This window comes from Triturus cristatus, chromosome 6, assembly GCF_964204655.1.
Source record: "Triturus cristatus chromosome 6, aTriCri1.1, whole genome shotgun sequence".
NCBI classification, from domain to species: domain Eukaryota; kingdom Metazoa; phylum Chordata; class Amphibia; order Caudata; family Salamandridae; genus Triturus; species Triturus cristatus.
In genome coordinates, this window is record NC_140589.1 from 1,409,822,587 (window position 1) to 1,410,110,944 (window position 288,358).

Below are 288,358 nucleotides of genomic sequence, written 5' to 3' on the forward strand. Positions count from 1 at the left end.
TGCCACACAGTCAGACAAGGAGAGCTACTTGGCTGTGCTGGGCCTCAGCCCCACTGGGTCACCAGCCCGCAAACGGCAAGGCACTCCCCGGGTAGGGGAGTTGATTCCCCCCCTGTCCACCTCCTCCCCCAGCAGCGCTGCACCCCATCCCTCTGACCCCCCCCCCTCCTTTGTGCCTGTGGTTTCTTCCGGTGCAGGGGATACTCTGGACGCCGTGGCAGAAGTGTGCCTAAACAAATCATAAAGGAAAATAATGCCTCGGGATTGATACAAAATACTATTAAATGAAGAGGTAGATTAGTTATCTCGTTTTGTACAGATTATTTTTATAGATGAATCTAAATATTTAAATCCTAAGTCAAAGGAAGACCAGCACAAAAATATATAAACACTTGACTAATAAATGTCAAAAACAATCATTGCTATTTTATTTTTCGTAATATATATAAACAAATTTTACATATATATACACATATTTATATTTCACATTTACATTTTACACCATTTCTCATTGCCCTACTAATTAATCAGGATGCTTTCAATACTTTATCACACCAGCATTCTTAAAAGGTTTTCATTACACTTAGTGAAGTGTGAGGGTAATTGGAGAGAGAAGACATATATATAGTCTGAATGTATATAAATAATTGAAAACAAGGTATATATTTCCCGTCAAAGGTTGGCTCGGCACTCGATATTACTGTTGTATGGAGTAGTACATTGATGGGAACTTTTTGTGGTGAGTTACACGGAAGAAGAAATAAGTGCCTTATGCAAAATTCCCTTTTTATTAAGTGGGGACCAAGCAGTAGCACAAAGCATTAATGTGGACAAAATAGAAAGACTAAAACAACTAAAAAAGAAGAATATTAGAACCCAATTGCATGCCCAAGTATTGTTAGAACATCTAAAAAACAATACTATTCCAGTGGGACTTCAAGGAAGAAATATCCCAGTTATTTTCATCACAGACAAAGCTTACTTAGGTAGATTCGGAGGGGTTGGAACAAAATGCTCTAGAGATTGGATGGCATTGTCAATCGAAACAGCCTTAAGATTGAATGACAAAGAACTTAGAGAAATAGAGGCATTAGAACAAGAAATCCGAGGAGATACCACTATTAAGGACTCTAAGACGTTACTAGAATCAGTAGAAAAAACTATTGCTGATTTTAAAGTCCACACTACAAATCAAAAAACTACTAAGGTAGCAAGGGACATAAACATTTTTTAATTAGAAGAGATTTACCCATATTTGAAAGAGGACTTCTATCAGAACAATAATCCGAGCTCACTAAATCTTCAATATAGAGGTAGATCAAGAACTAAATTTATCACCTTTTCAGATACCTCGTCTGATTCAGACCAAGGGTCGTATAGTGGCTACTGTTCGTACCCCCAATACCCAAGATCCCAACCTTTTTTTGGCAGAGGCAGGTATCGAAACAGAGGAGGGGGAACAGGATGGCGTGGTTACAATCTTCAAGTGGGCCAATATCAACAACAGGGCCAGTACCAGACCCCGGATCAATATCAGAACCAAGACTCAGAACCATTCAGAACTCGGAAGAGAACCTACAGACGATGAATAAAAACAATACAAATGGGTCAGAAAGACTAGAAACTATACCGATCTATAATTTATCTAATTATACTCCAACTGACACAGAATTATCAGTGTTATACAAAGGGTTGTCCTTTGTACCCACGGTTCTACAAGACCCACTTGATACAAAAACAGAGGTTTTACACTTCCTGAGAAAGGTTAGACTAAAAGCCTTCTTTTTAGAAAGAGAAATGAGAGAACAGATTAACACCAGTGGTTTGAGAAATAAATCAAACTATATTCCAGAAAGTGTACTCCTTCCAGCAGAAATTCTGGTATTTGAAGAACAAATTTTGAGAGAACTAGATGTTCTTCAGAATAAAAAGATCTTTTATAATGCTAACTATAGTAAACAAGAAATGAAAGCTCTGAAAGATTTATCAGAAAATCCGGCAATAATAATCAAGCCGGCTGATAAAGGGGAAGGAATTGTACTCTGGGACACTAAAAAATATGATGAGGAAGTTGTGCGGCAGCTATCTAACCCTTTACATTACAGACTACTAGAAACTAATCCGACATCGGAATTAAAATTAGAGATTCTGGAAATTACCAAAAATGGGCTTGATGAAGGTTGGTTATGTCAAAATGAATTCGATTTTTTAAACAGTGATAAAACCATATATGTCTTGCCAAAAGTACATAAATCTACGACAAATCCACCAGGAAGGCACATTGTTTCGGCATGTGAGTCAATTCTGGAGCCCCTGGCCAAATATTTCGACACCTTTTTGATTCCCTTAGTAAAGGATACACAATCGTATGTTAGAGATACCATGGATTTGATATCAAAAGTAGAAGGACTTCCCTATGATATGGAAAAACAATTTTTGGTATCGTTTGACATCAAATCATCATACACAAACATACCCCAAGATTAGGCATTGGCAGTGATGAAATATGGATTAGACCAAAGAGACCAGCCCCATCAAGTCCCCACTGACTTTATAATATCATTAGCGTACCTGTGCTTAAAAAATAACTTCTTTAATTTCAAGGAAAGCTTGTATCTACAAGTCTCAGGAGTAGCAATGGGCTGCAGCTTCTCGCCAGAAATTGCAAATCTAGTCATGGCAGAGTTTGAAAAGAAATGGATATATAGCGACACCAACCCTTTTAAATCCCTCATACGGTTTTGGTGTCGCTATATAGACGACATATTTATGATATGGGATGGAGATGAAACACAATTGCTAGACTTCCATAATTGGTTAAATTCAAGAACAGTGGAGTTCAACTTTACCATGTCTAAGGACCGTGCTAAGATAAATTTCTTAGATGTATTTGTGCAACAAGAAAAGGATCAACTAGGGGTGAGTCTGTATATGAAAACTACAGACCGTAATACCTTGTTACACTTTGGCAGCAGCCACCCTCGCACGTTGAAAGAAAACTTGCCATATGGGCAATTTCTCCGTGTAAGGAGGAATTGCACCAACAAAGAGGATTATTTCTCCAATGCTGAGAAACTTAAGAATAAACTGATAATCCGGGGATCCCCTAAAAAGTTGGTGAAAGGTGCCCTTAAACGAGCATGGTACACACCACGGGAAACGTTATTAATTCCGAAACAACAGGACAAAAACATCCCCTTGACATGTGTACTCACGTACGAACCTAAAGCGAACAGAGTTAAAAAAATTATTCAAAAAAATTGGAAAATAGTAGAACATCTAGGAATTTCCAAACCACTATTTGCTTTCAAAAAGGGAAAGAATATTAGACAACAACTTGTGAGAGCAGCAAGACAGACAGAGAACACGAAAAAAGACCTAAGAACCCTATTGAGTTTACCACCAGTGGTGGGACATTTCCGATGCCAGAACTGTTTGGCGTGTAATTTAACTGAAGATTCCAAACAGTTGAATATCAATGGTCAAATACACTATCAAAGAGTATTCTCGAATTGCAATTCAAAGAATGCAATTTACTGCATAAAATGTCCATGCAGTAAATATTATATAGGCCAAACAACGCAAGCCTTAAAAAAACGTATACTACAACACAAATCTAGGATTAAATGCAAAGTACAGGGAGCACCATTGGTACAGCATTATCAAAATTTAAATCATTCTGAAAATCACATAAAGTGGTCCGTCCTATGTGTGATCGGAAATGTGAAAAGTGAGAACCTCCAAATTAAACTAAACAGATTGGAAGCTAGACTAATTGAGAAATACCATACTGTTGTAAGGGGCCTTAATGACAAGGATGAGATTTGGGCATTATTACAATAAATTGGTTTCCATCAAATGGAGGGGATGAGAATATGGATCAGAAGATTGTAAGGAGTGGCGTTCCAATAATGGGCTTTAAGGTACTATTATCTACACAATAATTCATTCCTGTATCTTTATTTATTTCTTCCTTCTTTTCTTTTTCTTTTCCATCACCTTTTTTATTTTGGTTTAAAGGACGGGTGAGGATTGAGTTATTTAGAGAAATAATGATATGAGAAGATACCCCCACCGTGGAAGCAACGATATGAGAGATGCTCCTACCGATGGGCTGTATGGATCAAAGATATTTTACTGTCGTTGGCGATATATAAATAAGATTTTTTGCAAGCTACTAAAAACAGATAGGAACCCTATAATACAAAGTGATTGAATCACTGAGATCATTGTTCCAGTCCTTGAAAGATTTTGCCATAAAATATAGTGTGTTCATGGTGCCTTCTCACTTTTAATTGTGTGATTAGTCGCTACAGTCTTTAGAAATAGCAGTCCGCTTTCGATATCCATTGGAACACATTGGTCCGTTTTTAGTGTCTAGTACCATCGTGTTTATATGGAGACTGACTTCTGCGTTGTACGCGGTGGCTTGAGTGAAGTACGCGGTAGAAAGAGAGAGGACTAAGAGCTCTATTTTTCAGCGATATAAGGTACTTATATATGATTATGCTGTAGAAAGACATAACGAGAACCTTGGAGATATCGAGCGGAAATCGATTGACTTAATTGGTTTCCCTTTTGTCTGTGTATAGTGATGTTGCCAGTAAGAACTCGTCATTGAGTGGAGTATGCGGTAGAAGGAGAGAGGATTAAGAGCGGTATTTCGCAGCGATATAAGGTACTTATATATGATCATGCTGTAGAAAGACATAACGATACTGACTTATTGGTTTCCCTTTTGTTGGTGTATAGTGATGTTACCAGTAAGAATTCCTCAGTAACAGAGAAAGAAAACACTCGCATCAGAAGGTGCAAGGTATGAGGAATAGTTTCCCGAGGTTGGAATCACTGGGCCCGATTCACAGAACTAACTTAAGACAAAATCCTAAACTTACTACCATTTTGGTATTCACAGAAGGCACTTACTCATTTTGGTATTCACAGAAGGCACTTACTCATTTCGGTATTCACAGAAGTTAGGAGTCCTAACTTTAGGACTCCTAAATGCCTTCTGTGAATACCGAAAGTCTTAAAATTAGGATTTTTCTCAGTTTAGTAGTAGTATAGTTAGGACTCCTAACTTTAGGACTCCTAAATGCCTTCTGTGAATACCGAAAGTCTTACAATTAGGATTTTTCTCAATTTAGTAGTCCTAAGTCTAAACTTAGGACTACTAAATTGAGAAAAATCCTAATTTTAAGACTTTCGGTATTCACAGAAGGCATTTAGGAGTCCTAAATTAGGACTCCTAACTTCTGTGAATACCGAAATGAGTAAGTGCCTTCTGTGAATACCAAAATGAGTAAGTGCCTTCTGTGAATACCAAAATGGTAGTAAGTTTGGGATTTTGTCTTAAGTTAGTTCTGTGAATCGGGCCCTTAATGTATATACATTACATAACATAAATAAGTGATAGAGGTTTGCACATGTTTTTTGCATTAGGAATAAAAAAGAAAAGAAAATATTATTGAGGAGAAGCCCCTTAGAATTTCGGTTACAATACGAATATCCCGGCCTTCATTCAGTAAGTAAAGAAATTAACTGATAAATAGTAATGATTAGTAGGCAAGAAGTATATCTAGCTTTATTAAGTTGCCTTAGATATATTGGAATTACTACGGCGAAATATTGGGATATCTTTCTAGTGTGTGAAACAGTGAGGCAATTATATATAGCCACGATTGGTATTCTTTTCGAATTGGTGACGGTTTAGGCCTGTTTAAATACACCACACTTTTACTTTTTCTGAGCACGTTTTGATTTCGAGCAATTGGAAAACATATTCTTTTTTAAAAAACGCACAATATAGTGTGTGTTAATTTAGTGTTTGGACGCCCCTTCAGATAAATACTTGAACATAAATACTCGAACATTATATCTTGTTAGACTCATCGAGTCTGTGGTTCCCATGGATGTATATTTGTAAATAATGGTAAACATGTTGTACATATTGAGTAAAAAAGGTGTATTTAATTTTTAGGTTGAATTACGAATTTGCACATTCAACTGCCCTAGTCCTGAAGAGGCCTGAAATAATTAAGGCTGAAACGCGTCGACAGATAATTTGAAGACACCCATATGAATTTAAATATGATCAAATAGATATAAAGAATACTCTATGAATATATGGTTGAATAGATAAACCCTTGAGTTTCTTTAAGAGAGTGATCTTCATTTCAAAGGAATGCTGGTGTGATAAAGTATTGAAAGCATCCTGATTAATTAGTAGGGCAATGAGAAATGGTGTCAAATGTAAATGTGAAATATAAATATGTGTATATATATGTAAAATTTGTTTATATATATTAAGAAAAATAAAATAGCAATGATTGTTTTTGACATTTATTAGTCAAGTGTATATATATTTTTGTGCTGGTCTTCCTTTGACTTAGGATTTAAATATTTAGATTCATCTATAAAAATAATCTGTACAAGAAGAGATAACTAATCTACCTCTTCATTTAATAGTATTTTGTATCAATCCCGAGGCATTATTTTCCTGTATGACTTGTTTAATCACCCAGATGCCAAAGGGTTAATTGGGTAAACCCCCTTATTTCTTAAAAGGTGTCAGAAGTGTGCAGCGCCGAGCTCACCTCCACCTTTAGCGCTGCCCCACCCCCTGTGGTGGAGGCGTCCAGCCCTGCACCCACCACACCTACCATTACACCTCCTGTCCCTGCGGTGCCTGGTCCTTCCCCACATGATGCTCCCCCCCAGTCGACGAACCTGAGGGTTCTAATGTGCAGGCAAGCTAGGGGAGACACATGCCCATGAATCCCCAAAAGGACTTCTATTCTGGACTGGCCATTGACCTTTGTATATAGTGTTGTTGAAAAACATATTATCTTATGCTGATTAAAGCTTTTACTTTGAACACTATTGCATTTCAGGTATTGATGTTGGTGCTGATGCTCCAGGAGTTGGGGTTGTGGTAATGTGTTATGTTTCGGGCAAAGGTTTGAGTCTGATGGTCATGAGGTGGCCCATGGGATCTGCGTGCCATCACAAGGTCTCTGCAAAGGATCTTTGGTCGTGTGTGTTATTTGTTTTTTGAGATATTGTACCAAGGAGTGTCCCTTCCTCCATGGCACCTGACATCTTCCCTGCAGAGAGTTGCACAATTGTTGTGCTGACCTGTGTATACATTCCCTTTGTTGGTGACGGATCCCTTCCACTATGGCCATGCCTGCTCAGCAATGTCTCCGGCTGCATCGTCTGTGCCATCCTTACTAGTCACTGTACTTGTGTATTGAGTATGTTGCCATGCCTTCATGGAGAAATTCTCCCTTTTCCGCACTATGCATGTGTGTAATCCCAGCCTAGCACACATATGGTACTTGTTCTGCAGGGTAATTGGGCACCTGACTGATAATTGTGGGCATTGTATCTGTGGGAACTCCACCCTATTCCTTCCATGAGAGACAACATCTTGGTGGCTGTCCCAGCACCTGTACATTCCTATCAGTCCTGGGATGTGCGTGACAGTGTGTGTTCCCTTTGGCTCTCTCAGTTTAGTAGGCATTGACATGACTATACAGTCTTGTGGCATGATCTCTGTGTGTGTATTGTGCTGCATCCGCCAGGGGTGGGTATGCATGTGTTATATGTCCTCACACCCACATGTGGTGTGTCATGCAGTGTGTGGAAGACATCCATCCTCTTGGGAGTGGGACACTGCTGGGAGTCCTCTGCACCCACCCTGCATATGTCTGTCCACTGCTGGGAGTGATAGGCACCCACCCCTCACATGTCTCTGTCCTCTGGTGGGAGTGATAGGCACCCACCCCCATGTCTCTGTCCACTGCTGGGAGTGATAGGCACCCACCCCTCACATGTCTCTGTCCACTATTGGCAGTGATAGGCACCCACCCCTCACATGTCTCTGTCCACTGCTGGGAGTCCTCTGCACCCACCCCCATGTCTCTGTCCACAGCTGGGAGTGATAGGCACCCACCCCTCACATGTCTCTGTCCACTGCTGGGAGTGATAGGCACCCACCCCTCACATGTCTCTATCCACTGCTGGGAGTGATAGGCACCCACCCCTCACATGTCTCTGTCCACTGCTGGGAGTGATAGGCACCCACCCCTCACATGTATCTGTCCACTGCTGGTATTCCTCTGCACCCACCCCTCACATGTCTCTGTCCACTGCTGGGAGTGATAGGCACCCACCCCTCACATGTCTCTGTCCACTTCTGGTATTCCTCTGCACCCACCCCTCACATGTCTCTGTCCACTGCTGGTATTCCTCTGCACCCACACCTCACATGTCTTTGTCCACTGCTGGGAATCCTAGGCAGCCATCCACCCACCCACCAGCACCCTTGGTGCAGTACACTGCTGTCCTGGGCATACACCCCCCCAATATACTGTTTATATGCTGCACCAGGCCCTAAGCCAACATTCGTGGCGTGTGTACGCCTTGTATCACAAATGTACTGGTGCCCTAGGGGTACGGATGATGCGGTTCGTACCCCCGCATTCATAGGTTGGGTACGTTCCGTACCACGTGTACCCCTACATCACCACTACAATGGTGGTACGGACCGTACCCACGCCATCAGAGCGTGGGTACACTCCATACCACGCATACCCCTACATCACCACTATAATGGTGGGACGGACCGTACCCACGCACTGAGGGCGTGGGTACGGTCCGTCCCACCATTGTAGTGGTGATGTAGGGGTACGCGTGGTACGGACCGTACCCACGACCTCAGCTTGTGGGTACGATACGTCCACCCATTGTAGTGGTGATGTAGGGGTACGTGTGGAACGGACCGTACCCACGCCCTCAGAGCGTGGGTACGGTCTGTACCACCATTGTAGTGGTGATGTAGGGGTACGCGTGGTACGGACCGTACCCACGCCCTCAGCGCGTGGGTTTCGGTCCGTACCACGTGTACCCCTACATCACCACTACAATGGTGGGACGGACCGTACCCACGCCCTCAGAGCGTGGGTACGGTCCATCCCACCATTGTAGTGCTGATGCAGGGGTACGCGTGGTACGGACCTAGCATGTACCTAGCATGTGAGCAGGTGCTATATAGCCTAAGCTTAAGAGCCAGGAATCCCACTAGGCTTTAGTCAAACCCCCATACCTGAGCTAGTGAGAGTGTGGGACTTCATCCTGGACTTGAGCTGGACACCCCGCAAGGGATCGCCAGACCACTGTCAGCTGGAGCGATAATATGCCGGAGCTGCAGCGTCTCTGGTCAGTGTGTCGGCCGTGAAGTCTAGGGTCCCTCCTGCTTTCTGAGAAAGAGGTGCTGTATTTATACAGGCTATGCACGTGTGTTACCCATTGTTCAGTATGAGGATGACGTTGGGGATTAAACCTTGTGCGTCGATGGGAGAGGTAAAGTGGACCTCCTGGAGAGTGTACTCATCAATTATTCATATGTGCTAAGGATGACGTCTTAGCGATATCGATTGGGAAAAACCCACCCTCGGCATGGAAATAGGTGAAAGGTTTAGTCCATAAAAGGCTTCAGTCCTTATAAAATGTGATGTCCGTGTAAGGCATTCTGTCCTTATTTGGAATTATGTCCTTATAAGTCTCGTTCATATGAAATAACGAGAGCTCATGTAGGGAAAGTGTACAATGTTCCCTGGACCGACATTAGGGTACCGATATGAAATATAACAGTAACAATTACTATTTCCACTCCACAAAGTACAACAGTAGGGAAAGTGTTGGATAGCAGAGGGGAATAATTTACAATTCCCTCTCCAGTGAGTGCAGCAGTAGGGAAAGTGTTGGATAGCATAGGGGTAAAAATTACTGTTCCCATTCCAGCGAGTGCAACTGTAGAGAAAGTGTTGGATAGCGGAGGGGTAACACTTACTATTCCCACTCCAGTAAGTGCAACAGTAGGGAAAGTTTTGGACAGCAGAGGGGAATAATTTACTATTCCCTCTACAGGGAGTGCAACAGTAGAGAAAGTGTTGGATAGCGAGTGGTAACAATTACTATTCCCACTCCACAAATTACAACAGTAGGGAACGTGTTGGATAGCGGAGGGGAATAATTTACTATTCCCACTCCAGTGAGTGTAACAGTAGGGAAAGTGTTGGATAGCGTAGGGAAATAATTTACTAGTCCCACTCCAGTGAGTGCAACAGTAGGGAAAGTGTTGGATAGCGTAGGGTTCAAAATTACTATTCCCACTCCAGTGAGTGCAACAGTAGAGAAAGTGTCAGATAGCGGAGATGTAACAATTACTATTCCCACTCCAGCGAGTGCAACAGTAGGGAATGTTTTGGATAGCGAAGGGGAATAATTTACTATTCCCTCTCCAAGAAGTGCAACAGTAGAGAAAGTGTTGGACTGCGGACGGGTAACAATTAATATTTCCACTCCACCGAGTGCAACAGTATGGAAAGTGTTGGTTAGCGGAGGGGAATAATTCACTATTCCCACTCCGGTGGGTGCAACAGTAGGGAAAGTGTTGGATAGTGGAGGGGTTACAATTACTATTCCCACTCCAGCAAGTGCAACAATAGGGAAAGTGTTGGTTAGCAGAGAGAAATAATTTACTATTCCTACTCCAGGTAGTGCAACAGTAGAGAACGTGTTGAATTGCAGAGGGGTACCAATTACTGTTCCCACTCCAGCAAGTGCAACCGTAGGGAAAGTGTTGGATAGCAAAGGGAGAACAATTACTATTCTCACTCCAGCAAGTGCAACAGTAGGGAACATGTTGGATAGGGGAGGGGAATAATTTAACATTCCCACTCCATTGAGTGTAACAGTAGGGAAGGTGTTGGATAGCGAATATGTAAAAATTACTATTCCCATTCCAGTGAGTGCAGGGGGCTAAGCTCACTTCCTGGAAGTCCTGTGGTGCCGCCGAGAGACGCCAATTTGTTAGTTGACGTTCTAGCTCTCTGGCACTCGGGCTTATTTTAATGCGCGCTAAACGGACGTGCAGCGCCTGAGGGGCTCTCATGGAGCATGTCTGCTGCCTAATTGCGTGTTTTGCACATTTGTTTTATTTTGTCTACTTACCCGCATTTTCAAATATTGGGATTTCATTCTGCTTTTAACCCTTTTCACCTCTGTTGCTGGACTGTTCATTTGCACACTCGGCTCCTGCCTTTTACCCGCATACCCGCACCTCAAAAATTGTGAATTCTTTTTAAAAGCACTCTTGCACTTTCCTGTACTGACGCTGCTTGCTGGGGCGAGGGGGCTAAGCTCACTTCCTGGAAATCCCGTGGTGCCGCCGAGAGACGCCATTTTGTTAGTTGGCGTTCTAGCTCTCTGGCACGCGGGCTTATTTGAATGCGCGCTGAACGGATGCGCTCAGCGGGCGCGCCGCTGGCTCTACAAAGGCATGCCTAAGGCAAGCCTGTCTGTGCTGATCGGCATCCCGGAAGTGGCCAGTGCCAGTCAAGCTACCCGAATGTCTCTGGGAGCTGACCCAAGAAGAAGTTACTCTGGAGCCATGCTTAGAGCGTTGGATGATGTGGCTTGTTGCCACTCTCACACTTGGGATGTGGCGATGATGTCTTTAGCCGCCTGCCCAGCCTGTGGCTCTAATTTGGGGTGGGGGCCTGCTCCCCTGGTTAATGAGGGCTGCCTACCGAACTCCGGGCTAAGGACGCCCATATTTTGGCAGCTGTGATAAACACCCGCTCTCTTAAGAAACACCATTTGGACGTATTTGGTCTCTTGGAGGACAACTCATTAGATTTGTTGTTCCTAACGGAGACTTGGCTTGATTCCTCCTCTGACCCCATCGTCTCCCTTGCCACCCCAGCGGGCTATAAGATCTTCAGAGCCGACCGCCAGGGGGGAGGGGCGGCGGTGTAGCCATTATATATAAAAATATATGGGATCTTCGCTCGGGAGATACCACTGCATGGGCAGGCTGTGAGGTGCTTGACTTTAGCGTCCGTCTTAAAGCCCACTTTACCTTTGGAGCCTCTTTGATCTATAGGCCCCCTGGACCTGCTGGCCCTTTCCTCCAGTTGTGTGGGGATGCTATCATCTCTAGGGCGGTTAGGTTCTCCCACTACATGGTTTTAAGTGATTTTAATATCCATTTGGATCGACCCGATACCAAGGAGGTGATTGACCTGCTGGATATCCTACAACTTGCTCAATTTAACCAGCATGTCCGCCTTCCTACTCATCAGGCCGGCCATATTTTGGACCCGATTTGTTCTAATTTCCCCATTTCCTTAAGGGATCCTTGCCCGGTGTCCTGGTCTGATCATTTTATATCCTATTTCTCTTGGATGGTATCTAATGCAGAGACACAGGTGCGTTTTCACCAGAAGCCAGCTTTTGGGAAAATTGATCCTCTGGAATTTAGACAGGCTCGGGAAGCCTCTAGGCCCGTCCTGTCAGGTGAACTGGAGGAGTGTATGTCAGGGTTTACTGGTTGGGTGTCTAGGGCAGCTGATTCTGTGGCTTCTCTTCGGCCCACCAGACCCGCCAGAGATGCGCCCTCTAAACCGCTAGTGCCACGGCCAAAGGGCAATTTTTTGCAGCTCGCATTGATTCTGCCAGGAACAACGCCAAAGAAATCTTTGCCATTGTGCAGAGTTTTACATCGCCGCTGGCTCAAGCAAGTGTGATTCCTTCCTCTCTTGCCTGGTGTAACACTCTGTCAGGCTGCTTCAGAGATAAAATTCAGGCCATTCAGGCTGCATTTCCCTCTGGTAATGGTTGCCGTAAGGGGCCTTTGGCGGCACAATCTGCGGCTCCTACCTGCTCGCTGTCAGCTTTTAGAGCAGTCGACCCCCTGGAATCTTTTAAAATCCTTAAGGGAATCAAGTCCGGTTCTCCTGCAGACGCTTGCCCGACCAGGCTTCTGGCTGCGGTGGCAGAGAGTGTACATATAGAGGTGAACTTTATCATCAATGTGTCTCTTCCCTCAGGGGTGGAAGCAGGCGAAGATTCTGCCGCTTCTTAAATACCCTCTCTGGATCCCCTTAACCCAGGTAAATATTGGCCCATCTCCCTCCTACCGGCTATTGCCAAGGTCTGTGAGAAGGTGGTCAATAAGCAACTTACAGAATTTGTGGAGACTGAGGCACTTCTGCATCCTGGCAATCAGGGTTTTAAGCCTCTCACAGCATTAATTTTGCTGGACCTCTCGGTGGCATTCGATACGGTCCCACATGCTCTTCTTTTCGCCCGACTTGCAGAGATTGGTGTGTCGGGAGCTTTCTGGGGTTGGCTTAGGTCTTTCATGGAGGAGCGGGCTGAGCAGATTTGGCTTCCCCCTTTCTCCTCCTCTCCTCAACTGGTTACCACTGGAGTCCCACAGGGATCCTCCCTTAGCCCTCTCCTCTTTAACATTTATGTTACGCCATTGATACATCTGACAGAGGAGCTTGGGGCTAAGGTGATGGCCTAGGCGGATGATACCCAGTTGTTGTTTACCTGGGATAAAACATCTGATTCTGTCTCAGCGGTGCAACAATGCCTAGTCTCCATTTTTAAGAGGTTGGCGGATGCACAGCTTAAGAGCAATGAACAAAAATCTGAGATTCTGCTCTTTGGCAAGGTTCCCGCTGATTTCTGAGAGCAGTTGTGGCCGCGGGACTCTCCACTGCCCCTTTCCTCGGGACAGCCCGCTAAAAACCTGGGAGGATGGTTCGATGAGAGTCTTTCCTTTTCAACACATATTAAGAAAACAGCTGGCTGCTGTTTTGGCCTTCTTAAGACTCTCAGGAACTTTTTTCCACTCCTTCCACTGACAGCAAGAGAAACTGTTACAAGTGCTTTGATTTTGTCACGATTGGACTATGCCAATGCCCTTTATGCTGGTGCCCCTGGCTACCTGCTCAAAAAGTTACAGGTGGTTCAGAATATGGCGGCCAGACTGCTTCTGGGCATTTCGGCAAGGAATAGTGTGGCTCTTCAATTGCGCTCTCTCCATTGGCTGCCTGTGGCGTATAGGGTCAAGTTTAAACTCTGGTTTTGGCCCATCTTGCTCTCCATGGCTATGGTCCGCTTTATCTTCAGAGGCGCTTCTCTTTTTACGTTCCTTCACGGGCCCTTCGATCCTTGTCCCTTCGCTTTGCCTGGGTTCCGTGTTTTAAGTTCCAGAGGTTGGGGGGGCAGTTGCCTTGTGGTGAAGACAAGTGTGGCATGGAATGCCCTCCCCTTCGCCCTGCGGTCCATTCAGGACCCAGTGGTGTTTAAAAAAGTAACTTAAAACTCATCTCTTTGTCTGATAGTCTCTCCTTGCACCCCTCTGGTATCGCGCCAGGACACTCACGAGTATCCCAGCACGTTATAAATGGATATAACATAACATAACATTTATTTTATTTTGAAGGTTTTATATAGCACGAACAAGACCCTTGCAGGTATCAGAGCACTTTACAATGTAAAATATAGAAAACACATATGCATGTAGTAAAGAACATACAGCTCCATACAAAACAAGAATGGTATAGTCACAGTAACCTTGGCTCAAGTGAATTTGGCCATGAGAAGAGATTTCACTTCTTTTTTGAAGGAAGCAGTAGAGGGATTCAGTCTAGTTTCTGGGGGCAGAGCATTCCAGATCCTGGGTGCCATCCCCAAGAAGGCTCGATAGTACGTTTTCTTCTTGTAGAATCTTTGTGACTTAAGTAAAAGCTTACTGGCACTTCTGGACGCTCTGTTGCTACATGAAGGCACCAATTTTGGTGCCAGATAGCCAGGGGTGTTGTGATGGATGGCTGTATGCGTCAGGCATGCAATTTTTAGTTGAATCTGGCTTCGAAAGGTAGCCAGTTAAGGGATCTGAGGTCTTGGGATATGTGAGAGTTTCTTTTGGAGCCAGTAATAAGTCTAGCTGCTGCGTTGATTGAAGCTCTTAGAGGGGCCGTTGAGGATCTAGGAAGACCGCAGAGAGAGACACTCCCATATTCCACTCTAGGGATAACTAGTGCTTGTACTGCCAGTTTGAAGTCTTTTTCGGGTAGGAAAGGTTTTAGTTTTCTCAATGTGTTCATCTGAAAGTTTGCTCCTTTTGTCGCGGTGCTGATGTGTTTCTGCATATTTAGATTTCTGTCCAGCGTTAATCCCAGTGATTCCGCTGAGTCAACAATGAGAGGTTGGCAATTTAGCACTGTTAGGTGTTTGATCCAATCTTGAATTATGGTTACTTGGGAGGGTGGAGCGATGAGTAGGAATTCGGCTTTAAGGGTATTCAATTTAAGATGGTTTTCGGCCTGCCAGGCCTGAGTTTTTTCTAGCGTTGTGTTGAGAGATTTGACGTCCTCTAGTGGATGGATGCTTAAGTATAGCTGAGTATCATCTGCATACATATGATACTGTATGTTAGAGGAGTTGAGAATTTCGGTGAGTGGTTCCATGAATACATTGAAGAGTGTCGGAGAGAGGGATGATCCTTGTGGGACTCCTAGGGTGACAGGGACGGAATTGGACAGGGTATGATTCACCTTGAATCGTTGCGATCTGTTTTGGAGGAATGAGGTGAACCAGTTTAGAATGGATCCTGATAATCCCATTCTGTGTTTCAGGAGGTTTAACAGGTTGTCGTGTTTGACGGTGTCAAAGGCCGAGGAAAGGCCAAGCAAGATAAGCAAGCAGGCTTCGTTTTGGTCTAGGATTTGTAAGGCATCGTCTACTATGTGGGTCATAGCTGATTCAGTACTGTGTCCTGCACGGAAGCCAGATTGATATTGGTTGAGGAGGTTGAAGTGGTCTATGTGTTTTGCAAGCTGAAGGTGCATACATTTTTCTAAGATTTTTTCCAGGGTCTGGATGTTGGATATTTGGCAGTAATTATTTAAGTCTGCTGGGTCAACTGGTGGCTTCGTTAGAATGGGGGTGACCTGCCCGGATTTATGGATTTCAGGGATGATTCCTTTAAGGAGGGAAGTATTTTTGATCTTGGTCCAGAGAGGCAGTAGCAGTGGGATGGGAAGTCTTTTATGCAGTTTGCGGGAAGAGGGTCTGTGAAGTGATTGGCGGGATTCAAAGTTATGAGCATTTTGAGTACTTCTTCTTGCCTGTAAGTATTGAAGGAGGACCAAGATGCATTGTTTTTGAGGTAGGTAGATCTTTGGTGAACTCCGGTGTGGGACTCCTGGCAGGGCTGATGAGGAGTCAATGTGTGTGTCAGTGTGAGTGATTAAATCATTGAGTAGGTCCTTCTTTATGTTTTTGGTCTTCAGAGTGAAGAGAGAGGCAAATGCTTTACAGTTGGGTAGTAGACCTGTGTTCGCTGGGGGGGACTGAGGTGAATCCTTAGATTGTGTTTTGATGAACATTTAGGGCTGTTAATGCAAAATTAAGCCAACTAAAGAACCACTCCTTCTGCTCTGTCACAGAACAACAGAATTATTTTCAAGTTATTAATGTAGATGCTTAATTTCACAATCAGTCTCAGTGTGATAGGCCTTGTACAAGAAGAGCAATGCTCCTAGATGAGCACAAAAAAAAGTTCCATAATCAAGACACAAGCTGTGCCCATGATACCATATTGTGTGGGGCAGTTGGCCATACAAATAAACTATGTGAGGAACAAATAACTTAGCCACCTTAGAGGCTCTGTGTAGTAATCAGAATGGGATACAATGACAGATTTAGTTTTATTCCCTACAATCAATATTGTAGCAAAACATGTATCTTTGGGTGCATTTACCACCTGATCCATGGAAGTGGCATGCCAAGAATCACAGTATTGGGAGTGGGTGAAGAAAATCTTCTAGCCTTCGGACATCGCTCTTAATTCATGTGCAGATGGTACTGGTAGAAACATGCCAAGCCAGGTCTTCCCTGGACAGGAAACAAGCATCCTGGGAACAGTTTCAGGGTAACACCCCTCATCAGCCAGGCTAGCTTGACCTGGCTTGGCAGTTCAGGCCGGACTGTTCCCATGGTGTTACCCTGAAACTGGTCCCAGGATGCTTTTTTCTGGTCCAGGGAAGACTTGGCTTAGCAGTTCAGGCTGGACTGTTTCCATGAGGCACAGGGTCAAGACTGATTTGCATATGGCTGGGTCTGAACTTGGGTGGCGAAGAGAGCTACAGAACGATGATGGATTAAACCCAAATCTGTGACTGGGGATGAGTGTATGAAAAGTTTCAGTGCTCCATTTATCATCTCCTTGTGTTTGCTTTGTTCTCCTTTAGTTGGCAGGGTATGCCCAGATGTGAGTTCCTTGCCACTGGATTTAAGCTAGCCTGGCTGATGAGGGGTGTTACTGAAAAACTGGTCCCAGGATGCTTGTTTCTGGTCCAGGGAAGACCTGGCTTGGCAGTTTGGGCTGGACTGTTCCCATAAGGAACAGGGTCATGACTGATTTGCATATGGCTGGGTCTGAACTGCGGTGGCGAAGTGAGCTAAAGAACGATGATGGATTCCACCCAGATCTGTGACTGGGAGTGAGTGTTTGAAAAGTTTCAGTGCTCTGCCCATCATCTCCTTGTGTTTGCTTTATTCGCCCTAAGTTGGCAGGCCATGTCCAGACATGGGTCCCTTGCTCACATTTCCACTGGATTCAAGCTATACTGGCTGATGAGGGGTGTTACCCTGAAACCTGTCCCAGGATGCTTGTTTCCGGTCCATGGAAGATTTGACTTGGCAGTTCGGACTGGACTGTTCCCATGAGAAACAGGGTCAAGACTGATTTGCATATGGCTGGGTCTGAACTGAGGTAACAAAGTGAGCTAAAGAATGATGATGGATCAAACCCATATCTGTGACTGGGGGTGAGTGTCTGAAAAGTTTCAGTGCTCCGTCCATCATCTCCTTGTGTCTGCTTTCTCTGAACTTTGCCTTTGAATATGAAGAGGGCTCATTCTCTTCTCATGTAGTAAGACAGCAAAGCCCAGGGGTATAATAATAATTTTCTTGGAGTTTACTGAATGTCTTACTGCTTCAAAAGAATAAAAGCAGTTGTTATGGTCTGGTCTCAAGTTACATTTTGCTCAAGATGTAGCTAGAGTAACGCAGAAACTAATTTCTGGATTTAATATCTGCACTTAAGCATCTCAACACAATGTATAATCTATTCACCCATGCTTATTTAAGGGCATATATAAAGAAAAAGGTATTACATGTATTTACCCAGATAAATTAAGGGTATTTATCCAGAACTGGATGGAGAGGAAATGAGTACTTCACAGCCTAGTTCCTCTTGAACTTTCTGGGGTCTTCAATTGCATTGTTGGTTGCAGCTACCTCTGTTTGTAATTGTCAGACTTTACTCATGTTTCCGCAGGAAAGTCATGCAAGGGAGAACCCTACTCCCCCCTGGTCACCGACACACCTACCAAGTCAAAGTAAATGGCAGTAAACCTGGGGAAGAAGGGAAGAGACAGTAATGGACGAATAATGTGTCCCACATTATCCTCCACTACATGGGATGGACCAGGCAACCAGGAGATATCTCTACCTAAAAGAGATAAGGACGTCAGAAAAAAATATATACTAAATATGAAAGGTTTATTATGAAAAACATATAAAAGTCTAAAATTACCTAGTTATTCCCTTTCCCTTAAAGAAAACAGAAAAGGTTCAAGTGGGTTTATAGTCTTATCTGCAAAAACAAATATTAAATACATATCAATAAAGTGCATAGGGATGTGGAAAACTAGAGTCAAGGAAGGAAAACACTCTCCACCCACCTAATGACCCTCTGAGAACGATCTTAGTATAAGATATTCTCTCCTTAGAATGAGGATACCAATCATGCATTTACATTAACTTAACGTTTCCTTATAGTCAGGGAGTGTGTAAAATTAGGTTCCTTATCTCTTCAGGAAAATTCTGAATTAACCAAACAAGGCAAACGAAAACGTCTCCAAGGGCGTGATCACCGACAGGTAAGTATCAGGAGTAAACAATATTATATTCATAAGTGCAGTGCAACAGCGCTGTTACCGTATTACGAATCTATAATTTCTCGTTGTTTTGCAGGAATTTGGAAGCTGAGACTGCGGCACCGAAGGAGCTGCCAGGAAGAACCATCAGCACCGCCGAAGGACTCCATGACTGTCGACGACCAAGCAGTGGAGATGTGAGGCAACACCGAGCATTGCAGCAGCCGCCGAGCAGAAACGCCCAGACCCCACGCTGACTGTTGCAGGAGCTGCTGAGCAGGAACTCCCAGACCCCACGCAGACCCGGAAGAACAACAGGTACGTAAGCAGAAACCAAGGCTCGATCCCAGACATTAGAATGTGAAGCGTTTCTGTGTCGGATCGAGGGAGTCTTATACTCCTCTGCCAGTCCCCACATATGCCATGTAGGGGGACCAGCACTCCTGACAGTAACATTTGCACATTTGTTGTTAGTATTTGCCTCTTATAGTGTCACTATATTTTTCAATATTATGTTTAGTTGTAGTTTTCATTTTATTTTACTAGTGCTTATACATTTTTAATGTATAATTATCATGCTATGTTCGACACTTATAATCTTTTTCTAAATCCGATTGTGTCTGTTAGAGTCTCTATGTTGTGTTCAGTCTCTATATTTATTATGCTTTTGCCATTGTGAATGAGTTGAATTGATGAGTGCTTTTTCTTCTTTGTGCTGCTCATCAGCCTTTTTTCTTTTTTTACATTGATTGTTTGGTTTCATAATGCAGTATTGCCTTCATGGTCATTTACTGCCATCCAGATGGAATAAAGTTATATTCGTTTTATTGCTACTTCCTATTGCTTTCCCAAAGGAGTGTTTTTTTAAATTTCTTATGCTTTCTTCTTCAATGGACTTCCTTTTTTGCATTTCACTCAAGTTAATATATTCTTGCTTTGCAAATGATCAATGTTCTGAATGCACACATATATTATTGTTTGGAATTGTTAATTGGAATGTCAATGGATTAGGTAATCCAGTCAAGAGGCAGACGTGTTTGGCACATCATTGTATATTGAAAAATAATATAGATCTTTTACAGGATAATAATAATGACTTGTATTTCATGTAATGCTTCATACCACACTTCTGTTATTTCTAAGTGTGTGAATGGCAGATGATGCTATTTCCACTAATGGTACTTCATTTACTGAGCTTCAGGAGAATGGAATGCTAAGTCATCCTTTGCCACTATTTGAACTCATGAGCTGCTGATCAATGTTATGATGCAGCAGGAAGTGTTCAACTCATTGACCTATCCCTGTGGCTTCGAAGAATTGTACCATTCCTTTATCTAGAAAAACCTTCAATAATGAGTCATTGCAGAGCGGGTAGATACTGAGTATAGATGGATATGTATAGATTGCAAAATTCACAAAATCGTATCGTGTGTATTCAATATATGTGGCTCTATGCTTCATAAAATTGATTTTTAGAAGGTGTTTGTTATTAAATCCATGAACATTGACAAGGATAACATGTTTTCTGTGTGATTCCAACCAAAAAGGAATGTTTTTCAAAGAACATTGATGAATGCTTGGAGGCTCTGAAAGTATGATGTCTATTATCATGCATTCTTTCTTGCCATAGTTATTTCAGATTTTGAATTGATGTTTTATAGGAAGAGCTGACATAGACAGAGGTTCAACAATACACTCCTAAAAGATATTAATTTTATTTCAGAGTATCGAGAATTTACTATTGAGTTCTTTATTAGATGCTTTGAAGCCTTTTTCTAAGGATTTTACGATTAATTTTGCCTCCAGAAAAAAATAATGCTAAAAAGGAATCTTAATAGAACTTGAAAATTGGACAAGCTGAAAAATACTTTTAAAGCAAAAATGGAATTTAAAAAAATCTACACAAATTGCATGTTGTTATTTACTTACATCAATATTAGGTATTCCGAGCACAGGCATACAAGTCAGAGCAATAGTTAAAGTCCAAATATCAAGTTTAATTATCTTCTTTTTCAATTTATTTCAGTCTTCTTTGTCCAGTGTTGTTTTTCATTTCAGACAGATCTTCAAATCACTCAGATTGCCTTTACATTTCAGACAGATCTTCAAATCACTCAGATTGCCAACACGTGTTTCGTCCAAACAGACAGTAAGTCTTGGACTTCCTCAGGGCTTAAGGCAAGATGAAATTACACCATTACTTTACACAAAACTAGGCTCAAATCTTTGCCAGTAAGATAAATAATACATGACAGCAATATAAGCTAGAATGGGACAGGAGCATCCAAAGAGAAGAAAAGAAGTATAGGTAGGTTATTTACTTAACATCAAAGCTTGATATGGTGGTGGACAACATAACAGTTCAATTTTAGAAGAATCTTTTTTCCCTTGATGCTAATTGATCAAGAAAGGAATTCAATGTTTTTGTTTATATAATAGATAGCAGAGCCTATCTGTTTTTGCTGATGGAGAACTGCTAATCAGTGGTAAAGTGCCTGTGCTCCTCATTTTAACATGAAGAAATTGGCATACACCTAATCAGAATATTTAATTGATGTATAAATCCCTAGTTTATCATAGAAAATGATCCCATGTCCTGTAGGTTAAACGTCACTAGTGAACTAGAACACCCATTGTGTCATCAGCTAGAGTGGCATTGCAAATATGACTGCAGACCTACCATTTGTAGACTGGCTTTGGCAATTTAAATTTGCTAATTCAACCTCTCAAAATAACCTTAAGACTGGTAAACAATCTTCCATTTGAATATTAATAAGTCACCACTAAGTAGATATTACTACCCATAAAGAAGGGCACATGGTATTCAAAAGTAGGATATATAGGAATTTAATATTATAGTGAAAATGACCCAAAGCTATTTTCACTTTAGCATTGCTGGTTGTTCCATATGAAAGCATTTGGATATTATATTACATTTAATAATGTTATCTCTGGCTAGGCAACAAATATAAATTCATTATTGGACTCTTAGAAATATGTAATACAAACCCAATTCACTGTTGAGGTCTGAGGTTTATTAAATATTAAGGGAAAGGTATTTTTAGAAAGCTATATTTCCCTGCCTAAAGCCTCTGGAGGCTAATTTGCATCAGGCTCCACCTGCAGCCCTATGATTTCTTAGTCCTGAATAAGGTGTGAAAACTGTTCCCAGAGCAAGAGACCAAGGCTTAGGTGTGAGGAGGTGTTTCTGTTCCTCTGGCAGCATGGCTATTTGGGTTGTGACCAGTAAATTGATTAACTTCAAAGAAGACCTACTCCTTCACAGGGGAATGTTAGTGGACACCAGGGTCTTTCTTTGTTCTCCCAGCTTACCAGACTCCAATCACAGTGGGAGAGAAAAGGCCCCCAGAACTGGTTTAGAGTGTCACATAGGCTCTGCACAAGGTAATAAATGGTTTGCCATCTTAGATTTAGACAGAAAGGTGCACCATGTGATTTTCTGCAGTTGGGGACACATGAACTGCCGCAAACATGGGTAGTATTACCATTGGAAACTTTTCCATTATTCATTAGGGAATGGCCAGGAGTCACCCAAAAGGCTAGTGCTAAATATAAATGTGGCATCCACAGTACTCTCCTCAGAACACTACTAAACTGGGGGACATCAGAAGAGTACTAAACCTGTTGTCTGAGATCTGAGAGGAGCCTAGATGACCGGACCTGCTCTCCCTCTACTACCCAAGACAAGGAAGTAGTCTTCAAGGGTCATAAGGGAGGACCTCCTGTTCAAACTACAGGGACAAAACAAGCTGCAAGAGGACTTTCCTGTAACTACCCACCTAACTGGTTTAAATTGGACCTGCCCTTGACACTGCGGGCGGCTTCTGCTGGAGTTAGTCCTGATACCCAAGTACGGTTTTCGTGGTCCTTGAACCCTGGTATATGTCAAAGTGTACTCCTAACATCTTCTGCAACCTGGGACTTAGGCTCCAAAGCTGGGGCAAAGCTGGCAACTTAATCCGATGATGGTGCATTGATCTTGGACTAAAGATTCAGTTTCCTCTGAGCTGCAAAGGAGCAGGAAATCTGATTTAGTGGGATCTGTCTTGGAAGGTATCTAGCCTGCAGCCTTACCTCAATGGAAGAATTTGAGCTGCAACTAAAAATTACTAAGTCTAAACAGAAATCTTCACATAGTGAAGACGCTAAAGGTATCCAGCTGACGGGGGACCTCCCTTGTTCTTGAAATTCAAATTTATTTCACTCTGTGCTTTCCTGCCAAAAGTCAATGGTTTAGCCGATACATCAACCAGTGGATATACAACAGCGTAGAGCCCTCGTCAACCACACCCTGGCGCCTTGCTTGGCTGAAGATGTTTGACTTCCATTCCAGAGAATAAGTCTGAAGGTAAAACATTTGACCAGATCATACCCGGTTTCTTTTGTCTACCCAAGCTCCAAAACAGTCAGCATTACATTACCCTTAGATCCAGGTCTCCTGTGACTAGTCAACTGCAATTAACATTTAACCCTTTGTAGTGCTATTTTAAACCTTGAACTTTAACAATCATATCTCTGGTTTTCCATATGGAATTTTATTGGTTTTTGTTTCATTTTATTTATTACATTTTAAAATATTCCTCTAAATTTGTTTGGTATTTTTCTTGCGTGGTATTCCAACTTTATTACTCTTTTGGTTAGGCATGAATACTTTACACATTGCCTCTAAGATAAGCTTGTCTTTGTGCAAAAGCTGCCAGGGGGTTAAGCTCAAGTTAATTGAGTGACTTTAGAGTTTTCTTCTAACAAAAAATTTGGTTATTACTTGAGGTGGGCACCTACCCCCCTCAACAAGCACCCCAGGGTCTTACAAACACATTGGGGCCTATTAGGATGGCGGCCGGAAAACCACCTCGACCCCCATGGAATCGGAAAACAACCGCCCGCCGGCACCGTGGGAAAACCGGCGGCCAAATTAGGATCATCCACCAAAAAACACCAACCGCAGCGGAACGGGGCCAAGAAAAACTGCCCGTTGTGGGCGGAGATGGTCAAAATCCGTCTGCAGCGGTCAGAGTCGCGGCTGAAAAACACCAACACGCCGCAAGTATAGCGGAGATACCGCACGGGAAATTAGGATATCCCCGACGGTCCCGCGGTACATACCGCTGTCTCTGACCGCTGCGGTCGCACAATGGGATGAATGGGAGAGCCAGCGGAAGAGCTGAAGCACAGCCACCACTGTGGACGATCCCTAAAAAATATGGCTGACGAAGAAAAAACACAGAAGAAGGCCAAAAAGTGCACACAGAAAACTAGCCATGCCCCCCAAATACACAAAAAAGACCTCAATGACACAACCACATGGCAATAAGAAACATACAAATCCCAGGACAACACACCTGACAGCAATACCCCAATTGAACACACCCACATAGCTGAGTATAAAACCAGCCCCTTCCCTGTCCACAATCCTTTGCAATACTCCATGAGATAAGGGACACACTCCCCAGCTGACAGGAGACACAAAGGACACAACATCACTAGCCACACCACACACAGCACCACCACCAGTTCCACACCTGCACAACTAACCCTCTGTACAACACACACCATACACATCACAACCACACCCACCACTCACACTCCGGCACCCTCAACCACTTTGCACACCACAAACCATGGCCACACAGAAAATGCCCAAATTCACAGAGAGTGAGTTGACAGTCATGGTAGATGAGATAGTGAGAGTGGAACCACAGCTTTTTGGTAGCCTGGTCCAAGAGACACCATTAGCCACAAGGACAAAAATGTTGGCAAGGATAGTCCAAAGGGTCAATGCAGTAGGGACCACCCCAAGATCAAAAAAGGAGATCATGAAGTGGTGGCATGATCTGAAGAGGGTGGTCAAGGAGAAGAGGAGCAAGAACTGCGAGATGGCTCAGAGGACTGGCGGTGGCCCTCCCATTCCACAAAAACCATTCACACCATGGGAGGAGAAGGTGCATGCCATACTGCATCCAGAGAGTCTCACAGGAGTAGCCGGGGGAGTGGAGGCTGGTAAGTACAAACAAATGACTACCACCACTCTGCTATGTACAGTCCCGCACAACTACAAAGCTACACCACCTAGGACAAATTCCTTCCATCTGCACCATACACTCACAAAAACATGTCTCACAGATCCAACATTCACCCACTCCCATTCACCCCAAATGTAGCTACCAACATTACCATGGGGACATGTGTACAGGCAGACAGCGCTGCAACTCCCACCAGGCCCCCTTGTCTCACAGCATCAGCAAGATGGAGCCCTCCACCCACCCCACCCAGAAGCATGTGTCAGCCGCCATTACATTACCCTCATCAAACTTACAGGTAGGTAGCCATCTTCCATGGGTGGGTGTTTGGGGGTGGGAAGCCTGCACTATTACTCCCACCATTCCCTCTGTCCCACACCTAAGCAGGATTGAACACCCCCCCACCCAGAAGCAGTTGGAAGCCATTGCAGTACACCAAACAAACTTACAGGTAGGTAGCCATCTTCACAATGAGGGTGTCTGGGTTTGGGAGGCCTGTACCACAACTCCCACCATGCACCCTGGCCCCTACCTCAGCAGGATGGAGACCTCCCCGCACCCCACCCAGAAGCAGTTGGAAGCCATTGCAGTACACCAAACAAACTTACAGGTAGGTAGACATATGATTCTGGCCTGTGAGGCTGTGACCCCACTGAGCAGTATGTAAGCCAACACCACACACTCACACGTGTGACATAACAAATCTAAATGTGGGCACATTACAGGTAAGTAGCCGGTACGTGCACCCACCCATTCGTCACAAATTAAATGGTGCCATGTGACAACACCAGCCCTTTCATTGCACAGAGGCACACCTACCCCATTTCCAAGCACAGTGTGCACACAGGTAAGCTAAGGAAACTGTCACAGCTACCACAGTGTGACACACCAATGCACAAGTAGAAGAACTTCAGGGCACAATCATGCACGGCACCTATTGACATGTGCATCGCCATGGGGCAAGTGCAAACAAGGACCATTCAAAAAATACGAAAGCATGTGTGGTGGTACAAATCAAGATATGCACATGACAGGACAAAGGTATGTAGGAGATGACAATGGCCAGTCCATAACCAGATGTGACGCCTGCCAGGTCAGACAAATCAACAAAGAGTCCTCAATGAAAAACATGTTGTGCCAGGCCCTAGATGGCACCAAGTCCCTGTAATCATTAATTGTGCACGGGTCGCATGGTATGCCTTGACTCCTCACACCATGGACAAGTAATGCATGTACCACTGCATCATGTCAAGAAGCACAGTAGTACACATAGTAAACAATGTGATCAGTCAATTGTGCAGTTTACGAAAAGGGAATGACAGACAGCTAACACAAAGTTTGCCGGGTGCACTACAATGACCATTTCCCATCTGACCCACAGGTGACCAAGAGCTCACTGCAGAGGACAACACCAGCAACCTGCAGAGCCAGTCTCCCCCCCGTACATGGACTCTCGGATGTTGACTCCCAGGATTCCATGGATGATGAGCTCGAAGCCAGCCCATCTGGTGTGCCAGGGAGCAATAGGTCCCAGGACCCCATTGTCCCCCCACCACATCTGCGGCAACAACAACTCCACAGCAGACCCCTGCTATCATGGACTGTACGGCCACCACCAATACCACCACCACCACCACAATCACCACCACCAGTGCTGCCTGCAACACCCTCCCTGTCCCAGAGGATGACCAGCACACACCACTGACGGAGGAGGGCAGGGAGAGGATGCGAGTGCTCACAGTGGTGAGGCAACAGGTCCGTGGCAGCCAGGGCAGGTGGGAGGGGCAGAGTCACCCATGGACACCAGGAGGCTGGGACTCAATCCCTGGAACACATCACCAGAGTCCTGGGCGCATACAAACAGGCCCAGGGACGAACAGGCTGGTCGGACTAACTGTTGCACAAGCTCATCCTGTTGATGAGGTCCATCGACACCTGCATGGGACAAATTGTGGACCTCTTGGGCCAGCAAGTGGTGGTACTGAGGGACAGGCATGCGCCACAGACAACACCTCCACCTTCCTCTGGTTGGCAGCAGGATGGCAGTTCACCATCCTCCCCTGTGCCCACAGGGAGGGTGAATCCTCAGACCCCACTGGCCCGACAGCAGGGTCACTCCTGCCAAACGACAAAGGGGCCGTCCTAAGAAGACCCTGGGAGTATCTGGAGGCAAAACACCTGCCAGACGCCAGTCATGGAGCCAGCCATGATGGCAACCCTCTCCACCACTGCATTGACTTTTTGGACTGTCCTTCCCCACACTGCCTTGTGAATGGCATCTGTCTGTTGGACTGGGTCGCCACATCAATGTGGTGACTACTCGATTATCTCATATACCACAACTGTCAACTTACTGCTCCACCCCCCCCCATGGAAATGTACACCCCCCTCACATCTCACCATTGCAAATAAAATATCCTTACACACATATTGTTGTGTCTGCTCCGTCTTTATTGCAGGATGTACAGCCTTCAACATGATCACAATGTACCAGGAGCATGGGCTGCATGTAGGCAAAGAGAAGTTGGCGGCATCTAGGGAAACACAACAGAACTACTGTCACTGGTCTGGGTGTGGCATCACAGACATCACACAACCCTTACCACCAGGATAACCCAACATGCACACGTCACAATGGGCAACAAGTGTCAACATACACGTACTGTAGATGTTCCCAAATGACCTGTCCCAGAAACATTGTCAAACACCGCTGGGTCTACAACTGGCTGCTGTTACAATTCTCACATGCCCCTTCACGACAACAGCAATATCAGCAGACAATGGGTATGTTGCACATTGTCACCCACCTTCAAGTGAAGTAGCGTGTAATGAGCTGTTAACATAGGTCAACACCTTCCTCCTCTCCACTGTCCTCATCACTGGACATGGGTTGGTTTGCAGGCTGGGGCCTTGGGTCCTTACCATCAACCAGCAGCAGGGGAATCTCCTTGCGAATGGCTAGGTTGTGGAGCATGCAGCATGCCACTACAATCTGACACACCTTCCCGGGGCGAGTATGCCAGTGCACCTCCGGTCTTGTCCAGGCAGTGGAAACGTGACTTGAGCAGACCAAAAGTACGCTCCACCACACAACATGTCCTCCCATGTGCCTCATTGTAGCTGACATCAGCTGGGGTACGGGGATTCCTCAGTGGGCTCAGCAACCCTGGACGGTTGGGATATGCAGAGTCACCTAGGTATGACAAACACAAATAGACATTGCAATGTCGCTGAGGCTGAGGGCAGCAGCTCACACACACAGCATGCAATACGACTGGGCATACTCACCCGTAATCCATGCATGCTCGGGAAGCAGGTTAGCCATCAGCTGGGGTACAATGCTGTTCCACAGGATTTAGGAGTCATGGGCTGAGCCTGGGAATTTAGCATACACGTGGGAGATGATCATATCTGCCAGGCACACCACCTGCACATTTATGGAGTGGTAATGCTTGCAATTCCTGAAATGCACTCACTTGCCTGTGGTGGCACAAGCCCGACATGGGTGCAATCAATGGCACCAACAACATTGGGGATGTGTCCAAGGGGATAGAAGTCTCCCTTCACAGCTGCCAATTCAGCACCCCTGGGGAAATGGATGTATCTTTCCTTGTATATCATCATGGCGGAAAGTACATCACGCAGCACCATGCTGAACATCGGTTGTGACATCCCACCTGCGCTGGCCACTGTCTCTTGGAATGATCCAGTGGCAAAAAAATGCAGGGCCGCCATCACTTTATAAGTAGGGGTGAAAGCTGTTGGATATGTCCTGCGAGGCTGCAGGTGGGGCTCCAACAGATCACAAAGGGTTTTCAGGGTGGCTCTATCCAGACTGCATTTCCGTTTGATCACAACATCCTCCATATCCTCCAGCACCGTCAAGTGATGAATCAAATTTGGCCTCCTCCTATTTGAAATGATGGTGGACAAATGTCAATGCAATACATCATGAGATGTGCACAGCATATCACATTCTGGATGACACAACGACAACAATGACTGACACCAATATTGACTAACAGACCAGCTTGCATGTAGGGACACCTTCAGCTACACAAAGGGCATACCTGTGAACTTACACAAGACAAGTACCTCCAACACCACCTTGGTCCATGTGAATGTACATAGGGAGATGGCCACATTTCACATGGGCACCCCTGGGAGTATAGCATCCAGCAAATGTGCAACAAATCAAACCCACTGTCTCATACCTAACTTCTGTACCTGTCACACTTTAATGCGTCATTATAACGTGGCACACATCCACCACACGAAAACCACCGCTGGCGCAGGAATGACAAATGCGTGCATGAGCAGACATGAGAGGCAATGCAAAATGGATCATCATTCATTAAGACAAGCATTGCTGTGATTGTCACTGCACCTCAACACATTGACATATGTACACATTGTAGAGTCCAGACCAACACTGTCCTGCCTACCCAACTATCAAATCCATAAGTGACATGTGAGTGACTACAGGCCAATCTATGAAATCACACACACAAACATGGCATGTGTACCCATCAGTGGAGTAAATGGAACATTGGCATCGTGTGCACAATGATATGCCATTAACCATGTGGGCACTGTGCACTGTTGATGTTTGCCAGAGGGCCATTGCAATTGTATGGCACCCATATCGTGGTAGCTAATGCCTGGCCCCGGCAGTGTGTCACCAGCACCCCCATTCACACAAGTGCGGTCCAGGCTTTGTCCAGGCTTTGTCATCGACAGTGACGTCTGCCCTTCAACAGGCACATACTCACAGTCCAGCTCCGGTCCCTTTGTCCACCCCCCTGGCAGTGGCCACTTCTGACGATAGTGACCATGGTCCACATACAATAAAGTCACGATACAGCACATGGAGCACAGTGCAGCAGCAACCCAAGGGGTCCCGGACGCAGACACCATCCCCACAGAAGACCAAAGCTACCCCAGAGCGCAGGGAGAAAAGCCAGTCGGGTGAAACCAGTGGACAAAAAGCAAAGCAGCAGGCCTCAGGCACACATGCCTCAGAGGCATCCCCATCCAAGGACTCTCCTGCCCCTAAAGCATCACGCAAAGAGAAGCATACAGTGTCTCTGCCCACCAAGGAGGTGGTGAATGCCAAGGGTAAACCTAGGAAGGGCTCCAAGGCAGATTCACCCACCACCTCGACTCCCATTCCAAGCCCAGTGAAGCAGGGGCCGGAGTGAACTGTAGGGGTAACACCTAGTAAACAGGGGAAGGGGGCAGAGGCGAAACCAGGCAAAGCATTCTGCTGGGTCCAGCACATCACCAGAGTGGGTCCCATCGCCTGCACCTTATGCAGCTTTGGTGGTGAGTGTGCCTGTTGTGCCCACACCACTTCCCATTGATCCGAAGTCAGGCAAGCCATTTAGAATCCCCAAGAAGTGGAAAGGCACCCCTCCACAATCTCCAAGCCACACTGTGTCTCCCGTCTGCATGACTCCACCCCCACATGCCACTATACCACCTGGTCCAAGGAGCCCTTCAGCTTGCCAAGCCACTAATAGCTCTACCTCAGCTGTTCCGCTCTCTCCCCGTTCAGGTGCCCCGACAGTCCCCAAGACACAGCCAGCTCCCAGTCCACCTGACAGCCAAGTCTGAGTGTTAGTTACCGACACACACCTTTCTCTCACACACATGGGCCTGTACTGCACATTGCTACCCCATGACTGTGTTGCTGACCATGGAAAGGTACAGTCGCACACATTCCCTGTTCAGCTTCTCATGGACTCAGTCTGCACTTTGTCCTGCCCACTGGCCTTGTCGTTCACTGCTGTGTGCCCCCTGCCTGTGCAGCTTCTCATGGACTCAGTCTGCACCTTGGACTGGCCACTGGCCCTGTCGTTCACTGCTGTGTGCCCCCCTGCCTGTGCAGCTTCTCATGGACTCAGTCTGCACCTTGGACAGGCGACTGGCCTGGTCGTTCACTGCTGTGTGCCCCCTGCCTGTGCAGCTTCTCATGGACATGCTCTGCATTTTGTGCCTTGCTCTTCTCTTGTCATGGTGCCTATCTGTGCAATATGTGAATAAAGACAGTTGCTCCTGTTGTCTATTTTGTCAGTGTTCTTACTGAATAAAGTTCTTTTGCTGTGTGTATATGGTTTACTGTGCCACAAGCTCTGCGTGCCACTTCAACATGGTCAATGTTTAGGCTCACTCACGAATCAGTTTCCTGGAGTGACAGGGTCTTCAGCTCTTCCTGAACCAGATACTTGTGGGGGCAATGGTGTAATTTAATTTTACAATCTGCAGCAGTTGTCATTTACTTGATTGGTTCATGTTGGCTATATGGTACACATGTCAGGCATTGCCGGCACAGAGTGGATTTCGGCACACAGTTTTGCAGGCAGGCTGTCCAGGGTCATCATGTATGTGTGTTCTTCCTTTATGTGTGCCCAGTGGTGTATGTGTGTGGTCATCTTGTGATGGACAGTCATCCTAGTCCCATGGCTTACTTTCCATGTGTGCTCTTGGATGGTCAGGTGGTGTGCGGTGTGAAGGGGGTGAGTTTGTGGGGAGTGTTGATTTGTGCATGCCCCTGCAATGTGAACTACACACATGTGTCACCCAGGAGTTGTATGCCTGTTGTTTTGATTGTTCAGCCCTGTGGATGTGGTGGTATGCACATGTGTGAGTTGTATGTAGTGCACTCTACAGTGTGTTGGTGTGTCCTTGCAGTTCTGTCTCCTACTTGTTTTTTTCACTTGTGAGTATGCAGAGTGTGTGACTGGCGAGTCAATGTTTTGTTTTGTTACACATCCATGTGTCTGGTGGCTGTTTGTGGGCATTGTGCGGACCTGCTGTTCCACACTGCCATTGTGGTTGTGTTTTGTCATGTCTTGCTGTCAGATGGCCACTTGTAACAACAGGGGAACCTAACTCACAACGGAACCAGGGTAATGATTAGATATGGAAGAACAATGGTTCCAGTGGATAATAAAAAATGATTTAGGCAATATATACGCACAATGGCAATAAATTTGTAAAGGACTCTGTACTGTCAGAGGACAAAATGAAATCTCTACACAGTTGAATCAATACTGTATTTTATACACAGCAATGAATGGTATCTACATTTCTTTTAAGTCATAAACATACAAAATGTTTTAACCGTAAAAAGGTTTTTTGGTGCATAGTGTCCCCAAGTGAAAATTGGAACCCAAAAGTGACTGTACAAGACAATAATGCTATTTAGAAATATTTATTGCTCCATGTGTCCTCATGTCTAACTGCTGTGACTTGTGACTCTCCTTTCCCTGTTCTATACCATTAAGTTTGTTACTACCCTTTGGTCTAGACCTACTTTTAGAGGTTCTTTGGCTCACGCTGAGTCCACCAAGTACTGTTGTGGTCTGCAGTCCTACTGAATGGGGTGAGTCCAACGATATTTTCTGCCGCTTTTATTTTTTTATTATATTTTCCACTTGTTCCACATAGGTGAATAGTCACTCTAGTTCACTTTGATGGTACACCACCTCATATGAGCGTTTTTCTGACGCTCATGCATCAGTAGTTACCACTGATCCTTTTAAATTTCGACGGAGATGAATCACCTTGAAAGCCTTATTGTTTGTTATGCTTTTACCTGTGGTCATATATGTCTTAACAATGATCTGTTTAACCTACCGTCCTCAATCTCTTACAGGTAGTACAAGACCATGACAGGTATTCTAGCTTAATGATTTTTTCACATTACTCATTGTGACTAGGAGACCAAGATTTTGTATAGTCCCCCCTTTTTTGTAGATAGTTTTATAGGTCCTGACGAATCGCGAGCGCACGAGCTCTGAGCGAGAAACATGTTGACCACCAATCTCATGCACTCTAATTAGAGACATTACACTCTACCGAGTGCCACACACACCTTTTAATCAGGGTAGGAGACCTTTAGAATAAAATTTAATTCCTATATCGGTACTCTCGACCCTGTTTTAAATCACTTCTTCGTATCTACAATAATCAGGCCCCCACACCCGCACTTCACCAAACGGCTGTTGGATTAAAAGAACTCCGATAAAGTGCCCCTTTTAGGGAGCCCGTCGGGCATTGCACCGCCGGCCCGACGAGGAGCAGCCCAGATGATGAAGCATGACACCTGAAAGGGTGTGTGAGGGCATTCAAATCCAACAAAAGGATTACCCACTTTACATATAACGTACATGTAGTCCTATGAGGCTCTCTTATCGATTCACCTCCATTCTTCTCTTTCTATTGAGGAACAACTGGTAGCATTCTTGTTGTAAGTCTCACTGTTGGGGCACTTTACCAGTTTGGACCTCCTACTCCCTTGTGTGAGTGGAAAATGCCCCCTTTATCCCTCTTATTTGAAACCTATGTTCTGCACGGCTTAAACCCCCGTGGGATTTTCTGATTGGTGGGTGAGATTTGTTCTATCCCCCGGCTTATCGTACTTTCCCTTTTCCCTCTCCCTTCTGTGAGAGCCCTACGGTTACCCATTGCGTAACTGTTTTTACATCCCTTTCTCCACCCTACCCGTCCAATCATGGAGGGACAGGGCTTGAGCTATGGGGATGACCAAGCAGCAGAAATTCTCCGGACCCCTTCCATTCTGGGTCTCGACCACGAACTGGCCACTGGTAGTCAATCAGCCGAGTGGCAATCACTCTCAGATATGAAAAGAGAATGGGTACGCATCACCCTTCACGGTGCCCTTATGACTGAGTACTTCAGGGCCAATATTTCTCCCAATGGCCTCATAGTGAAAAATTTCCCCAGAATTTTCTGGGAGGATGGGCAATTTAAAATTGAATGGTCTCAGATATCGTGGAAGTGCACCAGGGACTTGTTGATCCTGATTGTGAATACTGCCAAGAGATTGGCAGATGAGTTACTGACACGCATCCAGACTATTGAAAATAGTCTCAAACAAAGCAATCCTGGCTCCCAGTATAAATCAAAACTAACTGAACTTAACAACGAGATAGCCGAACACAGAGAATATTTAATGAGACAGAAAATTGCGAAGCTTCAAAAAGACATCAAACGCTTTGATAAGGAGAAAGTCTACCCCTATCTTAAAGCAGACTATGTCCCGCCTAACACTAACTACCTATCGGAGAATGATTCGGATTCCTCGAGGAGAGGATCCTCCACCAACAGTGACTCTAGTACTGAGAATATGAGACCTAATCAGTCTAGAGGGAAGAAAGGTAGACGTGGATATAACTTCTTTCCACCAACACCTTATCAGGCACCAGCCTTTTGGCAATACCCAATGTACCCACAGGGCCCCCCTCAATTTGGCCCTCACGGCTTACCTCAATTTGCACCCCAGGGCATGAACCAGCCCTCACCTTTTTTAGGCAGAGGTTGGGGCAGAGGGCGAGGGCGAAGAAGAGGGGCCCCACAAGAGAAACGAGTACAATGGGAAGAACCACCCCAACGCGGAGTTGAGACCAGGAGCCACACCAAAAAACAAACTTAGTTGTTAACTTGTCACCCAGACAATTGACAGACATAGAGGATGATGTGCTTCAGAAAGGACTAGGATTCGTTCCCACCCCTAGGGTAGATCTCTTCACCCAAACTTGCGAATTACACCAATTCTTCCGCAAGATCCGGTTGAAATTTTTCTTTGAGGGCAAAGACTACATACCTGACAATGATTCAGGTCTACACAACCCCTCAACCTTCACTCCCCACGCAGGGATGATACCCAATGAAGTACTGACATATGAGCAGGCAGTACTAAAGGATATCAAAACCATTTCTGTACATAAACAGTTCAACAACCTCAGCAGAGCAGAGAGGCTCGCCATTACAACATTGGCCGACGATTCTACCATCACTATTAAACAGGCCGATAAAGGTGGGGCCACTGTCATAATGACGACTATTGATTATGACAACGAGTGTTTGCGACAATTGGGCAACAGGAAGTACTACACCCCTATTCCGAACAACCCCACCGAACGTCTTAAAACGACTATTACTGGTCTAGTTGACTCAGCAGAGAGCAACGGTTGGCTAAGTGAGAAGGAGGCTTCCTTCTTAATCAAAAAAGAACCGAGGACCCCCTATTTCTATATTCTACCGAAGATTCACAAGGGGGTCACACCGGTGCCCGGACGCCCTATAGTATCTGGCATTAACTCAGTTCTTGAACCCCTATCGCAATTCTGCGATCATTTCTTGCAACCCCTAGTCAAACGTACACCGTCATACCTACAAGACACGACGGACGTTTTACGCTTACTGGACCAGACCCAGGATACCCACAACATCAACTTCCTCATCACTCTAGATGTTGAAGCCCTGTACACAAACATCCCACAAAGGGCAACTCTTGAAGTGATTGAGGAAGTACTTGGACATGAACCTTGGGAATCGCCAACTCCAGTGTCCTTCATCATGGAGTGTGCCACCTTAGCCCTGACAGAGAACTTTTTTGAGTTCAAAGGCCAACTATATCACCAGACCCAAGGTACTTCCATGGGAAGTACCTTTGCTCCGAGTCTGGCCTGTTTATACATGGCCTGGTTTGAGGGGATACATATTTTCAGTGATACAAATCCATATCGTCATAACATTCTACTATGGAGACGATTTATAGATGACATTTTGATTTTTTGGACAGGAGATTCTACGAGCTATGAAGCATTCTTTACATGGCTCAATCATCTGAATCCCCACCTTAACTTCACAATCAAAGCATCCCCCTCCCATATTGCATTTCTTGATTTAACCATCAGGTTGACCGAGGGCATTCTCTCCACGACCCTCCATAAGAAAAGCACTGATCGCAACAGCCTACTGCATTTCACCAGCCATCATCCAAGAGCTCTCAAAGAGAATTTACCCTTTGGGCAGTTTCTTAGATTGAGGAGGAATTGCATCACAATTGATGCTTTCAAAAGTGAAGCAGAAATTCTTTCACGTAACCTAAGGGAAAGACAATACCCACTGAAGAGTATCACTCAGTCCAAAAAACGGGCCAGGAATAATAACAGAGAAGCCCTCTTGGAACCCAGAGAAAACACCACAACTATCTCTGACATCCTTATCTGTGTCACAACTTTCTCACCCAACACCAATCAAGTGACGAAGGTTTTAAAGAAACATTGGAACATCCTTAATACTGGAGCGATGAATCTTGAACCACCCAGGTTTGCATACAGACGCTCGAAAAATATTAAGGATTTGGTGATTCAAACCAGACCCAGATCCAAAACCAAACCTACACAAAGCACACTGTGGCAACTCCCTGCAGTAAAAGGACACTTTCCGTGTGGTATGTGTACAGCCTGTAAGTTTACATCGATACATAAAACCGTCACCCTCAATGCTACTTTCACCTGGGAATTGAGGTCACATACAAACTGCAATACCAACAATTGCATATACCTCATTACATGCCCCTGCAACTTGTATTACATAGGGATGACGACCAGACCAATAAAATTGCGAATCTCAGAACATCGCAGCAATTTTCGGTGCCATAAACAGAACACCAAGATCAGTGCCCACTTCTTTGAGAAGCAACACTCACCAGATTCTGTTAAATGGCTTATTCTAGAAGCCAACCCCCATTTATCTCAACACAATCTTTTTAAGAAGGAACAGAGATGGATACACCGTCTGTCTTCCCATGTCATTGGGCTCAATGACGATATTCCATGGGGGTCACTCAAGCTCTAGAGTGACATGATTTCAGCAGCCTTCATTTATTGTCCCTCATGAAATCCTGCCACCCACCTCTGTCCTTTGTCCTATGAATATTTGCTGATATTACTTTGCCTTTCCCAATGATTTTAGAGGCACCGTGGCAACAATCCTATCCCCTGCCACATCCTATTTTAGGATATTCTTACATCCATCGTCATTTCCTTTTAGTTTCTGCCACTTGTGACAGTGATGATTATCTTTATTGACAAACACATCACCCAACCCAAGATGGCCGACACTTTTGTCTTTCCCTCTTCACTGGAGGGTAACTAATTTAGTCCGTGAGACCCCGAGGATGATTCTTAACACTGCGCATCTCCTCTTTGAACTGACATTAAAACGCTTGCTTTAACACGCTTAACTAGTTTGTTGTCCGTGAGTTAGTCGCGATCACGTGACTTAATCACGTGACATCACCGGATGCACTTAATCTCCGTGCAGCATCCCGGACGCTACCTCCCAGACTCGGTGGCTCGGGTAGGTCTAGAAACGCAGCGTGAGCGGGGCAGATGTGAGTACACTTTACGTTTTCTTTCTTTCCTGAAACCACCGCATACACTTCTAAGACCATTTAATAATTGAACAACACCACCGCTAGCGCCATGCTAAAGGTCCCCCTCTGACGCCAGGCTCTCCATTATTTGTGGAGCACCGGCGGTTTGGCTAATTTCCAATTCTGACCCTTAGCTCTCTATTTATTTACATTGTCTATCAGCAAAGTACACCACGCATATTTGCGAGCTTGTGGGATAAGCGCTCACACACATTAGATCGTAGAATCTGTCCCTGATACAGGCTCCTATAGGCGAGCTGGATGATAGCCTTTGTTTAAATGGGTCTCGACCTTGTATCCATTTTACATCCATTTTACACCCCTTTTGGATCACAGCTTGTCTACGTGGTTAAGTAATCATTTACTATCTATGTTATTTGTGCTCCATGTGTCCTCATGTCTAACTGCTGTGACTTGTGACTCTCCTTTCCCTGTTCTATACCATTAAGTTCGTTACTACCCTTTGGTCTAGACCTACTTTTAGAGTTTCTTTGGCTCACGCTGAGTCCACCAAGTACTGTTGTGGTCTGCAGTCCTACTGAATGGGGTGAGTCCAACGATATTTTCTGCCGCTTTTATTTTTTTATTATATTTTCCACTTGTTCCACATAGGTGAATAGTCACTCTAGTTCACTTTGATGGTACACCACCTCATATGAGCGTTTTTCTGACACTCATGCATCAGTAGTCACCACTGATCCTTTTAAATTTCGACGGAGATGAATCACCTTGAAAGCCTTATTGTTTGTTATGCTTTTACCTGTGGTCATATATGTCTTAACAATGATCTGTTTAACCTACCGTCCTCAATCTCTTACAGGTAGTACAAGACCATGACAGGTATTCTAGCTTAATGATTTTTTCACATTACTCATTGTGACTAGGAGACCAAGATTTTGTATAGTCCCCCCTTTTTTGTAGATAGTTTTATAGGTCCTGACGAATCGCGAGCGCACGAGCTCTGAGCGAGAAACATGTTGACCACCAATCTCATGCACTCTAATTATAGACATTACACTCTACCGAGTGCCACACACACCTTTTAATCAGGGTAGGAGACCTTTAGAATAAAATTTAATTCCTATATCGGTACTCTCGACCCTGTTTTAAATCACTTCTTCGTATCTACAATAATCAGGCCCCCACACCCGCACTTCACCAAACGGCTGTTGGATTAAAATAACTCCGATAAAGTGCCCCTTTTAGGGAGCCCGTCGGGCATTGCACCGCCGGCCCGACGAGGAGCAGCCCAGATGATGAAGCATGACACCTGAAAGGGTGTGTGAGGGCATTCAAATCCAACAAAAGGATTACCCACTTTACATATAACGTACATGTAGTCCTATGAGGCTCTCTTATCGATTCACCTCCATTCTTCTCTTTCTATTGAGGAACAACTGGTAGCATTCTTGTTGTAAGTCTCACTGTTGGGGCACTTTACCAGTTTGGACCTCCTACTCCCTTGTGTGAGTGGAAAATGCCCCCTTTATCCCTCTTATTTGAAACCTATGTTCTGCACGGCTTAAACCCCGTGGGATTTTCTGATTGGTGGGTGAGATTTGTTCTATCCCCCGGCTTATCGTACTTTCCCTTTTCCCTCTCCATTCTGTGAGAGCCCTACGGTTACCCATTGCGTAACTGTTTTTACATCCCTTTCTCCACCCTACCCGTCCAATCATGGAGGGACAGGGCTTGAGCTATAGGGATGACCAAGCAGCAGAAATTCTCCGGACCCCTTCCATTCTGGGTCTCGACCACGAACTGGCCACTGGTAGTCAATCAGCCGAGTGGCAATCACTCTCAGATATGAAAAGAGAATGGGTACGCATCACCCTTCACGGTGCCCTTATGACTGAGTACTTCAGGGCCAATATTTCTCCCAATGGCCTCATAGTGAAAAATTTCCCCAGAATTTTCTGGGAGGATGGGCAATTTAAAATTGAATGGTCTCAGATATCGTGGAAGTGCACCAGGGACTTGTTGATCCTGATTGTGAATACTGCCAAGAGATTGGCAGATGAGTTACTGACTAGGCCTGGGCAAAAATTTCGTTCCGTTCGCGGAAATTGCGATAATTTGACATTTTTGCGTTCCGCGGAGAGCGCGAAAATGTCAAAAATTCCGGTTTCCGCAGCTTGGCGATAATTTGTTTCTTGCTCGCGCTGTAAAATGATACATTCTCGCGCGCGCGCGATCGCCTTACCTGAATCCCTGCGTTCGCCGACAAGTTTTCTTGATCCGGTCGCGTTCTCCATGAGATGTTGTATTGTTTTTAGCCATTTGCGCTGTCTCGCGACAGTTCGCGCCCGCAGTGACGTCATGCGTCGCGCGATCACGTCTTTCTTCTCGCGATCATGCACCGCGAGAACAACTCAAAACAAGATGGCCGCGCCCGCAAGCAACCACATGGGTAAGTTGGCGACCCGCAACCATGCAGAAAATCTCGCGAACATGCCGGAAAAAAACTTCCGCATCTTTGCGATATTTCTGCTTGTTTGCGATAATTTTAAACATTCTCGCGATAATTTGCGAAGGTTAATTCCGCAAATTCCGCCCACCCCTATTACTGACACGCATCCAGACTATTGAAAATAGTCTCAAACAAAGCAATCCTGGCTCCCAGTATAAATCAAAACTAACTGAACTTAACAACGAGATAGCCGAACACAGAGAATATTTAATGAGACAGAAAATTGCGAAGCTTCAAAAAGACATCAAACGCTTTGATAAGGAGAAAGTCTACCCCTATCTTAAAGCAGACTATGTCCCGCCTAACACTAACTACCTATCGGAGAATGATTCGGATTCCTCGAGGAGAGGATCCTCCACCAACAGTGACTCTAGTACTGAGAATATGAGACCTAATCAGTCTAGAGGGAAGAAAGGTAGACGTGGATATAACTTCTTTCCACCAACACCTTATCAGGGACCAGCCTTTTAGCAATACCCAATGTACCCACAGGGCCCCCCTCAATTTGGCCCTCACGGCTTACCTCAATTTGCACCCCAGGGCATGAACCAGCCCTCACCTTTTTTAGGCAGAGGTTGGGGCAGAGGGCGAGGGCGAAGAAGAGGGGCCCCACAAGAGAAACGAGTACAATGGGAAGAACCACCCCAACGGGGAGTTGAGACCAGGAGCCACACCAAAAAACAAACTTAGTTGTTAACTTGTCACCCAGACAATTGACAGACATAGAGGATGATGTGCTTCAGAAAGGACTAGGATTCGTTCCCACCCCTAGGGTAGATCTCTTCACCAAAACTTGCGAATTACACCAATTCTTCCGCAAGATCCGGTTGAGATTTTTCTTTGAGGGCAAAGACTACATACCTGACAATGATTCAGGTCTACACAACCCCTCAACCTTCACTCCCCACGCAGGGATGATACCCAATGAAGTACTGACATATGAGCAGGCAGTACTAAAGGATATCAAAACCATTTCTGTACATAAACAGTTCAACAACCTCAGCAGAGCAGAGAGGCTCGCCATTACAACATTGGCCGACGATTCTACCATCACTATTAAACAGGCCGATAAAGGTGGGGCCACTGTCATAATGACGACTATTGATTATGACAACGAGTGTTTGCGACAATTGGGCAACAGGAAGTACTACACCCCTATTCCGAACAACCCCACCGAACGTCTTAAAACGACTATTACTGGTCTAGTTGACTCAGCAGAGAGCAACGGTTGGCTAAGTGAGAAGGAGGCTTCCTTCTTAATCAAAAAAGAACCGAGGACCCCCTATTTCTATATTCTACCGAAGATTCACAAGGGGGTCACACCGGTGCCCGGACGCCCTATAGTATCTGGCATTAACTCAATGATTTTTTCACATTACTCATTGTGACTAGGAGACCAAGATTTTGTATAGTCCCCCCCTTTTTTGTAGATAGTTTTATAGGTCCTGACGAATCGCGAGCGCACGAGCTCTGAGCGAGAAACATGTTGACCACCAATCTCATGCACTCTAATTAGAGACATTACACTCTACCGAGTGCCACACACACCTTTTAATCAGGGTAGGAGACCTTTAGAATAAAATTTAATTCCTATATCGGTACTCTCGACCCTGTTTTAAATCACTACTTCGTATCTACAATAATCAGGCCCCCACACCCGCACTTCACCAAACGGCTGTTGGATTAAAAGAACTCCGATAAAGTGCCCCTTTTAGGGAGCCCGTCGGGCATTGCACCGCCGGCCCGACGAGGAGCAGCCCAGATGATGAAGCATGACACCTGAAAGGGTGTGTGAGGGCATTCAAATCCAACAAAAGGATTACCCACTTTACATATAACGTACATGTAGTCCTATGAGGCTCTCTTATCGATTCACCTCCATTCTTCTCTTTCTATTGAGGAACAACTGGTAGCATTCTTGTTGTAAGTCTCACTGTTGGGGCACTTTACCAGTTTGGACCTCCTACTCCCTTGTGTGAGTGGAAAACGCCCCCTTTATCCCTCTTATTTGAAACCTATGTTGTGTGTGTTGTCATGCCATCCCCTATCTGTGCTTCAGATGCCTACCCATTGTGGGTCTGCACTCCCTCTCTTTGTGTATGGTACACTCCTGCCATGTCCCCTACTGGCATGCAGTATACTTCACTTCGGTGTCAGCTGTCCCCTTGGTTTCCATGCATGTGTGCCTCCCCATCACTTCATTGGTGAAACTGTGCTTTGTGGTGCAGTTCTTTGCCCAGGGTCAATGTGTCACTCAGGGCATTTCCCCAATGGGTTGTATGTGATGTGCTGGTGCTGTTTGGCAGTCATGGTTGCTCCTATGCAGTCCAACTGTGTGTGTTGTCCTCTGGTCAAATTGTTTCCACCTTTGTGTCCCGGAATTGTGCATCTGTTGGTGTTGTGTTGGATATATGTGTGTTGTCTGTGTTATTGCTTCACTTCCTGTTGTCTTTGTGCTGTGCTGTATGGTGTTGTGTGGGTTGCTGTTCTGTCACTGATGTCTGTCTGTGCTGGTATGCCTGGTGTGCACACACTGCTTATTTTGCATATAGTGCTGTGTGTGTCTGTTGCCTTGTCATTGCTTGGTGTGCATCCCCTGATGTCCTGCTGTGTTTCCTTTGTGATGTTTGTGCCTGTGCATCTGTTGTTTGTTTGATGTGCCTGTGTTTTTCTGTGATGGTGCACTTCTTGTGTGTGTTGTGGTATGTTGTCTGTGCATTGTTCCTGAGATATGATGTTGTGCCCTTCTGTTGTATCTGTGTTCCCATTGCCCTTCCCAGTTTAGCTGCACAGGGCATGTCTGTTCTTGTTGTTGTTCTGTGTGTGTTTCTGTTGGGTCATGTATTTGTGTGTTGTTTTTTGTGCAGACATTTGTTGTGGCATCCCTGTGTGTGTGTGTGATGTTTGGGGCTACCCCCAAGGTGTGTGATTGTTTGTGTGTGTGTTGACTGGCAAGTGTTGCCAGCCTTCAGAGTGTTTTGCACTGGTGTTGTGTGATGCTGGTGTGAGGGGGGTATGTGTGTGGATTCCTACTGGTGTTTAACAGTCATGGTGTGTTTCAATGGTCCCTGTGTGTAGTGCTGCTGGTGTACTCCAGTGAAGTAGTTGTATAGATGTGTGGCTGTTCACAGTTTGACTTCAGGGCCTTCATGTCATCCTTGTGCCACTACATGGTTTGCCTTGCTGTCTCCCTGTGTTGTTGCACTGTGATGTATGTGATTTGTCCTCAGAGACTGTACCAGCCATGTGTGCTTTGATGGTGTGAAGGTGTTGTTCTCTGTTCCTTGTCTTGCATGTGATGTACACATGCTTATTGTGTGTCTCCTTGGCCTTCCATTTGTGTGCATCCCACTTTGGTTTTCCTATTTGTTGTGCTCCATTGCTGTTGGCATGTGGGGTGTGTATGTGTCTGTGTGTTAGTCTGTGGTATGTATCTGTGACTATGCAGGCTGTGTGTCCATTTGGATGTTTGTTCCTTGTATGTGTTCATTTGGTGCTTGTCCTCATTTTTGTTTCCCAGAGTGTGGTGTTGTGGTGGTATGCGTGTTTCCCTGGCCCTCTGCTACTGTGCTGTGTGTTCCTGTGCAGCTACTCCTGGAGTGTCTGTCTACATGATTGTTTGTTGTGTGGTGCAGGGTGTGTATTGACCTGGCTTGTTGTGCATGGGGTGCACAGGAGGGGCACATGGCAAGTGCCTTCATGGGATGTGCTAGTGTGTGGTGGGAGGGGGTGTGGCCCTGTGGTCTTTGTGCCCATCCCATGCCTTCTGCATTGTGCGCATGTATTTCCTTGTGTTCACTGCTGCGGTGACGTGATCGGGACATTGCTGCATGGTCGCGGGAGATGTGTATCCAGGATGCGGAGGGGTGACTTGGTGGCAGGTGGGTGATGTGTGAGTGCCCTTGTGGATGTGTCCCTGTCCCCACCAGGGTGTCTGATATGGATTTGGACCCTGTGTCAGCCCAAGTGTTGTGTGTTGTGTTATTGCGTACCTGCGGCGGCGTCCGTGGCGGTCCATGAGTTCCTGGTGATGTAGCAGGTACAACACCGGAAAGACGTGTAGGGCTGGGTCCATGGCGGTCGTGACCGTGTAATGTGGCCCGGTACTCTGGTTTCGCGCTCTGCTGTCGTGCTTCTGCCGTCTCTGGTTGGGCGGTTTCTGCGCTGTGGTGCATCTGCTTGTTTGGGTCATCCTAATTTGTGGAGCTGGGTGGACGTCCTTCCGTACGGCGGAGAGTCTCCATTGGCTCCCACCGCCACGGTGGCGGGCGCACTTTGATGGCGGTGCTCATCGCGGCGGTCGGGAAATGTGCTATGTTTGGCCGTACTAATATGGCGGAGGTGAGGACCGCTGCTCGCGGGCGGAAAAAAGCATTTTTCCGCACCACCATCACCACGGTGGTGCCACCGCCCGACATCCTAATGGACCCCATTATTTTTAAATCCCTTTGCCTAATTCATATGGCTCTGTTCAGTGGGTGGCCATCTCTTCTGACTCGGAAATTTCTGCTATATTAGCCAAATTGGATAATATGGTCCATGCATACATTTCGCATTGATGTTCCCAAATTTTAAATTTGCGGCTATTGGTGGAAGAGCCTTTTTTCTGTAGCTGCTGAAAAGGGAATACTTCAGGAGAAGCATTACTGTAACTTTTAGTTTCAGGAAGGTTTTGAAAATCTAACTACTTCCTAAATAAAATTAAAGGCGATTCTTTGCATAACTTGTTTTCTTTTTCCTCCTTGTTACCATTTTCAACTAAAGGTTTAGCTCAAAGATATCTGTTGTTGATAATTGCATCTTAGAGATTCATATAAAGAAATACATCAATAAATAAAATATATATTGTACAAACATTGCTTTTCAAATATAAAATGCTGTTTCTTTTCCCTAATGTTTTTTTCAGCATCAAATTATTAGATGACTCTAACATCAGATGCTTCTGATAAGTCATATGCTTATTTATTGGCCTTTTGTTTATACGTTTTGGGATGCTGTTTGGCATAAGATAACTTTTTAACATTAAGATGCCAGTAAATGGCGGATGCAAGTCTGTGAGCTCCCAGGCGTGTAGCTTCCAAGATCCTTGTTTGCCTGTGCTAGCGTGCCGTACCCAGGGAGGGGGCTGGCATCACCCCCCCTCCCAGACTGACAGCGATTGTTATTTATTTTATTTTATTTAGTTATAAAGTGCTCAAAGCACCACGCTGTAGGAGGTACATCTGTCAGAACAGACCAAGTAAGGACAATTTAGATGAGCTTAGTCTTAGGAAGATATTCTGAGCATTTACCTAGATGAATCAGGAGATGATTCCAATAGTAGGGGGCTAAGTAAAAGAAAGCTTTCCCACCCATGCGAGATTTCTTGAAATGGGGAATGAGTAACAGAGATTCTTCTCCTGATCGAAGGGATCTATTTGGCTGATATTGGATGAGTCTTTCAGCTAGATACCCAGGTCCTTACCGCTTTGTGCACAATGCAACATCTCTTAAAACTAACCCGCTTACGTATCTGTGGGCAATGCAGATATTGTAAGAAGGGGGGAGGCTGTTCTGGCTGAGTAGGTTCTTAACGAGACGAGCCGCTGTGTTTTGTACTACCTGAAGTCTGTTTAGTGAAGAATCACATGCTGCAATCAGGAGGGCATTACAGTAATCTAGCCTGCTCATCACTACTGTCTGGAAGGAAAGGAAAGGAAGAAAAGGATATACTTTGCGCAGGAGAAACACAACTTGGACAGGGGACCTATTGCGGAAGATCTGGCACCAATCATAAACAATTATGCCACTAGAGTCAAAGAATTGTGGATCAACCTGTGTGCAAGCTCCTGAAAGTACCCCCTGTCCAAGAACACCCCCCTATTCCTAACCTAGGGAAATCATACAGAAAAAACTAAATCAGGGCTGCACCACTCAAAGAGAACAGATTATTGCATATAGTTAGAATCAAATGAGCATCAAGTCGAAAACTTTCTTCTTTATCGTTTTTGTTCTTTAAAAGCCACAGCCAACGCGTTTCGTCCTGTCACGCAGGACTTCTTCTGGGCTGTAAGTAAGAAAAAATAAATAGAAATAACATATACAGTACACTGAATTTTACATAACATACATAACATAAATATCTATGCACATAAATATAAACATGAGTCAAATAATACCACAAACCCTAGACACCACAATACAAGCAATACATAAAGACACTGTGATATATAAATGAAACATTAACATAAAGACCACACCTCAAAAGACTAACACACATGTGATATTTATGTTATGCCCATTTGATTATAACTATATGCAACAATTTATTCTCTTTGAGTGGTACAGCCCTGATTTAGTTTTTTTCAGTTGCTTTGCGCAGGAGGCTTAACATATGAAAGTAGGAATCTACAGTAGCTGTCACCTGATCTTTCATCATAAGTTTCCAGTACAGACAGATTCCCAGGTTCTTGACACTGTCTTAGGGACAGGGGCAGCACCCAGTTCGGGCAGCCACCACTCCTAAGACCAAAGCAAAGGAGCGTCACTTATGAGCATGATCTCAGTTTTTCAAGTATTTACCTATCCGGTGCAATGAAACTGCCACTGAAACACCAGGCCTGAGGTCCACCCCCTCCAACATGGACGCACCAATATATTGCCCTCTTTCGGAGCATTGAGGTTCTGTAGCGATCCGAACCCGTGAATTCGGTATCGTAGTACTGACACGATTTCGGTACCAATGAACCGCAAATGATCCATTGTATAAATGACAGTGTTTTCGCTGCGCAACTAGCATGAATTCACTGGAAAATAGGGCATTCTGTCGTAAAAGTCATGGCATCCATTTTAGTTACGGCATCCATCTTGTTTCTTGCCCTCACATAGTCAATGAACGGACGATGACCCCGGCAGAGTCACCTTGTTAAGGACACGTAAGCTCGAGCCCGAGAAAGGCTGACGCTGCATGACTAGGCAGAATCAAGCTGCCTCCCTTGCCTGAGGCCAGTCCTGCTATACTGGTTCTCGTGTCCGTTGTCCTGACTGAAAGGCCGAAGACGGTAGCCATGCCCGTTTATGATCCATAAACACCTCTTATCCTACATTTCAATCCTTTGCACCTGGCTCTGTTTCTTTCCTTCTGGGCTTTTACAATGGGGAGGTTACGATTTTTATGATGGGGAGGATCGGGCGAAGAATGGAAAACTGTCGAGAGGACCTGATCGAATACCGAAAACCTACAACTAATTATTGTTTGATGTCAAATTTACTGTTTGTTTGGGATGCCGGGTTGGGCATGAGAAATATTTGTGTAATGTTGCCTAAAGACATTTTGCGTGTATTTAAAGAGTAACCCACTTAATGCAATTCGAACAGTCTCGTAGATTCTGCCTCTTTGTGGTTCCTATGATTTCTGTGTCCCTGCAGTAAATAAACCTTGGTCTTTGACGCCACCATCGAGAAGCCCGTGTCTCTGTTTATTTGTGCACCGAGACAGGAGGAACTCAGGGGTCTTCGGGTGTTGTTTCCCTGACACCTCTGGACTCTTAAAAGTCCAGAACCTCAAATTGGCGCCCAACGTGGAGCGACGTCATCCGGTACCGGTCCAAAGCCTGAAAAGTTCGAGAAGTTTCGTGTGAAGATTCCGGAGGGAGGTACCCCGCTTCATCGATCCCTGCATGTCGTAAAAGTGGCCCGACGATCTCCTCCACGAGGGTTCCCGTTCCCAGATGGCTACAGAGGACCGCTGCCCTGACTGTCGCCCTGTCTTGGACCCGAGGTGCAGACCTTAGTACGGCGAGACGTAGACGGGTTCTCCTTGGTGACGTCTTCCATATTTCAGTTAAGTATTTAGTTACGGTCGATTTGGTTGTTCCTTGTTGCTCTGGTTTGATTCGTAGATTATCATTGGTTGCTCTTGTTTAGATAATCTTTGTTTTGGTATTGGTTCATTTTGGTAGGCCTAAGTTCTCTGCGCATTTTTGTTGGAATTTGTTTTTGTGGTCATGACTACCAGTAGTAATTGTTTCTTGTCCTGGTTACGTTGCAACGGGGATTCCCGGTTGGAGGATTCGTGTTCGGTTCCTCCGATTGGAACTCCTACATATGAGCTCTATTGTAAACATGGTGTGGGTCCTATTACGTATAATGAAGTATGGGTCCGTTATACCAAAAAAGATGGTGTCCTTAGTTGGCCACCGCATGGTAGCTTCGAAACGGAAATACTAGATAATCTAGAAATGAAGTTGTTCAAGAAAAAAGCCCGGCCGGCAATGTTTGATTCTTTTCGCGTATGGCGCAAAGAAGCCAAACAGAGAGAAATTAGGAAAACGAAGAAAGAACAGAAAGAGAAAGGGTTGACTTTAATGGAGTCTGCTAGGCAGTTGCATGTCAACGAGACTGAGAAAGCAATGGAGATGGCGAATAGAAAATATAATTTGGCAATTGATAAATGTTACCCTGTATTGCCATCATGTCCTGCTAAGCCGATGGAGGATCATGAAAAGGATCCTCTGTTGTCTTACCTGTTGAATTCACCTCCACCGTATGCACAGGGTATTACAGTACCTGTTGTACAGCCAGCTGCTGGTCAGCCTGGAATAGTTGCTCCACTTCCTTTGATTACAGCTCCTATCCTTCCCGTGGTTAATGTTCCTTCGGCACCCCCTCTTCCTGGGTTGCCCGTTCCGCCTTTGCCTGTCGTTTCGCAAACTGCTTTACCTGCTACTCCCACCCTTACTATTTCATCTGCTCCAGCTGCCCTGCTCCCGAACCCTGTGAATATTCTGACTCCGCTTTCCGTTCGTCGGAAAATAACCGACTCTGTAACTAATATCTTAACTCCTCTCTACGGGTCTTTAATTGGGACCCCCATTTCTGACTCTATACAGAGACGTAGCCAGCTTCCTGGTTCCCAAGAATGAGACAATTTAGATTCGACAGCTCTTAGGTGGATGTTGAAAGCTGTGAAGTATGATGCACGAAGAGTGTTAGATACATTTATGCAATGGAATGAACCAACTCAACGTTATGTTTTTGACGTGATGTGTTCTCTTGTGCGTGAAGAATGGGAAGATGATGATTTAGACTCCGTCCCCTCTGACCTGATAAATATTCAACAGAAATTTGCCGCAGGAATGGTGATAGGTCCAGAAGTAAGGGGAGCGATAGAACTGATTTTAGCTTATAGGGATGAGTCCCCTCTTCGAGCGACAAGAGACCCTGATGGTTCACCGATTACTACTAGGAAACGACGAGGACAATATCCGATGAGGGAAGTTCCACCGATATGGCGTGATGCAGTTCAAGCTGATGCGGCTCATAATATTTTAGCTGCCCCGGCACATTTCCAGAGAGTGTGGATACACATCCCTTGGAAACGGGCTGAAGTATTAGCAGTAAAACAAGCATTATCAGACCCACGTAAAAATCCTGCTGGTTATTACAAAGAGTTAACGCAGACAGTTCAAGCGTGTGTCATGAATTTGGCAGACATTGAAATGTTGTTTGGTAATGTGGTGCCACAGCCTATATGGGCCAAAATTCGGCAAGAGAACCACCCAGTCGCCTTAGGAGGTGATTGGGCAGCTATTATAGCGGCAGATGCGCAACAAGTTGGCGGTGCTAAACCAGAACCTCTGATTGCTGCCTTACCTGGCAGAATAATTACTCTGATGAAAACGCTGATGCCAGCGTTACGAGTCAATTGGGATAAATTATCGGCATGCAAGCAAAAGAAGGACGAAAGCGTCTCTGACTTCTTCACTAGATTTGAAGAGACCTTCGTAGATCACAGTGGGCAAGATATGAGTACTGAGGGAGGCCAGAGATTGTTTGTCGACAAGTTTGTGTTTAATTTACTACCTGAGCTTAGTAACAAGTTAAAGGATTCTGAAAGTGCATGGGCAGTATCGACGACAGCACAGATACTTGCAACTGCTCAGTATTATGAGAATAGAGAGAAAGAAGAGAAGGAAAAATCAGAAAAGAAAACGAAAGATTTAAAGACCAAAGTTCTTTTGCAACAGGCGTATCTGCCTCGTTCGAATCAGTCAGATTCACAGCAGCGACCCCAGTTTCAGCAGCAGCCACAATTCCAGCAAGGGACGGCCCAAAGATTTAATTATAGTTTTCCCCGACAACAATTAGCATGGAATCAGTGTGCTTATTGTAAAAAGGAGGGTCATTATAAGAATGAGTGTCCAGTACTGCACCCACAAACTAGTGGTGTCCCAGCTCAGAGAGGTAATGTTGGGTTTATGCAAGCTCCTAGAGGTAGAGGGCGTGGTACGATGACACCACAGACTGATCGCCAATCGAATTATTTCGATCAGCGAAATATACAACCTACGCAACCAGGTAGATCTCCACAGTATCATGTTGAAGATTACTATGATCATAATGAAGAGATTCAAAGAAGCGAGCAATAGGACAGCCGCAGGCAGAGAGAGGGAGTAGTATCAGTTCCAGTTGATCAGAGTGGACCTTATGTCGCAGTAGTTACCTCAGGCGTGGTCGAACCGTTTCTGTTGGATACTGGTGCGGCAAAAAGTTCAATTATGCATACGAAACTCCCTGGCGCACCTTTGTCTGGCTTAACGAACACTTCGGTAGGATTTTCAGGCGCCCCTGTTCACAATCCTGTTTCTAGTCCTTTGTCAATATCCGTTGGGCCATGCGAACTAGAAGCACCCCTTATCCTAACAACCGGTTGTAATGAGAATCTGCTTGGTTTAGATCTGTTGAAACGCCTGCATGCGACACTGTACTGTTCTCCTTCGGGAGTACAGCTCACATTAGGCAAACGAGTCATCTCTCCAATGTATATGTCGATGGACAAGCTCCCACCGGAGCTGCGTTCTCTCCCTGATACTCTTTGGGCGACTGATCCTAACGATGTAGGCCTCTTGGAAATTCCCCCTTATGTGGTAAGTCTGAAAGCTAATGTTAAATTTCCACGAATCCCACAGTATCGGATTTCGAATGAAGGTGAACGAGCACTCTTGCTGATTGTGAAAGACTTAATACAGAAAGATGTGATTGAGGAAACTAGAGGAAACGTCTGCAATAGTCCTGTTCTGCCGATTTTGAAACGTACTGACCCTTCCAAACCTCCAATTTACAGATTTGTGATTGACCTCAGAGAGGTTAACAAAATAGTGATTCCACAGTTTCCTGTGGTACCAGATATCACTGCATTACTGACATTGATTCCTGCCTCAGCTTCATGGTTTACAGTGATCGACTTGAAAAATGCCTTTTTCAGCATTCCCATAGCCGAAGAAAGTAGAGACATTTTCGGTTTCTCCTTAGGAGGTCGCAGTTTCAGATTTAAACGCGCTCCACAAGGTTATTGTGAAAGCCCTTCAATTTACAGCCAAGCATTAAAAAGTCAATTAGATGCCTTTGTACTTCCTCATGGTGTTGCTCTGATCCAATACGTAGACGATCTTTTACTGGCAGCTGATGACAAAGAAACTTGCAAAGCAGCTACAATTTCTTTGTTGCGTCATTTGTCAGACTTACATCACAAGGTGTCACCTTCTAAACTGCAATATTGTTGCCAAGAAGTGACCTACTTAGGTCATCTTTTGTCAAAGGAGGGAAGAAGGTTGACCCCGGAGAGAATCAAAGCAATTTCGCAGATGACTGTACCAAGCACACAGAGAGCAGTACGTGCGTTTTTGGGTATTACGTCATACTGTAGGCAATGGATCCCAAATTTTTCTCTCATGGCGAAACCATTGGTAGCCCTGACTGGAAAAGGTGTTCCGAGCCCTTTGCCATGGTCTGATGAATGTCAACAGAGCTTCTCCGACTTACGTGATGCGCTGTGTTCAGCTCCTGTGTTGGGTACTCCTGACTACAGTAAGCCATTTACTCTATATGTCCATGAAAGAGAAGGTTGTGCATTGAGTGTATTAACGCCACAATTTGGTGACAAACAGCGGCCTTGTGCATATTTCTCATCCACATTAGATCCGGTAGCCAGAGCATTGCCAAGTTGTTTGAGAGCTACAGCAGCAGCTGCAGTGTCTATTCGACAGTCTGCCGGACTAGTCATGAACAACATGTTAGTAGTCATGGTTCCACATGCTGTGGATACACTCATGAATCGAACGAAAACTCAGCACCTCACCAGTGCTAGACTATCAGGCTATGAGCTGACGCTTTTGGCAAGTCACATTCAGATCAAGCGATGCAACATATTGAATCCAGCAACACTGTTGCCGACTACTCAGGAGTCGAGTGATTCAGAGCCCCATGATTGTTGTTTCAGAACTGAGGAAGAGACAAAAGGTAGGATTGATTTAAAAGATACTCCGTTATCAGACCCAGACGGCACGTTATATGTCGATGGGTCTTGTTTTAAACTACAGAATGGTGATGTGACGGCCGCGTATGCAGTTACGACTTTGAGTACGATTGTTGAGACTGCAAGAGTGAGTCAGAATTCTGCCCAAGCTGCAGAATTAATTGCATTAACAAGAGCATGTGTTTTAGCTGAGGGAAAGAGAGTGAATGTGTTTACTGATAGCCAGTACGCCTTCGGCGTTGCACACAATTTTGGGCGTCTCTGGAGAGAAAGAGGTTTTCTCACGTCCCATGGGACTAAGATCCAACATGGACAGTTAGTCAGCGATCTATTGGAATCCCTGACCCTACCGAATGAAGTTGCAATTGTGAAGTGCAGTGCACATCGAAAGATTACGGATGATGTTGGCCGTGGGAATGCGTTTGCTGATGAGGTCGCTAAAGAAACGGCCAAGAACATGACGAGCCGAATGTACGTTGCAACGTCTGCAAGATGGATTGCGGAATCAGGAATGTGTGAGAATACGATTGAAAGTGTGAAAGCAATCCAGAATGAAGCAACTGAACATGAGAAGAATGAATGGAAGGAGAAAACGGGTAAAATGGATTCAAGTGGATGTTGGGTCGATTTGTCTGAGCAGCAACGTTGGATGTTACCTGATGCGTATGTACTTGCAGTAGTCACGATGGCGCATGGAGCGGCGCACATCAGTTCGAAAGGGATCTGTAAAATGTTAGCTCCAGTATGGAAGAACGATGGAATTACTAAATGTGCAGAAAGAGTGGTGAAAAATTGCATGATATGCCTGATGCATAATCCTGGCAAGGGAACCCCAACCCCAACTGGCCATTTTGCTCCCCCTTCTTGTCCCTTTGAAGTGATTCAGTTGGATTTTATCCACATGGACAGGTGTAACAATCTCAAATACGTCCTAGTGGTAGTCTGTGCCTTCTCAAGATGGATTGAGGCATATCCGTTAAAGGATAACACTGGTATGTCCACTGCCAAAATCCTCCTCAAAGAATACTTCCCTAGGTATGGTATGCCACGGATTGTTTGGTCGGACAATGGAAGTGAGTTTGTAGGGAAAGTTATGAAGAGTGTGTGTGCGGGTCTGGGTATTTCCCAGAAATTTCACAGTGCGAATCACCCACAGTCAGCGGGTTTGGTTGAAGGGTACAATGGCACCCTGAAGCTGAAACTTGCGAAAATTCAAGCTTCCACTGGTCTCTCTTGGCCAGACGCACTGCCTTTAGCTTTACTGTCCACCAGAGCGACTGTACACTCTCGAGTAGGGCTTAGCCCATATGAGATTGTGTTCGGCCGCCCTGCTAATCTTTGGGGAGTCCCTAGGCCAAAGGAATTCAAACAGATTGAATACCCAATGTTGATTGATTACCTTCATGATCTGACTGCTAAATTGAGCCTTATTCATCAACAGGTATTCGAATCCTTGCCTAAACTGCCGGAGAGTCCAGGCCACACGTTGAAACCAGGCGACCAGGTCGTAGTTCGGAACTTTGAACGTACTCGGAACCTTCAGCCAAGATTCGTGGGCCCGTTTCAGGTCCTCCTCACAACCAGAACTGCAGTACGCCTAGCTGGAAGGAAAAATTGGGTGCACGCCAGCCATACGAAGCGTGTCCCTCTTCCACTCCCCTATGACAACTGGGTTAGACAGGGAATTGGTGTATCCGAGACAGAACCTGTTCCTAGGCACATCCCTTTCAGTGATGCAGAGTACCTTACGGACCACCCACGAACGGAAACACAGAACTTTGACACCTCAGCAGGAACCGCTCCTTTGAATCCTGAACCGAGTATTGTACAAAGTGAACACTTGTCACCTGTGGAGTCGAACATTTCCGCACCTGTAGACCAGCTATTCCAAGACCAGACAAGACCCGGAAAGTACAGATATAACCTACGTTCTCATGTGATGAACTAATGACATTGCATTATTACCTTTCTGTTTGAAAACTGTAAAACTGTTTTGATCGTATTGCATTCCATTCAGTCAGGAAGTTTGCTAGAATTTTTATCTTTTTATTTTTTTTCTGTTTCTCTCACCTTACCATCTGGGTTACCGTAGGGTCGTAACGTGTGCCTTGTTTTAATTTGCAGGGAATCAGACACTAGGTCGGGTTCTTCTGTTTGTCTTGGGAACTCCCAGGATAAACAGAGGCAAGTTTTTAACAGGTACAAACCATCCGTTGCGAACGGTTGTAGACGATGGAGCTTCCTGAATTACGACGGGTTAATGTCATAAATGTGCACAAGACAAAATTATACGACATATTGTACAGTAAATGTTTCCTAATGCAATGTACTCTGACACTTCTGATTGTCTTAATAACTTTGGTAGGCGGAATTATTGTTGGTATTCAATTGATCTTTACACCTGTTGCATCTACAGTATCTCCCCATGCTCCTGTTTCTCCGACTGTTGTTTCTCTTCATTCTTTCCATCCTTTTCCTGCCCACGAGCAAGCTCGACGCTCTGAGTTTATAAATAACACTTTCATTCAGCTCTTGCACCAACATCAACTAGTGGTTAACACAACAAACTGCTGGGTGTGTGGCTTGATACCACATACCATGGACAAGGGCATCCCTTATTTAGTTCTGCCTTTTAGTTATAATGGATCATTCTGGGCATTTCAGACCATGTTCGCTTATGCCCTAGAGACCTATCCTCCATGACCTCCGCGTTCCACCCGGTATAACTCTGCTAATAGAGCCTTGGTAAAAGGAATCACTGACATGGTGAGAGATGTCAGTAATACTCCGTACATTCCCAAGGATGAATTGCGAGTTTACATGGGTTGGAATGTTGCGGAATACGGCATTACTCTGGATGAGAACAAACGTAAGAGCTCCACTCCGATCTGGGTCGTACCCCACCAAGGTCAAGTCTGTTTGCAAGGAAATGGGAGGAATCCGAAAGCTCGACTAGGGAAAAGTGACTGTATCGAAACATATGTTTTCCCGTCACAGTCTTCCCCTGCATTCTTAGCTGCTAAGGGTTCCTATTTTGTTTGCCAAGACAGAGCATACACATGGCTGCCTGCTGACTTCTCAGGCTCATGTTACATTGCTCAACTGTTACCTCCGACATACACTGCTGCACCGGACTATCACAAAACTAGAGTTGTGAGAGGTGTTTTCAGTAAAGAAGATACTGCTGGCCAAGAGGCAGGAGACTTTTTCAAGGGTTTCCTCCCATTCTGGTGGCCTATGGCCAACAGTAGAAACTTACGTCAACTAACACGGGTAGTTGAATCCACCATCACTGAAACTGCGGGTGCCCTTAGTAACCTGACAGCTGAGCTTCAAGCGGATCGCCTCATGACGTTACAGAACCATATGGTTCTTGATGTGTTACTTGCAGATCGAGGTGGAGTATGTAAGATGATCCAATCAAGTTGCTGCGTTTTTATTCCAGATAATGCGCCAACAGTATACAAGGCCATCTCTAAGTTACATAAGATTTCTGACTCTATTCATGTAGAGGAAGGTGACTGGTCATTAATGGGATGGTTCTGGAGCCTGTTGTCCGCGTGGGGATGGAAGGTTCTGATAGTCACTGGTGTTGCATTAGTATTTTTATTTTCGTGCTGTCTCATTGTTCAGTGTGGTCCTGCCTTATGTAATCTCTGCATTTCTACATGCGTAAGAAGACCACCTGTTTTTAGAGATACGCCTCGAGATAGAGTAATGCTGCAACAACACATCAGTGGCCTGATGAACATAGAAATGGACTCTGACATAGAGTGAGTTATTGCCTATGTAAGGGCAAAAGGACGGTCTGAGGTTCTGTAGCGATCCGAACCCGTGAATTCGGTATCGTAGTACTGACACGATTTCGGTACCAATGAACCGCAAATGATCCATTGTATAAATGACAGTGTTTTCGCTGCGCAACTAGCATGAATTCACTGGAAAATAGGGCATTCTGTCGTAAAAGTCATGGCATCCATTTTAGTTACGGCATCCATCTTGTTTCTTGCCCTCACATAGTCAATGAACGGACGATGACCCCGGCAGAGTCACCTTGTTAAGGACACGTAAGCTCGAGCCTGAGAAAGGCTGACGCTGCATGACTAGGCAGAATCAAGCTGCCTCCCTTGCCTGAGGCCAGTCCTGCTATACTGGTTCTTGTGTCCGTTGTCCTGACTGAAAGGCCGAAGACGGTAGCCATGCCCGTTTATGATCCATAAACACCTCTTATCCTACATTTCAATCCTTTGCACCTGGCTCTGTTTCTTTCCTTCTGGGCTTTTACAATGGGGAGGTTACGATTTTTATGATGGGGAGGATCGGGCGAAGAATGGAAAACTGTCGAGAGGACCTGATCGAATACCGAAAACCTACAACTAATTATTGTTTGATGTCAAATTTACTGTTTGTTTGGGATGCCGGGTTGGGCATGAGAAATATTCGTGTAATGTTGCCTAAAGACATTTTGCGTGTATTTAAAGAGTAACCCACTTAATGCAATTCGAACAGTCTCGTAGATTCTGCCTCTTTGTGGTTCCTATGATTTCTGTGTCCCTGCAGTAAATAAACCTTGGTCTTTGACGCCACCATCGAGAAGCCCGTGTCTCTGTTTATTTGTGCACCGAGACAGGAGGAACTCAGGGGTCTTCGGGTGTTGTTTCCCTGACACCTCTGGACTCTTAAAAGTCCAGAACCTCCAATTGGCGCCCAACGTGGAGCGACGTCATCCGGTACCGGTCCAAAGCCTGAAAAGTTCGAGAAGTTTCGTGTGAAGATTCCGGAGGGAGGTACCCCACTTCATCGATCCCTGCATGTCGTAAAAGTGGCCCGACGATCTCCTCCACGAGGGTTCCCGTTCCCAGATGGCTACAGAGGACCGCTGCCCTGACTGTCGCCCTGTCTTGGACCCGAGGTGCAGACCTTAGTACGGCGAGACGTAGACGGGTTCTCCTTGGTGACGTCTTCCATATTTCAGTTAAGTATTTAGTTACGCTCGATTTGGTTGTTCCTTGTTGTTCTGGTTTGATTCGTAGATTATCATTGGTTGCTCTTGTTTAGATAATCTTTGTTTTGGTATTGGTTCATTTTGGTAGGCCTAAGTTCTCTGCGCATTTTTGTTGGAATTTGTTTTTGTGGTCATGACTACCAGTAGTAATTGTTTCTTGTCCTGGTTACGTTGCAACGGGGATTCCCGGTTGGAGGATTCGTGTTCGGTTCCTCCGATTGGAACTCCTACATATGAGCTCTATTGTAAACATGGTGTGGGTCCTATTACGTATAATGAAGTATGGGTCCGTTATACCAAAAAAGATGGTGTCCTTAGTTGGCCACCGCATGGTAGCTTCGAAACGGAAATACTAGATAATCTAGAAATGAAGTTGTTCAAGAAAAAAGCCCGGCCGGCAATGTTTGATTCTTTTCGCGTATGGCGCAAAGAAGCCAAACAGAGAGAAATTAGGAAAACGAAGAAAGAACAGAAAGGGTTGACTTTAATGGAGTCTGCTAGGCAGTTGCATGTCAACGAGACTGAGAAAGCAATGGAGATGGCGAATAGAAAATATAATTTGGCAATTGATAAATGTTACCCTGTATTGCCATCATGTCCTGCTAAGCCGATGGAGGATCATGAAAAGGATCCTCTGTTGTCTTACCTGTTGAATTCACCTCCACCGTATGCACAGGGTATTACAGTACCTGTTGTACAGCCAGCTGCTGGTCAGCCTGGAATAGTTGCTCCACTTCCTTTGATTACAGCTCCTATCCTTCCCGTGGTTAATGTTCCTTCGGCACCCCCTCTTCCTGGGTTGCCCGTTCCGCCTTTGCCTGTCGTTTCGCAAACTGCTTTACCTGCTACTCCCACCCTTACTATTTCATCTGCTCCAGCTGCCCTGCTCCCGAACCCTGTGAATATTCTGACTCCGCTTTCCGTTCGTCGGAAAATAACCGACTCTGTAACTAATATCTTAACTCCTCTCTACGGGTCTTTAATTGGGACCCCCATATCTGACTCTATACAGAGACGTAGCCAGCTTCCTGGTTCCCAAGAATGAGACAATTTAGATTCGACAGCTCTTAGGTGGATGTCGAAAGCTGTGAAGTATGATGCACGAAGAGTGTTAGATACATTTATGCAATGGAATGAACCAACTCAACGGTATGTTTTTGACGTGATGTGTTCTCTTGTGCGTGAAGAATGGGAAGCTGATGATTTAGACTCCGTCCCCTCTGACCTGATAAATATTCAACAGAAATTTGCCGCAGGAATGGTGATAGGTCCAGAAGTAAGGGGAGCGATAGAACTGATTTTAGCTTATAGGGATGAGTCCCCTCTTCGAGCGACAAGAGACCCTGATGGTTCACCGATTACTACTAGGAAACGACGAGGACAATATCCGATGAGGGAAGTTCCACCGATATGGCGTGATGCAGTTCAAGCTGATGCGGCTCATAATATTTTAGCTGCCCCGGCACATTTCCAGAGAGTGTGGATACACATCCCTTGGAAACGGGCTGAAGTATTAGCAGTAAAACAAGCATTATCAGACCCACGTAAAAATCCTGCTGGTTATTACAAAGAGTTAACGCAGACAGTTCAAGCGTGTGTCATGAATTTGGCAGACATTGAAATGTTGTTTGGTAATGTGGTGCCACAGCCTATATGGGCCAAAATGCGGCAAGAGAACCACCCAGTCGCCTTAGGAGGTGATTGGGCAGCTATTATAGCGGCAGATGCGCAACAAGTTGGCGGTGCTAAACCAGAACCTCTGATTGCTGCCTTACCTGGCAGAATAATTACTCTGATGAAAACGCTGATGCCAGCGTTACGAGTCAATTGGGATAAATTATCGGCATGCAAGCAAAAGAAGGACGAAAGCGTCTCTGACTTCTTCACTAGATTTGAAGAGACCTTCGTAGATCACAGTGGGCAAGATATGAGTACTGAGGGAGGCCAGAGATTGTTTGTCGACAAGTTTGTGTTTAATTTACTACCTGAGCTTAGTAACAAGTTAAAGGATTCTGAAAGTGCATGGGCAGTATCGACGACAGCACAGATACTTGCAACTGCTCAGTATTACGAGAATAGAGAGAAAGAAGAGAAGGAAAAATCAGAAAAGAAAACGAAAGATTTAAAGACCAAAGTTCTTTTGCAACAGGCGTATCCGCCTCGTTCGAATCAGTCAGATTCACAGCAGCGACCCCAGTTTCAGCAGCAGCCACAATTCCAGCAAGGCACGGCCCAAAGATTTAATTATAGTTTTCCCCGACAACAATTAGCATGGAATCAGTGTGCTTATTGTAAAAAGGAGGGTCATTATAAGAATGAGTGTCCAGTACTGCACCCACAAACTAGTGGTGTCCCAGCTCAGAGAGGTAATGTTGGGTTTATGCAAGCTCCTAGAGGTAGAGGGCGTGGTACGATGACACCACAGACTGATCGCCAATCGAATTATTTCGATCAGCGAAATATACAACCTACGCAACCAGGTAGATCTCCACAGTATCATGTTGAAGATTACTATGATCATAATGAAGAGATTCAAAGAAGCGAGCAATAGGACAGCCGCAGGCAGAGAGAGGGAGTAGTATCAGTTCCAGTTGATCAGAGTGGACCTTATGTCGCAGTAGTTACCTCAGGCGTGGTCGAACCGTTTCTGTTGGATACTGGTGCGGCAAAAAGTTCAATTATGCATACGAAACTCCCTGGCGCACCTTTGTCTGGTTTAACGAACACTTCGGTAGGATTTTCAGGCGCCCCTGTTCACAATCCTGTTTCTAGTCCTTTGTCAATATCTGTTGGGCCATGCGAACTAGAAGCACCCCTTATCCTAACAACCGGTTGTAATGAGAATCTGCTTGGTTTAGATCTGTTGAAACGCCTGCATGCGACACTGTACTGTTCTCCTTCGGGAGTACAGCTCACATTAGGCAAACGAGTCATCTCTCCAATGTATATGTCGATGGACAAGCTCCCACCGGAGCTGCGTTCTCTCCCTGATACTCTTTGGGCGACTGATCCTAACGATGTAGGCCTCTTGGAAATTCCCCCTTATGTGGTAAGTCTGAAAGCTAATGTTAAATTTCCACGAATCCCACAGTATCGGATTTCGAATGAAGGTGAACGAGCACTCTTGCTGATTGTGAAAGACTTAATACAGAAAGATGTGATTGAGGAAACTAGAGGAAACGTCTGCAATAGTCCTGTTCTGCCGATTTTGAAACGTACTGACCCTTCCAAACCTCCAATTTACAGATTTGTGATTGACCTCAGAGAGGTTAACAAAATAGTGATTCCACAGTTTCCTGTGGTACCAGATATCACTGCATTACTGACGTTGATTCCTGCCTCAGCTTCATGGTTTACAGTGATCGACTTGAAAAATGCCTTTTTCAGCATTCCCATAGCCGAAGAAAGTAGAGACATTTTCGGTTTCTCCTTAGGAGGTCGCAGTTTCAGATTTAAACGCGCTCCACAAGGTTATTGTGAAAGCCCTTCAATTTACAGCCAAGCATTAAAAAGTCAATTAGATGCCTTTGTACTTCCTCATGGTGTTGCTCTGATCCAATACGTAGACGATCTTTTACTGGCAGCTGATGACAAAGAAACTTGCAAAGCAGCTACAATTTCTTTGTTGCGTCATTTGTCAGACTTACATCACAAGGTGTCACCTTCTAAACTGCAATATTGTTGCCAAGAAGTGACCTACTTAGGTCATCTTTTGTCAAAGGAGGGAAGAAGGTTGACCCCAGAGAGAATCAAAGCAATTTCGCAGATGACTGTACCAAGCACACAGAGAGCAGTACGTGCGTTTTTGGGTATTACGTCATACTGTAGGCAATGGATCCCAAATTTTTCTCTCATGGCGAAACCATTGGTAGCCCTGACTGGAAAAGGTGTTCCGAGCCCTTTGCCATGGTCTGATGAATGTCAACAGAGCTTCTCCGACTTACGTGATGCGCTCTGTTCAGCTCCTGTGCTGGGTACTCCTGACTACAGTAAGCCATTTACTCTATATGTCCATGAAAGAGAAGGTTGTGCATTGAGTGTATTAACGCCACAATTTGGTGACAAACAGCGGCCTTGTGCATATTTCTCATCCACATTAGATCCGGTAGCCAGAGCATTGCCAAGTTGTTTGAGAGCTACAGCAGCAGCTGCAGTGTCTATTCGACAGTCTGCCGGACTAGTCATGAACAACATGTTAGTAGTCATGGTTCCACATGCTGTGGATACACTCATGAATCAAACGAAAACTCAGCACCTCACCAGTGCTAGACTATCAGGCTATGAGCTGACGCTTTTGGCAAGTCACATTCAGATCAAGCGATGCAACATATTGAATCCAGCAACACTGTTGCCGACTACTCAGGAGTCGAGTGATTCAGAGCCCCATGATTGTTGTTTCAGAACTGAGGAAGAGACAAAAGGTAGGATTGATTTAAAAGATACTCCATTATCAGACCCAGACGGCACGTTATATGTCGATGGGTCTTGTTTTAAACTACAGAATGGTGATGTGACGGCCGCGTATGCAGTTACGACTTTGAGTACGATTGTTGAGACTGCAAGAGTGAGTCAGAATTCTGCCCAAGCTGCAGAATTAATTGCATTAACAAGAGCATGTGTTTTAGCTGAGGGAAAGAGAGTGAATGTGTTTACTGAGGGGAACAACCTTTACAACGCAACTTTTACAACGCACTACCTTTACAACGCATTTTTTACAACGCATAATCCATTACAACGCATGACATTACAACGCATACCATTACAACGCATTTTTAAAAACTACCTTTACAACGCATTCCATTACAACGCATACTACCATTACAACGCATACCATTACAACGCATAATATTACACTACACTATCCAACACTTACCCTACTGTTGCACCCCCTGGAGTTAGAATAGTAATTTTTACCCCTATACTATCCAACACTTACCCTACTGATGCACCCCCTGGAGTTAGAATAGTAATTTTTACCCCTATACTATCCAACACATACCCTACTGATGCACCCCCTGGAGTTAGAATAGTAATTTTTACCCCTATACTATCCAACACTTACCCTACTGATGCACCCCCTGGAGTTAGAATAGTAATTTTTACCCCTATACTATCCAACACTTACCCTACTGATGCACCCCCTGGAGTTAGAATAGTAATTTTTACCCCTATACTATCCAACACTTACCCTACTGATGCACCCCCTGGAGTTAGAATAGTAATTTTTACCCCTATACTATCCAACACTTACCCTACTGATGCACCCCCTGGAGTTAGAATAGTAATTTTTACCCCTATACTATCCAACACTTACCCTACTGTTGCACCCCCTGGAGTTAGAATAGTAATTTTTACCCCTAAACTATCCAACACTTACCCTACTGATGCACCCCCTGGAGTTAGAATAGTAATTTTTACCCCTATACTATCCAACACTTACCCTACTGTTGCACCCCCTGGAGTTAGAATAGTAATTTTTACCCCTATACTATCCAACACTTAATCTACTGTTGCACCCCCTGGAGTTAGAATAGTAATTTTTACCCCTACACTATCCAACACTTACCCTACTGTTGCACCCCCTGGAGTTAGAATAGTAATTTTTACCCCTATACTATCCAACACTTAACCTACTGTTGCACCCCCTGGAGTTAGATTATTAATTTTTACCCCTATACTATCTAATACTTACCTTAAATGTAATTTAATATTATGCATTGTAATGGTATGCGTTGTAAAGGTAGTATGCGTTGTAATGGTAATGCGTTGTAAAGGTATTTTTTTAAAATGCGTTGTAGTGTCCTGCGTTGTAATGTCATGCGTTGTAATGGATTATACGTTGTAAAAAATGCGTTGTAAGTGCATGCGTTGTAAAAGTGTGCGTTGTAACGTCATACATCCGTTTACTGATAGCCAGTACGCCTTCGGCGTTGCACACAATTTTGGGCGTCTCTGGAGAGAAAGAGGTTTTCTCACGTCCCATGGGACTAAGATCCAACATGGACAGTTAGTCAGCGATCTATTGGAATCCCTGACCCTACCCAATGAAGTTGCAATTGTGAAGTGCAGTGCACATCGAAAGATTACGGATGATGTTGGCCGTGGGAATGCGTTTGCTGATGAGGTCGCTAAAGAAACGGCCAAGAACATGACGAGCCGAATGTACGTTGCAACGTCTGCAAGATGGATTGCGGAATCAGGAATGTGTGAGAATACGATTGAAAGTGTGAAAGCAATCCAGAATGAAGCAACTGAAAATGGGAAGAATGAATGGAAGGAGAAAACGGGTAAAATGGATTCAAGTGGATGTTGGGTCGATTTGTCTGAGCAGCAACGTTGGATGTTACCTGATGCGTATGTACTTGCAGTAGTCACGATGGCGCATGGAGCGGCGCACATCAGTTTGAAAGGGATCTGTAAAATGGTAGCTCCGGTATGGAAGAACGATGGAATTACTAAATGTGCAGAAAGAGTGGTGAAAAATTGCATGATATGCCTGATGCATAATCCTGGCAAGGGAACCCCAACCCCAACTGGCCATTTTGCTCCCCCTTCTTGTCCCTTTGAAGTGATTCAGTTGGATTTTATCCACATGGACAGGTGTAACAATCTCAAATACGTCCTAGTGGTAGTCTGTGCCTTCTCAAGATGGATTGAGGCATATCCGTTAAAGGATAACACTGCTATGTCCACTGCCAAAATCCTCCTCAAAGAATACTTCCCTAGGTATGTTATGCCACGGATTGTTTGGTCGGACAATGGAAGTGAGTTTGTAGGGAAAGTTATGAAGAGTGTGTGTGCGGGTCTGGGTATTTCCCAGAAATTTCACAGTGCGAATCACCCACAGTCAGCGGGTTTGGTTGAAGGGTACAATGGCACCCTGAAGCTGAAACTTGCGAAAATTCAAGCTTCCACTGGTCTCTCTTGGCCAGACGCACTGCCTTTAGCTTTACTGTCCACCAGAGCGACTGTACACTCTCGAGTAGGGCTTAGCCCATATGAGATTGTGTTCGGCCGCCCTGCTAATCTTTGGGGAGTCCCTAGGCCAAAGGAATTCAAACAGATTGAATACCCAATGTTGATTGATTACCTTCATGATCTGACTGCTAAATTGAGCCTTATTCATCAACAGGTATTCGAATCCTTGCCTAAACTGCCGGAGAGTCCAGGCCACACGTTGAAACCAGGCGACCAGGTCGTAGTTCGGAACTTTGAACGTACTCGGAACCTTCAGCCAAGATTCGTGGGCCCGTTTCAGGTCCTCCTCACAACCAGAACTGCAGTACGCCTAGCTGGAAGGAAAAATTGGGTGCACGCCAGCCATACGAAGCGTGTCCCTCTTCCACTCCCCTATGACAACTGGGTTAGACAGGGAATTGGTGTATCTGAGACAGAACCTGTTCCTAGGCACATCCCTTTCAGTGATGCAGAGTACCTTACGGACCACCCACGAACGGAAACACAGAACTTTGACACCTCAGCAGGAACCGCTCCTTTGAATCCTGAACCGAGTATTGTACAAAGTGAACACTTGTCACCTGTGGAGTCGAACATTTCCGCACCTGTAGACCAGCTATTCCAAGACCAGACAAGACCCGGAAAGTACAGATATAACCTACGTTCTCATGTGATGAACTAATGACATTGCATTATTACCTTTCTGTTTGAAAACTGTAAAACTGTTTTGATCGTATTGCATTCCATTCAGTCAGGAAGTTTGCTAGAATTTTTATCTTTTTATTTTTTTTCTGTTTCTCTCACCTTACCATCTGGGTTACCGTAGGGTCGTAACGTGTGCCTTGTTTTAATTTGCAGGGAATCAGACACTAGGTCGGGTTCTTCTGTTTGTCTTGGGAACTCCCAGGATAAACAGAGGCAAGTTTTTAACAGGTACAAACCATCCGTTGCGAACGGTTGTAGAAGATGGAGCTTCCTGAATTACGACGGGTTAATGTCATAAATGTGCACAAGACAAAATTATACGACATATTGTACAGTAAATGTTTCCTAATGCAATGTACTCTGACACTTCTGATTGTCTTAATAACTTTGGTAGGCGGAATTATTGTTGGTATTCAATTGATCTTTACACCTGTTGCATCTACAGTATCTCCCCATGCTCCTGTTTCTCCGACTGTTGTTTCTCTTCATTCTTTCCATCCTTTTCCTGCCCACGAGCAAGCTCGACGCTCTGAGTTTATAAATAACACTTTCATTCAGCTCTTGCACCAACATCAACTAGTGGTTAACACAACAAACTGCTGGGTGTGTGGCTTGATACCACATACCATGGACAAGGGCATCCCTTATTTAGTTCTGCCTTTTAGTTATTATGGATCATTCTGGGCATTTCAGACCATGTTCGCTTATGCCCTAGAGACCTATCCTCCACGACCTCCGCGTTCCACCTGGTATAACTCTGCTAATAGAGCCTTGGTAAAAGGAATCACTGACATGGTGAGAGATGTCAGTAATACTCCGTACATTCCCAAGGATGAATTGCGAGTTTACATGGGTTGGAATCTTACGGAATACGGCATTACTCTGGATGAGAACAAACGTAAGAGCTCAACTCCGATCTGGGTCGTACCCAACCAAGGTCAAGTCTGTTTGCAAGGAAATGGGAGGAATCCGAAAGCTCGACTAGGGAAAAGTGACTGTATCGAAACATATGTTTTCCCGTCACAGTCTTCCCCTGCATTCTTAGCTGCTAAGGGTACCTATTTTGTTTGCCAAGACAGAGCATACACATGGCTGCCTGCTAACTTCTCAGGCTCATGTTACATCGCTCAACTGTTACCTCCGACATACACTGCTGCACCGGACTATCACAAAACTAGAGTTGTGAGAGGTGTTTTCAGTAAAGAAGATACTGCTGGCCAAGAGGCAGGAGACTTTTTCAAGGGTTTCCTCCCATTCTGGGGGCCTATGGCCAACAGTAGAAACTTACGTCAACTAACACGGGTAGTTGAATCCACCATCACTGAAACTGCGGGTGCCCTTAGTAACCTGACAGCTGAGCTTCAAGCGGATCGCCTCATGATGTTACAGAACCGTATGGTTCTTGATATGTTACTTGCAGATCGAGGTGGAGTATGTAAGATGATCCAATCAAGTTGCTGCGTTTTTATTCCAGATAATGCGCCAACAGTATACAAGGCCATCTCTAAGTTACATAAGATTTCTGACTCTATTCATGTAGAGGAAGGTGACAGGTCATTAATGGGATGGTTCTGGAGCCTGTTGTCCGCGTGGGGATGGAAGGTTCTGATAGTCACTGGTGTTGCATTAGTATTTTTATTTTCGTGCTGTCTCATTGTTCAGTGTGGTCCTGCCTTATGTAATCTCTGCATTTCTACATGCGTAAGAAGACCACCTGTTTTTAGAGATACGCCTCGAGATAGAGTAATGCTGCAACAACACATCAGTGGCCTGATGAACATAGAAATGGACTCTGACATAGAGTGAGTTATTGCCTATGTAAGGGCAAAAGGACGGTCTGAGGTTCTGTAGCGATCCGAACCCGTGAATTCGGTATCGTAGTACTGACACGATTTCGGTACCAATGAACCGCAAATGATCCATTGTATAAATGACAGTGTTTTCGCTGCGCAACTAGCATGAATTCACTGGAAAATAGGGCATTCTGTCGTAAAAGTCATGGCATCCATTTTAGTTACGGCATCCATCTTGTTTCTTGCCCTCACATAGTCAATGAACGGACGATGACCCCGGCAGAGTCACCTTGTTAAGGACACGTAAGCTCGAGCCCGAGAAAGGCTGACGCTGCATGACTAGGCAGAATCAAGCTGCCTCCCTTGCCTGAGGCCAGTCCTGCTATACTGGTTCTCGTGTCCGTTGTCCTGACTGAAAGGCCGAAGACGGTAGCCATGCCCGTTTATGATCCATAAACACCTCTTATCCTACATTTCAATCCTTTGCACCTGGCTCTGTTTCTTTCCTTCTGGGCTTTTACAATGGGGAGGTTACGATTTTTATGATGGGGAGGATCGGGCGAAGAATGGAAAACTGTCGAGAGGACCTGATCGAATACCGAAAACCTACAACTAATTATTGTTTGATGTCAAATTTACTGTTTGTTTGGGATGCCGGGTTGGGCATGAGAAATATTCGTGTAATGTTGCCTAAAGACATTTTGCGTGTATTTAAAGAGTAACCCACTTAATGCAATTCGAACAGTCTCGTAGATTCTGCCTCTGTGTGGTTCCTATGATTTCTGTGTCCCTGCAGTAAATAAACCTTGGTCTTTGACGCCACCATCGAGAAGCCCGTGTCTCTGTTTATTTGTGCACCGAGACAGGAGGAACTCAGGGGTCTTCGGGTGTTGTTTCCCTGACACCTCTGGACTCTTAAAAGTCCAGAACCTCAAATTGGCGCCCAACGTGGAGCGACGTCATCCGGTACCGGTCCAAAGCCTGAAAAGTTCGAGAAGTTTCGTGTGAAGATTCCGGAGGGAGGTACCCCGCTTCATCGATCCCTGCATGTCGTAAAAGTGGCCCGACGATCTCCTCCACGAGGGTTCCCGTTCCCAGATGGCTACAGAGGACCGCTGCCCTGACTGTCGCCCTGTCTTGGACCCGAGGTGCAGACCTTAGTACGGCGAGACGTAGACGGGTTCTCCTTGGTGACGTCTTCCATATTTCAGTTAAGTATTTAGTTACGCTCGATTTGGTTGTTCCTTGTTGCTCTGGTTTGATTCGTAGATTATCATTGGTTGCTCTTGTTTAGATAATCTTTGTTTTGGTATTGGTTCATGTTGGTAGGCCTAAGTTCTCTGCGCATTTTTGTTGGAATTTGTTTTTGTGGTCATGACTACCAGTAGTAATTGTTTCTTGTCCTGGTTACGTTGCAACGGGGATTCCCGGTTGGAGGATTCGTGTTCGGTTCCTCCGATTGGAACTCCTACATATGAGCTCTATTGTAAACATGGTGTGGGTCCTATTACGTATAATGAAGTATGGGTCCGTTATACCAAAAAAGATGGTGTCCTTAGTTGGCCACCGCATGGTAGCTTCGAAACGGAAATACTAGATAATCTAGAAATGAAGTTGTTCAAGAAAAAAGCCCGGCCGGCAATGTTTGATTCTTTTCGCGTATGGCGCAAAGAAGCCAAACAGAGAGAAATTAGGAAAACGAAGAAAGAACAGAAAGAGAAAGGGTTGACTTTAATGGAGTCTGCTAGGCAGTTGCATGTCAACGAGACTGAGAAAGCAATGGAGATGGCGAATAGAAAATATAATTTGGCAATTGATAAATGTTACCCTGTATTGCCATCATGTCCTGCTAAGCCGATGGAGGATCATGAAAAGGATCCTCTGTTGTCTTACCTGTTGAATTCACCTCCACCGTATGCACAGGGTATTACAGTACCTGTTGTACAGCCAGCTGCTGGTCAGCCTGGAATAGTTGCTCCACTTCCTTTGATTACAGGTCCTATCCTTCCCTTGGTTAATGTTCCTTCGGCACCCCCTCTTCCTGGGTTGCCCGTTCCGCCTTTGCCTGTCGTTTCGCAAACTGCTTTACCTGCTACTCCCACCCTTACTATTTCATCTGCTCCAGCTGCCCTGCTCCCGAACCCTGTGAATATTCTGACTCCGCTTTCCGTTCGTCGGAAAATAACCGACTCTGTAACTAATATCTTAACTCCTCTCTACGGGTCTTTAATTGGGACCCCCATTTCTGACTCTATACAGAGACGTAGCCAGCTTCCTGGTTCCCAAGAATGAGACAATTTAGATTCGACAGCTCTTAGGTGGATGTCGAAAGCTGTGAAGTATGATGCACGAAGAGTGTTAGATACATTTATGCAATGGAATGAACCAACTCAACGTTATGTTTTTGACGTGATGTGTTCTCTTGTGCGTGAAGAATGGGAAGATGATGATTTAGACTCCGTCCCCTCTGACCTGATAAATATTCAACAGAAATTTGCCGCAGGAATGGTGATAGGTCCAGAAGTAAGGGGAGCGATAGAACTGATTTTAGCTTATAGGGATGAGTCCCCTCTTCGAGCGACAAGAGACCCTGATGGTTCACCGATTACTACTAGGAAACGACGAGGACAATATCCGATGAGGGAAGTTCCACCGATATGGCGTGATGCAGTTCAAGCTGATGCGGCTCATAATATTTTAGCTGCCCCGGCACATTTCCAGAGAGTGTGGATACACATCCCTTGGAAACGGGCTGAAGTATTAGCAGTAAAACAAGCATTATCAGACCCACGTAAAAATCCTGCTGGTTATTACAAAGAGTTAACGCAGACAGTTCAAGCGTGTGTCATGAATTTGGCAGACATTGAAATGTTGTTTGGTAATGTGGTGCCACAGCCTATATGGGCCAAAATTCGGCAAGAGAACCACCCAGTCGCCTTAGGAGGTGATTGGGCAGCTATTATAGCGGCAGATGCGCAACAAGTTGGCGGTGCTAAACCAGAACATCTGATTGCTGCCTTACCTGGCAGAATAATTACTCTGATGAAAACGCTGATGCCAGCGTTACGAGTCAATTGGGATAAATTATCGGCATGCAAGCAAAAGAAGGACGAAAGCGTCTCTGACTTCTTCACTAGATTTGAAGAGACCTTCGTAGATCACAGTGGGCAAGATATGAGTACTGAGGGAGGCCAGAGATTGTTTGTCGACAAGTTTGTGTTTAATTTACTACCTGAGCTTAGTAACAAGTTAAAGGATTCTGAAAGTGCATGGGCAGTATCGACGACAGCACAGATACTTGCAACTGCTCAGTATTACGAGAATAGAGAGAAAGAAGAGAAGGAAAAATCAGAAAAGAAAACGAAAGATTTAAAGACCAAAGTTCTTTTGCAACAGGCGTATCCGCCTCGTTCGAATCAGTCAGGTTCACAGCAGCGACCCCAGTTTCAGCAGCAGCCACAATTCCAGCAAGGGACGGCCCAAAGATTTAATTATAGTTTTCCCCGACAACAATTAGCATGGAATCAGTGTGCTTATTGTAAAAAGGAGGGTCATTATAAGAATGAGTGTCCAGTACTGCACCCACAAACTAGTGGTGTCCCAGCTCAGAGAGGTAATGTTGGGTTTATGCAAGCTCCTAGAGGTAGAGGGCGTGGTACGATGACACCACAGACTGATCGCCAATCGAATTATTTCGATCAGCGAAATATACAACCTACGCAACCAGGTAGATCTCCACAGTATCATGTTGAAGATTACTATGATCATAATGAAGAGATTCAAAGAAGCGAGCAATAGGACAGCCGCAGGCAGAGAGAGGGAGTAGTATCAGTTCCAGTTGATCAGAGTGGACCTTATGTCGCAGTAGTTACCTCAGGCGTGGTCGAACCGTTTCTGTTGGATACTGGTGCGGCAAAAAGTTCAATTATGCATACGAAACTCCCTGGCGCACCTTTGTCTGGCTTAACGAACACTTCGGTAGGATTTTCAGGCGCCCCTGTTCACAATCCTGTTTCTAGTCCTTTGTCAATATCTGTTGGGCCATGCGAACTAGAAGCACCCCTTATCCTAACAACCGGTTGTAATGAGAATCTGCTTGGTTTAGATCTGTTGAAACGCCTGCATGCGACACTGTACTGTTCTCCTTCGGGAGTACAGCTCACATTAGGCAAACGAGTCATCTCTCCAATGTATATGTCGATGGACAAGCTCCCACCGGAGCTGCGTTCTCTCCCTGATACTCTTTGGGCGACTGATCCTAACGATGTAGGCCTCTTGGAAATTCCCCCTTATGTGGTAAGTCTGAAAGCTAATGTTAAATTTCCACGAATCCCACAGTATCGGATTTCGAATGAAGGTGAACAAGCACTCTTGCTGATTGTGAAAGACTTAATACAGAAAGATGTGATTGAGGAAACTAGAGGAAACGTCTGCAATAGTCCTGTTCTGCCGATTTTGAAACGTACTGACCCTTCCAAACCTCCAATTTACAGATTTGTGATTGACCTCAGAGAGGTTAACAAAATAGTGATTCCACAGTTTCCTGTGGTACCAGATATCACTGCATTACTGACGTTGATTCCTGCCTCAGCTTCATGGTTTACAGTGATCGACTTGAAAAATGCCTTTTTCAGCATTCCCATAGCCGAAGAAAGTAGAGACATTTTCGGTTTCTCCTTAGGAGGTCGCAGTTTCAGATTTAAACGCGCTCCACAAGGTTATTGTGAAAGCCCTTCAATTTACAGCCAAGCATTAAAAAGTCAATTAGATGCCTTTGTACTTCCTCATGGTGTTGCTCTGATCCAATACGTAGACGATCTTTTACTGGCAGCTGATGACAAAGAAACTTGCAAAGCAGCTACAATTTCTTTGTTGCGTCATTTGTCAGACTTACATCACAAGGTGTCACCTTCTAAACTGCAATATTGTTGCCAAGAAGTGACCTACTTAGGTCATCTTTTGTCAAAGGAGGGAAGAAGGTTGACCCCAGAGAGAATCAAAGCAATTTCGCAGATGACTGTACCAAGCACACAGAGAGCAGTACGTGCGTTTTTGGGTATTACGTCATACTGTAGGCAATGGATCCCAAATTTTTCTCTCATGGCGAAACCATTGGTAGCCCTGACTGGAAAAGGTGTTCCGAGCCCTTTGCCATGGTCTGATGAATGTCAACAGAGCTTCTCCGACTTACGTGATGCGCTCTGTTCAGCTCCTGTGCTGGGTACTCCTGACTACAGTAAGCCATTTACTCTATATGTCCATGAAAGAGAAGGTTGTGCATTGAGTGTATTAACGCCACAATTTGGTGACAAACAGCGGCCTTGTGCATATTTCTCATCCACATTAGATCCGGTAGCCAGAGCATTGCCAAGTTGTTTGAGAGCTACAGCAGCAGCTGCAGTGTCTATTCGACAGTCTGCCGGACTAGTCATGAACAACATGTTAGTAGTCATGGTTCCACATGCTGTGGATACACTCATGAATCAAACGAAAACTCAGCACCTCACCAGTGCTAGACTATCAGGCTATGAGCTGACGCTTTTGGCAAGTCACATTCAGATCAAGCGATGCAACATATTGAATCCAGCAACACTGTTGCCGACTACTCAGGAGTCGAGTGATTCAGAGCCCCATGATTGTTGTTTCAGAACTGAGGAAGAGACAAAAGGTAGGATTGATTTAAAAGATACTCCATTATCAGACCCAGACGGCACGTTATATGTCGATGGGTCTTGTTTTAAACTACAGAATGGTGATGTGACGGCCGCGTATGCAGTTACGACTTTGAGTACGATTGTTGAGACTGCAAGAGTGAGTCAGAATTCTGCCCAAGCTGCAGAATTAATTGCATTAACAAGAGCATGTGTTTTAGCTGAGGGAAAGAGAGTGAATGTGTTTACTGATAGCCAGTACGCCTTCGGCGTTGCACACAATTTTGGGCGTCTCTGGAGAGAAAGAGGTTTTCTCACGTCCCATGGGACTAAGATCCAACATGGACAGTTAGTCAGCGATCTATTGGAATCCCTGACCCTACCGAATGAAGTTGCAATTGTGAAGTGCAATGCACATCGAAAGATTACGGATGATGTTGGCCGTGGGAATGCGTTTGCTGATGAGGTCGCTAAAGAAACGGCCAAGAACATGACGAGCCGAATGTACGTTGCAACGTCTGCAAGATGGATTGCGGAATCAGGAATGTGTGAGAATACGATTGAAAGTGTGAAAGCAATCCAGAATGAAGCAACTGAAAATGAGAAGAATGAATGGAAGGAGAAAACGGGTAAAATGGATTCAAGTTGATGTTGGGTCGATTTGTCTGAGCAGCAACGTTGGATGTTACCTGATGCGTATGTACTTGCAGTAGTCACGATGGCGCATGGAGCGGCGCACATCAGTTCGAAAGGGATCTGTAAAATGTTAGCTCCAGTATGGAAGAACGATGGAATTACTAAATGTGCAGAAAGAGTGGTGAAAAATTGCATGATATGCCTGATGCATAATCCTGGCAAGGGAACCCCAACCCCAACTGGCCATTTTGCTCCCCCTTCTTGTCCCTTTGAAGTGATTCAGTTGGATTTTATCCACATGGACAGGTGTAACAATCTCAAATACGTCCTAGTGGTAGTCTGTGCCTTCTCAAGATGGATTGAGGCATATCCGTTAAAGGATAACACTGCTATGTCCACTGCCAAAATCCTCCTCAAAGAATACTTCCCTAGGTATGGTATGCCACGGATTGTTTGGTCGGAAAATGGAAATGAGTTTGTAGGGAAAGTTATGAAGAGTGTGTGTGCGGGTCTGGGTATTTCCCAGAAATTTCACAGTGCGAATCACCCACAGTCAGCGGGTTTGGTTGAAGGGTACAATGGCACCCTGAAGCTGAAACTTGCGAAAATTCAAGCTTCCACTGGTCTCTCTTGGCCAGACGCACTGCCTTTAGCTTTACTGTCCACCAGAGCGACTGTACACTCTCGAGTAGGGCTTAGCCCATATGAGATTGTGTTCGGCCGCCCTGCTAATCTTTGGGGAGTCCCTAGGCCAAAGGAATTCAAACAGATTGAATACCCAATGTTGATTGATTACCTTCATGATCTGACTGCTAAATTGAGCCTTATTCATCAACAGGTATTCGAATCCTTGCCTAAACTGCCGGAGAGTCCAGGCCACACGTTGAAACCAGGCGACCAGGTCGTAGTTCGGAACTTTGAACGTACTCGGAACCTTCAGCCAAGATTCGTGGGCCCGTTTCAGGTCCTCCTCACAACCAGAACTGCAGTACGCCTAGCTGGAAGGAAAAATTGGGTGCACGCCAGCCATACGAAGCGTGTCCCTCTTCCACTCCCCTATGACAACTGGGTTAGACAGGGAATTGGTGTATCCGAGACAGAACCTGTTCCTAGGCACATCCCTTTCAGTGATGCAGAGTACCTTACGGACCACCCACGAACGGAAACACAGAACTTTGACACCTCAGCAGGAACCGCTCCTTTGAATCCTGAACCGAGTATTGTACAAAGTGAACACTTGTCACCTGTGGAGTCGAACATTTCCGCACCTGTAGACCAGCTATTCCAAGACCAGACAAGACCCGGAAAGTACAGATATAACCTACGTTCTCATGTGATGAACTAATGACATTGCATTATTACCTTTCTGTTTGAAAACTGTAAAACTGTTTTGATCGTATTGCATTCCATTCAGTCAGGAAGTTTGCTAGAATTTTTATCTTTTTATTTTTTTTCTGTTTCTCTCACCTTACCATCTGGGTTACCGTAGGGTCGTAACGTGTGCCTTGTTTTAATTTGCAGGGAATCAGACACTAGGTCGGGTTCTTCTGTTTGTCTTGGGAACTCCCAGGATAAACAGAGGCAAGTTTTTAACAGGTACAAACCATCCGTTGCGAACGGTTGTAGAAGATGGAGCTTCCTGAATTACGACGGGTTAATGTCATAAATGTGCACAAGACAAAATTATACGACATATTGTACAGTAAATGTTTCCTAATGCAATGTACTCTGACACTTCTGATTGTCTTAATAACTTTGGTAGGCGGAATTATTGTTGGTATTCAATTGATCTTTACACCTGTTGCATCTACAGTATCTCCCCATGCTCCTGTTTCTCCGACTGTTGTTTCTCTTCATTCTTTCCATCCTTTTCCTGCCCACGAGCAAGCTCGACGCTCTGAGTTTATAAATAACACTTTCATTCAGCTCTTGCACCAACATCAACTAGTGGTTAACACAACAAACTGCTGGGTGTGTGGCTTGATACCACATACCATGGACAAGGGCATCCCTTATTTAGTTCTGCCTTTTAGTTATAATGGATCATTCTGGGCATTTCAGACCATGTTCGCTTATGCCCTAGAGACCTATCCTCCACGACCTCCGCGTTCCACCCGGTATAACTCTGCTAATAGAGCCTTGGTAAAAGGAATCACTGAGATGGTGAGAGATGTCAGTAATACTCCGTACATTCCCAAGGATGATTTGCGAGTTTACATGGGTTGGAATGTTACGGAATACGGCATTACTCTGGATGAGAACAAACGTAAGAGCTCAACTCCGATCTGGGTCGTACCCCACCAAGGTCAAGTCTGTTTGCAAGGAAATGGGAGGAATCCGAAAGCTCGACTAGGGAAAAGTGACTGTATCGAAACATATGTTTTCCCGTCACAGTCTTCCCCTGCATTCTTAGCTGCTAAGGGTACCTATTTTGTTGGCCAAGACAGAGCATACACATGGCTGCCTGCTGACTTCTCAGGCTCATGTTACATCGCTCAACTGTTACCTCCGACATACACTGCTGCACCGGACTATCACAAAACTAGAGTTGTGAGAGGTGTTTTCAGTAAAGAAGATACTGCTGGCCAAGAGGCAGGAGACTTTTTCAAGGGTTTCCTCCCATTCTGGGGGCCTATGGCCAACAGTAGAAACTTACGTCAACTAACACGGGTAGTTGAATCCACCATCACTGAAACTGCGGGTGCCCTTAGTAACCTGACAGCTGAGCTTCAAGCGGATCGCCTCATGACGTTACAGAACCGTATGGTTCTTGATGTGTTACTTGCAGATCGAGGTGGAGTATGTAAGATGATCCAATCAAGTTGCTGCGTTTTTATTCCAGATAATGCGCCAACAGTATACAAGGCCATCTCTAAGTTACATAAGATTTCTGACTGTATTCATGTAGAGGAAGGTGACTGGTCATTAATGGGATGGTTCTGGAGCCTGTTGTCCGCGTGGGGATGGAAGGTTCTGATAGTCACTGGTGTTGCATTAGTATTTTTATTTTCGTGCTGTCTCATTGTTCAGTGTGGTCCTGCCTTATGTAATCTCTGCATTTCTACATGCGTAAGAAGACCACCTGTTTTTAGAGATACGCCTCGAGATAGAGTAATGCTGCACCAACACATCAGTGGCCTGATGAACATAGAAATGGACTCTGACATAGAGTGAGTTATTGCCTATGTAAGGGCAAAAGGACGGTCTGAGGTTCTGTAGCGATCCGAACCCGTGAATTCGGTATCGTAGTACTGACACGATTTCGGTACCAATGAACCGCAAATGATCCATTGTATAAATGACAGTGTTTTCGCTGCGCAACTAGCATGAATTCACTGGAAAATAGGGCATTCTGTCGTAAAAGTCATGGCATCCATTTTAGTTACGGCATCCATCTTGTTTCTTGCCCTCACATAGTCAATGAACGGACGATGACCCCGGCAGAGTCACCTTGTTAAGGACACGTAAGCTCGAGCCCGAGAAAGGCTGACGCTGCATGACTAGGCAGAATCAAGCTGCCTCCCTTGCCTGAGGCCAGTCCTGCTATACTGGTTCTCGTGTCCGTTGTCCTGACTGAAAGGCCGAAGACGGTAGCCATGCCCGTTTATGATCCATAAACACCTCTTATCCTACATTTCAATCCTTTGCACCTGGCTCTGTTTCTTTCCTTCTGGGCTTTTACAATGGGGAGGTTACGATTTTTATGATGGGGAGGATCGGGCGAAGAATGGAAAACTGTCGAGAGGACCTGATCGAATACCGAAAACCTACAACTAATTATTGTTTGATGTCAAATTTACTGTTTGTTTGGGATGCCGGGTTGGGCATGAGAAATATTCGTGTAATGTTGCCTAAAGACATTTTGCGTGTATTTAAAGAGTAACCCACTTAATGCAATTCGAACAGTCTCGTAGATTCTGCCTCTGTGTGGTTCCTATGATTTCTGTGTCCCTGCAGTAAATAAACCTTGGTCTTTGACGCCACCATCGAGAAGCCCGTGTCTCTGTTTATTTGTGCACCGAGACAGGAGGAACTCAGGGGTCTTCGGGTGTTGTTTCCCTGACACCTCTGGAATCTTAAAAGTCCAGAACCTCAGCATGGTTAATTATGCGACCCCGTTTGTGAGGTGGTGGCCTTTGATCCTGCAGGGCTTCTCCTCAGTGTACTGCCCTGGTAATGGCCCCTACTGTGGTGGCTTGCCAGCTTCCTTGGGGCTCGTGGTGACCATGTCTGGGTAGGTGCAGCTGAGCCCTGCTTTCCAGGTGGGGCTGCTAGCTTTCACAGTGACCCACTAGAACAAGCGTTGGGTGTGGAGCTCTTTTCCTTTGGTTCTGAAACCTTCCCACTGACTTGAGGGACTGCGGATTTCTGCAGTGAGGGGGCCCCTACCATTGTTAATTCAACACAACTGTGGGCTTTCATTTGGGTCCCAAGGATCTACCGGCCCTCCGTGGGGTCAGTGGGGGGTGAATATATACTTTTACTTTGCATGCTTTACATCGAATGCCTTTGCAACGCAGTCGTTACAATGATCGTATTGTTACAACACAAACTATTACAACACAAGTCATTTCAACGATTTGCTGTAGGGTGCATGCTGGACTTAGGAATAGTATAATGTAATATTCCTACTCCATATTGTGCAACAGCAGGGAAGGTGTTGGATTCTGAATCCAACACCTGTGCGCCCCCTGCAGCAGTCGTTAAAACGACTTGCGATGAAATGGCTCAGGTTGTAACTATGCGGTCATTGTAACAACCGCGTTGTAAAGGCATGCGATGTAAGGCATGCATTGTTAGGGCTGTTTCCCGTGGGGGGCCCATAGAATAAAGTGTGGGGGTCTTCACCTTTCATAACTTGGTTTCCCTGATGTGATGCCTGGACTTGTGGAATTGTGGCATCGGCTGCGCCCACTCCTGCTCATCCTACTAAGGACCTTCGTATTGGCAGCTCTGCTTCACAAGGTGACCTATGTGTTTTTGACTGTTGCTGGGTCTGAGGGGACACTCTCCATGTGAGCTGGTGTGGTTCTGCCCTGGTTGGGCCCACGTCCTACCTAGGGCTCTGCCTGTGACATTTTTCCGGCCGGGGGAGGTAACATGTGTTGCTGCTCGGGCTGGTACCCAGTGCTCTGAGGGCTCTCTTTCATGGACTATGCGGTGGGGCATTTACAACGCCATAGAACCTATGACTGTTAGTGGACGCTGACTGCTCGTGCTGCCAAGGCCTCACACCTTCTGCATGCGGGTCGGTTGTGTCTGACTGTGTTGCCCGTCCAACCGTTCTACAGCCGCACTGCTTCCTCTGGGGTGAACTGAGCTAGCGTTGTCCTGCCCACCGCCCCAAACATTAGACATGAGTCACAGGGCTCCATCAATTTGGGATGGGTTAGGACAAGGGACTACAGGGCCAGGCCAAAATGGATAAGTACATGGCCACCCTTGAGAAAAATGGGGGTGCTTTGGGGACTGAATTGGAGTCACCTGCACTCAAAAACAACACATTCTTCATCCTACAAGCCAGTAACATCTCTAAAACACTCCTGGAAACCAAAATTGGGGAAATGCGGACCAATGTTTCCCTGCCTCAACAGGATCTTCGTCAAACCGAGGCATAAATGACGATCTTCACCCCGGAGGACACTGTCAAACAATTCTCCTCAGAAGTAACAAGACTTTCTCGTGACACAAAACTCCTCCTAAACCGCATGTTAGACACCAAAAATCGAGCACGGCGCAACAATCTATGCTTTATCATATTTCCCAAGGGGTCCAAGGGCCAGTCTCTCTAAAGATTCCTCCAACAATGGATCTGCACCTGGTTACAATCTGAGGAATTGACCTCCTGTTTTGTTCTTGAGCAGGCTCATCGCTCCATGGCCAATTAGGTCCTTCCTGTGGGGTTCCCTCCTCAGCCTCTAATTGCCCAGTTTTTAAACTACAGAGATTGCAATGAAGTCTTACGAGTGGCTTCACAGACTACAGACAGCAAATTTTAGGCAGGATGAATATTCATCTATCCAGACTACACTCGCATGGTTCAGGTTCAATTCAAATCCTTTGACCAAGTCAAGACCAAGTTAAGGACTATGCATATCTCTTATGTGCTCCTCTACCCTGCCAAACTCAGAATCATTCATCACTCTTCATGGAACAATGCCCACTCCCTATCAATCCTTCCCTTCCCCGGGGAGCCTCCGTCCCAGTCTGATGACCAGCACCAAGGGGAAACCATGGCATAACAATAGTCCACACAGTGCAGGGGGGCGCCATGCATCGGGAGGCCCCCTCCGGGACTGTGAATGGGCGGTGGGGCCCTGGTCTAAGAGCTTCTGACTGGGTCTTGAGTGTGATGGGCCATCTCCATGGTATTGCATGGGGGGGCCCTCAAGTGTTGTTATACCACTGAGGGGTATGATCAAAGAATGAACGCCAGTTGAAATGGTTATGGCCTCACCCAACAGGTTTTTTGGACATGGATGCTAACTATGGTCAAGAAGGTACCGGACGGGAACTATTTGGTCCTTTTAGTATCATCATGTGCTCTTTGCCACATTCTTCCCCTCCACTGGCTTTGCTGCTTTCTTGAAAAAACAATAGGAGAGAAAGGGATCAATTGCTTGGGGTGCTCCTAGTCCCCTGGAGCAAAATTAGACAAACAATAGAAGGAGTACACCCTTAAAGGTAAATTAATGCCTAGGGGATGGAGAGGTGCACTGGAAAGAAAGGCTTGTCCTTTCTAATAGAAGACCCCTCACTCACCAACCTAGTTGGTGACATGCTTCATCATCGGGGTCCCACCCGGATAACCGAGTGTCATCCGGGTGTGCTGCGACACCTGACTACAGAGGAGCTGGTGTTTTTGTGTGGTGCAAGTGCATGAAGTGATTTAAAAGATTGGTCAGATTTAACTCACTATCAAAAATTGTTTAATCATGGAGCAACTGAGCAATGTTAAAAAAGAATGGCAAGATACCGTGTAAGGTTAAATTGACCTAAGGTATAAAAATAAAGGTGAGTGAAGTGAAAAAGTGGTGAAATAGGTCTACATGTTTCAACCTTGAGGGTAGTTATCCAGGTTTTCGTCAGGACCGATGCTAACCAGGGCGGTCTACACGCGCTAAGGTGTACCCTACCCTTGGCTAGGATTAATAAGACCTCCTGTAAATTACAGTGGGGTAATCCTTGCTCGTAATACTCAAGGGGAAATACCTATTGGAAAAAAGAGAAGGAAACAATATATACATAACAAATTATGTTCTATACTCAGCTTCGTTCCAAGCTCCTCTCAATCGTCATCCAATAATATTTGTGACGTTGTTGTATGTGACTCAACTCACCAGTCGTACTGATAAGTCACATGCAGTGAGTATGTATCACCGTGCTTCGTTGTGTCTCACGAAACGTAAACAATGAATCGGGTTTACATTCACCCGTGATCACTCCATGTATCCGAATAAAACAAACAAGTGATATTTTGCACTCACAAGGAAAATACCGGGGTGCACCAGTTGAAACTGGGAATAGAGTACTTCAAATCCATAATGTTTTTCGGGAGGCATCAAGGCTTCAGGCCAACTGGGGCAATCCCTATTAGTTCAGATGAAAGGGGACCACTGGAATGATGCCTCCTTCCCTTATCTTGTGATGTGTGTTGCATGGGAACTGGATTTGGTGTGTAGACTGAATCTCACCCCTGTGATGTGCAGAGCTAAGGAGGACCTCTCATGCTGTTTTCATCTCCCTTTCAACACCGTAGGTAGAATATCCTTGTACAAAAGCATACTCTTGCCCAAATTCCTATACACATTACAAAATTATCCCTTTCATATTCCACAAACATGGCATGATGCGGTCCTGGACATGGCTCACAGATTTATTTGGGCTGGAGGAACATCCAAGTTGGCCTCGGAGAAGTGCACTCGGGCATTGTACAATGTCTGCCTGGACATGGTGGACATATGACTATATTATTGGGCGGCTCATCTACTCCTCATTAATGACTGGTTGCACCGGGATGGCTCCATGTGTTATATGGTGGCTCAATTACCTCTAATATCCCAGAGGTCACCTAGGTAGCATTGAAAGTGTGGAGGGCAACCCTCCAGTGGTTGGGGTGGGATTGCGAACTCAGTAAGAAACCCCACTCTGGGTGTATAGATGGTTGGTTCAGGTGCCCTCTCTGGAGCGATTTAAAGGGTGGGATTCTATTGGGTTTTCATGTCTTGGTGATGTTTGGGGTGGCCAACATATGAAATCCTTCCATGAGCTCCAAACAGAACTCCCCAAATACAGCCCCCTGGAAAACAAAATTCTCATAGGCCACTAGAGCAAGGGTGGGATATCCCAGATTTACAGATCCCTTGTGATACACTCACCCACCTTGTTGTTTTCGCTGAGTGAACGGTGGGAGGACTGGGTTGGGCCTTTAAATTAAGCGGACTGGCGAGATGCTTGCATGGCTCATGGCACTCTATTCTTTCAGAAACCATTATCAATCCTACATAACGCCTCTTTGCCTGTGGAGGGCTGGGATGATAGACTCCCTGACATGTTGTAGGTGTGAGAACCCAATGGGGGATTTTTTCATGTTATGTGGCAATGCCCTGTGATACAAATATTCTGGTCTGTTGTGTTAACTGTGTTATCTGCTGTGATGGCTATGTCTCTTGATGTTGATCAAATAATTGCTTTGCTTCGGATCCTGGACAAATTGGTTGGGGCCAAGGGGGACAGGACTTTGGTGAACCTGGGCACACTACTAACTAAACGTGATATAGCTCACAATTGGTCCTCGTCTGTATTCTCTTCACTAGAGGTGTGGACTAAGTGGATGTATTGATATGACAAATTGGAAGAAATGATCTATGAAGCCAGGGGGTGCCGCCACAAATAAGATAAAGTCTAACTGCCATTTAAAGCACCTTTTCTTTAAGTGGGGAGGTTACTTTTTGGGACTTGTTCCATCTACCTGTAATAACAATGCTGCTATTTGTATCTGTTTTATTACTGTACAAGGCAAGAGGTTTGAGGTTTGATGTTGACTTGCAAAATGTCAATGAAATGTTTCTATAACAAATATATGAATAAAAAAAGATGCCACTAGCTTTTTGAACTTATCTCTAGAAGGTGTCTCACAATATGTAAGTTTATTCACATATTTTTAAGTTATTTAATATGTTAATAGCAATTTCTTCATAATGTGTTACGTGTAGTTGGAAAGATGCTACTGTATTATTCTGTGTTGCTTGGTGGAATACAAGTTACCATAACTGTATCCTAGATAGAGTACAGATCATTTTACTCTCCTTTTTGAAAGATTTTTATTATGGTCTAATTTGAGTGAAAAATGTATCTAATAGAATCACTGCTAATGGTTCTTCTGTTTCACAGAAGGTCATTAACATTAAACCACCATGCGCTGCTATTTTTATCGTATTCTATTGTTTCTGTACAGGATTTATTACTTGTATGTAATATGTTGTCATTTGTTTTTCCTTTACTGTTCTATAGACAATTCTCACATTTTTCCGTCTATATTGTATTTTAGTATTTGTTGATTTAAACTTGGAGGGACTCACCCCTTCTCTTTACATCTTTATCCATTTATTTTTGTGAGAATAGTACTCATTCATTCTTGAATTAATATTTAGACACTGAGATGTGTTTATTTGGGTTTATTGTTTTAGATTTAGTATAGTATTTGTTTTATTTACTTTTTGCTATTATTACTATGTCACTGATTTATCAATATTTTGTGATAACAATGAATATTTGCACTTGTATTCTGCTCCATGAAAGCCCATACATGCAACAAAATGTTGGGACAGTTTATAAGCTAATCTCTGAATGGAGTGATGAATCTACAAAGCTTTAACTCTCATATGCATTACCTTATACGCTGGAGATTACTAAACTGAGCAGGTGTTCCATCCTTTGATAGTTTCATGCTTTTTATCACTAAAGCAGGAATATGTCATATCCCATTGTTCCTTTGGCCCCTACATAAAACACCATCTGAGACGGCCAGTGGTCTCTTGCCCAGGATACTGGTAGGCAATTGAGATGAAGGTCACACCAAGCTGAAAATGTTTATGAGGTTAACAAATGTCAATGAGTGTAAAGTTGTCTCACCTTTTCAACCTCAGCGAACTGCGTAAAGGTGTTATTAGTTAAAATCATCTAAATAACCTTTACAAGAAATAATGAATAAAAATAAAATAGAAAAATAGAACTATGAAAAGTGAAGCACATATAGAGAAAACCAATTGTAGGTGATCAATCGTCACACTGATATTGCACCCTAAATCATCTCCGTTAAAAATGCCAGAATGAAAGGGTAAAATCAGTTGTTTGAGTACAGCAGGCCGATTTAAACAGAGGATTTATTTTTATTGCAAAATGAAGGCGTGTTTTCTGGATTCATTTGAATGACTTTAGTTCCCTTTAAAATGATTGTAGAGGGTTCCTCGAAACTGGTTCTAATATCTATAAGCTCCTAACAGTTCAGCTGTTTACTGAGATTCCATAGACATATCAGCAGACAACCCTCATTCTGGACCCTCTCAGGCTTATAGCTTCTATGCTTTCAGCAATAGTAAGTTTAAATGATGATTTAAGTCTGTTCATAAAATAATCTTGCACAAATTCTTGGATCCTGTCCAGGTTGCAGAGATTTGAATCAAACGGAGGAACATATCTTCCAATGTTACTCTAACAAGTAGTAAGCAAATTTACTCTGTAAAAAAAAGGAGTCATGCTTCTTCAGTCAGTTCTAAGTCGATTTGAAGCAGCTAGTGGATTGGCCACAGATGTTTAGAAAGTTATTTGGACCTTTCAAAAGGAATATAACAGATGCAGTCTCTTCCAACTTTGGAATTTTCACTCTAACTGATGCCCTGTGGTGATCACCAGGAATCCGAACTTTCATCTATGATTCTCAATATCTATATTACCCCAGTGCCTTCAAGATGGTACTGTGAATTACAATCTCACCACTGAAATTTGTTTGACATCTGCAAGTCAGGTGTTCGACTCATGGCAAGGCCAACTCACCAGTCCATCTTTCCAAGTCTAGTATCTAAGATTTTTGCAGTTAAAGTTTGAGCTTTGGTTGGATAGTAACTATAGTGTCTTGTAAATAAACAAACGCTGGAACTCTTTTGTTTCCCATTGTACACCATAGACCTGTGACGTAAGCAGTGGAGAGATGAGTGGAAGACAGCCTTAGTTCTGACTTACACACAGTGGAATAAAGATGTGGAAAACTACTCGCTGTGTGTGGCATGGTTATTGGCGAGTTCCTGGGCTGGAAGTGTTCTACAACTGGTGACGAGACAGGGGAGACAAGGCCCGTACATTGAAAGTGCTCTTCCAGAGAGTTTGTTGTGGTCCAGGAAACTGCTCATGCATGCCACATGTGCCGTAGTTGAAGTGCAGAATCGATGCTGGCACCGGTGTACTCTCAGCTCAATGCCAGCCTTTATAATATGTTTGAAGATAAAGAAAGCAATATTGAAAGTCTACATGGTATTGGCAAGAAACAGAATGAAACAGCTGCAAATAAACTGTACTACGCCATTATGCAAGTTAATGCCATATGCTATACGGAGTGAGAATGCTAAAGGCAGATCCAAACAAGTTACAAAAGCAGCACACAGCCATAGTTCAGTACATGTCAAACTAAAATTCATATGCTATAAAACAGAGATTAGCCAGGTGTTTGTAAAGAAACATTTAAGCACAAAGCTGATCAATGTTATCTGCTTTCATGGACTTGTAGTGTACAAAGATCTATCTACTGACCAAAACCACTAACGACTCATCGCGCAATGACGGGCTGTGGAGTGGCCCCAGAAAGAGGGTCGGGTTGTGCTAGCAGAGTTGTCCCCAGGAGAATTGGCTCACCATCCAAAGCTGCAGGGCAGCGGCTCAGAATAACTCCCTAGTTCGCCATCAAGTTTAGAGCTCTGTTGGAGAGCTAGGGTGAGGTCCAAGCTCCAAAAGTTATTAAGGCTGATTTGAAGCCAGCACGTCACAAGGTGTTAGAGAAGCTCTGCCTGATGAAGTTCCACACGGAGCGCCTGAGAGACCACTACTGTCCACAAATGCATGCATGCACAGCTGCTGCATTTTTAAAACCGCCATCCGCATTTGATACTGCCAAAAAACACAATATTGTCAATAGATGGACTGCATGGATAGAGACTTTTGAAGATTTTATGGATGCAATAGATGAAAAAGATGATAAATAGATTATAAAGTATCCGAGGAACATGGCTGGCACCACCAGAAGGTAATGTGACGTACAATCAAATTAAAAAAGGCTTGAATGTCAAGTTTAATCCAGTGCCAAATGCAGATTATCTAAGATATATATTGAGTCAAGAATGTCAGAGACCAGGTGAAACTATTGATGAGTTTGTTGAGAGACTGTCTGTTCAGGTAAAGTACTGTAAATTGAATACATTTAATGATGAGTAAGCAACCTGTCACAGAGTAATCGATTAATGTCTGTCAGATTCCTTTCGACAAAAAATGCTGAAGGAAACTCTGTGCTTAGAACAAGGGCTCAAGGCTGCTCGCACAGAAGAGCGTGATGATCATCAAGTGACTGACATGGAGGCCAGAGGCATTCACAGTGTGTCAGTCATGAGCATGAAAAGTAAGCCTAAGTACAAGGCTGAGGGAAGCATGGTGATGTCTCCACAGAAAAAGAAAACATGTTACAGATGGGAAATGTAATTTCCACTTAAGGTAAATGTCCTGCCTTTATACAGATATGCACCGGCTGTGCTAAAGCAAAACATTTTGTGATGAATTACAAGTCGAAGAGAAAAGTAGGAGTGTTACAGCATGAAGACAAAATGGCCAACCAAATCTTACCTCAGCAGCGTTCAACGTGCTCCAATGAGGCCAAACGGTCACATCAACTGAGGCAAATCAACAGCAAATGAAGTTGATTGGCATCTAAATCATCAACAAAGAGTTCCTCAGTATAAGATTCCAGTGAAAGTGACAATGACAATTGTGCAATAACAATGTTTACTTCAGAAAGGAATGCACATGTCGGACTTGTCATATGTGAGGAAAAACTCAAAGTGAAAACAAATCTACATGAAAAAGCACCAAAAACACTCAAACATTGTCCAAAGATCACTCTAAAGATATATAAGTGATCAATACCATTTATAATTGGCAGCAGTGTGCCAATAAATATAATGCCTGAGGAGAAGAATTAAGAATTATCTCTGTTAGCACAACTTATGAAGTCAAAGACTAAAATATTCACATGGACTGCCTCACCACCCTTAAAAGGTGAAGGTTCGTTTGTAGCCATGATGAAATATAGGGAGACTGTGGTACAAGCGCCCCTTCATGTACTTCAAGGAACAGCTTTAAGTGCCTCTATGCTGAGTTTCAACACTGCTGCCGATATGAGACTGATATCAGTGAACTACAATATGAATGCTCATCATGATGTTGCAATTCAATTTCCTTCATTATTTCATGGGTTAGGAAAACTTAAAACAATTAAAGTAAAGTTACAGATAAATGAGGATGTTGATCCTGCTGCTCAAAAACACAGACAAATTGTGTTTCACTTACAAGAAGCTGTTGAAAAGGAAGTTAGTAAACATGACATAATTAAACTCTCTACTGGTACAACACCATGGGTTTCTCCCATTGTAGTAGTGCCTAAAAGAGACAGGGAAAGAACTATGCACATAGACGTTGACATGCATCAGGTCAACAAGGCAATTTAGTGGGAGAGACATTCAGGTCCGCGCATTGCTGATATGATAACCCAATTGATTGGTGTGAAATTCTTTTCTCGACTCAACTTAGATAAAAGATATCACCAATTGGAACTTGAAGAAAAATAAGGGTATATTATAACCATTTCTTCGCATGTTGATCTGTTTTGCTGTAAACGATTGAATTTTGGTGCATCCTCTGCTGCAGAAATTTTCCAAGATGTCATTCGGCTTTTCATACAGCCTATGGGGAATGCATTTAACTATAGTGATAACTAGGCCTGGGCGAAGCACTACGCTACGCTCGCGTAGTTTGCGAAGTTCGCGCTACTTCGCACTATGCGAACTGCACGTAGCACAGTGCGAACACGCGTAGCGTAGTGTTGCGTAGTGCTGCGGTCATTTTTTGCTTGCTCGCGGTCCTCAACGTCAAGTTGGCGACCGCGAGCAAGTAAAATGACATCCCGGCGAGACTTTTTCCTTGTTCGCGATCGCGAGCATGGAAAATAAACCTTCCGGCGAGATTCCCAACGCGAGGAGGTCAGGTTTCTCATTGCGAGGGGTCGCGTATGCTCGCGACCGCTCGCGATGAGAAACTACCAGTTCGCGTTGAGAAAGCTGCCGCTCGAGTAAAAATGTACTCGAGCAGCAGAAAACTACAGCTCGCACTGTGCAAGATGCCATTTTCAATGATTGCACAGTGCCGGTTGCTTGTACGCACTGTGCAATCATTGAAAACAACATCTTGCACAGTGCGAACATGTTACTACGCAGTTCGCGAAGTGCTACGCGTAGCTCGCGTAGTGCGAACTTCACTTTGCGTAGCTTCGCGAAGTGCTACTTCGCGAACTACGCCCACCCTTAGTGATAACAAATTGGTTTTTGGAGCCGCACAGAAAGAGCATGATAAAGCTCTCATGCATGTATGCCATTTGCTGAACAAAGCAAGCTTAACCCCGAATGTTGACAAATGTGAAAAACTTGAAATCTTTGGTCAGGTCTTTTCTGATGATGGTGAAACCTGATCCAGCTAAAGTGCAAGCGCTGTCTACTGCAAATCACCCACAAGACATTTCTATGTCACAATCATTTGTTGCAATGGCAAGTTACGGTTCTAGATACATACAAGACTTTGCTACGGTCAGTGCACAGTTATGAGAACTGACGTAAAAGATTGTGTCTTTTCATTGGTCACATGAATGGCCTACTTTCATCCCAAATGTCACACAGAGGTTGTAGTTGACACTAGCCCTCTCGATGTACGCACAATCCTTGCACATCACAATGGACAGCCAAATGCCCAGAGATGTATTGTGGTATACACCAGTAAAAGTCTGCCACAAAAGGAACGTGCTTACTCGCAACCTGAGAAAGAAAGTTTGTCAGCGGTCTGGGCTTGCTATCATTTGCATGTGTTCTTGTACTGAAAGCCTTTCACAGTAGTGACCGATCATCCAGCACTGTTGATGATATTTGGCCATCCCTCAGCCAAAATCCGTCCTCAAATTGAACTTTGGGGTTTGAGGTTACAAGAATATAACTATACAATTCTTCATCATCCAGGGAAAGTTCAGAACCCTGCTGTTTTTCAAGAGTGCCATTGCAATGTCCTGGTACCCCATCCAATTCAGTGAAGGCTTGCTTCAAATTTTTGGCAAAATTGAGCACACCAGCTGCCAAGTCTTTAGGACAAATTGTCACTGCCACGAGCCAAGACAGTGACATTATCACTTCTAGGCCTCTTCCCCCGCTTGCGCTAAGCCTTGTTTTGGATTTTGGGGTAGGTCACGCTTAGGCCCCCGTATGTTTTTGTCCACAAAAGGTATTCACGCCTAAATTGCGTACTTTTCTTCTAACATCATGGGGATTTTAAAGGTACCCAGGGTTTGTTGATTCCCCTGGAGGTGAGCCAGGGACAGGCAGACTTTTGTTAGAAAACCAACATTTTCTACACAGTTTTGCATTTAACTGGTACATAGCCTATTGTTGCTACTTTTTGTGCTTTCAACCTCCTTCCAGTTAGTGGTAGAAATGGGTGTGAAACCAATAATGCATCCTGAAAAGCTATGCATTTCTGAAAAATAGAAAAACTTCTGAATTCAGCAATGGGTCATTTGTGTAGATCCTTCAAGGTTTTTGTTATAGAAACTAACAGTTGAAAATAAGAAATATTGCAAATGAGTTGAAAAAAACAGGCATTTGTGCCAAAGTTTTCACCTGTAACTTCTTGTAGATATGACAGAATTTTAAATGCATTATACCGTTACATCCGCTGGACCCTTCCTGTTGTGGGGATATATATGACGTGCAGGTTCACTAAGAACCTGAGGAACCCAGAGCCAATGGATTTTCATTGTGTACAGGGTATATGGCAATTCATTTGGTAAAATAAAATTGTAAATAGTGAAAAATAGGTTACAAGGACACCTATGTATTTCCAAAATGGGAACAAAATATAGAGTTTAGAAGCAGTAGTTATTTGCACATCTCCAAAATTGTGGGTACCCATATTAGACTGTGAATTATAGGACATTTTTCAAAGTGACTTCTTTTTTACACATTGTCTTACATTTGGAAGGCAGAAATGTATAGAAAGTCAATGGGTAATAACAGTTGTTCTACAATGCTGTGTTCCCCTAAGTCTCCTGATAAAAATGGTACGTGACTTGTGTGGGTAGGCCTAGTGCCTGCGACAGTAAACAGCCTGAAACGCAACATGTGCATATCAAATTTTTCTAGGGAAAACTGACAGTTTTTCGCAATGTGCCAAGCTGTGGAATTTGGACCCTAGCTCAGCCGGCACTTGGGGAAACCTAGCAAACCTGCCCATTTTTTAAAACTAGACACCCAGGGGAGTCCAGGATGCGGTGACTTGTGTGGTTCTCACCAGGTTCTGTTACCCAGAATCCCTTGCAAACCGCAAACTGTGTAAAAAAACAAAAAACTTTCCTTACATTTCTGTGATGGTAAGTTCTGGAATCTTCGTGGATCCACACAATTCTACCCACCCCGCATTCCCCAAAGTCTCCCGATAAAAATGGCAACTCACTATTTGAATGCAAATAATATAATATTTGCATTCAAAATTGTTTTTGAAATTCAAAATCGGTAAGTGCTGTTACCATTCCAGAAAACCAGAATATGAATTGATGCATTTTTATTTTAGTGATACATGGGTCCTATCATGCTAATGGGGTTAGCAGAGCTTTCCAAGAACTGTGACATTAATTCATAAGTGTAGGGAAACTCTTGCTTCACCACAGATTTCATAACAAAGATGGGACAGGTCTATTCTTACCTTCAATAAGCTGGTAATTATTATTGTCAAGTGTCAGCTTAAGGCCCTCACAGGCAGTCAAGCCAGTCCAAAAGTTAAGAGAGTTGTACTAGGAGACCAGAGTCACATAATTTTAACTGAGCATCTGTTTCCTATTCAGCAGTGGTGAACAATCCAGATGTGTAAAGTAAAAGGTCAACATCAATGACATACTTGTAGTCCCCACTAGGTAAAAGGTCATGACTCGCCAGTAGGTCTACGAATAGCTGGTTTGATTCCTTTCTGTCTATCTTTCATAGTTTTTCCAGTTGAGTATTGCTGATGGAACACACATGGATAATGGGAGGGGTGGCATACAAGCCTTTCACCCCCAAGCTCTGAGTGGTAATCCATGGCAACGTCTCCTGCAGGTACACTGACATTTGTCATGTCCTAATCACTCTAAATATATCAAATTTCTTGTGTATATTCCCACCACAACATCTTGCTTTAAAATCTTGTTTTCTGCATTTACCCATTCAAAAATAGTAGATAGCCACGGCTACTGGTGATGTGTGACCAATTGTTCCAGAATACAAATGCATATCTAATTCCTTTCTCCGATAATGCATTTGCTCCGGCAAGTCTGACTGTAAATGTATATGTATTTAAAACACCACAGTTTCTCTGAAGACTCCCATTGTTACTTGCTGAAAGGGGCATAAAGACACTGTAATAAAATGCACCTTTCACATTTATAGTATTCCCCATCCATGTGGAATGTCTTGCGAGCATATGAACTATGAAAGAATTTGGTTGCCGTATATATTTTTTTTAAATATCTGCCATTCACAAAACAATATGAAATTCCATAAAATCACCTAGGTCTGTATAAATTCATAATTGTACTGTTCAGTTAAGCGAAATTCACCAACTTGTAAGAAATCATGCAGCCTATAGCATGTCCATTAATTTAGTGGCTCTGGAAGCCAAAGCAGTCACTGCAGACAACAGAATGAAGAAACATGGATTGGTGGTTATCATTTCATGTTTCTGAGCTTTGATATCAAGAGTACATGCACCAACTTGTGCAGTTGCCAAAAAAGCACATGTGCTGTCAATAGTGTGAGTTCTTCAGCAAAGGATGCACAGTTCCCTTATATCTCTGTTCCCAGGTGTGAAAAGTATCAAGATAGGACAATTGATAGCCTGTCATATTATAGTTGCAACAGACCCTAAGCATTTGAACAGCTGAAAGAATGGAATATTGAAATGTTACATCTGTGTTACATTAAAAGTTCATCAAATTATTTGAAAACATCTTTACAGCAGGTCTGCAGGTTACAATCCATTCCAGTGGGTTCACATCAACCCCAAATCGTTTTACAATAAGAAACAACATTTCTCTCTACAGTGGTATTGAGTTTCTGGGGAGTCCTTGTGAAGAACTGTCATTGTCTATGGTTTGATTCATTCATTGTGTGGGCATTAGGCCCTGCTACACAATTGGGGAAGTATTTCTATTGAGATAAGAATGGGAATGCTGTCTGGTAGGATTTTTGTGGTTGTCTTCAGATTGTGAAAATGTTATCAAAGAAATTTGAGGAAAATGTCTGTCCTAGGCACAGTTTGAGGTTTGCTGGGCATTGTGGGTTTGAAATCTCAGAGGGATTCACACTAGGCCTGGGCGGTAAATTTCGTTCCGTTCGCGGAATTTGCGAAATTTGGGTAATTTCGCGTTCCGCGGAGAACGCGAAATTGCAAAAAAATCTGCGTTCCGCAACTTCGCGAAATTTTTGCTTGTTCGCGTTCTCAATATGCGTGTTCGCGAGATATTTCACCCCGAGCACGCAAACAGCGATCGCGAACAGGAAAAAAGTATCGCGAACAAGCAATTCCGCGTGTTCGCGGAACTTTCTGCATGTTCGCGGAGATTTTTTACCGTTTCGCGGATATTTGCATAACGCGATTACGCAAATTCCGCCCACCCCTAATTCACACTACCATGGGCTGAGTTATGTGTCTAGCTTTACAAAATGTCTGAGCTTCGTACAGTTCTGTGGGTGGCCGCCAAGCCCATGCCAAAATGCCACAGCTACTCCCATCACTAATGCTTCCATGTTGCATTTTAGGACCTTTTATGTTGTGTGCTAGGCCACATCTCACATGTCGGGTGGCCTTCTTCCCAGGAGAACTGTGGAAACACTAATTAGAGGGAATTTTGTGGATACCCACAGATTCTGGAAGTTTTTGCAACAGGAATGTGAGAAAAATGTGTGGTTTTAGGCAAAGTTAAAAGTTTGCAGACCTTGTATAAGTGGGATCCACACAAGTTACACCACTCTGAACTTCTGTTGGTGTTTTGTTTTGAAATGTTCCTTTGAGACCATTCACTTCTGAAGTAAGACTGATACTGGTTGTTTTGGCACTACCAGTACTCATAGGCTCAACAAATAAATTTGAATAACAGAATAAGAATATTGAACCTGTCACCATAAAGCTGAGTCAAAGCACCAAACAAATTATGGTCCATTCACATGACTTTCATACTTGCGAAAATAAAACATTCACACTGCAAGCTGCAGACCCAATACACGCAACACTCACAACAACAAACCACCAAAGTTCAACTGAAACACCAATCACAGCGCCACTCAACCAGTCATGAGCCAACTTACAGAAACTAACGCAAATTTGCTGCAAATGAAAAGCTATACATACCTCTACCAAACTGCCACATCATCTGTCAGCCAACCCACACATTCCATCTGCCCAGAGCCAAACATTGCCATCTACTGTTCAGGGTTGGTCTCTTGACCAGAGTTGCACTTCACCTTGACCTACCTTCTACTTACGCGAGATAACTATGACAATAAACCTAGGCTTAAGTTTAACTTTGTGTTAATGTTGTTCTCACCTGGAGTCCTAATATTGCAAGGGTGCCATATGCACCTTTACTGATGACTCCCTGTGGCTGCCTGATTAGCCTCAAAAAGACTTTTCTTTCACGTGTCTTCACCAAACTCAGTGCACTACTTCCAACTCCTATTGTGTCAAAGTAATTAGAGGGTGTCTGAGGATGCACTTGGGGTCCATTCCTTAGAAAGTGTGAGCAAATCTACCTTTGAAAACTGGGTTAAACGCATTAGGGTTTTAATGGATGGGGTATTCAGTCCAAGCATGGAGAATGTCCTGTCCACTGTTATGTGCAGTTCATTGACTGTAATACACATGTAATATGGTGGACAAAATAGCCATGTTATGCTTAGGTGTCAGATGAATGTGGCAAGAAGCCTAAAGCAAGACAAATGTGTGCATTGTTACTGGTGTCAATAAAGATATGACTGATGAAATCTCATTTAGGAAAAAAGATCTTCGATTAGAGTCGTTCTTTCTACATTTAATGGAATAATTAAAAAAGCTACACAGCTATTCAAGCCATGGAAAATGGTAACTAAGTATCCAATGACACCCATTTGGGGTAAATATTAACTCTTAATCTGTGTGCTCCACTTCAGTCAGTTTCCTAAAAATTCAATTTTGTGTGGGGCAAAGTAAAGCAAGTTGGAACTGCTCAGATGGGGGAGAGGCTGAGATGGGGACTACGGGCAGTAATAGCTACTCTCCTGCCACATTCTATGCAGAACACAAACTCTACAGCAGCGATGTCGGCAACTCTTTGGCTCTGTTGCAGGAATGCAGTTGGCAAAGTACTGATCCAGCAGCATTGCAACATCCTCCACAACAGATAAAGTAGTGCCTGCTGCTTCTACAGCAGTAGGGCTTTCAATAACAGCCAACAGAAAGTCAAGGAAGGACATTTGTCTTCCTGTGGTGATAGACAACATACACATTGTATGTTTCCAACTGAAACATGAGAGTAGCCAACTTCTTAGGTTTTATGAATCGCGTTACATGGTTATAAAAGCTGTTCATTTTTATCCATTCCAGTACTTATTGTAATTATGTATAAAGGTGGGCTTGTGGTGTTCTGTCAACTGACCCCAAACTGTGAACGGAGAATTGCTCACATTGTGAACTGTAGTCAGGAGATGTACTTCCTGAAAAGTTGACAGCAAACAGTTTGTTCCAACACAAGACTCTGTTCTTGTTTTTCTGGAGCTTCTTACAAACAAGCTCCTGAGGGAATCCTTTGCAGTGCTTTTTAGGTGTACTGCAAGCCACTGTACTAGCTTCTTACAACTCATTAAACAGATAAACTCCTGTACAGAAATTATATACATAAAGGTTATAACCTTTAAAAAGGAAAGATTGTGCAAGCTCTCATACAACCTTCTCACTAACTCCTAACAAGGATGGGAGCTGGAAGAATTTATTGTGAAGTCCTTTCCGTTATATGCTCTCAGGCTCCACACATACCCAGCAAAGCCCTCACATATCATGTACATCTTGATACCATAACAATCTCTGTTGCTTAGTATGTACTGTTTGAAAAGCAGTCACCCTTTGTAAAAGATAAACAAAATGTTGATGTCTATAATCGTATTAAGATAGGGGACAATTTTAATTATACCAGTGTAATTTATTTACTGGAATTTTGAAGTCCAGAAAATACATCGTTATGCCACTTCACGTAATTCCACACCATTGAAACATGCAATTCACTGTAAAACGTTTGCGACAGCCTCAAGTGAATATCAGAAAATGAGCTTATGTTGTTCGTGGTATTTTGCTTTTGCTTAACTGCATCCTTGACACAAGGATGCATTTCATGTTCAAACATAGCGCAAAATTGCATTTCATGTAATTGCAAGCATTTTTTCATAATTTTGCCAAACTCTTGCATAATTACACTTCCAATTTCAATTCCAATGGATTTTTGGAGCGTATAGCTACCAAGGACCGACTTCCTAATGCTAATGGTCTACCAGGCTCTGTTCACTGACTTTGAGCAAACAGGTATTCCATTGTTTTCTGAAGCTGAGTAATTTATCATTCAGCCTAAGAGCTGGAGGTAAGGCATTCCCCAGTTTAGGAGCACGGTAGCCAAAAGAGCGGTATAAAGATAGAATATCGACGGGAAAATATCGACTAGCATTAATATCGTGGTAAGAATATCGACTGTGAAAAATATCGTTATAGAAAATATCTTTTTAAAAAATATCGTTTCGTGAGAATGACAAAAATATCGTCATAAAAAAATATCGATGAACAGAATATCGTTGAAGAAAATGTCGTTTCATATAATATCGACAGAAAAATATAAGTTGTTATAAAATTTATAAAAAAATATGTATTATGTTTTTAAAAAACTTACAAAACTCCTAATAGTAATAATATGTGTTAAAAAATATTTTCTACAAAAGAATTGTTAAAGTTTTATTAGCGGGTTATTGGTATTATAGGGGATAAGGGTGGGTAGTAATTTAAAATTTGGTTTTTAAAAAATTTATAAAATATAAACAAATTAGAAAATATTTAAGAAATCCAAATTTTAAATTGAAATTTCGAATTCTTCACGAAATTAAATTTGTAATTAAATTTTATAATTTCAAATAAAATTTTTAGGAGCGGGTTTTTGGTATTATAGGGGATTAGGGTGGGTAGTAATTTAAAAATGTAGTGTTTAAAAATTGTATAAAATATTAATAAATTAGAAATTTATAATGAAATCAAATTTTAACCTCGAAATTTAAAATTTTACACGAAATTTATATTTTAATATTAATAAAAAATATTACATTAATATTGAAGAAGCGTTATTTTGGTATTATAGGGGAATAGGGTCTAAAAAAGAATTTAGATAGAAAAATGTATATTGTTTACTAACCTGCACATTTCCTGACTTATGTTGGATTGGAGTTAGAATAGTAAATTATTATAAAATATAAACAAATTTGAAAATAATTACGAAATTAAAAATTTAATTTTAAATTTCTAATTGTTTACGAATTTAAATTTGTAATTAAATTTAAAAATTTCAAATAAAAATTTTAGGAGCGGGTTTTTGGTATTATAGGGGATTAGGGTGGGTAGTAATTTAAAAATGTAGTCTTTAAAAATTGCATAAAATATTTATAAATTAGAAATGTATCATGAAATCAAAATTTAACATCGAAATTAAAATTTTTACACGAAATTTATTTTTTAATATTAATAAAAAATATTAAATTAATATTGAAGAAGCGTTATTTTGGTATTATAGGGGAATAGGGTCTAAAAAATAATTTAGATAGAAAAATTTATTTTGTTTACTAACCTGCACATTTCCTGACTTATGTTGGATTGGAGTTAGAATAGTAATTTATTATAGTTTACTATCCAGCACTTTCCCTGAGTTATGTTATGTTTGGAGTTAGAATAGTAATTTATTATGGTTTACTATCCAGCACTTTCCCTGACTTATGTTGGATTGGAGTTAGAATAGTAATTTATTATGGTTTACTATCCAGCACTTTCCCTGACTTATGTTGGATTGGAGTTAGAATAGTAAATTATTATGGTTTACTATCCAGCACTTTCCCTGACTTATGTTATGTTTGGAGTTAGAATAGTAATTTATTATGGTTTACTATCCAGCACTTTCCCTGACTTATGTTGGATTGGAGTTAGAATAGTAATTTATTATGGTTTACTATCCAGCACTTTCCCTGACTTATGTTATGTTTGGAGTTAGAATAGTAATTTATTATGGTTTACTATCCAGCAGTTTCCATGACTTATGTTGGATTGGAGTTAGAATAGTCATTTATTATGGTTTACTATCCAGCACTCTCCCTGACTTAAGTTATGGTTTACTATCCAGCACTTTCCCTGACTTATGTTATGTTTGGAGTTAGAATAGTAATTTATTATGGTTTACTATCCAGCACTTTCCCTGACTTATGTTGGATTGGAGTTAGAATAGTAATTTATTATGGTGTACTATCCATCACTTTCCCTGACTTATGTTGGATTGGAGTTAGAATAGTAATTTATTATGGTTTACTATCCAGCACTTTCCCTGACTTATGTTGGATTGGAGTTAGAATAGTAATTTGTTATGGTTTACTATCCAGCACTTTCCCTGAGTTATGTTATGTTTGGAGTTAGAATAGTAATTTATTATGGTTTACTATCCAGCAGTTTCCATGACTTATGTTGGATTGGAGTTAGAATAGTCATTTATTATGGTTTACTATCCAGCACTCTCCCTGACTTATGTTATGGTTTACTATCCAGCACTTTCCCTGACTTATGTTATGTTTGGAGTTAGAATAGTAATTTATTATGGTTTACTATCCAGCACTTTCCCTGACTTATGTTGGATTGGAGTTAGAATAGTAATTTATTATGGTTTACTATCCAGCACTTTCCCTGACTTATGTTGGATTGGAGTTAGAATAGTAATTTATTATGGTTTACTATCCAGCACTTTCCCTGACTTATGTTATGTTTGGAGTTAGAATAGTAATTTATTATGGTTTACTATCCAGCACTTTCCCTGACTTATGTTGGATTGGAGTTAGAATAGTAATTTATTATGGTTTACTATCCAGCACTTTCCCTGACTTATGTTGGATTGGAGTTAGAATAGTAATTTATTATGGTTTACTATCCAGCACTTTCACTGACTTATATTATGTTTGGAGTTAGAATAGTAATTTATTATGGTTTACTATCCAGCACTTTCCCTGACTTATGTTGGATTGGAGTTAGAATAGTAATTTATTAAGGTTTACTATCCAGAACTTTCCCTGACTTATGTTGGATTGGAGTTAGATTAGTAATTTATTATGGTTTACTATCCAGCACTTTCCCTGAGTTATGTTATGTTTGGAGTTAGAATAGTAATTTATTATGGTTTACTATCCAGCACTTTCCCTGACTTATGTTGGATTGGAGTTAGAATAGTAATTTATTATGGTTTACTATCCAGAACTTTCCCTGAGTTTACAATTTATTTTTGATCAAAAGGGTATTTAGTCCTCTGGAACGCGTAGACCCTCGGTTTGAGTCGTCACATACTGTAACTACATATTCTGTGGGAAAGTTATGTCAATCCTGGCTGCGACATTCCACCTTAGCATCTGTCAAAGTTCATTTATCGAAGTTACATGACAAAATAGATTTGAATTTTTTTGTTAAAGGTCCTGTGGGTGGTAGAACCAAAAGGTGGGCGTATGCTATTTACAACGAAGTGTGGAAATTTTCGCAAATTGAGGCGGCTTCAAGATTGAGAGCTATTGACCAAGCAAACATGGAAAAGGTTTTAGCCGTTATAGATAACAGCATTAGCACTCTCTCTTCCAGAATTTATACATTAGATAATATTGTTTCGTCAGTTGTTGATATTGTGCATGATGATATGTCTGTGTTATATAATGGTCAACACCAGTTGCGTTCTGTTATGCAGTTTGCATGGACATTGCAGACGTTAAAGGCAGGGAGGGTCCCTTGGGACTATTTGAGCACTACATCGTTATTCATTCCTTTTAACATTACTGATAAGCAGCTATTTATGTCCATGAAAGATGCTAAATATTCATTATTACATATTGAAAAATTAGAACCGTTATCTTTCTCTGTGGCGGAAATCAATTCAGTCACGTGGCTTATATACGGGTTGATAACTCTACCGTTCGCACTTCTTAAGTTTACGTCTTGTATGAAACATTATGCTCTGGGTAGATATGAACAGCTGGGCACCGCTTTCATACATGAGGTTTGGTCCCTCCCCTTTACGTATAGATGTACTAGGGACGGAACTGAGGTTTATCTGAAGGGTGAGGAATGTACCACGACACCAGATCATTCCTTGGTATGTAGGCACATTCAATTACACGGTGCATGCAATGTACCAGCCCCGATTTTGGCCTGCGTCCTACGAGGTGTCCCAGTGCCTGTGATTACGCCTTCTTTGACGCTGCTTGCAAACAGTAGTTATTTAATTTTGAATAATGAAGCTTGCTGCGGGATGTTAGTGGGAATCCCATATATAGTAACTGTATCGGAGAGGGTTGTCTCCTGCAATAATGTTCTCTTTTCACCCCCGCACGGGCGGCTGGATGTTTCCATCTGGCCTTCGATTCCAACCTTGAAAGCAGAGTTCAACAAGTTGAGCAGAATAAGAGCTGTATTGTTCCAAAAAGAGGTGTCATTGACTTCCTCTCGTGAAACATTTGTCCTTCACGTTGCTAATACGCGCACTGAAGTACAGGCGGTTTTGAATACTGACCTCCCCCTACATTTCGGAGCTTTGATCCTAACTATTTTCAATGCCTCGTCCACGACCGGCCTGGCTCATTTTTTTAAACTTGTAGGCTCAGGCCTCGTGACCTCTTTCCAAACTATTTTTGGTGTGATTCCGGCATTTTTTCATTCGATTTTCTCGAGCATCTTTGGAGGTGTTCCGCTGCTTCTGGTGCTGGTGGCAGGTGTGCTGCTTTTACTTTTCATACTACGGAATGGCTGCTGTTTCTGTGCCACACGAGCACCTGTCACGTCTGCATCTTCTTCGTGATAGGATGCTTGACTTTTATGGTACTCTGCCATTGGCGACTTTAAGCCTGGCATATGGATTATCCTTCAGGTATTCCTACTTCACCTGCGTGCAACCTGTATTTCACTGCCTGGATTGTCCCTTTGAATGGCCTCTGGATTTGTGCTTGACCAACACGGTGTCTCCGGTGCCGGATTTCGATCGACTGATGAGGCCCTTAGTGTCTCACGAGTTGGCCTGTTCTGGTGTCCGGATTATGGCTTGTGGTGCGGCGCATGGTATCCTGGGTAATTGGGACATATCAACGGCTGCCTACGACTTCTTGGCTATGAGCTATTTAGAGGAACATTCCGGTTGCCCTCTGATTGTGCTAGAGGCTCCGATGGTTGAAGAACACGTATGTTCCTTTTCTTTAATTAATTGGATGGCTGAGACTTTTAGTGGCCCTGCAAACGATTTTTTGTTGGAAGCAGTTGCCACGTATGCTGCCTATACATTCATGGATTAACTGAACTATCCTCCTTTGCGCCTGTGCTACTGGACAGCAACCTAGTGCAGCATTCATTTTTTTTTTCTAATCATTGTGTTACTTATAGTATTTGGATGATAGTAGTTGTTAATATATGAAGTAAATTGTACATTTACTTAGCAAGTTTAAATAATTTTTGTCAGCTATCTAAGTAGACATGGATAAGGTAGTTAATAAATGTTTTTACATGTAAGTTTCTGGTCGTTGTTGATAAGTTCAACATGTTCTTTTTTCACTCTAAAGAAGAACACTTTTTAATTTAGGGAGTTTATCTACTTTATGCTAAGTTCGAATGAAAAAAGCAATGGGATTTTACTTACTTCAAGTGTAGTATGACGTTTTGTAGTTGTAGTCGTAGGTTTGTATTTTCTTCTCTCAGCAAGGTAACTGTTTTTCTCCAAGTTTGGCCCAAAAATGGTAAATTACGTTAAGTGTATAATTGTTTTTATATTAGTGAGTTAATTAATGGTAGCTTTTGATTGGTTCAATTACTGAAATTTCAAAATCATTGGTCGAGAACGTTATTTAGAATTAGAAAACCGTTAAATAATTATATGTGTGAATAGTTTTGTAAAGTTAAATAGTTAAAAAAAAGTGTGTAAAATAAAAGAATAGTGCATATCGAGTTGGTAATAAAAAGACGATATTTTTTGTATATTTCTATAAGCAGATAGATCGTCGATGTTAGTGTAGTCGATATATATGTCTAAGGTCATGTTATTTAAAATAAAGTCGATCATGTAGTAGTCGATATTTATGTTGTCGATATTAGTGTGAACGATATTAGGGTTGTCGATAAAAAAAAATCGATATTTGTGTGAATCCTTGTTTAAGTATAGGATGACGATATTAATGTAAGCGATATTTTAGTGACGATATTTATTTCTGACGATATTTATGTTAACGATATTCCATCATGGAACCCAAAAGAGCACCCACTGCAGCTAGCTTTTTTTACTCTGGGGATTGAGAGGAGACTCAGGTAGGTCGATCTTAGCTCTATTTTGGGGTGGGCATGGGTCTGACCAGCTGATGCAGGATATGAGGCCTTTTCCTGTGCTTTGTGCTGTGAACCATGCAGAGTTCTTTTAAATGAATCTTCTTTATTAAGGGCAGCCAATTTAGAATGGTAAGTGTAGGGGAGGCAGCTTGACATTTGGGAATACCCAGCATTTGCGCCACAGCATTCTGTATGGCCAGAAGCTTTTTAGTAACTGAGAGCAATCTGTCCAGATATAGAGAGTTCCCGTAATCAAGGCTGGCTAGTATTACACCCTGAAACACGTAAACAAATTACGCAAATTTTGCAAGCTTAAATCTTTGCAAACTTGGCAGACTAAGTTTCAATCACAGACCAAATTTTAAACAACCTACCATGGTCTAAGTGATCCTGAGACAATCCAGCAGAATAACCACTAAAATATAAGATGCACTACAGAATCTAGTACCTGTGTTCATGACCATTGAGAAGCTGGGTGTAACCCAAACTGTACGAGTAGGCCAGTAGGATTGTATGGTTACTTTGTTCCCTCTTCCCAAGTTCAGCATTAGGCCTAAAAGGTTTTTCAACTCTCCAAAGGATGTGGGAATCCTCAGGTATGCTCTAGAGTGGGGCACCAGAGGAAAAAAAAGATCATCTCTGCAAAGAATTTCTCCCAAAAAGCTACGAGAAAAATAAAGTGAACAAAGAAATGTCCCTAATATGTCAAAAAGACATTATGCCAAATGTATCCCCAGTGCCAGGAAAAACTTATTTGAGAGATATGATTCTTGGAAAATAACAGATTGCAGGTGACTCCCAATTAAGTTAGCCATGCAAACCATGTACCACTCTGCTTCTGTCCACCACAGCATAGTAAACGTGGCATTCACCAGCAGAGCATACATTACGGGAAAATGGTTGAATCCACTTCAGTCAATGATCAGGGAATCGGCTTTTCACATTTTGCTTCTGCCCACCATTGTATAGGGCAATTCTTTAGCATACTACATCCACTGATCAGTTATTGTGCCATTTACATTTTACTTCCATCCAGCGCAATACACAGCATGTGGAAATGGGTGAGGCCTCTTCAGTCACTGGTCAATTTAATTTTACTTCCACCCAGCACAGCATATATCTTTGGTGAAATGGGTGGGCACTCTTCAGCCATTGATCAGTTACTGTGCCATTAATATTTTACTTCTATCCAGAATAGCATACATTATAGGGAAATGGATGGAACCACTTTAGCAACTGATCACTTATTTAGCAATTCATATTTTTCTTCTGCCCCTCACAGTGTAGGGCACTGTGTCAGCCCGCATGAGCCATTGATCAATTATTGTGCCTCTCACATTTTACTTCCACTTACCTCAACATATTTCATGTGGAAATAGGGGAGTGCACTTCAGCCACTGATTTGATTGTGCCATTTGTATTTCCATCCACCCAACACAACATCTATCTTGGGGGCAATAGACCCCTATTTTTTTTATTGTGCTGCCTGGCAATGGGCAGAAAGGTCCTGGAAAGCAGAAATAAAAAAAAAGGCCTGCCATATTTATCAGAATAAACTATATTATTTTGCCCCCTGTGGGGTCAACTCACACTGGGGGGACAGGCCTCCCCGACACACAATAGAAATCACTGATGTTTAGTGGGATCCTCACTTGTTGATCTTGGTGCACCCTTGATCCACGAGCAGGGATCTTATTGAAAGAAGCATTTCTGGAAATGGCCGAATCTCCATTTTCAAATGATGGCTCTTCCCACACTGAGCTGCCCAGGGTGCCAGTAAGGCCCAGGGCAGCACACGATCTAAAACACAATTGCAGCCAAACTTTCTATTCCCTGGAGGTTAACTCACACTCTCCTTAGGGGCCGATCCACCCACCCTGAGAAGGCAAAATCAATAAGTGTAATTATCTCCACAAGACTGATTTGACCAATGCTAGGGGGGCTACCCTTCACACGAAACAGAAATCCCTGATGCCTAGTGGGATTCTTGCTTATCGCACGCTTGACCCATGATGTGTTTGCAGAGGGCATCACTAGAAAGGGCACAAGCTCCCCTCTCCAGTGATGCCTTCTTCAAGCCTAGAGGTGGCTGCTGGTTGGAGAAATCCCACAGGATGAGCACAGAGATGCACTCACGTGCTCCTGCTGATGCCGTCTGGTGGGATCTGTAAAGTCAGCATTTCGTGCAATGTGCTCATGTCACTAAGGGGCAGGGGGAAGGCCAACACACTATCGAGATACAGTAGTAGCCACGACAGATGACCAAATGGGGATAATCCATTGGTGGGAGCACCAGAGGTTTCCATGTGCCCCCTCAGTAGGGCGACCAATTGATATCCTTTGCACTGTGAAGGCGTAGCAGAGGACGTCAATAAGTCATCCTTCCCTAAGGATTAAGAAACCAGGGATGCTGTTTAAAAAAAAGTCTTCCATTCTGTAATGCAGTCACAGGGAAAGTGGTCTGCTATCCCTTACAGGCCACAATCCGTGGGACAGTAGCCAATTGCAAGGGGTCACAATATTAATTAGGCATGTCGTTTTGGCGTGATTTCGTATTTATCAGCACATAGGTCAGTTTGCATACTCATTGCATATTTTGTGATCACTTTTTTCTGATAAAATCTTAGTAGATCTGGTCCTTATTTCATACTCGCAAGTTATTCTATGAGCAAACTATCTATTTTTGAACCTGGCCCTGTATGAAATGATGTCTAAAGTGAGAGTAGTGTAGGTCTGAATTCCCTGGACTACTTCACTTTGCCACATTGTTACGTTGGCATGTAAAGGCTGTGTCACTGTACACAGCATTTCAGATATCTAGACTGATTGATGTATAACCCTGGTTGCATATCGCAAATCAACAATTCATATTGCTGTGTTTCAGACATGGCTTTCTAACAAGTCCTGCTTGAAAAGCTTAATAAGAAGGTATTTCTGATATGTTTCTGAATGTTTTTGGGTTTTGAGGTTTGAGGATTGTGATATTCTGCAATTTGTTGTGTAGTTAGTTAGCAAGGGCCAGATGTAGGAAGCCAAATTGCGATCGCAAACGCTGAATTTCGCAGAATTTCAGCATTTGCGATCGCAGTTTGGCTGTGAGCAATGTAGGTAGCCAAATACCCTCTTGCAAAATAAGGAATTACAAAAATTGTGATTCCTTAATTTGCACATGCATTTACAGAATCGCAATTTGCGATTCCCTAAATGCTATGCTAGTAGGCATCACAAATTTCGATTTTGCGTTAAGGAATCACAAATTACCACCAACTTCAAGCTGGTGGTATTTTGTGATTTCATTTAAAAAAGCACTTTTTGGCTTTTTTCAAAGTGCTATGTGCCACACATACATGCCCTTAGGGCATGTATGTGCACCAGATGTGCACACATGCACATTTCAAGGGTGCAACAGGGTGTCCTTTTGGAACCCTAGCACCCTTGAAATTGCGCACGCAATTTGCAAATGCCTCTTGGTTACTCGCAAATTGCATGCACAAATCCTGTTCATTCCTATGGCCTCTTGGCCCACAGAAATGAATGGGAAGGTATTCCTTGATTGCAAATCTCAATTTGCGATTCACAATTAAGGAATATTAAGGATCACAAATATTTTTGCGATTCCTACATACATTCCATTTTGCGAGTCCTTAATAGCGATTCGGTAAAATCGCTATTAAAGACTCACAAAATTGAATTTACCTACATCTGGCCCCAAAATCGGTTCTCCCATGCATTAATGCCCGAGTCTCTCCAACAAGTTAATTGCTCAATGAATTATTCACCAAGATGCATCATTTACGCCTCGTTTATCCTAAGAGGTCTGTTTTATGACAACATTGGTGGTCCCCCTACCTACACCATTATTCCATCTCACCCATATATTTGTAGTCATTAGTTTGTTGATGACATCAGCAATGCAGTCAACCATTAGACTTCATGAATGTAAAAAACATTTAATTTAATAGGCACAATAATGCTATTAAATTATTAGCATAAACCGGCTGTGCCATTCAGTTAATCCAAAGTATACACGTAAGATTCCTGTCAAACTAATACAACAGGGAATGATTTAAAAACACTAAGGGCCACATTTATGACCCAGTTTGCCTTGCTCCTGCACCATGAAATATGGTGCAAGAGCGATGCAAACCTTAAGTCATTTTATTTGTGGCTTTGAGGGGCTCCTAATGTCTGGAGTAACGAAATGCAGCTCAAATAACTGTGTTTCATTACTCTGCCCTGAATAGCCAATCCATGAGCGTTGCATGGCTGTTCCTATGCAACTCCCATTGTTTTTGACACATTCCCAGATTTACAAGACCTTGTAAACTTAGGAGAGGACAAAAAAGATACACCTCCCCATAAGAGGCGAAAGAGGAGAAATATCTTTATTTGCTACTTACTCTTTCTACGTGTGCTACATTCTACAGCACACAAAGAAAGAGGATAGTGCCTCTAAGGATTATTTTTGTGCAGGAAGGCATGCCGTCAGAAGCACCCTTGCACCATGGTGCAAGGGGTTGTGCATTGGTGCTAGGCTACTAAAAGGGTGCCAGCTCAGGGGGAATAGTCAGGAATGCGCTGTATGCCCTAAATATGGTGCATTCCTGCCTTTTCCTAGTGATGCAGTGCAGCGTAGTGCACAGTGCAGCGTATCAAGTCACCTTACTGCACTACAAGGCGTCACTGGGATGGACAGGAATGTGCCATATTTAAGGCATATGGCAGATTACTGATGTTTCCCCCTGTGTTGGTTCCCTTTTAGCAGCCTAGCACCAACGCAGGCACCCATGCACTATGGTGAAAGGCTGCCTGCATTGCATGCAGGATTGTTTTTGTACAGAAATTAACACCTTCCTGTACAACAACAATCCTCAGACACATGTTCCTCTTTCTTCGTGTGCACACGTTGAAAGAAGAAGTGACAAGGAGAAATAAAGATATTTTTCCTCGTTATGCCTGTCCTGGGGAGGCATATCTTTTTGACGCATTCCCAGGTGTACAAGGTCCTTTAAATCGGGATGTGTCAAAAACCATGGGACTTTAATGAAAACACCCAAGCAATTTGCTCTGTGTTGCATCACTCCAGATTTTTGGAGCCACTAAAAGCCATTCAAAAATCAGACTTATGGTTTGCATAGCTCTTGCACGTTGTGTGGTGAAAGTTCGACACAAACCGGGTTAGAAATGTGGCCTTTATTTTCCCTAACTTTTTTTAATGAAAAATCAGGAAAAGCCCTTAATATCTAAAGACCACAAAAGATTTTGAATGGTTATTTAGTCACTTTAAATATTTATTTGTTATGTTATGTTGATTTGTATAATGTAATAATCACCCTAGAGGGTAACCAAGTGTGTGAGAAGGTATGTAGGTGTGTGGTGCCCAAGGTGCTTATACGCAGAGCCAGGTCTCCAATTTGTTGCAGAACTCAAAATTAGGAGAACGCTTTGATGTGTTGTGGTAGGTAATTCCATGTCTTGGGTGAGACGTAAGAGAATGAGTGACCTCCACTTTTGCTTCTGTGGATGTGAGAAGTGTGCATGAGTGAGAGTGAGGCAGAGGGTACGTTTCTGGTGGGTTGGTGAACGTATATGCTGCTGTTCAATTATACTGGTCCTTTGGTGTATAAGACTTTGTATGCATGCCTGACAAGTTTGAATTGGTTGTGCTTGTGACTGGGGAGCCGGTGAAGCTTCCCGGCAGTGCAGTGTGGAGAACTGCAGTGTGGGAGGTTCATTATGAGTCTTGCAGCTTTGTTTTGGATGTTTTAGAGTCTACGTAGGAGTTGTTTAGAGATTCTGGCATAGAGAGTGCTACCATAGTCCAGCCTGCTGGTGACGAGTACCTGGGTTAGGGTACATCTGGTGTTCTCAGGCAACAATTTGAACATCTTTCACAGCATGTGTTGGATGTGGAAGCAGGAGGTGCACACTGTGCTGACTTGAGCTGTCATGTTCAGCTTCTCATCTAGGATGATACCTAGATTTGTTGCATGTTCTGTGGGTGTGGGTGTTGGTCCTACCTCCGACGGCCACCAGGTGGAGTCCCAATGGGAGGTCTTGTTGCTGAAAATCAGTACTTCCATCTTTTTGGAGCTGAGCTTCAAGCTGTTGTTTTGTGTCATATCTGCAACCATGGTCATGCAGTTGGTGAAGTTGTTTCTGGTGGTGGTTGTCTTGTCCATCAGAGAAAGGATGAGTTGGGTGTCATCAGCGTAGGAGATGACAGTGGTCTTGTGATAAGATGAGGTTGGTGAGATGTGTCATGTTTCTGATGTGAAGGATGGCAGCCTGACCCTTTGAGTTCTTCCTGTGAGGAAGGAGCAGATCCATTGGAGAGCCATTGGAGTCTTCTGGTGTTGGTGTCAAAGGCAGGAGAGAAGTAAAGGAGGATGTGGACTGTTGTTTTTCCTTAGTCCAGGATGATGTAATTGGAGGCTGCGATAAGTGTTGCTTTGATGCTGTGGTTCTTTCTGAATCCTGATTGAGTGTTGTCTAGAAGATGATGAAGTTCAAGGTGGGTTGTGAGTTGCAACTAGATGGCCTTCTTAAACACTTTGGCTGGATAAGGGAACAGTGAGATGGGTCGGAAGTTGGTTGATGGTGGGTAGGTTAGCAATGTGTTTACTGGGGTTGGGTTGATGTGCAAAGTTGCTGTGGACATTTGCGGATTTGTGATGGAAGAAATTGAATAGGATGTTGCAGAAGTGTTGGGACGCAGCAATGTTGTTGACAGTGGCTGAGGGTGAGGTGAAATCCTTGCCAATCGAGAAGATCTCCTAGTTTACTGGGAATAGCGTCTGAGTTCAACCTTGTTGGTAGTTCTTTTGGTGGTGTCGGAGCTGGCTCTACATTTAATTTCCAACTGTTTGTGGTTGAGTTTGGTGTCTCAGAGGTCTTTTGTGTATCAGATTGCTTGCTTACTTGATCTGCTATGCATGTTGGGTTTGATGGGTGTGAGGGAGGACACGCTGTTCTTGATCCAGTTGTTAAAGTTGTTAATGTCCTTGTCAAGGTTGTCTCTGGGGCTAGGTTGAACCATGCTGAACCAGTCTGATTCTGTGATTTTGCCCCAGCTTGGAATGCTGAACCTATTAGGGGAGCTGATTTGAGGTGTATTGATTTGGAAATGGATGAAGGAGTTGTCGGTCCATGTGAACTGTGTGGTGAAGCTGTAGTTGATGCTCTTGCTTAAGGTGAAGGTAGGGTCCAGTGTTATTTCTGTAGTGAGCTAGGTGAGTCCAATGTTGCTCAAGCTTTTGAGGAGTGTTGTGGACCAGGGTTCAGTCAATCTTCCAGGTGAAAGTTGAGGTCACCAAGGAGAAAGTAGACTCTGGATCAATTGTGAATGAAGCAACAAAGTCAGTGATGAGGTTGATATAGGTGGCTAGTGGTCTGGGTGGTCGGTAGGCAAGGGTTCTGTTCAGGGTGAAGTTTTGGGGGATTTGCAGATTGAAATGCAGGTGCTCCATAAATGGGGTGGCATTCTCTGTGGATGCTGATCATTTGATGGATTCATTGTAGATGATAGTGAGTCCTCCTCCTAAAGGTGGTCCTGTTGAGTAATCTTGTAGCCCACTGGGATTGCCATATTGATGTCAGGACCCAATGAGGGGTTGAGCCAGGTCTCTGTCATGAAGAGCCTGTTGGGTGTGCTACTGTCCAACAGGTCCCATACTTTGGTTGTGTGTTTGTAGATTGATTGTGTGTTGAGAAGCATGCATGTGAGTGGCTGTTGATGTGCTGGTTTACTGCGGCATGTGGTGTGGGGTGGGGAGTAAGTGTTATTGGTGCTTGTGTGGAGTGTGTGTTGGGAGGCCTATTGTTAGTATTTGTATGCAGGGGTGTGGGTGGGTGGCTCCTGGAGAACCAGCAGTGGATTTGAGTAAAAACTCCTACAGTGGTGTGAGGTGCGGCAGCGGTTAGGGGAATGGCATTTGGGGTCTAGTGACCTAATGAGTGCTGCGGAATATCGCAGGCTGTGATCGGATTAGGGTTCCTGGTGCAGTGTGCAATCCATCAAAGAACAACAAAACTTCCTTCACATGTATAATTCAATATTAGGCAATACGTCCAAAATATTACTCAGACCACAGACCAAGAGTATACTAAAAACTAGATTGATTTATTTCAAATAATGTCATTTTCATAGGATTCAATATTTATCTTTTCCTTTTTTTAAAATATAGTGAAAAATAGGTAGCAAAGGTAAAATACAATACATCCTAACCCAGCACAACGCGTAATTACAAAGTGGAGGATGAAGAAAACATGAAGGGATCAAAGTTTACAAAGAAAAAACCATAAAAACTATTTTACAGAACATTAAGTGACAAGACATCATACACTGTACATAAACAATTACACAAAAACACAGAAAAAGCGCCGACGCGCGTTTCGGAGATCCCAAAACACTCAAAAGGCTTCTTCTTCAGGGTGCATCATATTGGATTTTCCTTAAGAAACTTATCAATTATACAGATTCAGGTATCATTCAGTTATGGTGCCGGGTTTCAGTCAAAATTAAAAACTGTTGGTCTGTGGGAGCAAAACAGGGGGTAAATATACACGAAATATAAGAAATATAAAGCAGGAATGCATCACAAGGAATTGGAGCCAACCAGATATAACTATGAAGATACTACAGGAAGGATAAAGCCTCCACCAAAATAGGAAATCTCGAAGTCAGCCCAATGAGTGCCAAGAGAATAATGGGAGGAGTGATAAGAAGGTAGATTACAGAATAATTAAAATAAAATGAAAGAAAAATAAAACAAAGAATAAAAAGATATACCAATAAAGAAAGATGTACCATCTTTCTCGCTCAAAGTTGAGCGAGAAAGATAACAGAAAGTGAACCACTGTGTTTAGGTAGTAGTGTGTGTGTACCCATCCCGGTCAAAAGTAAAGAAAACGATCTACATACTTTTAGAGGGATCCAAAGCTGGATTTGGAGCCCTGGGTGAACAGCCAATAGGTAACTTCAATGGGTCAATCACTACTTAGAGAAATGGGAGGAATAACACGAAAAAAGAGAAAAATATATAAGTAAACTAAACCAAAATAGCAAAGAATTGCTGTGACGATACAAAGTAGGGCTAAGGAACTAATGATCATTAATGGTTTAGATAGTTCCTAGAGTTCCACGAAAGCTAGAGAGGTGCTTCATACATAATTCAAATTACAGAAGCAACCCAGAAGTCACAAGACAAGCTCAATAGGATTAAGATGCAGTTATATGGAGAAAAAAAGGGGGAAAAACACATCCAAACATATGCGGAAACAGAAAGGATAAATACACAGAAAACCCTGTATATTAGGAAGGCAGGGAGGGATACCATTACCAAGAGTCACCCTACTGTTCAAGTGATTCCACTATGCCAACGTATATTAGAACGCACCTCTATTGTCACGTCTCATATAGTAGAGACCTGACTTGTAGCCCAAATAAATCAATAAAAGCTATACTCACAATGTAAAGGGAGACGTACTGGACCAAAAGTATGGATATATGTTCAGATAGGATCCAGATGGTCAAAAATATGGAGACAGATACCCAGTATTAGATAAGATAAATAAGGACAGTAAAGTTAAGGACCTAGAAATATAAAAGAAAAAAAGAAAATTAATAAAGGTAAAGGAAAAGAAAAAAAGAGTATATAATATGAGTATCTACTATCCCTGGGGCCAAATGATATAATGATCCATAAACAGATACAGGACCAAGGGTTACTTACAATGAAAGTGTTGAAACGACGAGATTGGGCACAGGGGTCAATGTAGTGGAATACAAGTCTGAAGGCCAAAGTCGAAGATAAATATAACCCCGAGTCTCGGTCTTTGAAATTTCAATCTGCAAAATACATAATGAGACCGAAGTGCTTTAAATAGGGGCACAGGAATAACTGGACAAGTGAGAGGGCGGTATACATAGACAGTGGTGGGAATATAGGGCTTACTGTGATGGCAGCATCCAAGTAATGATGGGTATAGAAATCCTGATGCGTGGTTACGCGCTAGGCAGCTGGTAGCCAGGACCGGCGGTAGATGCTATTCGGAATCTAGATCTCTGTGATCCAAATCTACAAAATACTGTATAAAGCCATAATACTAGGGTTAGTACTAAAAGGATAACTAGACGTACAGTGGAGCAAAATAAATAAGCGGCACTAAAGGTATGAAACTTACTATTTAGATGGTGTATAAGAGATGGAGAGCTGTAAAATCCAGCAGCATGACTCACAGCGCCATAGTAGAGGGAACGCGGAGGCGTTCTACTTAAATAGGACAGACCAGCACAGTGCAGCCAGTCACATGTGTAGTAGATGTAAACGATGAAAGAAATAGAGGAAGGACTGCAGGAACTAGTAGAGCAGAGAGAACACTAGAGATGAAAAAGGGACTAGAAGTACACGGACGGGCCGCCATATTGGGCAAATAGAAATCCGAATTAGAGTAAATTGGACTAGAATGCATAAACTGCAAAAGAAGTAAAAATAGGTGCCAAGATGCAGAAATCAAAGAAAAGGAATGTCATAAAGATGAAAATGAATACGCAGTAAAATAAAGTAAAATAAATAAAGAACATATCAAACCTAGAGACAAAGAAAATATGGTCAAGTGGATGACTGGCAATGAGAAGGCAAATGTGCACAATAACAGCACAATGGTCGATTAAACCAATAAGGACAAGGAAAACATGTCCAGATATAAAAAAAGAGAAAGAGGATATAGTCTAGAAATATATATAAAGTGAAGACATAGCGGAACACTACTAAGAATAACAACAGTGTTAAGGTATATCTGGAGTTGCGATGCCAGATGAACTGGAAGGCATACTGCTAGCAAATAAGGAAATAATCCATCCAAAACTGAGACAAGACATGTGCCAAATTCATATAATGGCATTCTCCCAGGGTAAAGATTAATTGAGTCCCTTTTCATAAGTGTGCAGAGTGTAAATCCAAAAAACTTCTCTCTTGCGTCTCAAGGCATCAGTATTTCCATCGGTGGGAGGGATAATATGTTCCAAAATGGTCCAGCGTAGATCCCTTACGGAATGCCCAATCTCCATCCGATGAGCGACCAGGGGAGCCCCTACACGTTTGTTAAGAATAGCCGATTTATGCTTGCTAAACTTCACTCTGAACTCCCTGCCGGTCTCGCCGATATGACCTTTATTGCAGGGACATAGGATGAGATAAACCACATAGCTTGTGCGGCAATTCGTCATTTTCTTAAACGTGAAGGTCCTTTTACCCCATATAAGTCTGTTGGAAACCATGGCAAAGTCACAGGCATGGCAATTGCCACATCTGTGTGTACCCATGACTGGGTTCATGCCACTGATGGTTTTTTGGACAAATTTGTTGCTCTGCGGTTCCTCAGATTGTTGTTACTACGAAACGCAAAAATAGGTTTAGGAAGAATACTTTTGTGGTTATCAGAGTTGAGGATATGCCATTCAGTATTGATTATCTATCTCACTTTATGGTCAATATTAGAGTGAGTGGTAACACACACCAATTTGTTGTCGATGTTGGTCTCCTTGTTCTGAAGTAAAGCTGTTCTGTCATAGTACTTTGCTCTTTTGTAAGAGTCTTTAATAAGTCTAAGGGGGTAGCCTCTATCCAGCAATTTCAGTTTAAGTTGTTCCGCATGTATATTGAAGTTCTGTATGGTAGTACAATTCCTGCGTAACCGCAGGAATTGGCTGAACGGAATACTATCGTTTTGGCTGCGTGGATGATAGCTAGCATATTTTAGCAGAGTGTTCCGTGCCTTAGTTTTAATACAGAGGGAAACCTCTATTCTCTGATCAATGTCTTGAATCCAGATATCTAAGAATTCAACTCTTTCTTTGCTAGTATTGGGACTAAACTTGAGGTGAGGATTACAAAGATTGATCCAAAGTATGAATTCCTGAAGTTGTTCGTCTGGGCCCCTCTAGATGAAGAAGATATCACCGATAAATCGATGCCAAAGAAATAAATTCTCACTAAAGGGGGCCACTTCATTAAAAATGAACTTAGTTTCAAAGGTACCCATAAAGATATTAGCCACATTAGGGGCACAGGCAGCGCCCATGCTGACTCCTTGTATTTGTATGTAGATGTTACCATCAAATTCAAAATAATTTTCCTTCAGTACAATGGCCAGGCATTCCAGAACAAACAAACGATCACAAGGACTGTTTCCATTTTCTAGTGTGTTCTTGACCGATTCAAGGGCCTCGTTTTGAGGAATGTTAGTATATAGGGCCTCGATGTCCATCGAGACCAGAGTATCAGTATTAGGATTAAAAGTAATGCCCTCAATTTTATTGATGAGATGACCTGTATCTTTGATGTGCCCCGGAAGTTTGGATACCAGGGGTTGAAGATGTACATCTATATATTTGGAAAGGGGCTCAGTCAGGACCCAATAGTAGACACAATGGGTCTAAAGTGTGGTAGAGCAAGGTTCTTGTGGGTCTTGGGGACCCCATAGAGAATGGGAATTCTATGATGTTCAATGTTGAGGTGGTTGAACTCTTGTTCACATATCGAGCCTCCGTCCAGTTCTCTCTGTGTGATTTCAGAAATGTCATTTCTGATTCTTTGTTCAGGGTAGTTCCTAAGTTTGATATAGTGTTCAGGTACCATAAGCATAGCTTCAATTTGTTGCTTATTGGTAACACTGTCTAGAACTACAATACCACCTCCTTTATCTGAAGGTTTAATGGTAACATCCGAATTGAGTGCTAGTTGTTTGAGTGCTTGGTATTCTGAATAGTCAAGACTGAACGAGGGTGCAGTGTGCAATCCAAGCGTGAACCGGAGCAGACCGACTTGCCTTTTGCACACAGGCGCTGCGTGTAGCTACTGTGCATCTGTGTTGCAGCTGCCGGTAAACAGTCAGAATATCGAGGATTTTTTGTTGACTTGCACTAATATCATGTGCAAAACATCGGGATACAAAAATATCGACTGTCAGAATATGGTGGTAAAGAATATCGACTCTAAGGTAAGTAATATTCTTTTTGACAATATCGAAGCAATTATTATCGTTTTAAAAAATATTGAAGCCATTAATAACGTTTGAAAAAATATAGTTGATAAAAATATAGTTTTTTTAAGTTAGTGTTATGTATTTTATATGTATTTTAAATGTATGTGTTCTATTTTTTTGTCTAAGTATTGCATTTGTTTTTTAATATATGTGTTAATTTTTTAGATGTTATTAATTAATTAATTTAGATTTAAAGTAAATTTTGCGTTTTAGTTCTGTAGCGGGTTGTGGGTTTATAGGGGAATAGGGTGGGAAGTAATTTAATTATAAGATATGTATTAATAATTTTTAGAAGTTATTAATTTTATTTTAATATATTTTGCGTTTTAGTTCCATACCAAGTTGTGGGTTCATAGGGGAATAGGGTGGGAAGTAATTTAATTATTATTAATAGAATACGATATTTGTTAATTAATATTTATGTATTTAATATTTTATATTGTTAGTTGTGCTATTTAATTTATTATTAATTATTTTGTAATTGGTTGTTAATTATTATTAATTAATTGGTAATTATTTTAAAGGTGTCATTTGTTATGATCGGGTTGTGGGTTGATAGGGGAGTAGGGTGGGAAGTAATTTAATTACAATTAATTAATTCATATTTTTAATTGATTCATATTTATGTATTTAATATTTTTTATTGTTAATCGTGCTAATTAATTTATTATTAATTATTTATTAATTGGTTGTTAATTATTATTAATTAATTGGTAATTATGTTTATTGAGTCATTTTTTTAGTCGCAGGTTGTGTTTGACAGGGGAGTAGCGTGGGAAGTAATTTAATTTTAGTTCATTTTTTAATATTTTTAATATAATACAAATTAAATGTTATTTTATAGCATTGATTGTGTGAATTAATTTATTATTAATTGGTTTTATTTTACTTGTTTATTGTTATCAATTAATGAATTGTTAATTATGTATGTTAATTGTGAAAATCTGGGAAGCTTTATTAAAAAAGAAATTACCATCCACAATCTTTCAGCAGTTTACAAGATATGTGTTGTATACAGTTAATAAAGCACAATGTTTTTTTTATTATATAAACTGAAATTTAAAGGGTTAAGTATGTCAGATCTCAACTGAATGACTTCTCTTTTCCAAGGCTTTGGTAATATATGCATGTGTTTCTGTATTTGCTCACATCTTTTTATAGCATCATGCTCAGCATTATGTACTGTAGTGACCTTGTTTCAGGTTATTTCAAGCTGTTGGCCTATGATTCACAAGCAGATGAAAGCTGAATGCAAAATCGCACCTAAAAGGCGTCCTCAAACGCCTCTTTGAACAGTGAGGCCTTCGTGTTTCTTCTTTCGGGTTTGAAAGCAGGCTCTTTCACGAGACTTTTTCTGTGCCTTCACGACTTGCGTCAAGCCTGCGTGTCGGAGGCAGGTTTATTGTTCGCAATGAATATTGTAAATTAACAAGTTTTAATTAAAAACGTTTTAGACTGTAAACAGACAAGTGCACGATTTCCTGCACGGAGGGTGTAGGAAATTGCAGTTTTTAACCTCCTCTTAAATGCAATCAAAGCGACTCATTTTACCTTAAATTATATCTTGAAAATAGTTCTTAATAAAACCAATAGAATAAAACATGGGAAAGACTAGTTTTCACAGTCCTTTTGCAGAGAGAATTAAAATGTTCACTTATTTGAATAGAATTCTATCTAGGCACAACTGGACTTGTCACATATTCATATTTATGTTGATTTATTACTTGCAAGAGATCCTGTTCTTAAAATTATTTTTCAATTACATTTCTGAAGTAGAAAATACACAGGGCCACTGGAATTATGCAACAACAGAGAACCAAGGGGCTCATTACGATGGCCGTAGCGGTGATAGGGTCTGACCGCCATGCGTGCGGCGGTCCCGCATATGCAATTATGATGGGAACGCCACCGCTGCGGTCAGATTCCATACCTTCAACATTGTGGCAGTGGCTGCTGACAGCAGCACCGCTGCAATGTCAAAAAGAGCATGTTGTGCATTTCACTGCACTATTGGCAGGCACTACACTGTGCCTGCCGCTTGGTTTAGTGAAATGTAGGGGTGCTCAAAAAAGTAGTGACAGAGTGCACACCAAATTTTTTCTTCCTTTGCTTATTGTTCTATTGTGAGTCTGTATGCGTGCAAGCCCAGATTTGTGGTCTGCCCAAAAGCCACGTACTAGAAGAAATATTTCAAAAAAATATGAGACGACCTCTTACCCCAATGCCGGACGCACTGCGTTAATGAATGCATATCACTGGTGCCAACATTAATCCAGTTTAATCAAAATGTATTCCAATTTCCGTGTGTTTAAACCCATTGAACATGTAGAGTAGAGTTTGACATCTTCAATGGGTTTAAACACACGGTCTTATGATAATGTTTTTTAATTATAGAATATCCCTGACGAAGGGCCAGGAAAAGGGCCCGAAATGCATTGAGTTATCGTGAGGAATTAATGAGGATGACTTACATACACTCCAGGCTACAAATTAAGGCTTATCGGCATGTCTGCTGCTTTCAGGAAACAGTGTAAAATGTAAGATGACTCCCATGTGACGAATGGATAAACTATGGAAAACGTAAAGCATTGGATGACATTGGAATACATTTTGATGAAATTGGATTAATGTTGGCATCAGTGATATGCATTCATTAACGCAGTGCGTCCGGCATTGGGGTGAGAGGTCCTCCATATTTTTTTGATATATATTTTTTGAAATGTAGGGGTGTGCCATGGGTACCCCCCCAGTTCACCCACACCTCCCTCCAACACAAGGGGGGCCCGCAAAGGGCCCCTTAAGATATTCTCCACCAGCCTTTCAATGGCGGTTCAACCACCACGGAAAGGCTGTCTTCGCCGGCATCATAATTGTGCCGGCGAAGTCTGCTAGGCTCCGCCGACATTGTGAGCATGCTGACTGCTCCGCCAAGCAATCGTGATGATTGCTACCGGCGGAAAAGCGGCGGACGGACTTTCCGTCCGCTGCGATACCCACCGTCATCATAATGTGGTGGGGGTAAATCTCATGACGATGGCGGAACGATCGCCACCGCCGGCCCGGTGGTGGCTATTTTTACGCCATCGTAATGAGCCCCCAAATTACGTGGCAGTGTTGATTAAATTACGTATCAAAAGCAATTAATGTTGTGCTGTAATGCAGCTCTTTGAGAAATATTTGCTTTTGTTAAAAACTGCAAATTATGCAGCAGATGATGGATGACATAACAAATGTGGCTAATGTATTGCTATGCAGAAAACGCTGCAGCCACAGAATATATAATTCCAGTAGCCTTGAGGGCTCAAAATTGTTCAATTACTTCACGAATGTGGTCTGTGGGTCAGATCTGACAGTACAGTTGTATTTCAAACTTTTCTTACTAAGTGCCCAATTTAGAGATCAGTAGATGGGTTACTCCTTCACAAATGTGACTGATATCCTGTCTGCTGTATTACAAGTGCCTTTTGAAATAATGCACTTGTAATATGGCGTACGGGATATCCGCCATGTTTGTGATGGAGTAACCCATCCCCAAACTCTAAATCAGGCCTTAATTCTTTAAAATATACAAAGAGTGGGATTAAGCACCGCCCAGAACAATATTAGCCTGTTATCTCATGCTATTGGCTGTTTGGTGTATCATTACGCCTCCATTGGAGTGCACGAATTGAAATGGAGGAGGGACTCTTTTACATCACAAAGGTATACTGGATCACAACACATTACATCATTTATCTCTTGCAAGCATTGCGTAAAGAAAGGCATTTTTTTTTACTGCAGCTGTTTTTTTTAAGTTTTAGTCTACGCTTATATGCATGCTTTCCCCTTCTGTTTTACCACTTCTTCTTTCCCTCTAGGCCCTCCTAATTGACTTTCAAAATCACTTTATGTTTATTTCTGGTCTTTTTTTCTCCTATGCTCCTGTTGTTTCCTGCATCTTTCTCTTACCCATTGTTCTTCCTCCGCTGCTTTCATGTAAAAAAAAAAATTGCACATGCTTAAGGATCTAGTTTTAATGAGGATGCACGTGCAAATACAAGCATGCTCAAATGCTGTTTCTGAGTGTTGGCATATTAACGCCAGATCTAATGCTTTACCAATGCTTGTCAATTGATGTTGATGAGATAAAAAAAATCCATGACTTTCATAAAACTATTTAAATTTATCTATTCATTTTAGTTGTTAGTTTTTATATCACTACTCGGCAGCCATGTTACAGCATATGATCAAACACAATAAAAGATGTTCACGCTTGACAGAAAGGGTAAAGTACCACAAGTCCATTTAGAGGCCCCTCTGAAGTCATCAAAAGGGGTGCAAAGTGGTGGGTGGCTGCTAGAGTTCATCTCTGTAAAAAGTCAACAAACACGTTGTCGCAGTATTGCAGAAATAATGCAGTACAACAGGTGAGTGCTAGAAGTCTCTCTGAAGTCTGCTAAAAGGGAACAGTACATCAAGTCATCAAGTTGTTAGCAGAGGCCCCTATGAAGTCAGCAGGAATGGTGCAATACCTTAGAATATTACGAGATGTACCTTTAAAGTCAGCACAAGGATGACATACCTTAATCATTTACTGAACACTCTGTACTTCGAAACCTCTGCCACCCCACATCAGGAAAAATAACAGCGTCCTTTCTTTAAACCTGTATACACATGGGGCACGAGGCATTTGTGGGTCAAAAGGGTCACAGGAGATATCCCCTATATAATTCATAACAGAAAACATCCCTGGACCTGAACCGCTATTAATATGTAAAATATAAAATGAATGACATGATTGAAATTCCTTTCCCCAGGACTGAAGACTCTTACCCGCCATGATGGTGGCATGCTTCATTATTTGGCCCCTCCTGGCACTGGTTAAGTAGACCCAAATGGAAGCTACAACCTCGAGTAGGGAACTCTGGGGGTGTTTTTTAGAGACAGGGAACATAAGAGGATCAATGTAATGTGAAGTGCCAGGTGGTGTGGAGGCTCTTGATGCAGAGAGGTGTGCTCCCTGAATATCAATTCAACAATATCAATGGGACAGAATATTGAGGACAGAAAACAAACATTGATTTGTAAGTAAGTCCATATTTCTATGCCTAGCGCTACATGTAGGGCATATACCTTCAAGCTACATACATATGGAGTTAGGAATAATAAATCTATGCTTCCCTATATGCACTTATCTCTTGATATTTTGTCCCTCGATATTCTCTCCTTGATATTATTATGCCACAATATGATTGGTGTTGATATTCAGTAGTAAAACCATGCAGAGGGATGTCAAAAGTGGTGCTAAAACTACTTTATCAGTGGTAAACCAAATAACCTTTATTCAGGTTGCACATAGGTAGGTGTAAAGAAATGGGGGTTAATTTGACCCATTGTGTGTGGTCAACATGTTTCAGCCCTTCATTACCCTGCGAAGAGGTATGTGGGTGTTCTTCAGTACTGTAGAACCCCCTTTCTGCTGAGAAAATGAGAGGTTTGTAACAAAGAAACAAATTAATAACAACCTGCTAACTTCAGTCTGAAAGTGGTATAACTTTGTCAGTAGTTAAAATGTGAACTATTAAATGCAAAAATAAACAAATCTTACATATATACTGGTAGACTTATGGAATAAATTAAAAAGAGGAAAAACATCAAGTGTGTAAATAGTGTACCCTCATGTGAATTTGTGATGGGCAAGCGCGCATTGCACACTCATAGCAGACTTTTTAATCATCATGTTATCCCCTCAAATGAAGGAAAACTGCCTCTTCTCACTGCTGAGAGGTAGGATCTGGGATGCTATAGGAGATAGACAATATATTGTCATCTGTGAAAAAGAAGATTTTTCAACACTAAGGTGCCGATTCCGATCCGGTAAAACCCGGGTACGAATGGTCGTACGGAGCGTTTTTTCCGTCCGACTCGTACCCGGGAAAAACACCTTACAAACTCGTAAGTACGATTCGCACAGAAATACCATTTCCGTACGAGTCGTAAAAAACACCGACTGGCAAAAAAATACATACAAATCTGATTCTGGACGGCGCATACGCGACGTCCGGACGGAGTCAGGCAGCCTTCTACGGACCAGCAAGTACGATTCGTGCCGACGTCACTCCGCACGCAGCATTTTTTACGGGAGCCAAAAACGGCCAGGAAATTACGGACGACGCGAAGAAGGAGCACCGGTACGCGACGGACAGTGATGGACCCCAAACTACATGTCATCCCGGCCCTCATAGCCAACCACCTCATGTTCAGAAACCGACGCAGACGCCGCAGAAGGTCAGAACAACCCCCAGGGGCAAAGGGGGGGTGTGCAAGGGGCAGGAAACATAACCCACACCCCACAAATTACTAATACATCCTGCACATTAATTACCTCCATGGTCTGGTCCCTTCGGGGGGCGTGTCCACCAATCCCACGTCCCGCCACAACGGAAGTGGACATGGACGCGTACCCGTCACCACCACAATGGTGGTACGGGACATACCCACGCCCCCCAGAGCGTGGGTACGGGCCGTACCACGCGTACCCCTACGTCACCACCACAATGGTGGTACGGACCGTACCCATGCCCCCAGAGCATGGGTACGGGCCGTACCACGCGTACCACTACGTCACCGCCACAATGGTGGTAAGGCCCGAACCCACGCTCCGGGGAGCGTGGGTACGGGCCGTACCACCATTGCAGTGGTGATGTAGGGGTACGCGTGTACGGACCGTACCCACGCCCCCAGAGCGTGGGTACAGTCCGTACACGCGTACCCCTACATCACCACTACAATGGTGGTACGGCCCGTATCCACGCTCCCCAGAGCATGGGTACGGGCCGTACCACGCGTACCCCTACGTCTCCACCACAATGGTGGTACGGCCCGTACCCACGCCCCCAGAGCATGGGTACAGGCCGTACCACCATTGCAGTGGTGATGTAGGGGTACGCGTGTACGGACCGTGCCCACGCCCCCAGAGCGTGGGTACGGCCCGTACCACGCATACCCCTACATCACCACTACAATGGTGGTATGGCCTGTACCCACGCCCCCAGAGCATGGTCACGGGCCGCACCACCATTGCAGTGGTGATGTAGGGGTACGCGTGTGTGGACCGTACCCACGCTCTGGGGGCGCGGGTACTGTCCGTACACGCATACCCCTACAGCCCCAATACATGATGGATACAAGGCGTACACACGCCACGTATGTAGGTGTACGGCTTGGTGCAGCACATCAGCTGTAAATTGGGGGTGGTGTATGGCCAGGACAGCAGTGTACCACAGCAAGGGCGCAGGTGGATGGGTGGGTGCAGAGGACCCCCAGCAGTGCCCAGACATATGAGGGGTGGGTGCCTATCACTCCCAGCAATGCCCAGACATATGAGGGGTGGGTGCAGAGGACCCCCAGCAGTGGCCAGACATATGAGGGGTGGGTGCCTATCACTCCCAGCAGTGCCCAGACATATGAGGGGTGGGTGCAGAGGACTCCCAGCAGTGCCCAGACATATGAGGGGTGGGTGCCTATCACTCCCAGCAGTGCCCAGACATATGAGGGGTGGGTGCAGAGGACCCCCAGCAGTGCCCAGACATATGAGGGGTGGGTGCCTATCACTCCCAGCATTGCCCAGACATATGAGGGGTGGGTGCCAATCACTCCAAGCAGTGCCCAGACATATGAGGGGTGGGTGCAGAGGACCCCCAGCAGTGCCCAGACATGTGAGGGGTGTGTGCCTATCACTGCCAGCAGTGCCCACACATATGAGGGGTGTGTGCCTATCACTCCCAGCAGTGCCCAGGCATATGAGGGGTGGGTGTAGAGGACTCCCAGCAGTGGACAGAGACATGGGGGTGGGTGCAGAGGACTCCCAGCAGTGTCCAGACATTTGAGGGGTGGGTGCCTATCACTCCCAGCAGTGCCCAGACATATGAGGGGTGGGTGCCTATCACTCCCAGCAGTGCCCAGACACATGAGGGGTGGGTGCCTATCACTCCCAGCAGTGCCCAGACACATGAGGGGTGGGTGCCTATCACTCCCAGCAGTGCCCAGACATATGAGGGGTGGGTGCAGAGGACCCCCAGCAGTGCCCAGACATATGAGGGGTGTATGCCTATCACTCCCAGCAGTGCCCAGACATATGAGGGGTGGGTGCAGATGACTCCCAGCAGTGCCCAGACATATGAGGGGTGGGTGCAGAGGACTCCCAGCAGTGCCCAGACATATGAGCGGTGGGTGCCTATCACTCCCAGCAGTGCCCAGACATATGAGGGGTGGGTGCCTATCACTCCCAGCAGTGCCCAGACATATGAGGGGTGGGTGCCGAGGACCCCCAGCAGTGCCCAGAAATATGAGGGGTGTGTGCCTATCACTCCCAGCAGTGCCCACACATATGAGGGGTGTGTGCCTATCACTCCCAGCAGTGCCCAGGCATTTGAGGGGTGGGTGCGGAGGACTCCCAGCAGCGGACAGAGACATGGGGGGGGTGTACATCATTATCAGATGACCACAGCTCCATGGGTGAATGTACGTATCCCTAACTTAGGACAATGAGGATAGTGCCATAACAACACATCACTGACATCATTGTCCCACTCCCAGGAGGAAGGAGGTCTTACCCCCACTGCATGACACACCACATGTGGGTGTGAGGACAAATAACACATGCATACCCACCCCTGGCAGATGCAGCACAATACACACATTGAGATCATGCCACAAGACTGTATAGTCATGTCACTGCCTAACAGACTAAGAGAGCCAAAGAGAACACACACTGTCACGCTCATCCCAGGACTGATAGGAATGTTCAGGTACTGGGCTAGCCACCAAGATGTTGTCTGACATGGAAGGGATAGAGTGGAGTTCCCACAGATACAATGCCCACAATTGTGAGTCAGGTGTTCAAATACCCAGCAGAACAAGTACCATATGTGTACTAGGCTGGGATTACACACATGCATTGTGCGGAAAAGGGACCATTTATCCATGAAGGCATGGCAAAATACTCTATACACAAGTACAGTGAGTACCAAGGATGGCACAGACGATGCAGCCGGACACATTGCTGAGCAGGCATGCCCAGAGTTGAAGGGATCCATCACCAACAAAGGACATGTAGACACAGGGCAACACAACAATTGTGCAACTCTCTGCAGGGGAGATGTCAGGTGCCACAGAGGAAGGAACACCCCTTGGGACAATGTCTCCAAACACAAAGAGCATACACAACAAAGAATCTTTGCAGAGATCGCGTGATGGCACGCAGATACCAGGTTCCACCCCATGAGCAGCAGACCAACATCAATACCTGAAATGCAAGACTTTTCCAAAGAAAAAGAAAATGCTTTATTCAGCATGAAAATAATAATGTGTAAATGAGACTATTCACAAAGGCCAATGGCCAGTCCATATCAGCAGTCCTTGGGGGGGGGACACATGGCCATGCGTCTCCCCTAGCTTGCCTGCACATCACAAGAGTGTTTCGTCGACTGGAGGGGGGGCATCATGTGGGGAAGGACCAGGCACCGCAGGGACAGGAGGGGGAAGGGTAGGTGTTGTGGGTGCAGGGACGGACGACTCCGCCACAGGGGGTGGGGAAGCGCCAAAGGTGGAGGCGAGCTCAGCGCCGCACACTTCTGCCAGTTCTTCAAGCGTCTCCCCTGCACCCGGAGAAACAACAGGCCCCAAGAATGGGGGGGTCGGAGGGATGGGTTGCAGCGCTACTGGGGGAGGTGGTGGACGGGCTGGGGGCTTAACTCCCCTACCCGTGGAGTGCCATGACCGTTTGCGTCCAGGTGAACTAGTGGGGCTGAGGCCCAGCCCAGCAAAGTACGCCTCCTTCTCCGAATCTGGGGCAGGGGAGCCAAGGGGAGTGACATTGGAGGGACTGGGGAGTGAGTCATTTGGATGAGGACTGTGGCTGCATGCCTGCCTGTGTGCCCCAGACCCAGTGGGTGTGCCTGCTACCCCCTGAGTGTGCGTGTCAGGAGGTGTGCGCTTGCCCTTACATGGTGGTGTGCTGCTTGTGTCTGGTGGGGTGCGTGTGTGTGGATGTCTGGGTGTGCTTGGGACAGGCATGGGTGTTGGACTTGTGGATGGACCAGGGGTGGGGGGGAGGCAGCACTGCAGGTGACTCGCTACTGCCGTCAGTGATGAGTCCAGGGACCTCAGCAACATCCGTTGGTCAGACATCGCTGATGACATGCCCTCAATGTACGACACCATCTGGGTCAGCAGTCTGGTGTGGCCATGGAGGACAGTCAGGATCGATGTCTGCCCAACTTGCAACTGCCGCTGAATGTCCACAGACTCGGCAGTGAGGGCAGCAGGGGGGACAGGGGCAGGGGGTGCGGTGCCTGGCACGAAGGAGACACGGTGTGGCCTAGCACAGACAGAAGGGACCCGAGCAAGTGGGAGGGCGGTGATGGGAATGGAGGGGGCGGCGAGAGATGTACTTCTGCTTTCAGCTCTGGGAGCAGCCTCCGCCCCCTCTGGGAGCTCAGCCTCGGACCCGTCTGCCTCGTAGTCTGTGTTGGTACTGGACAGGTCCTCCGCCTCACTCCCCTCGCCCTCCGTGCCACTAGATTCCACCGACTCCACAGCAGTGGTGGCACCACTGCTCGATCACTCCTCCACGTCCGTGCCAGTGTCTCCCTCGGTGTCCTCCGATGATGCTGTGGGCAAGGTGAAGAGACAGGAAAAAATCAGTCACCTGTATACATCTGACACATGAGTCCAAACAAAATAGGCAACAGTGCATATCAGGAAAGGCATCATGAGTAACATCTAGGATACTCCCCACATATGTAAGCCCTGCACTCCCCAGTTGGTTGACGCACCATGCCACTTGCAAACAATGAAAATTAGGACACAACAGCAAATAACTTGAATTCACAATGAGAAGCTAGTGTCTGGGATCAGTTGAGCACAGCAGGACTATGAAGGCATGCCACCTCTTGTTCACTGGGAAACAAACAGTATTGTCGCACCCAAGGCCAAATACCACATGCCAATGCAGAAGGTGTCCCCACACTCAGAGACCTGTGAGTACTTTTGACACCCCAAAGAAATACATTGTGACTCCTGGAGAATCACAACCCTTTACAAAATGGACATGTCTAGCATGTGTGAATGTGGCACTCTGTGAACACAACACACATGTGTCTGTATAGCAGAAGTCACACAAGGAGGTGCACACCAAACTACATGTACACAGTCATTGTCTGAGCTGCCAGACTCATCAAATCAGCCACTGTTAGGCAGAAATGGCGTAGCAGTAAGTACATATACATGGCACCAGGGTGGCTGGATGACTTGACACTCGTAATTTGGTATCAGCAACAACCAAGGACTAACCCAAATGCTAGCACAGTGTGGGAACATGTATATGTATGAACTCCAAACAAGTGTTGTCCAAACTGTGCATTACTTTAAAATGTGCCAGCGTGTCCCTGGAAAGTGTAAAGGTGGTGTCTTGTGCACTTCCCTGGGAGACATCTGTCATGCAGGCACATCATTGTCCTTCACAACCCAACAACAAGGTCAAGCATATGAAACATTGAGACATGTTGACAGGTGTAGTGAGTGCCAATGGACATTTTCCCAGAGTAACAACTTGAATAATGTCATTTGTCACATGGCTATCCGTCACCTGATCACACAGTTGGCTACACATATGACCTACTGACTGTCATCTGGAGTGGCACACATGTCCACACCCAGGAAAATGCATAAGCTAATGGGCCTGCAATTGTTTAGCAAAAAAACCTAGCTGTACTGTGGGTTCTCCCTCATGGCAAGCCAAAATGTACCCACAGATGTCAGCACACAAAGTCACAACTGTGTAGCATCTGAACCACACACAGGTGCCAAAAATGTCCAAGCAGGATACATGATTGCCAAGAACTGACACAGGCAATGAAGCACCAACAGCAAGCACTGGCCAACATCACGGGGGCATTGCACGATGACTTACGGTACTGCGAATCATCACACACAAGTCAGAACTGGCAATGAAACATCAGGGTTGAACATGTACGCCCCTCCTGCGCACACCCACCCATACCTGAGTCAATGTGACTGATACCAATCAAGAAGTGAGAGCTCTTATTCAGGGTTACAATAACTGTGCTTGAAAACTAGCTTCATTAACACGACATCACCTTGTAGGGCTGGCAAAACATATTGGTCACAAACAAACATCAACAGATTGTTGTGAATAGCCACACAGGCACTGCCCAAGCAAACTGCTGTATCCCTGTCCAGTGGGCAAATGTATCACACATGTGAAAACTACTACCTAGGCCAGGGAACAATGCCACAGAGGCAGAGCCATTATGAACCCACAGTGAATGTGCACAGTGTTGGATGACACACATGAGTAGGAGGGCAGGCTGTGACAGGGGACTGTAGTGTGCACACTGCTCCATGGTCCTGGAATGAGCTGACTGTTACAGGAGCAACCGTCCCGGCACTATGCATATATCCCACTCATGCACATCATGTCTGAGGCCACAACATTGGTAATGCATGCAGCAAGTCAATTCATTTGAAACCTCACACTCCTATGTTGGGACTCAGCATCAGTGGCAAAAAAATGTGCACTCCCTAATGACTGTACAGGACAGGGCACAGGCAGACCACCCCCACACATGATGCTGAAAGCAGTGTGCACCTTGATAAACTGGCAGCCTAGATGACCATGTGCAATAGTGATCACACACAGACCAGGTAACACATGTCAAGGAGGGGAAGGGAGAAAGAACAGCACAGGTTGACTGTGGGGGAACAGGATATGCACTGCACATATATACCCTGGCAGTGTCTCCAGGCGACTGAGCAGCAACAAAAGCTGGCGACACACAACAAACACGCATGTACCTACTCCCTTCCTGCTGCTGTAACTCCTGTATCCGCCTATCCAGGTCAGGGAAGACCACCGCCAGGACACGCCGCATCTGGTGGGTCAGGCGCCGGCGCCCGCCATGCTTGTGAGGAGCCTCCTCCTTCAGCATGACCCGGGCGATCCTCCGGGTCCAGCACCGGATTTCCTGCCATCTCTTCCTCACTTGTGGCAGGCGCCGACTGTGACCCTCTGCCGATTGCACGGCCTTGACGGCGTCCTTCCAGATCTTCCCCTTGTGGTAGTGGGATACCTGTGTGGATGACAAAGTGGGACAACATCACTACACCTGCACCATGTCACAGAGACACACAGTTGAACATCTTAGATTTGTAGAACAGGGCATAGTATGCTGGCAAGTGATGGCACCTTAGTCATAGGGACTTTTTCCACTGGGGACGCAGCAATGCACTACATGGCATAGTAAGTACACAGGTGGCATGAGGGGTGTGAACCAATCCCTGATCATGGCACACACTGTGCATCCCAAGCAACACAAGGCTGATGGACAGCAACGCAAAGCAGTCACATGCGCCAGGCCACTGACGAAACATCAGCAGAGTATACAGACACACACAGGCACACATCAATCACCTGCCATTGGCAAAAGCGGATGCAAACCTCACTCTGCACATGTGCCACTTGCCGGGGGGGGTCACAGGTGTGGGGCTAGCTCAGCAGGTCAGACACACAGCATGGCTTACTTCACACATCAGATGGATTGAGCAGTTGCCTCCTCCATGCAGCTGTGGTGCAAGACTCCACATAGACACTCATCCACATGACAAGAAACATTCACACACATCAATGTCCAGGGGGCGTACACATCATTTGGACACCCTCACCACTCTCACCACAGCTCCACTCAACTCTCACACACATCTGTGAGTGCAGTCACCTGTCACACCGGGGTGACCACTGAATCACCGCAGGACAATAGAACAAGAATGTCCAAGAGGATTTGACTGGCGGAATGTGCCATGCACTATGCAGTGAATGTCAGAGTAAGCACAATGCAAGTGAGGAGTGCACACATGAACTACATCAAGCCCTGCATGAGAGACATAAGCCTCCCCCCCCCGGGACCCACTCCACCCAACATTGCATGTCTGTCACACCTGGCCACAATGCCAGAAGTGACAGACACAATAAAGGTGCACAGGCAAAGGTACTGGAGTCAGCACTCACCTGCTCCCCTGGTCGACCATACAGCATGGGGTACTGTGGGAGGATCACATCCAGCAGGGCCTCGTTCTCCTCCTGGGTGAAAGGCTGGGCCCTCTCCACAGTCCTTGACATGGTGCCAGAGGGAGACAATACAGCAGCAGTGGTATCGACTGACATGTTGTGCAGGCAAGTGCCCTCTCATGAGTTCTGCCTGCCTTATATCTGCCTTGCTGGCCTATTTCCTATACAGGAGTACAGAATGATTGGTCAGACTCATTTGCATCCTACGTTTCCTCCAATCCCTTTAAACATACACCAGTGACAGCCTTTGCATCTTTCGATTTTGCAGCATAATGTCAAGTCAACAACCACTTTGCAACATTGTTAAATGTGGCCAACTGATTTTTCCAGATCACATGGTGTAAAATTTTGAACTTGAAACTCGGTATCCACGACAACCAGCATGCATTTAGGCCCTTATACTTGTCCCTCATGTGTCCCCATTGTAAATCTTAAATCCCCACACAGGTACGGCGCTTTTCACACGTACCCCTAGGGCACCATCACTACAGTGATACGGGCCGTGCTCACGCGTGTACGGCCCGTATCACTAGGGCCTACGGTACCCCCAACGATAGTGATAGGCACGTACTCACGCGTGTACAGGCCGTACACGCAAGAGTACGTGCCTATCACTATCGTTGGGGGTACCGTAGGCCCTAGTCAGACAGCATGTACTCACGCGTGTATGGGCCGTACATATGTGAGTACGTGCCGTATCACTAGGGCCTACGGTACCCCCAACGATAGTGATAGGCACGTACTCTTGCATGTACAGCCCGTACACGCGTGAGTACGTGCCTATCACTATCGTTGGGGGTACCGTGGGGCATAGTGATACGGCAAATACTCACGCGTGTACGGCCCGTACACACGTGAGTACGTGCCTATCACTATCGTTGGGGGTACCGTAGGGCATAGTGATACGGCATGTACTCACGCGTGTACGGCCCGTACACACGTGAGTACGTGCCTATCATTATCGTTGGGGGTACCGTAGGCCCTAGTGATACGGCACATATTCACGCGTGTACGGCCCGTACACACGTGAGTACGTGCCTATCATTATCATTGGGGCTACCGTAGGCCCTAGTGATACGGCACGTACTCACGCGTACACGGATGAGTACGTGCCTATCACTATCGTTGGGGGTACCGTAGGCCCTAGTGACACGGCACCTACTCACGCGTGTACGGCCCATACACGTGTGAGTACGTGCCTATCATTATCGTTGGGGGTACCGTAGGCCCTAGTGATACAGCACGTACTCATGCGTGTACGGCCCATACACGCGTGAGTACGTGCCTATCACTATCGTTGGGGGTACCGTAGGCCCTAGTGATACGGCACGTACTCACGCGTGTACGGCCCGTACACGCATGAGTACGTGCCAATCACTAGGGCCTACGGTACCCCCAACGATAGTGATAGCGACGTACTCACGCGTGTACGGGCCGTACACGCGTGAGTACGTGCCTATCACTAGGGCCTACGGTACCCCCAACGATAGTGATAGGGACGTACTCACGCATGTATGGGCCGTACAGGCGTGAGTACGTGCCATATCACTATGCCCTACGGTACCCCCAACAATAGTGATAGGCACGTACTCACGCGTGTACAGGCCATACACGCGATAGTACGTGCCGTATCACTAGGGCCTACGGTACCCCCAACGATAGTGATAGGCACGTACTCACACGTGTACGGCCCGTACACGCGTGAGTACGGGCCCTACACACGCCCTCAGAGCGTGTGTACTGCGTTTCACTGCTGACACTGGTGAATGGAGGCACACACGAAAGGAATGGAGGTGTCAGACTCGCACAAGGCTGTACATCAAGTCATTGTCAGTGCAGTCCTTCATGTGCAGGGCCTAGGTGTGTCAGGCAGTGATGTGGCACATGTCTCCTCATGTTGTGGCAGAATAGATGTGTGATGAGCTGTTCACACATGTCATGTGTGATGGGGCACTACGTGGCACACTTCCCCTTCACACTTTGCACATGTGTGCATGTGCGACACACGTGTCAAGCACTGCATCACTGGTATGGCACAGTCAGCAACACCCGCAACTGTCCCCAGATGGCAGGTACACAGATAATTACACCTCACATGTGACTCCCAGTGTGCCACGATGTGACTATGTCATGTGTGTGTCATGTGTTCCCATGAGCTTTCCGTTGGTGTTCCGTCAACTCCATCTGCTGTTGCAGCATCCAACATGTGTATGTGTGCATTTGTGCATGACACACATATACGCACACCATGCCACATGTGGACTCACACGTTACATGTGTCATGATGGTTCGAAGATGACTTCCTGACATGAGGCAATATCTGCATTGTCTCAATGTCTGTGACATCAGTTTTTGACATTGTCCCCTTAATGGAAATGTGTGTCATCTGTCCATTTCCAGATAACATGTGACCTGTGCGTCTAGACTCCCGCCAGCTGTCTGTATGAGATGACATCCTTCTAATGCTGATATGTGGATGTCTGTCACTCATGTAATGTGTCTGGCTTGTCACTTACACTGGCCAACAGCTATTTCATGGCATGTCACGTCAACATTGCCATGCAACTATTGTGGCTGGCTCTTCATAGGAGTATCACCTTGCTGGCCCACGTGTCCTGGATGTATTGCATAGCACAGACTCTGTATTAAGCAGATGTGTATTAGCTGGTGAACATGTGCTCACCTCAGTGACATTGGTGTGGTAATGTACTCACTCTTCGTTATTCCTTCCAAATCTCTGCAGAGCACCGCCTCTCCCCAGACGAATGCCAGACTTGGATGCCATGCGTGAACATGACTGCATACGCAGATACTGATTCTCACAAGAGTTGATAGAGGACTTGACCCGCCGGCTTGCACCACACCTCCAACCACAACACCGGTATCCTACAGCTCTGACCCCCAAGGTGAAGGTGATGGCAGCCCTACAATTTTTTGCCACCGGCACTTTTCAATTGACCATAGCTGATGTCGGTGGCATGTCCCAGACTATGTTCAGCCGTGTCCTGCATGATGTTATAGAAGCCATGTTGTTGCACCTGGATGAATTCATCCATTTTCCCACTCGTGAGCAGTTGACAGGTGTCAAGGGTGAGTTCTAAGCCCTGGGAGGGATGCCTCATGTAATTGGGGCCATTGATGGGACACATGTGGCTTTGGTACCACCACAGTCACAGGAGGTAGCCTTCTGTAACCGTAAACATTACCACTCCATTAATGCCCTTGTGGTGTGTCTTGCTAACATGCTGATTTCCCATATCTATGCACGTTTTCCAGGGTCCGCACACGATGCATACATCATGAGGCATAGCAGGGTGCCAGAAATGATGCTGCAGCTGCACGCGGAACGAGCATGTCTTGTTGGTGGGTATACTCTGTTAGTCCTGTGTTCTGCGCTATCTTTGTATCTTACGGCATCTCCTGACCCACTTCTTCACATGATGTTTCCATGTAGTGGAATCTGGCTATCCCAACATGCCATGGCTGATGACGCCTCTCCGCAACCCCAGAACAGCCGCAGAACACCGGTACAACAACACCCATGGGCAGACGAGGCGCGTGATTGAGAGGACGTTTGGACTCCTGAAGAGCAGATTCCGGTGCCTCCACAAGACCGGCGGCACCCTCCCATATGCCCCGGTAAAGGTCTGCAAAATCTTCATTGTGTGCTGCATGCTGCACAACATGGCAGTGGAGAAGGCCGTGCCACTCATCCTTGATCCGGATGAGCAGGATCATCCACCCGTGGAGGATGAAGGGCTCGGGCATGGGGCAAGTGAGGATGAGGATGAGGACATCCGGAGTCAGCTTATCCGCAACTTCTTCTAATGATGGTGAGTCCCTGTGTCTGAGTATGCATGCTTTGAGCCTTGTGTGGCATGTATTGCAATATCTGTGTCGAGCTGACTGTGTGCTAAGTGACTTGGAGGTGTGTTCTGATGTGTCATTCAAGTGATGATGGCATTCCACACATATTAGCTGGGACACTAAATTTGTTAAGGGCATGGTGACAACATCATTCCTGTAGAGTACATGTACATGTCTGCGGATTACTAGCTCTTCGCTGAATTGTTGTGTGTCTGTCCTCCCCAGGTTCTTGCGGCTGTCGTCTGCTCATTTCATCATTGCCCTCCTGCTATTTCTCATGAGTATTGCAACGTGTGCTGGATCAGAGTTACATGCACAGACATGGTGAAAAGTCATTTGGGGTAAGGAGTGCAGCAAGGCATTTTGTGGGTGGTACGTGTTTGTGATATGTGGGGACTGCTCCTGTGCATGTTGTGTTACCATGCATACATGTCGACTCACCATGGGCCACAGGACGTGTTGCATGGCTCCCATGAATTGATGGTCACCCTTCCTGAAAGTCATCTGTAATGGTGTGTGGATTCTGATGAAGGCATCAATGTGTGTATAACGGCTCCAAGGAACATACGGGATGCTAATGGTGGACATAGTGTGGGACATCCCCATATGAGGCTCAATGGGGAATTGTAGACTCTCCGTGTGCAGCAAGGAGTGTTAGGCTCAACCCCTTCACTTGTGTGCCAGCTCAGTAGGATTTACACATCTGTGTGTTGAAGGGGGTGTCCAGTGTAGGTCACACATGGTCAGCCAAATGACCTGTAAGTCTATTCCAATTGATGCATTTCCCTTAGTGTGCTGCTGAGTAATAAAGGTGTTCGTCACACTCCAAGGTGCCTCATCTCTGTCAATGCAGGTCTCTTGCCACTTTGCATGTGGCATATCTGGCATAGTTGTGGAAGATTATGCATAGGAGTCCATGTGTAGTTTAGCAACATGCATGCAGTTGCTCATGGGTTAGGCTCCCTATTGGACATGAAGTACATGGTCGTGTATGTTTTTTGGCATGTTGGTCCGCACAATGGGCCACCAACAGCTGCTGAGGGTGTGTCTCCTGTGCACAGGCCGGCCTTCAGTTTCCTGATCCGGTGTCATGCTTCTTTGGTGATTATGCATGCATTGTCTCTGGGTGTGCCATGTGACACTGGACACTCCTTACTTTACACACGCGCCTGTTGCAGTTGTCCTTCTGACATCCTAGTCTATGTGTGCAAAATCTGTCATTTTGCAAGGAGATGCCGCCTGCTGCTGCGGCCCCTGCAGCAAGGGCCAACAGAGTATCCAGATTTGGCAACACACACGCCTCCAGGATGCTCCTCACTTCCTCCCTCCACCCATTCATTTTGCTGTCCTCAGCTTGTCTATGCCACTGTTGCCGCCACGCGGTGCCAAAGGCTGGACCATCAGCACATGCAAGGTGCACATTGCATCACCATCCTGTCCTTGCATTACCCACATCACACTACAGTCTGATGTATCAGCCACACTCCGAGCTATGTCCATCCGCACATCTAACGTCTGCTGTCAGACATACCCTGGGCACACACACGACACCTTTGCATGCTGAGTGTGCAACTCCAACTGCCTACACTGCGCTGCCCCGCCTTCCAGGCCCTGTCACACCAACCAGGTTACGTCCCTAATACTCCCCACCGGCTCTGTAGCCCAGCAAGGGCATGGGAGTGGGACTCAAGGCTTCAGCATGTAGTATGGTGTCATCGTCTGGGACATGGCACAGGTATCATCTCTTAGCATGTCAATCTACAGAGTGTCCATGACCCCCCTCTCCACCATCACATGCGCACAGCACCTCATCATCAGCTCGTATGCCATTGACAGCCAGGTGCTCCTCACCCTCAACAAAGACACAGACATTGGCAGTTCCATCATTCAAGTATGCATGAGATCTATTGATGAATGGCTGCACACGAGCCACCTGAGGCTGGACTTGTACAGGACTGAGGTGAACATCTGAGGATTGTCCCCTTCCAGCTGGGTCAAGTGCCTGTGTCCCACCCGCAAGAGCCCTGCACAAGCACCCAGTACCACACACACAAGATGGTGTGCATCATGTTTGGCTTGCTCACATATGCCATGCTAGTCCACAGCATCTGTACCTCATGCTGCAACGCCCTCTGCATTATGCACATGATCCACAGATAGATCCACTCCAAGAAAAGACAGACCATCCCCCAGGTCCATGACAACATCCGTGTCAAATACTGCCCTGCCCTCTACGGAGCAAGTACATCCAAACTCCCAGGAAACTGGTCCATTTCCAGGGGGCATCTGCACACCTCAGATTCAACCCCCTGCACCCCAGCCACCTCACCGTCCACCATGGATAGCTGCAAAGAATCACTGTCTGCTGCAGGGTGACCTCCACACTCCCCACCCACACTCAGGAGGCAGTCCACAACCCCGACCCCAACCAACCTTGTACGTCTGTCATCCTAGTTCCGTTAGGCCATCTCCGTGCATCCAACCTTGCCCTGGCCACCGTTCTTCACATCCACTGTACTCCAGCATACAGGACATTGTTCTCCCACCTGGCCACACATACCTGGGACTCCCTCCCTGGGAACCTCCCCATGAGCCATGACCTCTACGCCTTGATGATGATCTCCCAAATAGGTCTGTCCGCACAGTTTAGCAAGCCCCCCTCAGCAGCCAGAGGCCATCACAGGTGAGTGTTGTTCTTCATGCCTACATTGATTGATACCTTGTGACCCATGTGTGTCCTGTACCAGACTCTGATCCCAGGGTAAGGATGGCTGGAGTTGGTTCAACACTCAGCCATAGTTTGACATTTCCACACACATATGTCGTTGAATGATGCAAAATGACAGGAACATCTCATGTCCAAAGTGAAATATTTATTTACGGTGGGGTAAGTGGTTTGGTAGATGCAATTGGGTGCTGTACCGGGGGAATAGAATCCAAAGTTCACAGGGGGAGATGGTATCCTTGGCATTGGAAGTTATCAGAGTCCAGACCACAGTGTTGGTCATCATTGGTCAGACTGTGACCAGCAAGTCCATGTGGCAGAGAATGTAATTGGATGAGGTGCTGCTGTTGCGCCAGAGGGCCAGGTGCCAGGCCAGGTGACCTGGGAGATGGGGATGGTCCGCTGACTCTCACGGTCTTTTCCTTGGATGACCCACCTTCCTCCGTGGACCCTCAGATGCAGGCCTTGACGATGCTGGGGACGCACCGTCAGATGAATCCTCCTCCTCCTCCCTCCCTGTGTCTGGTGCTGGTCTACGCCTGGTGGCACAGGTAGGGTTTGCCAGGCTTTGGGCGATCTGACGGAGTGATTGGCTGACGTCCCTGTGCACCACCAGGAGCTCAGCCAGTCTTGCCTCCATCCGTCCTTGGTGTTGTTGATGACTGGCATGATGCTCGACCTACAGGGTCTTAATGTCATCGAGGGTCCCCTGCATCCCGGAGAGTCTTGACACGACCTGGTTGATGCCTCTGGTGACACGCTGGTATGAGTCCAGGATGTTGTGTATGTGTGACATACCGGGGTCCTGAGCTGGCTGGTCAGGTTCGCGCCTCCGCCTGCCTCCACTCCCACCACCCCTGCCCACTTGAGCCTGGCCTGCCCTTGTGGGCACATCGGGTCTACGGGACCCCTGAGGGATGGCATTTGCAGGGTTGCCTGCCTCCTCCTGGGTGCCCGGAGAACCTTATCCCTCCTGGTCAGACTGGCTCTGTTGTTCAGTGTGAGCAGGGCTCCGGGGTGTGTCCTGGGATGTGGCAGGAATGGGGGTGGTGGTTGGCACAGATGTACCTGACGCAGGTGCTGCAGGGGCTTGGGCACCAGAGGGTCCAGGTTGGTCGGGGTCATCCACAGAGTGGTGAGAGTCGTCGCTGCCGGTGGGATCGTCTTCACGCGGTGCCTGGGACTGTGATTCTTCCCCCCCCCGTGTTGGGGGGAGATCGACGACGTTGCCCTGTGTGTGAGAGAGACAATGTTAATGGTGTTTCATGCGACATCTATGTTTCATACATATTCAAGTTGACACATTTCCTCCAGGTAGTTGGATGTGCCTAGCATTCCTCTCAATGTCCACTTGGGGATGGGTATGTTGCGGGGGACAGATTGGGAGGTTCTCCTGAGTGTTTGACCTGTAGATTGTTTGCTCTGATGCTTATTTGGCTCTGGATCAGTCTTGTTGTGTCACATGTCCATTGTGGGAGTGTGTAAATCTGTTGCCTGCCCCGGGTGTGTGTACTTGTGTTAGGGGGGGTTGTGACCGGGCGTGCTGTTGTGTGTAGTGTGAGTTGTCATTGGGTCTCCAGGTGATGTGTGTGTCCCCTCATGGTGCATGCTGGCATGACAGTGAGTGTGAGTTCCTGTGCTAGATACCTGTGCTTGTGGAGTTGGTGTTTGAGTGTACAGTGGTCCCAGGAGGGCCTTGTGCTGCATACAGCAGGGCCAAGTGTTATCTACCTTGTCAGTACTTTGCCAGTCCCTGTGCATTGTGCATGGTTATGTACCTATGCCATATGGGCTGAGGGCATTGGTGTCTGCGTCTCATTTTCACAATGTGTTGTGTGGGGCCCACACTCCCAGCCTCCCGGACATCCAGTCTTGTGTTTGTGGTTGTTGTAGGCTTGGACATGGCCTTGATTTGTGAAGGGTGCATGGTGACGTTAGTGGCATCAGCGTGGATTTTGAGTGTGGTTGTTTGCGGTGAGTGCTTGGGGGAAGTTGGGTGCATTTGGTGTGTATGTGGTGTGGACCCCATTGCCCCCATGTTACGTAAGTTGTTTGTGTACTCACCAGGCTCTGCGACTCCTTCGACTCCGTGTACTCCCACCGGCGGTAGCAGGGCCATCACCTTCTCCTCCCAGGGATGGTAGTGTACGGGTCTGCGGGGTGGCCCACCTCCAGTGATGTTAGTCTGGGCATATTCTTCATTCATTTTCCTCTTGACCGCCCTGCGCATATCGTACCACCTGGCTTGGCATTCATGCCTGGGCCTTCGGATGGGCGCAACAGCATTCACCTTGTCGACAATCTACTGCCACATGGCAGATTTTTCAGCTATGCTGGTCTGTCTGACCAATGTTGCAAACAGCTGTGGCTTGACTCTGATGACTTCGTTGACAAGGAGGTCCAGCTCCGCTGTTGTGAACTTTGGATTCTTGTCTGTGGGCATGGTGTGGGGTGTGGGTGTGGGTGTGGATGGTTGTGGGTGTGTGGGTGTGAATGTGACGGTGTGTGTGTGAATGTGAAGAGGGGGATGTTTGTGGAGGAGGTTGTGTGAAGGTGTGTGAGTGAAGGTGTAGTGGAGGTATGAGTGATGTGGAGTAGTTTCTATGTGGAGTTGTTTCTCAGTGGGGTCTGGCAGCAGTGGGTCTGTTGCAAAGGCTCATGGGTTGTGTGTGTGGGCCCTTTTTATTGGTCCATTTTTGGGTGTGGCTGTGTTTGAATTTTGGTGGGTGTGTTATAAGTGGTGGTTGTGATTTGGGGCCTCTGATTGCCTGTTTGGATGTGCCAGGTCAGTCATTGAGATGTATTTTGTCATGTAGACGTGTTTTGTGGTGTTGTGTGAGTCGAATTGACCCTCCTTGTGCTGTTTTACAGTGTTCTGGTTCTGTAGGAGTCATTTTCGCGTAGGTCCGATCCGTACATACGCGATGCTGGGTGAGGGTGCTGGGGTACGGTGTTGGAGTGCGGCACGTACATGCGGTGGGGGTTCGGTGCGTACACGTGCGGACCTGGGGTACGGCGCGTACATGCGGAGGTACGACACGTACATGGGGGGGGAAGGCGCGTACATGGAGGGAGGGGGGCGCGTACATGGGGGGAGGGCGCGTATATGCGGTGGGGGTACGGTGCGTACAGGTTCGGCCCTGGGGTACGGCTCGTACATGCGGAGGTGCGGCGCGTACATGGGGGGGTAAGGCGCGTACATGCACTGGGGGTACGGTTCGTACACGTGCAGCCCTGGGGTACGGCGTGTACATGCGGAGGTACGGTGCGTACATGGGGGGTAAGGCGCGTACATGCGGTGGGGGTACGGTGCGTACACGTGCGGCCCTGGGGTTCGGCGCGTACATGCGGAGGTACGGCGCGTACATGCGGGGGTGATGCGCCTACAGGGGGGGGTACGGCACGTACATGGGGGGTACGGCACGTACAGGTGCGGGGCTGGGGTACAGTGCAGACAGGGGGGGTAAGGCACGTACATGGGGGGGTACGGCGTGTACATGGAGGGGTACAGCGCATACAGTGGCAGGGCTGGGGTACAATGCGGACAGGGTGGTGTACGGTGCTGACATTTTGGGGGTGGGGGCGCTGTACGGCTCGTACACGGGCATGAGTTTACCCATGTACATGTTTGCTCCTGCGTTGGCTCCGTACGGGCCTTTTTACATGCGATTGTGTATTCGGACGGACGGTCGGGATCGTACTTGCGCGCTCGGACTTGTGTTTTCCGATTTGCACGTAAAAATGTCCGGCTCACTCTCGTATAGGCCTGGGCAAAAATTTTGTTCCGTTCGCGGAAATTGCGATAATTTGACATTTTCGCGTTCCGCGGAGAGCGCGAAAATGTCAAAAATTCCGGTTTCCGCAGCTTGGCGATAATTTGTTTCTTGCTCGCGCTGTAAAATAATACATTCTCGCGCGCGCGCGATCGCCTTACCTGAATCCCTGCGTTCGCCGACAAGTTTTCTTGATCCGGTCGCGTTCTCCATGAGATGTTGTATTGTTTTTAGCCATTTGCGCTGTCTCGCGACAGTTCGCGCCCGCAGTGACGTCATGCGTCGCGCGATCACGTCTTTCTTCTCGCGATCATGCACCGCGAGAATAACTCAAAACAAGATGGCCGCGCCCGCAAGCAACCACATGGGTAAGTTGGCGACCCGCAACCATGCAGAAAATCTCGCGAACATGCCGGAAAAAAACTTCCGCATCTTCGCGATATTTCTGCTTGTTTGCGATAATTTTAAACATTTTCGCGATAATTTGCGAAGGTTAATTCCGCAAATTCCGCCCACCCCTACTCTCGTACACTTTTCCCGACGATATTCGGACGTGAACACTTTCCGACGCACTCTCATAGACTTTTCCCCGACGCCGACACTATTCATAGTTATTTTTCACGGACGAATCGTACTTGGCCGTTTGTACGGTGCTTCTACGACTCGTACGTAAACAAATACGGACACGGGTCGTACGCAAATTAGTTTTAACGGATCGGAATCGGTTCCTAAATAGTGTATATAAAGAAATATAGGGTCCACTACAGTGGTGCCTCAAATGGTGGTATCTAATTGCTACCTGATAGTACACCATGGCCTGTGACCCCCTTTCACATAAGGTATCTCCACAAGTAAACAGAAGAATTATTGAACCTGCTGCCGAGTGTCTGGTCTCCCTTGGGTTAAAAGAAGGCAACCGTGCATCCTTGTAGAGAAAAAAGGAGATGCTGACATAGGGATTGAGTGTATCACGTAGCTCCAAAAGTGAAACAAGCGGCGCAATGCAATTGTGTCGTGCCCTGTTGTATCATGGGAAGTGTAGTTCCTTTGAGGCAGGTAACAGTTGATATTCATATATTCAATGAGGCTTTGATTGTCTATAATTAGTCATAGCCAGAATTTCAATCATCTCACTCATTTTACATTTAAATAATGATATCTGCTCACGCCCAGAGATTCTTTTTGTGTTATGAGTTGTACAGGGTAAACTTTCTGTGACCTTCTTACCCCTTAACCTCCTCCCACGGATTATTAGGGGTAATGCGCGCTGAGGCCCCTGTAACTTTTTGACCACATAAGGTATCCACGCCAAATTTGCGTCCTTTTCTTCCAACATCATGGGGATTCTAAAGGTACTCAGGGTTTGTGGATTCCCCTAGAGGGCTCACAGAAATGAGCCAAAATACAGCAAAATTTTGTTTTTTGGGGGAAAAATTGGAAAAACGGGCTGCAAATGAAAGTGTCTGGGTTTTTCCCTGCAAATGTTATCAAAAAAGGGTTTGTGGGGCTGAAATCACCATTTTCCCAGCTTTTAGGGGATACCAGACTTTTGTCAGAAACCCAACATTTTTTACACAGTTTTGGCATTTTTCTGGGACATAGCCTATTTTTGCTATTTTTTGTGCCTTTGACCTCCTTCCAGTTAATGGTAGAAATGGGTAAATAAGCAATAATGGACCCTGGAAAGCTATACATTTTAGAGAAGTAGACACAATTCTAAATTCAACAAGGGGTCATTTGTGTAGATCCATCAAGGTTTCTTTATCGAAACTAACAGTTAAATATAGGATAAATTGAAAATTAGTTGAAAAAAATAGCCTTTTGTGGCAACGTTTTCACCTGTAACTTCTTCTAATTATTTGAAAGCAATATACCGTTACATCCGCTGGACATTACTGGTTGTGGGGATATATAGGACTTGTAGGTTCACCAAGAACCCGACGAACCCAGAGCCAAAAACTGAGCAGCAACTTGCAATGGTTTTTTATTATGTACCGGGTATATAGTAATTATTCTGTAAAAATGTGTACATGGAAAAATCGGTATGAAAGACACCTATGCATTTCTGAAATGGGAACAAAATATAGAGTTTAGAAACAGTAGATATTTGCACATTTCCGAAATTGGGAATACTCATACTAGCATGAGAATTATCGGTCATTTTTTAAAATGACTTCTTTTTTACGCAATGTCTTTCATTTGGAAGGCAGAAATGCATCGAAATTCAATAGGTAATAACAGTTCCTTTACAAATCTGAATTACCCTAAGTCTCCTGATACAAATGGTACCTCACTTGTGTGGGTAGGCATAGTGCCCATGACAGGAAATGGCTCAAAACCCAACGTGAACACACCACATTTTCACAATGAAAAATGACCCTTTTTTAGCAAAGTGCCTAGCTGTAGTTTTTGAACCATAGCTCTGCCGGCACCTAGGGAAACCTAGCAAACCTATGCATTTTTGAAAACTAGACACCCAGGGAAATCCAGGATTGGGTGACTTTACTGCCTCCCACCAGGTTCTGTTACCAAGAATCCCTTGCAAACCTAAAAAATTGCCCTAAAACACAGATTTTCCCCACATTTCTGTGGTGGAAAGTTCTGGAATCTACATGGATCCACAAATTTCCACCCACCCCGCGTTCCCCAAAGTCTTCTGAGAAAAATGGTACCTCACTTGTATTGGTTGGCCTAGTGCCCGTGACAGGAAGCGGCGCAAAACGTAACGTGGACACACCTCAATTTTGCAGTGAAAAATGACCCTTTCTTGGCAAAGTGCCTAGCTGTAGTTTTCGAACAATAGCTCTCCCGCACCTAGGGAAACCTAGCAAACCTATACATTTTTGAAAACTAGACACCCAGGTGAATCCATGATGGGGTGAATTGACTGCCTCCCACCAGGTTCTGTTACCCAGAATCCCTTGCAAACCTAAAACATTGCCCAAAAAAACACATTTTCCCCACATTTCTGTTGTGGAAAGTTCTGGAATATGCGTGGATCCACAAATTTCCACCCACCCCATGTTCCCCAAAGTCTTCCGAGAAAATTGGAACCTCACTTGTGTTGGTCGGCCTAGTGCCCGCGACAGGAAACAGCGCAAAATGCATTGTGGACACACCTCAATTTCGCAGTTAAAAATGAACCTTTTTTGGCAAAGTACCTAGCTATAGTTTTTGAACCCTAGCTCTGCCGGCACCTAGGGAAACCTACCAAACCCACACATTTCTGAAAACTAGACACCCGGGGGACTCCATGGGGGTATGGTTTGCATGGATCCCCTATCGTTTCCTTACCCACAATCCCCTGCAAACATCAAATTTAGCTGAAAAACATCACTTTTTTCGCACATTTTAGTGTGGGAAAGTTGTGGTATCACCGGGCTGACACACATTTCCTACCACCCAACGTTGACCCGGGTCTCCCAATAAAAATGGTGCCTCACTCATGTGGGAGGCCCAAATACCCACGACAGGCAAGGGCCCAAAACGTATTGAGGCAACATCAAAATTGCCTATCTCAAAACAACCTGGTTTTGCAAGGGGGGTCACTTGGTTTTTCCCCCGGTGCTCAGCGGCCACCAAGGAAAATCTACCAAACCCACACATTTCTGAAAACTAGATACCCGGGGGATTCCAGGGAGGTATGGCTTGCGTAGATCCCCCAATGTTTCCTTACCCAGAATGCCCTGCAAGCCTCAAATTTAGCTGAAAAAATCACCTTTTTCACACATTTTTGTGTGGGAAAGTTGTGGCATCACCGGGCTGACACAAATTTCCTACCACCCAGCATTCCCCCGGGTTTCCCGATAAAAACTGTGCCTCATCTCGTGTAAGAGGCCCAAGTACCCACGACAGGCAAGGGCCCAAAACGTATTGAGGCGACATCAAAATTGTCGATCTCAAAACGACCTGGTTTTGCAAGGAGGGTCCCCTGGGTTTTTGGCCCGTTGCTCGGTTGCCACCTAGGGAACCCTACCATACCCACACATTTCTGAAAACTAGACACCCGGGTGATTCCAGGGAGGTATGGCTTGCGTGGATCTCCCAACGTTTCCTTATCCAGAAAGCCCTGCTAACCTCAAAGTTAGCTGAAATAATCACTTTTTTTCACACATTTTTTGTGTGGGAAAGTTGTGGCATCACCGGGCTGACAGAAATGTCCTACCACCCAGCGTTCTCCCGAGTCTCCCGATAAAAACGGTGCCTCACTCATGTGGGAGGCCCAAGTACCCGCGACAGGCAAGGGCCCAAAACGTATTGAGGCGACATCAAAATTGCCTACCTCAAAACGACCTGGTTTTTGGCCCGGTGCGTGTGAAAGAAGTGATTTTTTCAGCTAGTGTCTAGTTGTCTAGTTTTCAGAAATGTGTGGGTTTGGTAGGTTTCCCTTGATGGCTGCGGACCAAAAACCCAGGTGACCCCCTTGCAAAACCAGGTCGTTTTGAGATAGGCAATTTTGATGTTGCCTCAATACGTTTTGGGCCCTTGCCTATCGTGGGGATTTGGGCCTCCCACATGAGTGAGGCACCGTTTTTATTGGGAGACCTGGGGGAATGCTGGGTGCTAGGAAATTTGTGTCAGCCCGGTGATGCCACAACTTTCCCACACAAAAATGTGTGAAAGAAGAGATTTTTTCAGCTAAATTTGAGGTTTGCAGGGCATTCTGGGTAAGGAAACGTTGGAGGATCCACGCAAGCCATACCTCCCTGGAATCCCCCGGGTGTCTAGTTTTCAGAAATGTGTGGGTTTGGTAGGTTTCCCTTGGTGACCGCCGAGCACCGGACCAAAAACCCAGGTGACCCCCCTTGCAAAACCAGGTTGTTTTGAGATAGGCAATTTCGATGTCGCCTCAATACGTTTTGGGCCCTTGACTATCGTGGGGATTTGGGCCTCCCACACGAGTGAGGCACCGTTTTCCACACAAAAATGTGTGGAATACGTGATTTTTTCAGCTAAATTTGTGGTTTGGAGGGCATTCTGGGTAAGGAAACATCGGCGGATCCACGCAAGCCATACCTCCCTGGAATCCCCCGCGTGTCTAGATTTCAGAAATGTGTGGGTTTGGTAGGTTTCCCTAGGGGGCCGCCGAGCAACGGGCCAGAAACCCAGGGGACCCCCCTTGCAAAACCAGGTCGTTTTGAGATTGACAATCTTTATGTCGCCTCAATATGTTTTGGGCCCTTGCCTGTCACGGGTACTTGGGCCTCCCACACAAGTGAGGCACCATTTTTATCGGGAGACCTGGGGGAACGCTGGGTGGTAGGAAATTTGTGTCAGCCCGGGGATGCCACAACTTTCCCACACAAAAACATGTGAAAAAAGTGATATTTTCAACTAAATTTGAGGTTTACAGGGCATTCTGGGGAAGGAGACTTTGGGGGATCCACGCAAGCCATACCTCCCTGGACTCCCCCGGGTGTCTAGTGTTCAGAAATGTGTGAGTTTGGTAGGTTTCCCTAAATGGTCACCATGCCCTGGGCCAAAAACTCATGGGACCCCCTTTGCAAAACCAGGTTTTTTTGTGATAGGTAATTTTGATGTCTCCTCAATAGGTTTTGGGCCCTTGCCTGACGCGGACACTAGGCCTACCCACGCAAGTGAGGTACCATTTTTCTCAAAAGACTTTGGGGAACGCGGGGTGGGTGGAAATTTGTGGACCCACGCAGATTCCAGAACTTTCCACCACAGTAATGTGAGGAAAATGTGGTATTTTGGATACTTTTTTAGGTTTGCAAGGGATTCTGGGTAACAGAACCTGGTGAGAGCCAGTCACATCACCCCATCCTGGATTCCCCTCGGTGTCTAGTTTTCAAAAATGTACAGGGTTGCTAGGTTTCTCCACATGCCGGCTGCACTAGGGCCCAAAATCCACAGGTAGGCACATTGCTAAAAATAAGTCGAAGCCCAGTGGGCTTTCTGCCGCCCTGGGGGGGGGAATCGGGGGAGGGGGTTTCATCCTGATATGCCCCTCAAGGGGCAGAAAGACTGTGGCTATTTTTTGTGGGGGGGCATTGGTATGACCATTTTGGGCAGCCCCCACCTGCACGCATAAAAAAATCCTGCGTACTAGCTGGCTGCTATTGGGCTTTCTGCCCCCAGGGGGCAGATCAGGGGCCACTGCCACCATCTGCCCTCCCAGGGTGGCAGAAAGACTGGAATTTCTCTGGGGGTGGGGTGGGGGTATTGTCATGCCCATTTTGGGGAGCCCCTACCCCTACACTAATAAAAAAAATCCATGGTTTCTAGTGGGCTTTCTGTGCCCCCCAGGGGTGGCCAGATTGGGGGCTACAGCTCCCATCTGCCTCCCGGGGGGCAGAACGACTGTCATTTTTGTGGTGGGTAGAGGGGGCATTGGCCTCTTGGCTCATTTCAGTTTCGGTTTCACTGAAATGACGTCAGCGCGATGTGCGCGCCGATCGTCATTTGAGGGAAACCAGGGGGGGGGGGCCTCGGGAGCTGGGGAAGCTCTTCCTCAGCTCCCGAGGCTATTTTGGTTCAAAGGGAATCCCTCTGGTGCCCACACCAGAGGGATTTCCCAAGGGATGCCTCATGATGAGCTGGACTTGTCATGGGCACACGAGAACTGTGTGCCATGACGAGTCCAGCTCGTCATGGGTATTCAATGGGCTAGTGAGGTTTGAACAGTGCTCATACACACCCGTCAGAGCTACAGTTGAATTTTTTCCAACATTCCTAAAACAGGATCTCAGCTTAGTTATTTTTTCATATTAAATCTCACGTTATGAGTATAACCAGTATGTCCATGAGCACGAGTCTGGGCTATAATGAGTTTATTCTACCAAATATCCTAATCAACCCTAGACTTCAGCACACACAAGTCAGACAAACCTTACAGTCGACTGACTACTGCGAGAGACTGAAAAAAGGTGTTGAAAAGAGAACAAGTAAAACCGCTACTATATGACGCTACCATGGCTGAGTATTTGAGAAGAGGCAGTGGCCCACAAGGCCTGCTTATTGTAATGAGCCAAGAATATTTCTTGAAGATAAGACCTTTCATAAAGATTGGTCATTAATTGCATGGCAGAACTCCAGGGTCTGGCTTGTCCTTAGAATTAACACAGCTAAATTGTTATCTGAAAATAAATTGGTGAATATCCAAGTTTTGAAAGCCATATGAAGATCACTATACAACTAAAGGTCTTCAAAAACATTTAGAAGAGCTCAATAAGACTATTCAAGAGAACAAAGATTATCGCAGAGAGACAAGGATCACGACATCAGGTTTGCCCATGAAAGAGTGTACTCATATAACAGATAAATACTATCAGATCAAAAGTACAAAGAACAGAAAAAGGCTGGTACATGTGACCAGATGAATGGACATCTTATTATGAGAACTGGAGTATAAGTAGCAATGAATCAGACACTACCATATCCAAACACAATCAACCTAGAAAAGGTTGAGAGTTCCACCAATCTCAATAAAAACTATGAACTGTCACCTCCAGGGTGGACTTCCCAAGCATTGTTTCCACCTCCCCACATTTCCAAACAAAAACAAATCCCTAAAGCTCTATGCCTTTTTCATCCATGGCAGATAGCGAGAAAGAGGAAGAAGAAGAGGGAACACATTTAACAATTTCACTGGTGTCCGCTCCTCTCACCACTCAGGACAAGGAGCCAAAAGATGAGCGAATGACCGTCAATGAGCAACACCACTTAGTGGTTAATCAAAGAAGCTATACCCTCATGAAACCAGAGAAGAAACTTTTGAACAATGGACTTGGCTTCATTCCCACTCATGAAGGAGGCTAGTTTACAGCCAGGATGGAACTTGGAGGCTTCTTACACAAGAGCCGCTTGAAACATTTTTTATGCCACACATGAATAAGAAGGGCCCAGAAAAGAGAATACAGGATTAAGAATAGAATCATCATTCAATTCACTGTTACACTGTGTTCCACCAGAAATCCTTACCTTTTAGTAGCGCTTCATCAACGCCAATCAGAAGGAGGAACATTTAAAACAACAGATTTTTCTGAACATATCTAATGAGGAAAAGGCACTGATTAATGAGTTGGGGAATACTACTTCAATTTCCATCAAGCCATCAGACAAAGGAGGAGCCATTGTGTTGATGAGCATAGAAGACCCTAAAGTACTGTATTTTATGTATTACCTAAAGTACATGAGAATAAACATCCTCAGATGGCCCATAGTGTCGGGTATTTGTTCTTTATTAGAGCCTCTCACACAATTCGTACTTCTTTTACTACCTTTGGTAGCAAACATATCATTATACACAAAAGACACCAAGCATATCCTGCTCACTCTAGAAGGCATGCCATTTAACCCAGAAAATCAATTCCCTATGTGATTAGACATGGTGTCAATGTACACCAGTATCTCAAAGACAGATGCACTGGTAACAATTGAGGGTCAATTACATAACACGAATAGGGTACACATGAATGATTTCAACAAAGTTTAATATTTAATGTGCAGAAGTAGTATTAACTGAGAATTTCTTCAATTTGTAACATCAACTATTCTTACAAATAAAAGGAACTTCCGTGGGAAGTACCTTTGCTCCGAGCATAACATATCGGTATATGCACAACTTTGATATTCATTTAATATATAGCAGCAACAAATCATTCTACCAGAAGATTTGTTTGTGTAAACAGTATATTAATATTAATGGCATTATGATTATATGGTAAGGGGAGGCAGACTCAATTGAACAATGTGTATCCTGGTTAAGCAATCTTGATCCCAATCTGAAATTTACCAGCACTTACAACAACTCTGAAATACCATTTGCTTGGTCTATACAGCTGCAGAGAGGCTATCTACAGAAGTATATTGCAAGCCCACAAACTTTAATTGCATATTTATCTACAGACCTATTCATCCTAGAGCACTCAGAGACAATCACCCAGTAGGTCAATTCCTACTATTGGAAAGGAATTTCTCAGATTACAGCAGTTTTCAGAAACATGCTGACATCTTGATTAAGAACCTACAGGAACAAGCCTACCCAAAGAGGATAATCAGCCTTTAAAAGAACATTAGAGTCTAGTATGTCTATAACCATCCAAAACTATCCAAACCCTCTGGAAGCTACGAAGAACAGTAGGCCATTTCGCCTGTGCAAAGTCAATAATTTGGTCTGACCGTGATGGAGTGCAGGCCAGCTACAGGATACATGCATGCCGTGTTGAACAAAGTACCTTATCCTGGTCACAACAGCAAATAGGAATGTTGGGTTTTGAAATGCACAGGATTTTGAAGGTGGGGTGGTGCAAACTCGAGGCTTGTGCACTTTGGGGAGGTTATCATGTTGTCATCTACAATAAATCTCCTGGTTTGTAATCTCCTCAGTCTGTCTCTATGATTACCACACACACTCTCTGCCAGAGTCTCCATGCAGCTACTACATGGACTATCCAGAATGCTGCTTCAAGACTCATACTCTATTCTCCACATTGAACCCACATCTCATTCCACTGGCTCCCCATTCACAAACACAGCCAATTCCAACTCCTCATGCACAGCTACAGAGCCTTACACAGCAATGATCCACCATACCTCAACAACCCCATACACTTTCATCAGCCTGACACCTACGCTCTGCCTCACTCTTACTCGCTCATATCCCTCGCATTCCCAAGGGAAGAACAGGAGGTAATAAGTTCTCATAAATTTCCCCATAAACATGGAACAGGCTCTCACAACAAATCAAAGCCTACTCCTCACTTCTTGAGTTCCACAAGAAGCTAAAGACATTGCTCTTCGAACTACCCTGAGAGGACATTCACCTAAGCACCTGCGAGAGTGCCCAGATACCCTCTTGGGTGATTAGTGTGCATATGTTACATAACAGAACATAAGAAAATATTACATAAATAACAACATAACATGGTATAACCTGGTGCATTGCATATAGTACTAATGATGCAGTGTGGATAACCAATATGCCAATGTGTGAAATGTGTGTAAATTTTATAGTACAGTTCAGAAAAAGGGCAAGGCTGAGATGAATATGAAGAATGTTTAAGGTAATAATTGCTTCATGTAATCTCAATAAAAATATTTCAATACCCAGTCCAGTAAATTAATATTCTAGATGGTTCAACTATGTTCAGAAACATTATTTTATTAACAAAGGCATGTCAAAAGCAAACTTTAGAGTAAGGTTATCAGTAAGATTGTGAATAAATCACACTCTGGTCAAGGTTGCAGTCGAAATTCGATACTGCTAACTTCAGCAAGAGGGACTGTCATCCTTCCAACCAACAGATCCAGAAAAAGAGAGCCTTCATTGGAGGTCCTTAGCTCTTGGTTCCTACCTAAACATGTGGTTTTGAGCAAAGATTTTTTGTTTTTTTAAACATATTTTTATTGTCATTTGAATAAATATCATGCAAACAGGTATTTAAGAGCAAGAGTCTCTACATAATATTAAGAGTGGATCTTCTGCTCTTTGTCCCATCTACCATCTGTAAAGAACTAATAGTAACATATGATGCTTCCCAGAGGTCAACAACTATGGCAGGATAACAATATGGTCATACGGTTACATCGGTCACATTGGGTTTCAAATTGTATATGGTATTAGAGCTTATCTAACTCCTACCATTTTTTACTGCAATACTATACTATTTAATGCTCCATGCATATATTAACATTTGGGAGTTGTAGTCGTAGTCTTAACAATACCTGAAACAATAGCCAAATTAGATAAAGAAAATAACTGTATTAATGAAACAAAAATGTGAAACTAAAGTTGTCCATAGGGTTTGAATATTAAAAAACAGAAAGGTGTAGTCGAACTTGCTTAAAATAAAGTGGTTCCATGGGTATCAAAAACATTCACATTGTTTCGCTGGGGACCGGGTAAGAAGGGAGGGTTCTATGATAATTGCTCCCTACAAGCTGACTGTTCACTGTGAAATAAATGTAGCCCTTCAAGGGGGTTCTGCGGTAAGCTCATCTTGCTGTGTGCCAATCAGCCCCTTTTCCTGCTGTATCAGCATTCCTTTATTCCCAGACCCCAAGCACCTCCGCCCAAAAGGCCTGTTAATGGATGACACCTTATTTCTCTTGCATCTTCCCTAATAAGTGCTCTTTCTTCAGCTCTGGCCCATGCAATAATGTCCCTCTCCCATGCCATCACTACTGGGCTTGCCTTAGACATCCATATCATTGCGTTACATCTTCTTGCCAAGACCAAAGCCAGGTCTACTAACCTAGTGCCAACCTTGAGTGCTTTGGGTCTGGGGAGCTTAAATGTAAGATTTGTAGAGATACGTTTTGGCTCCCCAGGATCTTGCCCCATTCTGCATCTGTCACGGTTCTGCCTCGTAATATTTCCCACCTCTCCTGATTCTAAACTTTTTGTTATCATCACAAGTTGTGCTTTATAAAGCCACTTCACAAGGTGACGCACAGAGCCCAGGGTCTTCAGAGTAGGAAGGACAAAGTATGTTTCCGTCTCTTGTTCCCTCCTAGGCCACAAACCCCTAAATGTCGTCACCAGGTATGGTAATTCAAGAACTGGCCAGGGGGCAAGTCATATTGCGATATGAAATCGTCTAGCGGGTTAAAGTCACCCGGGTGAAAACAATCACTCAGTGTGATGAGCCCGGCTATCGTCCAGTCAGACAATTGTAGGCTTGTGAATGGGGAAGGGGGTTCCCCTCAAGCCCAATCAATGCCAGATCTGGAGCACAGATAGGAGTTCTAGATGTTTGCCATTAGCATCGCTGGCAGCTTTGTAGTGCCAATTTAGTTAAGACCTCCGGAGTGGGAGTGAGTATTTTCAGATTAAGGTGTTTCGCCAGCAAAAGCCCCTGATTGTCAACCAGACCAATGGAGCCCTGCGTTTTGTTGGCCCTTACCGTTCAACCACTGGCCATTGAAGTTGAGTGGCCAGGTAGTATAATTCAAAATAAGGGGTAGCTAAGCCACCATCTTTTAGAGCTCTCTGAAGTACTGGCAATGAGACTCTATTGCACTCCCATCCCATATTAATTCTCGTAGTATGGAATCTAAGTTATCGAACCAAGATTGTGATATCATGACAGGGAGGTTTGCAAAAAAATATGAGTCTGGGGAGCATAATCATCTTAGACAAGGAGATGCAAGCCATCACCAGTAACTAAAGAATGCCAGAATTGCACAAAGGCCTTAAGAGGTCGTATTAACAGTCCAAAATTGCCTACCCTAAGATCATCTAGAGCATGGAACACCTGAATGCCCAAATATCGGAAAGGCTGAGGTGGCCAGGTGAGCCACAGTGGCATATCAGATGGTTACGTCCTCCCTGCTGGCATGGGAAAAAGATGAGCCTTAGACTTGTTAACCCGAAGGCCGGCAAGTTCCAAAAACTCATTCAATAATGCCTTGGCATTGGCAACTCCCAGACGAATATCCGCCAGGTAGAGCAATAAGTCTTCAACACATAAGGATATGATGTGTTCCTTTCCCTCCAAAACCACCCCATGTCCTGCTCCTTTCTGTCGGAAGGGCTCTACCAAGAGCTCAATGGGGCCAGGGTGAACAACAGGAGAGACAATGGCCACCAAGTATTGTGACCCGATGAGGCTGAGATAACTCCCCTATCCTAACCCTCGCTGTAGGGTTGGTGAATAATAACACCCATCAAAGCCAACCAGCTCCCAACCCCATCCGCCATATAACTGCATGTAGGAAATCCCATCTAATTGAATCAAAGGCCTCCTTTAGGTCTACTGACATGACTAAGTCATCTGGGTAAAGGCCAATATCCTGGTGGTAAACAATTTCATATAATCGGCAGAGGTTCCCCGAGGTGGACCTGTTCAGGATAAATCCGTTCTGGTCATCGTGTATGAGGCCTGGCATGAGGGGAAGCAATCTCATCGCTAATATTTTGCTGAGGATCTCAAACTCTACATTCAGTATTGAGAGAGAGCTATACACAGATGGGTGTGCAGCAGATGACTTCATTTTAGGGAGGGGGACCACAAGCACGTCCCTGGAGGAAACCAGTAATTACCCCAAGAGCAGTGACTCAGCATACAATGCTTCTAGCCTTGAGGCTGGGGTTGGTGTGAATGTAGAATAAAACTCTGCTGGCAAACAATCCGGGCCAGTGGTTTTTCCAGTAGCCACCTCCTTGATGGCCAAGCTACTCTTGTGTATTCTCACAGCCCCCCCCCTATTCCTTCCATAGAACAAGCTCAAACTTAAACAATGGCAACAGTGCCAGGAACTCCATCAAGGCCTTTAGTGCAATCAACTCAGAGTGTTCGGAGAGGGTTTTGTATTAGCTACAGAAGGTTGCCTTAATCACGCATGGCGAGTAGAGCAATATCCCTTCATTAGATAAAATCTGGTTGATGGGTGTTCCTCTAGAATATGGGTGCACCAATCATGCTACGAGCCTACCATCTTTGTTTACGCTGTCCAGGTAATCCCTAAGGTCAAAGCACTGGAGATGTTCCAAAGCAGCATTATACTGACCATTCAACTCCGTGAGTTGTGCTTTAGTAGCATCATCAGGACTCATTACCCAAATTGTCTAAGTTGAGTTCTAGAATAGAAAGTTCCTTGTTTAGCTCTCTTTTAATCACAACTGTCTGACCAATGCAATGCCCTCTCAGATTCAACAAGGAAGTCTGTGGCAGTGCTCTGGCTAAATTGAAAGTATTCAGTGATGGTCGCTTGAGGGGCTTCTCTAAAACACACATCTTTGAGGAAAGATGTGTTGAGGCGCCACGTGGGGATCACTGGGGGCTCGGCAGTGAGGCAAAATATCAACAGCAATGGGCTATGAGCCGATAATACACATCCTAGGTATTCAGAATGAATCACACTTGGGCTGAGACTTCCTGAGCAAACAAACATATCCAGCTGTGTGTGCAATCTATAAATATGGGAATAATAAGAATAATTATGCACCTGTCAGTGCTGTACTCTTCAAATATCTGCAAGGCCCCAGTGTCCTACCTAGTCGCAAAAACCCTTTGAGGTCTTGTATGCTAGCGCCCTAGGCAAAGGAGGTGTGGATCAATGAAACTGAACATCTGCAACACAGTTAAAATCATCTCCTAGAACGAGATCATCTGTTTTGAGGGAGGAAATGGGTATGGGTAGCACCCGAAGAAAAGGAATCTGATGTAGGTTTGGGACCTATATACTGTCCAGGGTGGCCATCCTTCCCCACAGTCTGCCTTTTACCATAACACAGCGGCCCTCTCAGTCGACAACAGAGTGAGTAATTTCAAAGGGGGTGCCCACCCAAATCCACAACAGTGCCCCCCCGGGAATACTTAGAATAAGAGGTTGTAGCATCGCAATTTGGATACCTTGGTGACAATTAGCACTGGATACTATGTTGTTTGGAGGCAGAACCCATTCCACTAACATTCTAGGACAATAGTTTTAAATTAGAATGAGGGGTTCTCATATCTGACATCAACAGAGAGCCCCTGCTCTGTCATCGCCACCTCATGTACCCCCTAACAGTGTCAAAGCTAACCATGACCTCTAGGACAACATACCAGCAACCCAATCACAAACTCCCACTCCCAAGGGGCTATCCAGCAATGGGGGGCTTTTCAAACCTGTAAAGAAACAACATTTTTATGGGAAAGCTTCCTACCACTTCCTAGTAGGTTCAATCTGAGTGAAGACAGTCAGTTGAGCACCAAGAGTCCAAGTATGTGCCAACCCATCATTAGTAATAACACCAAACATGTATACCCTAGAGGCCATCGCCGGCAAGACAACACAAGGAAACCCCTGCAGTGCCCATCCAATATACCATCTCTAACACATATCCAACCAGAAATGAACAAATCATACAGTGACCTTATATGTCAGGAGTCAGACCACTATTCACAAGCAAATACAAATGGAAATTAAATCAAAGGAGAAGCATAAAAATATTTGTCATTACAGATGGTAGAGTTATGAACGGGAGGCCATTTCCAGTCAGGGCTGAACTCTCAGAGTCAGAGGCCACACAGCGATGATCTGAAGAGGTGTCTTTATCAGTCTCAATCTTTTGTGATGATAGTATCTCAGCCACAGCCAGTAGTGTCGCTCTGCATTCCTGTTCTGTTTGCGAGGAAGAAGGCCCCAGCAGGAAGGATCCTTGGTGAGCAGTTGAAGCCATCTCTTAGTTCCCTCTCGTGCAGTCCCAGACTCCCTCCAGGAGCTCATGAGTGGGGCACCTGGCTTGTAGGATTCCAACAAAGTCCATACCACCTCAAGAGATTCACAAAAGTATATCTGGACATCTAGAGCTATAGGAAGTGTGGCAGGAAACATCAGTGATTACTGTATGCCCTCTTCACGGAGAGGTTTCTTGGCCTCCTCAAAGGACGCATGCTGAATTTGCACCTTGGCAGTATAATCCGGTAACACAAGCACCTTAGTATTTTTGATGGTGAATGGAGCCCTCTGTAAAATAATGTCTCAGTCTTTATAATAAAGTAGCCCTGTTACCACCTGTCTAGGCAGTCTCCCTGGATCCAGAGGGCATATCAGCACCCGGTTATCACTCTCCAGGGCAAAGAATTTAGTCAGGTGTTCTTGTGAAACTGCTGTGCTAAGCAATTTTCCAGATAAGTCTGTTCCTTCAACTCCCTAAGGGAGTCCAATCACTTGAATGTTGTTGCAGTGAATCCAGGCACTCAGCATCTTCACTTCTATATTCAATGGTAAGTACTCTAGCAGTGAGTCTTCCACTCTGCAATCTTTTGATTTTTGTTTGGATGGGAGGTCCTCTGCAAACTGTTCTACATTCTTAACTAGGTCCACTAATATGTTATTTTCTGCCTGCAGTAGGCCCAGCCCTACAGAGACTGCACCAATGTCTTGTGGAGTATAGCCTTAGTGTCTGTAATAGCGGCCAGGACCCAGTCCTGATGAGAGTGTATCGAAGTATCATCCCCTTCTCCATTGTCTTTTTTTTCCGATGGTGAGAGCGAGGAGTTCCCAGTCTCCAGCTGCAGGACCCCTGCCTGGGCCTAGATTTGCCCATAACTGCAGTCAGCGTCAACCAAAATGCAAATGGGGACAGAACCATGCCAGCGTATTAAAGCAGGATAGAGAGCACACCTAGCTGGACTGTGATAAAAAAGCATTGGAGGGCTATTCCTTCCACACAATAGTCCTGACAAAGGTGCTTGTGTTCTGTTATTCAGCCTGGGCCCTGAGCCACACTACTCCCAGCCACTGCTCGAAAATCATGTGACAACCTCTACAAACAGTAGGCGCACCATGGCCCTACTCAGTTCCAGGTCACCCCCAACTGTCACAGCCGCTGAATTGTGATGATTGCCACAGGTGGTACCGACCGGTACCTCCGGAGATTGCTATGGTCAAGGACAGATCCATTCCATGTCATTCACCCCACACATCAATCTCAGGTGGCAGGCACATGCCCCAGGGCTATTTCCAGGCCCCACTGCTGAGGTTAAACCTCATTATAAGCAACGTGTTGGGATAACTAGAGGGCAGTTTACTCAACACCATTTTGGGGAGGGGGAATCAAATCTTTTTCACCTCAGGGCCACCTCCCTGAACCTCCCTGGTTTGGGAACTCCACCAGGGCCCAACACGTTCCACAGGCACTGCACCTATCCCCAAGGGGGGCATCTAATGGGCACAGGCTCCGTACTGATCGCACCAGAAGGAGCAGGGGCCAGGCCAGAGGTCTAGTGCCCATTATCCCTCCAGAGGCAGCTCTCCTCCAGAGGAGGAAGAATCTTCAGTCACCTGCCCGCCCATCACCACCGCTGACCTTCAGGAATCAACCCAAGCCTGAGCTCTCTGACCTTTGGCTAGGCACAGGCAGCCAAGATAGCTCAGCTGCATCTCCGATATTTGTTAGTGGGTCCGGTGGCCCATGGCACCCACTCCTGGATGAGGCGTCCCCACAGCTCCTCTGCTCTGGGCTCTGGGTCGAGAGCCCTCCGCTAGGCTCCACACAGCCCCAGCCAAAGCCCCGCTCATTCACACCACAAGGTAGAGCAGGCCGCCGCGGCCTCCACCTGATCAGTCAGCCCAGAAGGACATCAGCAGGGCCCCCAGCCACAGGGCAATGGATGTCTTAGGATGTGTTGGCACCCCAAAGGCAATCCCCAGGCCAGCCACCGCCTCAGCCCCCAGATGGTATAGGATTAAAGTTGTGCCAGCACTAAGCTAAGGGTTTACATGTACGCCATGTTCTATGACCAAGCCACACCCCCAAGTGGTTTTTGAGCATATTTCATTTGTCCAAAAAAAGCACTTTATGCCAATCAAGAAACTATATGAGCTCAGCATATTTATCACCATAACAAACATCAGATATTCACTCTCGGTTCAGCACTGGTCTCATCTGGTACCATATGAAGTATGTTGGCAGGAGGCTGTGCAATCATTGAAATGGTACAAAGCACGACTATATTGGATGGTTGATGGGAGGGGCTATTGCAGCATCAGCATGAGCTTCTCATCTCAGTTTCACTTCCAGTTCAGTACAACGCCCACTCTTGGCACTAGCTGCAATATATTGGGCAAAATGTAATGCTATTAGTGAATCTTTATCAGCCAGGTCTACGGCTTAGCTAAAGGGGACCTAATTCATGCAAAAGCAGGATTTCACATTTTCAATTTGCTCCTAGCTCTGCACCACTCCTGGTCCAGATCAAAGCTGCATCACATCAAGCAAGCAGGACTGGAATATTGCGTTGTGGCTTTAGGTAAATGTTCATGCCCTGAGCTGCAGCAAGGTAACCCCATGGCAATACACCAAAGAAGAGGGTATTCTACAGGAACCGTCTAAGAATAGGACTACAGAGAACTTGTCTGTTGCAAGAATTCTTCATGTTTCCATAAGCATCAGAGCACCCTGGAATACATGTACCTGGCGTAGACAAACAAGAGGCAGGTTATGATCACTAAATGCCTGTAACAGTGCAGGAGTCAGGAAGGCAACACCCTTTCAACCATGCCCTCAGTCACACCGTCATTCATCCATCCTTGCCCTCATCAGTCCATACATATACTCACCGGCCCATTCTCAAATTAACCCACTCATTCATCACAAAACCATATACACAAACTCACCAAGCACCTTCAGTTCAAAAAGTCTAATCTAGTGACTGTTCTAATGCATGATTAGTGCTCTGTTGGAAATTAATCTAGTTCCCACAATCTTCAGTATTTCTCATAGAAGCATTTTCAAAAGCATTTATTCTTAACAATACTCTCCTTTTCGTCATAATGGAGGATTTAAAGTAATGTCAAGTGGTTTTGATATTTTCTGTCCTATATTTACAAGAACGGATTAACACAATGCTAAAAGGCCTGGGCGTAGTTCGCAGAGTTTTGCTACGCGGAACTCCGCAAAGTTACAAAAAAACTCTGCGAAGTTCCGCGAGTGGCAGAGTGCAGTGTGAACTGCAGTTTGTGCTGGTATTCCTGCCGCTCGGGCAGAAATTCTACCCGAGTGGCAGCTCCTGCTCGCGAACTTACAGTTCGCAATGTAAGTTCGCGATCGCGAGCGCAGAAAAAACTCCTCTGCACATCGTGAAGTGGAGTTTTCTGCACTCTGTGAGCGCCGCGGAGTGCAGATAACTCCGCAAACTCCGCAAACGGAGCGAAGTTCACAGCCCAGGCCTAAATGGTAACCAATTTACAACACCAGTTAAAACTAATTGTATATTAGTTATATTTGTTTCCTCTTCAGTTACATAACAAAGTTGGTTTGTAGAGTTTAAAAACATATTTCTTGCGTTCAGATATTAAACGCCAGTGCCCTGCCTGTAGTGGACACTTACCAAAATGTGTGAAAAAATAAGCCAGTAATGGCTAGTAGGGAGCATGCACCAAACTAAAATGCACTAGTTGTTTGATAATGATCTTGGCAGTAGGCCTGGACAGTGAACTGAGCTCTGTTCGTGGAGTTTGCGGAGTTTTCTGCACTCCATGGAGGACTGGAAAACTTTGCTCCACGAAGCAGAGCAGATTTTTTTCCTTACTCACCAACATTAAGTTTTCGAGAGCGAGCGAAGAAAATCCAATGCTAGACCACCTGCCAGCGAGATTTCACAGTGAGGGCGGTCATGGATGGTTGAGAATCCTCGCATTGAGCATCCATCCGTTCGTGTTGAGAAAGCTGCAGCTCGAGTAGAAAATCTACTCAAGTGCCAGAAAGAAGCAGCGCCCTATTGCACAGTGCATGGTTGCATTTGAGCTGATTTTCCAGCACAGGACAAACACCTGGTGCTAACAATCAGGGCGAACGGCATGACCTAACGTACTCCGCCGCTTGTGGAACTCCGCATAAGGAGGCAGAGTTTTTTGATCACTGCTTGGAACTCTGCAAACTCCGACCAGGCCTACTTGGAAGGAGTCTTACTAGTCCTTCCCAGTACTTATATATCTGGGGTATGCTGCACAGTCCATACACCCTGGGCCCCACCAAAAACATCCAAGATGTTTTATTCTTCTAGTTTTTCCCTTCTCTCACTCCACCCCCAGCGGAGAATATTCTAAGGCCCAGATTTATTAAGGACTTGTGTTGTTCTTGTGTCACATAAGTCATCTCAAGACAATTTATGAACTTAAATGTGATGTACAGAACTACATAAGGGGCTATTTGCATGGCCTTGCATGTCTTTGTAAAGAAATGTAAAGCACTATAGTAGCCTGCCTTGCTTTTGTTTCGTTGTGGTAGGCATTAATGGATGGAGAATAGGCGTTCCCATGCATTAACTGATGGAGTTTTGCAACCATCCCAGATTGACTAAATGTAGTAAACCTGGGTTTAAATCAAAATGGTGCGCCTACCACAGAGAGGCGTAACAAGGAGAAATATGTCTATTTCTTATTGTTACATCCTGTTTATGTACCTGATGCAGAAAATATAAAAAATTGCCTCTAGGCTTGCTTTTGTGCAGGGAGGTGTCCCTTCCTGCACAAATCAATCGTGCCTGTTAAGGAGATGCAATTCCACGCATTGCAGCAACTTTGCATACTGCTCTGAGTTCCTTGAACTTTTAGTGCATATGTCCCATACATCTTCCTTTATCATAAGCAGGCCAAGATTTTTGGGTGATGCCAAGACAAAGGGGTAGGAAGGATTTTTTAACAGTGATGAGGAAAAGCACAAGAAATGTAATAAAGATTGCCAGCAAGAATTGTGGTCACTTCTGCATTCCTCTCTTTCAGGTCAGTTATTCAATTTCAATGACAACTTAAAACATAAGCCAGCATCCACCGATTCAAAGCATCCAACCAAGTTGTAGGCCGTGCTAAAGTTCACAAAACAAGAAAATGACCATCATACCAGAGCTGGCACAGTCTTGGAATATATCTACTCACCGTTTTCATATATATTTTTTTAGTTCTCATATAGGCGAATCAACTCCAAGAGGGATATGTAGCACATTCTAAGATATTTGGTATGTTGATCCTATGACTAATTGGGCTGGCTTATTGGGAAAAGAAGCATAACTTACTCAGTGCCATGCAAAGAGACCCCCTCTTAGAAAATGTAAAAACAAAAGTAATAGCGATTACCGAATAGTGAATATTTGCGAATTACTATTTTTTTTTTACTGGAGTTCAAGGGGAATATTTAGCCCTTATTCCCTGAATAGCAATTTGTGGGGGTCTCAAATAGACCTACCTCATTAAAATAAATTAGGTAGGTTGCTATTTGTGACCAACCATGATTTAATCCCATCACAGGGACGGGTGGCCTGCTTGGGTCACCAGACTACCATGTCTGTGACTGTTTTTAAATAAAGCAATCTTTTGTAAAATGCATATAATTTTCCTTAACAGAAAACGGGAAGCATTGAAAAAGAAAAAAATGAACATTTATGTTTCAATTTTTTAATTCTTAAAAAATATGTTTTCACCATACTTAAAGGAAAAGGGGTCCCTTGGGGACCCCTTCCCATTTGCCAATGGGTTACCACCAAATCTGAGTTGGTGGTAAAGTGCCATTGTTTTGCTACCACGTTTCGGTCACAAAACATTTGTTTATACCTATGCTAGTTGGTATTTGGAAGGGACACCCTAAACACGCCCCTTTCAAAAACCGATTGCCAAACCCTAATTGCAATTCAGTAACAGGTTACCAAATCGCAATTTGGGCTTTGTACATTTGGAAATGTCTTTTTGTGTTCTCAAACGTCTTGATTCTGAAAATCGGGCTGTTTGCAAACACAAAGAGGTTTTGTACATCTAGCCCTAGGTTTTCGTCATGGTCTTAAAATGTTGAAGTAAAATAAGGTGAATGTTTCCGATTGTATCTCTTTCAGATATGTTCCTAAAGACTGATATGAGAATTGTCAAAGCAAGATATTTTAAAACAGATAAGTAGAAAAGTCAGTTGAGTGAAAGAAAGCCTCTCCCCAGGATGAATTAAAATTAAATCTTTGATCAACTGTTTGTACATTGTAAGTCAAATGCAGTTGTCTCTTTCATGGTTGCAATAGGTTAAAAAAAACCTTTGTTCAGCTCAAAAGTAAATGGGTGAGGTTCCTTCCACGTAGATGCTGTCATAAAATGCAATGCAATGGAAGACATGTGAACCAAATGTTGACATAAAAGGCAGATTTCTACTAGTGTAGTTCTTACTCTAAACAGTGGGGTACAGTAACCAAATGTAGCGCTCATCGTAGAACACTAGGGTTCAGAATTTAGCAAAACTGTGCATCGGTCTTGCGTCACTTTTTAACACAGCCTCAATGCAAGATGTGTTTTCGGACTTACTAAGTCAATCAAAGCCTGATTTGGATGACTTTTCAAGGCCTCGATAAAAAAAAGTGACACAGTACATAACTCTGCCTTTTGCTGCTTTACTTTGTAGAGGAGATCAATGGATGGAGCATGGGCATTTCCATGCATCCATCCATGGGTTTTGATGTTAACCCAGATTTACTAAAGGCAGTAAACCTGGGTTTGCACCAAAATGGAGCGCCTGCCCAAGTCTCCCATTACAAGGAGAAATATATTAATTTCTCTTTGTTATTACCTTTGTCTATGTGTGCTGCATGGTGCAGCACAAATAGAAAGAGGAATATGCATCTAAGGATTGTTTTGTGCAGAAAGGTATATCTTCGTGCACAAAAACAATCATGCTGCAATGCAGGCAGTCTTGCACATTGGTGTCAGAGTGTCTGTGTTGGAACTAGGCTACCTGAAGTTCACTGCAGCTATGAGAGAGCAGAAGTGTGCCATATCTTAGTAGATATGGAGGCCTATTTATGACCTGGTTTGTGTCGCTCTTACACCATGCAACGTGGTGCAAGAGTAACCCAAACCATAAGTCAGATTTTCAAAGCCATGGAAAGCCACTTTGCGCATCTCTGAGTGGCTTAAAAAATGTGGAGTAACACAATGCAAATTATTGCAGTGCATTACTCTGCCCTGGGAAGGCGTTCCTGGGCATTCTGAGGGTTTTCCAATGCAACTACCATGGATTTTGACACATTATCATATTTATAAGAAATTGTAAGCGTTGGAATGTGTAAATACAATGTCAATGAGTACCATGATATGTGCAGGCCTGACAATGGCAATACCAATAAATGTGATGCCAAGGTATGCCACAACCTGTGCCCGGATGACAATCTCAATGGTCATAAATACAATGTCAATGTATTTTATAATCTATGCTTGCACAACAGCGATGATATCGGCAGGAGTAATGTCAATGTATGCCATAATCCATGTACAAATGGCAATGTTGTTACTAGTAAAAAGTGATGTCAATGTACGTCATGATCTAGGAATGTATACCTATATCAATATTGGTAAAAACAATACCAATGTACACTATGACAACTGTACACGAACTATTGAGAATGTTGATAAAAATTACACCAGTGACTGCTATAATTTTTTCAGGAGTTCCAGAGAACTCGAATCATTGCTGTCGGATTTACCCAAGGTGACCGCCCCATCAACCCAGAGATACATGGTCAGACAGGCCCTGAGACCCGTTCCCACACCAATTGACTAACAGGTCACAGTTGGGGTCTCTCTTAACCCAAGGATAAACGCATGCCCAGGGAATACTTGGATCAATCCCACAGATAGATAGTTGCACCACAAACAGGTCCCCAGCAATTGCCCCCAATAAAACACCTTTGGCTAAAGGCTTGCATTCCCCCAAAATACCATAGAGCTAGATACCACATGTAGATAGAAACACTCAGCCAATCAGGACACGACACGCACACCACACGTAGTGATCACACGATCTTCCTGCAGGACATTTAGACACATATACACTGGCCCACACTAGCTCTCCCCGAGGTCGAGAGCCAGCTGTGTCGTCATCCGATGCTCAGATGCCCCAAATTGGTAATTTATGATTGTGATGCCTCTTAAGAATGCAAAAATCATTTTATAGTACTTCACAAGATGTGTATCAACCCAGCCAAAACTTTGTACACAAGAGACTTTCCTCAGACGCATTCTGTCAATACTCTCCCGGCTGCTGCGTTTGATTAAACCAACTTGTTCCTGTTTTGCCAAATGACTTTTGTCTTTTCATTTTTTTAAGGTAAATTCATACCCAAGCAACATAAAACTGGGATTTTACAAAAATCTTACACTTTCCCAGGGGAGGTGTTACAATGAGAAACATTGATTGTTCTCCTCTTTTCTTCGTCTTTCTTTGTGTGCTGCATTATGCAGCACACATAAAAAGAGGAATATGCCTCCCAGGATTGCTTTAGGGCAGGAATGTGCTCCTTCCTGCACAAAAATAATCCTGCATGCATTGCAGGCAACCTTGCAACATAGTGCAAGGGTGCCTGCATTGGCGCTAGCCAGCCTATTGTGCGCAAGCGCATAGGAAAGGACAGGAATGCATCGTATACCATGAAATACAGTGCATTCCTGCCTTTCCCTGTCATGCAGTACAGCGCAGCAAAGTGACTTGCTGTGCTGCACTGCAGTGGCGCAGCAAGGGCGGCACAGGTTATTGGGGTGGCACCACCCCGCTCTTACCTGCTGCAGTCGTGACATGGGGCAGCAAAAGAATGCAGGAATTGCCAGCACCCCCCCTGCTCTTAACCCGCGGCCGCCGGGCGGCATAAGCAGGTGCCGCTGCAGTCATTAAACGCTAGCTACGCCACTGCTGCACTGCATCACAAAGGTCATATATAAACCCCATTCCACATTTCTGCTCTTTCCCTTTCATCCAACCTCGCACTGGCTGAAACCCCGCGCATCCACAGAGCCAGATCAGGCGGAAGATCGTTCTACCACATCGCATCCAAGACCTGGAACGGGCTACTGGCAGACATCAGACGCGCCCGCTCCCTGAACACCTTCAGGAAGACCCTCAAGACCTGGCTCTTCGGCTGAAATGGAGCTGCATACCCCCCCCCCCCCCCCCCCCAGCGCCTTGAGACCCTCATGGGTGAGTAGCGCGCTTGCAATTCCCTGATTTATTGATTGATGCAATGCTGAGCATAAACTTGCTTTACTGTGTTGTGTTGTGTAAAAGCTTAGTAAATCAGGACCTAGAAATATTTTGCGATTGTTGTCCAGAGAACCAGAAGAACAACCCAAGGTAAAAACATATTGGCGTGATCTACTCAATCATCGCTATATCTCATGTACCTAATATTGTTTTTCTAATAAATTCGAATTGTGTTAGCTGCTGTGTAAGAGATATGCTCTAGAAGGAATAGCTACTTGTGGCACTCGATAGAGGTAATCGCTGTACATTGCAAGTCAAAGGACCCACATAGCTTTTCACATTTTACTGTAACACGTCCTTTCTGCCACTGACTCCAAATCAATCATTAAGGCAGTATAGTGTTCCATTTGCAAATCACTAAAGTCATTAAACAGTGGAATACTCAGTGCCATATAAGGTGTCCTTAAAGCAATGTTAAGTTGCTATTACATCTTGGTAAAACACACCAGCATATACAGAAACTCAGTACGCTTATTATTGTTTTCCATTTTAATGTATTGCTAGAACCTTCCATGTACCATTTACCATGCATAAATACGGAATCCTATAAACCTATTTTGTTAGCCCTGTGATCATTACAGACAGGACAAAACATTTTCTACAACCCCAGACTTGTGGTCTTGTGGTCATTCTTGTTTATTTTGGATGGCTGCCATTTTTTACATTAATCAACAACTGAATGACAGCTTGTGTTACTTTTAGTCTTATTCTTGATGTGCTTAGCATAATTACAATTAAAGACATGCTGTTAGGGTCAGAAAGATGACTTTCTTAGAAAAAGCAAAACAGCAAAATGTCTTGGGCACAGTGCAATTTTTCCTGTGGGCCATTTGCCTTTTAGCTTCGAAATCTATTACAGCATCAGGTGACAGTAGTATATCCTTTAAGTTTTTGTTCACATAGACCTTCACATTTGTATTAACTTCTTTAGTGTCCAGGATCCCAGTTGTACTGATAGGCACACATAACTTTCAAATCATATCATATTGTTCGTGTGCTTATCTCTTTTCACTGATAGACCCACAGCCTAAACTGAGTCAATATCAAGTTTGTTTTCACCCTGAGAAGATGTTCTTCCACTTTGCCAGTCACATGGAGAAACTCGGGCCCAGATTTATAACAGTATTGCATTGCCCTTGCATCAAGCAAGTTGTTGCAAGTGCAACACAATACTTAAGCCAGATTTACTAAGTAACTGAAGGTCATCTTGCATGGCCCTGCTGTGCTTGGGAAATCTGGAGTAATGCAAGACTGCCCAAGTCCCTGCTTTGTGTTACTTTGCCCTGAAAAGGCATTCCATGGGTGGCGCTTGGGTGCTCCTATGTATCCACTCATGGATTTTGCCACTTTCCCAGATTTCAAGACTGGTAAATCTGGGAATGCGTGAACATGCAATGCCTTCACAAGAAAGGTGCTAGGAGGACAAATATCTTTGTTTCTCCTCGTTGTTTCAGCTTTGTATGTGCGCGGCACTCTGCAGCACACTTAGAAAGAAGTGAAAGCCTCAGAGGATTGTTTTTGTGCAGGAAGGTGTCTCTTACCAATTAAAAACAATCCTGCCTGCAACAAAGGCCCCCTTGCACCATGACGCAAGTGTCCCAGCATTGGCGCTAGGCAGCAGGTTTTGTGCCAGCACAGGCAGAGAGCAGGAATGCACCATATATTGGCAAATATTGCACTTTCCTACCCTCTACTTTTCAGGAAGCTCAGCGCAACAAGTTGTTTTGCTGAGTTGAGTTGCGTGAAAGAGTAATAAATTTAGCCCTCAATATTTGAAGGCATTGTTTTTAAATCCTTTAACTGGTAAAATGGACATGTGCCACTACTTGTGGGATCCTCTGATCAGTGTTTAACTTCTGCTTGGTAATATCAATTTGAATATAATTTAGGTCTTTCAAAACGGAGGGCAACTTTCGTAAATATGCTGTGCCTCCAAGGAAGGCCTTCCTGTTGCCAAAATTAGATTCCATATCCATGTTTGCATTCTGGCCAGAGGTGATACAATCTATCGAAATTAATTCACAGCAATAAAGATATTTTGAAGGGTGCTTTTTATTTCCTGTAAGCATGGATACAGGTTGTATACTTATCTTGATCTTTGTATCCATTTTGGAATAGCTGTTTATTGCTTGTACCATTGTGCTCGCCCTACCACCACCCCTTCCCCTCATTCCACAACACATATACAGCCACAATGGCTGGTCACGGTCTTGCATCCTCCCATTTTTACCTTCTTTTCACTACTGATCCAATTAAACTATCCATGGTGTTTCACTCTGACAGATTGCACTCACTTGTACCTGTGTAAGCTTACAATTATGGGGGCAGATTTATGTTGCACTTGCGCCTCATTTACGCCGCCGTTGCGTCACTTTTGTGACGCAGCAGCGGCGCAAATCCTGCGCCATGGTGCGGGGTATTTACAAACGTGACGCATCTCCCAGATGCGTCACGTTGTAAAGCCCTGCGCCACATGTAGGCGTTCCAGGGCAGGTGGGGGCGTTCCGGCGCAGGAACACCTCCTAAAAGTGGCTGAGTGAAATCTACAAGATTTCACTCAGTCACTTTTAGGCCCATGCTGCGTCAAAACCCTGCGCCTGCTTGAAGCAGGCGTAAGGATTGACGCAGCATTGTACAGATAGGGCCTCCCAGATTATTGCTGGAGCTGCGTCGCGCTTGCGACGCAACTCCAGCAATGCGCCACTTTTCGGCACAGATGCGTCACGCATCTGTGCCGTTTTTGCCCCATGGTGCGCCGCATTATAAATGCGGCGCATCCATGGTGGCGCAGCTGTGGTGCATAATAACTGGCGCATCCCTGCTGATATGCAGGGATGCGCCAGTCGTCATAAATCTGCCCCATGGTCTATAGGGATTAGTCACCATTTTCTGACTTTGCAGTAGCAGTAGTGTGTAATGAATCAGGTAGTTTATTTGGGATGATTGGCAACCCGGCATAGCACCCTGGGAAGAAAGAAATTTGCCACAATTTCTGCCGCTGTTGATTAAAATGTTCAGCAGCAAGTGATTTCTTTTGTTTACAGGTTAGTCCCTGACTGAGTAGAGGCTGGAGTCTGAACACATATATCTTCTCTCTTCCCCAAAGTCACCAGAATCACCCACAGGATAGTTTTATGACACCGGTGCCAACCTATTGGTAGGCACAGTGGTGAGAGAGGTTGAGAGGGAGATGGTGGCTAAAGGTAAGGGAGGAGGTCGATTGACCTTTAAAAACAGTGCCTATGGCATGTAAAAGTGGAACCAAGCATCCCAGTGCTCTTTGCATGACATTAATGCAAACAGCTCTGTGCGCCCCTCTGAACATTGGTGCTCTGGCCCCAGTCACCCATTGCAAAGGCTAGCCTGTCTGAAAATGTGAAGATTGGTTGAATTACCAAGAAATTACACTCATATTGTACTATAAAGGCATTTTACCTATAATAATCCTTTAAGCTCCATTGACATCACTTTTATATTTTCCCCTACCTATGGGGACATGGTCCCTCAAGGTGGCAAGGTGGTGACTCTTTGGATCCATTCCTGTCTCCAGCCACCAGAAATGGACACCTATGCCAGAGCAAAATTTAATATTTCTGAGTGCAGAATTAGAGATAATGTCATCACAGATAAACACAGATCAGTCCTACTGCCTTTTCCTACATAGTTTGAAAGCACACACGTAGGATTCATTTGCAGAGCTCTTTGGTGAAATAGGTCCAGGCTTTTTCTTTGTCTTCCTGGATTTGCAGTCCTGTTTCTCCCAATACAAAATCTGAACTACAACTCATAAAATTCAAATAAAAAACCTAGACTGGATGAGCTACTCACCCATGGACCTGGAAAACTAGAGAATTCAGTTGTTGTGCTATGGAGCACTCACATCTTCCCTTCCCCCACAACAGTGACCTCTACTGGCTCACAAAACACAAACATGCACATTTCAAATTACTCATTCACACATACAAGACACTACAGAATTTAGGCCCAACTTACCTGAACAACTGCATCAGCTTCCACATCCCCACCAGAAACCTCCACTAAGCTAACCTCCTACTCACCACTGTCCTCCGCATCTGAAGAGTCAAAGCACGCAGCTGCTGGCCTCTTCTCACAGGACCCAGACAGGACAGCAAGCAATCTCCTCTTCTGATAAGCACCATGAAAACCTCCCAGCTGGGATGTGTGCTTTACAAGTTCACTTAACATAACATATTGTAACATAACGCAAGATTACATAACATAACTTAACATAAGGTAACATAGCATAAAATAACATAACAAAACAAAACATAGGATCATTAAATAAATAAGCAAGCTTTGGCAAGCCGATGCAATGATTTTTTTTAAAGCTCCTGTATATGCTGCAAAAATAAAAAGAATGATGCCGAAGTATTATGACCATCTAACTGCAGTAACTATTTAAATCATTTCTGGGGGAAAAAATAATATAAAAAAGATAATAATATGATATCATAACAATTATTTTATTTAAGTCATGTATGTGTTTTTATACTCATAATAATAATGATAACAATGATGATGATAATAATAATAATATTAATAATAATAACAATAATAATAATAATAATAGGTTGCCTCCTAGCGGGAAGGTGTAGAAACTCATTATAACTTTAATGAACGTTACAGGAAAATAAATTCTGCTAAGAAAATGTACTGTTGGCTTTGATTTACTGTGATATTACCACACTGGTTAAACACACAAGGATGACTAAAATAAATTTAAAAAAGGATAAAGAAAAAAAGAAAACATATTGGCGAAGTAAAATATTGGCCCACCAGCCCTGGCGCAGAAATGCATTGTTTTTTAACCCCTTCAGCGCGGCGCGGATTTCTGCGCCACGCTGAAGGTTCCGTGCGCGGGCTGGGCCATGACGGAACGGTTCCGTCATGCGCACAGCGCAACCGACGTGCATGACAGAACCGTTCCGTCATGCGCGTCGAAGGGGTTAAACAGATGTGAACATCTGACAAGGGAAATTCTAACACTTGGACTGCACGAAAGGCAATGGCAGAAGTGAGCCGACTCATTACCCCATGCTGTATGCTGTGGCGAGTGGAAACAAAATGTGAATGACTGGTGAACAAACCAATGGAAGAAGATGGTGACTCAATCTTTGTATTTTTTATGTAGGATTAGACTGACAAAAGAACGAAAGTTGTCTCTTGGTCTTACCTAAATAGGTAGATAGGACAGCCTTTTGGAGAAGCATAGAAGGAAATCTTTGAGAAGATCTTTGACAGGGAAAAGATGTTTTTATCATCTGACTATAGAGTTAACATGTGCTAGTATGTGTTGTCTCTGGTAGATTGAGGTGATTACATGGCTTAAAAATCACTCACAAGCCGAGGGGTCCGAGGGCACCCTAACTATTAGGTTTGCACAAAAATAGGTGCCTGGGCAAATTCTTTCTTGGATCTCTTAGAGGCACTACATATTCTTAATTTATAGCCAACTTTCATGCTATACACAATATATAATTATGCAATATTACTACTTATTTTTGCAAGAAAGGGCCAAAACACTCCTATTACCATTTTTGCTTGATCACCAAAAAATACAGCATGGGCATGATTTTTATGAAATGTAATTTAAATACTCTTTTAGTTCATGCCAGATTAAATAATGTTTTGGCAATGGAGAATATGGAAATCATTCAGTAGTATCTAAATATTTAGAGATCATAAAGGTAAGCAGAGAAACATTCCAATGAAATTAACATGCATTTCAATGCAATATTTACTGCCTACCCAAAAGCCTTAATATGGTGGACAGGGAGCTGCTTGGATTTAATCGAGAAATCAGTGGGTTCCAGCGCCATTTTAAGTCATGGGATTTGTCCAGGGTCCCGCATCTTCAATGGAGGCTCCTGATAAAGTGATGGGATAGTCAAAAGACTCCCTCTCTTTCTTTAGCTCTCTTTTTGTCTCACATCTGTTTCTCTATTGCAACCTTGTAAGGATTTTTGTATAAAATGTTCCCTTATTTGATGCAGCACGGTACAACAAGACTGTACTTTAGCAGGTCCACTGGAAATGTAATCCCATGAATAATTCTAGACCATCCTTAGTGACTGCAGAACAAGAACTGCATTTGAACATAAACACATATACAGTCAATGGCCCATGCAATTACAATACATATCTTTCCGTAAAACAACTTAAACAAATAAACAAAAACAAAAAACTAAACTGGCTAATCATACGTAGTCATTAAACTTTACCGGCAGACAACTAATACTGCCTTCCCTTTTTAATCTGGATGCTACAGACTTGGCCACATGTGACCCATTCTCAAAACCACCTACTTGGTTATCTCTCTCATGTAGAGATACTCTCACTCAATTCACTGGAACCAAATCTACTCAAACTTTGCTTTCTCATTCTAAACACACTTTGCCTCCCTTCAGCATGACCATAGGCCCTTTCACCACTACATTTGACCACTCTTCTGACATTCGACATTCTTCCATCCTGAGTGACCACACTACTCTTTTCCACCTTCACAACATTCACTGCTCGGACAAATTTAGAATACCCTTTCACATTAAACTTGGGTTTCAGTGTCCCAGCCCAATTTCCCACTTCAAAAGTGGGTTCCCTTACTTTCTATTTGTTGTCATACCTATTTTTAATTTTTTACTTGTTTCTCCTTTACCCTTATGGCTATCTCCTCTACAGTCATGACATTGAAATTTGACACTTCATTTTTATCAACCATGGACATAACTTTGATACAGGATATCTTCCTTTCAATAAACAGAAAGGACTCACTTCGGTAACAGAAGGAGCCGTGATATGATACATCCATAATCTTTCTCTTAGAACATTCTTCCACTTTCCTTCACATCTGCGTGCTAGTTCAATACCTTCTTTAAGTACCCAGTTAAAGCACTCAACCTGTCCATTTCCTTGAGGTTCATGTAAAGCAGTGTTGATATGCTTGATACCACACGTATTCATAAATTCTTCAATCTCATGTAACTTTAGCTGAACACCATTGTCAGTAACAAGCACTTCCAGACATCCTTCCTGTGCAAAAACGTCCATAAAGAATGATCTAACAACTTGTTAGGAAGCATGCACAAAAGAATGTAACCTCTAGCCATTAAGAGTGGTAGTCAATTATTACTAAGGTATAGCTTCCTGAGGCAAATTCCTATATGGGCCAGAAATGTCAAAAGCAACTTTTTCACAAGGAACATTCGGCCAGGACACAGGTTTCAGAGGAGTAGGAAACACCTTTAGTATCTTGTTGCTGTTCACACACACACACCACATCTTCTCACCACTCTGCCCTCCATCTGATACCATACCAGGCCACCAAAAACTTGACCTGATAAGTCTTTTCATAGAAGATAATCCTGGGTGACCTGCATGCGCAAATTTCAAAATTTCTTCCTACATTGACCCTGGATGAACACACTTTGCTCCTTTGAAAATTAAATCCCCTTCCACCAAAAATTCTTCAGATACCTCATAAAATGGTTTTATCTCTGAAGATACACATTTCTCCTTTAATAAACCTTCTAAAAGGTATTTCTTTACAAGCTGCCGCACTTCGTTTTCATCCACTTCTTTTTTCCAAACATCCTCCGATACACCATTAAATTCCCCACTCAGAAAGTCCTTAATGGTTTCAACCATCTGAATCTCATTGAGCTCCTCTGTACTCTCATTGCTTGGGCATGGCAATCTAGGCTAGCAATCAGCTGTAACATTATAGTTACCTGTCAAACATTCAGCCCTAAAGTTGTTCTCCTGTAATCTAGATGTGAGTCTCGCTATGCACGTAGTAGCATTCCATCCACATCCCAGTGCCAAAATCCAAACTAATGGTTTATGGTCTGTCCTCAGTAGGAACCTACTTCCCCAAAAATAGTTGCAGCAGTGTTCAATGACTCACATGCATTCCAACAGTTCCTTCTCAATTACAGAATACCTTCTCTCAGTATCACTGAGGGTCCTCCATGCAAATGCAACACACCATTCATCCTTTCCACACTTCTGAGCCAGTGCTCCAACTATACCATATAAAAACAGTGCATATGGCATGTAAAAGTATGATCAAAAGCAGTTTAAACTGAATCAGTAGAGCCAAGCATCCCAGTGCTCTTTCCATGACATTAATGCAAACAGATCTGTGCGCCCCTCTGAACATTGGTGCTTTGGCCCCAGTCACCCATGCGAAAGGCTAGCCTGTCTGAAAGTGTGAAGATTGGTTGAATTAACAAGAAATTAGACTCATATTGTAATATAAAGTCATTTTATTGATGATAATCCCTTAAGATCCATTGACATCACTTCTATCTTTTCCCCTACCTATGGGGGCATGGTCCCTTAAGGTGGTAAGGTGGTGACGCTTTGGATCCATTCCTATCTCCAGCCACCAGAAATGGACACCTATGCCAGAGCAAAATGTAATATTTCTGAGTGCAGATTTAGAGGCAATGTCATCACAGATAAACACAGATCAGTCCTACTGCCTATTCCTACATAGTTTGAAAGCACAAACACAGGATTCATTTGCAGAGCTCTTTGGTGAACTAGGTCCAGATTTTTGCCATGTCTTCCTAGATTTGCAGTCCTGTTTCTCCCAATACAAAATCTGAGCCACAACTCCTAAAATGCAAATATAAAATCTAGACTGGATGAGCTACTCACCCATGGACCTGGAAAACTAGAGAATTCAGTTGTTGTGCTATGGAGCACTCACATCTTCCCCCACCACAGTGACCTCTACTGGCTCACAAAACGCAAACATGCACAGTTCAAATTACTCATTCACACATACAAGACACTACAGAATGTAGGCCCAACTTACCTGAACAACTGCATCAGCTTCCAAATCCCCGACAGAAACCTCCACTAAGCTAACATCCTACTCGCCACTTTCCTCCGCATCTGAAGAGTCAAAGCCCGCAGCTGCTGGCCTCTTCTCACAGGCCCCAGACAGGACAGCAAGCAATCTCCTCTCCTCATAAACACCATGATATCCTCCCAGCTGGGATGTGTGCTTTACAAGTACACTTAACATAAAATACTGTAACATAACATAACATTAGATAACATAACTTAACATTAGGTAACATAGTATAAAATAACAATAACATAACAAAACAAAACATAGGATCATTAAATAAACAATCAAGCTTTGGCAAGCCGATGCAATGATTTTTTTTAAAGCTCCTGTATATGCTGCAAAAATAAAAAATAATGATGCCCAAGTATGATGACCATCTAACTGCAGTAACTATTTAAATAATTTCTGGGGGAAAAAATAATATAAAAAAGATAATCATATGATATCATAATAATTATTTTATTTAAGTAATGCATCTGTTTTTATAATCATAATAATAATAATAACGATAATAATAATAATAATAATAATAATAATAATAATAATAATAATAATAATAATAATAATAATAATAATAACTCATAATTTCAACATTAAGGTTGCCTCCTAGTGGGAAGGTGTACTTAGAACATGTAGAAACTCATTGTAACTTTAATGAATGTTACAGGAAAATATATTCTGCTAAGAAAAAGTACTGTTGGCTTTGATTTACTGTGACATTACCACACTGGTTAAACACACAAGGAAGTCTAAAATAAATTTAAAAAAGGATAAAGAAAAAAAGAAAACATATTGGCGAAGTAAAATATTGGCCCACCAGCCCTGGCTCAGAAATGCATTGTTTTTTAAACAGATGTGAACATCTGACAAGGGAAATTCTAACACTTAGACTGCACGAAAGGCAATGGCAGAAGTGAGCCGACCCATTACCCCATGCTGTATGCTGTGGTGAGTGGAAACAAAATGTGAATGACTGGTGAACAAACCAATGGCAGAAGATGGTGACTCAATCTTTGTTTGAATTTTTTTATTTAGGATTAGACTGACAAAAGAACAAAAGTTGTCTCTTGGTCTTACCTAAATAGGACAGCCTTTTGGAGAAACATAGAAGGAAATCTTTGGGAAGATCTTTGACAGTGAAAAGATGTTTTTTATGATCTGACCATAGAGTTAACATGGACTAGTATGTGTCGTCTCTGGTAGATTGAGGTGATTACAAGGCTTAAATATCGCTCACAAGCCGAGGGGTCCAAGGGCACCCTAACTATTAGGTTTGCACAAAATGTAGGTGCCTGGGCAAATTCTTTGTTGGATCTGTAATAGGCACTATACATTCTTAATTTATAGCCAACTTTCATGCTATACACAATAGTTAGTGATGTAATATTACTACTTCTTTTTGCAAGAAAGGGTCAAAACACTGCTACTACCATTTGTGCTTGTTCACTATAAAATACAGCATGGGCAGGATTTTCACGAAATGTATTTTAAATCATCTTTCAGTTCATGCAGGATTAAATACTGTTTTGGCAATGGAGAATATGGAAAACATTCAGTAGTATCTAACCATTTAGGGATCAAAAATGTGAGTAGAGAAACATTTCAATTAAATTACCATACCTTTCAATGTAATATTTACTGCCTATCCAAAAGCCTTAATCTGGTAGTCAGGGAGCAGCTTTGGATTTAATTGAGAAATCAGGGGGTTCCAACTTCTCCATTAATGTTAATTAAGTTGCGACTTTTTTCTTTTTTTTTTTTAAACATATTTTATTAGGGTTGGTTCACATCCTTTATAATGTATAACTTGTTTCCATAACACCGTGTACTGATATTTCATTATACATGTGACAATTATTTTTCCATATAGCATCTAGTGCAGAAGAACTGAATTTGTTATAGTCCAGAAACCTATTATCGTGCATGAATTTACCTTTACTCATGTAGGAAAAAGAAAGACGTTTTGCATAGTTTGCCTCTCTTCTGTATCCTTGCTTTATCTTACAGTCTCTATTTCTTATCACATGAGCTTCCCTTATTTTATCCTACCTAACATAACAAAAATACAAACGTTAAAAACTGAATTGACTCATCCCCCCCTCCCACCCGTCCGGCCTTGGTGTTAATTCACTCTTTTGTAGCTAGCACCACTTTCTGCACATTATTTTGTGTGTTCACAACTCAATCTGTAAACCGTATCTTCACAATAAGAATATTGCATCCCAAATGTAATGGCAGCTGTACTATTATAATATCCTTATTTACATCTCAGCATTATTCTTATCAATTTACATGTATATCGTTCACTTTAAGCTCTTCCATTAACACATTGCAGTCCAATGAAATAGGTTTTTTCCTCAATCCACGCTTTTCTTCCAATTAAGTCACCACATACTGCCATTTTACAGCATCATTTTAAGGCATGGGATTTATCCAGGGACACGCACCTTCAATGGAGGCTCCTGATAAAGTGATGCGATAGTCAAAATAATCCCTCTCTTTCTTTAGCTCTCTTTTTGTCTCACACCTGTTTCTCTATGGCAACCTTGTAAGGATTTTTGTATAAAATGTTCCCTTATATGATGCAGCACGGTACAACAAGACTGCACTTTAGCAGGACCACTGGAAATTTAATCCCATGTATAATTCTAGAACATCCTTAGTGACTGCAGAACAAGAACTGCATTTGAACATAAACACTTATACAGTCAATGGCCTATGCAATTACAATACATATCTTCCTGTAAAACAACTAAAACAAATAAACAAAACCTAAAAACTAAAAACTAAACTGGCTAATCATATGTAGTCCTTAAACTTTACCGGCAGATAGCTAATACTGACTTCCCATTTTAATCTGGATGCTACAGACATGGCCACATGTGACCCATTCTCAAAACCACCTTATTGGTTATTTCTCTCAGTAGAGACACTCTCACTCAATTCACTGTAACCATATCTACTCAAACTTTGCTTTCTCATTCTAAACACACTTTGACTCCCTTCAGCATGACCATAGGCCCTTTCATCACTACATTTGGCCACTCTTCTTACATTAGAAACCGCACTACTCTTTTTCACCTTCACAACTTTCAGTGCTCGGCCAAATTTAGAATAACCTTTCACGTTAAATTTGGGTTTCAGTGTCCCAGCCAAATTTCCCACTTCAAAATGTGGGTTCCCTTACTTTCTATTTGTTGTCCTACCTATTTTTAATGTTTTACTTGTTTCTTCTTTACCCTTACAGTTATATCCTCTACAGTCATGACATTTAGATTTGACACTTTCTTTTTTATCAACCGTGGACATAACTTTGATAGAGGATGTCTTCCTTTCAATAAACAGAAAGGATTCACTTCAGTAACAGAAGGAGCCGTGATATGATACATCCATAATCTTTCTCTTAGAACATTCTTCCACTTTACTTCACATCTGCGTGCTAGTTCAATACCTTCTTTAAGTACCCAGTTAAAGCACTCAACCTGTCCATTTCCTTGAGGTTCGTGTAAAGCAGTGTTTATATGCTTGCAACCACACTTATTCAAAAATTCTTCAATCTCATGTGACTTTAGCTGAACACCATTGTCAGTAACAAGAACTTCCGTACATCCTTCCTGTGCAAAAACTTCCATGAAGAACGCTCTAACAACTTGTGAGAAAGCCTGCACAAGAAATGTAATCTCTAGCCATTAAGAGTGATAGTCAATTATTACTAAGGTATACCTAGCTTCCTGAGGCAAATTCCTATATGGGCCATTAATGTCAAAGGCAACTTTTTCCCAAGGAACATTCGGCCATGACACAGCTTTCAGAGGAGCAGGAAACACCTTTAGTATCTTGTTGCTGTTCACACACACACCACATCTTCTCACCACTCTGTCTACCATCTTATCCCATACCAGGCCACCAAAAACTTGACCTGATAAGTCTTTTCATAGAAGACAATCCTGGGTGACCCGCATGCGCAAAATTTCAAAATTTCTTCCTACATTGACCCTGGAGGAACACACTTTGCCCCTTTGAAAATTAAATACCCTTCTACCTCCAATTCTTCAGATACCTTATAAAATGGTTTTATCTCTGAAGATACACATTTCTCCTTTGACAAACCTTCTAAAAAGTTTTTCTTTAAAAGCTGCCACACTTCGTTTTCATCCACTTCTTTTTTCCAAACATCCTCCGATATACCACTGAATTCCCCACTCAGAAAGTCCTTAATGGTTTCAACCATCTGAATCTCATTGAGCTCCTCTGTACTCTCATTGCTTGGGCATGGCAATCTAGGCTAGCAATCAGCTGTAACATTATACTTACCTGTCAAATATTCAACTCTAAAGTTGTACTCCTGTAATCTAGATGTGAGTCTGGCTATGCACATTGTAGCATTCCATCCACATCCCAGTGCCAAAATCCAAACTAATGGTTTACGGTCTGTCCTCAGTAGAAACTTATTTCCCCAAAGATAGTTGTGGTAGTGTTCAATGGCTCACATGCATGCCAACAGTTCCTTCTTGATTACAGAATACCTTCTCTCAGTATCACTGAGGGTCCTTCATGCAAATGCAACACACCATTCATCCTTTCCACACTTCTGAGCCAGTGCTCCAACTATACCATATAAACTGGCATCTACTGTGATAATGCAAACTTTGCTCAAGCAAAATGTGTTGAGTGTGAGCGCTTACAAAATTTCTTCTATGAATTTTTGGACCGTGTTTGACATGGCATCCTTGACATGGTTTTCTCTAATGATTTGTCTTCAGACCTCGTGCTTTGACTGCTTAGCTGAAGTTTGTTTTTGCTCATTGTAGAACTCTGTGCACTTTTCCACTGCTGACCAGTGCTAAAGTGCATTTACTCTGCATATAAAATGTGATACAAATTGGTTTATTCCTGATATTTCTGTGCTCAGGGACTATAAATCAAATGCTACTGGTGAGCCTGTAGCACTGATCGTGCCACCCATATGAGTTGCTCTTTAAACATCTCTCAAGCCTTCCACTGCAGAACCTGTATGTGCAGTTTTAAACTGCAATGTCGTCCTGGCAAGTTAACCTACTAGAAAGACCCAAACCTTCCTTTTTATTAAACATAAGTCACCCCTATAGTAGGTCCTAGACAGCCAGTGAGCAGGGTGCAGTGTACCTAAAAGGTAGGATATGTACTTTTAGTTTCTATATGTCCTGGTAGTGAAATGCTCTTAAATTCATGTTTCACTGCGGAAAATCGCTTTGTTTTACCCAGATTTCGGCTGAACCTGGTACCCAGGTTATTAACCTTCTCAAAGGGTTACCTGTCACATGGTGCCTTAAAGTCATGTCCCTGTGGCAATTTTTCTGAGCAGGAAACCTTGCATTTTGTGTTTTTTTGTGAATTTTATGACCCTCTGCGTAAAACGTTTATATTGCCGTTACATAGAAATGCTAATTTTGTTCAAGTAAGGCCAACACTATTATATTTACAAATGCTTCCCTCACCTATGGTGTGCTTTGGGGTCACGAGTTTCCTGTCAGGGGCCTTAAGACTTAGGAAAACCATGTCTCAGCAGTAGTTATCCGGCATCTATTTAAATATGGCCAGGGCATTATATGCATCATTGAGCTCTTCTTATGGTGTAAATAAGTTGTACGTTCATTAAGGACTCGTCATTACTGTATTTTATTCGCTGCTGGTACTTGCTGCCTGTTTCCTTGTAATGAGTTTTAATACTATTTGTCAAGTGTCTCATTATAGTATTCTTAATATTTGCATGCTGGGGGCCCTCCTAATGGATATGTGCAATTTCTTTCTTTCTTTTAATGTACTGAATTTTTTTAATGTTTAAAAATGTTTTTAACTGTTTGCTTTTTTGCAGTTTATCGGTCGAATAAAGTATTTTGGAATTTGGTGTGAGCAAGACACATTGTCATATACAGAAGACTATATTCAAAAGTTAATTGCAGCTCCATTGTTGTTCACTTCGGTTACCCTCAGTTCATCAGCAAAACAACAAAATGAGTCTTGCAAACCTTTGAGATTCAAAAAGAAGCACATCCAGACTGATTTGCATGGGGATTTTCTTTTGGAGTGTTTGAAAGCAGGTACCATCCCATGGGTACTCCAAATAATGAATATCCTAGTCATTTTTACAGAAGATCCTGAATATAAGAAGGGGTATAGATGCATTGGGACAAAATGCAGCAGTGACCTAATGGTCCTCACCATTGAAACAGCTTATAGACTTTCCAAAAAACAACTGGAAGAGATCCTGGAACTAGAATAAGGTATTAAAGACAACCAAACGATCACGGATGCAAAAACATTGTTGGTGAAAATTGATGAAGACATTGTGGAATTCAAGGACTTTATGAATAATCAAAAAAACATTACATTTGAAAAGGATAAAAAATGATTTAATGTGGAAACAATTTGTCCTTATTTACAAAATGAGTTTTACTCATCTGTGGACTCACAAAGATTTTTACCTGACAATCAAGTGAGATCCAAAGAAAAGTAATCACTTTTTCAGATACTTCATCATCCTCTACGGGCGATTCGGACTCTGGAGAAGGATCTTCGATTCAAAATCTACAGGTAAGAAATCAACAACCACATTTTTTAGGAAAAGTCCAGCAATGAGGCACAACCAGAAACAGATATCAGAAAAAACTATGGGAAATTACATCTTTTCTCCAGTTTTACAAGAATCAATGAGATTTCCTATTTTTAATCTTTCTACTAGACCTTTATCTAAAATTGAAGAAAGTTATTTGAATAAGGCATTGTCTTTTGCCACTGTGAAACATAGCAACTAAGTCAGGCTAAAAACCGAAGAATTGGAATTCTGTCGAAAAATATGCCTCTAGGCCCTCTTTTTAAATCAGGAGTTTTCACAACTTAAAGTAGCATCTTGTGTAAGAAATAAGTCCACCTTTTGTCCTTATCCCAATCAGATTCCCAAGGAAATTCTCACCTTCGAGCAAACAGTTCTATCTGCTATTGATGATTTAAAAGGAGTATACAAAATAAACAACATAATGAAGGATCAGAGAATGGCACTGGCCCAGCTACAAATGGATGAAACAATCAAAATTAAACAGGCGTACAAAGGTGGTGTGATTGTAATTTGGGCAGCAGATGAATATAAAAAAGAAGGAGAGAGACAAATGTTCAATAAGGAATGCTACCACAAAATTCCTGAGAGACCCCACTAAAGAGATTCAATGTGAAATTGCAGAGAAATTGTTAAACAAGCATTTGATGAAGGCTAGTTTGGACCACAAAAATTCATGTTTTTTAAAAAGATGAATCCCAGCATACCGGTCCTGTATCTATTAACTGAACTGCACCAAGACTCAGTAGCTCCTCCAGGGTGCCCGATAGTCTTGGGCTGTGATTCGGTTTTGGAACCTACTGCTAAATACGTTGACGTATGTGTAAAGCCCCTGGTACACCAAGTGCCATCATATTTAAGGGACACTACGGATTTTATAAATAATATCAAACATTTGGAATTCAATACCCTAACTCAGAGATTGGTTACATTTGATGTTACATCTCTCTACACACAAATACCGCAAGATGATGGACTTGAGGCAATTGAATCCTTTTTGAAAGAACGACCAAGGCCCCATCGGGTACCAACTGGTGTTATTCTATAACTGGTACGGTTTGCATTAAAAAAAACTATTTCAAGTTTGGGGATGAGTACTTTGTTCAAATTAAAGAGACAGCCATGGGTTGTCCCTTTGTTACGGAGCTGGCCGTATTGTTTATGGCCAAATTCGAGGAACAATTTATTTATCAAAACAACCCTTTTGTCCTTCACATTGCAAAATGGTTCAGATGCATCAATTACATCTTTTTGTGTGGAACTACCAATATAACAGTCTGAATCAATTTTTTTACATGATTAGACCACAGGTCCCCTGACATCCAGTTCAGTATAACCTGCAACAGCTGCACTATTAAATTTGTGGATGTTGTAGTGGTTGAGAACTATTACATTTTTGGATGTTGTAGTGGTTGAGAATAACGGGCGACTGCAAACTACATTGTTTTCCAAACCAACGGATTGGAATAATGCACTACATTACAGCAGTCATCACTCACGGAGTCTCCATGATAAATTGCTCTATTGGCAATTTCTTAGAGTAAGGCAAAATTGTTCAGAAAAAAGTCAATACTTTTTCTATGCTAAGCATTAAAGGATGAACCCAAAAAAGGGGATACCCAAAGAAATTGGTAAGGAATTCAATTTAACGAGCTTGGTGGATCCCAACAGATATTCTCTTGGAGAAAAAAGAGAAAACGAGTACAGATAGTTTGGTGTGCGTCTCTACATTTTGCCCTAAAACAAGTCAATTAAAAGGATCAGCAGACAGAATTGTCACTTGATTGAAAAACTTAATAAATCTTTCATTATACCACTGTTTGCTCTAAAGAAGGAACAAATTAGAGGCAGTCAATTAGTCTGAGCCTGCACACCACCATCATCAATCAAAAACAATCTGCAACAACTATGGGATCTGGTACCATTGGAAGGACAATTCAAGTGCGGCTCATGCATATGTTGCAATCAAACCATCGAGGATTCATTGTTTCAGCACAAAAATGTTTAATGTGAGCATAATATTACCAACGAGGGGGACTATAGGGCTTTTGTGCGAGGTCCAGCATACATGCCCTGTCAAGTATACCAAAAGAAAGTGTATGCAGTTCCTCAGGGTAAAGGGAGAGAAGGAGAGAGAGAGTGTGTATGTAGCAAGGAGACCGTGCACAAGAGGAAAGGAATTCCTCTTGTCGGTACTAGGGTCCTCACACACCAAGCAATCTAGGTGTCATGCTTCATCATACGGACCTGCTCCTCGACGGGTCAGCACTGCAATACCCAACGGGCACCCAAAAATGGGCTTTTATGCAGAGATCTTTTGTTCCTGGCCGTATGGTGCAGTGCGTGTGAGGGGCCTAGTGGTGTAGATGTGGGTGAATGTGGGTGATTTAAAACAAGTTGGATAGTCCAAAATATGACTTTATTGAAGTTGGCTATCCACGCTGAATTCTATTTGAACAGTCTCTTCATGTATGACTGGCAACCTAGATAAGTATTTCCCCCTGCTCCAATCTGTGTTCAATGGGGTACCGGGACACTAAGATTCTGGTGTTGTTTCTGATTGTTACCGGAGTGGGCTGGAAGACCTACCCAAACGCCTCTCGAACCGGGGAGGTTACCAGACATACATGAAGAGACTGTTCAAATACAATTCAGCGTGGTAGGTAGCATCTGCACCCACCACATTGTGTAGATAGTTCTTTCACAGTAGGTCCTGAAGAATTGCCAAGGATCACTAGGACCGCGAGGCATGAAACATGTTGACCACCAGAGATGAGCATAGCTGAGCTGAACCCTCACGTCAGCAAGCTGCCACTCTTATCTTGTTTTTAACCAGGTGGTTAATGTGAGCATAAAACATTCACAAACTGCAAAACTAAAAATGTGATTTATGCGGTGAAATGTCCGTGTGAATGACTATATTTTGGTAAAATCAATCAGAAGATCCGCCACAGCATCACGGAGCATAAATCCAGAATCCGTAGAAAGGTGGTCACTGCACCATTGGTTCATCGTTAGATGGTGAAAAAACATTCTGAAGCAGATTTGCAATGGAGAGTGTTACCAGTCATCAAACCTGACTTTCAGGAAGGAGATGTTGACATGAAATTAACCCAAAAAGAAGCTTATCTCATCCTGTACTTCAGCACTGTCACTAATGATCTTAATAAAATGACTGAGGTCCAGAATTTGATTCCTATACATATGGTGCCATAAGAACAGAAGAACCTTGATTGTTTCAGGATTACAAATGTACACATTTTGTGTTTAATTCACATGCATTGCCTTTTTGAACTACATCTTCCAGTGGGATGGTCTGGCCACGAACAAGGATGGCCGCTTGGCTTTGGAGCAAAATCTAGATCCGGGCCCTTGACAGAGACAGTGGCAGTGGTCCCGCAACCTACCATCCCTATCCCACACCCACCTTCTGGTGCCTGGACAGGGGGCTTCATCACTCGCCACGACTACCATCCTTGTCCAAACCCTCTGCAGCCGGGGGAGACTATGGGGCCTGGAGGCGGTAACAACGACTTGGTCCTCGCTAAGTAGCTCTGCCCTGCCCCGCCCCTCCTTCCTCCTAGCCACCAGCACTCCAGCCCTTGTGGAGCCTCTGATGACCCCCAGAGATGCACCGAGATTTTCTGAACCTGTACCCCTGCCACGAACGAAGACTTCACTGTACCGCGGCCGTCGTACCAACGGCAGTGCGGCTCACTCCCTGGACAGCTCGGGTGTCTCCACTCGGCCCGCTGCTGATGTCCTTGGCGGCCATGAGCTTGTGAGGCCCTGGACTTGGGCACACAAAAAGGCGAGCCCTAATGTAGGTAGGTGGGGGCTTTGCACCTCCTCCCCCTCTCCTACACCTTATTGCCTCCCCTCTGCTGCACAGCCGAATGGGGACACGGGTACAGGGTGCAGCCGGGCAGTAGAGGAAAGACCAGGGCCTGATCTTATTGCAGCACTGTAACACCCTCCCTCAACAAACCACCCGGGCAGGCAGCGCTGCATCCATTGTACTGTGGGGGCTCATTGATCATCCGGCCCCCAACACCCTACCCACCGAGCCTCCTAAAGAACCTGGATAGCAGCAGCTCTACCCATTTTGGAGGTGGCAGGCTCACAAAAAGGTCCTACCATGTCATCCATGGCTCCACAACCTGCACATGCAAGGGCCCACTGAATACAGATCCTCACCTGCCCCCACAAAAGGCCACCAAGAGGTAGGAGTGCCTTACCCTGTGCTACCTGAGCAGAGTAGCCGGATCAGAGCCACTCTCTGGTCTTCTCACCCCTGAATGCTGCAGGAGACCACTTCACACATCTCCCAGGGCCTCCACTACACCACAGTCACTTGCATCCCCACACCACACGGCCTGCCTGCAAGGAGGGCAATGCAGCAAACCTGGGGACATATGGGGTGACCATGCACTCTGCATGACTAATCAATCCAAAACTCAGCACGGCTCATCTGATTCCTCAGCACCAGTTTCCCTAGCCAAGGAAGCTAGCAGACAATTGGACAGCTCACAGTCATACTGAGTGGTGGAAGATGCACCGGAAAGGAGAACCTACTCAGTGCAGCCTCCCTAAAGATCCTGGTACTGCCTCTCGACCTCTCCACCTAGGAAGCCGAGACTCTGCAGCAGCCTGGGACCTACAGACACTCCGCCCACCACAGCCTGTGGACAATCAGGGGACGCTCACCCCTCCTTCTGCACATCCCATAGTCATTGGAGGGCATACCAACACTGATGACCAACGGTTCAGCAACGGGGAGCAGAGATCAGCAGACACCATCTCGAACACTGGTCACTGCTAGGGACCGGACCTGCACTGACTGTGACCAGAGTGCTCTACGACACTCACAGTTGAATGTCTGCTGTCACTTCCAGAAGCCTCGTTTTGTGTTTCATAGCCAGTTCCTAATTCTAGATTTGTTCTGTGGTCTATAAGAATTTAAAAAGCTTTTTATTAAAATATCCCCAAGTGATGCTGTCTTTCTATGTGTAATATTTGAGGCTACAGGTAAAAGACCTCTGAGGTCATCATCCATCCTATAATAATTGCAGTTTTCTTTAAAAAATGTCTTGATCTCAAAGTTAGACATGTCATAGTCCATGATGTCACTGGATATTTCAGAATCTTCATTTGGGTTTTTCATTATCACATCTAAAATATTTTCTCTTCTCTTCTTCACCCTCCGAAGCGCATCATCCAGCACTTGTCTAGGATATCCTCTTACTTTAAAAAAATCATACATCTATCAAGCCCATATTATAAATCAATCTTCCTCCGAGCAGTTTCTTCTGGTCCAGAGGAATTCTCCATAAGTGACACACTACTTTAAATTCCAGGGGTGCCCACTATTGGCATGTAGGATGCTGTTGGTACTTGTTGTTTTCTTGAATCTTAGAGCATATTTTATTCTCATTAATGTAGATTCCAATATCCAGATTATTGATTTCCTTACTACTGATTTCATATGTAAATCTCGGGCCCTGCAAATTATTAGCTAGGGATTTCAGAAAGCTCTCAAAATCATCTCTTTGCCCTTCCCAAAAGATGAATAAGTCATCTATGAGACAAAAACCTATAATCACTTGTTACATATATGCTGAATTCTGTCCCTTCTTTGTGACTTCTGCTTCCCATTGGCCCATCATTACATTTGCATACGTTGGAGCAAATTACGTCCTCATTGCAGTTCCCTGGACTTATAGGAAATATTCATTATTGAAGATAAATCATTATGGTGCAAACCAAAATCCATCATTTCTAATCACATATTTCAATGCTCCAAAAGAGATATGGTGTGAACTTTGAGAAGTATTGACATACATTTATCCCATCTTGGTGCTGGATGGAGTTATTAAGTGAAACCACCGTGGCCATTAGGTAATTTGAGTTCCAAGGCACATCATTGACTCCAAAACAAATTCTTGGAAATCCCGCATATAAGATGGATGATTAACCACATATGGAAATGAAGAAATGTCTGTAAATCTCAATGTATTATCAAGTAGCGATCCTATCAATCTAATGATAGGTCTCCCAAGAGGATTATCAAAAGTGTTATGGACTTTCAGGAAAAAGTAAATTGTTGGTAGTGTGGGATGAGTAGTCCTTAGATACTGATACTCCTCATAATCAAGAAGGCCTGTGTTGTACCACTTTTTTAACTTAGATTGGAAAGCTTGCATATGTTCATTGGTGGGATCTTTGTCAAATGTTTAATAGTGGTTTTATTGTTCAATTGCCTATTGGCTTCAGCTAGATATTTATCATGGTTTAAAATCACAATATTCCCACCTTTGTCACTTGCCTTTTTGATAATACTATCATCTTGTTGTTAGTCAATTAATGCCTCCCATTCCTTCTGTGTCATGTTTTAGGCTCATCTTTGATTCTTTTAGTCTCTTTGCAGCTGATGTCATTAAGTTCCTGTATCCTAATCTCTTGAAAGATTTCCACCTTGTTTCCAGCCGGAAGCTGGGGACAACATTTTTAGCTTGGTTTGCAGCTGCTCCCAGTTGTTTCATCTGCTTTGATCCCTAAATATCTGCACAACTCCACATCTGTTAGATTATCCATTACATCACATTGCTCCTCTCCCATTGCTTCTAATTCAAGATTGGTCAATGTTCTTAATGGGCTTATATCCCTTCCCACTATGGTAGATAACATTGGTTTATTCTCTTCTTTTTGTAATCTTTGCCCCTTTTATGTGAAGTATTTTTTCAAGTTTACTTTACATGCAAACCTATAAATGTAAACTCTGGCATTTACTAGATTCAATTTGGCCTGATAGCAAAAGGTGAGTCCTTTATTTAAAAGATTAATAGGATTTTCATTCAAGATATTCATTGAAAGATTAATAATCAGATTGTTTTCTATCATTTCTTTTCATTCTCTTTCTTTTTAGCTCTTGATCTCTTCTTGTTCCTTTTAGATCTTCTTGTTACGAAGGGTTTACAACCTACTTCTGTGTTGTTCCCTTTCCAGCTCTTCTTGTGCTCATTTGATACAGCCTCATTTCCCCAGAGAAGTCTAACCTTGGAGTAAGGCTGCAGCATCCTTGTTCACCAAGCTCACTTCTCAGCTGTCTGCACGTGAATGGGCTGTCACCAGCACCGTCTTTCTGTCTGCCACTTGACAATTGTATAAGTGATCACATTTCCTGGCGAAGGTGTGTATCCTCTCTGCTGCGTAATTCCTTCTGTCCTAGTTGAACTTCTTGGCATTTTTTGTCTTCAGTTACTTGTTCATGATTTTCTAATTTCTTTTCAATATTTTTTCAAGGCATTTTAACCTCCTCTATCTCTGCCAAGCTTTCCTGTGCCCCCTCTAATTCTTTATTGTATCAATGATCTTTGTCAACTTCCATTCAGCATGAGTAATTAGGGTCCTCGTGAGCTTTTTTTAGCATTCCATTGTGTCAGTTTGCCATTGTTTAAGTGATTCTGAGTCTAAATCTCTACATTACAGGAGTAAACAAATCCTTAGGCCCCTAGGGAACCTGCCACATTCTATATAATTCTTCAACTTAGTCTTCTCCCACCATTTATTGATTTCAACAGTTCCGATTATTTATTTTTATTATTTTACCAATTTTAGAGGCATTACCTCCCTAGTCCTCAAAAATGAGCTCGGTTCCCCGTCATTTTTGCTTTGGTTACCAAAAGGTTCCATTGCTTTTTATTCTCGTTTGGCCCGTCTTTCAGCCATCCGCAATTAGCCATTTCCTATCAATTCCTTCTATTCTTTCTCTGCTTTAAGCTGTGTACATCTTCCCTTGTTATTCACATGGAACTCCAGCTGCCGATCTTACATAATCTTGACACTAACTAGTACATCTAGTCAGTTCTTACCTTATTACATCAAAGTTTCAACCTTCCTTTGGTGCAGAAAGCGGTGTATGCAGGTCCTGAAATTGCGGGACACAGCTCGGCATTGGAACACATAATCTTCGTCTGTAGCCACTGTTGTGTAATAACACAAACCCGCTCCACCGGAAACAATGCCTGTCACGGTTAGAGTACTGTTTACTTGAATGCAGTAGGTCCCGACAGGAATCAGAGTGGGGGTCGATTAAGCCCACTTGCCCTCCGGAACATGAGTAGTCACTTCTCCCCTCTCCACCGCTTTCCCCTCATCCTTACCTTACCGCCTATCTATGTTTCTCCATGATAACAGGCAGGAACAGAGTTTCCTTACTTCTTCTGAAAACTTTAACACTGAAAGGTACTCTGCTCCACATCCGGGTGCTCGCCTTGTGCGTTCCGGCATCCACACTCAATATTTCATAGAACTCTCCTCAGATTCCCACTTCCATCAAAGTATCTCTCACCCACTAGCCAGCAGAAAAGGAGATAGGTGGCACAGCTCTGTATATCATCAGCAACCTTTAAATAATTTACTACATCCAAAGTGCAAGAACAATCGACCTACACATTTAGCCATTAGCCTATAACAGGGTCATAGAGTCTCATGGGTCAGACTGTCAATTTAAAGGAACAGTCCTTTTCCCATCACAAATAAAAACAATTTGGCAACTGGAGCACTAACCATGTATTCATCTCTGGTTAAAGTGGCAGACATTGAGAGCGCTAGGTGGCGCTAGCCAAGATGGCCGCGCTTAGGTGAGGCTCCTGGATGCTTGACCCCTCGCATCCGTCCTCTATCCGCTGTGGCTGTCCCAGGTGTCCCCTGCTGACCGCCGAGTGCTGAGGAGCTGCTGCCCCGTCCCTGGTGCGATTTTCGGCCGATTCCTTGCAGCCGGAGCCGCGCTACACAGCCTGTGAGCTGCGCCGGTAGCTGAGACGTGCCCACCTGATCCCGAAGACGGCAGTGCCCCCTAATCGAGCCCCCGGCGCATCACGAGGGCGAAGGCCGCGGAGCCACCGGAGGCCGGCCGGGGGCCGGAGGACCGGCGGAGCGGAGCCTGGGCTGGTGCCTGGTCTTGGGCGAGCTTGGGGGACGGCGTATGGTGAGCGCCCCCCGGTGGTGAGGTGATCCTGTTCGGCGGGCGGCTCGGCCCGCGCTGATTGATTGATTGATTGGCTGCCTGCGTGGGACGGCTCGGGGGGCTGAGTTCGACCCCGCCGCTGTCGGTGCCTGCTGTCTCCTGGTGCTAGGCCGACGCTGCCTCGAGGGGGGCGGGCCCGACCCCTGCTGACTTGGTCCTGGCTCTGTCCTCTCTGGTCGCCCCGGGGTGACGAGGCCCCGCAGGCCTGGTGGCCGACTGCTGTGCCTGGAGCGGGGACGTTCCCTGGCGCTTCCGTGCTGGCCCGTGGGGACGAAGTTATCGGACCTCTCCTGTCCTGCACTGCTACCCGGGGGCCGCTGCCGGCCGGGGGGTCCCCCTCCTCCCGCGCCCTGACTGGGCCTGATCCGTCGGAGCCGGACCTTGGGTGGACGTGGCGTTCCCTGGTGCCCTGGGCCTACGCGTTGGACATAGCCGGAGGACCGTCGCGGACCGGGGCGCGAGGCTCGCGGCGAGTGCGGTGCGGCCCGGCCCGTGTCGAGCGGGCCCTGGGCCTTCCATTGTTGGGGAGCGGACGCGCCTTCGCCCTCCCCCTTCCCCTTGGATCCCCCCACTTCTGGCCTGGTGTGGGGGGCGGCTCGGCTTGGCAGGTGGGGGCTGCCTGCCGGTCCACTGCGCCCACCCTCGGGGCCGGCACGTGCTCCCTGGATCCACCATGGGTAAAGAAAAAGGCTCCAAGCCGCCAGCGGCCTCCCACCAGACGCGGATTGATCGGTTCGCCAGCTCGGATCCGCCGGGTGCGGCTGGGGGGGGAGCACCGGCCCCGAACAAAGACTTGGCGGTCGTCCTCCAGGCCATCGAGGCCTCCCGCACATCCTTGGAAGGGATGGTGGGGGAGGTGAAGATCGATGTGGCGCTCCTGCGGCAGGACCTCCGCAACGCCACGGCCCGCATTACCGAAACGGAGTCCCGGATCTCTACGGCAGAAGATGACATTCGCTTGCTACAGGACCAGGTCCGGGAGCTCACGACCCACTCCAAGGAACTGCACAGGCGGGCAGAAGACGCCGAAAATCGCGCCCGTCGCAACAACCTTCGCCTGGTGGGCTTTCCGGAGGGGGTCGAGTCCGGCCGAGCAGATGACTTCCTCGAAAAGTGGTTCAGGTCCTGGATGCCGGCGGCCGATCTATCGACCTGGTTTGTGGTGGAACGGGCGCACCGGTCGCTGGCGGCCAAACCTCCGGTGGGAGCCCCCCCGCGCCCCTTCATTCTTAGGATCCTCAACTTTCGGGATAGAGACGCTATCCTGCGGGAGGCGCGGGTGAGTGGCCCTCTGACTTTTAACAACCACACCGTTATGGTCTTCCCAGACTACACCCGGGAGGTCCAGGAGCAACGCCGCTCCTACACGGAGGTCAAGCAAAAGCTGCGTTCCCTGGGCCTTCAATACCAGCTCCAGTTCCCGGCCCGCCTTCGTGTCGTTTTCCAGACCAAGACACTGTTCTTTGACACTCCCAGGGCGGCTTGGACATGGCTCACTGAGGAACGACCCCTGCGCCAACCCGGTGAGACGTCCTCCAATCCTGTGCCCCGGGGCCACGGTGCAGCTGGGTCGCAGCGACCACGGCGCAGGAAACGCACGCACTCACGACAGCGCCGAGGCGCGGCGCCGGCCCGGACCCGGTCTGAGAGTACATCTGGGAGACGGGTGAGGGAATCTTCGGCCTCTTCCGGCACATCATCCCAGGCGGTTGGGGGGTCCCGGCGCCGTCTGTCGCCTTGTCCGGCCGGGTCTCAAACCCCCCTCAATGTGCAAATTGACTTGTCAGACCTTTCCCGCAGCCCTGCTATATGACTTCCAGTCTGTTCATGCACCTACAGGGGGAGGCGGCGTCCTTGCCGGTTGGCGGGGGTGGGGGGCTCTGCATCCTCACGCTTTAATGCAGCAACCTGGGACGAGACACTGGAAATCCGTGCTTCAGGAGGGGTCCACCACGCTCTTTACACCCGAGCGCTTAGGCTTGGGGTCTTGTAATTGTTGGTTTCGTTAGGGCGACAGATGCTTCCGTTCTTGAAGTGTAGGGTGGGGGGTGGGGGGTCGGGGTTTGTTGTTTGTGGGTTGTTCCTCCTCGGGGGACTGTTATGTTTGGTTTGGGTCTGTCCTTCTTTGAGCCTCCTCTGCAGCATCCCACTCAGCGTAGCGCCGCGCTTCTTCATGCCACCGCCAGCCCACGCGCCGCCGTCACTTGCCCTCCTGCGCTGCCCGCGGGCCTCCCCTAGCGAGAGATCCGTGGCCCTGGCTTCCCCTGGCCACCCCGTTCCCAGCGCGCTTCGTTCCCACCATTACCATGGAAGAACTAGCATCTAAGGCTCAGGTGCGCATTTTGTCCTGGAATGTGAACGGCTTGCTAGATAGACTCAAGCGCACCGCTGTCCTCAAGTACGCCCAGCGCGCGGAGGCTGATGTGCTCTTACTTCAGGAAACTCATCTGCTGGGCGAGAAATGTCCCTTTCTGGCGCGCTACGGGTACGACCGGGTATGGCACTCGGGGTTCTCGCGCGGCTCGCGGGGGGTTGCCGTCCTATTGCGCCGCTCCTTCCCTTTTGTGTTCACCCGGGCGATTCACGACCCCCAAGGGATTGGGATTGTCGTTTGCGGCACGCTTGAGGGTCGGCCGCTCAGTCTCCTGTCTCTCTATGCGCCGCCCACCGGGCTGTCCCAGGCTTTATCTTATGCTGCATCGGTGTTGACAGATCTCCCGCCGGGAGCTCTTGTTCTGGGGGGGGATTTCAATGCTGTCTCGGCTCCGCAGCTTGATTCTTCGGGTCCGGTCTCGGCGCCCCGCGCCGCGCGAGCTAAGCAGATGGCGAGCTGGGCGGAGGCCCAGGGCTTATGTGATGCGTGGCGGATCTGGCACCCACGCGCACGGCAGTACACTCACACCTCGGCCGCCCACCACACCCACGCGCGTATTGATGCGATCTTTGTCCCCCCTGCCGACTGTGTAGGCATCCAGGATGTTCGCATCCTTCCTCGGGGGATTTCTGATCATTCTCCGGTCCTCCTGGGTCTGGGCCCCCCCCCTCGTGGGGCCCGCCAGATGTGGCGCCTCAACGCCTGGTTCCTCCAGGACGAGAAGCTCCGCAAGGAGGTGGGGTCCGCATTGACGCAGTATTTTACCGATAACGATGGGTCGGTCTCCTCAGCGGGCACCCTGTGGGAGGCCTGTAAGGCCACCGTCAGGGGGGCGGCCAAGGCACAGGTGGTGCGGCACCGCCGGGCGCAGCTCCAGCAGCTCGCCGCCTGTGAGGCCCAGGCACTACGGCTGGAACGATCCCTCTCTGGGACCGGGGATCAGGCCGGGGCTAGGCAACTGCGACTTTTGAGGGAGGAGATCCGTCAGCGGTCGCTTGACGCGGCTAAGCTCCTCTGGCGATCCTCAGTGGCGAGGGTATATGGGTGGGGAGACAAGAATGGTGCACTGCTGCATCGGCTAGCCACGTACCCCAGGGCCTCGCGCATCATCCCGGCGGTGGCTGACTCTGCTGGCCTGCTTCAATCTTCCTCCGTGGCAATCGCAGACGCCTTCGCTCAGTATTACTCGCAGCTATACCGGGCCCGGGCGTCGGACCTCTCCCTGGCTTCACTGCTTGCCACTAGTAACCTGCGGCTTCCCCGTCTTCGGTCCAGCGACTGGGAGAGCATGGAGGTGCCCATTACCCCTGAGGAAATTGGGGATGCGATAGGGCGCACGTCCGCGGGGAAAACTCCGGGTCCGGATGGCTTCCCCCAGGAGTTTTATGCCGCCTACAAGGACCACCTGGTCCCACGGTTGGGTGCCCTCTATGCTGCGGCGATCAAGAACGGCTCCTTCCCTCCGGAGGCCGACATAGCCACGATCGTGGTCCTGCCCAAGTCTACGCCGCCTTCTTGCGATCGTTCGGCATACCGACCGATCTCCCTTATCAATACTGACATCAAACTTTACGCGGCGGTTCTGGCCCAGAGGCTCCGGCCCTTCCTGTCATCCTTGGTACACCCGGACCAATGCGGTTTCATGCCGGACCGCGGCACTCGCCATTGTCTTCGTCGTCTTCATGTGGCCCTGGCTCACCGCCAGCGCCTCTCTCCGTATCTCACCCTTCTCCTTGCAGATTTCGAGAAGGCCTTTGACTCGGTTGGGTGGCCCTATCTCTTTGAGGTCCTGACCCACATGGGCTTCGGCCCCACGTTCGTTGGCATGGTGCGGGTCCTTTACGCGCGCCCACGTGCCAGAGTGCTGGTTAACGGGGCACTGTCGAGGCCCTTTCGGATTGGCCGAGGAACGCGGCAGGGGTGCCCTCTGTCGCCCCTCCTGTTTGCTCTTGCAATGGAGCCCCTTGCTGCCCTGGTCCGCGCGGATCCTCTTCTCCGGGGCTGGGAATGGCCGGGCCGTGTGTCGGACAAGATAGCTCTTTACGCGGACGACGTTCTGCTGTATCTTAGTGACCCGGCGCGCTCGGGTCCCCGGGCACTTCATATCTTGAGCCGCTTCGGCCGCGCCTCCGGCCTTTATTTAAACCCGACAAAATCGGTTCTGGTGCCTCTGCACCCCTCCCGGGAATGCTTCGACTGGCAGGACAGTATTCCCCTGCGTCGGTTGTCCTTCAAGTACCTGGGCATTTGGGTCTCCCTTCTCCCGGAGCTGAGCTGGGCTCTCAATGTGGCCCCCTTGGTCAAGAAAGCCAAGGTGGACCTGGCGCGATGGCAGTCGCTCCCGCTCAACCCACTGGGGAGGGTGGCCCTTTACAAAATGATGATTCTCCCCCGGTTCCTTTATGTGTTGCAGAACACTCCCGTGTCCTTCCCGAGGCCTTGGTTCCGCGAGCTGGACGGGTTGGCGACTAGGTTTCTCTGGGGTGGCGGGAGACCGAGGTTGGCCCTGTCGACGTGTCGCCTCCCCACCTTTGACGGCGGGCTCGGCATGACCAACCTTTACCTCTACTATTTGGCCACCCGCCTCCTGGTCATTCATGACTGGTTTGGAGGGGGATGGTCCGATCCGGCCTATAGGGTGGAATTGGAAGACCTGGGTTTCCCCTGTATTCTAGACCGCCTGTACGGCGCCCCCATCCCCGCCTCCTGCCCGGACATCACCAAAGCGGTCTTCCTGGCCTGGCGAGCGGCGCTTCGCCATACCCACTGGACTGGGAGGCTGACTCGCGCCACCCCACTCTGGCAGGGGACATGGCTGAGAGACGTTGCGGCTCTGGAGGGGTTCAAATCATGGGACCTGCTCGGCATCTCCCAGCTGGGGGATGTCTGGCGGGGGGGACGCATGTGCTCGTACTCGGAACTGCAGGCGCGCTTTTCCCTCCACTCTTCTCAATTTTATAAGTACCTCCAACTGCGACACGCTATACGCACCTATACTCCTCTGGACGTTCGGCTACCGGACCACAATCCCCCTGAGGCGCAGGTTATGCTGGGCAACCTGGGGAGGGGGGGCATATCCCGAATACACCGTTCTCTTATTAACAACACCCCCACGGCCCGGGAAGGCCTGAAGGAACGGTGGGAGGTGTGGGTGGGTCCCCTGGACGAGGTCGACTGGCGGGACGCCCTTATGGCTCCTAGGCTGGTGACGGCCTCCGCTAAATTGAGGCTTATTCAAATCTACTACCTTCACACTGCCTACCTCACACCGGCCCGCCTGCACCGTGCGGGTCTTTCTGCTGACGCGGCCTGCCCCCGCTGCGGTTTTGGCCCGGCTGACTTTATTCATATGGTGTGGTCGTGTCCGGCCTTGGGGGGCTACTGGAGGGGCATAGAAGCCGACCTGACGGAGGTCTTGGGCTGGGCGGTGCCACATGACCCTAGGCACACTCTCCTGGGCATCACTGATGGTCTCGATGGCACACGTGCTGAGAAGCTGTTCCTTATGACAGCATTAATGGTGGCAAAAAGGGATATTGCGGCGGCCTGGAAGCATTCACAACCGCCCAGCCTGGCCAAATGGAGTGATGGAGTGGACTGGTGTGCGGCTCAGGAACGGACACTCTATCAGGCGAGGGGCTGCCTTAAGAAATACCGTAGGATCTGGGGGAAATGGTTGGGCAATGTCGTATGAGGATGTGGTTCTGGGGGGGGGGGCGGGGGGGGGGGCTATGGGTGGGGGCGGGGGGGTGGGGTGGCACTGTGTTGTGCGTTTGTACAGTGGCGGCTTGACAGGCTCAATGTTTCCTTTGTTGTGTCGAAAAATCAATAAAAAATTTGGTTATCAAAAAAGTGGCAGACATTTGATGCAATTTTCCTATTTCGAAGAAACCTTTTTCATTTCACACATGCATCTCTGTGAGAGAAAACTCTTAAATAATAAGGTTTCTACCATATTTTCTACCTTATATCAAATATTGGTAAAGTAAAATTTTTATCCTATTGAGACAACATCTTTTAGAGACATGTAAGGAAATCAGAACATTTCCGTAGAAGTGCCCATAATGTATCAATTCTATTTGTATGTATACACACGCGCATGTGACACTAAAACTTCATTAAAAACTTTGTGCTGATGCAGTTAAAAGGACAACTTCCCTGAAACGACAAGGAAGTCAAAATTAGGATTTGCTATTTAGAGGACCACTGTTTTTGATTATTAACATATATCCATTACTTATTTAATGTACTTTCTAATATCTAAGTACATAAAAAACATTATATAGTCATTCCAGTTCTTTTTACTGTTATATAGTTATTGACTTAATTGGATTCCCCTAAAATGATCTTTCTTCAAAATGTTTTCTTAAATTTTTATTAAATTTGTATTTTATTAAATTTGTATTTCCTTAAAATTGTATTTCATTAAAATAGGGTTTCAACGATTTAGTTTTTTACAATGTGCTTTGTCAATTTATGTTTAAACATTAAGGGCCTGATTACGAGGTTTGTGGTCAATGCAACCGCCAAACTCGCTGTCGAGGAGCGGTGGTGGTCGGGGACCGCCGCACAAGTGGTCTGACCACCGTACTACAAGTTCGGCAGTCAGACCTGCCTAGCACTTCCGTAACTGCCAGGGATCCGCAATCCCTGGTGGAGGCGCGACGGCCTTGAGGCCGCAATATGCTTGGTGGTGCCCTGTGGCACCACCAAGCACATTACAACTTTCTTCACCGCCAGTGGTCTCATTGAGGTTGTGCACAGAATTGGCATATTTAATTTACTTAAAGTTCCCTAGTAATGTGCACTAGATGTGGCCAGTGACTGTAGATAAATGCTACTAGTAGGCCTACAGCACTGATAGTGCCACCCAGTTAAGTAGCCCTTCAAACATGTTCCAGGCATGCCATTGCAGTGCCTGTGTGTGCAGCTTTAAACAGCCATGTCAAATTATCAAGTGAACACATTTGCCAGGCCCAAGCCTTCCTTGTAATACATATAAGTCACCCCTAAGGTAGTCCCTGGGCAGCCCAAGGTCAGGTTGCAGTGTTCTTAAAAGTAGGACTTCCACTTTAAGTTTTATATCTTCTGGTAGTGGAAAAGTCTTACATTTATTTTTCACTTTTGCGAAAGCCTAACTCTCCCATAAGATATCATTGGGATTACCTTATTACATTTTATAAGTATAATTTACAGTTAGGAAGAGATGGGACCCATTAGTTTGCTGCCTCTGGAATCACAAGGTAAAATCACACCTTATGGTGAAGTCAGATTTAAAATTACAATTCAGATGCCACTTTTAGAAAGTTTACATTTTCTTACCTAAGCCATTTGGTGCCTTCTGCTTGCCTCTGAATACACATCTGGGGTGGATGACACCTGGGATGTGTGCAGTCCATCTAGACAGCCACACACAAAGGGAGCTTTAGTGTAAATGATGGGCCATCCATATCCAGATGGGACAATCCTGAACAGGATGGGAGGGTAGAGCTGACACATCTGAATAGGCTGTAACCTCTACCCACACAAAGGGCGGCATTCCCCCCTGTAGTGAATCTGGGGCCAGGGCAGGAAGGGCAAGGACTCTGTGCACTTCAAAGTCATCTCTTTGAAGTCTCTCCCACTTTTAAGGCACATCTGTGTATATGTACTGGACCTCTGACACCACTACTTCAGTACACTTCTGGAACTGTGGATACTCAGCCAGGAAGGAGGACTGCTGTGCTAATACACGGACTGCCACTCTTCTGTACTGCTACTCTGCTGGCCTGCTTTGCTGTGCTGACCTGCTGCCTGCTGCCCTCTTGCCTGGGAGTGAAAAGGACTGGGACTGCATCTCCCCAATCCAGAACCAAAGTGACTCTAAGGGATTGCTGGCTTGCCTCCTGTTTGAAATCTCTGGGACATCGAAGACATCCAACTTACCCTGCTAAAGCAACTAGCCTCTGCGGGGCCAATTCACAGAACTAATCTGAGACAAAATCCTAAACTTACTAATTTTGGTATTCACAGAAGGCATTTAGTAGTAGTAAAGCTAGGATATTGTCTTAAGTTTGACTTAAGTTTGACTTAAGTTTGACTTAAGAAAGACTTAAGACAAACTTAAGACAAACTTAGGACAGACTTAAGACAGACTTAAGACAAAATCTTAACTTTACTACTACTAAATGCCTTCTGTGAATACCAAAAGTAGTAAGTTTAGGATTTTGTCTCAGATTAGTTCTGTGAATCGGGCCCAATTATCTGTGAATTTTGTCCTGCCATGGTTAGCTTTAATCCGGTGGCAAAGTGAGCAAGGGACCCACGTCTGGACATACCCTGCCAACTTAGGGCGAACAAAGCAAACACAAGAGGATGAATGACCGAGCGCTGAAACATTTTAAACACTCCCTCCCAGTCACAGATCTGGGTTGAATACATCATCGTTCTTTAGCTCACTTTGCCACCCCAGTTCAGATCCAGCCATACGCAAATCAGTCATGACCCTGTTCCTCATGGGAACAGTCCAGTCCGAACTGCCAAGCCAAATCTTCCCTGGGCGGCAAACAAGCATCCTGGGACCGATTTCAGGGTAACACCCCTCAACAGCCAGGCTAGCTTGAATCCAGTGGCAAAGTGAGAAAGGGACCCACTTCTGGACATGCCCTGCCAACTTAGGCCAAATAAAGCAAACACAAGGATATGATGGACAGAGAGCTGAAACTTTTCAAACACTCACTCCCTCCCAGTCACAGATCTGGGTGGAATCCATCATTAAATTAAGCTCTATTTGTATACCAGGTTTGGTCTCTTTTGGTGTGGTGTTTTCAGTTATACTGTTTGAGGTGTTGCACAAATACTTTAAACATTGCCTCTTAAGCTGAGCCTGACTGGTCTGTGTCAAGCTACCAGAGGGTGAGCACAGGTTAATTTAGGGTTTGTTTGTGACTTACCCTGACTAGGATTGTGGTTCCTTCTTTGGTGAGCAGCAGTGAGGATGGGACTTGTGTTTGTTCAGTGCTATACAGTGACTGGGTGTACACTACTACTCCACATCTGAGACCAGTTTGAGTCAGATGAGGAGAAAGAGTTGGATGATGAGAAGGAACTGGATGATAAGGAGGAGTTGGACCAGGACCCACAGGAGGGTGTTGGACTGCGACCTGTTGGGGAGGGCGGAACATACTCCCAGGATCGGATAGCGCTCCCAGGGCAGGGAGCAGTATGTTATTCAGGGGTCTGTCCCCAGATGAGCTGGAGGACAGGAAGGAGGAGAGAAAGTTCAAGGTGGAGAAAGAGGAGAAAGAGAGAGCCTCAGAGGAGAAAAGGCTGGCCATGGAAATAGAGCAAAAGAAACTGGCTGTCCAGGGAAGAAAGAATTGCTTTTGAGTGTTTGGCTCATGAGAGGAGCCTTAAGGAACTGAATGTCAGAGCTAACCAAGTTGAGTCCACTGGTGGCAGTTATTCTTGGGTGTCCTCTGGAGACAAGAGGGTCCACATACGTAAGGGTCTGGTCCCTGACTTTGTGGTGGAAGATGACATAGATAGATGATTTGAGGCTTATGAGATTGAGGAGAGGCACACCCTACTGTGGGTTACAGGATGAGGTATCCCTGTGAAAGAAGCCCAGATCAGAAAATATGCTTTGACCTCATAGAAGTATAGGCAGAAGTTCAGGGACAGTTAGGAGCTATCCCAACAGATCTGGTTGTATTGTGTTTTGCAAGGCACTGGATGGTTGGGTGAAGGGAAGTCAAGTCAAGGATTATCAGGGGCTGTGTACATTGACTGTAGAAGAGCACATGTTCAGTCTTTATTTTCTAGATCTTCACCAACACTAGACTGACAGTAAGTTTTCAGACCCCAGGGAGCTTGTTAAGGAGGCGGACAACAGGGTCAGCACCAGGGTCATCAAGAAGATATCTGGGGGTATCACCACAAGAGTAGGCAGAGTAATCACCAGAAGAAAGTAGGGCCGAAAACATGACTTCCACTTCCCTACTGAGAAGAAAAAAAGATGGTTCCCTGACAGTAGATCTGCAAGGAAGGCACCCCCTAAGTTGGTTGAGTGCCAACAGGAAGGATAACTCAAGGGGGATGCCAAGTGTCCCAAGCGGGCACAGTTCCCCACTGGTGGGCAGTGACTGTGGTTGGCTAGTATAACGCGCAGAGAAGAGATTGTCCCAGATAGTGTGGGGGACAGAGTAGAGGTTACACTAGTGTCCCTGGGTGATAGAAAGATTTATTTATTGTGGTTTATAAAGCTCAGACAAGACCTTGAAGATATCAGAGCACTGTATGGAGAGCTAATGAGGGTTGCATCATTTCTAATGATACGCTGTATGTAGCAGTCGAAGATCAATGTACCAAAGCAATAGATGCAATAAGAAATATTAACATCAATAATACAATACGAAACTGGGTGAATTACAGTTCAAAGGAGATCTTTTATGCAACATGTTTCTCTAGTAGTAGGGCTTTTACTTTATTCTCGAAGGGTCCGATTCACAGAACTAACTTAAGACAAAATCCTAAACTTACTACCATTTTCGTATTCACAGAAGGCACTTACTCATTTTGGTATTCACAGAAGACACTTACTCACTTTGGTATTCACAGAAGTTAGGAGTCCTAACTTTAGGACTCCTAAATGCCTTCTGTGAATACCAAAAGTCTTAAAATTAGGATTTTTCTCAGTTTAGGAGTCCTACAGTTAAGACTCCTAACTTTACTACTACTAAACTGAGAAAAATCCTAATTTTAAGGCTTTCGGTATTCACAGAAGGCATTTAGGAGTCCTAAAGTTAGGAGTCCTAACTTTACTACTGCTAAATTGAGAAAAATCCTAATTTTAAGACTTTTGGTATTCACAGAAGGCATTTAGGAGTCCTAAAGTTAGGAGTCCTAACTATACTTCTACTAAACTGAGAAAAATCCTAATTTTAAGACTTTCGTTATTCACAGAAGGCATTTAGGAGTCCTAAAGTTAGGAGTCCTAACTTTACTACTACTAAACTGAGAAAAATCCTAATTTTAAGACTTTCGGTATTCACAGAAGGCATTTAGGAGCCCTAAAGTTAGGACTCCTAACTTCTGTGAATACCGAAATGAGTAAGTGCCTTCTGTGAATACCAAAATGAAAGTGCCTTCTGTGAATACCAAAATGGTAGTAAGTTTAGGATTTTGTCTTAAGTTAGTTCTGTGAATCGGGCCCCAAGATCCTGAAGGAGGTAACTGCTCTAGTTGAGGGTGGTAGGAAGTTCCATATTTTTGGAGCAGATCCAGCGAAAGTGTGACCTTGTGTCTTCCTTTTTTTTAAACTGATTGGTTCTAGTATGAGGATTTACTACTTCTAGAAGTCCTTCCTTCACCTAATAGTTTGATCCTATTCACCATGTATTTAGGACCAGAATTGTGTAGGGCTTTGTGGGTAAGGCATGCAACCTTCAATTGGATCCTAGCTGCAACTGGGTGCCAGTTGAGGGTTCTGAGTGAAGGGGAAATGTGGTCATAGCGCTTTGCGCCAGTTAAATGTTTTGTTGCTGTTATTAATGTTGCTTTTATTGGGGCAAGGCTGGCTTTTGGTAGTCCAGTCTTAGGAGCACTAGCGATTAAACCACAGTTTTTAGGTCTCCAATCGGTATAAAGGGTTTTATTTTTCTTAGAAGGTGCAGATGTAGCTTAGTGCTTCTGGTTGCAGCTTGTATTTGAGCTTGCATGTTTAGCTTTGAGTCTAGTATGATGCCTAGTAATGTTATGGAGTTGCATATGGTTGGGGTGCAGTTTAATGATTTTAGGTTATAGAACCATGACTGTGATTGTTGGGGTCTAATGAGTGGGGAGAAAAGAATACATTCTGTTTTTCACTGGATTTAGTTTTAGATGGTTGAGTGCCAATCAGTCCTGTGTTTTCATTAGGGTGTCATCCAGTCTCCGGATATCCTCTTGAGATGAGAGTTTGATGTAGAGTTGTGTATCATCAGTGTACATGTGGTACAAGATGTTTGATTGTTTAAGGATTTCCGTGAGTGGTTCCATGTATAGATTGAAGAGCATTGGTGAGATTGTAGATCCTTGTAGAGTACCCCTGTCAATGTCTGATAATTCAGATAGGGTGTTCCCGGTTTTTACACGATGTTGTCGGTGCTGCAAGAAGGAGGTGAACCAATTGAGGACACCTCCGGATCAGCCTATTCTTAATTCAAGTGTTTCGCTGAGGTGTTTGTGACTGACTGTGTTAATTGTCGCTGTTAAATCCATAAGAATTAGGAGACAGGATTCCTTTTGGTCTAGTGAAGTTTGTATATCATCAAGGATGTTTAGAATGGCGACCTCAGTATTGTGTCCAGGCCTCAAACCTGATTGGTACTTGTCTAACAGATCAAAATTCTTGATGTGTTCGCATTGTTGCTAATGGTCATATTTTTCAAACAATTTAGCCAGGAAAGGCAGATTGGATACAGGTCAGATGTTTTTTATGTGATTATGGTGCCTGGTGGGTTTTTTAGTAGCAGAGAAAGTCACCCCATTTTCAGGCATTCGGAGAGGGATCCTTATTGGAAAGATTCCTCCACAATTTTTGTTTATAGAGGAGTGACGGATTGATGGCTCTTTTTATGATGGAGAGAATTCACATGCTTTTTAACACAAGGAAATAAAGGCAGTGGGTCACCATCAATGGGCAGAGGGTGAATGCTCTGGGTGACACTAGAGCCAGCATGATAACTATCAGGTGTCATCTGGGGTCTTCAGAGCAGGTAGTCCCAAATGTGTTTCACCAAGTTGTTGCAGCTGACAACCATGAGAGTTACTACCCAGTGGCTGTGATTCCCTTTGAGTGGTTGGGGGTCTCAGGTTGCTTGAGGGTAGCTGGGAGTCCATCCATGTGGATTGTCTGCTTGGCAATGAACTGGAACAGATGGCCTTGAAAGAGATGGAGCTCAGGTCCTACTTGGAGATGTTAGGGTTACCTGAGTGGGTGTGCCTGACCACATGATCCATGTCAACCTGAGAGGGTAGTCAAGAGGACCTGGAGCCTGGAAGAATGTCCCAGGTACCTGCCAAGAAGAGGAAAGGCAAGGGGCATGGGAAACCTGCTCCTGAAACTCAGGCTGACCCTGAGTGGGACACCCTGGAACCTAAGGGAAGGATTTGGACAAACTGGGGATCCAATCTGAGCTGCCTAACTGGCAGCAGGAAGGGAGTCCCACCAGGGAGGAGTTCTGCAAGGCACAGAAGGAATGTTCTACTTTTGTGGGTATTTTGCAGCAGGCTGAGACCCAGGCTGCTGGTGACACCTATGGGAAACACCTGATTTACTGGAATAATGATCTCCTGTATAGTTATCCTAAGGCTCCTGAGCCTGGTGTAACAAATGTGTTGGTGGTACCCCAGTAATACAGGGCATTCCTACTGAGGCTGTCTCATGATATACCCCTAGCAGGTCATATGGGGCAAGACAAGATCTTTGACAGGCTTGTTACCCACTTTTACTGACCTCAAATGAGGAAGGCCTCAGGTGCATTCTGCAAGTCCTGTCCTACCTGCCAGGAGAGTGGTAAGTCAGGGGGAAAGGCCATCCTGCAAACCATTTCTGTCATTGGCACCCCCTTCAAAAGTGTGGGCATCAACATCATTGGGCATCAACATCATTGGGCCTCTGGACCCCAAGACAGTCACGGGCAACATATTCGTTCTGGTTTTGGTGGACCATGCCACCTGGTATCCAGAAGCTTTCTCTCTAAGGACTGTGACTGAGCCCACCATGGCCAAGGCACTGATTGGGATCTTTACCCATGTAGGTTCCCCAGAGATACCAAATACATGTCAGGGTATGTGAAAGGAATGTGGGGTAACCTACGCCACTCCTTATCACCCACAAACCAAGGGGCTTGTTGAAAAGTTCAATAAGACCCTAAAGGGCATGATCATGGGCCTACCAGAGCCCATGAGGCAGAAGTGGGATGTCCTCCTGCCATTCATTTTTTTTGCCAACAGGGAGGTACCGCAGAAAGGGGTTGGCTTTAGCCCTTTGAGCTTCAGTATGGGCACCCTATGAGAGGGTCTATCAGTTTGGTAAATAGGGCTGGGAGCAAGCTCCCAGGAGAACCCGCCAGAATGTGTTCAGCTACATGCTGACATTCCACAACCAGAGAGCGTGGGAACTTCACCCAGGAGACTCTGGAAGCCAGCCAGGAGGACATGAAACACTGGTATGACCAGAGTGCCAATCTGGTTGAGTTTCAGCCTGGCCAAAAACTTTGAGTTATGGAGACTTTGGAGTCCAGGGCCCTGCAAGACCACTGGTCTGGACCTTAAGACTCCCGGGAACACTTTAAGCCTCCTTCATGTCATCCACCTCAAGCCCCACTTTGAGAGGTATGAGCTTACCATGCTCCTGGTTACTGATGATGGGGTAGAAGAGGAGAGTGAACCTCTACCCAACCTCTTTTCTTCCCTGGAGTAGGATGGGTCAGTGGAGGTTGTCAGCCTAACCCCAACACTGAACCTGCTTCAACAAAAAGAAAGCCACCACTTGCTAGAGCAGTTTGCATCTTCACTCTGACTTACCCCAGGATTCACTACATGGTGCACCCATGATATTAATACTGGGGGCAGTACACCTGTTGTCTAAGATGTTGAGGTGTCCAAGATGCCGGCTCTAGGAGTTATTGAGCCCTCAAACAGCACTTGGTCCAGCCCAATGGTGTTTGTCCCCAAGGCTGCTCCTCCAGGTGTCACACATGAACCTACTTTATGTGTGAACTAGCGTGGGATCAATGCCGTCACCAAGACTAATTCGCACCTCATCCCCAGAGCTGATGAGCTCATAGATTAGCTTGGAGCAGCAAGGTTCCTCAGCACGTTTGAATTAATGTCTGGGTACTGGCTGATTGCCTTGACTGAGGGGGCTAAAGAGAGGTCTGCATTCTTTACCCCAGAAGGGTACTTCTAGTAGTGGGGTTTCTGTTTGTTGTAAATTGCCCCCACCTAATTGTTCGTACACCATGCATAAATGAATGAGTGCAAAAAGGACTATTCTTCTCTTCTCTCTTGTGCTGCCTCTGAGTCTTCTCTGTGAACTACTTATGAAGTTTAACTTCTTTTTTTCTCCTTGATTCTACAATATCATTTTTGTTTTTCAATCCGCAGGCCCTCTTGCCCTGCAGCAAACTGGAAAACCAACATTACACTCACTTTTACCTTACCGGACCGTATTCGCCAGGCACCCAAGTTTGACGGACAGTCCAAGAGGAATGCAGACACAACTCCCAATTTGGCAATACAGTATAATTTTTTCTTTTAGTAGTCATTAGAACAGTGTTCGATAGTTTCAGTGGAACATCATTGCCAGCATCATCATTCAGTCACTGTACTGCAACACATCTTACACTTTTTAGTTTGAGTCGGCTTCATTATGTAACTTTTATTAGCTCACCATTGTTCTGATTAATTCAATTTAGCATTGCTTATCATATTTTCTCTATTGTCTTTCTTCTTGTCTACTAATAGTCTAGTCTTGTGACTGTTTCAAATATTTTTAAAGCTTGCATATAATAATGGCATTAATTATTTTTTTATTTCAATTTAGTTAGATCCCTGAGATGAATAGTCCTTATCCTACAGTTAGAGTCCACCTAGGAGGGAGTGGGACCTCGTTTCTGATACCTTCACTGTCAGTACGCTTGCAAGCCACTACTACCACCAAAATGTAACCTTGGGAAACCACGCAGCCCTCTCTTCATCTAATCAGGTAAGAGAACTGTGGTTGATTGATTGTTGAAGTGCAATCTATATACCATGGAAATGACTGCCCCCCAAGTCCGAAGGGTTTAATATAGTTGCAGACTGCAGAGACAAGTAGGAGAGAGTAGTAGGACCAGGGAGAGTACTGCATACTATTTTGTTGTTACTTACTTTGATAGCTTTATTTCGGTCAATGACCATAAAAGCACAGATAAAATATTTACACAGCATAAAATACATAAATAATCACCATTAGGATAAAAAGTTATTAAACAACAGTTATCAAAGTAGCGACAATGAACAGTAAACATATACAATCATTAAGAGGGACCCAATGCCTTTAAGATGCGGTTCCGTGTATGCCAGACATTAGTAAGAAATTTTGTTAGCGCATAGACAGTTGGACCGGAGACATCACATTTCAAAATCCTATACATTGGTGCATATTCCCTGCAGCCCATATTCCTTATCAGCGGACGAAACCAGTATTTTCGTGCTGCCTTGTAGGCTGGGCAGAAGAAAGCCACATGCAGGTCAGTTTCCTCCTTAGCATCGCAAGCCGGGCACTGCTTTATAGTGGGAGCCGTTGACCATGTGCATGTGAAGGACCGAAAAGGCAGTGTGCCGTATCTCCATTGGAGGAACAGCTTCCGCGCCAGTACAGGGGAAATGGGATCTAATGCTTTCTCGAACCTATAGGAATCCTTGCTTTGCAAAAACGCAAAGGATAAGGACCCGTGTGCCTGGGTGGCTTGGATCCTGGCTATTTTGTGTTCATGATATACATTAGCCAGGGACTTTTTGGAAATTTTTAGTGCGGCTTTCGCTGGATCAAACCATAAATCAGGGAACCCTATTTCCATACAGGTGGCTTGGATATTTTTGACCCACGGGATATTAAGCACTTTTGGGTGGTTCAAGAGTTCGACCAATTCCGCCCGATATTCTGCAAGATCATTACTGCTCCACAACCTACGCCAGAATGCTATGGGTCTCAGACTTATTTCATCTGCTAACGGTCGTAGGCCCAAATCCAGCCTCAGGGGAAGGAGCGGGGTGCTGGGGGGGAGTGCGGTTATCTGTCTTATGAACTTATTTTCCGTTATTGAGAGACTCCCACAAGGCGTATGGCCCCATATTTCCGCCCCGTACATTATCGCTCCCCTGGCCTGGGCCTTGTATATCTGTATTAGTGCCCCCAATGGACGGTATGACGAACCAGTCATCATCCGGGTGATACCCCCAGTAGTTTGCGTGAGTTTAAGGTTGGCCCTACTCTGATGGGATCCCCAGGTCATCGTTTCGTTGAGGGTCACACCGAGATATTCGAAGGTGGCCACTCTCTCGAGCCGTACAGCTCCCAATTGTGGATTTGGTCGCAATTTTTGTCTCGGGTTCAAAACCATGAATTTGGTTTTTGCCGCATTAATTTCCAGCCCCCTGTCAGTGCAAAAGGCCACAAAGGAGTCGAGAATCCTCTGTATACCCATAGGGGTTTTAGATAGCAGCAGGGTGTCATCCGCAAACATAATTGCGGGCACCCTGCTGCCATTTAATTTCGGGGCGTCGGTGTATTTAGTGGCATTCAGATGGGCGATTACCCCGTTGACGAAGAGGCAAAACAGGGTCGGTGCTAACACACAGCCCTGTCTTACCCCCCGGCCAACGGGGAATCTATCGGTCAATTCCCCCGACCGCCCACACCTCACTCGGGCGTAGTTATTGTGATGCAGCCTCTGTAAGATCATTAGGATGTCCGGGGGAAGACCCATCTCCGCCAGGACGCTCCAAAGTTTCCCCCTGGGCACCAAATCGAAGGCGGCCCGTAGGTCCACAAAAATTGTGTACAGACTACCGCCCTCGAATTTTGCTGCCCTCCAATAGATCAGGTTCAATCTAAAAACCTGGTCCACGGTGGACACTCCCCTCCTGAATCCCGCCTGGTAGGGACTAAGGGCTCCCACCTCCTCCATCCAATCCTGGAGCCTGTTCAGCAACACCCTACCAAACAGCTTCTGTGCCACGTCTATCAGGCTGATTGGTCTGTAGTTGGCTGGGAGGAGAGGCGAGCCCTTTTTAAAGATGGGGACCACCTCTGCCCCTAGCCAAGTACTAGGGATTTCCATGCCTCCAAGAACTCCATTGAAAAGGGCGGTAAGGTAAGGTGCCCAGACTCTGGGCTCCTGTTTAAACATATCGCCTGGTAATCCATCCAGTCCTGGCGCCTTTCCAGAAGCCAATCCTGAGATGGCAGCAGTAACCTCGCCCGACGTTATTGGATCCCCCGCATATTCCGGCCAGCCCACCTCAACAGAAGGTAAAGATTCTCCCGGCTCAGAACTGTATAGGGTCTGGAAATGGGCCTGCCACACCCCTGGGGCGATATTGGGCTCTAGTGCCGATTTTAAATTCCCCGACCCGCCGTTCACAATCCTCCAAAACAAGCGAGAATTTTGGGTCGCTAGGGCCTCGGTAAGTTTTTCCCACTGGTTTTCCTCCCATTCTACCTTTGCGTGGGCAATAAGTTTCTTATATGCTTGCCTACTTTTTTTAATGCTATCCCCCCCTATACCCTCCTTAATTGTTCTAAGGAGTTCTGTTTTTGCCCTTCTGCAAGCTAGGTTGTACCATAGTGTTTTGCCTTGACGTCTCCCTTTTATTGTTTGTGGACTACAAGTAAAATGAGGTACCGCAGCTTTTATCAAGTCCTCATGAGCCTTAAACAATGTACTCTGGGAATCTTTATTGTTAGCCTCAGTGTCAATGCACCCCACAGTTTCTAAGATTGGAATTAACCCATCATAAAGCGCGGGGAGTTTATTCTTACTTGTGATCAAGTGCTCCCACCTAATCCTTCTCCTATTATTGTCACGGAGAAGCACAGGGTTATTCCCTTGCTCATTATTCGCGGGAGATTGAGGGCCAGAGTGATCAAGGTCAAGCTCAAGCGCGTTATGATCGCTATCGGTCCTTTCCGTTACCCTGAAATCCTGGATTTTCGGCCACTTCACTATTTGAACCAAGACATAATCCAGACGGGACTCTCTTCCCAGTCTGTTGTAGGTGGTTTTGCTTGGCATATCAGATTTCATTCGGCCATTGCAAGCTCTGATACCGAATTTTAGGGTAAGGGACGTGATTTGTAGTGCAAGTGGGGTCCAAGCCTTCGGAGGCGGAGCCTCCACTAAAGGCACTGCCCATCTGGCCTCTTCGTCCGAAGATAACCCGTCTAGAAGGCCAGGGAGTGGCTCAAAATGAGAGTTAAAGTCCCCTCCCACTACATAGAATGAATCACTCGATAAATCAGATATAAAGTTAGAGAGTTCATCTATGGTCGGTGATTCCTTAGCAATCCCAATTGGCCTAGAATAAATGTTAATAAACACAAGTTTAACTTGGTTGGGCCATAAAAGGGAAATCGCAAGGATATCTTCAGAGTTAACCGGTAAGCGCATGGCCACACAGCCCAGATGAGATGCGACCCAAGTCGTAAGCCCTCCTGACGGACGGCCTTTGCCTTCCCACCTTGCTGGAATGAAGAATGACATGTAGCCTTGGTGACCATAGTTCTTTCTGGCCCAGGTTTCCTGGAACATACATATGTCTCCCGACTCAATATAATTTGCCCAGTCCGGGTCAGCCAGTTTATTAGCCAACCCGGCAACATTCCAGCAAATCAGCCTCAGATGATTAGAAGTTTTAGATGCCATACCTGGCGGGTTAGAGGAGATGGTCCCAGACTCACATGCAATCGGGAGTTCTAACGCATTACCAACACTAGGGAACGAGGGTTCGGAGAGTCCACTAGGGCCGTTCTCCACATGTGTTGGCTCGTTCAAAATTCCAAGGGCATTAACAACATTGTGGGCAGATAGATCATCCATGAGCACTGAGTTGTTTAGTGACTCATGCATTTTGCCAGTAATCGGGGCAGGTGGCTTAGAGGGACTACAGAAACCACAATCTTGGGTCATTGGCACATAAGCTGAAAGTCAATCAACCCCATCCAGATCAGTCAAACAATTAAATTGGTTGAAATGAAAATAGGGTGCGTCCTGCATTTGGGTATTTGGGCGTTGTACATGGTGCTTGTGTCTACGTCTGTGCTCCACCCTTATCCACTCATCCTGTAATGGAACGTGGTGCGTGCGATTGGGTGGGAAAAAGAAGGATACTGGAAGGGTCTGGATAGTAGAGTCCAGTGATCTATTTGTTCCTTCACAGATGTGCAAGACAGTGCCCGGATCCTTAAAGCTTACCAAAATGCAGTCCCCTATTATTGTTTTTCTGGTCTTCCCTAGCCAAGGGACCCTTCTAACCATGATGATCTCATTGTTAAAACGGGGTGGTAGGGGTCGGTTCAAATTTAGCCATTTAATGACCTTTTTCTTTAGAGATTGGTAGTCCTCATTTTCCCCTGGTCTTAACTGGGGGGCACCTGCTAGGACCACCGTTAGACTATTAGCCTCTGGCGGCAGATCTGGTCTACGTGGTCTTGGAGTTTGCCGGGTCGGGGACTTTAAAAGAGTGCCACCAGATTCTTGTTGGCCTCCGTTAGTCCCTACCTGAAAACTTTGGGGGGCATAATCTATTAGTTGAGGAGGCCTATGGTTTAAGTTACTACGCGATGCCTGGACTGAAATAGCCATTAGTGGCTGCAAGGGGGGGACAGTGGGGACGCTCTGGGAGGGAACCTTATTAGCACCCTGTGGGATTCCCGTTTTGGGAGTGTCACCCACAGGGAGATGAGGTCCCATATTTTTGGATTGCTTACTAACTAAGGTGTTCAAGGTAGTAAGGGATGTCTCTAATAGAGTGAGCCTAATCTCCACTTTTTTCAGGCTATCGCTAATAGGCTGCAGGAGGGAACAAAGTATGGATTTTATACTCGCTATGGATATGATGGGGGGATTTATGCTAGGTGTAATATCCACTGGGCCGTTATTAACAACAGCTATATTGCAGCCAGGGGACTTGGAGGGAGAAGCAGTAGGCACAGTCTCAGCGACCCTCCCGGATTGAAGTAGGTTTGTGTTTTTTTTGCCAAAGTCTAGGTGGAGTGATTTGGCTTTCCCCCTCCCCCCCATTGACTTCCTACTACGTTTACTTGGTGGGGGCCTATGTAGTTCCCGCACAACACTTTGCTTTTGCTTGCTTTTCTTATTTGCATTCCCAAGGGGCGTTTGAGTAACCAAGTTGACGGGGGTGGTGCATATCTTGGGAGAAGTTGTGGCTGTGATCTTACCAGGGATCATCCCGGGGGAACTTGGAATTTCCCGTAGTAAAAGGGGGAAGTCCTCGAAGGTCGGAGGATTTAAACTATTGGGGGGCGTACCTTCCTCCTGGGACAAAGGATGCGGGATAATCTCCGTCAAGGGTCTGCTCCTCATAGATTCAATGGAGCGTCGCCGCACCGCCCTTCGTCTCTCCAGGGAATTTTCTTTGTCTGCGTCCCCTTTGGCAGATTTAAAATAGTTATCCAGTGGCCCAGTATTGCTACCCCCCTCCCTTGATGGAGTATCACGCGGACTTGGTGAAGACATCAGCTTGGTCAGATGGGAAAGTTAGATGTAAGGGGTATGGCCCGGCCCGGCCTCCTTTGGCCCCTGACGGCCACTGACGGCCCGCCCTTTGCCCGGGCTTCGCCCCGGGCGCTCCCGTGCAGCGGGAAGAGTGGCCGGCTATAAGCTGTAGCGTGGGCGGGGCAGGCAGGGAGAGCGACCCAGGTGTTGCGGGTCAGGACCTCGCGCAGGGACTCCTGGTACACTGAGTCCCTGCGGGTCCGCTTGCAGCCCTGCAGTCCTGTTTGTGCGTGCGCAGTCACGCCAGCTGCACCGCCGCAGGTCCGTGGGAGGCACAGGAGGCAGACAAGCCCAGCCGCAGTCACAGAGGCACAGCAGATGTCCAGGAGTCAGAGGCAGCGAAGCGGGATCCGCGAAGCGGGTCCGGCGAGGAGTAGCGGCAGGGAGGTGTGTCCGGTGAGTCTCCGCTCTTGACAAAGCAAATGTTAGTCCCAGGGATTTCCACCGAAGCGCCCTCTCTTAATGTCTGAAGCGTGGGCGGGGCAGGCAGGGAGAGCGACCCAGGTGTTGCGGGTCAGGACCTCGCGCAGGGACTCCTGGTACACGGAGTCCCTGCGGGTCAGCTCGCAGCCCTGCAGTCCTGTTTGTGCGTGCGCAGTCACGCCAGCTGCACCGCCGCAGGTCCGTGGGAGGCACAGGAGGCAGACAAGCCCAGCCGCAGTCACAGAGGCACAGCAGATGTCCAGGAGTCAGAGGCAGCGAAGCGGGACCCGCGAAGCGGGACCCGCGAAGCGGGTCCGGCGAGGAGTAGCGGCAGGGAGGTGTGTCCGGTGAGTCTCCGCTCTTGACAAAGCAAATGTTAGTCCCATAGAAACTCCTTTCCAGGCGTGAAACAGAAGTTCTTTGTCTTAATAAATCACTTAACCGGTGATCAATCCATCCCGGCTAAGGGCGCAAAGTGTCGCATCCACATACATCTAATGGACGGATTTATCATGCAAATTCCAAATGCTCCAAATAACTGGGTTTCCAAGTGAAAGTACACAACGGGGTTTGTTCAGCTGAGTAAGGCCACAATAATCAGGTACACATCACTAAGTACAAAATATTCTGTGCAAGTAATCCCGTGTGTCTGCTTCATACGAAGAAACGCGGTCAATAAACCGGAAATGTTACACTATCAGCAGATTTTAAAAACTGGCTGCGGCAACAGTGCGAAGTAACACAGAAACACCCCACAAAAGTTTTGAATCATAATGTAAAACTATAAAACAATAAAATATTTACCCACAACTGGCCCATCCCTCTCCCTGTTCCCAACCAATGTCCCAAGTAAGTACAACAAAGTAAAATCCCAAATCAAAATTGTCCATAAAGAAAATAGCAAAAATGTCCCAACTCCCACATATGCCAGCTTCTGTATAGTGGAGCACTGAAATGCGTGGAAATAAGGTGGAGCAGAACTGGTAGAATGGCGGCGGACGGCTACCATCGGACCGTGGCAGTGGTGTACTGGAGGCACTGGGGCCTGGCTGGGGCCCAGGGGCATCTGTAGTTGCTGTTGCCGCCTTCTCCTCCTCAGGCCTCCAGGACTGTCAGCCGCTAGTATTCAGCCCTGACGGCTTCCAGTTTCCTCTGCCGGGTCCGGGCAGCTATCTCCTGCTGTTAGGAGTCACATCAGCAGTAGTAGCTATATCAAGAAAGAAAAAAGAGAAATTGAAACAATGCTCTTAGCAAAACAGATAAAATTATTTAGAGGCACAGTAGCTGTACATTTGCTGGTATACTCAGGCCATTAGATTTGTATGTGATTAGAGTTTCAGGCATTATGCACTATGGAGTACACAAGTATTCTTCTTTCTCATGTTGAGCTTAATTAAAGGAAGCATGCTAGCTCAGCTGGCGTCCTTGCATTACTTTGCTACTGTCTGCAGGTAGGGCACTTGTACCAGACAATTATCTTATTCCTCATGGCCATGCTCTGTTAAATGCTATTCAATTTCATCCTGACTACAAGGCAGATGAATAGTTACTATGAATAATATACATCACATGAGGTGCTAAATATCAACAATCATGCATCCTCCTGTCTGCCCGTAAGTAGACAGTGGGAAAAGCAATGCACTACAGTAAAGGGAAAGATTTAAGGAGCGAGCAGGATATTGTGTTTGGCATGTTCGTCACAGACGATCTCATTTGCAAAATGCAAAGGCATTTACTCTTAATCCCACTTTACTCCCTGGCCTCACCCTCCGTCACCATACTTTGACATTACTTTTTTCCAACAAAATAGATTTGCTTGGCTGTAAGGAAAATAATTATTAACTTACTCTACTGTGGGTAAGTTAGAGAGATTAGGCAGCGTAGGCACTGATCATCATCATAAAGTGCCTAAGCTTTTGCAAGTCATGAATCACTTTGTTCGGCAATTGTGAAAGAGAAAAATTTGAAAAGATGTTATAGAAACCATTATAAAATATATCACTTAGCCAGAGGAATGTGGCTCATGCAAATACATTTTACTGAAGGCTGGGACGGAAGGAACTTAGGAAAGGAGTTATGTACTAGGAAGTGACTGAGTGGGCACTAGCAGTAAAGAGAAGCACAACTATTTTGTGTATATGAAATTTGTAAATGAGCCTACACATTCACTGAGGCAGACGTGCTTTGCACAGTCAACAATGCAGTGCCGCTGATTTAACCATGCAGACGTTAGGTCACGATGGGTGTCACTGGCGATATGCCATTGGTAAGGAGGGAGGGAGGTGATTGATGATGGGTGGGTAAGTAGGGATATACATAATATATGTCAAGCTTGAAAACTACTGTGAGTCAAGGGAGTAGTCTGAAATACCAGCTCAATCCTTTGAATCAAAACCTTGATAAAGCCATTACAAGCAAGTTAAGGTGAGAAGAGCGCCACTCCAGAGGAGCACCCTAGTCCCTTATTTCTTCTTCCTTCCCAGGATTTTTCCATTCATCATTGCATTGTTCTTCTAGTATTATTATTCTTCACTGTTTAAGTTTTACATTCTCTCAATCCAGTCTATTCTTCACCATTGAAACCCATCCATATATCCATACAACCATACATGGCTCTCAGTCTCAATGAACCTTTCTCCAACCTATATTAACTCACCGATGCATCCTTTCACCCATCAAACTCACAGAGGATTCCTTCCACTCACCCAGGCAGGTATCCTTTCACCTATACACTTTCACCCACCCAGGCAGGCATCCTTCGACCCGTATACCCTTTCAGTCATCCTTCACCCACACGTGCATCCTATCAGCCACCTATATGCATCCTTTCACCCATGCATCTTTCTCTTCCAATCATGTTACTTTTCATCCATCCTTTTTCCTTCCATCCTTCTTTCCCTTTTCCATCAACTTATCATAGTTAAAGATCTTTATGAAACTTTGTCTGCCTATTTGCACACAGAAGGGACCATTACTCAACTCCCACTGTATATGCTAAAGAGTGGTGTGTTCAACTGTTCAGAAGTCAACAGTACACCCTTGCAATGAGTATATAATTAATTGCCAATAGGCAAGCAATATGACTTATCACCACCAGCCACTGGCTCACCCCCTACCACTGCCGCATCTGCAGACTGGCTGGTGCCGTCACTGCTGGCCCAGGCACTAGTGGTCAGTATGGCTAAAAAGCATACACATTTTTTAGATGCCAGATACGCCTCCCCTGATTAATTTTCTTAATAGTAAAATACAACCACACACATCACTACAATTCGGTTACAGTATTGTCTATCAAAAATATCAGGTTGGGCATTTTGTTGGTGGAAATTTTTGAAAAGCCTCAAGAGAAACTGTAATGGAGTAGCAGAGTTATTGAGGAATATGAGTTTTGAAAATAAGTAAAAGAGTGGACAACTGGACATATGGTCTTGGTTGGCAAATGCAATGAGGCTGTTCTTCTCATACTTTCTTCCAGCCAAGGTGCACAGTCATTAGTTCACCAACCGCTGCTAATAATACTGGCCTAGCTAAGACACACAACTTTGGAGTGTCCAACCTGACCATGGCCACTCTCTCAACAAACATGCGTAGAATAACTTACTTGGGCATTCAATCTTCATAGCATAGTAGTAGTATGTGACCACTGAGTTCTCTGAGTCTTACAGTACCACCACTAGGCAGTCCACACAATATATAATGGGAGAGAGAAAGCTGACTGACAAATTTGAAGAAAGGAAGCTACAGACAGACTAGTGGAGAGACAGTTTGAAGTACAGAAACTTGAAATATAGAAAACAAGCAAATATGATAATGCAGGTATAACAATTATTTAGAAACAGATAGATTGAAGAAGATTTAGAAACAAATTAGGGAACGGGTAGAAATAATAATTCTAAATAAGGAGCGGTAAAGATTCGGGAAATAAATATTAATGTTAACAACAGGAGGACTTACTGGGGCCAGCAGAGCCATCGGCCAAGGAACTTTGGGACTGGGAGGCATCTCCAGCTCCCTCACCCTTCTCAGCCCTCTTCTTGTCCCTGGATGCTGATGTGAGACATAAATGCAAAAAACATTGGTGATAAATAAATAATCTCTCCAAAAATATTTTTGGGCAGGAAAAAGCAATCGCAATAACATTGAACTTTTCTAAATCAGATTGACTAGTATCACGGAGCGGCCTATCCAATTCCAAATTTCCTAAACCTACCTAGCCTTATGCCAAATTTAGTAAACTAGAGGCCAGATGATATAAATTACAATGTAACACACAATACTTTATAAAGATATCAAGAAATATTTAAAAATGGACAATCTTACCTGCGATATTGTGAACCATAATGCTTTTGAAATCACAATATATAAGATACAAAATTTGTATTTGATATTTTTACGACAATCTTTTGTTGGGACAACAAGATTTGTGATTCAGGCCCTGTTCATTTAATTATAGTACATGCCAGTTTTACTAAATATTTGAAGAAAGTCTGAAATCCTTGAATCGTAGTCTTGCATCTACAGTTTGTGTAAGTTTTTGACTTTTTGAACAGTCACAAAACTCTGCTATGCACATGTAAATCTAAATTGTACTTGTCTTTATTAACATTGCCTTCTCATTCCTACTCTGGAAATGAACATACTCTGGTATTTTCCCAAAGTACTTTTAAATCCACTTGAAAATGCTGGGGAATACCCACAACCCCATACGTTGGTGGCTATTTCTCTAATGCAGAGTCTTTGCCTCTCCTACCCTAAACTGAGTGGTGCACACAACCAAACATAGGGGCTGATTACGATGTCTGGAGGAGTTGCTTCCCCCCAACTTTATCGCGGTCATGGGACCGTCCGACACCCAGTCGGCGGTCCCAACTGGCCCATTAGGATGCGACCGAACATGGGAGGTGCAATTCACCCCTGCACCCCGTGGCAGGCACCTAAAGGTGTATGCCACAGGGTGCAGGGATCAACAGGGGGGCACCATAGGTACCCCCTTGGCTCCCAACCAGAGGCCGTGCACCCAAGGGGGCCCTGCTGGGGACCCCCAAATGTGAGCAAAGTGGCTTTGCGTGGCTTCAAAAATATGACTTATGGTTTGCGTCACTTGTTGAAGGGTGCAAGAGCGTTGCAAACCGGGTCATAAATATGGCCCTGAGGCCCAGATTCTCATAGCTGTCAGGCAACGCAGTGCAACACCAAAAAAGTCTGCGCTGTGTGACTGGGAGAGACCAGGAGAGCGCCATATAATTACAGAGATATGGCACTTTCCTCCCCTCTCCCTAGCGCCCATGCTGATTTCAGCTGTGTGCGCCAGGCACACACCTTACTTTGCGCCATAGCGCTAGGGTGTGTGCCAGAGTCTACCTTATGTTTTGTACTTGAAGGGTACTCTTCCTATTCAAAATACTATGCGTAGACACACTTAAAAGCTTTTTCTACTTTGTATGTGTGCTGCTCAGTGCTTGTATGTGTGCTGCACAGTGCAGCACACATGCACAGTCGAAAAAGCAAGCAGAAATGACATTTCTCCTTATAAGGCCTGCTTTCCTGTGGCGTTAATTTTTTATGCTAATCCCTGTCTGCAATTTTAGTAGATAGGATTAGCATCAAATAGCGTGGGTGGTTGCATGGGAATGCCCATGTACCTCCCATGTAATGCCCCGTGTCGCAAAGTAATGCAAAACTGCGTTTTGCTCTGCTTTGCGTTACTTTTCCATACAAACCAACGCAAATACCTATTTGCATTGGTTTGTTAATCCCAAAATAAGTTTTGCGTCGGGTTTGCGTTATAAAAGAAACGCTAACCCGACGCGAAACCTTTTAGAATCTGGGCTTAAGTCTGCACAAGCTCCCTTTTCCCGTCGAAAAACAGTCCCTGAGCTCTGTTCAAACATGCACTCCTTACATTCACTGTTGGTACAACCTTTTACTGAGCTACTAATCTATCATCCCCTTTGATAAATAGGAATCGAGGCCAAGGACTTTGAAAATGTTATACTCAAGGCAAAATAATTTCAGGTTAAAAACTCCCATGCCAGAACATTTTTTGTTATCAGCACAGCATGTATGACTAGACCCATGTTTTTTCTTTAACGAGAAAAATGTCTTACAGAATATGACATTGTAGATGTTATAAATTTAGATTTATTTATGCCGTGTAGCCTGAAAAAAAGGCTTCTGAGCTCATTGCCTGCATTAGCCGTTCGCTTCAGATATTTTTATCCTGCGCACGGCAGATCCCTGGCTTTGTGCTGAGCAGAATGATTTCTCGGTGATGTAATCAATTTAGCGCGAGCATCTTTTTTTAACCTCCATTTCCTGGATGTTTTTAGACTGACTGTTCTTAAATACTGACAGCCTGTAAGAATCTTGTTCAAGCTTTTACTTACTTAAACGGAGAGGAGATAGGGGCGTGCATGAATGGGGAACCGTGTGGTGCCAAACAGAAACCCCACAATTAAATATTCCTTTTCTCTGCTCTCGCTGATTAATTCTCGCCAAAAACGCACGCCATATGACTCACGTTCACTGACAGAGTCGAACCCTATGATACCACGTTATTGTGGATTTGAAAGAGGTTTTTTTTCCTAAATCACGCATCTGAGGGCACAGACCATTTTTTTGTTAACTGCCTAATACATGATTCCAATTAAACGCGCAACAGCAACTATTATCTCGCATAACGCTTTCACACAACTCTTTCTTTGCTATCCCAGCACTGGGTTGCGTTACCGTTTTTGTTTCCTTGTTTACTCGCTTCCACTCTATTTTTAGACGAGCTGCCGTGGTTACTTTACTAGGTACAGCAGCTGACCAGCCAGGCTTCACAACTCAATTTGCATCTCTGAAGCCCTGGAGGTAGGAAACGGATTTCTTAATTGGCGATTCAACTTAAGACGCAGCAAAGCTTTTAGGGAATGAGTCCTGCAATGATGTCTTCACATCAGGCACACCGGGCCCCGTTGCTATGGTGAACCTCTCTAATCATGCTAGGTCCAGTGATCTGGAAAAAGAATATGGCGTCCAACTTAGCTGAGTCCCAGGGAGCATTAAACATATTAACAAATCATTAAATGGCTAACAACATTTATGATGCCTTGACCTTTAAACATAATGATACGTCCTAGAGGAAATAGTCAACAGTGATCTCCGAGGAACTAATAATTCAGTGAATGATATTATCTTGATAAATATTTATGTTATATGGATAAACGCAGTAATTTAGCAACTTATTTAAATGTAATCATGACTATTAAAAATATCTTAGTACATGTTCTGCTAACTCGTCTTTGTTTAGTGAGGTGGAATCCTTCTCAACTACTCGATATTGTTTCACTGTGAAATTAGTAGTCCGAGATAATTAAATGTTTAAAGTATGCAATAATTATAGCGTGTAAGGCATGAATGAAAGGAATGCCATCTTAATCAAATAAGAGAAAAAAAGCATATTGCTACTGTTGAACTATGTCAGAAGATGTATATATATTTGAATACCGTGAATGTAGCCAAAAGGTAGTAGAGAAATGTAGAGACCAAAGGTAAGAGTAGTCAAAACGTTCTTGGAGAGGTAGATGGGTTCTGAGATCAGAATGAACTGTTACATATGCGTTTATGTATACTCTTCTGCACTTTCTCTACAAATGCAGATAATTTTACATCTTTTTCAACTGTCCAGCATTCTATTAAGCAACAAAATGTATAAGGAAGCTTTATTTGTTAAATGCTCTGACAAAAACTGAAGGCGTAACCAAGAGAATGCACATCCAATTAAAAGCAACCACTGGCAAAGCCAACCGGTCTCACTTCTAATAATGCTGCACAGAACAATTGACTTTGCAAATGCTTGTTCGCTTTACTATCACTTATAATTTATTATTACTATTCTACTTGAAAAGGACCATTGGAATGGTAAATTAGTAATAAAATAAAAGAATAAAAATCCAAGATGATCGCCATTGAGGCTTCACGCATGAGTTGGCATGCACATGCATAGGCGGCATATTGGAATTATTTTCTTTATGGGAAACACCATTCAATGATGGCTGCCCATGCGCATGCACGCACACTTTTCCTAGATGGCTATTAGGCATTTCCGATTGGTAGATTATGAAATAATATATGTGTGGGATGCTGCGCAAATGGATAGAAGATAGAGGCCATAGCAGTGTACAGTTGCAGGGCCCTTTCAAAACCAATGCAAATAACACTAAAGGAGATAGCTGACAATCGGAAACCCAGGTGGAGAGCATTGTATATGTGGGACTTGGTTGGAAAAGGGTTGAGAGAGTGCTGAAGGGGGAGGCAAGACAGAGGAGAGAGTGAGGAAAGTGATGGACTCCTTTGGAGAGCTAAAAGTGAAATAAAATGGGAAACTGAGAAAGAAAAAATGTGTTCCTTCACATCGGCTGTGGAAGGGCACAAGTTATTGCATAGGGAATGGAGGTAAATCAGAAGTGCTCCAGAGGAGGGTCAAACCCCAGAATAGGAACCCGAGCCATCAAATGAGGAGCATTGAACCGATATAGACAAGAAAAACATCCACTCATATTCAGGGGCAGACACAAAGCCCACTCGAAGGATTCTGTTAAAGTTTGGGATATCATGCACAGACCTTGACTAAACAGCCCTCCTTGACAGCCTCAGCAACCTCGGGCTCACCCAGCTTGTCCAAGGACCAACCCACACAGCAGGTAACACCCTTAACCCTATTTTCTCCTCCAACAACAGGATCTCCACCACCCACACAACTCTGCTCACATGGTCTAATTACTACATCATACACGCGCCCTTCAAGCCACCCGACCAGAAAAACGCAAAGCGCCATTAAGACACTGGGGCAAAATATCAAGAAAAATGCATCATGACCCTACAGGAATGCCCAACCAGCGACACTGCTCTTCAATAAATGGCTCACTGCCATAGGAAATAGTCAACAGCAATCTCTGAGGAACTAACAATTAGTGTATCATTGTTAAAAATAGGATTCCTGGTTGGCTGAGGAATGCACCCCGTCCAGACACGAACTACCATTCTAGTCAGGGTAAGTAAGATACACAGTAAAAGTTTACCTGTGCTCACCCTTTGGTAGCTTGGCACAGAGTAGTCAGGCTAAACTAAAGAGGCAATCTTCAAAGTATTTGTGCAACACACACATAGTAACGTAATAAATATACCACAAAAAAAGTCTCCATGCAGGTTTATGAAAATAGGTAATTATATTATAAATAAAATATCAAAATGACACATCCAATGTATAGAAGTTGAGCTAATGAATTTTAAGGGAATAAATGCAGTAAAGCGCTTAGAAGCAAGTGGCACTTAAAACTTGGTTTCTTTAGGTCATGCAGGTCTAGGGCAAAGACAAAGTTCGGGCCAACCATGATGGAGCACTGGCTGACTACTGAACCCACTCAGGCTCCGGTGAACAAAGTACCTTTCTTGCTCTCACACAGCGCGATGCGTGTTTGTCTAGGCCTGCAGGATGTGTCAATCTTCTCCACTCAGTGAAGGTGATGTGTCAGTTTCGAAGACCTGTGCTGGGGTCAAGAGGCATTGAGTGATGTGCCAGATTCTGCCACATAGTTGAGGGATGCGTCGATCTCACCAAGCTGCGACTGCGGCGATATGCTGATTTCGAGGTGATGTGCCGATTTTACTCCAGCAAATGGGTCAGTGCACTGGTTCTGGTACATGCAGCTAGGAGATGTGTCAAAATCCATGTTGCAAGTATCTGGACCACTTCCAGTGAGCCAGGCACAGGGGTAGAGACTTTGATTTCCCTGAGTCTCTAGCAAAAGGAGGCAAGCCAAAAGCCCTTGGAGATCACTTGGAGGGTAGGCAGAGCCCTGCACCCCCTTCAGCAGAGTCAGAGGGCAGCAGGCAGCAGAGCAACATGAGAGAAAAGCAGGCCTTGAAAGTCTGCAGTCCAAAGATAAGCCCTTAAAGCTGCAAAACAGTTAGTCTAACAGAGGTTAAGTTCAAGATCCATAATTGTCTGATTTGATGGGGTCATAGACCCAGTACATATACCCAAAAGTGCCTTTGATCTTGGGTGGACTTCAAAGCAACTCTCTGAAGTGCCCAAGTATCCCTTTCAACCTAGTCTTTTCTGCCAGGCTATCTGTGGGGGGTAATCAGTCCTTTGTGTGGGGTCAGGCCACTACGCTTTGAAGTAAAAGTGTGAGCCCCTTCCTCCCTTCCTGCCCAGAAAAGGTAATCAGAACACAGATGAATGTAGATGGGTACTCAGACACACCTATTCTTCCTGTGTTGAGGCTGTCTAGAGGGACTGCACAAAGTGTAGCTGTCACCCAGCCCAGACGTGTATTGATGACATTCTGCCAGGCACACAGAGCAAAGTTAAGTGCAGAGAAATGTCCAGTTTCTAAAAGTGGCATTTCTAAAATAGTGATGTCAAATTCAACTTTACCTCTAAAGATGATTTATCATTACCAATTCAAGCATATGAAACGTGATTTCGCGACTCCTTTTTAATCAGGAATTACAGTTCAAAGTTTTTTTAAGTAATTCTGAATGCTAGCCTATAAGAAAAGTAGACCTCACAGTAGCAAAAAACAAATGTAGCTGTTTGTCACTACCAGGACGTGTAAAACTTACCAGTACATGTCCTACCTTTCAATTACACAGCACCCTGCCCTTAGGACTACCTATGGCCTTCCTAAGGGGTGGAATATGTATAATAGAAGGGGGGTTTCAAGCTTTGCAAGTAGTTTTAAATGCCAAATTGAGGTGGCAGTAAACTGCATGCACTGGCACTGCAGTGGCAGGCATGAAACAGGTTTGAAAGGGTACTTCTGTGGGTTACACAAGCAGTACTGCAGTCCTATTAGTAGCATTTAATTAACAGGCCCTGGGTCTGTGGTATACCACTTTACAAGGGACTTACAAGTAAATCAAAAATGCCAAACAGGTGTAAAGCAATGACATCATATTTAGAGGAGAGATCAAATGAACGTTAGCACTGGTCAGAAGTGGTAGAGTGCCTAAACAACTGGAAGCCTCTCTTAAATGAAGAAGCCACCAGCCTAATAAATCCCATCCACTCAGTAGCCCCCTCTGATCCATGCCCCCACTTCATATTCAACCTTGGAAGAACCATCATCTCCCCCAGGCTTACCACTGTCATCAATAACTCCATAACCACTGCGACCTTTTCACCTTGCTGGAAAAATGCAGAAGTCGATGCTCTATTGAAGAAACCAACAGCTGACCCCCAACACCTTTAGCAGCTACAGATCCATATTACTCCTACTTTTTCCAGCTAAAGTCAATGATAAACCCATCAATACACAACTCGCAGACCACCTAGAACACCATCAGCTCACAGGCAGTGCTTAATTTGAGCCAGTGGTTTCTAGTTCTTGACACCGGCATTTAGTTGTTAACATCGGCACATGTGACAGTCTGCCACAAGGTGGAGCTGTCGCAGATGAACACAACAACAGTCAATTATTAATTCAATATACATTAAAACGACTATTACCTGATGCTCAAGCTATTCTTATAGCTTTGGGACCTGGAATAGTCTGAATTCTTACACTTGTAAGCGTGTGAAGGTTAGTAGTTGTGTTGTTACTATCATTGGCAGGAATGGCAAGGGCAATGTGTGGAGCAAGCTGCAGCGGTCTCCTGATGAGAGCCCTGGCACTTATTTATTTACAAATTAATCACTGCTCATAGACTGCTCTCAATGTGGGGGGTAATCAGTCCTTTGTGTGGGGTCAGGCCACTACGCTTTGAAGTAAAAGTGTGAGCCCCTTCCTCCCTTCCTGCCCAGAAAAGGTAATCAGAACACAGATGAATGTAGATGGGTACTCAGACACACCTATTCTTCCTGTGTTGAGGCTGTCTAGAGGGACTGCACAAAGTGTAGCTGTCACCCAGCCCAGACGTGTATTGATGACATTCTGTCAGGCACACAGAGCAAAGTTAAGTGCAGAGAAATGTCCAGTTTCTAAAAGTGGCATTTCTAAAATAGTGATGTCAAATTCAACTTTACCTCTAAAGATGATTTATCATTACCAATTCAAGCATATGAAACGTGATTTCGCGACTCCTTTTTAATCAGGAATTACAGTTCAAAGGTTTTTTAAGTAATTCTGAATGCTAGCCTATAAGAAAAGTAGACCTCACAGTAGCAAAAAACAAATGTAGCTGTTTGTCACTACCAGGACGTGTAAAACTTACCAGTACATGTCCTACCTTTCAATTACACAGCACCCTGCCCTTAGGACTACCTATGGCCTTCCTAAGGGGTGGAATATGTATAATAGAAGGGGGGTTTCAAGCTTTGCAAGTAGTTTTAAATGCCAAATTGAGGTGGCAGTAAACTGCATGCACTGGCACTGCAGTGGCAGGCATGAAACAGGTTTGAAAGGGTACTTCTGTGGGTTACACAAGCAGTACTGCAGTCCTATTAGTAGCATTTAATTAACAGGCCCTGGGTCTGTGGTATACCACTTTACAAGGGACTTACAAGTAAATCAAAAATACCAAACAGGTGTAAAGCAATGATATCATATTTAGAGGAGAGATCAAATGAACGTTAGCACTGGTCAGAAGTGGTAGAGTGCCCAGAGACCTAAAGCCAACAAAAGGAAAGTCAAAAAAAGAGGATGAGGAAGGCAAACAATTTGTGCCAACCCTTCAGAGAGGGTCATTTTTAGGGGTGGGCGGAATTTACGTAGTCGCGCTATGCAAAGCTCCGCGAAACGGTAAAAAATCTCCGCGAGCACGCAGAAATTCTGCGAACACACGGAATTGCATGTTCGTGATGCTTTTTTCCTGTTCGCAAATGCTGTTTGCGTGCTCGGGGGGAAATATCTCGTGAACACGCATTTTGAGAACGCGAACAAGCAAAAAATTCCGCGAAGCCGCGGTACGCAGAATTTTGGGCAATTCTGAGTTCTCCGCGGAACGGAAATTCCCCAAATTCCGCAAATTTTGCGAGCGGAACGGAATTTACCGCCCAGGCCTAGTAATTTTCCAACAATCATATTGTGATAAATATTTACGTTATGTGAATGAACGCAGTAATTTAGCAACTTATTTGAATCAAAAGTATAGTATTACATGTTTTGCGAATTCGTCTTTGTTTAGTGACATGGAATCCGCCTCAAATACCTTCGATGTTGTTTCACTGTCAAATCAGCAGTCTGAGATAATTAAATGACAAATAACTTCTCACTATTGTCAAGGAATTCTACAATCCCACAGCTGCTAACAACATCTTCTCATCTCAAGAACTGTTCAATAACCTATCAAATTTCTTAGAACAGAATATTGCCAAGATCTACAACAGATTCAATCAACAGCATACTGTTTCGAATTCTGCCGATCAGCCAGACGCCTCCTTCATTGCCAAACGGCAGCTAAACAACTGGAAGCCTCTCTTAAATGAAGAAGCCACCAGCCTAATAAATCCCATCCACTCAGTAGCCCCCTCTGATCCATGCCCCCACTTCATATTCAACCTTGGAAGAACCATCATCTCCCCCAGGCTTACCACTGTCATCAATAACTCCATAACCACTGCCACCTTTTCACCTTGCTGGAAAAATGCAGAAGTCGATGCTCTATTGAAGAAACCAACAGCTGGCCCCCAACACCTTTAGCAGCTACAGATCCATATTACTCCTACTTTTTCCAGCTAAAGTCAATGATAAACCCATCAATACACAACTCGCAGACCACCTAGAACCCCATCAGCTCACAGGCAGTGCTTAATTTGAGCCAGTGGTTTCTAGTTCTTGACACCGGCATTTAGTTGTTAACATCGGCACATGTGACAGTCTGCCACAAGGTGGAGCTGTCGCAGATGAACACAACAACAGTCAATTATTAATTCAATATACATTAAAACGACTATTACCTGATGCTCAAGCTATTCTTATAGCTTTGGGACCTGGAATAGTCTGAATTCTTACACTTGTAAGCGTGTGAAGGTTAGTAGTTGTGTTGTTACTATCATTGGCATGAATGGCAAGGGCAATGTGTGGAGCAAGCTGCAGCGGTCTCCTGATGAGAGCCCTGGCACTTATTTATTTACAAATTAATCACTGCTCATAGACTGCTCTCAATCGTGCTTTCGCACCAACCACAGCACAGAGACAGACCTTACTGGGGCCACCAATGACATCATAAGCATCTTTGATCGTGGAGAAAGAGCCCGACTCATCCTCCTCGACTTCTCCGCAGCTTTCAAAATGATCTACCACAAGTCACCGATAAGAAAGTTTCAGCATGTGGGTATCTGCGGACGGGCCCGCAGGTAAATATCCTCCTTCCTCACAGACAGACCTTAATAAGCGGGAGCGGAGGTGCGTGAAGCTGGTGACCCGGATTTTAGCATCGCTCCAGGGACTCCAAGTCCCAGAGATCTTCACTCCCTGGAGGGAGGGGCCAACAAAAATCTCGCGCTCAAAACGTGCTCCTGACACCCGCGGCGAGGGACGTGCCTCTGTTGCACCTTGCCAACATCGCTCAAGGGACTCCAAGTCCCAGAGACCTTCACTCCCTGGAGGGAGGGGCCAACAACAATCTCGCGCTCAAAATGCGCTCCTGACACCCGCGGCGCGGGACGCGCCTCTGTTGCACCTTGCCAGCATCGCTCCAGGGACTCCAAGTCCCAGAGACCTTCACTCCCTGGAGGGAGGGACCAACAACAATCTCGCGCTCAAAACGCGCTCCTGACACCCGCGGCGCGGGACACGCGCGGGCCGTGCCCGGGCGAAACCCGGGCCAAGGGCGGGCCCGTCCTTGCCCGTCACTGCCTAGAGGTGGCTGGGCTGGGCCCACTCTCTCACGTTCGCATGCCAGTAAGTTCCAGACATGTCAGAGGTGTTGTGATTATTGGGATTAGGAGATCGCCTTGTTAAAAACATTGAGAGACTAACGAAAGCTCCGTTGAATTTCTGAGGGGTTTAAGGAACATTAATCAAACTTTATTGTCATCTTGTTCTTGTATCCTTGGCCCATCGCATATCTTTGGTGTCATAATGGGGAAGCGGAAAATCATGGAGGGGGCTGGGGGTGGAAATGGCTCTAATATCTCTGTGGGGAAGACGAAAAAGGCCAGAAAGATCCCCAAAAATGCTGTTGACAACTGTGTTATGGATCGGATAGACACTCTTGTGAGAGAATGTGAGGATCTCTTGACTGATAAACCTCCAGTTCCCTTTTCAATAGTAACCAATATAAAAACAGGCCAGACAACTATTATACCATCAATGTTTAAGAAATCTTCATGTAACTCTGACGAGCAATCAGCTAAGTCCTTGGGCCACAAATAACTTGTAGCTATCTACAGTCTGATCCTTTAAGTCCAACCACGAGCCAATCAGGCATTCAAATACCCTGTTCAAACAGGTTTGAAATCCTAGCAGATCTTTCCACTATTACTCCGGTGGAAATCATGGCTCCTACTGTGTCTCCTCAGAGCCATCTGAATGGGAACTGTTCCTGCAATTGTCATGATAATAACCTGATTAAAATTGTCCAGTCCCTTAAGGCAGAAGTCGAATCTCTAAAAAATATGGTTACAGGACTTAATTCCTTAGTCAGGTCTCTCCCACCGGTTTGTTATCCAAATCAGCATCCTACCACCTCACAGTACCCTCCTAATATAATATCGAGTCCTGGTAAAGAATGTGAAGGGCTAGGAATGGCACAGGTTAACGCGCTTCATTGCGTGCATAAAAACAAACATAACGTTTATAAGATACCCCAAGTCTCCTGTATTAAAAATCCCTCTGAGACTTATTCCCAAGCCAACAAACATTCTATGCTCAGGAGTATTATATCATTATCTGACTCCCAAACTTATCCAAAATCACGGGTCCCAATGACTTCCTTACCCTTTCTTAATCATAGGGACCAATCGAAAGCAATGCATACTGTCTTTATGGTCAATGTCCCTAAACTTAATTCCACCCACTGTGTCGAGAGTAAAGATTCGTTAATGAATAAGTCTATCCACTGGCTAAGACATGTTAGAGGTTGCCGCTCCATCATACGGGAGGATATATTAAGAGCAAGTAGGTGTCCATCTGCAAATGGGGTGTTTGACAACATCGAACTAACTCTGTCAAACGCAGATCTGGCGGATAATTTGATTGCACTAGAGTATCGTACGTCTTCTCCAGAGTCATCTTCAATACAAATCAGGCGTTGCCCACCTATAGTTGAGAAAAGAGTTGTTTCCCAACAAGATTGTTTAGTGTGTGACCCTCCCTCACCATTGACTCAAATTGACTGACTACCTAATACCCCTGTTCAGTTTGTAAGGCAGAATATACATTTTCATCAGGACAAAGCTTTTTCCTCCAGTCCCCCTCACTTCCTTTTGTATCGGACACCGCACATGGCTAGTTCTCGAAACCATAGTATGGTACCTACTGCTGATCTAGACAGAAGGGGATGTGAAGGGCCCATTTTTAATTTTCATCTTCCAAAGAACTCATCCTTGGACTCCTCATCACCAGGGGGACCCTCCCCCCATGTTATTCCTTTGGTCTCCTTAAATACAGTCCAGGTAGGCCAGAAAATCTTAGGTTACGACCAACCAAAAACTAATTCCATGACATCTATAGTGGATATAGCTACTGACGCGGTGGTCATGGAATTTGAGAAATATAATACTCCCCTTAAGATACTCTTTTGAAACGTCGCAGGACTTAAGAATAAATGATCACTGCCCCATTGGAGCAGTTTAGTTGACGATCACCATCTTTGTATCTTCCAGGAAACCTGGAGTCTGAAATCACTCCATAAGTCAGGTTACACCACCTTTTTCATTCCAGCGGTTCATGCTGGTAAGGGGCACCCATCTGGTGGGCTGATGGTCTGGATCAGTATTGATCTAGGGTGGACAGTGAAACAAAATACAGTTCCATCCCATGATATTTTGTGGCTTACCATAAAAGGGCCAAAGGGAGGGGAAACCCTCGAGCTTTTTAATATTTACGTAAGAAGGATGACTACAGGCAAAATTTCACCTACTCTCTCACTTCTTGTGGAAAAATTGAGCAGCTGACACGCACTTGCGAAAATTATGGTAGCAGGAGATCTCAACTGTACTTTCGAACCTCTAGGTTTGGATGATTTCTTGGGGACATCAGACGAAGATCTCAAATGGGGAATACCTCCCTTAGATCTAGTACCCATTAAGAAGTGGACCCAGGTGGCTATTCAAATCAATGCAATTATTTTAGAATTTGGCTTGAGGGCACTGAATGGCAGAGTTCCATCTGATCCTCTAGGATCATACTTACAACAGAGTAGGATCCACTTCATGCATTGATTATATCCTAGTGGACATCCGCCTCTGGACTGCATCTATCGACATGGTAATTGGTCCCACAGTGGATGGTGACCATAACTTTCTGTCCTGTTGCGTGCAGAATTCTTGGTTATGGCCCGAGCAAGCCCTAAGTACTCATCCTATTCTAGTCACCAAAGATGTTGTCCCCTCTAATTCTGGTAGGTTCTTGAAGTGGACAAAGGTTGCAGGGCATGATTTTAAAATTCATTCTATCTCTGAAATTTTGACTATCAGAACCAAGGAACTTGAGTCAGTTGCAAAAGACCCATTAGCAACATCTAAGGCAACTCTTATTTACGATGCAACCATCAGTCAGATGAGTTTGCACTTCCAGGCTGGGCAACCTTCCAATCGTAAATATAACAACAAAAAGGGACTCAATCCCTGGTTCACTAAGGACTGTCGACTAAAGAGGAAAGCCTTATCCCTCGCCCTAAAAGGAAAAACCCTTTCCAAAATTAGAGAAGCCAGGAAAGAATATAATGCCACGATTAAAAAAGCAAAACGCGATTCTGAGGAATCACACTGGCAGGCACTTAAAGATGTTTGCAATCCAAGGGACTCCACAACTTTTTGGAATCTGATTAAGGCTGCTGACTCTAAAGGCACTGTTCCAATACCCAATCATATTACTAGTTTAGAATGGTATGCCCACTTCTCTGGACTATACTCATGTCAGGATACCTCGGCTAACCAGCAGATTTCAGAGAGCGGATACCGTTCATACTCTGTTGATGATGCCATACCCTTTCATATCACAGAAATTGTAGATGCAATTAATTACATTGTTCCTGCCAAAGCAGCAGGACCGGATGGCATTCCGGGGGATCTACTGCGACTAGATCCAGTCAGATGGGCTAATTACATCTTGCTCTTGCTTAATTCAATTGCAAAGGGTGCACCGGTCCCAGACTCCTGGAAAGGAGCCGAAGTAGTTCCTATATATAAAAAAGGGGATAGGGAGGACCCTGCCAATTACAGGCCCATCAGCCTGATAGATGCCATCCAAAAGGTGGTTGGTAGGGTCCTCCTACACAGGATTCAGGACTGGATAGATGATGGAAACATCATCTCCCAATATCAAGCGGGGTTCAGAAGGAATACCGGGACTATTGACCAGGTGTTTCGGCTGCTCCTCCTTTACTGGAAAGTGGTAGTGATTGGTAAGGGCAGCTTATACCTTGCCTTCATCGACCTTAAGACCGCGTTCGATCTGGTGCCCAGGGGGATCTTTTGGTCAGTTTTGGCAGAAATGGGCACCCCGTCACAAGTTTTGAACCTATTGATCTCCTTACACGAGGACAATTATGCTCGTGTAAGATGGGGCACCCAGGGCCAAGTTACTGATAGGATCATCGTCAGTAGGGGGGTCCGCCAAGGGTGCGTCATGGCTCCCACCCTTTTCTCATTGTATGTCAATGGGATGGTTGACTTTTTGGGGAAAGATCCTGCCGACGCACCCACTACTGGCGAAAAAATCACGACCCTCCTATTTGCCGATGACACATTGCTTATTTCCAAAGCTCCAGTTGGTCTGCAGAAGTTATTAGACCGATTCCATCTTTTTTGTACAACCCGTGGTCTCAAGATAAACACTGCAAAAACGAAGTTTATTGCTTTTAATTCTTGTAAACACCTTAGAACTAGCATTATTTTAGATGGAACTAAGCTAGGGAGAGTCAAAACCTTCGATTATTTGGGGGTTCGACTCTCTGATAAGATGACTTGGAGATATCATCTGGACAAAATGCTACTAAATCACAAGCGTGTGGCAGGAGCTATCAGGAAAGCACAAAGCTTATCAATAAGCAAACCGGTCGCTCCTGCCCTGGCAGTTTATGAGAGCAAAGCAGTGAGCTCGGCCCTATATGGTGCGGAGCTCTGGGGCTTTGACAATAAAGATGATATTACCAAGTCCGAACACAAATTCTACAGAGAGTTAGTTTCACTCCCCATTAGTACTCCGCTGAGACCAATTTTATATGATATGGGTAGGCGCTCTTTTAGTGATATCGCCAGGTCCCGTCCCCTGTTTTTTTGGGCACGTCTCCGGCGGACACAGGAGCTTTCTGGGTACGCAGCCGCACTTTCAGAGGTATTGACATTAGATATGGGCAATAAAGTCAAATGGTTGGTGAACGTCAAGAGATTGCTAACTGATCTAGGGCTGTCCGGGGCATGAGCAAGCCAGATCCCTCCTTCAAAAGAGGATCTTAAACTGCTTTACTGGAATTGGGTAGCGGAATGGGAACTGAGAACCATCCATTTGGGGAAATTAACTGAGGAGTATTTTTCCCATAAACAATATAGCTGTTACGAACCATACATGGATTTTATCCAAATGCCAAGAGATAGAACATTGTACATTCAATTCAGATTAGGTTCCTTACCCCTAAATTCGTTTACAGCCAAATGGAATCTACCAAAACCCTCTCTACATTCATGCCCATGCTGCCCTGCCCCAGAGGAAAGCATTGCCCATTTTCTTTTTGCCTGCCCTGCATATAAATCGGCAAGGGCTAGATGGTTAAAACCAGTCTGCAGAAACCTTGGAACAACAAATCATCTGGCCACCCTCCAAATTCTAAAAACAGATGGCACTCCATCATTGGTTTGTGGGGTGGCCAAGTTCTTAGTCTGTGCATGGATTAAGCGTAAAAAAATACTTAAAGAAAAATAATAAGTTTTGCGAAGTGAATATGTTTTATTGCCAAATTGAATCATTAGAATGCACTGTTTTACTACTTTGCGAAATAATGCTCCTAGATGGAGCAACTTAACTAATAATTTTAAACTTATATCTAGTTTTTCTTCTGATATAATTGCTGTGTCCCGTGTATAAAGATGCAGAATGATTCTCTCTTGAAATTTTATCTAATGAACTAATTAATATTTAAACTTTTTTTAATCTTTAAATCTTATATTAATTGCAACAAGAAGAAGAATGATTCACTCACATTTAGTAGCACTGTTACATCATTAATCAGAAGAGTGTATGTACTTACTCTATGTATTGCTCATTAGGACTCTTGATAGCACAATGCACTTCACGTTTTTATATGATGTAGGTTCTGTTGCACATTATGTCCTGTGCATTATACCGGGGCATCTAATAATATTTTGCATTATTCATATTGAACTGCTATAGACCACGTAGTTACTTTATGCTTTGCTTACAGGGACATATAATAGCACAATGCACTTTCCGTATCTATATGACGCAGGGCACTCTGATCATTTCGTACTGTACCCTATATTGGGATATGCATTAGCACTTTTTGTATATAAAAGTTATATGCTATTTTGCTTATTTGCACTATATATTATGCAAACCTGTACTGTACTTGATCTATTCATTGAGTATGATCTTTTGTTGTTTTAAATCTGTTTGTACATTCTTCTTTTCTTTTTAATTGTGATGGTTGTTTTTTTTTCTCTTTTAAAAAATGCTTTTATGGTGATATATTTTGCACCGAATAAAGCTTGCTTTGACTTGAATAAGCTAGACTTCCCCCTACACATCAGAGCCCAAGAAACTCATCTGTGGAGTCCCTCAAGGATCGTCACTCATTCCAACACTCTTTAAAGTCTCCTTGACGCCCTGTGCGAGCTTCGTCAGAGCACATGGTATCAACAAAGTCTCCATTACCTCCAAAGAAAACTGTGCCAACTGCATGATCAAAGTCGCTGCTTAAATGAAAAGCAACTGGCTCCAGCTCAACACCGACAAAACTGAATTCCTAAACTTTGGCAACAACCGCTCCCCTTGGGGCACCTCTTGATGGACCTCCAAACTTGCCCCCCATGCACCCCTGCAGACCAAGAACGTCTGCAGAATCCAGGACAACAACCTCTCCATGTTCAGACATATCCGCGCCATCTCCTCACCATGCTTTCACATCGTGCAAATACTGCAGAAGATTTTAAATTTGATCCCCCTGAACATCAGATGAACGATCACCCAAGCTCTTATCAAAAGTACTTTTGATTATGGAAACACCCTCTTCATGGGACTCCAAGCCCATGTCCTATGCCGACTCCAGAGTACCCAGAACACAGCCGTCAGACTCATCTTGAACATCCCGCGAAATAACTACATCTTTCCAAACCTCAGAAATCGCCACTTGTTACCAGTCCAGGAAAGATGTGAGTTCAAGTCAGTCCAGCTTACCTCAACTACCTTCTCAACTTCTACTAACCCACCAGACACCTTCAATCTGTGTCCTAGACAAGAGCACACCTCCCTCACATCAAGAAGACCAGAAGTGGAGGACGCTCCTTCTCGTACCTCGCAGCCAAGACCTGGAACAACCTCCTGAAACACCATAGAACCTCCCCCTCCCTCATGGACTTCTGAAGGAACCTCAAGACATGGCTCTTCCATCCGAAACATGCATGATCCACTCCTCCCCTCCTTAGGCCTGCCATACTCAGCGCTTGTATGCCCTAATGGGTGATTAGCCACACTCTACAAATTTGCCTATAACATAACATGCTGTCTGCAATTGACAGCTAAATCTGTCTCTAGCAATACCGCAAAAAGAGTTAGTGAGTGGGCTATTTAACTTACATAGCACACTAAACTGACTTACATAGGACACACAAATTGAAGTGTTAGATGTATGTCTGTAAAATTGCACTACAGTAACAGAAAATAATTGAATGATGCTTATGTTAGGTTATGATATGTGTGAAAGAGCAGGAAGAAGGACACAGTATTCACACCGTTGTGCGTCTGTAAATACGTGATCTTACAGAGCATGCTTATAAATATGATCTGCCAGAAGGAATATGTCCAGAGCAATGAGATGAAGCCATTTTTTTATTGAGTGTAGTACACCCACAGTAAGTTGACTGTTGAAGTGGATGCATGTTTTCAGTAAGGCGGGAGTTTGAGTTACAGTGTTGATGTGAGGACTGAGGGCATCTTTAATGTTCCTTGGAAGGTGACACGTACCCTGAGGGTTGCTATTTGGTGCTTTGCTAGATATGATGAAAAAAAATATGATCTAAGGTATGTACTTCAAGTGTTTTCAGAGCAAAGCGGTTAGGATTGTTGCGAGTTTAGCAGTAGTGTTCGCAAATTACATGACTGTTTAGTCTTTCAGGAGGATGGTGCAGGTTGACTATTCGGGACCTTCATTGATGTGTTTTGAAAAGAGACCTTTCTTGTTCTCAGTCAACATTGGATGCCGTTTTGCATTATTTATGGATCTGAATTAGTGCTTTTATTCCAAATACTTCAATTCTGTCAGAGTGGTGGCAGCCCTTGTTCATTATTGATGTAAGTGACACAAATTCAGGCTGCAGAGGTTTACTTGGCCGGAAGAGGCACTGCCTTGCATAATGGTAATGTGAATCTGGACATGCATTTTGCAGAACTGTGTTCTTTTCCTTCGTTTTTGTACAATGACATCATTCTACGTTTGTAGGCGGATTCCCCATCTTGCAATGAAAAGATGTATTTTGGTGGCATTCTCAAAAATTGTCAGCAGCTCCAGTTGGTCAGTGACTAGTATGAACTGCCTGACACAGAAGAAAAGTTGGTAGTGTTTGCTGGTCCGTACTACTGCCACACACACTCCTTCTCAGGAATGTATGATGTTACAACGCAAACATTTACAACGCATGCCTTTACAATGCATTTTTTACATCGCAACATCCTTTACAACGCATGTTTTTACAACGCATGCAATCACAATGCATTTTTAGAAACTACATTTACAACACATTCCATTACAACGCTGACCATTACAACACATATTACTTTTAGGGCCACAGTAGGGTAAGTGTTGGATAGTGTAGGGTTAAAAATTACTATTCCCACTCCAGTGAGTGCAACAGTAGGGTAAGTGTTGGATAGTGTAGGGGCAAAAATGACTATTCCCACTCCAGTGAGTGCAACAGTGGGGTAAGTGTTGGATAGTGTAGGGGTAAAATCTATTATTCCCCATTACTTACCTTATAATGCGTTGTAATGGCATGCCTTGTAGTGACATGCATTGTACGGACATGCGATTTAATGGCTGAGTTGTAATGGCATGCGATGTAATGGATGTTACGTTGTAATGACTGCATTGTAAAGGTATTGCGTAAAGGTTGTTTCCCCTTCTCAGACTGGCATTATGGTCTATCAATGTTGATGAGTGGTTTGCTGCCACAGCACACTCTTGATGATTCTCATCATGTTGCTGTTGCGTTTGAATTGGCTCCATTACCTACAAAGCTGGCTTCTACCATCAACTTGGTATAGAACTCTTGGTTGAAGTATTACATATTTTCATCTCTAATTTTGATAATTTGGACATCCCTTCATAACCTGATTTTGAGTTAAATGAGAGCCTTTGTTCCTGTTCTTGTCATTGCCCTTGCCATTTTGTCTAAGGATTTGAACATGCTGAGGAAAAGGTGCAACGTGCTTCAGTCAGGGTTATTGTTATGTGCTGAGAAGAATCCTGTACACATTATGTACATATAATGTAGAAGAAGCATCCTTAAAGAATGATCTCCATGGCAAGGCAGGAATTTAAACAGCAGTTCTGTAAAAACCAGTTGGGATGCACCCACAAAGATACTGCAGTTATGTGTTGTTTGTGGTACCAGAAACAAAATGTATTGCTAATGTATTTGATGACGTCCAGATGCAAGCCCACTTGCATAGGCCTAATGCAGCACAAAGTACTTTGGGAGTTATAGTGTGGAGTAAAAACAAATTAATTCTCGTGTGTTGCAGACTTAGAGCAAAGTTCAGGTGGATTTGAAGGTGACAAAAAAGCCAGAAGCCTAATCTTCAAATTGTTGGGGCATAAGGATGTTTCCTCATTTAGTTATGGCAATTTCTCTAGTGAGGTGTCCAATCCTATAAGAGTATTTGCTAGGTAAAGGTCTTCAGTTTGGTCACAGTGTGGTAATTAAGTCCAGCAGGCAAGATGTAAATTCAGTTACAGGTTGTTGAGTTCTTGTGATGCAGCCCCACCAGGAGCAGCCTGCCCGCTGCTCAGCCCATTCTCCAACTGTCACACTTCACCTCACAGGCACCCAAACATTCAATTCAGCATAATCACACCAACATTCCACGCCGCACACAGCACATTTGCACTGGGCTGAGTAGGTAGGGAGATAATAACAGTATATTACCATGAACATGATACTACATATCCCCCTTTCTTACATAACAGAAGCATAAATCTGGTTACCCGAATGAAGTTATAACAAGAAAAAAACATAGAAAAGAATTAAGCTAAAATACACAAATGCAGCTGAATATATGCAATAAAAATTAAACAAAAAGGAAAGTGCGAAAAGATGCATAAAAGTAAATAAAGAGAAAGCAATAGATAAATATACACAATTAGATATAACCTATCCTCACTTTCTATACATTTCAAAAGTTTAGAATAAAATTATATGGCATAAGAAACAACATGTTAGCAGATTGACATAAACGCACCTATGGCTAACCCCAAACACACCCACTGGCCAGACAGACATGGAAGGAGGTAGACACAGCACGACAATAACTAACCGGTTTCCTTACACACCGATACACTAAATACATAGATAGTATCCCCTCCTTTTTATTGAAGTAGAAACTTCCCAATACAATGAGGGAACAACTATAGGCAAAGAATGTCCAAATATCTAATATAGTCCATAATCAAAGGATGCAAAGAAAATATAACATCACGGGGAGAACTGAACAAGAAAGAAAATAGAGAACATGAATACAAATATAAAAGGTATCACACATCCTCCCCCATTTTCATGTTAAGATGTAAAACAATATTTGCATAGCATAACAAGCAATAAGTGTAGACACAGAAAACTGTACCCCATCCAGGGATAACTAATGTGATGAATAAAAATCTGTGCTGTGAAAATGGACAACAGCCCATTTTGACAACCCACATGTGAGGGTCAAAAACATGGAGAAATGGGATAGAAACCCATAAATACAGACCTTGTGTAAAGGTTAGTGACATGAACCATGTAAATGGGACTGATACCCATTGAGGATCAAAACTAGCAGAAATGGGACTGAAACCCATAAAGACACATCCTGTGTAAAGATTTTAATATACTGCTAGTACGTGTAAATGGGACTAACATCCATAACCTACCCCAGATAGACAAATGTAAATGGGATTATAGCCCATAAAGACACACCCTGTGTAATGGTTAACAACGTACACACATGTAAATGGGAACAACACCCATTTAGACAAAAGAACTATTAATGTAGGTTTACCAATAAACACTACCCATGAACCAATCCTATATATGATATGAGATGTGCTAAGTGCTCGTGTATAGCCAGAACGTGTATATAATGTAAGAATTATGTAATTAGAGACAACATGTACAAAAAGTGATAGACATGTGACAACATCACAAAAGGAAAAGTAGCAATGTACTGTAGCACGTGTAATACAAGGTTGGTGAAAAACTAGCTCACATAAGACTATACGCAAGGCATGTAAAACATTACTAAATGCAGTGCCTTCTTAAACTTTGAAAGATTCCACACTGCATTGAGGTGTGCGTATCACTGACCCAATCTTATGTGCTTGTCACCGTATTAAAACAAGCATGCCAGATTCAACTGATATTTAAAACAAAATAGAGAGAAAGGGATTTTGGACAGCTGCGAGAGCTTTTTCGCAAATAGTGTTACAACTATTAAGTTGGGAACATGGGGGAGAATCAAGGGCTGTCTTACTCTAGCGTGGAAGTGGATGCAATCCTGGGCGATCCATCTCTATTCGCCGATGCCAGCATCGCACAAACCATTTCACAGACAACCGACTGGGAAAAATTGACAGAAATGAAAAGGAATCGGATCAGAACAATATTGCATGGAACTATCTTGAAAGAATATCTGAGGAATAATATGGCACCCAAAGGTCTTCTCGTTAACAATGCCCCACGCATATTTCTCGAAGATCCCATATTTAGAAAGGACTGGGCCCAGATCGCGTGGCACTGCACACGCGACTGGATTGAGCTGATCATCAAAACAGCTTTACGTCTCTCCGAGGCAATGGTGATTGAGATTCAACTAACTGAAAGTCACATAAAGACAACTATAACTGGATACAAAAAATGATTTGATGAACTGAATAAAGAAATAAATGAATACAGGGACAATCTCACACAACAGAAAGTACAGAAGTTTCAAAAGGATCTTAAACGCTTCTCCTATGCCAAGACTTATCCATACTCCGATATTGAATTTAACCCCCCGATAAAATCTGATCGTGACTCAGATGCCTCCAGCACTGACTCCACTGGTAGGAGCAACTCCAGCACGGGAAATGGGAGACAACGACAAAGAGGAAGGAATAGAGCCCAGAATAACTGGCCGACATATAACGCACATATTTCTCCTGGATTTCAAGGCCCATACAATCCACAACAACCATACCCTGTCTATGGATGGCAACCACCGTTCCCACAACCATTATTCCCTCCAAACACCTACAGGCCGCCTTTTTTAGGCACAGGCAGAAGGGGAAGAGGAAGAAGAAAGGGCACGAACCAGGTGCATTTGGAAGAGGAGGACCCGGTGGGCAGCTACACGAGGAGCAAGACACAAGCACCCCAGGCAGGGCCGAGCAACAGCAGGGTTTAGTTAGGAACCTTGCAACAAGACCTCATACAGTGGCAGAAGAAAGGGTCCTGAATAAAGGACTTGGTTTTGTCCCTAAGACACGGTTTGACAAATTCCATCTTCATTGCGAACTGGCCAGATTTTTTAGAAAGCTGAGATTAAAAGCTTTCTTTGAGAAACAAGGCACGACGACATATACAGAGGATTCTAACGAAACTGGACTACGTGTCAAGTCCACCTTCACTCCCCCACCACATATCACCCCGGTGGAGTTAGCTGCTTTTGAACAAGCTGTCTTCAAAGACATAGAACAATTGGCTTTACAACAACCCTTCACTAATATGCGTAAAGAGGAGGACTGTGCCCTGGACAGCTTAAAATCATGTGACACCATCGTGATAAAGCAGGCGGACAAAGGGGGTGGAGTAGTAATACAAGAGGAAGAGGCCTATCGTGCGGAATGCCAGAGACTTCTGTCCGATGACAGGAATTACCATCCATTACTACGGGACCCCACTGACGACCTGAGGCAAGAAATCAGAGCTCTTGTGGAACACGCAGAAACAATGGGCCACATCTCTAAACAGGAAGCTGATTTCCTGAACAAAAGTGAGGGCAGAATCCCATACTTCTATACCCTGCCAAAAATGCACAAAGACAAGATCCCCCACCAGGCAGACCGATTGTGTAGGGGATCGGGTCCTTACTCGAACCCTTGTCATGATTTTGTGACTTCTTTTAAAAAAAACTGGTACAGGACACCTCTACCTATCTTCAGGATACAAAAAGCCTTCTCAAATTACTTAAAAATCTGACAGTGGATGAGAATATGATTCTGGTAAGTTTAGACATTGAAAGTCTATATACCATTATCCCACAAGACGATACACTAGAAGTTTTGAAAAAGGCCCCGGATGCAACTTCATGGACTTACAGGACACCTAAGGCATTTGTTTTGGAATGTGCCAGACTGGCCTTAAAGAGAAACTATTTTGAATTTGAGGGAACCCTGTTTCTTCAGACAGGGGGTACTTCTATGAGGAGCACCTTTGCTCCAAGTGTAGCAGGGCTCTATGTCTTTGATTTCGAAATGAAATTCATACTGAACAATCAGAATCCATTTCGCTCTAACATTATTCTCTGGAAGAGATATATCGACGATGTCCTTGCCTAGAAGTAAGGGACTTCACCGTATGGATTAACACCTGTGACGACAATCTTAGGTTCACCCACACTATGGACCCTCAAACGATGATTTTCCTGGATGTAGTAATCACCAAGGAGAATGGCCTGCTAGAAACCAGAACTCACCACAAACCCAGTGCAAAAAACATCCTACTCAGATTTGAGAGCTTTCATCCCAGACCTCTTAGGGAGAATTTTCCTTATGGCTAGTATCTGAGACTGCGTAGAAATTGTAGCAAGGTCACAGACTATCGCAGCCAAGCAAGAGATCTGACTAAAAAACTATCTGACAGAGGCTACCCAGAAAAAATCCTCTACAAATGTTAAAAAAGAGCACGTAATCAACCTAGGGAGGCCCTCCTGGAGGGCAAAATCCAGACGGAAGGGGAAATCCCTCTCACCTGTGTGACAACATACAGCACAGCGTCTAACCTTATGACAAGGTCTATCAACAAACATTGGTCATTCATTAATTCAGGCAATCTACATTGGGAAAAAACATTATTCTCTTTTAAAAAGCAAGAAGCCTTAAGGACTCCCTGGTGAATACACGCCCTAAGGAAACAAGGCAGGAAACTCCTCCTACTGTACTAAACGCATGGGGCCCACCGAGTGTTGTAGGGCACTATAAGTGTGGTAACTGCAGCGTTTGCCACCTGACTTGCAATACAAAAACACTATCACTAGAACAAGGAAAAACATGGACTCAAAGAACCCATACAAACTGCAACAGCACCAACGTGGTTTACTTGATCAAGTGCCCATGTAACCTCCAATATGTGGGGATGACTAGCAGGAAGATCAAACAAAGAATATGCGAGCACCGCAGTACTATCAGGTGCAAAAGGGCCACAACAAAGCTCACTGAACACTTTCTTGAGAGGAACCATACCACTAATGACATGCGATGGACCATAATTGAACAAATCAAATTGGGTTCAAATGTACAACAAAGGCTCTTTGAAAAAGAACAACAGTGGATATATAGGCTATCCACCCATAGAGAGGGACTAAACGAAAATATCCCATGGAATTCTATACTACCCAAATAAACACCACACTTCCTAAGATATTCTCATCCAGCTTTACCAATACACACATTATAGGAGTGACGTAAGAAGATCCACCAATCAGAGGTATGGTTTCGTCTCCTTTCCCATTTACATATGACCCCCAGTGGGACACCACTGGTTTATACACCTTGCCAAACATCATTTCTAACAAGGATGTCTGCACCTGAATCATGTGAGGATGATGAATTGCCTGTTTAGGTGGATGGATTGCCTGTTTTCAGGTTATCACCATGACCGTTAACATAGCCCCTGCCTGATTTGTTTTGTTTATTATCTTAGACACCTTGCATTCCCTGTATGTCTGAATTCCCTTTCTGGAATAGGGAAGTTGGCACCTTAATCATGTGAGCAGGATGTATTTCTTCTTATTTGGTTAAGCATTAATTAGGCCACTTCCTTTTGCTTGTTGTCTTAGATTCCTTTCTTTTCTGGTTTAAGCACCTTCTAATTATACCTTGCCTTGCTATGAGTGTTTATTTTGCACTTTACATTAACAACTTTATTGTTCATAAGTTGAACACCACCAGCGCACACACCCCTGGACGTGCTGACGCGAGTCACATGACTGCTTAGCAACGCCCCTTGCTCACGTGATCCGGAAGCGGCTGCACTTACTTGGCACAGCGGCTCCGGTAAACTGATCCTGCAGGGAGATGCGGCTGGTCCTGTTGATAGGTGCAACTCAGGGTGATCAGCTCCACGTAGTAAGTACCCAGGCTGAATGCGGGAGCCCCCTTGTCTTTCCTCCATTTGTAATTGCGCCCATGGGGATATTTTGACTCTGTTTTACCCACCTCTATTTAGATCATGTAAAGAGTGAATCACTATGACCCCGACTCCCATGAGGCACGCTAACATCGCGTTTTTAGTAAGCTCCTCTTTTCCTCTCCTTGAACCTGATCTTTATGTTTACTACACATTTGCGATTCTTTCTGCATATATAACGTGTGCGATCTCGAATTGAATGTTGTTAAGCAGCGCGCTCACAGATTTGAGTGAGAGTGTATAATCACCCACCACTAATTATGGATGTATGTGGGGTTGATTTAACCATGGACCTCGGCACAATTTTCCGTGGGTCCAGTGTTTGCACCGGTGCATTCGTACTCCTTACTCCTCATGGAGTACGCAGACACCTACTCTATTGAGCATGATGAGTGGGTATGTTTTCTGTTCGAGTGGCTCATCATTGTCACTGATATGTGTGCGTGATTACCACAGTTCACTGCTTCTTATTCGAGGCACACTCTGAGTTGTGTTATTATCTCACGCTATACACATTGTTGGAAAATACAGGAGCACCTATCCCACAGAGAGAACTCGTTGCAGCGACTGGAAGTATGTGTCTGTGATTTTGTGTTTATCTCCACAGATTTTTTCCTTTCGACGGATGGGACGAAAGGACACCTAACCGTGAGTAGATGGTTAGGCTACAGTGACCAAGGGTAGGGTACACCTTAGCGAGTGTATACCGCCCGGGTCACGTTCACTGGTCCTGACGAAAACCTGGTAGTAACAACTGATGGTTGAAACATGTAGACCGCTTTTCGCGCACTTTTTTGAACTTTTTTTCCACTGAAAGATACTGTAGGTCAACCTAACCTAGTATGGTTTCTTAACAACCCTTTTAATATTGTCCAATTGCCCTCGAATAAAAAGTTTTTTGAATGGGTTAAATCTGGCTAATTTTTAATCAACACTTTTTTCACTCACCGTCACAATCAAAATAACCAGCTTCACTGTAATCACGTGTTGCAGCACACCCGGATGGCACTCGGCTATTCGGGTGGGACCCCAATGATGAAGCATGTCACCAACTAGGTTGGTGAGTGAGGGGTCTTTTTAAGAAAGGAAATTTTCCTTTCCTGTGTTCCCCCTTTTTTCCAAATACCATTAAGACAGGGCTCTGTCTATTGGGTATACTCCTTATTCTTGTTTGTTGTTAGATTCACCTGATATACAGATTCACAGTATAGCTGACTGTAAGGAGATAAGAATATCTCCATTAACCCGCAACAGTCTGTTTGTAATGAGAATACTGTAGTCAACTAAATACAAGTCAAAGATGTAATTGCGACTAAAGAAACTTTGTTGGAAACACAAACTGACGAACGGAAAATTCCTGAAGACCGGCGACAGTCAACTATTCCAAAATGTATAGTTTCTTGAAAATTACCTGTTTGGAGAATGTACTTGTGTGGAAAGAAAATGATGTATACTCACTCCGACAGTGAGCTCCGAAATAGACTGTTCAAAACGGAGTACTCCGGAGATCAGATACTTTCGTGTTGCTTCCCACAAGATGGCAGCATGCAGTGGTGATGCTTGCTGGTGGCTCATGTCTTTTCTCTGCTGACAAGCATCCGACAACAGCTTGGCAGCTGGCAGGACGTCATCACAGAAGATTACTCACCTGCTCCACGCGACACCACAAACACGGTAAGTTGTGCACGCTCAATATGAAATTTAAACCGCAGCAAAACAGTTTAACCGGCCTCACAGTGGGAAAAGCTTTAATGTAGAGACAAACACATAAAATTCTGAATTAGTCTCACCTTTGATGACCCCTTCCTATCACCGGTTGCGAGACCACATTGAAAAATAAATAAAAAAATAAATTGAAATTGCTTGCAACTGTACAACATGTATAGTTGACAGCACTGAGAAACATGACAGCGAGGCGCTGTGATCTAAACCAAAGCATGAGACTCCACATTTCCTTCACTACCGGAGTCAATAACCAACATCACGTAGACAAAGCGTCGTGCAAGTTCCCTTTGTGTGCACACGAATAGATGTCCAAACAACCAGCATAATGCCTCACCAGAAAACATCTTCCCTTAACATTTTTAGTCATCTCGTATGACTAAACACTAGAGACAAATACTGTTAAGGAACAACTCCAATTGGCTGCAGAAAATGCTTTCTTGGTCAGTCTATGTAGTTCAAGGTTGCTAGAAAACCAGAATGCACTAGAGGTTGTCATAAATGTAATGAGACTTGGAATTTATATTGTAAGAAGTACGCCCTGGCTACGGCTGTCCGATGTTGAGGACACTGGTGGGACTGCGAGGCGTTGCGGTTCATTTTCACTGTTTTCTTGTGGACAACTTTGCTTTCTTGTGAACAACTTCTTGCTTTCTTGTGGACACTTGTGCTTTTCTGTGAATACCTACTCCTAGAAATGTACTTTACGCTGGCAGCATCTGAAGGCTCTGTAGGTTTCTTCATCTTTAAATCAACTTTTGATAGCCAGGTTCAGTTATTCCAGATGTAACACATGGGTTAGTCACCAACTCCTCGCCAAAAATATGTAGTAATTAAGTCCAGTAGGCAAGATGTAGCTTCAGTAGATTTATTAAGTTCAATTACAGGTTAATGAGTTATTGTGATGCAGCCCCACCAGAAGCAGCCTGCCTGCTGCTCAGCCCATGCTCCAACTGTCACACAGTTATATTCCATATAGGAACCCTAAAAAGGCGCAGGTAACATTGCAACCTTTCACCTATATTCTTCCCTACATTACATAGATAACGGTTCTTAGGGACTGACCTTTTACCTAGATACGACACTGCATTCAAAATGCGGGTTTTTCCCTAGTTCGAATCTCATACATTATGCATGAGGTTTCTTGGAAGCACAGCAGGACTACCAACTCCTGTATAATATCTCGGTATAAAGTTCAGACCCGACGTCATACTTTAAGCCGGCACAGTAACACAGCAAGGTAGGACCCCTGGGAAGACCTATGGGTATATATAAATCATGTCTTGCTTAGAAAGACAGAGGAGACCGTGCCCTCCCAGCTGACACACAGACCAGAGACGCTGAGGTTCCCGTATGCAGACACTCAAGCTCGCAGTGGTCTAACATCCCTCGCGGGGTGTCCTACTCGAGACCAGTACGTGGTCCCATATTCTCTCATTCTCAGGTAATGGGGTTGAATACATCCTAGAGGAATTCTTGGCATAACATCTACACAGATGCTAGGTACATTTAGGTACATCTAGTTAGGCAGGCATCATAGGAGTACACACCTTAATCATGTATTTTATGTACTTGTATATTCATGATTACTGCAAAATGGTAGAACTGTACCATCCCTTTACTGTCGTAGTACAGCTGATCATATATCTCTGCTACTGTCTAATGGTAGTTACAGCTCATCTATTTTACACTAGAACACAAGTGTTCAATACATTCTTATTGACAAATGCCCAATATGTTTATTCTGTGTATCTCTGAAACAAACTAAGTGAGTCCAAGTGACTGAGCGAAAGGTAGTATATTGTTTCCACGTTTCTGAGGGATCAAGGTTGTCATGTCTTACAGTTACCAGAATCTATTCTCTCCTTGGTAAGCGGAGATTATAGTGGCACTGTGAGCTTGCTGATACAGACAGGCTAACATACCCGGTGGGGGTGCACGGAATCAGTCTGCCACCAATCTCACAGTTTATGTAATCTAAACGCACAGATCCTGTATAGGTAATATAGGAACTACACAAAATGGTGCCTCTAACGTTGGTTGGGTACTTATTTAACAGTAGAATCTGAGTAGTTCAGTCGTGCTATTCTCAGAGACCCCTACTCACAAAACACCAGAGACGTCTGGAGTGGGTGGGCCCAAAACTCCGCCACAGCTGAGTAGACAAATATCCGATTTATTGGTCGTTGGTTAATCAACCTTGAGCGACACATTGCTCCTAAATTGTGCATAAGCACCTTATCTTAGTTTCCTTGAGAAGTTATTTTGTGTTCTACAAACAATGACTAACTAGGAACTAGATCCTTTACAGCAAGCACTGCCCTTCTCAGAAGATGAGGAAGAGGCAAACACAATACAGATTGCACCAAACGTTAGACACACATTCACCCTGAAATTGCTAGCACATGGACTAACAGCTAGGGGTGGCATAGTAGCTTTCCAGATTGAGGCACATAAATCATAAAGAACAGAAATGTTTTATTTGTGGGTTACATTCCCAGCAGCAAATACCAGAACAAAAACATTTCACTCCTACACAGAAGGAGATGCATCAGTGTAATGCTGTCCGTTTGAGGGCATTGAGGTTCCGCTCACATACCAGGAACACTTATAATGGTTTAAAAGTGCCCTACCCCACGTAAGAAAAAGAGTGAGACTCGGCCCGCTCAGAAGAGAAGTGGCAACATGGACAATATTAGCGACCTACACACCGCATCCTGACATTAAAATCTACAGAAACTTACAATCCAACCAGCAATAGTTGCAACGAATGGAACTCAAGCTCAGGGTACAGCAACTAAAATCACACCACAAACAGTAATGCCCACTAAACATGAACAAATGCCATTCTGGGTAGCTCAGAAAAGAACACAGCTAGAGGCAATATTCCTGAATACTACCCTGTATGAAAAACACAGAATGCTAACAATGGCCTTGCCCATGGGGATAACACCACAAGTAGAGGATTGTACCACTTGGAGTACAGTCTTTGCTGCAATTTATACTATTCTGTCGTTAGCAATGATACCGATGTATTAAGACAAATACAAAATGAGTATGGAGCAGAACCTGCTCTGAACTTAGGGATAAAGTTACTAGGTAACTATGCCCAGGTATCGTTCATAATTATAGCTCATATTAAATGGGAAGCAGCGTCAGTGGCCATCCGCCAATACCTAAGGGAGTTCAGTCCTTTAGAACAGGAACACAAACTACCAAAAATAATTGAAACTGCATATGCAGAATTAGGCAGAGACAGTTTAGGTGGAAAAGCTTTAAACCCACAACTGATGGGCAGTCCTGAAAAAGACACATCCAAGCAGACACCTGCTTCAACTAAGAAGAAGTGGGACAATAAAAACCAACACAACTTTAAAGGAAACAGATCTCAATCCAAAGGTAGATCTCCTCCACAGGAGCCCTCCGAAAAGAGGTATAACCTCAGGAATAGGGATAATATTAGGAAACCTGACAGGTATCAGGCTACTGATACACATTCCTCTCGTTCCTTGTGGACAATGACCTAGAGTAGCACTTGAACAGGGTGAATACCATAATTTTGGGGGCTAAAAATTCAACTTTAAAAAATCAAAAATTGCCCACCTCAGTGGCCTGTTTTTAGGATATGAGCTTTCAAGTGAAAGAAAAAGCCTGGCAGCCAATTTTTTAGAAAAATGCGGGGTGCTTCAACCTCTAAAATCATTAAAAAATTTACACTCAATCCTGAGATTCCTAAATTTTGGTAGAACATACATTTTACATTACGCAGAAAGAGTAAAACCTTTCTACGATTTAATAAAACCTGATTTTTCAGTAAAACCATGGACACAGGTGTGAGAAGTTGGCCTGGTATATGCTGTCCACTAGTTATAGTGGGCACCGTGTATCAGTCCAAACAACCCCTTAAGGTGAATAGGTTAAAGACAACCTTTATTGAAAGCTACCCTAGTGGTAGCTATGGAGAGCAGTCTTCACGCTAAGGTGCCGATCACGATCCGGTAAAAAATTCCCCCGTGCGACTCGTATCGGGTCTTTTTACCGTACGAATCGTACAAGTGCCGTACGAACTGGCAATCACGATTCGCATGGTAAAAAGTCCATACGAACCGCACTGGGAATCATTCCCCACACGTCCCCGGGTCGGAAAATGTGTCCGACACGTCCTCGGACGATTTACCTTACAAACGTGAAAAACAAAGTCCGACCTAGGAATCACGATCCATCCCGTGCGTCCGAGGTTACAACCGTATGGAAAAAACACCGTCCGCACCGAACTCCTACAGCAACCATGGAGACATGTGCCCGCATACGCGCCCAACACTCCCCCCAGCCCCCGTACGTCCGACACGTACCCCCCGTATATGTATACCCCCACCCGTCTAGGTACACCCCAGTACGTTCCAGTCGAACCCCCACCCCAGGACGTGTCATAGCCCCGTCTACCCACACCCCAGTACGTTCCAGTCGTACCCCCACCCCAGTACGTGTCGTACCACCGTCAATGTACACCCCCCCACCCCAGTACGTGTCGTACCACCGTCCATGTACACCCCCCCACCCCTGTACGTGTCGTACCCCCCGTGTACCTACACCCCAGTACGTGCGAGCCACACCCCCACCCCAGGACGTGTCATAGCCCCGTCTACCCACACCCCAGTACGTTCCAGTCGTACCCCCACCCCAGTACGTGTCGTACCCCCCGTGTACCTACACCCCAGTACGTGCGAGCCACACCCCCACCCCAGGACGTGTCATAGCCCCGTCTACCCACACCCCAGTACGTACCAGTCGTACCCCCACCCCAGTACGTGTCGTACCACCGTCAATGTACACCCCCCCACCCCAGTACGTGCCGTACCACCGTCAATGTACACCCCCCCACCCCAGTACGTGTCGTACCACCGTCAATGTACACCCCCCCACCCCAGTACGTGTCGTACCACCGTCCATGTACACCCCCCCACCCCTGTACGTGTCGTACCCCCCGTGTACCTACACCCCAGTACGTGCGAGCCACACCCCCACCCCAGGACGTGTCATAGCCCCGTCTACCCACACCCCAGTACGTTCCAGTCGTACCCCCACCCCAGTACGTGTCGTACCCCCCGTGTACCTACACCCCAGTACGTGCGAGCCACACCCCCACCCCAGGACGTGTCATAGCCCCGTCTACCCACACCCCAGTACGTACCAGTCGTACCCCCACCCCAGTACGTGTCGTACCACCGTCAATGTACACCCCCCCACCCCAGTACGTGCCGTACCACCGTCAATGTACACCCCCCACCCCAGTACGTGTCGTACCACCGTCAATGTACACCCCCCCACCCCAGTACGTGTCGTACCACCGTCCATGTACACCCCCCCACCCCTGTACGTGTCATACCCCCCGTGTACCTACACCCCAGTACGTGCGAGCCACACCCCCACCCCAGGACGTGTCATAGCCCCGTCTACCCACACCCCAGTACGTTCCAGTCGTACCCCCACCCCAGTACGTGTCGTACCCCCCGTGTACCTACACCCCAGTACGTGCGAGCCACACCCCCACCCCAGGACGTGTCATAGCCCCGTCTACCCACACCCCAGTACGTACCAGTCGTACCCCCACCCCAGTACGTGTCGTACCACCGTCAATGTACACCCCCCCACCCCAGTACGTGCCATACCACCGTCAATGTACACCCCCCCACCCCAGTACGTGTCGTACCACCGTCAATGTACACCCCCCCACCCCAGTACGTGTCGTACCACCGTCCATGTACACCCCCCCACCCCTGTACGTGTCGTACCCCCCGTGTACCTACACCCCAGTACGTGCGAGCCACACCCCCACCCCAGGACGTGTCATAGCCCCGTCTACCCACACCCCAGTACGTTCCAGTCGTACCCCCACCCCAGTACGTGTCGTACCCCCCGTGTACCTACACCCCAGTACGTGCGAGCCACACCCCCACCCCAGGACGTGTCATAGCCCCGTCTACCCACACCCCAGTACGTTCCAGTCGTACCCCCACCCCAGTACGTGTCGTACCACCGTCAATGTACACCCCCCCACCCCAGTACGTGCCGTACCACCGTCAATGTACACCCCCCCACCCCAGTACGTGTCGTACCACCGTCAATGTACACCCCCCCACCCCAGTACGTGCCGTACCACCGTCAATGTACACCCCCCACCCCAGTACGTGTCGTACCACCGTCAATGTACACCCCCCCACCCCAGTACGTGTCGTACCACCGTCCATGTACACCCACCCACCCCTGTACGTGTCGTACCCCCCGTGTACCTACACCCCAGTACGTGCGAGCCACACCCCCACCCCAGGACGTGTCATAGCCCCGTCTACCCACACCCCAGTACGTTCCAGTCGTACCCCCACCCCAGTACGTGTCGTACCACCGTCAATGTACACCCCCCCACCCCAGTACGTGCCGTACCACCGTCAATGTACACCCCCCCACCCCAGTACGTGCCGTACCACCGTCAATGTACACCCCCCCACCCCAGTACGTGCCGTACCACCGTCCATGTACACCCCCCCACCCCTGTACGTGTCGTACCCCCCGTGTACCTACACCCCAGTACGTGCGAGCCACACCCCCACCCCAGGACGTGTCATAGCCCCGTCTACCCACACCCCAGTACGTTCCAGTCGTACCCCCACCCCAGTACGTGTCGTACCCCCCGTGTACCTACACCCCAGTACGTGCGAGCCACACCCCCACCCCAGGACGTGTCATCGCCCCGTCTACCCACACCCCAGTACGTTCCAGTCGTACCCCCACCTCAGTACGTTCCTGGCGCACCCCCAACACAACCTCCTAAGTACGGAGCGCACCCCATGCCCCAACATCACAACCGCATGTACGAGTCTTACAAAGCCACACACAAGGACAAAATCGTACAACCAAATGGCCCATGTACACACCGTACACACGCTCAAAACGCACGTACACAACAAGGACAAAACAAAACAACTCAACAATACACCATTCGAAAGGCACACAGCCACTAAACATGGCCAACAACCACTAAAATAACACAATCACTGACCTGCAACTGTCAAAAACAAACAGAGGCCCAATACACCACCACTCCTTATAACACACCCACCCAAAATTCAAACACTGCCACACCCACCCATGGACCAATGAAAAGGGCCCACACACACAAACCATGAGCCTTTGCAACAGACCCACTGCTGCCAGACACCACAGAACCAGACTACAAGCGACACCACATCTTACACTTGCACACCTTCACACGACCACCCTCACAAACACCCTCTCATCACATTCACACACACACACAACCATCCACACCCCCCCCAACATCCACCCCCCCCCACACCCACACCATCCCCACCCATACCCCTCACCATGCCCACTACCAAGAATCCAAAGTTCAGTCACCGAGAGTTGGAGGTCCTTGTTGATCAAATCCTCAGAGTCGAGCCACAGATCTTTGGAACATTGGTCAGAAGCACCAGCCAGGCAGCCAAAACAGCCATGTGGCAGACCATCGTCGATGCTGTGAATGCTGTTGCGGACACCAGGAGGACCAAGCAGGATTGCCAGAACAGGTGGTACGATCTGCGGAGGAGGGTCAGAGCCAAGAGACAGGAGGAACACGACCAGGCCAACGCCACCGGAGGAGGGCCCTCCCGCAGAGCCGTACAGTACCATCCCTGGGAGGAGAGGGTGATGGCCATACTGCCGGTGGAGGCAGTTGAAGGAGTAGAAGGACTCCGAGACCCGGGTGAGTACACAAACAACGCACCTCACATGGGGGGAACTGCAACCACAACCAAAATTAATAACAGGCACGCAACCACCACAAGCCATCGCATTACTCAACCACACTCCATGAGCAGGCACATGCCACTGCTGCCACCATGCCCCATGCACCCAGCTGGACAATGTCAAGTCACAGGCCACAGAAGACAACAACACATGACACGGTAACCCGGATGGCGGGAGGCTGGGCACCAAGAATCACATAGTGCGACTCCAAAGCAGACAACAATGCCCTCTGCCCATATGGCCTAGGTCACAGCCAGACAAACACTGTGTCCCAACACAGGAATGACTTGCCAGCAAATGGCGGACGCCTTGCATCAACACATGGGGGTGAAGGCACTGTTTTGCACATGCCAGCAGCTAATGAACAGCCAACAGTGTGAAAGAGTGGCAGCACACACCACCACAGCAGCAGCGCACAGACACACAGCAGACAAAATGGGTGCCTGGAGATCAGAAACAAACTCACATCAACAGGCCAAGGGCCACTCAAAGATCTGCTAACAGTGTGTGCCCAGGAAGCTGGGCCAAGGTGACAGAGGGTGACACACGGAGGGAGGGAGAGGGGGACACAGAGGGAGGGAGAGGGGGACTGAGAGGGAGGGAGACGGACAGAGGGAGGAGGCTGACACACGGAGGGAGGGAGAGGGGGACACAGAGGGAGGGAGAGTGGGACTGAGAGGGAGGGAGACGGACAGAGGGAGGAGGCTGACACACGGAGGGAGGGAGAGGGGGACACAGAGGGTGGGAGAGGGGGACAGAGAGGGAGGGAGAGGGGGACTGAGAGGGAGGGAGACGGACAGAGGGAGGAGGCTGACACACAGAGGGAGGGAGAGGGGGACAGAGAGGGAGGGAGAGGGGGACAGAGAGGGAGGGAGACACAGGAAGATGGACAGAGGGAGGAGGCTGACACACAGAGGGAGGCAGAGGGGGACAGAGAGGGAGGGAGAGGGGGACAGAGAGGGAGGGAGACACAGGAAGATGGACAGAGGGAGGAGGCTGACACACAGAGGGAGGGAGAGGGGGACAGAGAGGGAGGGAGAGGGGGACAGAGAGGGAGGGAGACACAGGAAGATGGACAGAGGGAGGAGGCTGACACACAGAGGGAGGGAGAGGGGGACAGAGAGGGAGGGAGAGGGGGACAGAGAAGGAGGGAGACACAGGGAGAGCAAATCAGTCCTTTGGTGTGTGGGAATGTCTGCTCGTCAGCAGGTGGACTGCGTGCATGTAGACAAGGGTGGCCAGTGCCAGAACCCCCCCTCTTCATCATGGCAAAACGCAGGGCCATGTTACAACCTGTACACGAGCACAAGGACAGCCACCTGCATCATATAAGTGTGTGGATCCACTCCATGTGCACATGTACAGTGCTACAAGGAAGGCGCAAATGCATAGCTCGGCACACATGCACACTCCACTGCTGACTGCAGTCACACTTGACGCAGCAAGTAAGACTGTGCCACACATAGTTAAAGGGGCCAAATTGGTGCCCAAGGGACACACACATGCACAAGTGCACTGTGAGTGGAATGCAAGACAGATCCTAATTCCAAGAGGAAATGTGCCAACTTTGTAACGGATGAAACATGGATGTTGCATGGATCCAAATTAACATTGTCTCTCTCACACACAGGTCAACGTCGTGCTGCACCCCCCAACACTGGGGGGGAACACTCACAGGACCCGGATCTGCAGGAGACCGATCCCACCGGCAGCGACCACTCTCACCACTCTGCGGACGACCCCGACCGACCTGGCCCCTCTGGTGTCCAACCACCTGCAGCACCTGCGTCAGGTACAACCGTGCCAACCACCACCCCCACTCCTGCCACATCCCAGGAGACACCCAGGATCCCTGCCCCAACACCACAATGCAGCCAGGCTCGCCAGGAGGGACACGGTGTCCCGGGCACCCAGGAGGAGGCAGGCGACAACGCCAATGCCACCCCTCAGGGGTCCCGGAGACCCGATGTGCCCACAAGTGCAGGCCAGACGCAAGTGGGCAGGGGTGGTGGGAGTGGAGGACGGCGGAGGCGCGAGCCTGACCAGTTGGCTGGGGATCCGGTATTTTCCCTAGTCCGTAACATCCTGGACTCATACCGGCAGGACACCACGGGCATGGCCCAGGTTGTGTCCGTCCTCGAGGGGATCAAGGTCCAGCAGGCCCAGCAACATGCGGAGCTAATAGCCTGTCTACAGCTACACCAACGGAGGATGGAGGACAGACAGGCTGAGCAAGTGACGGCGTCCCAGGGGATTCACGCTGAACTCCGTCGGATGGCCGACACCATGGCCGACCCTCCCTGTGCCAGAAGGCGGAGAACATCACCACCCACAGGGAGGGATCATGAGGAGGAGGAGGAAACATCCGACGGAGCATCCCAGACGTCGTCACGGCCTGCTGCTGAGGTTCCCCGCAGGAAGCCGGGTCGTCCACGGAAAGGACCGTGAGGGTGGCTGCTACATCACCATCTCCCAGGACACCTGGCCTGGCACCTGGCCCACTGGAGCAACAGCATCACAGCATCAAGAGACATTCTCTGCCACATGGCCCTGCTGGTCACTGGCTGACCAATGTTGACAAAGACTGTGGCATGGACTCTGAGGATTTCCAATGGCAAGGACACCAACTCCCCTACTGAACTTTGGATTCCCTAATCCCGGAAAGCCCCTCACTTTGCCCCCCCCCCCCCCCCCCAATAATAAATCACACTATTGAGAGTAGATGGCTGCTGGTAGCATTATTACCTAACATGTGTCTTGTACAGTCTAAACATGCCTGAGTCATCTGTTCACTTCAACCATCCACACCCTGGGGCCTGAGTCTGGCACAGGACACATGGGTCACAGTTTTTTAGGCAAGACAGACATGGAGCACCATACACACCCGTGATGGTCAGAACCAGCTGAGGGGGTGGCCGAACAACCGTGCTGACAGACACATTGAGTACAGCAACAGTCATGCGCAGAGGTCAGGGATCCTGGCCCGTGTCCTGGGGGGCACCCAGGTACGTGTAGACAGGTGGCAGAACCATGTCCTGCAAGCTTGAGTCCGGTGGATGCAGAGAATGGGGTCATGGACAACGTTGGATGCATGGGGATGGCACATGTCACAATACCCACACAGTCATGGACATCATGCCCAATACACAGTCTCAGCACACACACACAGCTTGCATCTTGCCACTCGACACATTGACACATAGCCACAATCAGGGAATACCATGCCAGACATGCAGGATGCACCGTGCCAACACACCAGCATTGACTGAGAAGAGGCACCTTGGAGGCATAGGGACACCTTTAATAGTCATGTTTTTGGGATTGCAGAGGCAACTTAAAGTACACATGAACACATCATGTGGAGTAACATGTTGCTCCAACACTGGCACCCCCCTTCTGCAGCACAAATGCGTGATAGCCATGGAACTGGCACACAAGTGTCGGCTAACAGCTAAATACCCACAGCTGCTCACGGAGAGACTGCCATACACCATACATCCGCTGATGTGGAAGTCCCACGCCATGTCAAGACAATGTTAACCGTATGTGTCCGAGGGCAGTGTCACACACATTGATGCCTTCATCACAATCCACTATCCCATCACTGATGACTGACAACCAGGCAGCCCATCTATTCAGGTGTACCCAGCTGCATGTCGTGTCCCATGGGGATGCCACATGTCTGCAGAGGAACCAAACCCCGACCTGGGCAGTGTGCACACATCGTGAACAACTGCCACACCCAATACACCCCAGATGCATCCCTTACCCCATGGAGACTTCCAAACGTGTCCGTGCCTGTAACGCTGAGTCAGCCCACGATGCCATGTCCATGAGGAATAGCAGTGCCACAACAATGCAACCAGAAGACGGCATGCGCAGGTACCTGGGGAAGAGAGACACACAAGAAGTCAGCCACAAAAAGCACAGCCACTTGCATGTGCATTGACTCGACACATGTATGGATGACAACATGCCAGGTCACAATTATGAGTGGGGAAATACTACCATCACTGCCACCATCACTCCAGTGACACACCCACACACACCTCTGACTCACGTGCCATACATGCAGGTGGAGACACGCATCACAACACATGCCACACGGGGACCAAGGCGTGCACACTCAGACACTGGTACTCACCACTAAGCAAAGAAGTCGCGTATGAGCCGAGTCCGGATGTCCTCTTGCGGCTCCACATCCTCCACATCACTAGCCCCATTGCCAAGCCCTTCGTCCTCCACGGGTGGATGGTCCTCGTCATGTTGATTCAGGATGAGTGGCACAGCTCTTTCAACTGCCATGTTGTGCAGCATGCAGCAGACCATGAAGATCTTGCAGACCTTCGCCGGGGCATATGGGAGTGCGCCGCCGGTCTTGTGGAGGCACCTGAATCGGCTCTTCAGCATGCCAAACGTCCTCTCTATCACTCGCCTTGTCCGGCCATGGGCGGTGTTGTAGCGGAGCTGGGCCGGCGTGATGGGGTTGCGGAGAGGTGTCAGCAGCCAAGGCATGTTGGGATAGCCAGCGTCCCCTAAATGGAAAGCACATGGATATCGTTAGAACTGGCGAAGCGGTAGTGCTGCTCGGCCAAACAGAATACAGGACAGACAGACTGTACCCACCAACAACACATGCCCGTTCGTTGCGCAGCTGCATCATCATATCAGGCATCCCGCTACGCCTCATGATGTAGGCATCGTGTGCTGATCCTGGGAAACGAGCACAGACATGTGAAATCACCATGTTGGACAGACACACCACAAGGGCATTGATGGAGTGGTAGTGCTTCCGATTGCGGTACGCCACCTCCCGTGCGTGTGGTGGTACCAAACCTACATGTGTCCCATCTATGGACCCAATGACATGGGGCATCCCTCCCAGGGCATAGAAACCACGCTTGACCTCAGTCATCTGTTCAGGGGTTGGGAACTTGATGAAGTCATCCAGGTGAATCAACATGGCCTCCAAGAAATCATGCAGCACACCGCTGAACATGCTCTGGGACATGCCACCAACATGAGCTATGGTATTTTGGAAGGTACCCGTGGCAAGGAAATGTAGGGCAGCCATTACCTTCAGCTGGGGTGTCAGTGCCGTAGGATACCTGTGCTGCGGTTGCAGGTGTGGTGCCAGTCTCGCCGTCAGCTCCAGAATCAACGGTTGGGTGAAGCGGTAGAGCCGGATCCTGTCATTCTCCTGCATGGTGGCCAAGTCTGGAATTCTTCGGGCAACAGGAGGCGCTCTGCAGTAATTTGGAAGTGACAAGGAAGAGTGAGTGCACTACGAGAACAACTCATGTCTACTGAGCACATGTAAATCTGGCAATACACACATGCCACATAGGGAGTCAGGCATGTGCTACATGCCCAGGACACGTATGGATGCAAGGTGACACTCCTTCCAAGACCCAGCTACACACGGTGATTGAGAACCTCCCCATGCCATGCCATGGAAATAGCTGTGTCCCAGTGCAAGTGCACTGCCCGACGCAAGACAGGAGTGACATACACCCACACATCAGCAGAAGTGTGATGCCGATTGCAGAGACTGGCAGCGGAACACTTGAGCCACAGGTCACATGACATTACACTAGTCCAGCCCACACACCTTGCCATGAAGGTGCACATGTCATGACTCCCCACACATTCCTTGTGAGTTTGCTGACATGGCCTTGTCACGCTACTCCGTGTCCCTTGCATACATGTGCACCTCACATCCGATAACACATGTGGCATGGTGTTGGGAACAGTGTGCAATGACAATCTACACACAGCCACATGTTGGTTGCTGCAACGGCTGCAGCTTTTGAGGGTGCTACAACATCAACCTGATGTAAATCCCGGACACGTATATGGCATAGTCACATTGTGCACTGTGGGTAGTGATAAGTCATGTGTCATGACCCCTGTACCGGGCATCATGGGACACTTCCGTGTGTTGGTGTCCGTGCCATGCCAGTGACGCTCACCCCAAGTGCGCAGTCCCACATGCACACATGTCAAAGGAGTCAAGGGCATGCCTGGCACACATTGCACCCTCACACAGTACACATGTACACATCTCATCATACATCTGGTGCCTTCTCCACTCAGGAGGCATGTTCCACATCACAGCCTCTGACACCTGTGCCCCACACATGTGGTAATGCACAGACGATGCCTTGATGTCCATTCCTGGACAAGTATGTCCATCCATGGACAAGTATGTCCGCCCTATTCCTACATGTGTGTCACCTATCACCACAGTGATGTGTAAAATCCGCCGTACTGCTGCTGAGAGGGCCTGTGCATGTTCCCAAATCACTGTGGGAGTGCTGCCATATGTGTACCCATCGTGATGGCGAGCGTAGATGCGAGTGTACGGTCCGTACCACTACGGGTACGCATACGCGTGCAGACCCATAGTGATAGTGAGCGTAGATGTGAGTGTATGGTCCGTACCACTACGGGTACGCATACGCGTGCAGACCCATAGTGATAGAGAGCGTAGATGTGAGTGTTCGGTCGGTACCACTACGGGTACGCATACGCGTGCAGACCCATAGTGATGGTGAGCGTAGATGCGAGTGTTCGGTCCGTACCACTACGGGTACGCATACGCGTGCAGACCCATAGTGATAGGGCCGTACACTCGCATCTACGCTCTCTATCACTATGGGTCTGCACGCGTATGCGTACCCGTAGTGGTACGGACCGTACACTCGCATCTACGCTCACTATCACTATGGGTCTGCACGCGTATGCGTACCCGTAGTGGTACGGACCGTACACTCACATCTACGCTCACTATCACTACGAGTACGCATACGCGTGCAGACCAAAAGTGATGGAGAGCGTAGGCATGCATGTACGGGCCGTTGCCATGCATTTGGGGTGCCCTAGGGCCCCCACACGCACCGTACCTGTGTGTGATGCTCCAAATTACATAGGGGACAATTATTAAGGCCTACATGCATGCTGGTTGTCATGGAGACCAAGTTCAAAATTCGAAATTGTTCTGGAAGGTGCACAGCAGAAGTCAGTTGGGATTTGTCTACTTTGTTGCAATGTGTTTGTGGGGCTGACATCATGCAGGAGAATGAAACCGATAGAGAACCCACAGACTGCTAGGTTTGAAGGGATTGGTGGAAACATAGGATGCAAATGTGAGTGACCAATCTCTCTGTACTCCTGTGCCTGAGACTGGGCAGAAGGGCACATATAAGGCAGCCAGGTCCCATGAGGGAGCACTTGCCTGCACATCTTTGCATTCGTCGACCCAGCTGCTGCTACTGATTCCCTGGAACCATGTCAAGGGCTGTGGAGAGGACACAGCCATTCACCCTGGAGGAGAACATGGCTCTGCTGGATGTGATCCTCCCACAGTACTCCATGCTGTATGGGCGACCAGGTTATCAGGTGAGTGCATAGGCCACTGCCACAGACTGTCCCTATGTGGTGACTGTGACTTCTGCCATTGCGTCCAGGTGTAACACACATGCCATGTACTGTCGGGGGGGTCCCAGGGGGGGGGTGCCTGATGTCTCCCAGCAGTGCCCTGAGACAGAAGGGGTGGGGGCCTATCACTCACAGCATTGCCCTGAGACAGGAGGGGTGGGTGTGGAGTCCTCCCAGCAGTGCCCTGAGACAGGAGGGGTGGGTGCCCATCACTCCCAGCAGTGCCCTGAGACAGGAGGGGTGGGTGTGGAGTCCTCCCAGCAGTGCCCTGACACAGGAGGGGTGGGTGCAGAGTCCTCCCAGCAGTGCCCTGAGACAGGAGGGGTGGGTGTGATGCACAGTGTGAGCCTTGATCATTGATTGTGACATTGTCATCATTCCACCTGTGTACCCACTGTGGCACGTAGTGCTTTTTCCCTCACCAGGGGATGATGTCCCTATGACAAAGGTGCAATGCGTTGGCTGCATGACATGCCTTGTTGTAACCAGCTAATTTGTACCCATATGTCTCTCTGTGACATGTGGCTGGTGTATTGATGTGGTGTCACTTGTTCCTCCTCACAGGTAGGCGCCACTGCCAAGGAGCAGATCTGGCTGACCGCCGTCAGTGCCGTGAGGGGTGTGGATGGTCGGAGGCGGAGCCTGCCCCAGGTGAGGAAACGCTGGCAGGATATCCGGTGCTGGACGCGGAGGATTGCACGGCTCCTGCTGGGGGACTCACCTGAGAGCCACAAGAACCGCGGCCGCCGCCGTCTGAGCCACCTCCACAGGCGTGTGCTGCCGGTGGTCTTTCCAGACATGGAGAGGCGTTTACAGGCGATGCAGCAGCCGGAAGGGGGTAGGTACATGTGTGTTTGTTGTGTGTCACCGGCATTTGTAAGGGCACAGTAGCATGAATCCACTGGCAGGGTTTAAAGGTGCTGTGCAGATCCTGTTTGCCCCAGTATAGCGCTGTGCCCCTGCCACCCTTCCCCTCCTTGCAATGTGTTCCCTGGTCTGTGTGTAGTCACTCCTTCACAGGGTAATGTAGGCTGGCGCTTTGTCCACGGGAACAATGTCTGTAGCATCATGTGTGGGGGTGGTGTGTAACAGGTTGTGGGACCTTGCCTGTGCACTGTCAAGTTCACTGCATGTGGGTTCCATGTCAGTTGGCACTGATGCTGACTCCAGACATGGGAGTTGGTCTCTCATGTGTCATGCCTTACAGCGCGCATGTCCTATGTAGTGGCCTGTGACATGATGTGCATGAGTGTGCGATACACATAGTGCAGGGATGGTGACGTGTGTTGCAGTCATTACCATTCAGTAGCATGTAGTTGCGTGCCCACTACTGTCCCCTGGGGCACCTTTTCCTCAGTGGTGTATGTGTCATCATAAACGTGGCCACTGTCAGTGTCTACAGCGTAAGTTGTGCTCTGTGCCATTGTCCCCTGTCACCATGTATATAGACGTGCTAATTTGTACAGGTGTCCACTGTGCAGCCTGACCTGATTGTCCTTCTTCATACTCACAGTTGCCAGTGCCTGTGTGTCTTGTTATACTCATCTGAGGATGGGCACTGGTACCTCATTATTTGTACAGGCGCACCTTGGCTGTTTGGCGTCCAATCTTGCTTTTTGCCTGCCCCTGTGTGTATCACCCAGACTATGAGATGTTGGTGCCACCTGTGTCTCAACAATTTGCCTCGTGTAGGGTCTTGTTGGGGCGGGCAATGCCTATGTGTTAAATCCTGATTACCACTTGCTGGGTCTGGGCAGTGTGTGATGTGCCTGGACACACACGCAATGTGCAGTGACAGAGTCATGTTGTGCATGTTTTCAGCATTACCTATGCAGCATGTGTCTCAAGTTCATGGTAATGGTCCCTGGTCATCGGTATTTTCGCCAACGCTGTGTGGTGCAGATGCAGTGCTGGATTGTCCCCAGGGCCTGGGTGCTATGTCAGACTCCTTTTCCTGTGTTTAGCTATTGTCTCATGCTCTCCATGGTATTTCAGTGGCATGGTGGCTCAACCAACTGTGTGTTTCATGCCCTACATCGGTACCCTGTTCAGTAGATGTTAGGGATCTTCCTTTTCAGGCCATGCAATGTTACCTATGTAGATTGGACTCATGTGACAGATGTGTACAGGTGTCTGAATAATTTCTGTCTCTCCACCCTGCCCACAGCATCGTCGGGGGACACAGAGGGAGACATGGACACAGACCAGGCGGAGGGACCGAGCACCAGTGCCAGCCGTGACATCGGGTCTGGCACATCGAGTGGGACAGAGGCGGAGGAGAGTGTGGCCGAGGACCTGTCGACTGGCACATCAGACTACGAAGCTGACAGGTCCGGGGACGATGTCTCCGAGTGGGCGGAGGCTGCACCAGCAGCTGACAGCGGAACAACACCTCGCACCGCCCCCTCAGTTTCCACCAGCCGCCTCCCACTTGCTCGTGTCCCTTCCCAGCGTGCCCGGTCACAGCATGTCTCCTTCCTGCCAGGCACCGCACCCCCTGCCCCTGTCTCCACTGCTGCCGCCAATGCAGAGTCTGTGGACATCCAGCGGCAACTGCAGGTTGGTCAGGCTGCGATCCTTAATGTCCTCCATGCCCACGGCAAAACCCTCACCAACATCGAGGCTTTCTTGGAGGGCATTCATTCATCGCAGGCTGACCAACGCAACTTGCTGAGGTCCATCGACTCCACACTGACTGCAGCAGTGGGTCTCCTGCAGCGCGACCTCCCCCCACCTACCCCTGCCCCATCCACACTTCCCACTCCCATGCCTGTCCCACGTACACCCAGACGTCGGCATGCACCCACATCAACGGACACGGGCACCACACCAGCAGGGAAGGTCCACCGCACTCCTCCTGACACGCACACACAGGGTGAGGTAGGCACACCCACTGGGTCGGGGGGCAAACGTGTGACACGCAGCCATAGTGGGAGTCCGCATTCCACCCAGTCCACTCCCTCCAAATCCCCTCCCCTCAGCTCTCCTGGCCACATCTCCCCCAAGGACTCCTTCATGGCCGCTCTGTCCCTGAGCCCCACAGTTACACCACCACGCAAGCGGTCAAGGAGGTCCCCGGTCAGGGTGGTTGAGTCTCCCCCCCTGTCTCCACCCTCCCCCGGTGGCGCTGCGACCCATCCCTCTGACCCCCCCCCCCTCCTTGGGGCCTGAGGTCCCTTCGGGTGCAGGGGACTCCCTGGAGGACCTTGCAAAGGTGTGTAGTGCCATCCTGGCCTCCGCCTTTGGCACTGACCCACCCCCTGTGGTGGAGTCCTCCATCCCTGCACCCACAACGCCGCCCCTTTGCCCTGATGTCCCTGCGGTGCCTGTTGCTTCCCCCCCCCCCTGATGCCCTCACCAGTGTGGAAGACGATGCCATTTGACTGTGCAGGCAAGGTAGGGGACACGCATCCCACTGTGTCCCCCATCCAGCTGAGAATCATTGACTGCCCTATGGGCTTTGTGAAGATTGAACTGCCTGCGATCCACGGACATTGTGCTCATGCTGAATAAAGCTTAATTTTGTTTTCATTATCACACTACTGCTATGCTGGTATTGGTGTTGGTGGGGCTGCTACATGGTTTTGGGTGGTGTGTAAGGGTTTGGGTGTGTGGGATATGTAGTAGTGTACTGCTCATTGGTGGGACCCTGTGATCTGTGTGCCATCACAAGGTGTTGGCTAACTTTCTTTGTTCATGTAAGCAGTTACTGCATGGTGCACTTGTCCCAGGGTGTATTCCTTCCTCTGTGTACCCAGCTTTCTTCCCTGCAGGGTGTTCCCAATGTTTAGCGCAGAGCTGTGTCTACATGAGCTGTGTGTGTGACGGAGCCCTTCTACTTTGGCCATGCATGCAGGGCCATGTCTCCACCTGCGACAATCGTGGCATCCTTGGTGATCACTGTACTTGTGTGTGGAGTCTGTTGACATGAGTTCATGGGGACATGTTCCCTTGTAGCCAGTATGCGTGTGGATAATTCTGGCCTCACACACATGTGTTACACCCCTCCAGTCTCAGGGCACTGCTGGGAGTGATGGGCACCCACCCCTCCTGTCTCAGGGCACTGCTGGGAGGACTCTGCACACACCCCTCCTGTCTCTGGGCACTGCTGGGAGTGATAGGCACACACCCCTCCTGTCTCTGGGCACTGCTGGGAGGACTCTGCACCCACCCCTCCTGTCTCAGGGCACTGCTGGGAGGACTCCACACCCACCCCTCCTGTGTCAGGGCACTGCTGGGAGGACTCTGCACACACCCCTCCTGTCTCTGGGCACTGCTGGGAGTGATAGGCACACACCCCTCCTGTCTCTGGGCACTGCTGGGAGGACTCTGCACCCACCCCTCCTGTCTCAGGGCACTGCTGGGAGGACTCCACACCCACCCCTCCTGTGTCAGGGCACTGCTGGGAGGACTCCACACCCACCCCTCCTGTCTCAGGGCACTGCTGGGAGGACTCTGTACCCACCCCTCCTGTCTCAGGGCACTGCTGGGAGGACTCCACACCCACCCCTCCTGTCTCAGGGCACTGCTGGGAGGACTCTGCACCCACCCCTCCTGTCTCAGGGCACTGCTGGGAGGACTCCACACCCACCCCTCCTGTCTCAGGGCACTGCTGGGAGGACTCTGCACCCACCCCTCCTGTGTCAGGGCACTGCTGGGAGGACTCCACACCCACCCCTCCTGTCTCAGGGCACTGCTGGGAGTGATAGGCACCCACCCCTCCTGTCTCAGGGCACTGCTGTGAGGACTCTGCACCCACCCCTCCTGTCTCAGGGCACTGCTGGGAGGACTCCACACCCACCCCTCCTGTCTCAGGGCACTGCTGGGAGGACTCTGCACCCACCCCTCCTGTGTCAGGGCACTGCTGGGAGGACTCCACACCCACCCCTCCTGTCTCAGGGCACTGCTGGGAGTGATAGGCACCCACCCCTCCTGTCTCAGGGCACTGCTGGGAGGACTCCGCACCCACCCCTCCTGTGTCAGGGCACTGCTGGGTGGACTCTGCACACACACCTCCGATTTCTGGATATGTGCGCTTGGCACATACACGGTGGGGGTACGCACAATGCATTCGAGGTGAGGGTACGAGTCTACTGACACTGGTGTGGTGGGGGTACACTCCGTACGTCCGCGGGTGTGGGTACGGGTCGTTCTTACACTGTTGGCATGGGGGGTACGCTCCTTGCATACGCGGGTGGGGGTACGGGTCGTACTTGCACTGTTGGCATGGGGGTACGCTCCTTGCATACGTGGGTGGGGGTACGGGTCGTACTTACACTGTTGGGCTGGGGGGTACGCTCCTTGCATTCGTGGGTGGGGGTTCGAGTCGTACTTACACTGTTGGCATGGGGGGTACGCTGCATGCATACGCGGGTGAGGGTACGGGTCGAACTTACACTGTTGGGGTGGGGGTACGCTCCATGCATACGCGGGTGGGGGTACGGGTCGTACTTTCACTGTTGGGGTGGGGGGTACGCTCCTTGCATACGGGGTGGGGGTAGGGTCCGTACATATCCGTCCCCACGCTATGTGATGTTTGTGCGGCCCGTACCCAGGCCTTTGCCACGTGGGTGCGATCCGTCCCGCCATTGTTGGGGTGACGTGTGTGGGCGTGGTCCGACTCGTACCCACGCTCTTCAGGCGTGGGTACGGGACGTACCTGTCTGGTTGTGTTGCCGGTTCGCGTGGTGACGGACTTCCGTTGTGGCGGTCGCTGGCTTATCAGGACACGCCCCCACCCCCTCGTGGTGACCAGGGCATGGGAGTCAGGTATGTCCAGCCCATGTGTGGTGTGTGACTTATGTGGTTGTTTTGTGGCCTGCCCTGGTCGTGCCACCCCCACCCCACCCCACTTTCCCCCCTCCCTTAGTTATTCTGACCTTCTGCGGCGTCTGCGTCGTAACCTGTAGAGGAGGTGTACTGCTATGAGGGCAGGGATGACTCGTAGGTTCGGGTCCATGTCTGTCCGTCGCGTACTGGTCCTCCTTGTTCGCGGCGTCGTCTGTCCGTCGCGTACTGGTGGTCCTTGTTCGCGTCGTCCTGATTTCACGGCAGTTTTTGGCTGCCGCAAAATATTCACCGTGCGGGGTGACGTCGGTGCGAATCGTGATTCCTGGGTCGTGAATGGCTGGCTGCGTGCGTCCCGACGTCAGGTCGGCGCTTTCCCGGATCGCATTGGTAGGTGTTTTTTGTTCGGTCGGGCTTTTTTACGAATCGTACGGTAATGGTGTACCCGTGCGAATCGTAATTCCTTGTTTGTAAAAATTGACGACCGGGTACGCGTCGGGCGGAGATTATGCTCCGTCCGACGGTTCGTACCCGGTTTTTGCAGGATCGTGATCGGCACCTAAGTCTTGAAGGAATGTAAAGCAGCTTGTTTTAGCAGTCTATAATCTCTTGAATGATCAAATTAAAGGACAACCACACCAGGTATATATTTAAAATATATCTATTTAAGATAAAACATAACCCTCTAGTCTCTTTATGAGACTGGAGTTCGAAGTACTTAATTTACAAGTTAGCAATAAACAGTAATAGCACAAATACACGTTTGGGCCCTAGGGGTGTACCAAACCATATACCAATAAAGTGGTATAAGAACCACGACTGAACTAGACACAAGGCCTAGAGCCTGTAGAATCACTGGGACCCCAAGGAACCACCCAAGGTAGTGACACAGGGGACCCACGGGGGCCGTGTGCAGTGTGTAATCACAACCGCGGGTTCCCGTTAGCTTCTATGGGCAATGTCGCGTTTGGAAATTTAAAGATTAGGGACACTTAGAATTGAGTCAGGACCAAACCCTTTTGGACTTAAGAAGTTCTAGGGCTAGCACCCATGGGCGCACTGGAGTACTTGTGTTACCTCACCCAGGGAAGCCGGGTGCATAGGTGACTTTTGGTGTCGGGTCGCGACGTCGATTACAATGGAAGCTTGCGAAGAACTGCTGCTGCCGTGAAGAGGAGAAGTGTCCGAAGGGATGCAAGCCTGGATCTAGGATGGAAGAAACCTGAAAGTAGAGGGGACAGAGTCTGGGTCACTTGTCAGTGACCGAGGGCAGGATGGACCAATGCCCACAGATGTCGGGTGCTTCAGGTGAGTTGATGGGCGTCTTGACTCTTCAGCCACGAGATCCAGGAGGCGTTGACGAAGTCCATGAGACGGATTTGAGCTGTCCCATAAAGTTTATCGAATGCTGCGGTGTCGGCGACCAGAATGGACCCAACAAGCCTTGGCAACGGCAAGTCTTGTGGAAAGAAAAGAAGGACATCAGTGCAGACCAGCAAGGTCTGAGGGACTCACCCAGCAAGGGTAAGTCAGGGCACATCTGGAGCAACCAGGGAAGCCCAAGCAGAAGAGGAGTTTCCTTCGTGGGGAGCCACTAGCCAACGGGCTAGCGATCGCAAAGGAGCCTCAAGTGGTCACACTGGAACCTGGCCCATGGGTCACTCGTGGAGAGAAGGCCAGAGATCTTCAGTGCAGTCAATGCTCAAAGCTGGGGCTACTCGAAGCCCAAAGCAGAACTTCAAGGATAAACAGGAAGTTGATGTACGAGCAATAGTACGTGGTGCCCAGGGGTCACGGTTCCTCATCACCGACGATAGCCATGGGCCTCAGCTTTGCTGTGGACTCAGGATAGCCTCGGGGAAGTCAGGAAATCTACCTCTGGTGATGCAGAGACTTTGTCATCCAGCGGGAGCTTCAGAATTGCAGACTGGACAGTTGCTTCTTTGGTGCCTGCCAAGCAGGGGAGTCGCTCCTTGACTCCAAGGGAGATTTCTTCAGTCTTCAAGTAAGGATAGAACATTGAAGGTCCAGGATATATATTGCAGAGTTTCATCCAGGGTAATCTAAAGTCACAAGGACTGGGTTCCCATACTTATACAAAGTTTGGGGGTTGGACATACTCTAGGGACCCACCTATGGGAGTGTTTGGAAAGAGGGGTGGTTACACCCATTTCCTTTGTCCAGTTTTGCGCCAGAGCAGGGGCAGGTAGCCCCTGCAACCGGTTTGAACTGGACTATGCACAGGGACACCATGTGTGCCCCCAGTGCAGGACTTCAATGCACCAGAGAGTGCTCCCACCCAGCCCCAATACACATCTGCCTGTCTGGGGAGGTGGTTACACCTCCCTGGGACAGGAAACCTATTGTCCAGGCCTCCCCTGCTGGAGTTTTGGTCAGCAGCAGGAGGCCAGACCCATGTCTGTGGCAGAGGCATCCATTTTGTGATGCCAGGGCTGTAGAAAGTCCTATCGGGTTAGACCAGTGTGAACATGTCTCTCCCTGTAGAAGGGTGGAATGCTACCCCTGCCACCAGAACTGGCGGGGGGGGGGTAGTATACCAAAGCGTTTGACACCAAACACGACATGTTTCCGTGCAGCCATCCCAAAGTTAGCATTTACTGCGAGGTTATAATGCACTTAAGAGTATATGGTCAGGCTGCACCACAAACAGCATCAGAGGAGATACTCTGAACTCTGCAGAGGGGCTCTGCTCATGCAGGGGCACCCTCTCACATAAAAACCAAGCACTCTGCCTTCAGGATTGTTAAGGCCTGCCATAGGAGTGACTTATAGATTATATATATGTGTGTGCAATGGTAGTGATATAGGTAGCCTATACCACTGTAAGGGGTGCAAGCACACCCTTACCCAGGCTGCAGTAGCAGACCTGTGGTGCCATTTTGGAGTGCTTCCCAGGGGTGGCATAATACATGCTTCAGCCCCTGGTAGGCCTCTGAGGTACCTATGCCCTAGGTACATAATATACCATATACTAGGGGCTTATAAGGCACTCCAGAATCCAAATAGATATGTACCTAATGTACATGGAAACTATTTTAGAGAAGAACAGCTAGGCTGGGGTCCTGATTAGCAGGACCACAGCCAGACTAAAGTCGAAAAACAGTGAAACACCAGCAAAAAGTGGGGGTATCCATGTGAAGCAGATCCTACTCTCCTACAACAGGAGCACACAGATACACTTTGTTCCTTACAAGCTGACAAAATAGCTTCCAAACACTTACAGACATGCGTAAACATACGCAGCCTGGTGAGCCATATAATTGCGGGTTAATCTGGGTACACCTATCTGACATATAGTGAAGGTGAAACAGTACCAATTGCATACAAATCACATTTGTACACAAATTCTGAGATGTGCTTCGCATCTACAGAAAAGATTCTGACAGCAGTACAGACTGCTGTAGTGAGAGAAAGAGCACTGGCACAGGGGAAGAGAATAATAGAAGTGACTCTAGTTTCAGCCTTAGAGGCTGCAACAAAGGCGAGTGTTCCTAACGCTAAAGCCTTACATCCGAGATGGATACAATGGGCTAATTCCCTCACTGCAACAGATGTAGAATACAGGTATAACCCAAATCTAAAGACACAAGCATTTCTGCAATATGAACAAAAATATCCTCTACCAAACGAAATAATGCCTCTAGATCAGTATGAATATATAATTTACATTAACAGATCTGCTCAACCGGCCATAGGAAGTAAGCAACAATATAGCACGGCATGTGCAATTGTTAAAGGTCGCATGCGGGATGGAAAGTTCCATCCAAATTGCACGAACACGCAATCTCTAGGAGACTGCAAGGCACAGCTGACAGAGTTAAAAGCCTTGATACTGGCACTGGTAAATACGGATCGAGAAGTCCCCTATTTGTGTGCAATTCCTTTTACTGTGTGCAGTCATGCAATGAATACTTGCAACACTGGATTCAAAATGGGTTCAAAGATGCAAAAGGTGGCACAATTAAGCATAAAATGCTATGGGAACAGGTAGTGGAGTTGAAAACCGAACAACTGAGGGCTCACCTGATACATACACTGAGTCATCAGTGTGATGGCGTTCACGTTGAAGGAAATTCATTGGCTGTATGCATGGCTTCCGTAGCTGCAATCACTCATTCTAAAACGAGAATAGACGGTGAGCTTATGGTGGTTTTCATTGCTTCAAGCAAAAACAGCAGTGCAGTACCAAAAAGATTTCCGCTGAAGTACTCCTACAAGTTAGATGCCAATAACATTCCATTTTCTCAGATTCCTGGAGTGGTTATAGAATAATACCAAATATGTATCGTAGGTTAAGTTTAATTCTAGAAGCACACGAAGGGATAGGTTCTGCACATGCAGGAGTGACAGCAACGGTTTCTTTATTGAAACAACGCTATTGGTGGCCTGGGTTAACAAAGCAGACTAAAGACTATGTCTTGAAATGCGACATCTGTCAGCAGATGAAAGGTTCCACCGTAACATGTCTAGAGCAGACACCATTATTAATATCTGACAAAGTACTAGCGTGTGTTTACTTGGACCACTGCGGCCCCTTAAAAAGAGATGGGGCTTACAGGTATATCATGGTTGCAGTGGATTCCTGCTCGAGATTCCTATGGGTGTGGCCCTAGCACTCGGCTGATACTCGAACTGTTATAAAAGATATGCTAGTTTTCATAGGGACCTACGCGATTGGCACATTACATTGTGACCAGGGCCCTGCATTTAGCTCTCGGGCTTACAAGGAGGCCATGCGAGAATTGGGTGTAGCATTGCGGTACTCCTCTCCGTACCATCCAGAGGGAAATATGTCATGGAGAGGAAACATTGAGACTTAAAGCAGTCTTTAACAGCTAGAGTATTAGGCACGGGTGAGAGCTGGGTAAAACACCTGTCTGGAGTGCAGCGAGCACTGAACAATATGCCAAGACGTTCTCTAGGGGGGGTCACTCCATATGAGGTCCTATTTGGGACAAGAATGTGGGTACCTGATCTTGATTCTGAAGGTGCAGTGGAGGATGAAAAACCTTTTGACATCCATGATCGTTTGGCTATTTTACAGGATCTAAATGAATCCAGGACACAACAAAGTAATGTTCATCTGAAGCAGACCTCCACTGGGGAAGTCAAATCAGTCGCGGCAAGACCTGTCTGGATCCCAAAAGTCGGGGATCTGGTCAGAGAGAAAATAGCGGTCAAGAAAGAGTTTGGGCCATCCTACAGAAAGCCTGTAGAGGTCCTAGCAGTTGAAGGAACATGAACTGTACTTCTACCGCCTCTTGCCAGAAAAAAGGAGAAAAGATTTGTCTCAATCGACCTAAGCAAACCACACTATGTGGCCGATACTGAGTAGTAGGCCACGTGGACTCTAAAGTAGCAGACGCCCTCCTCTCGCTACATTTCAAGTGGTTCAAACGGAAAGACTCATCACGTTCAAAGAGGCCCCTGCATGGAATGAAGGACTATGAAATAATGCTATGGAACTTGTTCCCCTTAAACCTGAAGTTTAAATTCAGAATCATAATGATAGACAAATTGCTACTTGACCAAATACAGATATCTACATCAACATGCCTCAACAAGAGCAAACTACGATTCATACAAATCCTGATGCAATACTAACAATTGATCGAACTGCTTCTGGCTACTTCATAAACTTTGATACGTTTTCTTTGGATCCAAGTGAACCTGAAATGATGTCAGCCCAAAATTCATGCAAGCAGCGAGTTAACGACTTTCTGAACTTTCTTAAAAAGACTTACCTGGTATCACCTTGTATTTTACTATGGGTAATAACGGGGATACTTTTCTTTCATTTTTGGGTAGGCTTAGTAATAGTTTTTATCATGCTTGTTAATGGCAAATACCTTAGACAAAGCTTTGCAGCCCAAAAGGTGAATTTAATTTTGAAACCACATCAATCATCTCATTGAGAATAAAGAGACTTGATATCAGTGAACGCCACTGGAGTCAAGCTATCCTGGCTGATGACGGCTGATAGCCAGAAACCGGTCCTAGGATGCTTGATTCCGGTCCAGGGAAGACATGGCTTGGCAGTTCGGGCTGGACTGTTCCCATGAGGCACAGGGTCAAGACTGATTTGCATATGGCCATGTCTGAACTGGGGTGGTGTAGTGGGCAAAAGAACAATGGATTTAACCCAGATCTCTTGACTGGGGGAGAATGTATGCATTGTCAGCATTCCGTCCATCATTTGTTTGTTGTAACTCTTTTCGCCCTAAGTGGGATGGCTATTCCCAGACGTGGGACCCGTGCTCACTACGCCACTGGAGTCAAGCTATCCTGGCTGATGACGGCTGATAGCCAGAAACCGGTCCTAGGATTCTTGATTCCGGTCCAGGGAAGACATGGCTTGGCAGTTCGGGCTGGACTGTTCCCATGAGGCACAGGGTCAAGACTGATTTGCATATGGCCATGTCTGAACTGGGGTGGTGTAGTGGGCAAAAGAACAATGGATTTAACCCAGATCTCTTGACTGGGGGAGAATGTATGCATTGTCAGCATTCCGTCCATCATTTGTTTGTTGTAACTCTTTTCGCCCTAAGTGGGATGGGTATTCTCAGACGTGGGACCCGTGCTCACTACGCCACTGGAGTCAAGCTATCCTGGCTGATGACGGCTGATAGCCAGAAACCGGTCGTAGGATGCTTGATTCCGGTCCAGGGAAGACATGGCTTGGCAGTTCGGGCTGGACTGTTCCCATGAGGCACAGGGTCAAGACTGATTTGCATATGGCCATTTCTGAACTGGGGTGGTGTAGTGGGCAAATGAACAATGGATTTAACCCAGATCTCTTGACTGGGGGAGAATGTATGCATTGTCAGCATTCCGTCCATCATTTGTTTGTTGTAACTCTTTTCGCCCTAAGCGGGATGGGTATTCCCAGACGTTGGACCCGTGCTCACTACGCCACTGGAGTCAAGCTATCCTGGCTGATGACGGCTGGTAGCCAGAAACCGGTCCTTGGATGCTTGATTCCGGTCCAGGGAAGACATGGCTTGGCAGTTTGGGCTGGACTGTTCCCATGAGGCACAGGGTCAAGACTGATTTGCATATGGCCATGTCTGATCTGGGGTGGTGTAGTGGGCAAAAGAACAATGGATTTAACCCAGATCTCTTGACTGGGGGAGAATGTATGCATTGTCAGCATTCCGTCCATCATTTGTTTGTTGTGACTCTTTTCGCCCTAAGTGGGATGGGTATTCCCAGACGTGGGACCCGTGCTCACTACGCCACTGGAGTCAAGCTATCCTGGCTGATGACGGCTGATAGCCAGAAACCGGTCCTAGGATGCTTGATTCCGGTCCAGGGAAGACATGGCTTGGCAGTTCGGGCTGGACTGTTCCCATGAGGCACAGGGTCAAGACTGATTTGCATATGGCCATGTCTGAACTGGGGTGGTGTAGTGGGCAAAAGAACAATGGATTTAACCCAGATCTCTTGACTGGGGGAGAATGTATGCATTGTCAGCATTCCGTCCATCATTTGTTTGTTGTAAATCAGTGAAGATTACAGCAGTTCCTATACCGGATGGTATAGTTTGGGACAAGGTTGATTTTGATATATTTGGCAGGACAGAAATTAAAAAAAATCCTCATTTATTTGAAATATCATTGAGTGATATCATTACCTCAAGTACATTTTCCGATGATTGGGACTTTGAAACTGTAAATAACATGTCTGATTTAGAAAAATATACTGCATTTTCTAATAGTGAAACATTGGAAAGCACATCAGATTTCGAAACGATGTATTGTTTTCAACATTATGGTCATCACTTTTTGCATAAATCTGCTAATCCTAGAAATGTGTTTACATACCTCCAGTGGGAACATTGTCCAATACCACCAAAAGGCAGTTCAAAAACATTTACACAAAAATTTCCATATTTTTCAGGTTTAATATTTCTGACCCAGCCTCATATTATTATAAGGTTGCACCAACTTCAGCACAGAAAAATATGTTAACAAACACCAAACAGATTTACTCTGCTTCATTCATTGCCCAAATGTCTGAACAAGGGCACGACTTTTGGAAAAACACCATAGACTTAAAATCAGTCTGGGGTAGTAGAGAATGGCAAGGTCAGGGAACGGAAGCTTTATTAAGAGCGTGCCTTATCCCTCAACAGATCATGTTTTTGAACAAGACAGTGCAACAGATGTCTTGCCTTGGACTAGCCAAGAACAAAAACGTGAACACACCTCGGATACCAACACCATCACTGACCGAGGGTAATGATACATCACAAAAAGAGGTTACATTAGAACAAAATGCTGGACCCCTCCCAGAATGGTTTTCGACCTGGCCACAGCACGGAGTCTGCCCTCCTGGCTGTGACAGAACATCTTTGGTCTGCTCTAGACGCTGGGCAAACGTCGGCACTGATCCTTTTAGATCTCAGTGCCGCGTTTGACACAGTGTCCCATGCCATCCTGTTACAACGCCTGGAGGAAGCGGGGATTGTTGGCCTGGCCTTGAAGTGGTTCACATTGTTTCTCAGTGAGAGGTCATTTGTGGTCACTGTTCCCCCTTTTGCCTCAGGCACACACCCTATTAAACAAGGTGTCCCACAGGGTTCCCCCCTCAGTCCCCTATTATTCAATCTCTATGTCTAACCACTGGCCACGGTGGCTAGAAATAGGGGCCTGACCATGGTCTCCTACGTCGACGACACTCAGCTGGTGGTGGCACTCTCTAGTGACACCAAGAAGGAAGCTCTGAAATTCCGGGGCGACTTGGCGGTGGTCGCAGAGTGGATGACCACCAACTGCCTCCAGCTGAATGCCAGTAAAACTGAGATGTTGTTGGTAGGGAAGGACCATGGTCTGTGGAGCGAACTCTGGTGGCCAGAGAGCATATGTAGCGACCCCCTCCCAAGCAGGCCGTCAAAAATGTGGGCGTATGGCTGGACTCATCCCTCAGCTACCAAGTCCAAACTAAAAAGGTAGCAGGGACTTGTTTTGGGCTTCTACGGGGGCTCAGACCCCTATTGGGCTTTTTTGACCCACCAATGCACCAGACCATCATTCAGGCATCGATAATGTTCAGATTGGATAATGCCTGCTCTCTGTATATAGGGGCAAATAAGGCCGAGATCGCTCAGCTCCAACGGGCCCAGAACACAGCAGCCAGATGTATGATTGGCCTGCGGAAGTCCTGTCCAGTGTCAGCCACTATCCACCGTCTACAATGGTTACTGGTGGCTAGGAGAATTGAATTTACGGCCCTTTGCATCGCTTTTAAAGCCCTAAAACTGAACACCCCCAGTATCCTGGCCAACTTAGTTACCCCCTACGTCCCCACTCGCCAGCTCTGCTCACTAGGCCAGCACCGGGTGAGAGTTCCTAGGTTTCGGAGAGTGCGGGCAGGAGGCCGCTGCTTCTGCAGCAGGGCAGCCCACCTCTGGAATTTGCTGTCCATCCACATCCAGAGCCATACTAACCACTTGGCTTTCAGGAAAACCATTAAAACTTACCTGTTCCCCACCGTGTAGCCTGCCTCTACCTCTGTGTTAGCTGTTCTACTGTCAGCGCCTAGACGCCCCTTTGCTGGGGCAGCTGTTGAGCTATATAAATTGAAGTAACATAACATAACACATAACATCATACAATACAATAGATCAGCCCCGATTGGAAAAAATTATTAATTTGGCCCACAGACACCAATAGTTGTCAGGCAAGATTCATGGGTAAAACCGAAGATTCGCAATCCATAGGCCACATCCACGTTATGTACAGAGAGAACATCCAGGGTTAATGATATCCTACAGTGTTAGGAAGTTTTGCTTTGATTGGCTACAAACCTCAACACTCACACAGGTGAAACAACACTAATCCTTACTATCACAGGATGTGGATCTTAGGTATTTTTCACTAGGTCCCAGGAATCCACGTCAGAAATGTTTCATATATGCTGGCATTTATGCTGCCTTCAATGAAAAATGGAAAACATCCCAATAAGAGGCCTCAGAGAGACTATGGGAGATAGATCATATAAATCTAGAAAAATCTCTAGCAGTGGTAGACAATGGGTTAACAACGTTGACCTCCAGGATATATTCCTTAGGCAACATTGTATCTTCTGCGATAGACATACTAGAACAAGATTTGGCCATATTACAACACAGGCAGTCTCAGTTACGTTCTATTATGTTATTAAGCTGGACGCTGTAATCTTTGCATGCAGGCTATGTGCCTTGGCATTTTATCAACAGCACGTCTCTGTTTTCTGAATACAATCTAATAGATAAACAGATAGAAATGGCACAAAGGGGAGCAAACTATACAGTGCTGCGTATCGAAAAACTGGATAGATTACCATTTACAGTGGCAGAATCACCGTGCACAGAATGGCTAATCCATGGCCACATAACTCTACCGGTCACTACTTTTCAGTTTCCTTATTGCCTTGAACAAAAGCAGGCAGGCAGATATGAATAAATGGGTAAGGAATACATTAAGGAATCATGGGAATTACCATAAAGATTTTGATGCCGGAGTGGGGATCGAGAAGTGTTTCTAAGCGGTACAAACTGTGAAAACGCTTTAAGTGGATCACTCATATGTCAGGATTTATTGCTATATGGGGCTTGTAATGGTTCAGTAGCAAACTTGTCCTGTCATTTAAGAGGTGCCCCAGCTGCAGTGATTACTCCAGCATTCAGGCTACTTTCAAATGGGAGTTACTTGATGCTGATAAATCAAGGCTGCTGCGGAATGCTCTTGGCATCGCATATCTTGTAACAATGAGCTCCAGGGTTACTTGTTGTATGCAAGTATTGTTTCCACTGACACATACAGTCAGGGAGGCACTGTTATGGCCTTCACCGAATGTTTCTTAAATACCGTTTGATACTCTAAGCAGAATGAAAGCCATGCTTTTACAGAAGTCTGTGCCCTTAACCTCCGCTCGAGAGTTTTGATCTCCAGATCGCAAAGTCTTCGGCAGAAATACAGGCGCTTATCCATACAAACTGCCCTTTCCATTTCGTAGAAATGGTAAATTGTATCTTTAACATGTCTGATATGACAGGCATAGTCCACCTATTTAAGACCGTAGGTTCAGGACTTCTAGGCACCTTTCAGATGGTAATTGGAGTTTTACCAAACTTCATACACTCCGTATTCGGAAGCATCTTCCGCTAATCCTGTTTCTAATAGCAGGAATCCTGGTTGTTTTCTATCTGGTACGCAATGGATGTCCCAGTTACCAAGGAGATGGAAAAAGCACTCCTGGAGTGTAAATACTGTGACCGCATGGTACAACATCTAGGCACGCCTCAACTAAGTGCATCTTGGTTCTTGTCATTTCGACCAGTCTGGATGGACTGCATCTTACCTGTCCTCCAATCCTGTTTTGTAGAGAAGAATGCATGTTAGACCTTTGTTTGACACTCCCATCATGTGCGCAACCAGACGTGAATGCTCTACTGGACCCGATAACAGCCCATGTTCTGCCGTGTCCCCAGCGTATTCCAATGTTGATGGCGGCATTCCTTGAGTCACCACAGGTAGTAACTGCACCTATTGGCATGAACACTGGCTCCTCCACTGACACCCAGGTTTGGACGGCACACAGGCTGCCCCAGCACCGGCTGGGGACAGCATGGAACATCATCTGTGCTCAATTGACGTACTCTGCGAGGTGCCACAGGGGCCGTCTAGTGCAGAAGCAAGCAACGAAAATGTTTCGTCTGCCAGCCAGGACACATAAACAATTTACTTCTTTTGGCTCGTCGTGTGCTGGAAGAAATTTGCCCTTTTTTAAACAAGCTCAAATTTGGAACTCAAACACAAAATGGACATTCCTTTCATTTATTGGGCATACATGGCTTTCTAATGCTTATAGTGGTTCGCACTATAATTGCGGACACATTTAGAGCAATAGCTTGCAAACATTTTCTTTTAACATTTTAACGTTATTTTTAGATTATTTTTATAGAAGTTTTAAACATTTTGGCAAAACAAATGTTTTATGCTCTTTAAGCATACCTATATCTAGTTCGGCTAGTAGTACGGTAATAACTTACGTATGTCGTCCAGTCAGAAGAGGAGTGGGTGTTATATTCCATATAGGTACCCTATATAGGCGCAGGTAACATTGCAACCTTTCACCTATTTTCTTCCCTACATTACATACATAACGGTTCTTAGGGAATTACCTTTTACCTAGATACGACACTGTATTCAGAACGCGGGTTTTTCCCTAGTTCGAATCTCATACATTATGCATGAGGTTTCTTGGAAGCACAGCAGGACTTCCATCTCCTGTATAATATCTCTGTATAAAGTTCAGGCCCAACGGCATCCTTTAAGAGGACACAGTAACACAGCAAGGTAGGACTCCTGGGTAGACCTATTGGTATATATACATCATGTCTTGCTTAGAAAGACAGAGGAGACTGTGACTTCCCGGCTGACACACTGACCAGAGACGCTGAGGTTCCTATATGCAGACACTCCAGCTCGCAGTGGTCTAACATCCCTCGGGGGTGTCCTACTCGAGACCAGTACGGGGTCCCATATTCTCTCATTCTCAGGTAATGGGGGTAACTAAATCCTAGAGGGATTCTTGGCATAACACCTACACAGATGCTAGGAACATTTAGGTACATCTAGTTAGGGAGGCATCGTAGGAGTACGCACTTTTATAATGTATTTTATGTACTTGTATATATTCATGATTACTGCAAGATGGTAGAACTGTGCCATCCCTTTACTTTCGTAGTACTGCTAATCATATATCTCTGCTACTGTCTAATGGTTGTTACAGCTTATCTATTTTACACTAGAATAACAACTGTTCAATTAATTCTTATTGACAAACGCCCAGTATGTTTATTCTGTGTATCTCTGAGACAAACTAAGTTAGCCCAAGTGACTGAGCGAAAGGTAGTATATTGTTTCCACGTTTCTGAGGGATCAGGGTTGTCATGTTCTGAGGTTGCCAGAATCTATTCTCTCCTTGGTAATAGAAGATTATAGAGGCACTGTGATCTAGCTGATAACGACAGGTTAACATACCCGGTGGGGGTGTACAGAATCAGTCTGCCACTAATCCCACAGTTTATGTTATCCAAACGCGCAGATCCTGTATAGGTTATATAGTAACTACACAACAACACTTCACCTCACAGGCACCCAAACATTCCATTCAGCATCATCACACCAACATTCCACGCAGCACACAGCACATTCACACTGGGCTGAGCAGGTAGGGAGATAATAACAGGATATTAACATGACCAAGATACTGTACACAGTCCATCTTGAAACCAGAGGGCCCAGACTTTGTCAGTATGGGCTGGGCAGATGTGAGCCCCAATGTAGTGAACTGCATTACATTATGAATGTGTGCTGAGGGGCTTGATCAGGATGACAACAAGTAGAAAAGCATAGTTTTTTAGTGGTGCTGTTATATCACTTTGAGTTCTTTGCTATAGACTTAACAAAAATGCACCTCAATATTATATCTCCCTTTCATACTTTAGTGGTAAGCATAGGGACTCATATGAAAAACTGATTTGTAGTTAGATTGATTTTTCCCATTCTGAAACCTTTCATATTTGGGGGCGACAACAATGCTTTTAATTTAATTACCTCTCATGTTGTTTTCCAACAAGTCTCAAGTTATATCTTCAGCCATGGAACGTGGCATAAGGGAATGTTGGTAATTGTCAATTATATGTGTGGAATGTAGTATTCCTTGTAAGGTTAATATTACTTAGCCTCTCGTTCTGGTATATGTTAGTTTCAGTTGACATGAAGTAAGTTTAATTTTTAATGAAAACGTTAAAAAAATTCAATTCTATCTTTGAGAACCTCCTGTTTGTCCTTTTACCTCTGTTCTTAAGAGGTCCAATTTCTTTTTTTAAATATGCTGGTCACCTATTTAACCACTGCTCAAAATATTCTGTCATTTGTATCCCAATAAACCCCAATGCCCCTTTAAATGAGGTTTGTGTTCCTCAACGTTGTCAGCAGCTTTTTTTGCAAATCGTTTCTATATAACATTTTTATAAACCTTACAATGTATACAGTTCAAGAATAATTAGTTTTAACATTATCCAGGGCAGATCTCACTAAAAATAGGTCTGTAATCCGGGATGAGTTGCGGAGTGTAAGGGTTTAAGAATAGTGCTCTGAGCACTGGGAATGCAGGTGTTTGTACTGATGGTGGTAAAATACTGGTAATAGTAGCTAATGGGCAAGCTGCTCTGTGCACATTCTGTTGAAGGGGAATGTGAGGGTGGAGGTGGGTATTCCCTACACTTAAACAAAGGAGCATCAGAGGATGTTTCTCTTTCATGCAGTGCTCTAAGTGGGCCAGGGCTTGCCAGGGCCTCAGTGGTGGCTCTTCGAGGGAGTGCTGCGGGCGGTTTGGAGGGGCAGGGGTAGTAAACTCTGGAATGTGGCCAAACGGAGTTGTGCATATAAATAAATAAATAAAACAAATTACATTGCGCGTGCTGCAATGCCAAATCAGGGCACAATGTAATACTAGGTGAAGTATAAACTGTTAAATAAAATATCCTGCATATTTTGATTATGTTTTGTCCAGTCAAACGCCATTTATGAATTTGTCAAAACACAGGATGTTAATTTACACAAATAAATAACATAGGCCACAGTCTTGTGAATAGGCTGTTCAAGCCACATCTGGCCTAGGTCCGCAAGATTTTTTCTTCCCCTTACAGCTCTTCTTGCAGGTGTCAACTTTAGAAGTATGTTGGATTCATTACATGTCATGTCAGGAGGGAAGGGGGGTGTCAGTGCAGGAAGTCTTTCCAAATTTGTATCCTGCTGTAACAACTTGTTAATAATTTGACAGTTATCTGATGAGACCTGTATCATTATAGTGTAGTTCATTATGGCCTTTTTGGGAGCAAGTGGAGGCACACGGGTCATGTTTGGGCTTTTCATTATTGTGGAAAAGGAACTGCAGATCTGTTCAAATACTGTAATCTGTTTAATGATTTTGTATATCATTTGCTACCAGGATGTGACGTGTGATAGCTCCATCTGGCATTCATCCACCCTAGGGACAATGGGCTGCCACAAACTGCGGAGAATGTAGACTTTCAGAGCAGCTGGTGATTTTGCTAACTACTAGCGTCCTTGATGACCAGGAGATCAGAAATGTATGGAAGTATTCTTCAGTGTGCTGAATGAGGTATAGGAACCTCGCAAGCAGATATTGTCTTGCTCCAGATGTCCGTCCAGTAGTGGCTCATGTTACCACAGTGCCATAGGACATGCATTAAATTTCATCCCTGTTCCATGCATCTTGAATAGCCACAGTGGGTAAGTATTTTGGCCTTAGTAAGCCTTTTTGTCGTCCGCTAACAGGTATGTAATATTTTGAAGAGAGAAATTTGTGAATGAATAACCCAGTTGAGAGAGCAGTATGCTAATGGAGAGAAAATGTGTGTTAGGAATAGGTATGCATGTGTGGGAGTCACAGCCCATGTGTAGTGATTTTATTAGGTTTTATTTATGGACTGTACCATCCATATGAAAGTGACAATTTCCGGGAGTGTCTTCTTATGGTCTAGTCTTGGTATCATGGTCTGTACATAATTAAATCTTGTCGCTGAAATCATTCATCACTTGTACTCTTCTCTACAGTTATATGTTTAAGTGCTTCAAGCGGATGAGGACCCCAGCAGGCCAGAATCCATGTGAGCGACGGCCATTCCCAATGGGTCGCAAATTCCAACCTGCCTCATGAATATTAATGAGGCAGGTCCCTTGTAACCCATTTGGGAATCCCAAACAGTGTCTGAGACACTGTTGTACATCAGGTTTTGTGACTCGGAAACTGTGAGTCAATAAATTTACAATTTGTGAATCACAAAGCATGAGGGTGGCTCATAGTCTCCAATCATTGTGGCATTGTTGGAGTTTATCCTATGCTCTTTCGATATAGGCAGTAAAATGGGAGTTAAGGCTAATTTCTCCACAGTCATTTGACACAAGAGTAAGGGTAATGCATGTGTATTGTATTGCCTGGTTTGGATCTACCCAATGTAATACATTTTCTGCCTTAAAGCATTCTTTGACCCTGGAGGAATCGTCCATCATGAGGCCCCTCCATGTCACATTACCCCTGGCCCACAGGACTTGCTCCTAGGAACCTGATGCTTAATTGTCGGCCCAGTACATCGGTGTATGGGATCGTAGCACTTTTCTGGCTTCAGGTTGTCTATATTTCATGGCCTGCATGCTTCATAAATCAAATGGGAATAGTATATGTCCCAAATCTAATCCCAGTTGCACCATTATATGGTCTAAAATTCCACTTTCTTGTTTCCATGAGTTACATTGAGCACTGGTAAAAAAGCCATTGTGGGATGATGTGTCATGTCCTTTTGAAAGGTATATATAATGTCGGTCCTACAGTTTCAGTAGTCACCATGTGCCAGTGAGGCTATGGCTGATCATAGTGTCTCATACAACTGCCTGTCTCCATTGTTATATTTATTATTGATCTGGTCTGTATACCAAAGGGTCCACATCCCAGTTCTAATCCCACCCACTACCAGTTTTGAAGAGCCAAATGCTGTAAAACATTTGGAGTTTCCGGATAGAATAGACTTTCACATGTATTTTGGACATATATTAAACATAAAATCTAATTTTTGTTGAAGAGTTTGAGTTAAGCATACTTGAAACCACTTTTTGGGTAACACAAAGTTTAAGTAAGTCTATGGGGTATAGATTTGCAAACCAGTATTGCCACATCACATTTCCTAGAGCAATGAGGTGCATTTCTATTCTGGGTTACAGTGTTAGGTGTGCAACTGCTGCTAATGATTCATCCTACCCATTCAAGTCTGCTATTAGCCAATTCTTCTTCTGACAAGTGAATTGTTTGAAACATTGCGATATCCATTGTAGTGTCTTGCAAATTAACAATGATTGAACCCTTTTGGCTCTTGATGAACTCTGTAGAGCTATTGCTTAGTGATTTTAGCATATTGCAGTGAAGGCTGCTTTAGAATTGTTGAGTTTGCATTTACACGCAGATGAATAAAGACATGTATTATCAAGCTCTGTGTGTGGCAAAGTCATTGGCTGGTTCCCCCGCAGGGAACATGCTACAGATGGCGATGAGGTATGGGAAAAGCAACCCGAAGATTGACAGTGCTCTCTCCGAGAGTTTGCCATGATCCAGGCAAACTGGTCATGTGTGCCGTCATCGAAGTACGGGATCAACACTGAATGCATGTGGAGTCGAAGCGCAGTTCCTGCGCTGTGAAGCAGTTGAAAATGAAAGCATTTACAGAAAGCCTACAAGTCGCTGGTCGAGGACCTTTTGGTCAGACTTTACATAAAGGTACTACCCTTCTGCCCAACATAGAGCTACACATAGTACGGAGTGATAACACTGCGATTACAGGTGCCGCCAAGTAGAGTTCAACCTGGTGTCAAAAAGTAAAAAGCGACAGCCAAGTACAAGATAACACTGCAATTATAAGTGCTGTAAGGGAGATATCAACCAGAGGTAAGCAAGTATATAGAGATGTCAGAGGCAAAGCAAACTAGATGCAAGAAACATCTGTTGCTTACCAGAAGTATTTAAAGAGAGTCTTCATACTGCAGCACTGGGCACAGAGGCCCAAGGAAAAGTGCCTGGGTTGTGCTTACAGAGCCATACATACCCGAAGAGGCAATCCACAAAAGCCTGTGGGCCTCAGAACACCTCCACAGGTCTGTGAAGAGAAAATCATGTTCTCCAGCTATCATCACAGAGGATCCAGAGCCCAGTACATCACAGAGTCTCAGTGAGAATGATCTAGAAGCAGTCGCCGAAAGCCCACCACATACTACCATATTAAGTTCCACGCCGGTCTACAACACTGCCTCTTTATTGAAACCACCATCATCAGTCGATAACACCAAAAATCTAAATATTGGTGACCAATGGACTACACGGATAGAGAAATTTGAAGATTTCATTGATGCACTTGAAGAAACCGATAACAAAAAGATGATCAAATACCTCAAAAGTCTTGCTGGTGATGGCGTAAACGGAGTCATAAAGAAAATGCCACAAACTGCTGGAGAAATCACATACCATCAGATTAAATAAACCTTGAATCTCAGGTTTAATTCAATGACAAATGTTGACAATGAAAGATATATTTTCAGTCATGAACATCAGAAAGTTGGTGAAATCATCGATGAATTTGTAGAGAGATTTGACACACTTATCAAACACTGTAAGCTCAATTAATTAAATGATGAAGAGGCCGTTTGTCTCATGGTCATTGATGGATGCTTCCCTGATTCATTCAGATGGCAAATGCTGAAAGAAACTTTATTTCTGGTATTAGCGTTGATGGCTGCTTGAGCTGAAAAATTGCAGATCGATAAGCTGCTGACATGGAGGCCGGAGGTTCCCAGAATTAAGAATTCATGAGTGTGAAAATCAAGTCAAAGTAAACAACTGAAAGACATAAGGTGATGTCTAAGTGTTTTAGATTTGGGGTGCAAAGCAAAGGGAAAAACAAGTGCTTCATGGTGTGAAGACAAAATGGCAGCCGGCACGTTCCAGCAGCAACATTCGACGCACACCCACAAGGACCAGCGGACGCATCACGATGACAGATCGACACAACATTTTTAGCTACACTTTTGCAAGTTAAGTCAGGGTTATTTTGTAGCTTTCTCTATTTCTTGGCCCTTATTTCTTCTTTTATTCATATTTTTGTGGGTCATAACAATTATCTATTGGTGGGTTTATTGATAATGGCAGGGAGTAGAAGTAGAATTCCCCATTTTACAGAGGGACAGTTGTCAGTCATGGTGGATTAAATTATTAGAGTAGAGCAACAATTGTTTGGAGCCCAAGTACAAAATGCAACCATATCTCAGAAAAAAGAAAATGTAAGCCAGAATAGTTGTCAGTGAATGCTGTAGCAAACCTCCTGTGGACCTACCTGTAGGGGAGTGTGCATTTCCTGGTCTCCAAGCATCACACGGAGGCCCAGAGGAATGGTGGTGGTTCTCCCAGCCCCCCTTGCAACATTTTCCCTGGGAGGAGAAGGTCTTGCAGCTCCTACATCCTGAAGGCTTGACAGGAATCCCTGGTGGAGTGGAGACTGGTAAGCTACACTTTTGAATGTGTCACTAAACCTAAATCTTGTTTTTGATTTACATTTAGTTGTTGCTAATGTGTTTTGCACCCTTTAGGAAACATACAAACATATATGCATTTTTTATCAATTTTCTTGTGTTCTTGTTTGTTTGTTTGAAAGTAATTTTGTATTTAATAAGATTACAGGTTTCACTCTCACAGACATTTCACATGATGTAATGTTGCTTGCAAGTGTTTTTACGCCAAATAACGGATTTCATATATGTTTTTAACATTGTAAATGTCTGTCTTTTTTCAGCTTAATTTCACTATTTATGTTTAACTTACAAATTTGCAAGTGTCGTTAATTTTTTTTTTTTTGTTTTTTTTTATAAAACCTTTATTTCTTCAAGAATCTGGACACAGCTATTCAGCCGACAACCCGGAGGTTCGGCAGCTTCATTAGGAGAGTATAAAGAATGGTCCACAGTACATTGAAGGAGCAGTGAGAAGGTTCCATTTTTAATAATTACAACACACAACAAACCCCAGCAAGGCAACAACTCTGAATGCCCACAATGGTAGCCCCCCAGGGGGAGCCGGACCCCAATCATCTAACTGTCACAGTACTATGATAAGAGGAAAAGTGGGAAAAGCAGAGGCCCAAGAGGTCAATTAACCATCACATCTACATACGGAGCTGGAAAGAAGGTCAAGAAGAAAGCTGTTCCTCGGGGGGATCCAGATCAGGGGCAAGACATATCCCCCCCCTGTATTGGTTCCACCGCCCCCAGATGGCATGCCACCTCCGAGGGCGGCCTCTGGCGCAATATACTGTTTTCTCCCTGAGCATACTCCAGTCCATATTTTCTTTCCACGCAGTTAACGTGGGGGGCCCCCCGGAACCCCACAAGCGCGCGATGTCCCTCTTAGCAACCATGTTACCCAGGGTCACCCACTGGGTCTGTGCCTCATCATGGTCAGTGGGCCCCCAGACATTCAGGAGACAACACCGCGCCTCCGGCTGCATGGCAATGCCCGTCACCTCCCCCATCACCGCATGAACTCGCCTCCAAAATTCCGTGATGACACCACATTCCCAGATGATATGTAGGAAAGTACCCACCATACCGCATCCACTCCTACATAGGCCTTCCTCAGAGAATCCCATATGAACCAGTCGCGGCCCCGTCACATACACTCGATGCAGGATCTTAAGCTGCACCAGCCTCAGACGCGACGGGATCGCAACCTCCTTAGGAGAGGAAACAGCAGACTGCCAGTCCTCATCGTCCAACTCGAGTCCGTCCCTAGTCCACTGGTCCCGCAGCCCCAGTAGCACATCAGCCCGAACATTTATCAGTTTCTTGTAGATGAGCGAGATCGTGCTCTCCGGCATATGGCCATCAAGGATCCGGTCCTCCAAAGGAGAGGACTCAGGTACCTTCTCACCCTCCACAAGGACTGACCGCAGGGCATGACGCACCTGAACATATCGGAAAAACTCAGACGCCCCCAACTCATACTCCTTCTGCAACTCTTCAAAGGACTTCACCCTACCCTTAATCAGCATATCTCCAACCCTGGAAATGCCGATCAAATCCCATTTATCAAACCCTTTCGTATGCCAAAGCCTACCCAACCTTTCAGATTCAAACAACGGGGCAGCTAAGGTGAGCCTATCCTTCCAGCCCAGAGAGTCAGTCGCCATCTTCCATACACGCACCGCCACCCCAGTGGGCCCCGTGAGTCGAGGGACCGCGAGTACAATGCCCTAAGATAGTTCCCACCGCGCAACAACCATCTGTCCATGGCATAACCAGGGCTGAGGGCCGGGCCATAGAAACCGTGGTTAATCGCGGACAATTGGGTGGCCCAGTAATAGCGTCGGATGTCTGGAAGCGCGATACCCCCGTCATACCATGGAAGCGACAATTTAGCAATCGCTATCCGCGGCCTCCCATCCCACAACAGCGTCCGTTGGAGGCTTTCAACCTCCCGAAAGTACTTGGCCGGCACCCAATCTAGAGTGTTTTGCAATGCGTAGAGGAACCGAGGAAGGGACATCATTTTGAACAAGGCAGCGCGCCCGACGAGGGAGAGCGGCAGCTTCCGCCAGCCCTCAAAATCCCGCCGCAGGCGCGCCAGGGGGGTGAGCAGGTTTCTCTCATACCGCAAAGCGGGGTCCATGGAGATAAAGATCCCCAGATACACGAAGCCCTGCTGAGCAATCTGGATCGAGCAAGTTCGCGGGACCGGCGGAACCTCACCACTCAGAACGTATAAATACGATTTACTCCAGTTGATGACGAGGCCCGAATTCCTACCGAAGGATGTAAGAACGTCACAGACCACTATGAGTGAGTTCTTGGGCGAGGCAAGGTACAACAAGATGTCATCAGCGTATAGCGAAATGCGGTCCTCGTGTTAGGGCGACCACCGAAGGCCACGTATATCCGGGTGCCAGCGTATCCACGCCGCCAGAGGTTCAAGAGCAAGGGCGAACAACAGAGGCAACAGGGGGCAGCCCTGCCGAGTCCCCCTCCCAAGCCGGAACGGAGTCGATGCCCGGCCATTTACCACCACGCTCGCAAGGGGTCCCTCGTACAGCAACCTCACCCAGCTCACAAAACCAGGGCCAAAGCCGAACTTAGCTAGCACAGCCCACAAATACTCCCATTCCACCGTATCGAAGGCCATCGTGGCATCAAGAGACGCCACAATAGCCGGTTCTCGGAGCGTGCCAGCCCTGGCGATCACCCCATGAAGGCGCCGAAGGTTCAACGCGGTGTTGCGATGCGGAATAAAACCGGATTGATCCGGGTGAATCAAGTCTCCAAGTACCCTGACCAATCTGCCCGCCAGGATTTTAGCCAGGATCTTCGGCTCGGCGTTGAGGAGTGATATGGGCCTATATGAGGCACACTTATCTCGGGGTTTACCATCTTTGTGTATCACAACAATTGCCGCCAGCCTCTGGTCCAACGGGAGGGTCCCACTCCCCCGCGCCTCCACAAACATGGCGCGCAGGTGAGGGGCTACCCTATCCGGGAACAATTTATACAGGTCAATCGGCAAGCCATTCGGGCCCGAGGCCTTGCCCGAGTTCAGCGCGCGAATAGCTCCCGCCACCTCATCGACCGTTAAGTCTCCATCAAGATCATCTCTATCTACATCAGAAAGACAGGGCAGAGCGATATCCCGCAAGAGGTCACGCGAGTCCCCGGGCGGCCTATCCGACACTGAGGCATAAACCTTATGGAAATAGTCCGAGAAACACTGGACAATCCCCTCAGGTTCCACAATCACCTCTCCCCCCTCACCCGTCAGCTCCGGCACTACTCTATTAACCCGTTCTTTTTTATCCAGCCAAGCTAGGAGCTTCCCGGCCTTGTCACCAACATCATACAGGCGGCCCTGCTGCTCCCTACTGAGGGTCTTAGCGGCATTTGTCACAAGGTCCTTATACTCGGCTTGCTTCAAGCTCAGCTCATGCAGTGAGGCCACTGTTACCTCCTCCTCTAGCGCTCCTTCCAAAGCCATGATCTCCTCCTCCACCTGCATAACCTCGCCATCTCTCCGCCGCTTGGCTGCCACTACAAGTGAGAGGGCCTCCCCTCGCAGAACGGTCTTAAATGCTTCCCAGAGCGACACTGCCGAGTCCACGGACCCCTGATTATCCTTGAAAAAATTATCAACTGTCTTCACCAGTGCGCTGCGCATCTTGGAATCTCGAAAGTACCAGGGGTTAATAGGAGCCACCCTTCCCCCTCCCTCTCGGCCGACATCCAACCTGACCCACACTGGTGAATGGTCCGATATGCCACGCGTCATGTGCCTGGCCTCAGAAACCAAAGGGGCGTGCACAGCCAAAGTGAGCAGATAGTCAATCCTAGAAAGGCTACCATGCGCCCCGGAGTGAAAGGTGTATTGACGCTGTGTGGGGTGTCGGAGCCTCCAGCAGTCTATCAGGCCGAGTGTGTCTAGGAAGTCTGGAAGCCACTTCTGAGCCCCCCCTGTGTCTCTGGGCAGGTGCCTATCCAGCAGCCCAGAGCCGACAGAATTGAAGTCCCCCCCTACCACTAACATACCCCCCGGGAAATCCAGCAAGGCCCTACCCAGATCCACAAACGTGGAGGCCTGCAGGGCTGGAGGGACATAAACCGAAACTAAAACCAAAGTTCTACCTTCCCACCTCCCCGCCACCGCCACAAACCTCCCCCTATCGTCAACAACGGTGGAGTCCACCTCAAATGGCAGCGAGGCCCTGACAAGGATGCCCACACCCCTAGACCCGGAGGAGAATCCCGAATGAGCTATGAATTTATAACCCTTCCTATTAAGAGCATAGCACGTGTTACCTATAAGGTGTGTCTCCTGCAGTAGGGCAACATCTGGCATTGACCGTTTCAAGTGTTGCAAAACTATCCCGCGCTTAATGCGATCCCCCAAACCATTAACATTCCAGCTAATAACACTTAAACCTCTACCCCCCATCCCCAAACACAAAGAGGCCCCCCCCCCCCCAAAGAGCCACCATGGGACAATACCGAAGATGATCACTACGCCTTGCAGAAACTGACCCCCCAACAACAACCCCAAAATCCCAACCATCCCCCCCACCCTGCACCCCTGCTGCAGCTTACAAAGCCCCCCCAACTTGCAGTGTGCCTGTCGCCCTACAAAACCCAACATCTACAAAAATCACCCTTAAGGGAGGAAAGAGCTCCCCTCGTCCTCCCGCAACCCTCCGCATTTACTGCACTCTAATCAAGTCATCAAATAAAGTCAAATCGAGTCAGACCGGCTCCGAGAAATCAGCCTTGCCCATCCCGGCCACTGTCCCCATCCGCGGCAGTATCCTCTCCCGTCCGCCGCCGGGGCAAAGCGTCCAGCCATTCATCGGCCATAACAGGAGACTCAAAGAAGAATGTCCGATCTTCGTACACCACACGTAGTCTGGCAGGGAAGAGCATGGCATACTTCAGATCCCTCTCCCGAAGTCGCCTCTTCACCCCCAGAAAGCCCTGTCTCTGCCTCTGCACCTGCTGGGTGAAGTCCGGATAGAAATTCACCGACGCGTTCTGGAAGGGGACCGGGCCCGTCACCCTCGATGCTTGCAGGATAGCGTCCCGATCTCGAAAATGAAAGAGCCGGGCGACAATCGGCCTCGGTGGGGCTCCCACCTTGGGCCTCCCACCCGGCACTCTATGGGCCCTTTCAACCGCAAAGAACTTCCCAAGACCCTTAGGCTGCAGGTGATTAAGCACCAAGTCCTCGACGAGCAGGTCAACCGAAGCCTCATCCGAGGACTCCGGGACCCCGATGACGCGCACGTTGTTGCGCCTGGCCCGGCTCTCAAAGTCCTCCAGCCTGCGGGCAGCGAGATCACTCTCGGTCCTCAGCTTACGAACCTCGGTCTGCAGTTCCGCGACATCATCGGCGAGGCCAGTGGTCTTGAGGTCCAGGGTTTTAACCCGTTCATTCGTTTTGCCCAAGTCCGCACGGATCAGGTTGACATCCACCAAGATAGCATCCACCTTATGCGCCAGGGCATCAAACTGCCTCCCAATCGAAGTCTGCATCCCTTCAAGCGCGCCCATGACATCCTGCAGCGAGAGCTCCGGGGCCAAGGGCGAGGCCTCCCTCTGGGTATCTGGCAACTGACTCGACCCACTCGGTGATCCCTTCTGCAGAGCATAGCGGTCCATATTATTGACCTGAGTATAGGCACCCCGCCTGGTAGATTTAGGCTTCAGCCGATCCACCTCTGCTTTGCCCGACATGGTTGGTACCAAGCAGGTCGGTTCAGATAAGACGGCCCTCCCTCAGCGAGAGGAATCAGGAGTGATCAGTTCTGCAATGGGCCGCCAGAGTAGCATGTAGAGCGTCCAAAGGAGAATGAAGCCACCAAGAGCTCTCCAGGGGCAGGGCAGACAAAGGGAGAGAAAGCGAAAGTGAAAGGACGGGGACCTCCATCCGACAGTTCACACCTCGCCTGGCCGTTGTTGTTCAACTAGAAGTCGGGCGTCCTGCCAACTCTAGCCCCTGGCATTCCTCGGAGATAGGCCGCAATCTTCCGCCATGCATAACTCCGGTTCCCGGTGGGCGATCCGACCGCGGGTAGCATCAATCGCCTCCCTGGCAGGTCATCTACACGATGCCATGCAGACAGACAGGATTAGAGACAGGATAGTCGACGGAGGGCGCGAGGGTCTCGGGAGCTCAGAGCTCACGCGGCCATCTTGGTCAAGCGCTAGGCTCCTCCCCCGTGTCGTTAATTTTTAATTGAAATGACAACAACTACCATGATGCATTGTTTTTGTTTTGTCAAAATAATATTGCAATTTTATCTGGCTCATACTCTCTTTCCTATCACATTTTTATATATGTTAAAGTGTCAGGTGTTTATCAATCTATATTTCATGCTATGTTTTGAAATGGTTTTTGTGTTGAATATTGTATGTTGTCCTATCCATGTTATTTGATGAAATTGATGTAATTTGTTTCACAAATTAAGGTTTATTTACTCAAAATGTTAAATTATGTAATTTGGTATGCTGAGTATTAGTGGTTATTTCTGTAAAAATATACTCTGTAATGTCCATAGGAGTGCTAATGCTATATATCCTTCTAAGTTGTGTAAACGTCAGAATATTAGCTGCTAGGCTGCGGAGTGGTTCATTTAATATTTTGCCTCTCTACTGTGTTGTATGAAATTTTGGGTATATTTTATGTAATCTTTCTAATCATCTTTTTGCATTAGAGGACATCTTTTTACTTGCTGTTTTGAAGTAGTTTTGTGTGTCATTTAAACTGTTTGTGCAACCTATTACCGTAACACTGCAAGGTACAATCATCATTATCTTTAGCTTTTTACTTTTAGGTTGCTTCATATTGTTTGATGTAAAATCCAACCTAGAAAAAATGGTATTTGTCATTATTTCATAACAGGTCCAACAGCCAGAGTACATGAACAATCATCTATCACTGAGTATACCTTCACTCCAGATAAGGATCAACCCTTCGGTGAGGACTGCACTCCTGCAAGTACGGTTGATAAAGAGAAGCCTGGTCCATCTGGTCTTCCTGGGCAGACAGCTCAAGTTAGTCTCACTCGGCCCACACCTACCCCTCTCACCCCTGCTGTTACCAAATCTCAGCCTCTTGTTACCTACTTTTCCTGTCTCCAAACCAACATCACCCCAATCCTGTGCTCCCCAGCCCTGCTTGTTGTTGATACACCCTCAGCACTACATCCAGTTCTGGCAGGAACCAGTGGGATAGGCCAAACTAGGTCAAGTTCACAGGGTAGTAGGAG